Genomic DNA, 288,358 nt, shown 5'->3' on the forward strand with positions numbered 1-288,358 from the left:
CGCCGACAGCAGCACACGTGATGGCTACCCTCCGAAAGTTCGACATGAGAATCCTCTCGCCGGAGCGCTGACGGCTACTTAAACATAAGGTAAGTGCCTTTCGAAGTTTTTAAGAACTTTTTGGAAGGATTTCTATAAGCTTAATGGTTTTACTTATATGGAAAGGTTGTCCAAACTTTCTTTGCGATTTTTTAACTGACAAAATAACAGGACTTCAATTTTAAAACGTCAACTTATTAATATGTATTTAATTGACAAACCTTTACATAACTATATTGCTCATCCAGTCCACTCTTATAACGACAAAAAACAAAACATAAAAATGTTAGTTTTAATTTCACAACGCACTTCTCAAAGGGCTGAACCATGTTAAAAAAAACATTTTCCTTTCAAAAGCCATTCAAAATTCTACTGTATTTGTGTTAAAACTCAACTCTCACAAAACTTAAAAAGTTGACTACAGACCTTATCTCTCGCCTCGTTTCGAGAGCTTCTCATTTCCTGAACGCATGATTACCACCTTCGAATCTAATAATCAACATATAGGTATACTACTGAAACCATTCTATGGATAAAAAACTTCAAACATTATAAAACGACTGTACTACGGAATCTCGAAGTTCCATGCACTGTATTTTTATACACGTCATCTACCGAGCCTTTTCCGTTATGGAAATAAATTCGACATGGTTGGTTTGATTGCAACGGTAATAGAATTTCGAGATTCCGTAGTACCTACAGTCTAAAAACAAAATAAGGAGAGTAACTTGTTGACCGGCAACCTGTAGCACTCGACAGTCAACATTCGTACAATCTTCTGAACCAACACACAGTGTACACATTTGCGCTCAAACGTGGACAAAAAAATAAAAATATATCACTAGTACAACATTCGCCAGTCTAATTAAAAAGAGTTTTTTAATTACGTTGACTCTGCTATGGTATAGTGGAGCTTTATTTCCTACTACTAGGAATTCTTAAAAAGCCAACATTTATATCATTTTGTTTCTGAAAGATATGCGATATGTATTTTACATACGTATTGCATTTCTTTAAAATCAGCAGCAACTTTTGCTAGTTTTAATTAAGCTTTTACTCAAAACTATCACTTATCAATTAAAAAAACTATCATACTATTTCCTATTTACCCTTCCTAATACAAGAATATTTTCCATTCTTATTCCGTACTGATATCCGTATGACCGTGAATTTACTAAGTAGCAGTACTTTTAAGCCCCAAAGTCATGGGTTAAAATTCCCAATTAATTTGATACACTACCCATCGCCGTCCATCCTGCATTTCTGTCTTCAATTTAAATAACCTATAACAGCAGATCTCTGTAACCTACTCTCAAATGCTAGCAAAAGAGACGTTTGAAAAATAATAAAAAAGTTTGGAAGCCGAAGCGAACAACTTGACACAGTGGGTGCGCAAACACCTCGAATGCAGCTCGGAGGTCGATTCCCACTGAATTTCTTTATTTCTACACGTTGAATACGGGTACATTTAAAAGTTAGATGTGGAACAAACTTTTATTCTAAGAAAAATCGACGCTCTATCGTATAATGCAAAAACTGCTGAAATTATTGTAAGCCGCCTCACATGTCTATCTTTGAACAGTAAGTTTTTTACCGATATATATATATCAAATGAGAAGGTTCTCAATTAAAATTTAATACAAAAAAAAAAACATTTCAACTAGGGCATACAATACCGGTTAACCGGTTTCGTTTTTACCGGTAAATCGCCCATTTTTGCGAGTTTTAAATTACCGGTAAAAATAATATGAAACCGGTAATTTACCGGTTTTTACGTTTTTCTGATAAAATATAGCAATTGTTCATTTAACGTCAAATCTTTGTTATGTAACCTGAATATAATGTAATGTTGCATACATTACGTATTGTAAGTGTTACAGATGCTGTTTTTTAGTAAAGTAAACTTGTGTGTCCTTAAGGGTCAATCCCCACTGAAAGAGCAGCGGCCGGCAGCGGCCGTAAGAGCACGGACAATGTAAGAGCGCGGCGCGGCGCGGCCCAGCGCGACGCCGCGCGGCCCGCCGCGCTCGCGCTCAATCACTTGCATTTACGGCCGCTGCCGGCCGCTGCCGGCCGCTGCTCTTTCAGTGGGGATTGACCCTGGGTCAATCCGGCGCCGCGCTGGGCCGCGCCGCGCCGCGCTCTTACATTGTCCGTGCTCTTACGGCCGCTGCCGGCCGCTGCTCTTTCAGTGGGAATTGACCCTAACTATCTCTAGGTTAGATACAAATCTTCTTTCTCATCTTAATTTATAAAATCTAAACAAATTGTATTCATTCGGTTATTCTGTTTTTCCTCAAAACTGTCAGCTCATATTAGGTACAAATGTAGCTAATGCTTATTTTACCTACTCTATGACCTTACTGAGCAAGGGCTTTTACTTCACCACCATGCGGACAGCTCTGAGGACACGGTGGAGCACACAGTCCAGGTGTGCACTGCCTGGGAAGGGTACCGCCGTGTTGTCGTCGAGGCAATAGGCAGCGGCGACCTTTCGCGTCCTTCCCTGGTTCAAGCCATGGTCCGGAGCTAGAGGGAATGGGAAGCCGTCGCCTCCTTCTGCGAAGCAGCCATGCTCGAGAAGGAGACGGCGGAGCGACTGCGAGTAGCACCTCTCATCCCAGCCGCTGAAGTGGACCAGGAAGACACCACGGGCGCCAAGGGTCGAGAGACGACTCCCGGCCACCGTAGGCGTCGGTCTGTGGGCGGTGAGTTCGGGTGGCTCATCGTTCCACCGTCTGCATAGACAACAGACCCGTGTCAGCGGCGCGCGTTGTTCCACGGGCTCCTCAGGGAGATGTCAGCAAACCCAGTGGGGCCCAGCAGGGCCAAGGCCTGCCGGGGCCGCGGGATTGTTCGAAAGAGTTACCGCTACCCTGGTCCATAAAACGCCTACTAAAAAACATGGGTTTTAGACAGAAAGAGTCTGTCATTTGATGATTTACCATAAAAAAGGGCTTTCACTTCAATGAAAAATATATTTTTTTACGGTAATTCTTAGCGTTTATCCCGTCTTGTGACGGGGTCGGCTTTCTGTATCTTCCTTCTTCCACTTCGCTCTATCCTCCTGAATAGACATCTTTCTCTTCGAGTTCGCAGATTTTCATGTCATTCATTACGACACTCAACCACCACGGTTTTGGCCTGCCTTTGCGCCTTTGACCGGGTCTATTGAGATTGAGTATCACATTCACACTGCCGATGTCCTCAGGTGTCACTCCTTTTTACATATCCGTACCATCGCAGCCGTTTCTCTTGCATTTTGTCGGCGACATCGCGTACGGATGGTAATGACATGTTTTTTGTTACGGCCCACGTCACAAAAAACGTTTACCACCTTATACTTTGCATATTTATTTAGTTTTTGCTTTAAGACTACCCAATCTTATTGTTATAATATCACATTAAAAAAATTACAAAAATTACCGTTTTACCGGTTTACCGGTAAAAATATTTTTATTACCGAATTTTTACCGGTAATTTTTGTTTTACCGAAATTGCATGCCCTAATTTCAACATGATACCAGATTGAGATAGATGTGATACAAGTTTGAATAAGAAGTATTTTATTTTAGGCAAGTAAGAGGATTTTTCATTCTCGAACGTTTACTTATTTGAAGGCCTAATTCTAGGAACATATTTTTCATTAAAAGGAAATTAATCCATGTAATGAATTAGATTCTATGTTAATAATATCACTTAGATACTACGAAATGTCTTGTAACGTAACACGACGAAGAAATTAAAGACATTTAGTTATTATTAGATTCTCGCCATTGTCTGTGAGATATTTATAAAAATTATGAAAAAACGTAAGCAAAATCTCCATTATTAAAAATACCTATCATGCGCTGGCCAGTGAGCGACAGAGCCTAGTAGGTACCTATTTCCCTATCCTCTAAAATACCCTTACCTGGAATCAAACCCTACAGAAAGAGGAATTTAAGCCTAACTGAAAAATGTACTCCACATTTGGACCACAAAGCTGTGACAAAAAACCGCGTAAAACCGTCAGAAAAAAAGAAAATAATTGTTAAAGTATTTGCTCAAAAGTGGGAATGTCGGAACATTCGGCATTCTTTTGTTACTTTGTTCTTTTGTGAAAACCAAGTTATTTTGGCTAAACTGCGTACTTGAGGCTGTGTTTCTTTATTGACTTCATGATCCGAAACCCTTTAATATGTTTATTTCAAGTGTATACTTAGAATTAAGTGTTCCACTTTTTTCACTTTTAAACAAAACTTTTATAATATTGTTGTTGAATGAATACGACATGAAAGAGGCTGGAAAACAAGTATAGTAAAATAAATGCTTTTGAAAATATCTTCATATCTGTCTACAGACGAGGGAGCACCGTCCACTTGACCGATTCCTCTAAATAGTCCAGTCGGACTGTCTTTATACATATGCCTTCATATTAGTGTTATTCATTGTATTAAACTTATGTTGAATTACCTTCTGAATATAGGTCAGTAAGCTCGAACTATAACATGTAGAGATAGCATTTCAGTGATTATTTTCGTGAAGGCTGATAGTCATTTTGATTTACTATACCTTCTTACTAGTACTATATTATTATAATATTACTAGCTGTTCCCCGCGGTTATACCCGAGTCGCGAGAGAACTCCTTAACGACTAAGAAGTAGCCTACTTCCTGTCTTAGAAGATCTGCGTATCTTTCATTAAAATCGATTCAGTAGTTTTTTAGATGAGTCAAAGTCAAAGTCAAATCATTTATTTCATTTAGGCCCTTACAAGCACTCATGTACGTCAAAAATATAACTAAGTTTGATTCTAGAGCACCATGAAAGCCGGACAGATAGACAAAGTTACTTCTAAAATATTAGTTTATATTAGTCTCTCTCATCTACTTATCGAATCAAATTAGGGGTCAAAGAACGATCTATGAATGAAAATCTTCCTGAAAAACGGCATGAAACTGGGAAAATTGTGGGAAATGAACAATTTTCTTCATAAAAACATGACACGATACGCAAGAATAATAACCTGCTTACGTATGTTGATAGGATTACGTTTCCAATACGATGTTTTTTGTCGCGATCTGATTCCTCTCGATATGTCGTTTTATGTTTTTTTTTTCTAATTGTACCTACTTATTTATTCCTAACTTCTGCCAGCGATTTCTCCGGCTGAGAACTACTACATGCATCTGTATAAAAAGAAGTTTTTAAGTTACTTTTCTTTCCTTAATAAATGTGCTACTTAGACAGCCCTGAAAATGAACTGAAAGTGAATTCTTGATATTAAACGCGTTTAAACAAACAAAAAAACTCTTCAACTTAAATATTTTAGTGTCGATTTTACTGTAGCATTGTTTATAATACGAATGTTGAATTATCTGAACAGTACTCCAATATCTGAACTTGATATTTACTTTGAATATAATATTTGCACTTTCTACAAAAATACAATAGTTAAGTTGAGTGACCTACAAGGACAAAGTTAATTATAATTCTTTAAACACAACACGTGTTTCATAAATTAAAATCGCTCCAAGAAACACGCGAACTTAGACGAACATGCAAACAAAATTCTTTATTATTAATATACAATGTATCCATTCTTAGTCATAAAGTTAACAAGAAATGCCATTCTTACTATATTAATTTTATAAATAAGTACCTAAATCTGTCTCGCATTCGCGACAAAACTATGGAAATAATTTTAATGTTAGGTAGACAGTAGCACACAGACACTCTCGGCTACTTCTTATTCAGAACTACTTTCTCACACATCAGTAAAAAGTGTTAAGATGCATCAAAATCCATTTTATAAATTTTGCTTGAAAGCATGACACGCAAATACCAGTAGATAGACATTACAATTTTTCGGATTTATTATATTTATTAGTACCTATGATCAGCAATCTTAATTACATCTATCAGTACTCAATAATCACTTAACTTTATAATAACAAGTACCTATAGAGGTAGCTATTTGAAGGTCAAGGTCGAATAATTCCCATAACGCAGATAGGAGGTGACCGCGCGACGCAGACTCATCGCAAGTTGGATTCAGTTCACAACCTCGTTTAGATAACAACTTGCTCGTAGATCCTGATAGATCGCTCACTTGCTAAGTTTAGAAACTATATCTAATATAAACTGTTCATAAGTAGTACAGGTAGTATACTAAACAGCAAGTTTGGTACACTATTCATGTAAGGCCCAAGTTCACCGAAAACATTAACGTCCGTTTTTTTTAAAAAAAACACTATAATAAACTAAACTAAAATTAAAAAAGAACATCATTGATAAGTTATTTTTCGTAACTGGTGAAAGCTGGCAATTAATACAGTATATACAATCGTTTTTTTTAACAACTTCAAGTGGGTGTTTACTACTATAAATACAATGAGTATTACCTGCATATTTTTGGGATATATAAGCGACCTCTATCTCTGCTGATCCCTTAGTAAAAGTGATATTACGTTGAAAACTTATCAGACAGTAAACCACGACTAACAGGTAGTTGTATCGCGAAGTATACAAACAATTCGTCTGGGCGTTCACAAACTTTGTCACTTTGAGCTCTTCAAAACATGTCTAAAGAAATCCAAGTTTTCCCTAAACATTTGTAAGGACTTTGTCATCACAATGTTGACTTTCAGTAAGTCGTGACCTCGAAATAATGGCACACAATACATATTTTGTTAAATAAATATTGTTGTATTACAAGTTCTTGTACTTCATGAATCAAATCTTGTTTAAGTTATAAGTATGTTAAAAAGTACTTGTTAGTTAAAAAAAAAACATTTATCAAATCCCAATCAAAGATTACCTTACGATAAATATAGAATACATATTCACACCTAGATAATTGTACTTATAAATTCTTCAGTCGCAGCTTCCGTACTGTGACAAAGTGACGTATCAAACACTAAACAAAATACTAAGTACAAAATAATGTCATAATCAAAATAATCATTCCCCCTTTCTTCTTACTCTCACAAATATCCTGAAATGATCTTCCCCAAAAATTCACAACAACAAACAAATTCCAAGGTCATCCTTTCGTCCTTGAGGTCGTAAAACCAGTTAGCAGCATAGCTGCGCTGATTGGTGCGGCACAAAGCGACACACGAGTGAGCGACATAGTGCGCGCGGTATGTCGCATACCTAGTGGCCCGAGTTTGGCATTGCTGACAGAGATGTGTGTCACAAGTTGTAGGCGCATAGCGGGAAGTAGAAGGGATTTTTTGTTATTTTAGAAGTTTTTTGGATCTTTTGTATGTAGATCTTAAGAATTCTAAACCTGAAGTGGAACGCTCTAATCTCAGTAAAACATATTTATAGATCTACTAGCTTCCGCCCGCGGCTTCGCTCGCGTAGAGTTCGGTTATACCGCGTTTCCAAGAGAATTCTTCAAAAGTCCGGGATAAAAACTATCCTATGTTCTTTCTCAAGGTCAACTCTATCTCTATACCAAATTTTATTTAAATCAGTTCAGTGGTTTAGACGTGAAAGCATAACAGACAGACAGACAAAGTTACTTTCGCATTTATAATATTAGTAGGGATAGTTGTCTATCCCTACTAATATTATAATTCTTAAATATTTCAAAACAATTTGAAATATTTAAGAATTAGAAAAAGATAAAGACTTTAGTATTAGATAGCCCATTTATTTTGTCAGATTAGGGATACGAGTGTTGCTTGGCTATATCAAATAATTATTTATTTGAAGAAGTATCTACCAAATTACCTAAATTGTAACCACATTTTAAAATAATGTTGATATTGATTGAAAGCACTGTAAACTTTTTCTTAACATGCAATAACTACACTAAGCTTATGTACGTACGAAATGTCTTAATGCAGTAGCAGTACCCAGCAAAAGCAAGACCCAAAGAACAGATTTTCTGAAGAAACCCCAGTAATTTTCATAATAATATTCATATAACGTATGTCTACTTATTTATACACATCTTACACAGATTATTACAGCGGTCAAAATTGTTATTGTTACAGCCTTTTTATCGTCTCACTGCTGGGCACAGGTAGGGCTGCCATCTCGAATTTCGCCAAACCCGGACAAACATTAAAAAAACCCGGACATTTGGCGTAAATAGCATTTTTTCCCCGAACGAGTACTATTTTTTTAAACAAAATAATACCTAATTTATAATCCATTTACTATTATCATATACTTAAATTCAATGAGGTGCTTCCTTACATGAAAAGTGTCCGGGTTTTCCCCGGACACTTCTTGAAAACCCGCCCGGGCGGCCCCCGGACGGCCTCCAAACGAGGACAAATCCGGGGAAACCCGGACGGATGGCAGCCCTAGGCACAGGCCTCCTCTCACACGGAGAAGGATTGCGCATTAATCATCATCAAAATTGTTATATCATCAAAAAAATCTATTATAATACGACTGGTACCTACATAAAATACAAGAAAAACTATGAAATAAACATCGCCCTAGAAATGGGTAGAAATAATACAATATAATATGCACTTCTAGACCCCGAATGCTACCTACGTTTATTATTTTTTTACTATTTCTTTAATAAAACGTTTAAAAAATAAAATCATTTAAATAATCCTTAGCAGTCACAATACAATTACAAAGTTAATGTGTCCAATGTGACCTACAGTAAAAACATGAGCAAACATTTGTCGAAGCGGACAGCAATTACCTACGAATTCCTCACAGCGGAGACCAGAGGACAGCGGAGTAGTTCCACAACCGACCTCGCATGTTTGCTCACAGGGGGTTATGGTGTAAGGGATGAACTGACAGAGAGAATAATATCGTATTATCAGTTAAATGATTTATTTTATTCGTTGGGTAGGAACTTGATGCGCTCGGAATTTGAAAGTTAATCCTATAAGGACTCCGAAATGTTGAGAAGCTATAGAAGGAACACAAATGGTTGTTATTCCTCCTTCATTTCTCCGTTCTTATCCTCATTAGTATCCTTCATTTTTCGGTTAAAAATATGGTTCTCCATGATATAAACAACACAATCTATAAAATAGAACTTGTACTATAAGTGTCTGTAAAAGAAATATTAGGTGTCGAAATTGTAACATTAAGTTCTTCGGTATCATATTAAACTAATTCTTATTTCAATACTTTTTAGAAACCTTAAAAGCTTCTACTACGATTGTAAATTTTTAATCACACAAAACAAATTTGTTCTAACCCGAAAGTGATTTCAAATCAAAGTGACGCAATTCAAAGAAAACTCGATTTAAATAAAGTAGATCAGTCAAACAGAAGACGTTTTGTTTTATTAATTAAAGACTATTCGTTTAGTTAATATTCAATTTGATTTATTCATTGATCGGATGAAAGTCATCTGCTTGTGATTGTTTAAACTTTAAGGGTTAACTGTGACCCATATTTATTTTATTCTGTTTTTGCACAAGACTCACAGACGAATTCCGAGCTCTAGCCTGATAGACTTTAATCCTATGTGACTGTAATTTACACAGTAAACATAAATAAAATAATAAAAAATAAAAATAAAAATAAAAATAAAAATAAAAATCTTTTATTTTCAGGCATCGACGGCCCATAGCGTGTTAGTAAACAGTACAAACTTACAAACTATGTTAGTAGTAACACACAAGTACAAAATAATATAAAATAATACACACAATACATCCAGGATTATTAGAAGATTTATCAAGTCCCATGTCTAACATGCAGCTTGATAAATCTATCCATAACAGGCCCTTCTAGCCTTTCTGAAAATACCTTCAGAATGCTGTTGCTGCTTCCCCTCGATCTGCGTACCACTGATGCCACTTTTTTGCGCATGATCGCGAAATAATCATCAGTGTGCGCATCCGCGAACATCCCTGACGCACTACAGTAAGGTGGAAGCCTCAACAGCGCCCTGAAGGCGTTATTATATTGAATGCGCAGTGCGCTGTCCGCTTTTTGTGTATGATTAGCCCACAGACTGCTGGTGTAGAATATTTGACAAAACGCTTTAAAAAGTGTTATTTTAACCGGTGCTGAACAACCAGCAAACCTGCGCGCCAACATGTTTCCCCTCACAGCCAGCGCCCTGCGCTCCCTTTCCATATCTAGATCGTCTTTTAAATCCTCTGTCACAATATGGCCTAGATATTTAAATTGTGTTACCCTGTTTAGCGGTAACCCGTTCAGTTTTACGTGTGGGATATATGAGGGGCTTTTATTTTTTCCCTTAAAAACCAATAAAAGAAACAAAAACTGTAGACAGACATTTCCTATCTCCAACGTTGGTCTGCGTGTATCGTTAACGGAATCGTAAATGAAATAATTACATGAAACATTATCCACAGACTCTAGGTTGTCTTGAGCTAGAAGTACTGAAAACATCTTCATTTATCATTCGTTCATTTCAATTTATTTTGAGACGATAACTGTTGCAACATGTCTGGAATCAAAATGTCATACTATTATTATTTTCCGGAATTAATTAATGATGAATTTTGATTGATGTGCATACCTTTAATTGATTTATTTACACAGGCCCTTTTTATGTACAACCTAACCTTTGAAAGTTATTGTGAATAAGTTGTTGGTGTGCCTTATATAAATAAATAAATGACTAGAATTCTTGTAGCAAGATAATTTGTATTAATTACCTATGTATATCTAAATGCAGATGAACTTTTCAATTTCTTTAAGTCTCAAATAGATTCAAAACTTAAGCAAATAAAAACCAATAACATATCGTTAGTTCTCCAAAATCACATTACCAATAAAAACCAAACATACACAAACACATCCAAATTACACATCAAGTGCTTAATGTTTAGCTTTTTAAGCCTTCTCCAATGAATGATGGCGTTCCGTCCGTTTTATCGGCGATAAACTTAGAATACCTCATAAAGTGAGCCGTTACAGCCTTTTGTCCGTTTTGCATTTTATTTTTAACAACGAGACCTTTTACATATAGTAGGAGAGAAGATGCCACCGATGGTTTATGTTGGGGTGACGCTAAGATTTGCATTAATTTGTCTTGGGAGCAACTTTAGATATTCTTGTATTTGTAGGAAACACCTCTTTCCGTCAGTTGCACAAACGTCCATTAAAGTTTAAGCTTCATTAAATCTACTTATTGCTGACTCTTTCTTTGTCAACAAGATAAAAAGTGTTAGCAATAGATTAAATGAAGCTTTAAATTTAATGGACGTTTGTGCAACTGATGGTTTGTAACGTGAAAATAAATAGAGGATGAGGATGAAAACTTTACTTAAAAATATAGCCATAATCATAGGAAAAACTGACATTTAAGACTGCCAAGCCAGTCATTCTAAGTTACCTACATATTCTGCAACTTAAGACGAGCAAAGGGTAAAGGATTTTTGACCCTAAACTCACTCACATAGTCTAAAGAAAATATATAGCTCGTTCAAATCAGTCTAAGGGTGGAAATAAACATTAAACACACGGGATTATTTTGACGATCGGTAACGTAGCTCTTAATTAGTTGAGATAATGATCCGCCGGCTGATTGAGGGCGCCACTTGTCTATTTGCCGCTAATGGTGATCGTAATGAAAACTGGCAGGATCCTGGAAGAGTGGAAAGTAATTTGATTTGGTTTTGTTATAGGAAGGAATATGGTTCTTGATTGAGAAGATTTGTTTGAGGAATGAAGCAACTTAGGTCTTATGGTCTTGTTCAGTTTCAATCTTAGAGTATGTGATAGTAAACATTGACGAATCCAGGCACCTAATTTATTTTTCGTCGAAGTTAACTTGATCACGTGCCTGAGTCCTTTGAGAAACCTAGTCATTTCAGCAAATCATTGTGTAAGAACTTGCTATATCAACTAAAATAAAAACAACAATAAAAATATTAGAACTCCGTGCAATTTTTGTTGTTATTTCACTCATTTTTTTTTTTTATTAAAAACATTCACCATCGTTATTTACCAAACGTAATCTTCTATTTGGTCGTCAATAATGAGTTCTTAGTCGTTCCCGCGACAACGGTCACTTTTCATTATTTCTATTTGCTGAGCAATCGGCTTGGCTGTTTGCCGTCTCTCAGTAAATACGACAAAATTGTTCGACACACATAAACAGTGGTACTTTACAACGAGATGTGACTGCTGCCTGATTTTCGTTAAACAAAAATATAATGAGAATTTTGCTGGAAGAATTTGCTGGGGAATAAATAAAATTTTAGAAATCATATTTTGAGTTTGTTTTGTTTTCCTGTGGTTATTGGGAAATAATGAAATAATGAAACTAAAAATAAACCCACTAGAATTACACCATCTTCAAGTTCATGTTTAGACAATATTTTTACAAATTGTGTGGTTCAGCATTCTTCCATTATTGCTGGTGTGAGATCGGATCACTTGGGGCAGCTTGTTAGCTTTCCTGCTAATAGAAACACTCCGTCAAACATAGTAATAAAATACAGACAATTAACAGACAGAACCTTAGAAACCTTTAAAAATAATGTTGTCAATAAATTATGCAGTAGTTTTAAATCAGAGGACTCGAATACTAAATTTAATAAGTTATTTAACACACTTTGTCTAGAATTTAATAAATCATGTCCTATTAAGAAACTAAAAATCGACAATAAATTAAAATTCAACGAATGGTGTACAAAAGGGATTAGGATAAGCAGAGATGTATTGTATAACCTGTATCGAGAAAAATCAATGACATCTGATAAATCTTTTCATGATCATGTACGGAACTACTCTAAGGTATTCAAAAGTGTATGTATTCTTGCAAAGTCTAAATCAATTAGTGACAGAATAACTAAATCGGATAATAAAATAAAAACCGTTTGGAAAATAATAAATGCGGAAACGGGTCAAATTAAAGTCCGGGATACTGAACTATCGTTAACGATTAATGATGCAACTGTGTCGGATAATGTGCAGGTTGCTAACGCGTTTGATAATTTTTTCTCTAATGTACCAGTAGAGGTTACTAAATCACTTAACTCGTCCTCTACACTTGCAGAGGCATTACTAAAACAAAATTTTACTAAAGAAGTACCGGATTTCGGATTCCATTACATAACTTTTAATACAGTAAAAAAAGCTTTCAAAAACCTTAATTTAAAAAAAACGGAAGACTTATGGGGAATCTCTGTTAAAGCCCTGAGCTCCGTGATTGACAATATTGCACCAATACTCAGTCAAATATTTAACTCGTGTATAGATGAAGGCACCTTTCCTGATTTGATGAAACACAGTAAGGTCATTCCAATATTTAAGTCAGGTTGTAAGAAAAATCCGTCAAATTACAGACCCATTTCTATTCTCCCGGCTCTAAGTAAAATATTCGAAAGGATCATGCTTGATCAGATGTTAAACCATTTTAACTTAAACGATATACTGCACGACCGTCAATTCGGCTTTACAAAGGGTAGGTCCACTACGGACGCAAGTGCGCGGTTAGTCACTCAGATTTTGGAAGCCTGGGAGAGTTCGCAGGATGCCGTCGGTATATTCTGTGATCTCTCCAAGGCGTTTGATTGTGTGGACCACGATACACTCATTTCTAAGCTGAGACACTACGGCATTCGTGGAAAATCTCTTGAACTTGTCCGGTCTTATCTATCCAACAGACAGCAAAAAGTGGATGTCTGCGGCTCAACATCTTCGGGGACAGTTGTAAAAATGGGCGTGCCTCAAGGCTCTATACTGGGTCCATTTCTGTTCCTAGCTTATATAAATGACCTTCCATTTGTGTTGTCTGATATTTCGGATGTTATTTTGTTTGCGGATGACACTTCCCTTGTTTTTAAAGTTAAGCGTAAGAACCCCAATGTTAGTCACATTAATGAAAGCCTAGAAATTCTCTCCAAATGGTTCGCAGCCAACAATTTATTATTAAACGCTTCCAAGACTAAATGTCTTAAGTTCTGTTTGCCTAACGTCACTGCGGTTGAAACAAATATAATGCTCGATAACAGCAAATTAGAGTTAATTAACAGCACAGTATTTCTGGGCATTACCATTGACAGTAAATTGCAATGGGGTCCCCATATATCCTCCCTATCAGGGCGACTTGGTTCTGCTGCTTTTGCAGTCAGAAAAATCAGACAACTGACCGATGTAGCTACGGCCAGGCTTGTATACTTCGCCTATTTCCATTGCGTGATGTCATATGGCATTCTGCTATGGGGGGCAGCGGCTGATGTCCAATCAATTTTCGTTTTGCAAAAAAGGGCGATCCGAGCGATCTATGGCATGGGCTCTCGCGAATCTCTTAGAGAATTCTTTAAGGAAATTAATATACTTACATTACCTTCCTTGTATATTTTTGAAAATATTATGTTTGTTCGCAAAAACATCCATAAATTCACAGTTAAAAGTGACATTCACCAGATAAATACACGTAACAAACATAAATTAGTGGTTCCCAAGTTTAGGCTAACAAAAACAAATAAGTCGTTCTTAGGGAATTGTGTACGTTTTTATAACAAGCTACCTAAATGTATCCTTGATCTCACGGATAAAAAGTTTAAGAATGTAGTTAAAAACATTTTGATTAAAAAGGCGTATTATAAAATTCAGGATTACATTAATGACAGTGATGCCTGGCGCTAAATTAATATTGTTTTTTCTTTTTCTCTGCACATGTGGCTTCCCCGGCGACCACGGGCACGGGAGTGCCTCCGCCCAGACCAGCCTAGCCCAAGCCAGCAAGACCCCAAATTGCATTGTATAATAACTTGGTTACCCAATATATTTTTTCTTTGAATTGTATAAATTATTTTTCCAGTAAAGATTGCACTAAAATTATTTTGTATAATTTATTAATACATTTTTAGCTCAATTTGGATTGTATAACATTCTCAGGGCTAGTTAGAAAACTGTATGTCTGTAATTATTTTTATTTTCTTTTAAAAAGAGTGTCCATGGAGTTTCTTGCCGGTTCTTCTCCATGAGACCAACTCTTTGGAACCGTGCACCTAACTTTGACGTTTCGAAAGAGCTTTCATAGGCCTATTTGAAATAAAAAATTTTGAGTTTTGAGTTTGAGTTTGAATGGTTTTAGTGTCGATAGCAGGAGGAGATAATATGACTGAACGCATCTTTTATGTTCTGATATACAAATAAAGCATAAAGTGCATTTTATCTATAACCGTCAGACCTGCTGCTGCTGATGCTCCTCTAAACTTAGGTACTCCTTGCAATGAACCTTAATTCTCACTTGGTTCTTGTTCTTACCACCGCACCAAAGATCTAAAAATCTAAACGGGGCTTCAAGAGGCCTTCAGGAAGCTTATGTATAACGCAATATACATTATCCTGCAGCTCGTAGCAAAGCAACAGCCGCTCTGGTACTCAACGACCCGATTAGACTGGTAGCCAACATAGTTGGTTAAAAGCTAGGCAGAAGACTTGAAGGAACAGTGCTAAGCATGTGATTGTTGCAGGGCGAGAGCCCCGGGCCGGAGCGGCGCAACGGCGAGTGCGAGCCGACAGCGATGCCGCCCTCGGACGCGCCGCCCGCGCCCACCGCGCCGCCGCCCGACCCGCCCGCCACTGCCAACAACGTGAGTACCACCAGGAGTACTACAGGACCATCGTCAGCCTAAGGACGTCCACCGCTGGACAAACACCTTTGCCAAGCTGGAAGGATTTGTCTATGCTCACCTCGCTGGGCATGTGAATTCGTGAGCGCAGTGTGGTTTTTTTTTTATTTTGGCTGTCACTTTTAGATGCTCATTATCTTCAAAATACTAAGTTAAGGTCTACTTCTAAAGCGAAGTAGACCTTAACCACATACCAGCTTTTAACCTGACCTCCTCTGCAGCAGCCCCAGAAGTCCCGGTCGATGGTAGTGTCGCTGACGCCGCCCCGGGAGCGCGAGACCTGGGCCAAGAAGGCGGAGTTCCTGCTGGCGGTGGTCGGCTTCGCGGTTGACCTGGGCAATGTGTGGCGCTTCCCTTACATCTGCTACCAGAATGGGGGAGGTATGTTGGAGATTTGTGTTTCTAATTTTGCAGAATTATTTAAAGGTCTGAATATTAAAAAGTCTAAATTTAAGATGTGTATCATTGAAAGTACTGGGTTAAAGTCATGGCGAATCCAATAGTAAGAAAACAGTAAATAGTATTCTATGTGTTACACGAAATTACGGATGAGTCAATCAATATGTATATGCCGATTCCATTCTAGATTGAAAAGTGTGTATCCTTTGGCAGTAAAAGCCTAAACCTGCTTGACTTGACTTATAGTCCTATGTTCTTAGTAGTCCCTACTTGGGACAGAGGGCTTCCACAATATTCCGCCATTGCGTCAGATCTTGAGCTTCGCGCTTCTTCTACCCAGACTACAACAAAATGCTCTCCACCAGGTGCATTCCTGATCCCGTACTGCGTGATGCTGCTGTTCGGCGGGATGCCGTTATTCTTCATGGAGCTGGCGCTGGGCCAGTACCATCGCTGCGGCTGCCTCACGCTCTGGAAGAGGATCTGCCCTGCGCTGAAGGGTAAGCAGAAATTAAAACGTAGCTGTGTGAAGCAAATGTAGGGTGTTTGAGAAAGTTCTTACAATTCAAATGTAATAAGATTACTATATTACACCTGTGCCTGCGCAAATGCTTGTTCACTATTATATGTCCTACGCAGCTGGCTAAACTCCTTACATGAGAATAGTCGCAGTAGCCGATTATCGGCTAGGAGGACATCATATTTCACATGCTACTTATTATATTTCGCATTACAACATTCATGTGGTTATATTTGAATTGTATGAACTGTTGCAGTTAAACCAAGATATCAGAAAATGCTTAAAAGTATATTATTACTGCGGTCTGTAAGATCGGGCCTCATTTTGAATCGTTAACTTAGGTAACGCATCAAATAACCATTTTATATCTGAACTTCCCTACCAGTTGAAGCATTCACCTTAACTGGATGTCGATTTGAGCGGTTTAAATGTATCTACTTTTTATAAATTGCAATTTTCGTCTTGAGTTAACCTATTATTGCGTTTGAAAAGGTATGAACTTTATTAAAAGCAATTATACATTTACAATACACAAAACTGTCTAGCAAAAAAAAATCGGGACCAGTCCCTCTGCTGGTTTTCGATGGCCGTAAACTTTCGGAATAGGTTACTCGCATGTAGATATTGGGCTCAGCTGAGGTAAGACTGTATTCCAAATGGGTAATTTGAATTCTGCTTAGGTAAGATTTTTCCTTATTTCCATTACCATAACCTTTGCAACAAAAGCTTATCAAGGACACCAAACTTAAAATTTTACCAATTTCACCAAAGTTAAATACCTGAGACAAATAAATGAAAAAAATACATAAAATACCCCAATAATAAATACTAATATTAACAGTAAGTAGGTAAACCAAAGTGAGTACAAACGCCACCAATCAAAGATATTACAATGGCGTGTGGATACTGAGAGCCGTGGCGATGTCTCCGGAGACAGCGACGATCAACAATCAGTATTGAAGTATTAAGTGGTATTCTTACTTACAAATTGTTTACGATTGAAAACCGCTTTTGAGCTTGTATTCGAAATCCTTGGATTTCTTTTGCAATCACTGTCGTGTTGTTATTGAAAATTGTATGGCGATACTTGTTCCTTATTATCAGAAACGTAAAAGTCTAATGTTTTTGTCCAAAAGTAAATCGTAAATATGATTATACTCAAGACTTTATGTTAGTAAAGACTAATATAGTACATAGATCCGAGAATAATTCTGTCTGTCGCGCTCTCACGTACTCAGATCCAAATTCTGAGAAAGGGTACAGGCTACTTTTTATCAGAGTACAGAAAGTAGCTTCGTTACGACGCGAGTGGAACCACGGAAAAGAGCTTGTTTTCCATAACGAAGAAAATATTAAATATTTTTTTCACAACAGATTTCCCGATACTGTAACATTATGTCACTACTGACGTGTAAACCTATATAGCTTCCAACCAAAGTCGACATTATTATTATCTAACCCTTCTCTAATCTATGTATGTAACCAGAACAAAAGCCCACCACTTACCCCTATTGTTTCCTCCAAACTCAATATATAACTAAATTCCAGCATTCGTGTGTTAAAACCGAGTGTCCGAGTGTCGGGAGTGTCGGCAGTGTCCGGTCATTGGACATTACTGCTTATAAATATACAGGAGGCAATGCTTTTAACCGCGGACAAATGGCGGGGAAGAGTGGATGGCTAGTGGCTACTTAAAATGTATGAAACGGAGCTTAAGGTACCCACTGTTTGGTGGCTGACTTGTGATTGAGTGGGGTATGTGGTTTTGCAGTTTGGCAGTGTAAAGATTTGTACGTACCGTAACGTAACTTCAACAGATAATATTTTTACACAGTTATCGAAGCTTTCCTATTATTTTCGACTTACTTATTTCATTCAGCTGCGTGTTTTACATACATACACATGTTTCTCTACCTATATCGATTCATCATTCAAACTGTATTTTAAAATATATTTTTTGCAAAATATATCTCTAAACCATGAAATTAAGGATTAATTAACAGTAAAACCAGATAACCCACTAGACTAAAAACCTTAAAAAACCTTCAATATAGGCTAAGAAAACCTCAGTGTATACATGTTGGTAATTTCCCCCACTGACATTGCTATAAGTTGGAACGAGTCGATGAAGGGCACCGCAAATGTTTGCGGAGCGGATCACGTAGCATTCAGTTCAGTCTACCTAGGTACAAATCTAGTCACTAATAGATGTCGCCAAGTCTAGATGATAGTCTGATTTTTGTAAAATCGCAGGAACGTCAAATAAATGTTTGCTACGAATTGACTACGGCTACGACTGCTACGAGGCTACGCCGTAGTATGGAACAATAAAGGATTATAATGTTACCTATGTTAGGTGTATGGTAGTTTCTGGACAGCTTCGTTTAGGAACGTGACAGTCAATCTAGATAGCTATCTTAATACCTAGGCTTTGTAGAGAGGTGTGGGAAACAAAAGAGGTATTATGTCCAATAATATCAGAAGTGGACAATAGGTGGTTTTAAATAATCGAATATTGACGGTATAACAATATGCAGTAAAGTTAAGAAAAAAAAAGGGAATTACCGAGATACATATTTCTTGCTTAATTTAAATTGTACTAACGCTTAAGTCCTATATTACATTAAAAAATAAATATCGCCTGCAATAACCAGAGCATAGTTTCTTATACCAAAGAATACCGAAGACTTTTACAGTCCGTGTCGTATTAGCTATATCGGAGTTCGGTTCCCGGCAGATGCTTGATAGTAATAATTTGACCAATCACGACACTTGTTCACTTCGCACTTCTTTCGAGATCTTTAGAAAACTTCTTACAAAGTTCTAGCGATTATAACAGTCTCGAGACCGTTTAAAACTTCGACTTAACGACTTTGGATTAGAAATGCAATTTTAGGATCTGTTTAATTCTTTGGAAAATACCATAGTTACGTAGTCGAAAAGAAGTTACAAAAAATATTTGTACGTTTAATTAGATAGTACGTGGAAAATCAAGGACATTTTCCTGAACCCCAATTAAAGTGAAGTTAATAACGTGATAATGTCTTTGATATCGATACGCCAGAATATGTTAAGGGGTAGGCCGATTAAAGCCTTATGCTTGGTAGATAAACAGTTCGTTTACGTTAGATAATAACACTTAAATGGTTGTATGAACCTATTTATTAGTACGTTGCAAAAAATGCAGTCCAATGCCATGTGAACTATGTCTTACATTGACAGAAGTTAACGAAATTTAGACTTGAAATAAAACTACAACACTTTGACTTTTAAAATAGGTTTGAAAATATGCTATCCTTTTTAATATTCAACAACTTTTTCAACTAACTTCATCCAAAAATTTAAAAATTTCCTTTCACAAGTCAACTAAAGCGACATAATATAGAAAATTGAAAAGATTCACAATATATACATCAGTTTACGAATTCCTCTTATCGGAGAAGGCCGTAGATCACCGGCGGCCTTCGCAGATAACTGAAGGTTCCTTGTTATGGCAATATTTGCCAACTTATGGGGATTGATGGCAAGCACAAATTATGTGTGAAACGGCACAAGAATTGGGGAGCGTGGTATTTATTTGTGTAGGAAGTTTGTAATGGTTTTGATTGGAGTATGTTGAAGTTATGTAATGGTGTGTCTTTAATGTTTTTTTTTTTTGCTAAATTAAATATTACGTTTCTTTGATGCCACATAGATAATCAAATCTCGCTTTGGTAAATTTTGATATTAATTTAATTATCATATGAATTTGAAAAATTAAATAAAATGTGATTATATGTTGTACTAAATCCGGCAGCATGAAAAATATCTATCAAAGTAAAAGTTAAAGCTCCTTTTTCTGCACATAATACTTACTATATCCATAGTACATACATATTACAGTAACATCTCTCGAGCGAAAACTCAACACTCAATATCGAATTTCAGGCTCAGACCTAAACTAACGAAACTATCAATATTGCTCCACTTCTGTGCCGTATAACAAACCGATTCAACAGTTGCACTAAACCAAACACACGATTGTGAATAACGCCATCTAGTGTCAGCTAAACTAATTAGCGGAGGCGTTGCGATATCATTTGATTACTGATGTCGACAGATGGCACTGATTTCATTTCCAAGTTAAACTAAGTTTGCGTCGCGAAATTGACGCTCGCTGCACTGATTAATTTGATTTCGAACGCTTGGAGATTTATTATGTGATAATGAATGGATGAATGCTGTTTTATTGCCAGTTTGCGAAGATGCTGCCAAATTGGTTTTGGCGACATTAAATTTAATTAGGTGGATGAAGGGTGTCGTTTGGTTTGGAATAAACATTGAGAGATGGTTCAACTTTTGAGTTGCTTTGTTGTTGATCCTGTTTATACGGTCTTATTAGGGACTTTCATAATGACAAGTTTAAACATTAGTGTAATTTTTGACTGAAAAGTCTAACCTAACCTAACAAAAAACCTTCTGCCAGGTATGTCCTGTCTGTTTTGCACAATATTTCATTCATCAGCCTCTAGAATCACATGTCCCTTTACTTCTAACTTAGAAAAACAAACCAATGGATGCTATACTTCCCAGGCGTGGGCTACGCGATCTGCATGATCGACATCTACATGGGCATGTACTACAACACGATCATCGGCTGGGCGGTCTACTACCTGGTGGCGTCCGTCTCGTCCATCAACTCGGTGCTGCCGTGGACGAGTTGCAACAACGAGTGGAACACCCCTCTGTGTTCTCCGGTGACGGCGCCGCAGACTAATCCTAATGCTTCTACGCCTGCTAAGGAGTTCTTTGAGTAAGAGTTTGTTGTTGTTTCTTTTATTGTTGACGCAAATGAATTCGGGTTGCTAAGTGTGACATAAAGGTGCTATTTGGGAGTGAGATGCCAATACGAGGAGCAGCATTTCTCATTGGTATCCCGTAGCCAATGCGAAATGCCGCTTTCGTATAAATACATGCAAACCAGTGCTGACAAAAGTGGCAGTTGACAGCTGGCTTCCAGATGCCACCTTAGAAGTGGGTGAAAGATTTATGATCTAACGAACTGATTTTACGTTAACCAATATTACGGTGACATGTTTGAAAGTTATGGTTACCTGACTGCTATGAAAAATACCAATTTTTTTTTTTAATATATGTTCACCTTTTACCTTCTTATATGACCTTCCCCCTACAGACGCAACGTGCTGGAGCAGCACAAGTCCAACGGGCTGGACTACATGGGCCCCATCAAGCCGTCGCTGGCGCTCTGCGTGTTCGGGGTCTTTGTGCTGGTGTACTTCTCACTGTGGAAGGGAGTCAGGAGTGCTGGGAAGGTTAGTGGTACATATTAAATAGAAAAGGGGGTATAAGGTAAATAAATAACTCGTATGTAGAGGTAAACAGGCTAACCAGTATTAACACATTAAGGAAACAGATTTTCTGTTTGGACTTGTACCTACCTAATATTTTCGGAATGAAGGTTTCCTTCAAGTGGCAATTTGATAAAATACGAATAAACGTACCGATGTTCCGAAAAATAAAAGGAAGGGGTTGTTGAAAAGAATGTTCAAGTTGAAAAGTTTAACGAAATTGATACTACTTTTAAAAGTTGGTCATATCTAATTTATCACAGTCGTTATCTTTTCGTTTGAATGCGTAAACCTCGAGGTTTTTCACAACTAAAGCCTCATTTTATGAAAAAGATGTGCTTAATGCTGTGTATGGCAACCATTCTCATAAATTTTTCTAACCTAATATCTACTTACGTGGAAAAAATCATCATCGTCGTGGGCGCAGAAGTCAAATATTACTTTTATTTAATTCTGTAGGTGGTCTGGGTAACTGCGCTAGCTCCATATGCTGTGCTGCTGATCCTGCTGGCACGAGGAGTCACACTGCCGGGAGCCACCGAGGGTATCCGCTACTACCTCACACCGGAGTGGCATAAGCTGCAGAATTCTAAGGTAATAATTTACTCTCTCAATTTTCAGTTACAATTCATCTACATCTATCCATTCTGCAATAGGGTGCAAATGACCTAGTCCATGCACCTATTTCTTACATTGAGGGACCATACACTAACTAACTAAGGATCATACATTGACTGCTAGAAAATAACAAAACATCTTTTATATCGATATTTTTTCCGAAACTGCTAATTTTTACTTCCATCACACCTTACTCTCTAGTACTCTCAACCAAGGTATTTTTATCCACTCCCCTCGCAGGTGTGGATCGATGCAGCCTCCCAGATCTTCTTCTCCCTGGGTCCTGGGTTCGGCACGCTGCTGGCACTGTCCAGTTATAACAAGTTTAACAACAACTGCTACCGGGATGCTCTCATCACGTCCTCCATCAATTGTCTCACTAGCTTCCTAGCGGGTTTTGTTATTTTCTCTGTTTTGGGGTGAGTGCTTTCAAACATTCATAATTTCAGGACTTACATCTACACAATTTTTGAATTGCTTGATATAAAAGGGACACCTAATATACACCTACATCTACCTCTTGAAACCTTACAAAGTTAAACAGTTCCTCATAATCTTCAACTCCGAACTCGTCTCTATATCACATCTCAAAAGGATTATAATATTTCTCCATCCTCCAGCTACATGGCGCACGTGCAGAACAAGAGCATCGAGGAGGTGGGTCTGGAAGGCCCAGGGCTGGTGTTCATCGTGTACCCTGAAGCCATCGCCACCATGACCGGCTCCGTCTTCTGGGCCATCATATTCTTCCTCATGCTTATTACGCTCGGACTTGACAGCACTTTTGGAGGTAATGCAGCTTTTTTAGTTGATAACTTAGGTCCGCGTAAAATTACTATAATTACTGAGAGATACGTCAACCTTCATGTCTATCTTGAGCTTTTCAAACCAACAATAGGCCTGCATAGGTACCATGAAGACTGATCTCATTTATCAAATACCGGATTTCAGGTCAGTATTCCAAATAAAAACACACGTTTTGATACTAAGATAACGTAGGTACTATGTTTTTTTAAGTAGGATTTTTTTTGCTTTTCTTTACTTATAACTTATTTGTGAGTACCTCTCAAAAATCCAGTAAATTATATCAGGTCTAGAAGCAGTGACGACAGCGCTATGTGACGAGTACCCGCGCGTGCTGGGGCGGCACCGGGAGGCGTTCGTAGCTGTGTTACTGCTCTTCATCTATATCTGTGCTCTGCCGACTACTACTTATGTAAGTACCAAGTAAAAAACAAGTCATAAAACTAATAAAAGTCTATCTCAGTTTGTGACAGGTATAGCTCAGTCTTCTAAAGTCTTCTTTATATGTATATAGAATACAACTTTTTTTTCAGGATATACCTAAGTAAATAAATAAACGACACTACAAACTCAATTTCACACAATTTCTATATTATAAAAATCTTGGACAGCCCTCAAGGTCCTTCTAAGCCTCTTACAAAAGTATACAAAAACAATTTTCTTTCTTGACCGGTTTCAAAATGGCGGAATACTGAATCTTTGAAGAAATCACAAGGATACAATCTTTATACACGATTGCATCTTATTATTTCAAGTGCAAGTAATACGTACCTTACAAATCCTCTTACTAACGAACTTTACTCATCAAACTTATCTACCCATAAAGAGTCAGTGAAATGATTGTGCAGTTAGGCAGGACGTTTAGCGAGGCAAGTGAAAGATTACAGCCGGGCCGAGTCAGCACAAAACGTTATTGCTTCATCATACGCTACCCGGTTACCCGGGCACCCGTAACTCGCGCCGGACCAAACGGATAATGTGGGACCTCGTAGACTATATAAAAATTGATATTTGGTAGATAAATATTTGTGGCAAATTAATATAGAAAATAAGGACGTGAAAGAATTGATGTGTGCGCCGAAAATTTAATACCCACAAAAAGTTTTACGTACTTATTCGTCTTTAAAAAGTTCTGTGGTTAACAAACTTAGCATTGTAAATCACTACTTGCAACAATGTTTCTGTTCTACCTACATGTTTTCCTCAAAGAATTGCGCAGTAAAAGATATAATCCCAAAATACTTTCTTCAACATATTTCCCGATCTAATATCAACATATAATCTTGTTCAAGCGACACAGGCCTCCGTACTTCGTCGAAATAGTCTTTCACACAAAATAACCCTTCTGTATTTCCCACACTTGATTTATAACTTACCTACTACATCAAACCAAAACTGTTCCATCATTTACTTCTAACACTAGCTTCTAAGCAGCACAACAACACAGGTACCTAATATATTACCATTCCGTTATCTGCGGGAATGTATTCCGATACATAATTCATGGCCATCACTCAACGGGATGACCTGGTGCGCTCCGAGGTTTGTTTTGCTTTTATTTCGCTCCTGATTTCATTAGCAAGCTGTTTAGTTACGTGAGGAATTGTTCTGTATACTGTATATTTAGTAAAGTGTCTGTAAGGGTACAATTGTGGTGTCAGTCAGGGTTTGATTTTGAGGGGCTTTTCAAATGGACAGAAACGAATAAAGGAGTCTAGTCCGAAAATACCCACAATTACTTTATTCTGAAGTTTTCTATGCTTTCCTTGGGTTACTATATTTTGATGATATGATGACTATCCTACATTGTATACCTCGACCTAAAAATAAATGGAAAAGAATTTGAGGTATGTCACCCCTATGCAACTATACTTAGGCACTTACGACAGTTGCAATAGGTAATTGACACATGTATTGGTTTTGGTTCCGATAATTGACATAGTTTTTGTCTGATCTACTACGAATTACAATATTGTATTATATCCCATAGGGCGGTGTATACCTAGTAGACCTACTTAACGTGTACGGCCCCGGGCTGGCCATCCTATTCGTGGTGTTTGCGGAGGCAGCTGGTGTCTGCTGGGTGTACGGAGTAGACCGGTTCTCTGAAGACGTGAGGACCATGCTGGGACACACGCCTGGATGGTTCTGGAGGGCCTGCTGGTCTTATATCAGGTGAGGAGTAGTTTCGAGAGTTGCTGTGAGTGTTTTGTGAATAATTTCTTTGAAAGGGTTCTCTGCGTTTGAATTTTAACCCCCGAATCAAAAACCCAGATGTCGGTAATTTTTTTGTAATTTTATCTTGTCTTTTTAACCGAGTTCAAACAGGAGGAGGTTTTAATTCGTTGGAATCTTTGCTAAGCCTGAGTATTATTGGCCCAGGGAAAGAAAACAATCACATCATCAAAATAAAACGATAACTTTGAATAAATTAAAATCATTTGCAGATAACATATTTGAAGTGATAGATTTCTTCAACTCAAACCTAAATCAATAAACACCTGACACTAATGTTATCATTTTCCCCCCACAGTCCAGTATTCCTGCTGGTACTCTTCATAGTATCAGTCCTAGCACACGAAGAGATGCTGGGCGGCGAGTACTCCTACCCGGCCTGGTCCATCACGGTGGGTTGGGTCATGACCGGCACCACCGTCTCCTGCATCCCTCTCTACATTCTATACAAGTTCATCATAACGCCTGGCAGTTTCCTTCATGTAAGTAGCCAGTGTTACCATTTTCCCAAAACGGAGGAGGTTCTCAATGTGGACACTTGTAAAATGTATCTTAATCCCTCCAACACTTCAATATCCAACGAGAAATTATGTTATTAAAAAAACTCATAATACAATATCTATCTATATAAATAAAAATGAATTGTTGTTCGTTAGTCTGATTAAAACTCGGGAACGGCCGGGCCGATTGAGCTGATTTTGGTTTTAAAATGTTTGTAGAGGTCCAGGGAAGGTTTGAACGATACGAAGTTCGCGGGATCAGCTAGTACTAAATAAATAAATGTAGTGATGTAGACGTCTGATGTCTTGTTTTGTTCTCCAGCGAATCAAAACCATCAAGCGACCTGAAGTCATCTCGATACCGCCAACGGACCCAACGCTCTGCAGCCTGTGACCTGACCAATACAGCTCAGCCCCTCTGCAGACGAAGCCAGCCATCGAGTGGCTCGTCTAAAACTCTGCAGCACTCTGCAAAGTCGCCCCAACTCTGCAGTATTACCCCAAACAGTATTATAAAAAAATATTGCATTTTATTAGTCAAAATTGTAATTATAAGCGTTGATATAAAACTCCGGTATGTTATTGTATTGTAGATTTAATAAAATAAACCAAAGTTACATCGTAGATTTTAAGCATTATCGGCTTTTGGTAAATGTTTAAGAAAATATTATTATGTAGAAAATTCGTAGTTCTTTATAATGTGTACAAAGTTTTCGAGAAAAATAATAACAATCAGTATGTTATTGCTTTAAGTAAAAATAAAGAAAGCCTATGGAAAAACTGTAGTATTTAAATTTTTCAATATTTATTCGTCGTGTACTAATATACCAACAACGAATATATAAATAAGTGTATAATGGACTTAAATAAATTATTTATAATTACTGTTGTATATCCTAAAAAAGTGTTGCTGGACAGACTATAAAGAGTAATTGCGTGGATGTAAGAAATACTTATACTACCCATGAACTATATAGATTCATATAAAATTATTTATACGAACTAGCAGTAGTTTTTGGTAGTATATGTAATTTCAACTTGTGAATAAATGCATGGATTATTTCTTAAATACATTTTAATAATTAGTCGTAAGCAAACCCCATTGTAAATAAGCTTTTATAGAAATATTCAAAAAATATATACATTTCTATACTCCTGGGCAATGAGTGCAGAAACGATATATATTTACTATTAGAAATAAGGTATATAACATTTGTATATAATACTTGAAATGTGAAATGAAGTTAATGGGATCATATGATTAGGTTTTCAGTGTAGAAAATACGATTATAAAACAGTATCTTAAAGCATTATTACTTTGTAGAGATATTTATTGAAACATTGATAAATGTATATTAAAAATAGGTGTAGTTGAAGTAACTAGTGTATCTGATGATATTCCAATTGGGTCTTCTTATAAACGTTGTGTAGCATATTCGCGCAAGTTTTTGGCTTGAGACAAATAAAATAACGTTTGTAGATTTGTATTTTATCATATTTATGATAATGCGTATTAATAAAAAAAATATATTAGGATGAATAAAATTAATGAATTCGGGCTTACTTAGCTGCAGTTTCTAGCATTTTGAATTACGAAGTTAATTCGAATCGTAGGAAAATATATCTTTGAATATTATCGTACCTATTAGTGAAAAATATATTTAAATATTCGGGAAATACATAGACATTCGCCTACAAAAGTGTTGTTATGACATTTTACTCAATAAAATATGTATAAAAATACAACTTATCGTGAAAAGTTCTTCATTCAGTAGTTGTCTTAGAAAAATATAGCGAAATATCGAACAAAATAATCTCCTTCCAGTTATAAGCTTATATTAAACCAATTTAGAATCTAGATACTCAATAAATAATAAGTGTTTTTATAAAAAAATATATTTGAAAAGTAGTTCATATACCCACAGAGTTATATTTACGTGATTTGACTATATTTGTTGATTTATTTTTGTATGTGTTTTGTTGATAATGATGTACTCAATGTTGATGTGTAGTGGTTGTTGTGTAGCCGTGTATTCGTCGGTCGTGTGTTAGAATAAACACAGATGTGTAGACTGGGCCTGTACCAGCCATTACAGGTCCATCTAGCCATTTGTTTTACCAATAAATTGCTTTTCATTTGTACCCAACCCCTTTTCCTCGATATTGTTGTCCCGACCCTGAAAGTACTACAATGTGATACCTTATAATACATACCTAATATGTATGTATGGTACATTTGACAATAATTTGAAAAGAATTTAAAAAGTGGTTCCCGAGGAAACAAACTACCTCATCAATATAAAACTCCTTAGATAAAATAAGGTTTTAACCTGACTCAAACGCCACTCACTGCCATCTCGATTTGACAAATTCAATATCCATCACAAAGTCAGATCCGTAGAAATCTAACCAAAAAAACAGTATTGTTATATATTATAGTAAAATCTAAAGTGTGATAAAGTATATTAATGATACCGCAAAGTGAAAATGTTAAATATAGAGAGGGCTAGAGTAACACTCGCACCGCTTGCATGGCGGGGAAGTCTGTAAGCTTTAACACACATTGTGTAAGTTATTGCTGTTTTATGTCCTGCAACATAATCAAATAGTCCTTTTCAGTTTAATGATGGAAAATGTAGGGGTACAGGATAGTTTTGGATTACCCAAAGGGTACATGAACACTAGAATTTGTAATAACCCACTAAGTACAAACAAAGTGTACACCTCCTCTCAGCTGGCACATTTTTACAATTGGCACGCGAAATTAGGTACCCAAAGGAGAACTTCATTTCAGCTTAGACTAGAACAGCTGTAGGTTCATAAATGTAAAGATATATATTTTCATGTTTTCAAGTAAATTATTTAACAATATTTAAATGGAGAACTAAACCTTTGGATTTCAGAACAAAACCACTATGTAAGACTATTGAAACGCAACATGTAAGATATAAAACGTATAAAAGTGGAGCAAATGAATTCTACAGGAGTCACAACATTGGTAATTTAAAGATCTACTTTAAATCGTATGGGATAAAGTGTGACTGTACTGCAATATCAGATGAAAAAGAAAATACTTGCTGACTGAATTCTCACTCTCTGTTTCTTAATATTACTAACTAGCTTCAAACTTTCGAAGGTATCTTTACTGTTAACCCATGCATTTAAAGTGTTCCTTAAATTAGCAATTTCCTCATGAAAAAGCACTACAATCACTCTTCATCTTAACGATTACTTACCAACTTAAAGAATGACAATTATACCAAAAGGAAATAATTGCAGAGACCAATGCAACATACGACAAAAGAGAGATCTTAGATCGTTTGAAATTAGGACCTCTCAGGTTCTTATATAGTATCTAGAGGCTGGGCAAGTGGTACTGGAAAATGTCTGAAGTTGTGACGTTCTATTCCCTTCATAGAAATATTTACATGTCACGCAAATACTTAACAGGATTATGTTAATAGACTTTAGATTACTTAACTGTACAAGTTGTTCATCAATGGACCAATTATCGCAGAACCTATACGACTCGAACCTAGAGGCACTAGCGAAGTGGTTGAGCTGCAACGGCGAGATATGGGGCGTGGGCCCGACGGCGGTGTTCGCGAGCGCCGCCGCTCTCTTCCTCTACAACGAGTTGGAGGCCACCGTGTTCATCGCCGGAGACCAGGCCCATGTGTCGTTGCTGGAGAAGTGCTTGATTGTAAGTTGGAGGAGACTACTTTGTTTTTTTACGTTCTTGAACAAAGAAGTGAGAGTTCTTATGATAAACTTTCTCAGATTCTCAGCTATGAAAGACCAACTTAAACTAAGGGTCACTTCCAAAAGTGCATCCACATTTTCCAATTGGCCCTACATTAGCCCAAGGAGAATCAGAATGACATGGGAAGCCGCACGTTTCTTACCGTCTACTTACTTACATTTCATTTGTTTATAATTCTCAGTCAACGATGGTCCTCGGCATGTTGGCGCTAATGATCCACCTGTGGGTGTGCTCCATGCGCTTTTTCCAGTACTATCTCGACACGCTTATTAGAGATGTAAGTATTAACTTCATTATATGCATTTTTAGTCTCTATTTGATCTAGTGCAGTGCTCAAACCTTCCCCATGTGAGAGGAGGTCTGTGCCCAGCAGTGGGACGATAAAAAGGCTATAACGAACGATTTGATCCAGTCGAATGCTCAAGAATGTATCACTAAACATATCTTGATTTATATTCATATGTCTCCAGAGTCCAAGCGTGCTGCTAGAGATGACGACAGCAGGTCTGCTGGGCGGGCAGACGGAGCTGATGCCGCTGGGCCCGCTAACGCGGTTCCTCCGTCAGCAGCAGCCGCAGATCCACATCACCGTTTGCTGGTTCCTTTCGCTCTGCTATGCCGACTATGTACGCAAGCACTACTGCCAGAGATTCAATATGCCGTATTTGGAACAGTGGTTGGTATGGTTCATTACTATATCTTTTTTTTTCGAGCACGATGTCTTCTTGCAAACGGAATGGTTCTAATTTGCGAGCAGCCATCGTGCATTTTTTTGTTTGATTTTGTTTACATTCTTATGAGGTAACGATAAAGTCTGTGCCAAACAGTGGGGCGATAAAAAGGCTGGCGATGATGATATTTTCGTTGTAGTTTCAGGAAGTCTAACTATGATAGTTTCCTGCTCACATCAAATCATCAATCATCACAAAACATCAAACCCTCGCTACAAGTTTTTTTACAGCATTCATGTTTTAGTACTTTATATTCACGTATCTAAGGTGCACAATTGTGTTGGGGATCAGGCAAACCGAGCTGCAAGAACGCGCCACGGAGCGAGTCAGCCTCACCATGGAGAAGGTCAACAGCTTCGTCGGCTCCGTCCATCGGCGGCTGCGAGGGTTCGCCCCACAAGGCCAGCTGGAGACCAACACCAGGGTTGACGGGGCCACTCATACGTAATGCTTTTACTTATTTATAACTGGCTTCTCCAATTATAATTCACCTTTTATGAGGAGGAACTTGTAAACGGCACAGGGTTTGCCCATTAACTTGAACAGGTATTATTATACATGCAGATGCAGATAGCTGCTGAGGTAAACAATCCCCCTTTTCCGCACTGTAAAACATTAAACAATCCCTTTCATTTACAGCAGCAGGATATAAGACCCATGAATTACATGGTCTAATACAACTTGAATGATGAGGCATCCGACAGGCTTTTTTTTTTAGAATAGTAGCTTATCGTTTATTTAGGCAAAGCGTTGTTAACTAGAGTGAGATCGCGTCTCCCAAGAGATCTTCAATGGACGTCAGCGGCACCTTCAGCGGGATTACATATGAGACCAGCGAAGACCAGCGGCCTAACGAAGACCAGCGGCCCAGCGAAGACCAGCGACCCAGCGAAGAGCAGCGACCCAGTGACTCCAACGCGGGGCTCAGGAAGTCACCGAAGGAGTTCAGTGTCCATCTGGTCGGGCAATCGAGTGAGGCCACCGCTGATGCATTTGAAAAGCTACGAACTTTTATCCAGGTAGGGATGATCTGATATTATCCGACAAATCGTTATACCTAAAGATCCACTTAATGGAAGCCGAATATAGCCCAGGAACTAAGTTCTTTTCCATCATGTAAGAGGGAAACTGCGTGAAACAGCTAATACCTAATGTGATATTGATGTGCGTTTAAACGATTGTGTTTCATACCATGCGCATAGGTATATGGATAATGGTTTTAATGACAACCTTCTCCAAGAACTTTACGGGCCCCAAAAATTACATTACATATTTTGCCATAACAGGTGAAATATGAATTTATTGCCGTAAAGATTGAACTTGGCTTTAGCAGTTTATTAGCAGAAAACATATTTTCATCAGGAATTAATGTTTTATATCGATTTGCAGGCAACGAGATGTGCGTGTACACCGCACACCAGCGTCTGTGTGCCTGGAAGTGGGGGGACCCAAGATGGAAACCCTTGAAGACTTCCCCTGCAGGGTGTAAATCCACAAGCTATGGGCTTCGACACAATTGTACTATATCTTGGTTCTTTTAATAAAATATTGTTTTACCTACATGTTATTTTATTTTAATTGAGAGACTTTTGCCGGCAACAAAGGAGCAACTTACTAATTAACTACATCAGAAATGACAATGTGGGTCAGGGTATCAGTGGAGCTTTATATTGAAGGGAACAGAAGGGTCTATACGTATGCAGGTTTTAGCTAGGATCTCGTGAAAATTACTTGAGCCAATATTATTTAATATCGTTTATAAAAAAATACTGTCAAGACAATCAAAATGTTGTTTGGGAAAATGTCAAAACGATCATGGTGACATAGGAATTAATATTTTTGTGTAAATCAACAAAGAAAGTCTAACAGATTACAATACCAATGTTAAATTTCGTTGTCAACTATTTGGATACATAAAATTGTGATGTGGAATACCTCTTTATGGATTTACTTGCAAAATGAAGGATATGAGGTGAGAACACAGTTCTTGACAACTTCTCAGGAAGAAAGGACTTATGAAGTACAGGATAAACCTACATTAAACCACCTTTCACTCTCTACTGACTATGCTGGCATGAACCTGAGCTAACTCCTTATGACTGCAAGAATGCGAGTAGTATGGCCTTACCCACATTCCATTACTTAAGCAGTTATACAATGGTAGAGTCAGATTTCCATATTCTCACGTGTTTCTATATGTAAATATACCCTACATTTCTACATTACATACGTATACGAATACGCTGTTTGTATACTTGCATTGTAATTTTTCTAGAAAAGAGTAGGTACCAGTACCTACTCAAGGGAATCAGCATCTTCCAAGTTAGCTTTAAGTCCCTTTTCAATTCCTATTTTTGGCACAATGTATGGATTACCACATAACTGATTCCAGCTATTAGAATGGGCAAAATGTGGGGAGAGCTTGTTGTCAGTGGTGCCGACAGTGCTGTGGGCGAGTGGAGCGGCGGCGCTTGCGCAGAGGGTGCTCTCCGCGCTCTTTAGACGTTTCGTGTTCCGACGCGTGCCACTCTGGGAACTTATTTTACAGGTAAACATCGTTATTTTGCTTATTTGGTACGTACGTTTTTATTGCTGTGCCTCAAGAATAAAACGGCAGAATTGCCTGCAGCGAAATTTGGCAAGATTCTGGATGCGGTTAAACGCTATCTAATTTATATCTGGCTTCGCGAAGTAGGTAATGCCTACTATCCTGTACTATCACGAGCTATTCCACTAATAGCAGTGTTATTCTTCCAGCACCTACTGTTCATATGGATGGTGATATACAGTCTACACTTTTGGGTGATGCTTGTCAGGCTCCTGAAGAGTATCGTTGAATACTGTTTCGAAGTAAGTTTATATGTGACCTTATACTTTGAAGACCAAATATGCTTGGTGAAATACTTAAGAACGGCAAATCTCAGGAACTACTGGATCGATTTGAAAAGTTCTTTCAGTGTTAGACAGCCCATTTTGCCAAGGAACACTATAGTCTACTAACACTATAGTGAAGACTTCACTCGCTTCGCTTCACTCGTTCCGTTCGCTCGCGCGCGCGGTCGTTCCGTAAGGTAGTCTAATATCCTTAAATATAAACTTTACAGGACGAAATGGTAATAATGTCAGAGGATGACCTGGAGAGCCGCAAGATGATGCAGCAGTGGATGATCTGGATGTGCGGCGTGGCGCCACTCGCGTTCTACATCCAGACGCGACCGCGCCCCGAGATGCCGCCGCTCATGATATGGTACATCAGAATAGAATACTACCTATATATCTATGTATAGAATATTAGATCAATCAAGTGATTTTTAATGAAGCCAGAAATGAAATGATAGTAAATTAGAGACCTAAAACCTTCTCACACTCTGAGCCACAACGCACAACATCCAGCTCAAATAATGATTACATCCATGATCCTGACTTACAACACTTTCTGAATTCAAATCAGTTCATTTCTAACGCTTATAGCACCAGTCCTAACAATGTGCTTGTCTATTCTACAGGATCACTACAAGTCCGTGGCAGCGTCGCGAGATGGGACCCTACGGCTATTACCTGAACCGTCCCCTATCCACCCTACAGTCGTCTACAAACGTGTCTCTCAGGCAACAGGCACTCACGCTGCGACGGGCCTTCAGCGACTCCAAGGTCATCATCAAAGAACCGCCCAAGAAGAAGAGATATTCTAAATCCGTCTAACGTTGAGTTGTTTTAAGAATATTCAAGTTATAGTCTAGTCCGAACATTATTGTAATCGTTGAGAATGTTATAAATCTGTCATTTTAAGATAATAAAATGGTGAATCGTGGATTTGTGTTTCCTTGTATTCTGTAGGCAAGTAGACATTATATACTCATGTTAATTAGAGCGTATGGAACTATGTCATGGTACGGCGAGGCGACGATAAAATTACCTATATGTAGGTATATAGGTACATGTAGGTCCATAAAATTTAATTGTTTACTGCAGCAAAAACATGCCAAGCAAGACCTTTTAATTTCCCGCTCATTCGGAACTCAATTTATTGCTATTGCCAGAATGTATGACAGTTGTCTGATGACATTTATTTTAAACAATGCGAGGGATTTTATGATAAAACTACTTAATTAATTAAATACAAGCGATCCAAAGTACACTAAAATTAGAATTACTCGTGAATACATGATTTTAATTGGAAAATTGAGATACTGATAAGTGCAGTTCTTATGCATTTTCATAATGGGTAACCCAAAATGATTCGCAAAAGTGATAAGAGATGTCACTATGCCCTACAATTAGAAGTCGGTGTTAAGATTCTCGGGAGCGGGTATAAAAGGAGGTGGCTGGTTGTCAGACGTCATACTAACCTTGCGTAGGGTGTACCGTGATCACGAAGGCGGTTGCCCCGGGCGGACTCCGGCCATTGCACTGCGGCCGGGAGTAGTCCGTCTGTGACTATCCCAAATAGGGGTATGTCGTACGTGTAATTTTTGGTAGTTGGACTTGCGTTCTGCGCGGTCCTCCGTAATAACAATAGATAAATAAGCAAAATAAATAGGTTAGGTGTGGATGACATTTGGCTGATATGACTTGCAATATGGTAATTTGGTTATTTATGATATCGCTGACAGTATACACATGCACAAATAAAATGTTAACAAGTTACAGTCGCGAATTATTTCCAGAATGCAAAATACCAACTCAGAACGTTAATTAAAGCAAGCACATAAAACGAAATAATGTGGGCTGATATAAAACGAAATAGGTACTCAAGATCTAACTACATGCAACAACTGATAAATAGTAACCGATGGTGACTACGAGCAGAAATCTACATAAGCATGCACCTATTCGGAGAGCAGAGTGTAGGTACCCAGAGTAATGTGAATAAGTACCCAATGGCAGGGTTCTTTCTAACCACGATTATTTCATACTTAGGTAGAGTAGGAAAAGATTTGTATTAAATGTGGCCTAGTTCTGTTGGTTTAGGGTCAATTCCCACTGAAAGAGCAGCGGCCGGCAGCGGCCGTAAGAGCACGGAAAACGTAAGAGCGCGGCGCCGCCAATCCCTTGCAATTACGGCCGCTGCCGGCCGCTGCTCTTTCAGTGGGAATTGACCCTTAGTGTTGAATGGTATCGAAAAATGTTCAGCATGTAAAACTAGCTGCTATTCTCTAGTCTTCGTTCATAAGCGTAGTTTGGAAAATGGAAACCAACTCCAATATAAGTAGTTGAGAACTTGAGAATAGCTCAGCTAGGTAACGGCGCTTATAGTGAGAGTTTACGTATAAGATATATCTCAAAATAATGATATCATAAGAAATTGCAGTTCTACGTAACTATTTTAGTAATCTGTGGTTCTACCGTGCCGAATGGAACCTCGTACCTACCTTTGACCATACCTGTATACCGGGAAGCATTTCCCTACACTTTCCATTATATTGAGAGACTATTAGTATATAGTCACAGACATACAGCCTTTTACACACTGACAGATTTTTCGAGCGACAACACCCTGTTCGAACGGCCCTGTCGCGATAGAACGACAACAAACAAAGTGACCACTGCCTGCACAAATGGGCGTTTAAAAATCGAGCGGAATATCTGCCAGTGTGAAAAAGCTTTGAGGATTCACTTGAAGGCGAGTACTAACCGTTTTTCAGATTTACTATTCATGGCGGACCATACAATTAACACATATTATATAGTACATCGACATGGACTAACTGAAAGCGAAAGCTGTTTTAGATTTAAAATCCCCATAAAAAAAGAAAATAAACACTTTGTTGAAAAATAAACATAATTTATTGTCATCAATGCTACGATGTAACATTGATCGTACTAACCGAACTGGTGGTTATACTAAATATCTCGCGGAGACACCGACGAAACTGTGTGAAAGAAAAACACAACATGAGACATGCTTTATTTTGTACATGTTAGGTACAACTGGTACATTTAGGCTGGAACTGCACTTAGCTCAATACACCTCATTTAGAACAGATAATTACATAACGACGATTAATATTTGAGCACTTCCTCAAGTTTCTAGAGTTTGTTTATTATTATGTATATTTCAATATGATAAATGAGTTTTTAGTGTATCGAAATGGTGCTGGATATTATCAATATACCGAAATAGGTGATAGCCTCTAATTGGAAACGCATATCGATTTCGACACTTTTGAGAACGTATGTACCAATGTGATAAATATCGATTTTGAAAAACTTCTGAGTAAAATCCTATGACTCAAAAAAAAAGAAATAGCATTAAAATTAAAATTTATTGAAATTCAACGTCTTATACAACTGCAACGTCTTATAAGTATAAGTGTTGTTCCAACCTTAACACAAGTGCGTATAAAATGTTCATATAAAAACATATAGTATTGTCTATAAGTTCATCCGTTCGGATACTAACAAAGTGTCTGCTACGTGTCGCCCGCGGTCACCGCCTTCTTCTTCACGTCGAAACTCTTCAGGGGATCGTTTTGACGAGCCTGGAACAGAATATAACATTACATTAGTAATATTTATTACATGATCTAGCTAGAATTACGGTAACATTCAATATGAAACTGCTATGCAAGCAATGAGAGTCAGGGGATAGAAAATAGCTAACATATAAAATGATTTTACAAAATTAAATTTCTTGGTAAGAAAATAATATGTACTTTTATTGATTACAGATGCTGTAAACATATTTTCAACAATTACTTGATTTTTAAACTCTTTGTATTCACCCACTACAAGGCAAGCACCTTCTATCCAAACTCTGCATATACTAAACAAACGTGCATAGAAACCAACCTGGTACTTATGTCTTTTCGCACTGCCATACTGGGCATTCTGTTTCCTCTTCTTCTGCGGCGCGGGCGCTGGTGCCGCCGCCCCTTCCTGCTCATCTTCCACTGACTCTTCATTCCTCAAGGCTGCAGGGAGTAAGTACTCAGGTACGTGAGCCAAGTGGTGTTGGACCTTCACGGTATGTAGAGCCTTATCTCTTCGTAAAGCTGCCAAGTCTGTTGGGTTCTCTTCGAAGTAGCCCTGTGAAAATGTGAGGGTTATTTTCAAGTGTTTTTGGAGGGAAATTGAAAGTCTGTTGGTGTGTGAGGAATTCAGAGAGAAGATTAGTCGTTCTTCAAAGAGATAAGTAAAATAGTTGTTCATCATGTGGAAATATATAATTATTTTTCTGTGTCAGCAAATTGGAGCAAATATGTAAAATTTCTTCCTATGCATGCCAAACTTTAAAGTGAAGTAATACGATGGTAATTACTCAACCAATATCAGAGGATAAATAAAATACAATTTACCTGCAATTTCTTACAGTTGAGCAGTTCTTGTTTGATCTCTTTGAGCCTGGCTTCCCTGACAGCTATCCTGGTGACAGCGCGCCACGCGTCCCGGGAACGGTAGCGAAAACCTTCCACCTCTTCTAGAGCAAACTCATACTTTCTGGAAAACAAGAATATTTTTGTAAAATTAAAACTTTAATTCCATCCACAAAGATAATAGAGGATAACATAGCAGGATTTTATTTCTAACAATTTTTTTTTAATGTTTCCCTACTTTATGCTGCAAATAGAAAAGCATAGAAACATGTTGTAAAAAAAGATAATAAATACATAGTGGAGTTCAGTTATTGTATTACAGATTTTTGTATTTTAAGATATCATTTCATAGTAAAATACATGACACTTACTGTATGACTTTCTGTTCCTTGAAACCTTTTGATAAATGCGCCTCTACTGCTTCCATTAACTGCTTTTCTCTTATTGACACAAATGATAACACTGAGCCCTGAAATGAGAAAACATTGAATTAAGTTTCCATTACATTTACACATGTCATTTCTACATTCTGGAAAACTGGTAGACAGTGCTAAGTATAATTTAATTGAAAAACATATTCAATCAGCCTTCATTTGCAGCAAAATTTATAACAAAGGATCATCTTACAGATAAATCATTATAACAGTATCAAATAATTACCTGATTCTTCCCTCTAGCTGTTCTTCCAGCTCTGTGCACATAGGAGTTCACATCCAACGGAAAATCAAAATTAATCACATTTGACACATGCTGAAAGTCTATTCCTCGAGACACTCCGGATTCTTTGTCTTTCTTCCGTTTTGAAGCTTGCTTCTTCTTCTTTCGTTCTTCTATGGGCAATATACCACCGTCAGGTTTCTCCAGAGCCATCTCATCGGATGCTATGATGATCTGATACCTTCCTCGGTTGAACTGGTCTACTGATAAACATCTGACTGCAGCGGGTAGCTCTGAGTTTAGAACGCAGGAACCTATTTTGAACTGTTCTAGGTATAATTTTAATCTGAAACAATATGTGGCAAATTAGTTCTCAATCCAAACATTCTCCAGCTGCTAGTTTAAAAAGCGGATTTTATGAATTTAGCTTTATGCTGGCAATGGATGGTGTATAAAAAATTTCAAAGAGATAATAGCTACTTACTTATAACACCTATCCACAGTCCTAACAAATATGATACTCTTCCCTCTAATAAGGTTGAGCTTCAACAGAGCATACAATATGGCCGCCTTGTCATCCTCTTCAGCAAACAGATGGTAATGCTGCAGTTGTGTTGAAGGTGCTAGTTCCGGTTCCTCTAGTTTCAGAGTCACTGGGTTACGCAGAACAATCTTCTTCAGACTTAGGACATCATCTGACAGTGTGGCTGATGCTAACACTGCTTGGTATATTTTTGGTAGATGTCTGTAAAAGAAAATAACAATTAAGGAATTGTTCAACAATGTATATTTTTGGTCTAACCATGATTATGAGATAGTGATACTATGTCCATTTCAAGAGTTAAGCAAGCTTTTAGTTAGAGGTTAATGAATCATTCTTCTTTATTTATTTATTTATCATATCTCTCATATCAGACTAAGATTGTAAGTAACTTACCCTAACAACTCTTTGATTTCATCTTCATAACCAAATGAAAATACCAAATCCGCTTCATCTACTACCAGCACAGCCAAATCTTCCTTCAGCCTCATGTTGTTTGCCTTCAAATGTGCCAACGCTCTTGACGGTGTTGCCACAACTATGTCTGGTTTGTCTGACAATAAGGCCTTCTGTGTAGGGGTGTCTCCGCTGGATGATATGTCTATGCATTTTACTTCTCTCGCACATTTTGTTGTTAGATCACTGATGACAGACGTAATCTGAAATTTTTCACTAGAAAATGATATTGTATTGTTAGGAATTTATATAGTTATAAAAATTATTGCATGATGTGGATTCCAGTCTCACAGATAGAAAGCATGTGAGCTCTCACCTGTCCACACAGCTCTTTACTTGGCGACAGTATAAGAGCCCTGATGCACTGATGTGTACTCGTGTTCTTTAAGTTCAATATTTTCTGGATAACAGGAACTGTGAAGGCCGCAGTTTTGCCAGAACCTGTTCTAGCCCTCATCAACACATCTTTGCCTTCTAACAGAAGTGGTATGGCTGTTTCCTGGATTAATGTGGGCTCCGGCCATGCCAATTGCGATATAGCCTGTGGAAAAAGTCCTGTTATCACAATTGCGGAAATAAATAATTACCACGCGTGATCAGTAATCATAATTATGAGAAGTATTCCTTTGCAAGTTTAACATGTAATAATGGGTCTAATTATAATGCTCAGTCGTTAAATTAAATAGAACTATCAATTGATATTGCAGTCTCGTATTTACCTTCAATATCCGATCATCAAGTTCCATTTCATGAAACATAACCTTTTTCTCTTCACCCATGTTTTGAGTCGCAGAATCAAAATTATTAAATTGATTAACCTTCTCCCAACCAAACAACAACTTGTAACTTGTACAACAAATTAATGACCGTTTCTTTTATGTAAGTTAGGCTTTACACTGATACACGATAAAAATTCAAAACAAATCAGTATTTATAACTTATTTTCACGTGTTTGAATTTTTTGGCATGTCGTCGCCATTTGCAGAGGTTAAGATTATTGCCAGTTAAAAATCTTCTACAAGGAATAGACTCAACTGATATTTTCATTATGTTTACTAATTATTAACCAACTTGCCGAAAGAGGGGGGTCTTTTTTCTTAACGACGCGAAAAATCATCAAATGGCTGCTGTGGGTTAGCAGCGGTGAGGAAGTGTCAGACTCTTACTGAATAAAAACCGTCGTGTTCCGTCGAAGGCCTTTTATGTACCAGGGCCGCGGTAACTTTTTCGAACAATCCCGCAGCCCCGGCAGGCCTTGTCCCAGCTGGGCCCCACTGGGGAGGTTCTCATTGCTTAACCTATACCCTACAAGGTAACCCTGAGACAATGAAGAAAGTGTGCAATAGAATACATAAAGGGTGTAATTTTGTTGACCGTCTTTAAAGGTAGCTAAGTATAAGTAGAAAGTCTTGTTAAAAGAAAATATTTGCGCAATTTCATCACTCTGAAAAAAGTGACTGCGAATCCTGTTATCAGAATTGCTGTCACTATTAGCGGCTGATGATCTCCAAAACTACGAAGCTATATAATAATTAGTAGCAACTACTGGTCGCTGGTAGTAAAATGTATAAGAAGTACTGGCAGCTGGTAGCAAAATGTATTTCGAGGGAATATACACACGACCACGGTGGCAGGATGTAGAAATAAAAAATGGAAATCGACGAATTGCCATTTACCAAGAATTATCGTTTGTGCAGGGATTTATCGCAGTTGCATATTGCAATAAAGAAAACCTCTGTATCTGCATCAAATAAAAATGACTTATTTTTTGCACTGGCATGCTAACCAACAGCATGACACAGAAATAAAATATTTTTTTAGGATGACCACTCTAAACGAATGGCCGAGTTGTTTCTGCATTGCATATTTTCATTAAAACGGTGTTATTTATATCTATTTTCGATATTCAATGATTGTTTCAACCCCAACGTTTTCGTGTTAGTGTAATTTCATCCAAAATTGTATTCGTGACTTGCAAAAATGTTATACCACAACGACGTTACGGACCGCAGTTCATTGCCTTATGTAAAACTTGAAATAGTGTTTCTTCCGTGAGTGACCGAAATATATGGTGACTTATGTGTTTAGTGTAATTGTTTCGGTTTTGTGGTGATCAAAGTGTGAAAATGTCGAATTCTACCGCTCAAGTGCTTATGAAGAAGGGTAAGAGGGGTGCAGCTGCATACATACACGCGGACTGTGAGAATGGTTCCCCACAGCATTTGGGCCCATTGCTGGACGTCCTGCTGAACCCCAGCAAGGCCATCGACGAGTGGGAGACCATAGATTGGTGCCGGTGGCTGCTGGCCGGCGGGAGGACGCCGGACGAGTTCGCTACTATAGGTGGGTTCTAGCATCTAACTGTACTCTTCAAAATACGTCTATGATAGTTTGTAGGTTATGAACTGAAGTTATAACAGTTTTATTGCACCAATTGCGTAGTTTTTATGTCTAATTGAAGCTGTAGCGCCACATGACCTTCCATTGTTTGTTGTATCAAGACTTCACTATCTGTTGATAGATGTTTCCAATACAACAAATATGGGCAATTCTTGTCTCTACTTTATGAAATAAGTACAGTTATAGAATGAGAACAGTTCAATTGGCATATCCCATACAGAAAAGGCAATTGTTTAATCATTAAAGTTTGATTACAAGCTAATGGGGACTGACATTGACATAATTACATTATTTATACGTAATGCATGTTGGACAATTGTTAATTAAGTAGGTCTCTGCTGCAAGGTTAAATTATTAAGGTGTTTATGGTAACCTTACAGTGTACCTACTTATATTAGTTTGTTTTGTTACAATTATTTGCAAAATCTATTTTATTAATTTACATTTAAAAAAATATATGGATTTCATCTAAAATGGTCATCATTTTCAGTCTCTGCAAAATAACAAATTTGTGAAAACTATAAATTTGTTGCTGTGATAAATTTTCTACAAAATAGATACCTCCTTACACAATAATTTCAACAAATATAATAAAGCTGAATAGTTGCTTGTTATGATGAAAATGATTGAATATCTCTGGTATTTCTGACCTGGATTGAACAATTCTTCCAGTGTTAAATAGTCCATTTATCAAATCTTTTGTTGTGTGTTCACAAATGATGATGCAACAAAATCACAGCCAGCAGCTTATATACCAGAGAAAACCAGAATATATTGAAGTAACTAAGTTTTTAAAGTTGACTTCTTGAAGTTTTATACATCATCATCATCTCAGCCATAGGACGTCCACTGCTGAACATAGGCCTCACCCTTAGATCTTCACAGATACCTGTTGAAGTTTTATACATACCGAGAAAATTATTGCCCAACTAATTCTATGTTCTATAAGTCTCATGTGTAGGAAGTGTAACTTTGCCATAAAAGCCTCATGACAATATATCTCATACTAGCCTCTGCCAGCAGTTTCACCCACATCTCGTGGCCACTTCTGCACAGACCCATAACAAGTAGCCTGTAGCATTACTTGATAAATGGGCTATCTAACACCGGAAGAATATCTCAAATCGGATCAATAGTTCCTGAGTGTGTTCAAGCAAACAAACAAACTATTCAGCTTTATGATATTAGTTCATATAGATATATAATGTCTGGGGTGTGTCTTGGGAATGAGAAAAGGCGAGATATACATAATAATGTTTCTTCTACCCTTTGTAAAAGAAATTCAAGTTTAGGTGCAAATTATCCAGGATAGACTACTCATTAGTTGTATGTCAAAGTGTAGATATACTTGAGATTGATTGATTTTCTATTGTCTTTTAGTTACAAGAATAGTTTTAGGGTTCCGTACCCAAGGGGTAAAACGGGACCTTATTGTTTTCGCTCCTCTGTCCGTCCGTCCGTCTGTCATCAGGCTGTATCTCATGAACCGTGATAGTTAGAGAGCTGAAATTTTCACAGATGATGTATTTTTTAACCGACTTCAAAAAAGGAGGTTCTCAATTCGACCGTATTTTTTTTTTTTTTTTTTTTTTTTTGTATGTTTGTTACGCGATTACTCCGCCAGTTATTAATCGATTTTGATGATTCTTTTTTTGTTTGATAGGATATACTCCCGAGGTGGTCCCATAGTCATCAGGTCAGGATCTGATGATGGAAACCCTGAGAAATCGAGGGCAACCTTCGAAAGTTGTAGGCATACATAGGGTAAAAACTTGACACTCAGGTGTACGCCTAAAAGCACTATTCAACTGTGAAGATTTGGAGCTGATCTGATGATGGAAACCAGAGAGGGTCGAGGGAACTCGACAACTGAATATGTGAACTACCTCGTGTTTGGGCTTAAATTATTTGTATTGACAAGACCTTTGCAACAGTGAAGGTTTGGAGCTGACCTGATGATGGAGACCAGAGAAAGTAAGTCGAGGGAACTCGACAACTGAATATGTAAAATACCTCGTATTTGGACTTATATTCTTTGTATTGATGAGAACTTCTCACTTGTATGGATAGTGACAACTATTCGTATCACTGAAAAGCTTTAAATAAAAAACTTTTTTACAAAAAAATTAAACCGACTTCCCAAAACACTAAAAAGCAAAAAAAAATCTATTTTTAGGTGCATCGGCCTAGAAGTCGGTGGCAAAATTAACTTAGTAACATCCATTAGACACCGACTTCTAGGCCGATGCACCTAAAAATAGATTTTTTTTTGCTTTTTAGTGTTTTGGGAAGTCGGTTTAATTTTTTTGTAAAAAAGTTTTTTGTTACTGCTATAACAACATGAAAACTAGAATTGAATAAATATTTTGGGATTCTCCCATACAACAAACGTGATTTTTTTTTGTCCGTTTTATAAATAACTAGCAAACCCGGCGAACTCCGTTTCGCCACCAGATGGCTTCGTTTTATGTAACATTTTGTTTGTTTTTTTTTTCCGCAGTCAGATGGTGACAAAAGCTGTCCTATGTCCTTCTCCTGGCTCTAAACTACCTCCCTAGCAATTTTCAGCTAAATCGGTTCAGCCGTTCTTGAGTTACAATTGGAGTATAACACGACTTTCTTTTATACATATGTTTATATAGATGGTACGGAACCCTCCGCCGAGCACGAGTTCGACTCATACTTGGCCGGTTTTTTTTATTGATTTTCTATTGTCATACAAGAAGTTTAAAGACTTATCAATCAGATGAAAATAAACTATCAAAGTTACAATATAAGGAAGACAACATTATGTCATTATGTAACCTTAGTAAACAAGTAGCAATGTTACCTGCACTGGTCGCCATCTTTGACCATTTTCGCGTGTCCAATGTCACGCAGATGTGGTGAAACCTTGCTATATGATTCATAATTACATCTCTGAAGGTATATTAATAAATTGTAAACAATCTTGAAATGATATAAGGTAAAGGCAGGTAGGTATACTCAGATCGGTACTTCCTATAATGGATAGGTAATATGCTAATATCTAATTAAAATGATTACTAATGACAAGGCAAAATCTTAGTCTATCGTACCACATATTTATTTTCGTACGGAATGCAACCGTTTAACTACAAATGCGGTTGTTGTGCGCTGTCTGTCAACAGGACGTTCACAATAGATTCTGTATTGACATCACCTTAAACATTTCCCCAGCCAGTCTTTGGTAACATAGTGCAGACGCAAGGCTTCTCATTTGTTCCTAAAATATCGATTTCCTCCTAGAATATTGCCGCTTAGAGGTCAGATAACAGTCACTCCATGTTAAATTCATATCCGACACACCTAGATAGCGTTGTTTGAATAAGGACCTGTTATAATATTGTGATACCTACTCATGATACCATCTTAAGGTGGCGTGATCTTACGAGATCCTTTCTGCTCAACTGAACAGCGGGCGTCTGCCCCAGGGCGATTTCGCGTAAAGCGACTCCGCAGCAATTATAAAAAAATACAACTAATAAGATGGAAAAGTCCATCACGATAAATCATTTTAACTTCCTTATTCTTTTATTGCTGTTTTGACTTTTGAGTTATCTTTGGAAATACGACTTCTGAAAATTCGCTTCTTTGTCTCAGGATCCATGCATACACTCTTTATTAATTGCAACCTAAAACGGCCGATCTTGTTTTATTGCTTTGTACTTGAAAATATTTCGAAGATCAGTGCGCATGCAAGCGCAAACGTATAATTACGTCATGAATTCATGATATGTTAAGTCTCTGGTATTACGCAGAACTTTATTCTACCTGCTGTTTAATTAATCTGCAGTTGCTGCTGAGTTTTCTTTGTCTTTTACTATCAGTATCAGAAGAAACGAATAAAGAGTGTACCCGTGACATTGTAACAGATAGATATCTAGGTAAATAAATGAATAAGTAATAATAGGAAATTAATGCACACGCTAGACAGTAATGACATCTTAGAAAAGATTAAAGGAGCTTAGAAAAGATTTAAGAAGCTCAAACACCGTCCTGTTTGTGGCTGCATAGTGCCATTCTAGTTTGTGGGATCCCAGATCAGATTCCCTGTCCATGTATTGACATCATAAAAGAGAATAATAAGAGACCCTGCAAAGTTAGCGGCTAAAAGTCACGGTAACAAACAATCAATTGATTTGAAATGACTTGCTTCTTATTCAGCCAAATAAACAGCTGATACGAAACTCTTTTATTTTGTTTTTACTGGCGCATTGTAATGACAACAGTGAAGTTTCTTTGTCTGTGAGGTATTTGCATATAGATGAGGAGAATAGACACAAATGCATTGGGGACTTCGATAGGAAAGTCTGAATGACCTAGCCAGGATATTATCAGGTCGTTTTCAGTCGTAGCCTGTTTATCCTATCAAAATGGGACTCAACTACTGGTTAACCTCCTGACTGTGTCCTAAATCTGTTTTGGGTATAAGTTTCCTGAGTTCCTAACTTGCTAACAGATTTCTCAAGCTATCAGTAGCTTTTTGGAACTAATTCAAGTGCAGATCTTCAGTGAAAAGTATTGATTTTGGACGTTATCCATCTATTTGACTTTCTCGTGTCGAATCTCGAATCGTAAGACGTCATACTAATATTATAAAGACGATTAGTGAGTGTGTGTATGTTTGTTACATTTGCACTTTTCTGGAAAAAAAGCCAGTTTCGTTTATATTTCATATTAAGCTGACACTGCGCAATCCAGGGCCTGGATTACCACATCGGTTATTTTTATCCGAGTGCGGGATGTACCTAATTTCTTAAGGACGCGGGTGAAACCGCGGGCAGAAGCTAGTAATGATGTTTCAACGCTGTTCTTTTACTATACTATGTCAATTTGTAGTTCGGCATACCTACTAATGATTGGTAGCTCTGAGATTTCTTGGATGTCGTCCATATAATATCAATAAGTTTTAGATTTTTCCTTGAAAACATCTTGCGAATAAAAATTGGCACTAGACTCTGATGGCTGTAATTTAGACAAACTAGGATAGTAGTAATATTTTCAGTCGATATGTAATTTACCCGAGCTTCCTTAGCTCAAACATGACGGATCCCATATTTCCGTATCTCCCAAACTGATCTTCTACGGCAAATTCCGCAAACAAAAACATACAGCAAAAAGCGTTTTCGGGAACTAGCCAGCATGATCTCGATCTCGGGAACCTTGACCTTGGCACGGACCTCGCGGAGGTCAAAACTGAGCTCCGTGAAGGCCAGAATTAGGCGGCGTCGCTCCTCACAGTAATTACTATGGCAGACTTCAATATGGAGTTTGGGACCTCCTTTAATAACATCCTTAAATTGTTATTTAATGTGTTATCTATTATGGTTCATTTTAGTTTGACTAGCTATGTGCCTTTTGCGAATTGTGTGGTCTTGTGCTCAAGCAGCTTCCGTAATTGCGACTTTTTGTTAATTCGCGTTTACTTCTTCAGTCCCTGGCCCCGAGATCCTACTCAAGAAGTTGTATCAATTATTTCAAGACTTTAAAAATATATTTAAATTATGATATGACGTTTTATGTATATGATTATGACTTTTATAAATAGCAGCTGCTACGATCGTACTGGAACACTAAAAAAAGTTTAAGGGCCACTTTTTTAAATGGCCTCATGAGGTCACTTCGTTTTATATCAGTTTGACATAAAGTTAAATAAAGATAGGTATTACAGTGACTTCCTTGTAGGTTACCATCAGCGAAAATGTCTTCAAAATTGGATCATTGCTTCTGTCGATTATTAATGAACATGGAACTATTTCGGTCCCTCACAAACTATTATACCTTATACTTACATGTGAATAGGCTGTGATTACGCTTCCTCGTATTAAGGTATCATTATTAGATAGATATTAAACATAATGTTGCCAGCATTAACATAATGGGGGCGCCACTAAGCAGTATTTTTTGTCACCTGTCTCACCAATGTCATCGCACCTGACTGGCTTGACCTAAATGCCAGCTTAACATTTAATAAACGATAATAAATTGTAACGCACTCTCTTCGCTCAATGGCTAAAGTATAAAAGGCAAAGCGTGTACATTATTATGCGCAGAAAAACAAAGGCTGAGTATTATCTTTCGTGTTAAACTACGATTATTTCTGACGGGTCTCAGTTTCTATTTGATCAGCAGTTGGTCGTGATCATAATCGAGCAAGAAATACGAAAGGTTTTTATTACTCATATTTATTTAAAACCTAAGGGGTAATTGTACGAGCTGACTAAGATTAGTACTTAAACTAAGTCTTGTCCTCTGCCGATTTCGATGATTTGAGGATTGACATTGAGCTAGATTGGTGCGATAAAAAACCTAAAATTTTCCGATGTTGGTTGAGTAATGAAAACATAGTCCATCTGTAGAATAAAACTGCGTTTATCTGGTTGTGGCCGTTATTAGGGGACACATCGGTTCCTGTTGTCACACAAATATCATTCCAAGAAACTAAAGTCTATCAACTGAGCACTCTATAGGTCTTGGATACCGGTTCATTTATTTTAATAATGACAGCTCTTTATAGAGATCAAATGGCAGTCTCTCCATGTAAAATATTTGTCCACATCTAGTGAGACTGGAATTTGGCCCTAACCTAGATGGGGGAGGCTAGGCAGGTCAACTAAACGAGATTAAAGTATACCACATAGTTGTTCGTAACATAATTTACAAGTTTACAACTTGTTAATGCCAAATCTGTACTTGATGACGTCAAGCTGAGCAACATGACTGGCAAATAATACCTTCGTACTTAATACCTTCGTTATTTAGCTCACGATGGTAACCATGACGGAGCCAAAAGTAAAGGAAGATAGTGATAGAAATAACACTTAGCGATTAAGAATAATTAGGGGATTTTAGGCATCGTCAGGCGACATAATATTTAGATTCTTCATAGGTACCTACAGACAGACATTGTGTTGTTGGGGGTTTGTTCCGCCTCTTATTCCCAGAAAAAAAAAAAACTAAAAAAGTGGTGAATGGTGGACTTTTCGGGGTTATTTATAAGTCTCATTTAAATAACCGTTTTTTATAGTTAGTGCTTTTTATTTATTTAAACTAAGAAACCCAATTGGAAGTACGTTGTAAAAACACTTGTATCAACAGAATTTAACAAAAGAATATTAAATGTAACTTGGGAAGTCACGTAGGCAATAAATATATATTTTTTTATTTATATACGTAGAACCAAACTTACGACGCATTCGGAGCAATAAATCGAATCATCGACTCCCACGCATATGATTAAGTGTTGTGTGATCAGTGTGATCAGACGATCCCTAAATAACTTATTCGTCGAATATATCGAACTGTGAATAATCGCTGTAACTCCTTATTTTCCTTGGGCAAATGATTCAGCATTTAATTGACAAAAGATCTTTTAGCGTTTGATTTAATAACGCTACCCCTTACTTCTGAGAATTTACACGTGGGCTCGGTCACATATCTCAGGGCTTCGAGTTTTATCGTAAATTGAACCGTATTCTATCATCGTCGTGCAGAGAAACTCATGTAACTGCATACAATGTAATTTTATATGATACTGGTCGTTTCCCGCAGTTTCACCCATGTGCCCAGAGCGGCTAAAAAAGTCACTTAATCACAGACACAAAGATTTTACTTGCCTACAATAATTTGAGTAATCACCTTTAAAACCCCAACTTTAGTATGTGTTGCGAGATTGCCGGTGAGTTATATTGTGGTGTATGTGCTTATGACACATTAAGCTAGTGGAAAAGTTTGATAAATTATCGCAGACCTCCTCACAGCGGCGATAACCATAAGCTACAACTCACTATCCAACCATAAATGGAGGTTTGCATAAAATTCAGAGTAGAGATCTCGTATGTACAAAAACTGTCAAGTCATCTTACTTGCCTGGCTACATGAGAAAAATTGAAAAGTTCTTTCTCAATGTTATTGCATCTCGCGAGTATTATCTCAGTCACGAATGTCATGATTACGTGGCCAGAGATTTTATATCAGCTCGTACGCAATTTTTTTATTTTCGTATTCGCAAATGGTCTCCTCTGGTTCACACGAACGCAGGAAGGAGACAAATTCCTTCATAAAAAGTACGAGTTGTTACATTTTTAACTAAAGCTTTTAGAACAAGTTTCTTTGAAAGTGCTGTTGCTTGGTTTTCCTTGTTATATGTATTATGCCCTCAGAAATTGCATCGCAGGATTATGGCAAATATGAAAGATCTAGTTTTACAAGTCAGATAGTTGAATACTTTAATGTGCTTTCGACATTTAAGTGACCTTGCGAAACGAGTATTTTTTCATGGATATTAATTATTCAGAATTATTGCAGATGTATTTGCTAAGTAAACTCAGCGATTCGCTAGTCAAATATGAATTACAGAAATTCTTATGGGGTTTTTATGTCAGACCAAGTACTATTTCACATTTGCCCGCAAATTGTCAGACGGACGCAATGCTAAAGGCAAATATTGGCAATATGGTTCTGCTTTTCGCGTACACGAGTCTCATAAATGGTGTATGGTAACAATAAATTGAAAAAAACCGGCCAAGTGCGAGTCGGACTCGTGCACGAAGGGTTCCGTAAATTACAGTTAAATCAACCTATCTCAAAAACTATAAGAGATACTTTGATCAAACCAAAAATCGTTGAAAGAGTTAATTAGCATGCATCACCTCTATTTTTTTAGAATTTTATACCCCGTAGTTATAAAAATAGAGGGGGGGGACATACTTTTTACGACTTTGAGAGCTGATATCTCAAAAACCGTTCACTTTAAGAAAAATGTTTTTTAGAAAACTTTATATCATTTTAAAAGACCTTTCCATTGATACCCCACACGGGTATGTACATCGAAAAAAAAAATTTCATCCCTCAGTTACATGTATGGGGGGCCCCACCCCCAATTCTTTTTTTTACTATTTAGTGTCATATTTTTGTAGCGGTTCATACAACACATATTCCCATCAAATTTCATCACTGTAGTACTTATAGTTTCCGAGTAAATCGGCTGTGACAGACGGACAGACGGACAGACGGACATGACGAAACTATAAGGGTTCCGTTTTTGCCATTTTGGCTACGGAACCCTAAAAAAGACGACTCCAATTCCATCAGATATCATCTCGAATTTATTACGCAAAAAACAAGTACGCAGGTACTGCATATCGATATGCGTCCACGCACGCCATCGAATGACTCACGAACAATTTGACAAGCATTTTGGTACTCTGATCTCGTATGCACGTTTGATTTACCCGCACATTTTGAGACGACCCCAGTTTTCTTAGCAAGTGCATTGACACTGGTGCGTTTTGTATCGGGCGGTGTTATTCACCGGCCGTGGCGGTCGTCGACCCCGTCTAACAGCTGATCGCGGTCCAACAGACACGTGTTCCGTGTTCTTCCCTGCTAAGAGATAAGCACCCGCTTTGTTTCTCTTATATACGAGACATGAATCGCAGGAAAACAATGTTCGATTTACCTGGATTATCTCCCAAAGTTCGTGGACCTCTTGCAAATCAGCAATTTTTAGCTAATAATAATGCCAAATTCGGTGTTTTATATCTCACATTTAAGTATTCTCATCTAACACAACGGAAGTTAAAATTCACGTCACTATGCATTAAGATACTAATCATTGTAACGACGGAAATACCAGGCCCTTTCCGTATCATAAATCCTGCTTGAACAAGCTACAATTCCTGTGGAATCCGTAGGAAAGGATGCTGAATTAAAATTCCACACCGTCGTTGCACATTGAAACTTGGATTAACTCATTTACGATACCTTAAAGTTATAATTTTATCAATGACGCCTAGAAACGACTGGGAATTTCCAAATACTTGACAACCTTTAGCTGCAAATAATACACACATTTTGTACCAAGCCTACAATTTGTTTCGCCATTTTTTCTGTCGTATGTCTTAATTCAAGAACCTGTTATTAAGGATGGAATATTCCATGACAATTAACGTTAATTCGAGTGGAGTCCATGTTTCTGTAATGCATGAAATAATGTCAACGTATGATCGTGTGGCTGCCCAAAGCGTCGGCAGCGTCACGGTCAGGGCAATAACCACTATACGTGTACAACGAACGTTGATACGAACAACCGCCCGTTCGGCGCACGCGCACGCTGCTCGTAATTATCGATGCGACGCCTTGTTGCAGACGGCTAATGTTGCGTAATGCTTTATATTGGCGTACTAATTGGCTCTATGTGTTTACTATGTTTGATAGTTTTTTTCTTCCTTTCTTGTTTTACGGTTGATAGGCAGTCTAATTTGATGCGTATATTTGTCACGACAACTTTGTTGCGATGTATCTATCAGTGTAACAAGAATTATGTTCATCAATACGAATAGATCTGCATTACTTACCACAAACTGTTGTTTATGGAGTAAACAATGAAAAACATGAAATATTGGATATTTATGTTCCATTCGCAGCATTCCAAGATTGCGTTTTTTCCCTGTTCCTAATATAGCGCCGAGTAAGTGTTTACAAACATTCTTTTTGAGAGTTCACTGACAAACGTGTGCTATTTTTGGAACCAGTAAAGAATATTCCACACTTGTATGTTCACTTATTTCTTTTCAAAACTCATAATGCTAAATCGATGTGCATCTCTACTATTCAGTGAAATGCGCTCTGCATTGAAAAATTGGCAATCATTAAGCCCATAGATTGGGGTCACCTAAGTCGTGGACATCAAATATTTAAGTTGCCATTCGATATTGAGATCTGTTGCCAAATATTAATATCGAATCTTTTGAACAATGAGAGTCGTGTATTTAATCATTTAAAATCGTGTTGCAAACCAACGCAGTTCCAAGAACTTGGAGTTCTACTGAACTGCGTGTTCTTGGAAAGACTGACATAGATGAGTTACATCGTACTAGATACGTAATAGATTGTAATGATGATGAGTCTGTTTATTGTACTCGGCCCTCTTTTAATAGACCGGGTTCATCCTCACGAAACCTAGTCATTATTGAAGCAGTTTATTTCTGGTACTTTGCCAAACGTTCAGAATACTCATCCGCTTGTTCTTGCATTTCTGAATTGAATGATAAGTTGGAGATTATTTTAGCGTTCGTTTCAATGTTAACGCACTGTGCTGACCTTGAGACATTAGGGCCATTAGCTGGAGATCAAAGATCCATTCAGCGGGGAAGTGACCCTGACGACTCGTGAAACAAGTAGAATCTATCAGTACGAAGTCAAGATATATTGCCGACAAGGAGTTTAGAATCTTATTACGTTCTAGCATTTGCTAAAACTAAAAAAACATGTTGCTTTTTTGAAATGATGTCTTGAGCTATTTTCGGCGATGAACAATTAAGGAAGCTGCAATGTCTAGTTAAATAATGCATGTTTGCACAGTCAATGATTGCATGTTGGACTAAGACGATATAATTCACTCGATGCTATAATATAATCTAGACTGCTGACAGAAGTTAAGAGAAGCACGATAACAATAACAAGCCAAATACGCCACTGCTTTATAAGATGAGGATGATAATAGATTTACTTCGCACGCGAGGATCTAGCTATCAATTGACGCAACAAACAGTGACGTTTTCATGCATTTGAAAAGGGTCCCCCCTTTATGGCAGAACTTTTTATGGCATAATCTTATTTTGCATACCAACAGTTGGCATAACCTTCATTTCGCAGAAAATCGTGTGGCATACACTCATTTCGCATAATTTAAAAACGCATAATTTTGGCAAGCAGAATCATCTTTAGGCATAAATTTCATATTCATAATACTTAAATAGTAGAAACATCATTTAGCAGAAAGTTGTCAGTCAGAATTTCAAGCATGCAGAATGCAAGCAGGCATGCAGTATGGAAGTAAGCATGCAACATGGAGCAAGCATGGCTTCTGTCACGGCTCCGGCGCTGCGGGGCTCCGGCGGTACCATGCGAGCTTATCGTCGCAGATGGTTTTCACGCTCACCACCGCAGCTTCGGCTTACTGGCCGGCGAGCCGGCCAGCCTCAGCCGCGTCGGCAAGCGTTAAAACTACCTGCGCCTCAGCTCGCAGGCCGCCTCGCCCCTCCGCGCCTACGCGGTTTTGAATTGCACTCTAGGGGTAGGGCAGACAAGACTACGTGGTGTCGGTTTTGCAGCGATTCGTTTTCGCTACTAGCTTCAATTTTTAATACAATGTTTTTAATTGAAGGTTATAAATGACAATTTGCTAAATAAATTGAATCTAAATTAAATTCTTCCATCTTCATAGTACGCCAAATGAGATTATACCAAATAATAGTTTCTCAAAATATACATTATGCGAAACGAAATAATGCGAAACTCTAACTATGCCAAAAGCAATTATGCGAAATAAAATTCTGCCATCTTAAAAGTATGCAACTGTAAATTCGGGCATATAAATATTCGGTGAAACAATAATTATGCTAAATATTTTTTATGCCTTAAAAACATTCGTTGAAAAAAAATTATGCCAAGTGTGTTATGCCAAATAAAATTCGGCCAAATAAAATTCTGCCAGATAGAAGGAACCCATTTGAAAAACATAAAGTGATAAAACATTTAAAAGATCAGTTTAATGCTAGCGTTGGCAGCGATGTCTTCTTTTTTGGAAAATCTAAACCCACACATAAGCCTTTTTATGAATACTTAACAGATCAAATCTATCAGCATATCACGCCTGTATTTGAATCAGATTTGTAATGGTCTCAAAAACATTAATGACTCCATTGTAATTACATGAAATGACTTGGCCTTTTTGATGCCGGGGTGGATCAGCCATTGTTGACTGGTGTTTTTCTGGCAGATGTTAATAAAACAATTCTGATATATCATAGTTTTTTGAATAGGATCTGGGAGTGATTAATGTTGAAAACGTTTATTCATTTTGACTGGAATTACCAGCGTCTGTGGGAATACGAATGTTGTCTTTAGAATCGAATTGATACCGCACTGCAGAGCCTAGCAAGTTTACTCCCTAGACAAAACTGCAGCTGCCGAATGCAGCAATTGAAAAATAAAGTTTGTCGTGACCTTAAAACTATTAAGGTCAAGCCCCAGATGTGACTGGCAATCTCTTAGATCGGGTCCAAAACCATAAAATATTCCAAACCACAAATCGTTTCTACTTAAGGAAAACGTAGAAATATCTAGACGGGTTTATTTATTGTTGTTCTTATTTAAAACAAGCTTAAATGTCGCTTTCTAAGAAATTGATGCAACCCTTACTAATGAGTTGGCCACACTCATGCAACCGAAAATATGACTGTTTGTATGTTAACTACTAAGTAAATTCAAATAAGGCAGCGATCTTCCGAGACTGTCCAAACAATTATTTTTAAGCTTCGAAAACGACATCTAATCCTAGTTTTACAAGATTTTTTAACTTCTTTGTTTGGATAAACTGTTAAGTCTCAATAGGAAAACTACACGAACTCAAACCTCGATAAACGCAAATCACTTCAAATTGTGCATTTAAATACTTTGTCCGCGTACATGTTAATTAGATAAAACTGCAATGATTAAATTAATGTGGTCAACAGGATATTGTAACTATAATATATTTGGTTTTTCCTTATCTTCTGATATTTGTGTATTTTCCTCAGGTAAACAATGACTGTACAAAAACGTGTCTATATCCAGTATTTGCATATATTAACTTTGAGAATTGAACCTTCCGCAATATCGTTTTTTAAGGCCTTTATCTAGTTGTTAGTGGTGAATATATTTTCAGTACTGTTTACCTTAAGTCCTTTTGTTTTTGTACAATTCGCGTTCTTCGAGTTTTTGGGGAGAGACAAGAATAATTATTGAGTTCATAGTTAGTTTAAGGGTCATGCTTTTGTTGGTGCAACTGCATCGTATGCTGGATCCTATGTCTATCATGTGCTGATTCTTCAGGTTCGTTTATACGTACATTCCTCGCCTTTAATTTTAGTGAAAAGTGGATTCAAGTCCACTGAAAATGTATCACACACTTATCTGCTTTTTTGTCCACAGTCCGGAGTTACGACAAACACGACAAATGCGGGCTCGTGTGGATACCGCGCGTTGTTGCGTACCGATGTCGCACGTGCGGCATCTCGCCCTGCATGTCGATATGTCGCGAGTGCTTCCATCGCGGCGACCACTCCACGCACGACTTCAACATGTTCCTGTCGCAGGCTGGCGGCGCTTGCGACTGTGGCGACAAGTCCGTTATGAAGGAGGATGGGTGAGTACCTCTTCAAACTAATGTCTAAATGCTATAAGGGAGAGGCTAGATGGCAATAACTTATGAAGCAGTCCTCCGGACAATACATACCAAGCTTAAGGTTTCCAATTCAATACCTACACTGAGTCTTCAAATCCTTTTGATGTAAAAAATAATTTAACGTCCCTTCTTTTTGTCTCGATCGAAGTGAAACCACATACCTAACACATTTCAACAATACCTTTGATGAGTCACATACCACAAATACCTGAAACTTGTCTCATTACGGTCGAATCACCTCGTTACACCACCACAATGAAGATAACCTGAATTGTTTTATTTACTTAACCTTTTACGGCGACTGTAATTTGGGATGCCACATCAGGGTCAAGGCTGGCGTGTCGAGTTTTCGCAAGTCGATTGTAATGGCGACGAGGCGTCCTCCCGGCGCCAACTATCCGCTGATGCTGGCTGATAATAAAATATTTTATATCTCGTTGAAGACAGTCCAAATTATGAAGGGCTAAAAATAGAAGCTGTATTCTTTAAATAAATGTGACGGATCGGTCTCGCTTGCGCAATATACGCGGTTTCATATTGGAAATTGCGCAAAACTCATAGAATATGCATTTTCGTTCGATCATTATAGTTGTATTATATTCATCCACAGCTAGTGAGTTATCTAGGCTCCCGGCATATACGCGGGCGGCTATATTGAAGCCATAAAGGCATATAAAGGCTTATGTCGCACACACAAGTTGGCCCATGTTTCACCTACTATCTATGACTAAATGGGGCAAAATAATGGCGATCATCCCACGTAACTCGCCCCAGTTGGCAAAGACCGGAGAATTTTGTACTTAGAGATATCGAAATGACAGTGAAACTGCAAAAAGATCTGGCAAACCAAAAGGGATTTTTATTGCTGTATTGGTTCGTTTTACATCTACAGCACTTGCCTCTCTTCTTAGAAGTATTTAAATTAATTAAGTATAACGTCCCAAAAAGTTGTTAGTCACCAAAAAACACAAAACGTGTTTCGATACCGGACCGGATTCGAAATGTAGATCAGATAATCATGGTACAAAATAAAGACAACGAACAACAAACTTTGCGTTGACGTGACACTGTTTTTAATAGAACACTTTACATAGACTCTGATTTACTAAAAACTGGAAAGCCTATTGACTTTGTGATAAACAGCCTAACTCTAGTTAAGACAGCATATGGAATTTGGTATCCATAATAAAATATTTTTTATGTTTATGTGACATAAAAGCTGATAAAATAAACTTAAACATTATGAACCTGACATTTCTCTGCACTTTGTCTTGCTACTTTGTTATCTTTCACCTTGTATAATACTGCATGTTTTCGAAGAAGATGTAGTGTTTATAAAACAGGTTATTTTCTATCAATGTTATTAGAGAAATTATGCGCCGCCATGTCCCATGTTTGCTCGACGGTCGTGAGCGCGAAACTACTAAGTGCTGATTTTATTTACACTGTATTGCGTACCTTGTTTATATTCACATTTAAGTTTAGTCGGATTATTTAAATTATGTGCTTATTTACAAGCGGTGGTTGTCAAGTTGTGGTTTAATATTTTGCTCTTCTTTCTGTGAAGAGTCAGGTTTCCATTCAGATTGCCGCCTCATGAAATAGGGTTAAAGGCAAAAATGGAAACAAGGCAGTAATTTTATATCATACATGTGTCTGTAGACACAAAACAATACATACATTCGCTTATGATCTTGTAAAAGATACGAAACGAACTGACATGACATGACGATGATGAATTACTCGACCTTTTTATATGCCAATACATACAGCTTCACAGGGTCTCCTAAAAAGGTACAATAACAAATAAGGTGTAAACACAAGGCAGACATTCTTCCCTCGCCACCGTAGCCGCAATTTCCGCGCAGTAACTGCAGTCTATAAGCCGCAGTGCTACAGCCTGCATTCCAACCGTGTATATTATAATTGTTGCGATTTCCTTCGACCTACCAACTTTGACTCAAAAACTGATCTATTGGGCTCGTTATTTATAATTAGCTTAACCCCTAAAATCCGCTTTTACATAATTTCTAATTAAATCTAGTTTAGCCTTGATTATGTCATAAATGTTGTTGTTAGTTGATGAATAAAATTTCCATTAGTTCATTACTTAATAGGGTTTAACTACCAGGTCTTACGCGTCAGGGTTGGTCACTGTTTTTATACGTATTTCTAATATGTTAGTGAAATGGATTCCGCATTGCAATTTACTGTACTTGCTTATTTTTAAGTACTGTATCGTCTCGTACGTCATTTGTCACTCATACCTATCTTACTATTGGGAAATTCGTGTACAACTTATCAAAATATATTCTATCATCGATTTATCAATCTTAACAATTAAATCAGAAATAAGTAAGCACCTACAACGAGGCGTCTGCTGCACTGAACGCGTACAGTCATTCAATTTGATTGTTATCGCTAACACGTGCTTCTTACGAATGTTTTGCTTCACCAAAGCTAACACATTATGTTGTGTACATATCGCTATGATTACTACTATTTGTGACAAACACGAGACTCTATATCGTGGCTGCCTGATAATGTAATGTATGGTTATCGATTTAATTTATTTGTTTACTGGGCGTTTCTGGTAACTATGGTCTAGATTACTAGAAGAATTTTTACTTGAATTATTGTTTTCTCTGTTTCAAAAACAACTGTTATATCATCATGAGCTCCCAAAAGATTTTTTACTTTAGAGGCTTTTAATGACCCTGTAGATTACATATTCCCATCACGATATTACAGGAATCTGTCGCCATAACAGCTTAGCCATTTTATTTGTGGCAGAAAATCATCAGTTGACCTGTCACGCTGTAGGAGCAGCAGGATCGAGAGTGAGACTTACTGACGTTAACCAACCTTTATTCCTTTTGGAGGTCTTTATGTACCAGGGCCCCAATAACTCTTTTGAACAATCCCGCAGCCCAAAACGAGCTAGCCCAAATATCGATTACTCCGATAGCGCTGTTTATCAAGCGTTATCGCGGCCGACATGTAATCTGGGCAGGCAAACACACGTGTTTGATAACGTTGCATGTAACCAGCCTGTGTTTGATTGAACTTGACCGGGAACGTCCTAGACCTTCAGACCAACGTGACCACGCTCTACTGTAAATAGACTATAATTTAGCTATTGTAGGTCGTGATGAAATTGGGCGCTTTAAGTTTTGAATTGGGAAAGAGTTGTGATTTAAATTGTTTTGGATAGAGATTTAGAAAGATACACTTTGCGAGAGGCGAGTAGAGTTATATTATAAATGCTTAGTTAGATAAGACAGGGTATGATTGTGTATAGCTGATTATTGTAATATTTTACACGTGAGATATGACGATGATAACCCAAAGTAAATATAAACCGTGACTGATGTAACTACTTACTAAAAATACTACTGTGAAGTAATATTAAATTATCGACAAAAAATAAGCACGATGATGGGTAGTTTCTGGGTACAATGAACTCCCATGGTATTTTTTGCCGAAGCAAGCAAAAAGCTTAATGCTATCATTTTTATGAAGAAAAACCAAGGAACCATAGCGCAAATGGTAAGAAGAATTTACTGAGCTATGGGTGGAGTTAGACCTCCTGTGATGATCATAATAATAGCCTTATTTGGTGCATCTAGTGCTTAACGAATGGAACTAGACATACTGAAGCTGGCAAGTCAATTTATTGCAGCTCGCTACTGAAAAATAGATGATGGAAAATAGAAAATCTTTGAATAGGAGAAGAACTAAAGCACATTAAATGAGAACTTGAAAACATCTGTACATATCTACATATAGCCCCTGACTAAACCGAATGCCTGCGTGTCATTATTCAACCTACGCCCTACACACCCTCACAGAGAACTTAAGTCATACTGAAACATGGCATAATTACAACAAACAGGTTACCAGGATATCATATCGTATCGGCCATAAACTTAACACATTTCTGTTCGATTGTTATTCGGATCGCTCAATAAGCAGCTGTACATTGTTTTGTTGACATTTCATACATATAGAATTAGAATACACGGCGTGTTTCGCATACGTGGAATGCTTTAAGAATGGGAGTAGGCGGCAGTTAGTTTTGTACCACCTGTCTGCAGAAATTACAGTTTTGAAAAACTTTGTTGGAACATTTGATTATGGTTATGGTAAACGTGTTTGTTGATCGAGCTATTGTGATCCCAGAAAATAGCGTGTTTTGGCGACGTCGAATCATGGGCGTAGCCAGCTTTGGGCTCAGGGTGGGGCAGCAGTCAACCTATCCCCCGGGGGAGGGCGGGGGTCCTCCTATTTTTTGTATCTTGAGCCGTTAATCTCAAACTCGTTAATGTCTTAATTTGAGAGGTTTATATTTTCAGGTACAGAAAATAAACAATCACACACAGGACAAAAGCCAAAAGTAAGGGCATTTAGTTTCTGTATACGCGAACGAAGCGAGCGCGAAATTTTTATCGAACTTAAACCAAATATTACGTAAAATTTAGCCCAAACGTACTTAACTTTTTGTTTCTTGACAAATACAAAAATAATATAGTTTCTGAATACGCGAGCGAAGCGAGCGCGAACTTTTAATTATTTTTTAAGACTCAAAACCAAAAACTACGTAAAATGTCGCCCAAATATACATTTTCATGAATGGGGGGACTAGATACGACACACCCGATTTACGTCCATACGAAAACCCCCTCGCTCGCATATATAAGTCAATAAAAATAAAGTTAGATAACGTATAGCAACTTCGCGCAGCTAAGCTTCGCGGACCACTCGGCGGAATGCCTCCAGGGACCACCAGTGGTCCGCGGACCACCGGTTAAGAACCACTGAGCTAAACGATCGTTCTATTGTACAGGTCGTACATGGCTGGGCAAGCAAAATAGCGAGCACGGTTTTTACACTAGGATAAAATTACATTTCCGAAATTTTGATCACATCTACCAGTTCCATCTCCTTCAGTGCATTATTTTTTGGATTAGATGGACGGCTCGGCTCGCTACGCCACATAGCAACTATTCCTTTAGGGAATACGGCTCGCTTTCAAATGACGCGCGCACCGCGCACGTTCGGGAACTCGAACTCGTAAAAAAAACATTGTTTGATCAGACAACTTATAGGTCAGAGCCAGGGCCCAGGGTGGGGCAAGTGCCCCAGCTTGCCCTAGTGTGGCTACGCCCATGCGTCGAATTTGCCAGTAATAACTACATGGTTATAAGTCCCAGCTGGTTGGTTTGATAAGATTTGTACATTTACGTTTAGGTCTGTGTAACTAAATTTTAGGCAAGTCCTTTGCTTCTGGCAAATATGACACATAGGTTAATATAAAAAGCCCGAAAACAATCCATAATATCTGTTATTCCAAATATTGCTATAAGCGAATATGATTCATAGCGCCAATAGTGCCCAAAGGCCAATAACGCGTACCTCTGTAAGGTAACTGACCTTGTCTCTAACAGCGAGAACTGAGACTTAGTTGTCCATATTATAATAGAATTTATCAATATTCTCTTTCCGATAAAATTCTTCTTTTTATTGTCTATCTCCTAAATGTTGTCTAACCAGTATGTGATAACCTGGATAGCTCCGTTATTCGTTCCATTCTTGTAATTTAAACTTTTGTGATACTGCGCATAAAGTTAGACTGAGGTCGAAATATTCTCTATTTGTCTAAAAATATGATCATATTAAGGTCACTAGATTTTCCTTCTTATGATATCATGTATAACATCTTTTGTTTATAAATGAATCACTAGGACATGTTCTTGTGATTCCAAGAATACACCACTTTATTTTCCTTATAATCATGTGGTTGCAGCTTAGTAGGCTAAAGTTTCAACTATCTCAGTTTACAAAGAGATGTTGATAAGGGAGAAAACATAATTATTTTAGCTGGATGCCCATCAAATAAAGATGAAACCCGCATTCGAATCATAACCTTGGCAGGCACGTGACGCCAACTTGGTCATGTCTGCATACATAAAGATTTAAGAGCTGTAAACATCGATTTCACGTGTATCCATAAAATATTGCCTTCATAAAATAAACAAAGTTATCGTATACATTGATTGCAGAATGAGTTACTTTCATGATAAGCTGTGATTTGCGTCCGATAACGATGTTGACCCCAATCAAATCTAGCTGTCTGATTGCCACTTATAGAACACGCGTTTATCGCTTATCTTTATCCAAATTAGCTTTTACCGAAGAGAAACTAGATATATCTGAATCAAAACTAATTGTCAGCCATATTAGACTTTTGTTTTTTGAATGTGGGAAATCCATACTTTGTTCCTTTTGTACCAGGGCCACGGTAACTTCCCATAATGAAGAGCTACTAGGATATACTTTCAGTTGTTCTTATCTCTTCGTGATGCTATACAATCGCAGCTGATGCAAATATTTCTAAGACATGTACATCGCAACTATTAATCATGCTCTCTTAAAATCACAGGGGTTTTAGTCTCTTCAAATGTAGTGATGATCATAACAACCAGTATTTGTGGTACTGCTTAACCTTGTAGATTTATCGATCAGCTGTTATTTGGTCACCAGCTTAGCGATACCACAAGTCATGCATAGTTAATCTGTTTCTATTTACTATTCATTCCGAGAACAGTAGTGGCAAACGTTTTTTGTTGATTTTTGATAAATGATAAATAGAAATCATTTTAATACGGGGCTGCAAAGAGGTCGTAAACCTGGTCAATGTGCCCAAATTGTTATTAAAAGAGAGAGGTTAATGCATTCCCTACATGGGATGTTTTTACTAATTAGTTCCAAATGGGTGCTAATTAAACAGGCTTCTTTTTAATATCATTATTCGTCCCCAAAAATGTATGTTGCCTTCTAAATTACTAAGTCAGCCACAATTAATAAAGCGTCGAGCATCTAAATAATACTATCTTAGCCACGAGTTATCTTCCATTCTAAATACAACTCAGCATGATGGTTATTTTTTTGCATCTAAATTTGTAGCATGCATTCTAATAGTAAACTTCTTAAATACTATTAAGTGACATTATAAAAATATTTATTTAGCTTCTATTTTTTTAACTCGTACTAAGTTTTTTGTTTAAAATATAACACATCCCATATTAATTGACCCAGCATGGAAGTAAGCATGCAACATGCAGCAAGCATGGCTTCTGTCACGGCTCCGGCGCTGCGTGGCTCCGGCGGTCCCATGCGAGCTTATCGTCGCAGATGGTTTTCACGCTCACCACCGCAACTTCGGCTTTCTGGCCGGCTATGCCGGCCAGCCTCAGCCGCGGCGGCGAGCGCTGAAACTACCTGCGCCTCAGCTCGCAGGCCGCCTCGCCCCTCCGCGCCTACGCGGTTTTGAATTGCACTCTAAGGGTAGGGCAGACAAGACTACGTGGAGTCGGTTTTGCAGCGATTCGTTTTCGTCACTAACTTAAATTTTTAATACAATGTTTTTTAAATGAAGGTTATAAATGGCAATATGCTAAATAAAATGAATCCAAATTAAATTCTACCATAAAAAAAACGAGCCAAGAACAACGTTGATCTCGTTTTTCTTGGCTCGTTTTTGGAAAAATGAGGCCGAGTTAGTAAACTAGATGACAATGTATAAATAAGAAGGACAAGTTACAATAATTGATGATCTTTTATTGAAGCTTTCTAGTAGATGGCGTTGTAAAAAAGACGAATTAGTAGAATTAGTTTATTAGAGGCTATGTCATTTCCCCGTTGCTTAGTTATAAAATTAGAAGTTTAATCATGTGTCCAATAAATAATTTTGTGGCTAGACTTATAATTTCCCGTTCCAAATCATTTTCCTCAGATCGGTACTCGAATCTTATATGATTGTATCGCCCCTATTGTCCAAGCTTTCTTGTTTATCCTCCTAAAAGTCACGGAACAATACCCCAACCAAAACACCAATACATCCTTCGAAAAGGAACAAAACAAAACAAATGCATATTCCATCCAGAATGCTCACAAAACAATAGACCTGAGCAGACACACTGAAAAGGCACCTATCCTTTACTTGCATACCAAGCTTCCTTCAAGACAGAAAGAGATGTAACCAACAAAGTGACCTTTCGTGACTCAGACGTCCGTTTGAAGTTGCCCCTGGACCTTCGAGATGACCTTGAAGTCAAATCACGTCATTCTGACGTCACAAGTCGGCCTAATCTCGATGATGACGTTTTTGATGAAATTGCTAAAGATGTACAACAGATGTTTAATGATTTTGATTAATTGTAGTATTAAGCCGGCTTTACGGTTGTAGTTAAGATTGATTACGTGATATTATCAACGTAATAAATGTTTTATTATAATTTATTGTTATGTGAATATGTGTTTAGTCTTGAAATAAAGCGTTGTGAAACTCATTTTACATGGTGTTAAGTTTATATCACGATTTAAGTCCTAAGTAACTAAAGTATAAGATTTTGTTTTCATAATTTGTGATTGAGCAATGTTATTGGTATTATCCTAAGCTACGTTTACGACATCATTCTACCTCCTTACTTTTGTGTTATGATCATTTCTTATCCAGTCCATCTTTGGTTACAGGTTCTGCAGTAACCACGGCAACAAATGTCCTCGTCCGGGAGACGTGCCAGCTGCTCTCATGTGCGTCGCCGAAGCCATGATGCCACGTCTCATACTGCGGCTGCTGCAGCATTTCAGAGAAAACAGGTTGGTAGCATCACCATCTGTTTGATAAAAGAGGCTACTATCAGTCTTGGGTCCTCATTGCGTTGTGGTGATCACGAATGGTGTGACCAATTAATTTTTAGAAGAGTTTTCATGGATTTTATGCCAGTTCTTCTACATAGGCTAACTTTTTGAATCTAACTTCTTTCTATTTATATGGCTCAAATAATGAAAAATTTTCTTTATGCCTAGCTGTGAAAATGGTTCCAGCCAAGTTTATATTGCCATAAAAAATTACTACCGAATTTGTTATTATGTTTTATCCTAGAAGATAATATTTATATTCTCCTTATCACTCTTAAAGCACTCGTTCGGTCATAAAGCAAAATAACGAGACTAGATAAGCCGAACATTTGAATTTCAAATTAATCAAGATGCAATAGCTCTAAAATCCGCTCACCAGAACAAAAACTGTCCTCGTGATTGACGAAGCCACACGTATGCTGCTAAGGTTTCCCACGGCAACGGTGTCGAGTATTTTTAGTATATTCAGCTCATTCGAAGGTAACCTAGAACTGGGTTTATGACGGTAAAATAGGTCAGCTTTAAGTGTAGGTCACGTCTAACCCCCTTTCTGAGGATAGGTTGGAATTTAAGAGCCTGAAAAGGAAATGGCCTATTGAATTTGAGATGGATACTTTTAGAATTTGATGATTAATAAGAAATAGTCCTTGGGATAATGATAATGTGCTATTTCTGTTTAATGTAGTTTAATTTTATGATATTCATATTATTTATTTGCATTCCACAATGTATAAAATAGGTGTAACAATATGGCTTAGAGCTAAGTACAATTGTGGACCCTGTAGGGCACAGTTTAAATAATGATGTTTTATGTGTGTTTCATAAGACACCAATATCAAACTATTTATATATCCCACATATTATCTTGACCTTCCCACTTGAATATCCTGGCTTCTGGCGTACAATACACACTTAGGTATGAAACTTATCGATATACGCCAACAAGCAACGAGTCTTGATGGTACTTGAGCGCCTCGACGTCCCTCTTGACTTGCAGAACGGTTTGTGGGCTTAAAGGGTTTTATAACGTTATCTTCCAGATAGAAAATCTTTACCCAACAGATATGCTTTATAACTTGGTTATTTAAGAATGGAATATAATATATTACAATAAACAGCCTGTATTCGTTATGATCATTTCAGAAGACCACGACTTTTGGAGTCAAAGTATAGAACTTACCTTGATGGACTAAACCCCTTCCTAAAATGGTATTGTAGTGATGTATTAGGTGCTTATAATGATGATTTCTGTAAATTTCTTGACTCTGCTATGATATTGTCCTCAGTTGCGGCACGCAGACAACGTCAGACACGTACAGGATCACGGTGCAGGAGTGTGAGGGCTACGTCAAGATGCTGATGGAGTTCAACAACATGGGCGACCTCATGCGCTCCGCCATGACTAAGGCACTTATTAACCCACAGGTGAGCACTCTAGTAAAGCCAAGAGTTGTACTTAAGGAGTCCGAAGACATTTAGAATATGTAATGTGTATAGAATAGAATAGAATAGAATAGAATAGAATAGATTTATTTATTTGCATAAAATGTAGGTAATTTTACAATTAGGTGTTACAATTTTATTTGACCCGTGTACATTCTGCCAGAATGGCATGCAAAAAATAGGACTTATACTATAAACATATAATCTAGGTATCACTTATAACTATATTAATTTAATCTAAGAACAATAATACTGTAAGCTAAATTGAGTTATCATTAATGAAATCGGATACAGAGTAATAGCATTTTGTAATAAGTAAATTTTTGAGTGTGTTTTTGAATTTTCTTAATGGTAGCTCTTTTATCATTTTTGGTAGATGGTTGTAGATTCGAGGAGCCATACCCATGACACTCTTTGTCAACAAAGAAGTTTTATATTTACCTAGATATAACTTATCTTCATATTGAGATCTTAGACATGTGGTTCTGTTTCTAGACATCTTTAAAGTCGGGAATAGGTGGTGATTAGTTTTTACAAAAATAGCTATTTCCAATATGTATAGGCATGGGAAAGTTAAAAGATTATATTTTTTGAAAGTAGGTATGCAGCTGTCAGTCACTTTGAGATTAAAAATAGATCTAATACAGCGTTTTTGCGCCTTAAAAATATTTTCTCTCTCGCTACAGTTACCCCAGTGTGTATATGTATGTGTGTGTCTTAAAATTAGTAGTTGATGATATTAAAGAAAAGCAATTGTATAAATTTCGAAATTGATGCCGAATATTTGTAAATATTATTATATTATTGGACGATAGCTTTTGAGTGAATTCTGATGGTTACATTATCCCTTATCCAAGTCATGTATTTTTTGATTTCTGTACTTTCCGCCCACTTCCAAGCACTTCATCTCCATTATAAAGAAGGGGGATTATTCATCTTATTAATGTTTTCTGTGTTGTTACTCAGATGTACCGCAACCTGGTGGAGCCGCCGTTCCCGGACACGGAGTACGGCTGCTACATGGCGGAGTCCAACAAGATGTACGAGAAGGCGCTCGAGATGTTCCCCGCGCCAGAACCGCCTGACGAGTGAGTACCAACACTTTGCAAATACAAGCTCAAAGTAATGATAGTCTGTATAGTGTAAGTAACTATCTCTGCCTTTATGTTGAAGTAGAATCGGTAACTGCCTCACCTTTGAAGATACTATTTTTGGTACATGGATATGGATATAAAAGTAAAGCACTGGTACTCAGCTACAACCGGTTAGACTGGAAGTCGACCCCAACATAGTTTGGGAAAAAGGCTCGGAGGAGGATGATGGATATGGATATACATAGATGGAGGTAGAATAGACTTTACACATAACTCTTAAAACAGTTCTCTCTCTAACTTGGTCCATTGTTATCCCAGTGGAAAAACGTACTTTTCTAGGGACTCCACTAAGATGAGGCGATTTGACCATACTCACAGCGCTAGGCATGCGTGTTGGTGAACGCAGTGTTTGGTATATTTTTTGCTTTCAATGCTATTGCCATCTCTGAGCAAAGCATTTAATGTCTCACTTGGTATACAGCAAGTTAAACAACGTTTTGTTCTCAGGTACCGCCACTTGCCTGCACTAGCCCCGCGTCTGCAACACAACACACTGCTTGACGAGTTCATATTCTGGACGTTCAAGTACGAGTTTCCACAGAATGTGGTCTGTTTCCTGCTGAATATGTTGCCGGACCAAGATTATAAGGTAACATCGAATATAATTTTCACAAAATATATTTCTTTTCTCGTACATGCTCGCAATAAAAGAAAATTAAATAGAATTTCACTTAATTATACCTCATTCCTTGACAATAGCTTTGTGTCTGCCATATCTCTGCATGTAGATTGTACCTGTGCGCTTCTTAAAATAAATACTTACCTACTGTATTCCACAAGCCTTTTTACGATCAGTTATTTGCTTGTTAAAGGCTTCCAGGATTGTTTTCAGTCCTCTAAATATTATTTAAAAGATTCCTGATGGTCATTTCGGAATCTAGCGATCGTCATGTGACTTATTATTATGTTCGTACATTCTCATACGCTGTTTATTCTTGCACCTGTCAAATACTAAACTTGATAAATCTTGTTACAGGAACACTTAACCCGCACATTCGTGATGCACTACGCCCGCATACCCCTTGTACTCGAAGACGCGGCCGACCCAGACACGCTCTCCAACCGAGTCGTCCACATGTCGGTCCAGTTATTCTCCAACGAGGCGTTAGCATTACGATGCGTTCAACAACTACATCTACTACACGTCATGGTCTTGTCTTTAAGACTTATGATGGGAAAGATCCTTGTACAAAACACCCTACATGATCCCGACCAGAATTTCCACTATGTGATAGATTGTACGCGAAGAGTGATGAAGGAGCATTGTTACTGGCCCCTCGTGTCGGATTTCAATAATGTACTGTCGCATAAGAGTGTGGCGCTGCTGTTTCTGCAAGATGATGCGTTGGTTGATATGTGGTTCGAGTTCCTGTCTATGTTGCAAGGTTGGTATTTTATTTTTTATGCTGGTGAGATTAATATGTATTTACAAAGAAATATAAGGACATTTGTAGTAAATAAAAATAATTATTTTTAGAGCCCAGATGGGCCATCGTAAATAATATTCTTCGAAAATAAACTTTATGGAATGGAATACAATGCAGAATTTAAACCAATCTTAAATTTAATGAAAGCCTCCAAAATTCTACAAAAGTAGAACTGCCTGTTAAATAAAAACAGCGGCTAAATAAACATAAAATCTTCACACTTCTTGTCTTCACTCACCTTCTGTGGAGTCGTCGAACGTGGAGATGTGTCTTGTTTTTGTGGTGGGAAATAAAGGACGGCGCGGCGTGCAGTGGTCAGATAGTGCCGGTAGAAACATACTGGCTGGTCATCGGTTCGGTCGTTCCACGCAATCCCGCCTGATACTTTCATCGGTCCAAAAAACACGTTCAACCAGCCCATATTAAAAAAATCGAACTTATCAATTACAACATCCTACAACTCTTCCAGGTATGAACGTAAACATCCGCGAGGTAGGCGGCCATATCGAGTTCGAGCCATCCTCCTACTACGCCGCGTTCTCGTGCGAGCTCGAAGCTGCGGCGTACCCGATGTGGTCGGTGCTGTCGCACCTGACGGACGCGTCGCACGCGCCGCTCGCGCGACGCATCATCGCCGCCGCGCTCACTTACCTGCAGGAGTGGCTCGATGCTGTACACTTCACTACGCCGCATATGGAGAGGGTAAGTTTTGTAGGGAGAAATACATACGTGCTTTTCGCGGTGCTAAAAGTCCAGTAAAGGTGGATCTAAAACGTGGAGAACTAAATAACTAGCGAAATGCCATAACGGAAAATCGCCTAAGAAAGAAGCGCGCCAATATGCGGGCTTGCAGGGGATGAGGAATTTTACTGTTTTCGTCCTTATGTACTTTCTTTGGACCCGAAATTTTTTGTAATACCAAAAATCGTACACAGATACCTCAAAGAACCCGAATGCCACATTAGTTCAATCGTAACTGATTGTTTTCGTCAAGCTCACCGTACGTATTTGACGTAGAAGAAAGCGCCTAACCTGCATTATGGCATCTCCGCTGAACTTTCCTAACTCCGCTGCCCCGCACAACGTATGAATCCACCTTATCGCTGGTAGAGCCTGGCAAGCTCGTTAGTAAGACTTACTCTTGCACGCGGGGAGCGCTATTGACAGTTAGGTACTGTGGGAGTGTCATTATCGTGCTTGCCATCTTGTAGTTGCGAAATCTAGCCTGTGCGTCTAGCCTGCGGCTCGCAGCACTGCTGGCAGCCTCGTCCCTTGAGAATAGTTTCTAATAAAGTATACACTTCGGCAGTCGGAGGTGATGCACGCGTCGTTCCACTTCCCGCTGCACCGCTACCTGGCCGCCTTCCTGTGCGCCGGCGTGCGCGGCATGGGGCTGCGCGCCGCCGACGTGCTGCCGCCGCCCGACCTGCTGGCGCTGCTCGCCGTGCACCCGCTGCGAGTGCAGGTCAGCCCACACCAACTATCCATCATCATCATCCAGTGCTTTACAAGGAGCGACTGCCTATCTGACCTCTTCAACCCAGTTACCCGAGCAATCCCTTGGTTAGACTGGTGTCAGACTTACTGGCTTCTGACTACCCGTAACGACTGCCAAGGATGTTCAATGACACCATAAACTCTATACATCTCCTCAAATAGCTTTGCCATTACCGAGCCATGTAGGCCGGCAATACACGGACCGCTTGAAGCAATCAGGTGTTCTACTGGTTGTCGGACTTCTTAGCTCTTGACCGTAATGACTGACACATTTTAACGGTCATGTATCGACCGTAATGAGCGTTGCTTAACTTGTGATCTATGGATCCCTGCAGCTGTCACTTCGCAACGAGTCTTTCAGGTAACCAAATACTCAAAGTACATATGTCATTGTTTCCTTAGTAACTAACCTTAGTGGCACTATTAAAATATAATGAAGAATTTAATTTAACAACTCCAGCAATTTCATTTTGGTATCTTGATCATAACTAGCACATTTCGCAAACGCGTGCAAAGTTAGTCTAAACAAAACTCCTAACAGCATTTTCTACAGTTAAAGATGACCTTTCTTGACCGTGATAACTAAAACAATTTAGCACTATAATATAATAACCTTAATCGTTCACTTCTGTAGTTATATGAGCACTAGGATATTCCAAAATAAAAATAAATAACAAAAAAATATTTAATGTATTGTTTTTATTTCCTAAAGTAGGTCCTTAACAGTATGTCAACCAGTGGGTTATTTATAAAACAACTGGTAAAAAAAACTTATAGCCTTATTTGTATTGGAAGATATCGGAGACCTCGATACATTCTTAAAGCTTTATTATTTACAAATATGACAGTTAATCTGGCTTCCATTCACAAGCTCAAAGGATATGTCATCGTTTACACATAGTTCTTAACGTAAACAAGAGTAAACAGTTACGTATACGTATCTTGTTTGAAAATAAAACCCTTTGCGCACACCCTATTGTACGTTCACTACAAGAGTATCACGAAATAAAACTCAGTACAAGACTTAAAAAATACGTATTATCAAAAAGTCACAATTACGCTACATTACAAAATAAAATGAGTATATGAAATTGAACTGTATTCTAATTGACGATAGGCACAAATTCGGTTGTTTCTGCCTCGTCGATGAACTCGGATGGTGGTGGTTCGGCCTTCACGTGTCTGGAGTAGTCGTAAGTGATGAGCTTGGCGCCAATGAAGCCGCCGGAGCCCCGCGCTCCTCTGTGGTACAAGCCCGCTCCGCTGATCAGTGTGGCTCCTTTGGTGTTCAGGGCTGTGGACGAAACAGTTTTACTTTTAAAAATGTACGTGTGGGGAAAATAATCGTGCCAAATGACTTACGTAACTATTACTACTAGACAAAGGCCTCCCCTGACGTATACTAATCTCAAAGTCCCCTAGCTTATGTCAGTTAACTTGTCTTTAAATTGCCCTGATTTCCACGCCGGAATCTCTGTGGTATATTTTTTTCTGTACTGCGTTTTGTTTTGTTACCAAAATAAATAAATAGTCGCGCACCTTTAGAAGGCACAACCGGTTGGATATCAACGAAAGGCACCGTGCTCTGTGCCGCGTCTGCGTCGAAGTCCGAATGAGTGAACTCTATGTACTGGTCGTGTTGTGAGTCTATGCGCAGCGATGTGTGCGCGCGCGTCGGGATATCTGGCTTGTGGAGCTCCAGCCGTGACCTGGAACAAATGGAATATCATATTATATCAAGCCCTTTGTCCTTTAGTCCTTAAAGCTACTGCCCAACGTAACTGCAGGATTTTTGGTCGAATTTTCTGGCAAACCATATTTAACTATTTCACTGTCCACGGCCCATGGGAGAAGAAAGTCATTATATGTAAATCTAATTTAAGGTCTTGACTTACCTGGGGGTATAAGATCCTTCAGTGTTGTCATTGCTGATCCATTGACTCCTGTCCGGTGAAAGCTTGCCTGTCGTGTAGTTGAATGGTGTGGACCGGATTTCGAAGTGCAGATGGGCCCCGATCATTCGGAATCTGTGGAGAATAATAATCGGTTAATATTGTTCATTCGATATTAAAAATTGGTTGTTGTAATATGTTGGTAAATATGTCTTCTCACCTGGCTCCAGTTAAAACATGTCCAGCAGGCGAATCTAACTCGTCCAGATCAATGGCTCGTTTTTCATACGACAGTGTGTGGTAGTCAACTCCCTCTATGATGCCTGGCTGCGTCGGGTCGAACGCCTGCGCGACCACTTCTTCCGAAGACTCCACGAAACCTCTCTCAACCAGCTTCCCTTGGTAGATCTGAATGTGGAACACTTTGCCGTGCTTCACTAAACGGATACCTGTTACTACCCTGTGGAATATAGCTGGTGTTAGAGCATCTAACTAAGTATTGTGGAAACAAATAGTCCACCCGCACACCCATGCTGTTAACACAAGATATGACGAAAGATGAGATTAAGACCGACTGGGCAGAAGTGGAAGTTTAACTGCATGTGTAGTCCCCGAAAGCGGTATTTACAACGAAAGCAAATGTGGTCGTGTCAATTTAGTCTGAACTCCTCCGCTTTCCCAAGTACTGACTTGTTGTTCTTTATGTCTGCTAAGGCCTCTCGCAAGCTGAAGAAACGTTCAGCCACGCTGGTTTCGTCCTCGCACAGACAAAAGCAATACGAGCAGTGAGTTAGTGTCCATCTCCACCAGGAGTCGACCTTTGAACGAAAAATTTGCATTAAAGACTTTTGACTTGATTGGGAGGAAATCTTAGAGTGTCCCTAAAAGTGTGCGGGTGACCCGGACATTTAAGGGACTAACTTGTTGTTGGCGATGTCTGATGTGGCTTCTCGAAGACTGAAGAAGCGGTGCGAGCGAGTTGCGTCATCGCACAGGCACATGCAGTACGAACAGTGCCAGAACAACCAACGCCACCACGAGTCAACCTGGGCATGTCCACTCCATTAAACTGGGGTCACTATTAACTGTTTTAGATCATGACATACTGTGAAAAACTAAAGTCAAAATTAAAAATGCATCATCTTTGGATTTGTAGAAGAATCTCTGTCTTACATAATCAGATTCACGTATCGTTCTGTAGTTCATCTGGGTGTCGTGTTTGCATTCTGATTAGTTTCCTTAATCATCTGACCTCATTAACTACTCTCCAACTCTGGCAGATAAGCCACGCTTTAATTATTGCTCTTCAAACTGTAGGCATGTCACCAATATGCAAACATTGGAGCCAATATTTTAATACTACATCCTGTTATAGCGACGTGGGGTCAAATATTGGTGACAAATTGTTCTCACCTTGGTCGTCCCGAGTCTGCAGCTGCCGACCCTTCCCAAAGTGCGTCCGTTCTCATACTCGATCCATTCGTACCGTCTTTGACTGCTGTAGCTCTGTAAAATTCAAATTATACAGTTATTCGAATATCTTCGCAGTAATATAGCAGAATTATCGTGATTTGTTTGTTTACAAACGAGGTCACGGCTACTTTACTAGATTGCTGCTTTAAAATGAAAATATTTGTTCGATATTTTTCTGTTGTTGTTTTTGTTCCACTTTGGTCATAATAGCTAACGTTTTTATTTCCTTTGTCTGCATGAACTCTGTTCGTGTAGTTTCACGTTAATTATACCAACAGTATAATCAGAAGGGGACACTTAAAGATATGACTCCACATTAATTAAAGCAATTTAACTTTGCGTCAGTATCAACTACATGTATTATTTCTAGATCGTTCTAGGTTTCATTTTAACAAGTTTTCAAGAAGTATTTATGTGACATTGTATGAAGGTGACTTACCGCAGGACAGACCCACATGTCGGAATCCACATACTGGCAATCAATGATCCTGCCGTTGCACTTATCCTGCTTCGAGCAGAACTGCTCCTTGTAGCAGCCGTGGTTCTCCGTCAGGGTGTAGAAGGCGCAGTTCTCCTTGCACGTGCCGTCTCCGTTCAGGTCCACCTCGTTTTCTACGTAGCCTTGGAGTAGGCGCGTCACTTCGGCGTAGGTTGCTGGAAACAGAATTAGAAATTGTTGTATGAAAGGCCTTTTAAAGAGTACAGATTCAATAGTGTAATTACCTTTATAATAATAACCCTCTGCGGAGAATAAATAACACCCCGTCATTTAAATAAAAATTAAGATAAACATGTTTGTGTAGGAATTTCCTTGAGATTCTGTTTATCTGCTTTGGTTTTCCAGTCTCGCCTCATTTAAACTTTATCAATGATTGTGGTAATTTTAGTCTATGTAAGACTTACCACCACTAGTGTGCACAGGGGGGTCACATCTGTACAGGTCTCGTTTCGCCATAGCCAAAGCAGCTCGCGCTGCGCTGGCTGTTTGTCCCGTTCTCTCTGAATACCTCTGCCTCGTCAGGCTTGCTTCTTGAGTAAAGTTACCTGAAAACATGCCATTAGTAAATTATTTTTAATAGTTCATACAAGTACCAAGAAATTAAAGCTTGAAAACAATGAAATTGATCTAGTAAACTACATTGATTGCCTCTTTAAATGAATCACATTGTTTATTCTACCCATATTTAAAGTATTTCATAATTGCGGAAAATAATAATTGAACATGTTTTGCAATAACAACAGATATAATATTACAGTAATATAGTAATTATTTGCTAAATTATAGTTATTAGTCATAACGAGTACAATGTTAGGTGTATTGCACTTGCAAGATAAAAATTACAATAACTACATAATATTATTTATTTCTTGTGGTCTTATGGCGTTAGTATTATTCTCAGTACTAGCCTAAACAGCTGCAGCAAATGTATTTAAATTTATTTTCAGTATACTGTTACAGCCTTTTTATCGTCCCACTGCTGTGCACAGGCCTCCTCTCACATGGAGAAGGATTGAGCATTAATCACCACGCTTGCTCAATGCGGGTTGGTGATTTCAGACTTTACAGTCCAGGTTTCCTCAAGATGTTTTCCTTCACCTTTTTATCAGCCATTGGTGTCTAAGTATACTTAGAAAGTACATACAAACTTAGAAAAGTTGCATTGGTACTTGCCTGACCCTGGAATCGAACCCACACCCTCATACTCGAAAGGTTGGTTCTTTACCCACTAGGCCACCACGACTTTTGATGATTTTGATGATTTTCAGTATAAGTGATAACAACAAAAATTGTTATACAATAAATTATTTAAAAATAATTACTAAAATAAATTATTATATTTGTATACATCCTGCGTTCTGAATATCAAGAAGTGTAACTCGAACATAATGTTACCTCGAATACAAATTGTTATTCAGTATGGCACGGTCACTTTGTTTCTTGAAGATCAACCAATCAATTAACATTATTTATTTACTTCCTATTTCTTTGTTCTAATTTACCTTCATTGATTCTTTTTGTCTTAAAAAATAAGGCTTATTCAAAGTTTCTAATTGAATCGAACCTAACCACTGTCCAGATTAATTACTGTTACTCTGTACAAAATAAGTACAAGGGGATCAAAACAACACATACTTTATAATACTGCTTTTGTTGTACATAACATGCATAAATTAAGCGGAATTCACATTCAGAAGCGACGTGATAGCTCGTTTAATGTAATGTTTTGCATATCACTTTACTGATAGCAAAAATGTACATTGACGCATGCGCACCGCTGTGACTCAATTGTGATGCGTTTTAGTCATGTTCGAGCTTTTTATAAATATCTTTGTTTGAGCCTTTTTTATATGTTTCTCAGAAAATCGTGTTTATTATTGTTTCTTCGCTTTTAATCTTACAAAAATAATACATAGCAGTAGTTATGTATACTGTTATGATAGTAATTATCTCTTCAATTACTTTTAATTGACCAGCTGTGAACATCTGCGGGTGTTTTTAAACAGGGCTTCTCCTATCATAGGGGTTCGCTTAATAAATAATTACTGTAATTACTTCCGTAACAATCACTCTAATACAATTTCCTTTTGCCATAATTTTTTTATATTATATCAATTAATGCATCTATTTCCATTTCAATCAACATAGTTATCCTGCCAATTACTACATTGGGGTGCCCTTAATTTGTTCTTGAAAATAAAATTGAAAATTCCTCGACCAAGAACGTCCTGTACGCTGGTTAGCATAACTTGTCGACATTGCTCACTCTAGGTGACCTAGAGCCGACCAATTTGTTTGTTATCCCAAATCTGGGAAAACCACTTTTTCAGCATAAATATCGTCCTAAATCGTAACTAGTAGTTGGGGATCCTTACCTCTTCCGTATATCCTGAGCAGCATCCAAGAGAACTGCATCATGGCATACCCCTTGATCTCAGTCAGGGCTATGGTGTTATACATATCGTAGATCAGCTGATGCGGAGACATCTGCAGGTCACACACGTCTGAATCCTCCTCCTGGAATTGACAGACAGTATTTTGTTAAGTGTGGTACGGAATTGTGGAACTTAATGTGTTTGTATATAAGGTTGATTTTTGTACCGTAGTTGTGCCGCGGTAAAATCGTTCAGTATAATACGTTTGTTTTGTCTAGGTCTGCGAAAGTTCACGTTAGTCTGGTTTTATTTTGAAAGAGAAAGACATGGCAATATTATTTTGCTCTGTTCGCTAGACTGACGTTCTCATGATCGGATGCGGAAAGGTGACTCAGGGGTTTTTATCCAAAAATTCAGACTTACTAACGACAAGTTACATACAAGCCTAAAAAACGTAAATTGCTCCAAATGACAGTCATGACTCTCTGTATACAATACAATGATGTCATATTTCGAAATAAACTTGATATACCTAAGTTATCACACCTGTGGGAATTGTAAACAGTGCCGATTAGGTATATGCGATATTTATATCGATACCATTATTTTCTCAGACCTTACTTTAATACAAATAAAATGGCCGACAATTTTCCTGTTATTGACCTTTGTTTCGAATTTAAAGTAAAGAGGTATGTTTTTATGTAACTTGTGTATAGTTTCATGCGTGATGTTCGCCCATTGTCCTCATACTGCTAATCATGTGCGTTTAATTGGTCTAATTAGCTTGAGCTGCGTTACTAATAAAATGTTTTATGCGCCGTTGCTTACTAGTGTCAACTGTAAGAGTAGTTTAGAGGTCCCTGCGGTACAACGTCCCGTAACGAGGTTAAGAGTAGCCTATGTCCTTTCTGAGGCCCTAGGCCAGGGATTTCGAACCTATGGCACGCGTGCCCGTGGTGGCACGAAGCTAAATAATTCGGGCACGTCATTATTGAAATTACATATGTAAAAAATCCATAATGTGCGAGTAAAAAACAAGTCCCTTCTTCATAATCTTTTACCTTTTCATGTTAACTATTTGCCTACAGGCACGCCTCAATAATTATCATTGTGTTTTTTATTTAATTTGGCACGTTAGTCAATGAAGGTTCGCCATTCCTGCCCTAGGCTATATGTGTACTTTGAAATAAGTTCAGTAGTTTTGGCGCGACAGAGTTACTTTCGCATCACACTTATAATATTAGTAAGGATTAACAGAAATAATACTTAGTATTTTAAGTACCTATCTGGTATTGTATTTGCAGTGTTGTAAATTAAACTTAGTGTTGTACCTTCTTACAACACATTTTACGCCCACAGTACATATGTATGCAACAAACAAATTCTTTCATGGTAGTTTCATAGTGCCTAAAGATGCATGTAACAGCATGAATACTTTGCGAGATTTTTTCCCTATGCGGGTTTTGTGTAGCTAAGTCAAAGCAGGTAGACCTACGTGACAACAGGGTGAATCAAAGCTATGTGACACCTTAGCATATAAAATGCATATGTAACAGCTGATTAAATGACGAATACGAGGTAATCAACTGCCTGCATTCTTTAATAAGGCTTCCGGTGTAATATGCAACGTTTTCCTAATGACACATTAATCCATAATGGTTAATGTTTTAGAGTTATTACAATGAAACCGATACTTTGTAACGGTTATAAATATTATAGTTATACGTTAACAACTTTCACGCTTCGTCCTTTAACGACCCTCAGAGCCGCGTGCCTCCACGAATATTAATACGGTGAAAATGTTCTACCTACTAAAGTTTTAATTTGCACATACATGTATTAATTACTGTACATTCGTTCATTACAGGCATTCTGACGATTTAATTGCATACTTATAACTCAATTTTAAAAAGCCGTTTGTTTATACTTTTAGGCATAACGAGCATGTGCTCAATTATAATAACCTGCTTTTTGATATTCCAAATGTTTGCGGTAGTCACAGCAAGCGAGCAATAATGAGGGCATTGCTTCGCGAACAAAATACGATTACCCAATAGACTATACAAACAAGACACAGAAATACGACGTTTACAAAAAAAAATATCATGTTATTATAGGAGCAGTGTAAACATTTCGATTGTATTACGATAAACAGTAGCTCGTAACACATTACCAAACATTATATAGCACGAATTTCCGTCGTTCTTGTCTATCTACCCCGTACCACTGTAATAGTTATTAGACACAAACTTTACCTGCAGAGCAGATCGGAATAAATCGCCGTGCTCCAAGAAAGCGTGAATCTTTCTCACGGCTTGGGCCACTGACGTTTTAGGGTCCATCAGCACAGACTCGGCCATGTCCAGCCATTCTTTAACTGGCGCGGGAACGGTCCCCGGCGTCGCCTGGTGCCTCACGAACTCTATGAAGTTCTTGTAGAACCCGTCAATGACCTGCAGCTTTTCCGACACTTTGTTCCATAACCACGAGTTGAGCGTCAGCCTCTTAGGCCTTGGAATTAACTCGATCTGATCGTTCAAAGCGTAAAATGCCTTTGTTAGTTCGACGTCCCCGCCAAGGCCGGAGTCCCGCCACATAGGGTCCGTGACGTTCCTCCATAACTCCTCTTCTAGATCGTAGAACTTGTGTCGCACTAAGTCCGTCGGTGTAAGCTCGGTGGCTAGACCGATCGCGAACAGCGCAGAAAGCGCTGCGATTTTCATTGTGGCACTGGATGTGAAACGTTTTGTGACGCGGCACGAGTTACACTGACTGACGCGAAGTGAGGGGACCGACGGAACGCAGTGAGTGGGGTCGCGATAGTGCTGTGCCGTGCTGTGCGTAAGCTCGATACTCGTGTCTCGATGTTTTGGATTTTCATTAAACTTAACAATGAATACGTACTATCCGAAAGCCGTAACAATTGAAAATAAAATTCCTAATACGTTCTTCAAGCATTTTAATTCATTTCCTATCGTCGTGTTTGTCCTTAGAGGCGTATAAATATAATTGTATTGTTTCTTATCGGTGTCACCATGAGTTAAAGGACATGTTTAATTGTATACAGCCTCGCAGTTGTTTTTGATTAGATTTTGTTTATAGAAAAAATAATAAAAAAACTGAAAATGTTTTCATGATTTCTCAATTACTCACATATATTAATTATACACTTCATCTAGCTACGGATTATTAATTGGAAACAGCTGACCGTATTTACACTTTACATCATCACATCAAACTGTATCGATATCGATTAGGCACGCTTTCTGTTCATCCCTACGCACCCGCATGTTAATACTGTTAGCCGTGCTATAACAAATCTGTCTCCAATTCGAGCCTTATCGCGATGGAATAAGTCACAAAATTGTGCGTTTTAGATTTTTTACATATGTTGGTAATAGAAGCATTGTTATTATTATTTGTTCATTACATGTGCGGTGTCAGCTGGCAACTCCCGCGCTATATGTCGCATACGTTGCTATATTTTTTACACACACATTGAAATGCGAGTCTTATGTTTTCTTTGTTGAGTTCTGTGAAACACTAGCTTCGTAGAAACAGGTTGTCTTGGAAATCTGAACGTAAAGTTTGCTCTTCCGGACTGAGTCATTGCTAGCAAAAAGTTTGGTGACGCGATTTTTTTTAAGCGTCGTTTGTTTATCTATCACGTACTGAAATCAATAGGTGCTTTATACGATAATTTATTATGGTATATTGTTTGATGCATATAAGATGCGGTAGTAATTTAGACAACTTTATATATAACTTTAGACCTAAATAATTTGAATTAATAATTTACTTTTGACTAATTCTAATAACGCGATTTATTACTTAGTGTAATAATTGGAATGAATATATCTAATTAATTATTGCTTCGCCAGCCATTAAAAGGAATTATTTAATGAAGGGGTATTATAAGTCAGCGAGAAGTACGCATAATTACATTAGATAATGGTCACCATATTATTTGCATTGTTACGTTTATGCTATGAATTCTAACCATTTCCGCATGATTACATCTAAACAAATAAAATACCACTGGTTTTACATAAAGAAAGAATTAATTGCAAAACTATTCGTCTTGTATAAATGGTGCATTTGACACATTATAATAGTTATACAGAATGCAGTTAAAACAAATACCTATACAGTATAATTAAAAATAACAAAATTAAATTAAGGTCACTTGCGTGCTTTGCCCAGCACTTTAAATACCTGCTTCATAAAATAAAATATAGGTGAAAAATATCGAGCAACAAAAAACTCCCATGTCCCAGCCCTAGGTCCCGTGCCATAAAAACAATATTTTCATTGATACGACACCGGTGTAGTGTTCTGCGTTATGAGGAAGCGCCAATTACTGAGCGCTGTCGCTCCCAGAGTCACTGTGTTATGGGGCGTTACATATAGTTGTGACGTTGGACACTAAAGTGCATGTTATGAACTGGTACTATGAACTATCAGCTAGTTGGTTATGTAATGATAGACGAATTCAACCAAAAATATGGTATTATTTTCGACAAGTCTAATTATGTTTTAATATGACCCCTAAAACATCCAACGAACGCTGCCACTAGATAAAAAACCAAAACTTTAATTACCGAGTTAATAAAAATTAGTAAGTGTGACTTTAAATAAATAATGCGGATTTTTAGTATCTCGTCTCTGAAAAAAGCTTATCCATAATTCCTCATTTTTAACGAACATTTGTAAAATTTTAAGTAGGTATGCTATGCAGAAAATACCAATTACATAAAAAGTTAAACTGACTGCTGTTTACATTCCGTGTTCTGCGTTACTCTCGAAACGCCTAGACAAAGCATTGTGTCATGATTTCTGCTAATTACCTTCCTACTGTAAGAACGTATTTAATATCTTGTGCATAAATACCTTCGAAGAATGCTGTACTTCAACTCTCTGGTTTTATTCTTTTTGGTTTTATATTTTTCTTAATTTTTTGTATAATATTTGTACATACATATACCTATGGAGTGCTAACTATCTACTAATTTTATTCAATCAGCTTTAGTCATATCTTGACTAAACCAAATTAAAACCAGGTATTTTATAGCTAGAGAAAGCACTTCTTATTTTGGCTGCTTATTATCCGGGCGCGACGAGTCCTCTGGAGACTTGACTTTTATTTACAAAAATCTTTTGTTCTTTACAAATAAAATAAAATAAATATTTTCAAAGCTTTGATGTAGAAACCGAATGTTCTTATAATGATTCATCAAGACATTGCCTTGTACAGAATATTATGAGTCGAGCACTGACCATGTATGTATACAAACAGCTTTAACTCAGATTACAAGACTGTTTGTTTGTGAAAGCAAAATTGGCTGATGAGTCAAACCTGCTTTATTTTAAATACTTAACCGTGATCAAGATGTGATATTTGGGTTATTTTAACCTCGCCATAAAATGATGGTCATATAAATATTAAGTTAACAATCATGCACCTATGTTTCAGTGTTAAGTTTCTAATCTAGCCAAGTCCGCTGTTTTTGATCTTTTTGGAAATGACACGCGGTGTTTTCTTAACTTTTCAATTATTGTAACTTTGAATGCACTTAAACACAAATGCATTGTTTATGATACCAGGTCAATGCCAGGAGGAAGTAACTGCAGGATATGATACGACCTCTATCGCATCCTCCGATATCGTGAACCTCCAACTCCCATTGTTTATACCCAAATCAATGGGTGACGCTTTTGTACTTTGATACGTTCCTTCCGTGGAGTTGTCCTTTCTTCTAGTCTAGAGGGCTGTTCCTAATAGCGTCCGAATGCCACAGAGGATTCCGAGTAAAACAGGACCCCTTTCCTGTTACTAAAACTTCGCAGTGCACCTGTCTTGCATCAGTCTGCACATCATTATTGTTGCCAGTTAGACCGAATTTTTACATTTGTATTTATATTGCCGGAAAGCTATACGCATAGTCACGGACGGATCAAACTTATTCCGATAATTCCAGATGTTTCACTGTTATCGATCATTCATTAATAATGCAAAAAGGTCGATTGAAATATCCTAACACTTGCGCTTGGTACAACTGCTCAATAATCAAGGCAGTCATGTCTGTTGACCGACGAATACGTGTCTAATTTTGTACTATAAATAATTCTTTAATTTACTCCTATTTCTAATAATAAACCAATAAATGTTATAACAATTTCCCACAAGAAAACGAAAAAACTATCGACATATTTTTTAATGTTGAAATGACAGCATTCTCACAAGTTATACAACGTATTGTTCGATACATTTCTCACAGCAGTTATAAATTGATAACATAGAAAACTCATTAAACCTTCGATTTTTTTGCCTGTTGATGACATGTTCCCATTAGCTCTATTTTTAGTTCTCCTTGTTATTTTACAAATTTTAAAGTTGTAAGCCTTCAACTAAGTAGTATACATACCCATCTAAAGTAACCCATTGCAGTAAAAAGGTACGAAAAACTATGTGGAAATCGACAGTCATGGAATGGGCATGTGATGCGGAGGAATGAGAATCATGTTTTGATTAAAGTTTTTGGTATACAAATATATAATAACACTCACACACTGAGTAATTTAAGTCATTGACACAATAACGATCGTAACACTAACACATGTTGATATTTCGAACTCGTGCTGAATATAAATAAATATTCTATGAAACTGCACACATATTTTGAACACATGAAACCAAACAGATGAAAATTAGTCTGCATAAAGTATACCGCTATTTTGTCACCCCTCCATGTTCGAATCCATTAATATTAATACAATGCCCAATACACAAAGGAAGGTCATCAAAAATACAACAATCGAATAACTGTCCAAGTATTAAACAAAAAACAAGCAGAAATATCCATATCAGATTTGATTTCCTTTTGTCAAATGGGTGTTAAAGTTCAATCATGTGACCGCAGGGACCAAGTTATATTGGTCACTGCTGGTGACGAATATGACGAGTTTCACTTGTTTTGTCAAGGATACAGTTATTGGGACCAGCGGAGTTGAGCCCCTCGGCCCAGACTGAGTTGTTTGACCCTTATGAGTCATCCTTTACAGTTAGCAATTAATCATCTCGTGTGTGACAGATCGTCCATTTAGGCCCTCTACCGAAATCGATGCATATTTTTCGGAAAGTGGCTGCTTTCTCTTGTTTGCTTGTAAAAACCCGCTAAATACTTACGGAGAAGTCAATGTGTTGCTATTGAATATTAACTTAATTATAAGTTCAATTATAATTTATTTATTTTATTGCCGAAGAACCGATAACCGTTGGGGTAAAGATGACTTGCGCAAGACGGCTGGCAGGAGCTGGATGCGAGCAGCCGAAAATCGATCTCAGTGGCGTGCACTTGGAGAGGCCTATGTCCAGCAGTGGACTGCTATAGGCTAATGATGATGATGATAATGATAAGTTCAATGACCTAATGCTACTTGAAGTAAGTTTTACATTACTCACGCCTTAACAGGCCTCTCGCCTACTTAACAATAAATCCTCCTATGTATTAAAGCAATAAATGAGTCATTTGTGAGTAACTATGTAAAAAAGTTACCAACCGGACGACCGTACGTCTTGCTTAATACCTTACAGACACCAAGTCGAATAAAACAACGCCTACTGTCTGAAGCTTGTGAAACTAACGCGAAACAGATTCTGAACATATACCGTTATGTGCCTTTTACGTCACTGTAACACATTTGCATCATAAAACTAAAGACGAGGAATATTAACGGTGGCTAAAACATTATGGAAGCTAAGTTCAATCGACCGTTTGCACAAGTGAAAGTATTTAGACCTTGTCGACAGCACTACAACAGTTGTCTATTCCCCTGCATAATAACAATAAAGTAAACGTTAAATAATTTATTACTGTATGCTCTAAACCGCTGCGTATGAGTCACGCAACAGTTGACATTGAAACGAAGCTTCTCTTCAATTTGTGTAACGTCTATTATGTGTACCCGCATCATCGCTGTTCAACCTAATAATAATGATACGAATCGACAATTCATGCCAGTTATTATTGTTTCACTTCAAAGGACTCGGAAAAAATGTTACGTGATCAGAAGTGCCTTTGTTTGTAACTAAATGTGCCACAGTGCTTACAAACCTTGACATCATCTATCAGCAGCTGCAGCAACCCTCGTCCCAACAAGTTCTTATGCGGAGGCACAACTAACGCGTGCACGCGCTCCAGCAGCCCCGGCAACGCGCCAGGGTCGTGAGACACACACCACTCAGCAAAATCCTGTAAAGTACTCCGCTCCAACTCCTCCTGGAGTCCCACATATTCCCGCATCTGCCTGTTGGACCATGACACTCGGTTCAACAGGTCCGACATCTCGTGCAATCGTAGCTCCAACCGTGTCGGTTTATTTCCTTTCTTAGCCAAGAACAGTGCTACCGCACCAACTTTCTGCACACCAAGTTCAAGTTTTTCGATGGACCGTGACACCACCGCGAGTCGCGCCAAAATCTCCCGCTCCCGGCGGCGGACCACCGGCAGGTCGACGCCACCCGTCGCATTGAAAGGCTTCCCGAACACATCCCAGGAGTTGAGCACCTCCTCACCTACTTCCTTGCCTAGCTTGATAACGTCAAGGACCTCGTCGACTAGTGCGCGTGATGTGTTCGCCAATACAAGTAGAACAAGAAGCACGCGAAAGGTGCGCACGCGTCGAACGGACATGGCGGCTGACGCGCACCCACTGATGTAGCCCGCTCGAGGTCGTGGGGTTGCCACTGCACTACACAAATTACCAAAATCACAATAAATAATATTCACTTTCTTTAAAATTTGTTTGTAGAACAATAATTTTGAAACAGTTTTCTGTTGGCCTGTACGTAATACCCGTAATTTAATAACGCGCTTAGGCACTGACTCAGTCGTATGATACCATAGAACTGACCGAACAAGTTTCATTTATTTTTACCGTTTCTCGCTCGTTCTCAATGGTGGGGTCTTGTTTAGCACTGTATTAGTCAATGATTCTTATAACTATCTTGTCTAAGTGAGTCATTATTCTTATCTTCAGTGATTAGTTTATAATAAGTCACCTATTTATTATTATAATTAAAGCTTCAATTGGTAATCTATTAACTTTATAAATTGAGTTAATTACGGATCCTTATAAAAATTGTGATTGCAATATTTATTGATAAATATTCGGTATTGGAAAATATTGCTTAAGAAGCAATAAAATCCCCATTATAAGGGAAAGAGCTCCTACCACTAGCAACACTGCGATTGTCAAGTCGTTTGCCGCGCCTCCACAATAAACAAACACAATTTGGAACACTTTCCATTTCTTTGCCGTAGAATGACCCATTTTTTTTTCCAATCCCCTAACTTGGGATGATAAAGGATTTTTTTGTGTTGGAATTTTTATAAGGGTCGAAAAGGGTGTAAGTAGTATGCTAATGAGTAGTAGGTTCTTAATATTTTAGTAGACATAAGTAGGTAGATTTTTTTTTTAATTTCAATGGAATTATGCTAATAGTAGGTATAGAGACGCCAAACGTAGGTGCAAATAATGCTTCCTACACGTAATTTGCTACGATGTAGCATTCCTATTATAAGGAGCAGAAATGCGATATGATGACCGAGTATTATGGCTTTAAATTCGGTGTGGTCCTGTATCCTGAGAAACTGATATGTGATGCTTTTGAATGCCTTTTATTTGATGATATGATATGTGAAAAGTGGGTCAGTGGATGTCCTTAGAAGTTTTCAGCTTTGATACCTTTTTCTCATAGATAAATGTTTGTAAATCCTTAAAAGGAGTCCTAAAGAGAATCCAGGAAATTAGTCTAAAATATCTAGGTCAGTTATTATAAAGTATTAGATTACTCATATTAAGTAATAGTCATTTTCGTTGCTACCAATCGCTCCGCAGGCATGTGTACGTAAGACAAACAAAAAGTTTGCAACTGCATACTTTGTCGATGTTTACATCCTGGCACGGCCAAGAATGTCTTGTTTACTCCTTCGCGGCTGTAATTGATTAATAATCTTTGTATTTACTACGCCTTTCAATAAAAATATCTCATCGCGATGTATTGTTCTGAACTGAAGCGGTTTTGCGCGGTTTTACAAGCATCCTGAAGTAATTTATCTCGGTACCCGGATAAAATATAGCCTATATCACCAGGGGATATAGCTACCTAACAGTGGAGGAATTTTTCAAATAGGTTCGATAGTTTAGGAGCCTTTATGGTCCAAACAAACCAAAAACTTTGCAACTTTATATTATTAGTTTACATAATGTTGTTAATGCAAAAGGACTCAAATATTTATTTAGGTGCATTCTTTGCGCTACGGTAATTAACTGCGTTTTACGCTGATACGCAACTGACAAAACTAAAAGGCTTTTTGCTATCACTGTGAGCTGACTCGTTTTCTAGAAACCTATTATTATCCTCCTACTAAAATCAACGTGTGCAAAATTGCAAGTATGACCTCGAATAGTAACACGTATAATGGTTCCCTTGTATATTTTATGTCACGCATGTGTGATCAATTGATCATCACGTTTGGATGTTGAATATTTTTGTCTTATTCTGCTTACTTTTATCAAGTCTTAAAATACACATAAGTAGTAGGCATTTTTTCCCCAATTTCTAAGTCCATGCGATGTTTCTATACAACTTTGTATAACGGCGAGGGATCTGCCTCGCAAATAAATGACCCTGGCGGTTACGACCTTTAAATTAGCAGAATAACTTACCGAAAATTGGTAAGCCAGCTGCAGCACCCCTTGGCTCGTGAACAGGGGTACAACCAACTTATGCATTTCATCCAGTAGTCCAGGTACAGTTGTGTGGTCATAAGACACCAGCCATTGTGCATAGTCCACCAGCGTGTCTGACATAATGTCTGCCATAGATTTGGTGTACTTCGTCAGCTGATGGTCAACCATAGCTATGTGGCCAATGACGTCAGCCCATTGTAACAACCTGATCTGCAGCAATCCTTGCGCTGGAATTAATTATATTGTTCGTATATAAATATGTAAGGCATTTGTTTATACATTGCTGGCGTTTTATATTTATTGTGTGGTACGACTAAGGAAAATACCGATGCTCAGATGTTTCCTTTTTAATTAAAAAGTATTCTATAAAAAAGTCGTGGTGACCGGGTGGGTAAATAACCAACCTCTCAAGTATGGTACCAGGGCACAGGATTCCAGGTAAGTCAAGTACCAATGCACCTTTTCTAAGTTTGTATGTACTTTGTAAGTATGTCTTGGACACCATTGACTGTGTTTCGGATGGCACATTAAACGTTACGGGTAGTCAGAAGTCTGACACCAGTCTAACCAGGGAGGGGGTATTGGGTTATCCGGGTAACTGGGTTGAGCAGGTCTGATAGGCAGTCGCTCCTTGTAAAACACTAGTACCCAGTCGAATCCGGTTAGACTAGAAGCCAACCCCAATATAGTTGGGAAAAGGCTCGGCAGATGATGATCTATTAAAAAGCCTAAAACTAAAAAGAAAGCATAATTTTGCTCACATGTTATAATTATAACTTTCGAATTCATGATTATTTTCATCCAATCCGATATTAATCCAATTCACTTGACCTACTACCCAATGAACACAAACTTATCAAGCCAAACTTAATATGATTTTTGTTATGAATTCTACATATTCACTAATTACATTAAATAGTCTCAATATCTATTGAACAATGTTAACAATTCATAATTACCGTCATGTATAAAGGACGATTGTTTTGGGTCAATCTCGGCCAATTGCCTGCTAGCATAGATACGTACGAAAGAAATGAAAATATAGTAACAATTAAAAACTCCCTTACCTCTAGTCATCAATATTTCTAACGCAGGATTCTTCGTGATCAGATCTTCCAAATTTTCTTCAGTATATTTCATATAATTTTCATGATATTTTGCAACAAGCATTGGGTTTTGTGTCGCTTCATATGAATAGTATTCCGAGACAAATTGCTCTGCATCTTTAAGTATTCCTTCTTCATCATTGCTAGCCACCATTGCACCAAGGAGTATTAAATATATCAAAGTAACACGTCCAGCCATGACAATGCCTGCAAGGAATACTGATAAACTAAGTTATAATAAAAGGAACAAAGGATCGGTATCAGTATTGAACTTTGTAACCTTTATATCTTGCGATATTCACCCGACTCGCACTTGCAATTTCTAGTGGTGTAACGAGAGCATATAACTTGGAAGTCTCCAAGAAAAACCCAGAACTACAATTTCTAGTGAATTAATGTCTAACATTCGAATTTAGAAATCCCGAAACTTCGACAAACAAAATCTTATTCATCTAAACTGCTCTTAACACGTTTAAATAGATATGTTCCAGTCCAACATGCATATAATATGACATACCCGGATTTTTTACTGCATCTACAAAAAAGTACCCCATTACCCGTTTATGTCCCGTGTATGTGTAGGGCAGATAGATAAACGCTAGACGCAATTGATTTTTCTATTGTTTCATAATAAACGGCATTCAAGGAGTTAATTGTTACCATGGCTACACATTATTACGCCCTAGAAGTCCAGAAATATTTCAATATAGGTACAATAATAGTACATCTATAGAAAATTGGCAGAATCGCCATCGTAGCTTGTTTTCTTTTCTTATTTCTTTGTCTTTGCCTGACAAATGTAATATGTATGTATATTACGTTTATATTTTATTATCCAATTATTGTATAACATAACCTACCACTGGTATTTCTTCACTGTAGACTGGGACAAATCGTCTAAAGTGTTAAGTACGCCATTATACAAAGTGTACATGAAGTATTGATAAGTAAATAAATATATGTTTTCTTCCACAGAGCCTATTCTACGAGATCCTGGCGGGAGTATGGGTGCGCAACGGGCTGCAGATCAAGGGCCAAGCGATGACGTACATACAGGCAAACTTCTGCAATTCCATGGTGGATATGGACATCTACTGGCTGCAGGTTTGCGCAGCCCATCTGCCCGCAGACCAGTTCCTCGATATGTGTATTGATATGTGAGTATTTGTTAACTAATCTGATTAATTTGTCAAATACATATACGAGAACCTCCTACAAGAGAACTAAGAACCAATTTCAAAATTTAATCTGAGAGATCTATAGCCCGTATTGACGATGTGGTAAAATTATAGTTCAGTATTGGTTCACATTCATTCACATGTACTAATTTATTAAGAAACGATACAATGGGGTTAAGATTGGACTTAGAAACCGTTAATGGGACTCATTTTACATTATAAAACTAGGAGGTATATGAAAAATGTATTAACTGTTAATTAATGATCGTTTAAAGAGCAACGACACTCATCTGATATTTTTTATTTTTTTTATTTATTCCTTTATTTCAGGCAACTAGGGCCCATAAAAATACAAATACACATATATCGTACATTACAATACTTATAAACTAATACATAAAAATTCTCCATATCAATATATATATACAATACTATATCTATAAAAACTTAAACATACTATAAATACATAACAAATATTCAACTATACAGATCTATAGATATTATACAGATATATAGATATTATTTATGAACACTTATACTGAATAACAATTTAAAAAAAAATACTTATAATCGCATAATCGAATGTTTGCGCGGGATCTTAGATTCTAAGAAGCAGTGTTGCCATATATTACTATTCAGACTGATGACTTAAACTTCAGTTAGTATTGATGAATCCTTACCCGTTTTCAACTGAAAACGTGCGGATACTTCTAGCTGGTAACATATACATAAAAAGTTAACAATGTATGCTTCAATACTTACTTGTACTGCTATCGCAAAAACTTAGCACTAAATTATTTACAATGTATGCTAAAACACTAACTTGTCCTATCGCAAAAACTTCACATGAATTACCACTGTTCAGACCACATGTCACGTTTCTTCAGTTTAATACTAAACTAAGGAAAGTCTTGACTCAAAGACACATTTTGTTTGAATCAAAAAAATATATGATTCAGGAATATTTTTACAACAACGCTTTGTTCTTTACCCTGGTTGTTAAATTATCGTATAATGTTTGTAAGTCATATTTGATTGAATCAGACTCGTTTATTTATGTTAATCGGAGTGACCCTTCGGAATTGACGCTTATTTTGTTAGGGACTGGTCAAAGCCGGATGTTGACTTAATTTTGTACTCCTATTCTTTGTCTGAACTGTGAAATACTCTGTGATGTCATACTCTAATTATTTATCTGTAACAAATATTTATTTTTGTGGAATTAAATAATGTCATTTATTATTGGTGGTAACACCACTGTTCGAACAGGGAAAGTCCTGGTTTTTAGATGAGACTTGCATTTGCATTGTTTATTATTGCTGACACAATAAACTGCAGGGTCATTAACATCCGTAGGACCTTATCTAAGTATAATAACAGGAAATTATCCATCAGTAATCAGTTACTCACCAACACCTATTTAAAAGCGCATACTTTTCTTAGAACTTCCTTAGAACTCCTTCAGGACATAAACATTATTTATTTAAAAAAACGTAAAATGCTGATACATTCGATCTTATCAAAACCATGCAAAGCTTCGTCATCATCATCAGAATTTTTATCGTCCCAAAGTCGGGCACAGGCCTTCTCTCACAGAGAAGGATTGAACGTTAATCGACAGCTTACAATCTTGATATATGTATATCAAAATGAATCGCTGTTTGTTAGTCTGACTGTAACTCGAGAATGGCTAGATCGATTTAGCTTATTTAGGTCCAAGGAAGTTTTAAACGATACGAAGTTCGCGGGATCAGCTAGTAAGAAGTAATATATTTGCCCACAGGTTTGGATGTCGTGAGTGGCTGAGCATGATGCCCATGTCTCCCGCGCAGGCTGCTGAACAGGACGCCATGGTGGAAGGCCTGCTCACCTTCCTCGCTATACTCGTGTCTTCTAGAACTAATCTTGGTGAGATATTATCTACTTCCAGATGTCACCGTCTTCAGAAGCAAATGATTAGAAACTATTCCTTGTCTTCGATTTCATCCCCCCATTTCGCCCTCAGTGATCTACTTACCGTATCAGGATAAAATTGCAAAGTATACTACTCCCAAGGTTGATCAGTTTCAGATTAGCCGTCACTGTGTGATTGAGGAAAAACGCAAACTTTCTCATTTGTGCCTTTAAACCCTGTTTTACACTTGTCTAATAAAATTTTGGCTGCAAAATGAACCATATGTCAACGTCATAATTTGTAATTTTTTTAGACAAGGCATAAACTGACGTTTACAATTTTTTGTGGTAAGACGGATAGACTTTCAAGATTGTAATGAATATAACTTTATTTTTCTTCTATTTTGTTCAGGCAACGACGAACTAACACAATCTAGACTGGAAGTGAGCACATTGCTCGCTGCGGGCGACAAGACGCACTCACAACTACTAGAACTCATGCCTGAGAGATCCGGCAACGCGCACACTAGGAACTTCGAGACTGTGCTCAAAGAGGTAACTTTATATTAAGGTTTATCATAAGACTCTTTAATGTACTTCTTATTGTGTTGCCTAAGAGATTAGCTCATTTTTCTCATCTTCTGCCAAACGCAACTAGGTCTTCGTCTTTCGACGCGGGTAAAACTCATTATGTAGATCCATGTACAGTCCATTTTTTAAGATTATCCTCTTTTTATACTAGGGTAATATGATACTGTGCAGGCATTGAATTTGTACATATTCAGATGTTTACTCACTACTACACTCCAATAATGTCGACATCATAACAACATATAGCACTCAAATAATTTATTCGATATCGTCCAAATTAACTTACGGGTAATTAATTTCATGCTTAGCAATTATTTCTGATTACTGTTAGGAACTTACTGCTAGGACCGGATTGCATATGCAAACAGGTTATCTACATTCGAGGGGGATCTCCTTGGATACATTACAACGTACGTTTTCTGTCTCCCATTATAGTTGTCCACGTACCGTCCACCGCCGAAAGGCTCGGAGAACCTAGAGCAGGGTCTGTTCGTGCCGAAGCCGATAGTATGGGAGCAGTACTATGACCCGCTGCACGTGCTGCGTCGCGCTGTCCACAGGAGAGACTTCCACGCGTCCATGGAGAGATACTCTACTTAGTGAGTAAATGTGTTCCATGTGTCACTTACAGGGATCAGCTAATATTATAGGTATTGAGGTGTCAAAGATAAGGCAATTTTAGAATTGGGTATTTGACTAGGACAAAAATAAAGTCTTTTATTATATCTTAAAATGATCACACTTTCATTTATCGTTTTGTTTAAATTTTTGTAGGTATTTCACACAGTAATGCCGTTTTCAACAATGCACATGTGTGAGAATTTGTGACCGTGCTGCCATTTAATTTTTACGTCAGTTAAGATTGTTGATGTATGCTTGAAATATTTGTTGAACTTGTTATATTTTTGCACAGCGTCCGCGAAAAACAAAAAGCGGAAGGTTCATCAGAACCTTCTAAAACGGGCAGCGGGGTGCTGTGGCCGCCGCTCCGACCCGCCTCCGCGCCCCCGGGCGGCGCCGGCGACCCGCGCGTGATCTGCGCGTCGGGCGTGCTGCACGGCGCGCTGCTGGGCGTGCTGCACCGCGGCGTGCACCGGCGCGCGCCCGACGCGCCCGCGCCGCACGCGCCGCCCGACCACGTGCTCGCGCTCGCCGTCTGCCTGCTGCACGTCGCCGCCGACCTGCACGCCGAGCGCCAGCAGCAGCACCACGTGAGCTTATCAGATATATGATGGTACAGTTAGGGTCCGCTCATACCGCCAGTGGCCAGTGATTCCGCGCGAAAAGCAGCGCAATGTTGCAATACAAGGTACGTAGTAAAATTGTTGAAAACACAACTTCTTGCTGCGCAGCAAGACGTCACGCGGCACAGCGGAACGTTTCTCCATGTAATGTCTCTTCTTTTTAATTTTATTTTTGTACTCTAATTTCTCTTTCTTTTCTACAATAAATTCGGTCGTATTATAACAATATCCCAATCTATCATTATTATTTCACTTACAAAAACTTCAGAACGAATTATGCAACAATACTTTTCAGTATTATATAATTATACAGGGCAAAATTTCATAACTATGTAAAATATTTTACATAATCATTCCACACACATAAAGCATTTTAATTTTAATTCTACCATATATCACAATCATGCATCATTTAAACGACAATTTTCCCCCTCTAGCACGACGTGATGGTAGCCGGCTCCGCAGGCGGCGGCAGCGTGTCGGGCGTCCCTTTGCTGGGCGCGTTCGCCGGGGCCGCTGTGTGCGACAACGCTAGAACTGTGGTCGCCAGTGTACCCGCTGCGAGAGCCCCGCCCGCGCCGCCCGCCGCCTCGCCCGCGCAGTATACGCATCAGCATCATTCGGATAGTACGTATATACTTAATTTCGAGATGGCTAACTCGCGAATAAGATATAAAATTGAGCAAGCTCTTATCAAAATCTAACTCCCAGTCGCTCACTCATTCACTCAATAGATCATTTAGCTCACCGACTCATACGCGCGAATACAAAGAGTGTGTGACACTTCGGATCGGCTTACTTCAGCAAATTTTGCCTCGCGATACATCTAATCTTCGTGATTAGCTTCGATCAACTTTAGTATACTTCGGCCGTTCAGAGAATGCGTTCCTGACACCTATCAGTTAGTCACGACTAGTGATGGGCACAACATAACACTGAGTTCGTTACCGTTTCTTCAAAATGAACCGCCGCATTATTTTAAGATTATTTTCGTTTTAAATTGGCGGAATCATTTGTTTTATATTTTAGTTATTTAAGTGGAAACCAAAAAAAGGTAATATTCATATAATAAAATTGTTTTATTTATTCTTTGTTACAAGTACATTGAATTGAATGTGCGAACAGAATATTAATCAGACTCCGATTTGCTTGAGGAGGTGGTGTCTTCATCATCATCTTCGCCTACATGTATAATTATGTTATTATCAATAACAGAATCAATCCTGATATCTCGGTCTAACAAAAGCCGGGTAATCAAATAAAAAAAGATCGAAAACACTTGAAAAACGTGGTCTATGCGCACGAAACGACAACGGACGACTGTTTTAGCGTCACAAAATGGCGGCCCATAACGCCATTTGGGGTTACCATTTTTAATCTAAGTATAAAAATGCGGTTTGGTCATAGTTTTATTTTTATATTTCATAAACGTTATAATTAAGTCTTATAGTCCATTATTTTCCAATTCTTAAAAAGAAAATCAAAACGTATTATTTTATATTATAACTGTATAAGAACAGATTACGATACTTGCCTGTTATTTTTAGCACAGCACTACAAAATATAAACCGCTGACATAACCTTGTAATAGCGCAGTATAGATTTAGAAAAATATTGTTTACCAAGTTATTTGACACTCAGTTTGGCACAAAATTATAACATTCATTGATTATTGATATAATAATGTTGTTTTAATGCTCCTCAATTGTTAAAACGGTAAACAACCAGCAAAAATATTTTTATCGTAACTGCAACGCCATTGCAAAGTTACGTCGTCAGTTCAATCGCGACGTGTCAGGAACGTATTCTCTGAATGGCCGAACTATAGTAGTAGAGTACATAGATCTATAACTCGCAACTGAGTCAATTGAACTATTAAATATAGCTCTTTTGATCAAAAGAACATCACTCTTTTCATTTTTGTGTGCTGTATTTCGCATGTATAAAATACTCATTGCCCCGGGGCCAGGGCCTAGCCGTCTCGGCAGCGCCCAACAGATCCCTAAATTCAAACTTTTTCACTCAATCTTCTATAACATAACTTATTTCTCAGGTGACACAGAATGGGAGCCTTCAGAGAACGAGACAACGCGAATACCACTGCTTACTACATCAACATCGATACCCGCCACCAGCACAGCACTAGCTGTACCTACATCTTTACAAGTGATTATCATTCCGTTTTCAGCTTCTTTTAATAAACGAGTTTTTACCTGTATATTATCGTTTAAGACATGTAGTCACAACCTACGGAATTTTCTTTTTCAATTCATATATTCGTATACATATTTAATTTGTTACAAACAATTGATTTAATTGCCTCTAGTGGCTGATTGCTGAGCATCAATTAATGTCATTATAATTTCGCAGGTAGCTCGTGGTGATTCCATGACAGACGACCAATCGGACGGCGGTGGTGACGCGCCACAAATACGAGCTTTAGAGGTACAAATTTTGGTCAAATCACTTGCAATCATCATGTCTTTTCCCAACTATTTTGAGATAGTATCTCGATTTATCAGTATTTGATCGCTATCGCTATCTGACCTCCTTCTATTTATTCTGGGTGATAGTTTGACGTTTCGAAAGAGCTCTTAAATGCCTATTTGAAATTTAACTTTAGATTCCTAGCGTTTGTGTATTATCTTCATAGTTTTATATTAGCATGCATTTTTGTCTTTGGAGTATACTATGCAGTTAACCTAGTAATTACAGTTTCATTGAAACAACTATGCTCATTGAGATTTATTTGTTTATCCAGGACGTAACAGATGACAGTCAAGCGTTAGCTTTACAATCGTTTGACCATGAGATGAGTCTGGCCATCGCCACCTCCTCTGATTTGGACACGCCGCCTGTACCTATTGAATATGGTAAAACATTGTTTATTATATTTTACATTTTTAGGTGATATTTAGAGCTTAGGAAACAATCGGGTTCTACACAACAGTTACTTTTAAGAAAAAAAAAGTGTGAATAATTATCGTTTTTTCAAGTGTGAATAATGATTGGATTTTTCTTTCTATGTTTTGCATTTTTTGATAAGGTGAAATGTTGCTTTGAAAGTTAATTTAGTTAGGTTTTTTTTTATACTTTTGTACTTTTACGGATTTTGTCGTGTTTATATTAATATTATTTAATTCCAAATTTCCGACAAAATCCGTAAAAGTAAAGTTATACAAAGTAGTCATAAAATTCATTCAAATTCAACATAAATAAAAAGGGAGTTAATATTAAGGTTGAGTTGTACTATAAAATTGATCTGTTTTCGTACAGACATGGACGAAGGCTCATGGTCGGTGTCAGTGCGTGGCGCGGCCCCCGCATTGCCGGCGCCCCGCCCTGCGCACGCGCCGCCCGCCATACAGGACGCGCCCCGACACCCCGAGCCCGCGCAGCCTTCTACTAGCAACCAGGTACGTGGGGATACAGGTTGGTTAGTGATGATGATCATCAGTATTGTGTCATGTGTTTGATGGTGGATGACGCGTTCAATGGCACTATGTCGAAATTGTGTTCAAATGTGAAAAAATAGCCTTAATAATTCATGCTGATTCAACAGTTAAAATCTGCAAAAATATTAAGCATGTGGTTTATCAAATTGGAAATTTATAACACATGGAAATTATCCCCCTCAGGTCAATTCTAAGATTTGGATATTGTACAGCTTTAACAGCTTGCTTCCCTTAATCTTGTAAAGAACCGTTATCGTTTTCAAATCTATCTTAAATCTCCATTTTTAAAACAAAATACCAGTACAATAAAAACTCTCCAAAAACATAATCCTTCTTGGCAGTCATGACAAAGCGTGATTCATAAATTAATCTTTTCACACAGGTTCAACTACATACTCAGTCAGAAGACTCGATTCCAGTGAACGAATCGATAATATCGTTGTTATTGAAGCTGCACTCGCAACTGTCTGGCAGACTGGATTCCTTCTCGTTAGACGAACCCGCACCAGAGACAGAGGAACCTATCGGTGAGTAATTAAAATATACGTACATGACCAGATAACCTATTTCCCGTACCCGAATATACTCAATACTCAAGTCTTTATTAGCATTCCATATGTTATATGCAAGTTTGGAAACAAAATTTACCCTATAGGACATAGCTTAAAAAAGTTGGAGAGTTTAACAGTAGCTTATAACTGAATTATAATTGGACGTAGTTATGCAGAAACGTTCCAACCCACAAGTCACCCGAAATCGAGTTATTGTGATTGAACAGCCTAAAATTTAGCATATGGTTATCTAAACTCAATATAATTCAACAATAAAACCTCTAGTACCTTTACTAGTTAGAATAAAAAAGAATACAACTGAAACGCGTAAATGCTTATATCTCAAATTCAAGTTTAATTTGAGATATAAGCATTTACGCGTACAGTGGGTTGGAACGTTTCTGCATAACTACGTCCAATTGACAGTTTGTGTTGTGTCATATAAAGTCCCTTATGTCATTTCTTGACATACTATACGAAATTGTGTTGTCATTAAAATGGAGAGACAGAATTTCTCAATCTTTAATCATACAGCATTGCATTTTTTTAATTATATAGGTTTTCTTTTCAGTGTTGTATATTATGGGTTATTTACAATACAAATGTATATTTATATACAAGCTTTATTTATTTTTCAAGTTTTTACTTTGTGATTATCATCTGTAAATATCGAGAAATAATGAAGCTAACTCCGTCTGTGCACAGGTGACGGGCCATACTTCATCGGTCGCGTGCTCCGTAAGCTGGCGGCGCTAGACGCGCGTTGCGCCGCCGCCATCGCTCACGTGCGGCACTCGCTGTGGCCGCACCAGCGGGAGCGGCAGGCCGAGCAGAGGGCACGGTATGTAGAATTGTTCTATTCGTAATTTGACCAAATTCCTCCCAGATTGTGTAAGGATTTTGACCTACATTAGACTTTTTTGAAATAGAGCGACAATTTGCAGTTCTTATTGTATATTATTAGGTTTTGGGTGTCACAGGTTCTGATAGATACAGTTTTATGTAGAGATAGTGTTGCGGCTAATATACGGGTTCCCTTAAAAAAGTGACTTGACAAAATAGTAAGACTGAAGTAGGAGGTAAGCGGCGTGTCTTAGGGGACGTCTATGTATGTATGTATCATTGGACTTGTATGAGTTGATAATGATGACGATGGAAGGACATAATAACTGTTGTAGCAAAAACTAACTTACACCTTATACCCCACACAGAGAACGCCGCGAAAAAGAAGAACGTTCCCGCCGCGCTCGCGAACGCCAACAACAGCTGATGCGCGAGTTCGCCCGGAGACAGCAGCAGTTCATCTCCGCCATGCAGAACATGGACGGCGAGGTGGCCGCCGCGATGGACTGGGAGGAGGAGGAGGCCGTCGAGCGGGACTACGACTGCGTCATCTGCAACACCACCGCGCCTACCACGCCTAACGATCCTATAGGGCTCGTGGTGCTGCTGCAGGTAAGCTTCATCATCATCCTCCGAGCCTCTTCCCAACTATGTTGGGGTCGGATTCCAGTCTAACCGGATTCAGCTGAGTACCAGTCCTTTACAAGAAGCGGCTGCCTATCTGACCTCCTCAATCCAGTTACCCGGGCAACCCGATACCCCTTGGTTAGACTGGTGTCAGACTTACTGGCTTCTGACTACCCATAACGACTGCCAAGGATGTTCAATGACAGGCTTCATCATAATTTTACTTATTGTACCTTTAAAAGGCGATTCAACTTGAAGGTCAAGCGACTTTAAAGCAAAGTGGACCCAAAATTGAACCTTGCGGTATCCCATAGTAATATAAATCTGAATGCTTGATGTGCTTCATATTTAAACACTGTGTTTTATATTTTAGATAAAAGATAAAAAAAAAAAACGTTTAAATTGCTCAGAACTGTTCTATTACTTTACAGCTATTTTACATAACCTCTGTCATATTAAAGCAATCAAATGCTTTAGAAAGATCACATTTTACCTGAGAGTAGAGTTACTTTTCATCTGTTTTCACCTGTTTCGGATTGTATCTTGTGAATAAAACATTTACCGTCTTACCACAAAAACTTTTAAACGTCTATTTAACACTTGTCTAAAAAAATGACAGATTATGACGTTGAAATAAGGTCCATTTTGCAGCTACACTTTTTTAGACAAGTGTTTGACACATGTTTAAGTTTTTGTAGTAAGACCATTAGTATGGAATGTGTGATGTCCTCGCAGTCGACATCAGTGCTGGGTCATCGTCGACGAGCTGGCGGGGACTCGGCGCGGCTAGCGCTATCAGAGGCTGAGCGAGCTCGGTTGCAGCGACAGCATGACGGCACTGCCGCCGCGCACCACTACCGACTGCATGATGAGATGCACCAACACTTTGACCTGGTAATATATACGAAACAAGATGGACAATACAAAGCTTTATGGACTGACCGTTTTTGGTGCAGTTGACAGTTAGTACAAACAACGGTATTTTCCCCTTTGGAAACTGACAGCTGCCAACCGCACAAAAATTGAAACTGTTATACTTGAAGATTTAAAAAGATGGTTATTTTTTACCTTTAAATGTGAAGATCAGTTATTGAAATCTGTTCTCGTCTTTTATGAGGTGGAATGGGTTATGTGCTGTAAACTAATGACCCACGTATGCGTGTTTTCGAATGAGTTTAAAGTTAGAATTTCCAATTTATGACCTTTTTAGAAAGTAAATGAAATTGAAGTGTATTTGCACAGATATTGAACTCATATATCTGTATCTATCTATCTTCAGGAGTCATGGCTGGTATCAGTATCCGTCGGCTGGGAAGGAGGAGTACACGTCCAATCCTGCGGTCACCACCTTCACTTACGCTGTCTCCACGCCTACCTGCGAGCATTACAGGCTCCACAAAGACCGCACAATCTCCACGTGGAGCGGGGAGAGTTCCTGTGCCCCGTGTGCCGGCAGCTCGCCAACTGCGTGCTGCCGCTGGCGCCGCCGCCGCCCGCGCCGCGCCCCGCGCCCCGCCAGCACCAGCACAGCGCCAGGATACTGCAGGACATGTTGGAGAAGGATCATCCGCCGCCTGTGAGTCATTTGTATCCTACCCAACTTCACACCAGCGCTATACCACAACCCCTAAATCACCATTTTGACGCTAGGATAGCGCATTAGATTTTTAAATATTTTTTATAAGGATCATCTCCCTAGCTAGAGTCATTGTTAACTTAAGAGCGGTTTTGCGTAGATTATCTGCAGGATGTTGCTTTCTTACATACTAACCTAACTTACACATGATTTAGAATTTTCATGAACTTATGACGTCATAAATCCGACGCCATACTGTCCAACCGTCCAAAAAAAGTATGCTTTTGAAGGAATAGTCAGTGCATTAACCTCATAAATGGTCCCCTTTTTTTAACACGAACTTAATACTCATTAACTCTCCACAGGCACCAAGTCGACTATCGGAAGCCATGGGCAAGGCAATGGAAGACATGACGGCCACAGCGGGCGGTAAGCTCAAGCAGCGCTACGGCTCCTCCCCGGCTGCCATCTTCACGTTCGTGGCGTCGCTGGTGCGGACGAACTTGGAGTGCGAGCTGGTGCAGCGCGGGGGGACGCTGCAGACCTGCGTCGCGCCGAGGTATAAGCTGAGGAATGAGTGCATAGGTGAGTGCAGCTCATTTTGATGATTATTTATTGGGACAGCAGTGTTGTCAAAAAGAAATAGGAAGCAATTTGGTCTATTTGAAGATTAGCGGAACTATATTACACATGTTTTTTTGTAATGTTAAGTTATGTAGATATAGAATATTCATTAGTAGTATAGTAAATAAAGATTAGTAAATGTGATACGAGTGTAATTTTTGGTAAGATTTTTCTCAAAATTACCTCACTATTGCGTATTCATTTTATAGAGAGAAACTGCCGTTATGTTGTTACTGTTACTGTTACAGCCTTTTATCGTCCCACTGCTGGGCACAGGCCTCCTCTCACATGGAGAAGGATTGAGCATTAATCACCACGCTTGCTCAATGCGAGTTGGTGATTTCAGACTTTATAGTCCAGGTTTCCTCAAGATGTTTTCCTTTACCTTTTTATCAGCCATTGGTGCCGTTATGTATTGTAGTGAATACTTTTTAACTAACAAAACTAAAATACTATACTACCTGTGTACATAAAGGATGGGATTGGAAACGATAACTCATTAAATCATTTCTCACTCGTACATTATTGTTTACAAATTGTAAGCAACCAAGAAAAAAACAGATGCACTGTCATTTGTAATCATATTTTTTACTTTAACGAGTTATACTAATCTTTTACATGTCCACATTATTCCCGCAGTCCCCCTGCTAGTAGTGGCGGGCGCGCACTCGCGCGTGCTGAGCGGCGCGGGCGGCGGCTTCGGCGCGGCGGCCGCGTGGCGAGCGCTGTGCCCGCCCGCCGCTGCGCCCGCCGCGCACGAGCACGCCGCGCCGGTGCCGTCGGCGGCCGCGTCGGCGCGCCCGGTGCCGCTGCTGCTGAAGGACCCCACGGCGCTGCTCATGCAGTTCCTGCTGCTGGCGCCGCCCACGCCGCCCTATTTGGATATGCGTGAGTTGAATATCTCTTATATTTTGTCACCCTTATAATTCCCCTTCGTGTTTGATGATTTTTATAAAAATTGACTTAAAATCTATGTTCGATTAAAATATTCGATTATATGTTCGATACTAAACTAAATATAATACTTCGAATAAATCACAAATCATCAAAACTTTTCAGGTTTATATATCCCCGCATGATCCCTAATATCTTCCGCCCGTGGACTCTATTATGTTATATACTTTTCCTTATTATATTTTTGTTTACTCTTCATTATGTAGTCCCTTATTTACATCTTCATGTACTGCCTTATTTACTCCTATGGAATTTCTTATGCACTCCATTATATAATTGCATGTACATGTATTCCGTTAAAAAAATATCTAGAAAAAAGAGTTTCTTTTGAAAACCTTTATGTTGCCCATCTTTGGCCTAAATCACATATTCTAACCTACCAAACCTTTCACAGAGGAGTTCACATGCATAGTGCGAGCACTATACTCACTCAGCTACTACCAAGTCGTCTGCCAGTTCATTGCGAACTGCAGCGCATCAGGCAGGGCTGCCCTAGCCGCGGCCGGCAGGCCTGGTGAGCCCGCGGGACTGCGGGCCGCAGCCAAATTGCTGTTGGGAGCCCTGGCTGGGTCTGACTTGTTCACGGAGGACGGACCGCCCGCTGCGGGACAGGATCCGAGATTGCCTGATCTTGCTACTATGGAGAAACAGGTAAAATTACATGGATGGGAATATGCCCAAAACTATGCAAGTAAATACCCTATGTTTCGAAATAATTTGGCGTCTAAAAGTGTTTATGTGCTTTCAAAGTACAACAATTACATTACAACAAAATTTAAATTGCCAAATACAAAAAAAAAAAACAAGATCTGAGATTCGAAGCAAAAACATGGATGTCACAAAAATAAACGCCTTATATTTAAAAATATTATTTATTTATTTTTGAATTTAATTACATCAAAGCTACACACAACCCAACAACAAACACTTTCTCCCCACAGTTACAAGAACTCCTCCTGCCATTCCTCCGCATTGCCGCTTTACTCCGTCACCACCTCTACGGCAGCGAGCTGCCCGAAGTGGCCACTCCTCGGCAGGAGTTCGTGCGCCTTGCCTACTACCTGGAGCTGGTTACTGATGGCATGGAGTGGAGCGAGTGGTCCGCTGGCAGAGCCCTGCCTCCTGACTCTGCGGTCGCTGCCAGGGCCTGGGCAAGACAGCTGGGATCGGCTGCTGCTAGGGGACAATTAGCTGTGAGTATACTTCTTAATCACAGTCTTTATCGTCCTTAAGTCTCCTCTCACACCATGTCTATTTCAACATTTGTCCACTTCACACACTTTTTTTTAGTTTATTTTCTTCGATTTCTTGTACTGATTGTGTTGTATTGTGTCAGGTCCGTCGCCTGCTGCGTTCGATGGCGGTGGAGTGGTGCCAGCCGGCGCTGCTGGCGTTGCCGCGGGACTACGACCGGCTGTTCACGTACTACCACGAGCGAGTCTGCCTGCAGTGCGGCGCCGTGCCCAAGGAGGCCAGCGTGTGTCTGCTCTGCGGCACCCTCGTCTGCCTCAAGCAGCCCTGCTGCCGCCAGCACCAGGTCGCTGAGGCCGTGCAGGTAATCACGTACTCCAAGGAGGCCAGCGTGTGTCTGCTCTGCGGCACCCTCGTCTGCCTCAAGCAGCCCTGCTGCCGCCAGCACCAGGTCGCTGAGGCCGTGCAGGTAATCACGTACTCCAAGGAGGCCAGCGTGTGTCTGCTCTGCGGCACCCTCGTCTGCCTCAAGCAGCCCTGCTGCCGCCAGCACCAGGTCGCTGAGGCCGTGCAGGTAATCACGTACTCCAAGGAGGCCAGCGTGTGTCTGTTCTGCGGCACCCTCGTCTGCCTCAAGCAGCCCTGCTGCCGCCAGCACCAGGTCGCTGAGGCCGTGCAGGTAATGTAGCCAAATAACCCATGTGACAGGCACAGATCAATGGAAATACGGGTTCGTTCATCTGACAGCATGGTTCTACTCGAATACCAACACAACGGGTTGAGTCCCACGTGATCACGTACAAATTGCAACGTGCAATTTGACCGACATACTCAAGCAATCGTGTCTGTCCTAAGAAACTACCACCTATCTGTTTATTAGGTAACTAGCGACCCCCCCAGCTTCGCATTGGATAACAGTATTTCCACACTATTTAATGTATGTTATTCTACATATGGTCTATATGTTCCTCTTTTGTTTTTCTTTTTCTTTCATGTACAATGTGCAATTTGACCGACATTCTCGAGTGTTTGTCTTTAGGGACGAAATACTTGTCTGTCTACAAGGCATTAAGTCTGAAGGTACTAAGATGTGGTGTTATGTTCCAGCACGCGATGGAGTGCGGCGGCGGCACGGGCATCTTCCTGGTGGTGACGTCCACGTACATCATCGTCATCCGCGGCCGCCGCGCCTGTCTGTGGGGCTCGCTCTACCTCGACGACTACGACGAGGAGGACCGCGACCTCAAGTCAGTATACTACTTATATATAGGATATTAATAATTATAGTATTGTGAAAAATCTTATTGGAATAGAAGACTATAACGAATGTACAGACGCCAGCAGGTCAAATTATAACAATCGAACATTTGATAGGTTGAGTCAGGTAGAGATGTGCTGTCTGTACTAAATTTTTCTAATCTATTGTCATGCAGCAGCTTGTTTCTTTTATCATACAAACTTAAAATCGCACAGTAGTCACGCTAAATTAGTCGTACATTCTCAAAAGTTGAACTTTACATCTGTTGAAACTCTCAGTATTTTTTGTTGAGTACACGCATTCAATTAAATGCATTATTGACTGTTAAAATATGAATGTAGCTTTAAAACATTTTTACTTTCACATGACTCCTTATTTATGCTTATTTTTATCCCACAGACGCGGCAAACCCCTGTACCTAAGCCAAGACCGCCTGGAATTACTGCAAGCGCAGTGGCTCGCGCATCGCTTCGACCACACCAAGCGCACCTGGGTGTGGCATCGCGACTCGCTCTGAAGCAACACACAAACACACTGCGAATATAATTATCTTACTATAACAACACTGACAAAAACACAGCCACGGAAATACCACGTAAAATGTATAATATATAAAGCTGGTAGGTATTTTATTTCAATATAAACAGCGGGTTCAATAAACCTTATCTTGTATGTCAAATGATGGGACTGTTAAACGATCTCATTTTGCGGTTTATAGAAGTCTCGCTGTAAAGATGACAAAATTTTGGTCATGATCAACTGTTTTTATGACAAAGTTTTCAAATGATTGTAATTGATAAAATGGTCATGTTTCACATCTATGTAATACTTGACTACAGAATGATCTGCTAAATGTAAAGGGATGTGGTGAAAATTTCCCCGTCTATTATTTATTGAACTCGTAAATATTTTTATCCTGGCTGCATTCAGGAATAGAATTCAAGTCATCTAAATCGTTCAAGTTCAATTTAGTTGAATTTTACATTATTTACGTTTCGACATCTTTCTGACGAATCTATGTATGTTCGGTCGCGTGGCAGTCAGTGCCAACCTTGATCTTCGTTGAAAAACTTGCCTTGCGTCCGTCAATCGACAAGATAAATTGTCTGTAACTCGGAATAGGTCAATATTAGAGTTTCTCTAAAGAAACAAATAAATTAATTTAAATAAATCGGTCAGCCAATCCGAATAATATTACTTTATTTCATAATATGTAATAATCACAAATATTAGATAACAAAATTATATTGTTGTGTCAATTAAGACTTACTTGAACACCTTTAGCTGTCGTATTAACAAAGTCTAATAGTTATAAACAATTAAATTAATATTTTCGCATATTCCTCATTCGTCCTATGAACGCGTATTTTAAACGGTACAATACATATAAATTAACAAATTCTATAGTAGACTCCCACAATAAATTAGTGTCTATATCCAAAATATATGTGAATATAGGTTTGGCGCATATTGTGCGTTCGAGCCAACAAAATACAGTAGTTTTACAAATATGTACTACCACATATATTTTCATATTAGAGATTATATGTAGCTTCCCGCTAACCCGAGCTCAGGCGCTAGAGTATGTCCATAGGAATATTTAACCGACGCGACGTGTAGTGTGCATTCGCTTGCTACACTTTCATAGTGAAAACTTTAGTCATTTCATTTAGAAGTATTTTTTGTTTAGTGTTTGTTTTATTATTTATAATTACTATAACTACTACATCTCTCATTACATTAACTCTATATCGTGTTACAGCGATATTGTAATCCTTCATTCATTCGATATGATATGAACTAAGATTTGTACATTTACATTTTATTTGCTTGAGGTTTATTGTCAACATGATTAATAGAATTCACGCTAGAATGTCTTCAATGCAGCCCCATTATTTTAATATAAAACAGCCTAAAACGTAATCGACACCAGCGTAGGCTTATTTCAACCATTATGAGCTGCGCAACAAATTCTGTCTACCACATACAATAACTAGTTGGTAACCAATGTAAAACTCTGCCTAAAGTTGTATTATTTGCTACGCTGTCAATTTTTTTGGGTATATGTTATTATAAATAATCTATTTATTTACACAATCGATAAGTGTAGCTCCGAGAGGTGAATACTCGAATAATGCATGTATCGATGTTTTACTGTCTTATCGGAATACCAGAATAACACTTATTTACACAACGTACAATATGAACATGATTGCAGTACATATTATAGTAAAATTATTACTTGTTTCACTATTTAACTAAATGTGTTATAGAAGTAAATTTTATCTAGTGTTTTGACTGTAATTGAGTTTGGGAGTGTGGCCAGCGAAAAAAAACTGTTCGAATGAAATGACAATTTATGAAATACGTTCGGTGTATTGCCAATGGAATGAAATATCGACTGGCCCTAAATAAAATGATACCTGTCTTGTTGGTGAACACCCGTTTCCTGGCCACGCTCTTAACAATAAAAATTGTTGCAATAAGGTCTTTGAAATTGATACTGTGTCTAATGTTTGATCAAACTTACCCCAGTGACATAATTCTTACCGACTTAGCGCACAGCTAAACTTACGAACCCCTCATATTTTGCAGCCCAAATGTTTGGTCAAACATTTGAAATGTATTGCCAAGTATTTCATGAAATATATTGTCTTGTTTACATCCCTTGATTGAGCGGAATGTATTTCAGTCTATAGGATCACTTTGAAATAATATGTGGTTCGCGTAAACAAGGCAAAATCTTGAACATTGTAAATATAACCTTCGACTTCATTAGGGATGTCCAATGGGTGTTGTTAGGGCTGTGAATACGTATATTTTAAATTTTACTCGCTCCTCTGTGGACACGGTTGACGAATCACTTTAGATTTTAAAGACGATTAAATTATTATTTTATTTTTTTCATATTTTTTATATAGGATTATACTACGATATTAGCGAGTAGCTTGCGGACTTTCCATACCTATAGTTCGGCCATTCAGAGAATGCGTTCCTGACACGTCGCGATTGAACTGACGACGTAACTTTGCAATGGCGTTGCAGTTACGATAAAAATATTTTTGCTGGTTGTTTACCGTTTTAACAATTGAGGAGCATTAAAACAACATTATTATATCAATAATCAATGAATGTTATTACGTCGTCAGTTCAATCGCGACGTGTCAGGAACGCATTCTCTGAATGGCCGAACTATAATGACGGTTTTTAACTTATCTCCTTCTCCCAGATATGTGAAAATTTAACTAAAGGTATGTCAATTTTAACCTTACTGAACAATGCACGGCAGGGCTTGCGAGGTATGATAGCTGACAAGAGCTTTTCGTTGCTTCCAACACAATGTCGACAATAAGAGCCTGATACGTTCAATCAGTTCACGAGTTATGGTGCTTTATCTATCGTTTATCTCTCGTGTGCAATTTGGATGCTTTTGATTGATTCCCTTGTATATTACCTTCTAAGTCCTCAAAAAGTACATTTTTCTGTTTTTATAAAATTTTGTGTTTGTATCTAGTTTTAGTGTTAACTAAATTGTAGTTTTATTATTAAGCTATTATCATTTTAAAATTGTAATCACAACGAATTGATTCTGTAATAGAAATTACGAAGTGGTAGAGAATGTTCAAAATTGGTTAATATTTGAACAGCCAATATTGTTTTGTTTATATATTTTTGTCACGTGAATGCGACAGCTAGCGAAACCGAAAAGTAGTTTGTCGAAGTGTGACATGTGAACATATATAACATTTTGTTACGATTATCCCTTTGCTACATAACATGCTCATATAATAGTCTATATACAATAGCTGTGACTATATACTAGCCTGGTATCGTCACCTGCGCCGGAGTCCGCACCGCCCCAGATATATTGTTAAACTTGTGTATGTATATTGTTCTTGTATATATTCAATCATTAAAGTTGTTGATATTTCTATCAGTGTTCTTATTTCCAATTTCATGAATTTATTTTCTACTAGCTTCTGCCAGCGACTTCGTCCGCGTTAAATTCGGACTTTGTGCAAAGAGAGGAAGAAATAATAAACACCAGCCTATCCAATTATCTAAATCTTTGCGTACCTACTACTACTTCACAATCGGAAAGAAAGCTCCAAACTGCTAAGCAATCGAGAGTTACACGTGTTATTGTGAGCCAACCACAAAAGATAGACAAATGCTGTTCTGGTATATTTTTTACATAATTTAAAGGAGAACATTTCCGTCATACATGGTTTCTGTGTAGCTTTAACTATTAAGGCTGCACACGCGACGGAAGCTTAAAAAATGGAATAACTTCTCCCGTTTTCCCAACTTTTCCTTTCACTGCTCTCCTCCTATGGATCGAAGCGTGATGAAAAGTATCCTATAACCTGCCCAGGAGTATGAAGAATAATTGTACCAAGTTTCATTAAAATCTGTCAAGTAGTTTTGTTTCCACAAGGCACTTGTCTCACCGGCAACGATTAACGAGTGATGAGTAGAGCTAAAACTAGAAACGTAACTCGTTTCGCGAGACGCGGGGAGCGAGTGCGTAGTTCCGATATTTGTGTAGCTCGGCTATAAGCGAGTGTGCGAGTGAGGCGGGCGATTACTCGCATCACTCGCTCGCTAGATACGCACTGTAGAGAAATGACCACTGGGGCCCGATTCTCCTAAGTTAATAATGTCAAAATCGAATCGCAATATGATCGCAATAGCAGTTTTAACCATATCGAGCATTCTGGGGCCCGATTCTCCTAATTTTACTTAAGCGACATACGATTCATGTTCGACTCGATTCGACTGAGATCCAATCCCGACTCGATTACGATTGAAGCGTATGTGGCATTCCGCTATTTTTTCTTTGAAATAAACGTTTTTATCCTTTTCATTTATCTTGTCATTCAATTATGAATAATTTTGTCTGCAAATGATTTACGATTGCAAAATGATTGTACAGCAAACTACCGTATAGACCAAAATCACCGAAATAGCAGACCAATCGCACACCAATCAAATGTCAATCGAATACATTTGGTCTTTTATTAGTAGCAGAATGTCCGATATGGTTAAAACTGCTATTGCGATTCGATTTTGACATTATTAACTTAGGAGAATCGGGCCCCTGGTTGCTCTCTCGGCGTGAGTTCTAATCGCTTGCCGAGCGAGTGTTATCTTTTTCATAGCTCTTAGTTCCTAGTGCGAGTTTTGCAAGTTAACTTTCTCGATGCGTAAATTATCATACAACTTAATTACGTAGTATTCATTTTTGACATGTATATTTCATAAAGGCTGTCATCGGCACTTGGTCGTACTATAAACGCGCTCACTTGCGAAATAGTAAACGTCATTATCCGGAAAAATGAATGAACGTGCTATATTCAAATCATGTCATGTAGCATACGACTCTTTACTTCAGCCAGGTTATAATTCCGTATCGAGTTGCTCAGCGACAAACTAGTAAAGCGAGTGCTCGCCGGCAGTGTGAACAGTCAGCGATCAACTATGCATCTCTTTTGTTCACTTGGAAAGTATATCTATTGTACGTTTCTTGAGCGAGGAAATAGCCGATAGTTAGTCGTTTTCTCGTCGTTGGTGGGACAACTGCCTACAAAGACATTACTGTAGTTTTTGATAAAAGAGGATGTAACATGTACAACAATAACAACGTAAAGGTAGTTGGCAAGCCAGTAGGGCATGCAACACGCAATGTTGTTATTGTTGTACATGTTACATCCTCTTGCCTCGTTGGTCTAGCTGTCGCAAGTGCGGCTGCTGAGCACGAGGTCTCGAGTTCGATTCCCGAGTCGGGCCGAAATCGCTTTGTGGGTTTTAGAAGACTTTCACATAGCAGCCCGGAGCCTGGAAGGTGGTGATTGATACACCCGTGCATCGGAGAGCACGTAAATGTCGGTCCTGCGCCTGATCTCTTTCCGGTCGTGTCGGATTGCCGTCCCATCGGGCTATGAGAGTTAAGGAATAGTGAGTGCACCTGTGTCTGCGCAAATGCTCGTGCACTATAATATGTCCTGCGCAGTTGGCTAATCTCCTTACATGAGAACAGCCGCCGTAGCCGATTATCGGCTACGGCGATACGGCCGATTATCGGCTACGGCGGGACAACTGCTTTAGGCAGTTGTCCCACCAACGACGAGAAAACGACTAACTACAAGCTATTTCCTCGCTCAAGAAACGTACAATAGATATACTTTCCAAGTGAACAAAAGAGATGCATATACAAATATTTGATCGCTGACTGTTCACACTGCCGGCGAGCACTCGCTTCACTAGTTTGTCGCTGAGCGACAAAAGCTATGAAAGATAACACTCGCTCGGCGACAGTCGCCAAGCGATTAGAACTCACGCCGAGTGAGCAACCAGTGGTCATTTCTCTACAGTGCCATTCTAAAAGTACACGGTTTTTTTATTTACTATGAATATCGAAAAATCATTTGAATTATCATTGTTATCTAGTTCAGACGACGATGATGATGGATTCTGCGAGTAATCGCCCGCCTCACTCGCACACTCGCTTATAGCCGAGCTACACAAATATCGGAACTACGCACTCGCTCCCCGCGTCTCGCTAACTCGTTTCTAGTTCTAGCTCTACTCGTTACTCGTTAATCGTTGCCGGTGAGACAAGTGCCTAACGAACATACAGACAGACACACAGACAAAAATTTTACTGATTGCATTTTTGGCATCAGTATCGATCACTAATTACCCCCCGATAGTTATTTTTGAAATATATTTAATGTACAGAATTGACCTCTCTACAGATTTATAAGTATAAATAACCAGATTTAGGGCCATTGTGTTTTTTTTCAGGACACAGTTTATTATAAAATAAACCACTGAATTGCTCAACCACCGCGTGTGCATATCTTGCTAGGTTAATAATAGGTAAGGTCCAAATAAAACGTACAAATTCTGTTAAAAGTTTATAATATTGTACATCAACTATGATTTGTTTAGAGGTAGAACATCCTACTCTTAAATTAACGGCTAACGTGATTACAATAAAATAGTTAATTTTCCATATCGCCGCGTTAATATCATTTATAGGCGGAGTGAGTAACCGAAATAACGTAAAATACTTATTGCGGGCGGGTGCAGTCGGGAGGCAAGGACAATACTCGCTTGTCTCTGGGTACGTGTGTAGTTACGATTTGTACAAGTTTAGCAAGAGATGTGATTTCGTATACACGTGATATCGGGAACAAGGACAATATAATTTCAATCTTGCTCATAGGACCTCCTTCGCCTTATGAAAATTGCCCTGACTATACTTAACTCGGTGAATTTTGAAAAGAAAGAAATGTCTTACTACATTTTATTTTAATTTTATGCTCGTAACTACATACACAGATATGAATAAATATTTTTTCAGACTACTTTCAATTCAAAATTCACGCGCGGTAAGAAATTGAAATAATTACATCGGCTCCCACACTTGCACCCGCTCTAAGTTATTATAAAATTAATGTTGTTAATCAATATTATAAAAAGTATAATTACAATAGTTGCTTCAAATGTCTCGTACTACTGACACTTACGTACATACAACAATGCAAGTCAACTATTCTGAATTTTAACCTTTATACATATACTATTTGCAACGACACATTTGAAGGATCTATATTAAATAAAAGTAAAATAAAAATAATAATACAAAGTACTTCATTTTGTCATCTTCAAAAAATAAAAGGTTTTTCTTTACTTTTTATCACAGAAAACAATAAATACTATCAAACAATATAAGATGGCAACTAATGGCAAATAAATCTATGCACCTCTTCGTGAAAGTTACGATTATTATGTCTGTATCAAATTATGCATTTCAAAAAATAAAAACTTTTAAACTCTGTACTGGTGTTACAGTGAAAGTGTCCAACAATTGTTCAAAATATATTTATCTGTGGTAAGGCCTCTACAGAACCTGATATATATGTATTTGTAAGAAGAACTAGTGCTTACCTGTATATAGCACCGTACAGCGCTATGAACTATTGACATCAAATAAATGTTATCGATAGGACACTTTCTACATAACATACACTCTGCAACTACTCAGAGACACATCACATGAACAGAGTATTGTCCTGAAAAGTCATTCAATGCCAATGAAGTAATGTGTCCCAAAGTAGACCTATTTGTTTGTTCATAGTAATTAGTCTCAACACTGTCGCGGAAATCTAAATACTAAAAGTACATCGCTCCTTTACATTAAAACAATAATAAAGTACATAAAAATACGGTTCCGTTGACAGTCACAATGTCTGAAAATACTGCCGGTCTCGCTACTCGGCTAAACTTTAAGATAAAACTATACTAAAACATATTTCTAAATAAATATACTGCAAGTAGCGAGACCACTGATAAAACTGTGTTCATATATTGTTTAGCAAAAATACACAAAAAAATGTTCTATTTGTTACACGTGTCGATGACAGAGGAATGTTTAACCAATGTAATAACGTTGTTTTTTTTATAAAGGAATCTAAACTGAATGATATTATCATCTATATGTTTAACATAGACCACAATCAACCACAAGGACAACGAATCATACTCGGCCGAGCTGCGATCATAGTTTAGAAGACATATACCCACGTGGGTAAAATAGCAATGAATTTGTGTGTAAAAAAATAAAATTGAATAAATAAAACATCAATGTTACTGTATTATAATCTCACGATTAACTATGACGGCAGCCGGCACCACTGAGTCGCACAGATACATAATGCTCACATATTTCCACTCCGGACTATCGACTGTTTCTCACAATCAACAAAGCTTCAATATATAAATGATCAACTCACAAATAAATCTACAAATATGTGAGCACTTACATATAAAAATTCGTGGCTCGCACTATCAATGTAAACGGGTAAAAATGTTACAATACATAACATCCCAAGTGTTTCAGTTAATATTAAAATAATTACTACTATATACAGACACTAACGTTACTCGTGTATGTAGGTACAACTTCTAAAAAACTTTTTTGAACACATTTTTCAATAAGATATGGGACAGTTTTTATTTTCTTTTTTTTTTCTCTATAAATCTAAGTGTTCAATGCCATCCTTCAACCCGCTATTATGGCACAAAAATACGTGTTTGCACCTTAACAAATAAACTAGAAATTATCGATAGAATTTAGGCAAGCGGAACCTAACGTGTGCACTCGCGGGAACTGCTTGTTATACGACTGTTTGTAACATTTCTTAACAATTCATAACGTATTCCTCAATATAATTATTAAGTAACCCCTCCTTACTAACATTAATTAATTTATATATTAAATTATGTACTTAAATGTCAACTCTCATAAGATAAATATGTCGAACTGGCAACAATTAGAGTGAATGTTGCCAGGATGAATATTTATCCCACAAATAGCGGTATAACAAGGAGTGACCAGTGCACACTACAACGTAAGTAGTTATTTATCAATAGGCCGATATACGATTTCCTAAAAAAGCAATATTTACGTATATAAGTGTGACTTCATATTAAATACATTAATAGTTACATACTTTATATTTAAATTATAAATTCGTACAGACTAACTCATATTTATTTTTATGTTAAAACTAAATGTAACTAATATTACATTATGCACAGTTAAAATGATAAAATATTAGCACACTATAATAATATTATATATTTAATTATAATAATATATTATACTGGTCATTCTGAGATCTGTTCGTCACCACTCTGGCTCCAATACTGACATATATTTATTACATCGTCCGATTGTATTGGATAAGCTACCTTCGGAGGAATTATACTTGCAAAAACTGTACAATAGACATTTGATTTCGTTTCTAATTTATAGGAAAATACACCCACAAATATTTAAATGATGTAGATGCAACATTTCGTCAACCTCGCCTCGACTTTGATTACACTTGCTGCCATTGACAAGAACACAGAAGGTAGCACATCCAAGGTGCCTACGAGGTAGCCACACATTGCCTGCGGTGCATGGAATCTGCCACAACATACGACGCTTACAATACATTTCCCTGCCTAAGGTAACTAAGCTACGCTATATATTCGTAATTACAGATATGTTGGTGATCTGATAATATTTCTCTGTTAAAGTCTGTGGTACAAAACTTTTTATATACTTAAGTATATTTACGTGTTTATATAGAGTATATATTTTTTTACACGTGGCTACGACGGAGATTAAGGACTGTGAATTTTAAATTTGATTTTGTTGCAAAAAATTGCATCTTTCTGTTTTTGTTGATTGAATAATTCTCCTTGCTTGCAAGCAATATTTGTATATTTTTTTAGGTTCCTCCGTCGTGTACCACAGTTAAGTATATAAATTTCAAAACGTGTCAAAAATGGCAAGCTTCATTCGAACACATTTCCTATTCCCTAGCTATTAACTTCAAGCTAACTTTTCAATCCAAACGAGCAAAATTTATTTGACCAAGTTTTTATAACAAGTAATTTTTATATAAAGATTATAATTATTAATTAAGATATTAGTATTTAATATATCTTTCAAACTTGATCAAAAGTTTTGCGTACAATCCGTAACATCTAACCATGCTTAGTATAATATTTTGCTCTTATTCTACGTCAAGTTTCATATAGTGTAGTCGAACGCATCGACTGGACGTGAGGGTACGACACTGGGGGAAACAATTGACGTCACACGAACGTGATATGCGGGGAGTGGGGGGGGAGCTGGGGGCGGGGCGAGTCAGTGCGGGTGCGTTGGGTGTTATAAAATCTCGTTGTGCCAGTAGGGCGGCGGCGCGTAGGGCGCCAGCGGCGACACGGGGGTGAGAGGCGCGGGCGGCGCGGGGTCGGGCAGCTCGGGCTCGGCGGGGCAGTCGCAGTCGAAGCGCGTGACGACGAAGTTGCCGTAGTCGTCCGTCAGCGAGCTGTGCAGCGCGCCGCACACGTGCCGCCGCCGGCCCAGGCACCACGCGCGCTCTGCACCACAAGGGCTCAGTCAGACACACCACATCTCTAACATTAAGTACATGTCGGACAAGTACGGGCAACACCAGAGTCCTTCAAATGCAGCCATAGGCCTTGTGGCTTTGCTTAACGGCTATATTCTAAGCTCCTTGTGAGTTAAGCTCAATAAATAAGCCACTTTACTGAATACACATATAATTATTGAACAGGAGTTTTTGAGCGTAAGGGCATAATATACAAGGATTAATCAAATTACTCTCAATAAAAAGCTCTTGTCACACTCATACTTACCACTGATAATGTCGACGTCCGTCATCAGTTCCTCGTTCATAAGCGCTGATAGTGCATCGTCTGTGTGCTTTGAATCTGTGGACATTATTTAATACTATTATATTTAAACTGGTAAAAATTAATAAAGCTATCTCCTTAGTGCAGAAAGCTTTCAAAGGACAGCACGAAAATCATGGTTAAAAAAATGATTTTAATGACAAGAAACTAACTTGTTTGTTACTGAATCGTCAAGGTTAGCTGCATCTAGTTAGATTGATTGCCAATCTGAACAAGTCTAGTCTAGGAAACAGCTAGATAAACGGTGAGGTTGATTTACAAATATATTAGACCAGTAGTAAAACATTACCTGGTTCTTCCTTAACAACAGGTTCCTCCTTGACAGTGGCAGGTGTGTTGGTGTCAGTGGGTGTGGTGGGGGCGGAGGGCGTGGTGGGCGTGTGCGGCGGCGTGGGGGCGGCGTCAACCCCCGCCACGCCACCGGCCTCGCCACTACTGTTCGAGCTGCACTCTGGACTGTATGGGGCCATCTGGAAGACAATAAAATAGATCCTTCAGTCTTCACAACAAGATGATGCCTCCGTAACTGTATCTAGTAGATGTAAGCTCGGGAACCATAGCACCCACAATGTAACGTACTCGTTTACAATGGCGGATATTATCAAGTTTGAAAAAGTGTTTTTATTGTCCCTATTTTTTTCATCAGGTGGTCTGCCAGTTGTAACAACCTATGAAGCCCTTGTGTTAGTTATCTCAAATCCGAAAAACCAAATTAGAATTGTAACAATGACTGCTATTGGGTAAGGTTTTACCAAAACCTGCGTATACAAGTTTTCGTGAGCGAATCGTTTTCGAACCAATGACGAGTGGATTTAAGAAGTGGAAGGTTATAGAAATTCACCCGTAAACTCCTGCGTCTCCTGGGCGCCACCTCTGCCATCTTGTAGCTGGTGTCCATCGCCCAGTAGGAGCCCTTGCCGGGGTCGTCCTTACTGCGCGCCACCTTCATGAAGCACTTGTTCAGAGATAAGTTGTGCCTTATTGAGTTCTGAAAGGAAAACAAAATCGATGTTAGATGATAGATTATTTACAGCTCATGAAATTAAGTCACTGGGATAGATTTGTGACTCTTTGTTTGTATAGCGGTCGGAAGTTTCCTTTCGTAACTGGCTATAAAGTCAGGCAACCAGTCTTAACAAGGTATATAGGATTGATTGCCTAGGTAAGTGGGCTGAAGAGGATATAAAATACTGGTACTCAGGAGCAGTCAGAAAGACTGGAAGCCAACCCCAGTATTGATGGGAAAGGACCAGGTAGATGAACTTTAGGTTTTATGTTTTGCTAGAGTTTACTGTGACCATTTTGAGCAGCCCAAAATAAGATTTTTCAGAGCTGTCATCTTTACTCCAAAGCTCAAGCTGTGAAGCAAGGCCAGAACTTTTAAAACTGCAGTTTTAAACTATATCGAAAGAGTTTCAGATACCTCAACACTGAGGGCCACCTCCAAAAATATAGTATGTATTAAAATCTTTGAACCCACTCACCATCCATCCTTTGCCGGCCTCTTTGTAATAAGGAAAAGCGTTGCATATATACGTGTATATTTCGTTGAGCGTCATCTTGCCGTTTGGAGAACTGCTGATTGCTAACCTGATCATACTGGCATAACTGAAAGTAGACAAATAACTGCATGTTAGTATTGACAACATGTTAATACATGATGATGATGATGATGATGATGATGATGATGATGATGTCCTCCTAGCCGATTATCGGCTACGGCGGCTGTTCTCATGTAAGGAGATTAGCCAACTACGCAGGACATATTATAGTGCACGAGCATTTGCGCAGACACAGGTGCACTCACTATTCCTTAACTCTCATAGCCCGATGGGACGGTAATCCGACACGACCGGAGAGAGATCAGGCGCAGGACCGACATTTACGTGCTCTCCGATGCACGGGTGTATCAATCACCAGCTTCCAGCCTCCGGGCTGCTTTGTGAAAGTCTTCTAAAACCCACAAAGCGATTTCGGCCTGACTCGGGAATCGAACCCGAGACCTCGTGCTTAGCAGCCGCACTAGCGACAGCTAGACCAACGAGGCAGTTATGTAATATTTGTGTAATACATAAATATTGAAAGAGTCGTATATTGATTTGTGAGCACAATAAATTGTCCTAGCTGTCAGCTTTGGTCACCTTTGGCGGTAGTTGTGACAGAAGATTGACAACCAATATTTCTAAGGGTATTGGGGTATTGGGTTGCCCAGGTACCTGGGTTGTGGAGGTAAGATGGGAGTTGCTTTATGTAAATATTGATACTGAGTAACTTCTGGTTAGATTGGAACCCAACCCTAACACAGTTGGGCAAAGGTTAGACAGATAATGGATTTATTCTCCCCAGCCAGCAATTCAATTTGAAAGTCATTGAGCACACCTCATCATCAACATCGGGTTGATCATTATCTCTAAGCAGTCTGACATAATAGAAAAAATAGAAGGAAATGTTTTATAAATTCTAGCTCATAATTTCAACCATACAATTTTTTTTTGAGTTTTTGTAAATTATCATATAGGTAAGTAAATGTTTGGCTCAATAAACTCAGCCTATCAGATAAATTGTGTTTTAATCTTTTTAATACTCATACGTCACTGATTTCTAATCTTCTAATCTACTGCTAGTTTGATACAAACTTATCTGACAATAATATGCAAAATATGATAAAAAAATTGGTGATACAATATTTCAGGAAAATATGTCATCTAGTCTAGTATTCTGATAGGGCCAATGTCACTTATATTATTCACAATAGGAACCTTCTATTTTGCAATACTATAAAATTCATAACAGTTATGGAAAACATTTGCGATTCTTACTGCAAACATAACATAATATTGCTGTCACAAATGCCTAAATTTAGTGAATTGCGTCTAAGTATTCAATCAAAGTAGAAATGATGCATAAAAACAACAAATGAGTATTAAATATATTATATATATTGTGACAGTTTAGCTGATGTACTTACCAGTATGAATGTATATCTTGAGAGGGCAATGACCCATGTCTTCCAGAATATTTTATAAAATATTTTCCTCACAGCAGAAAAAATCTATGTCAATGCTGAGTAATAAATGCACTTCATGAGTTGTACCTATGCTTTGTTGAATGTACTTCAAAATTGCAGTAATTTGTAATAATATGCAATTAAAGTGTTCATTTCCCAAAAGGTCAGTTCTATTCACTAAAATGTATACTTATAAACCTAAACCGTCTTACCACAAAAACTTTTAAACGTCAGTTTATGCCTTGTCTAAAAAAATTTCAAATTATGACGTTGACATATGGTTCATTTTGGAGACACATTTTTTTTAGACAAGTGTAAAACAGTGGTTAAAGTTTTTGTAGTAAGGCCAAAAGTATTTGTTCTTGATGTTCTAAATATTTCGCACTGGATATGAGGATGCTACTTTTACCGGGAAACCTTTCCTTTCATAATGGTAATATTGTTAATAGTGAAAGAAGGGAGTGGATGTTAGTACGTCTGACAGATGGAAATGGAAGCTAAGAACATATTATGCCAACCCCAAATAACATGGGAACAGGGCAGGAGAAGATATTCAACTGACATTGAAGCAGTGTTTAGAATCTGTTGAAATCCACATTTGAGACAAATCTTGTTCAAATGGTTTTAAATATTTAAACTTAAAGCACTCAAAGGTGAGTAAACAATGTTTAAAAATTTATTCAATTCATTTCCTGCTTAGAAACAATACAGAATGGATTAAATTAATACTTTTGATATCAAATCTTAATATCATGTGGGCTATGTTGATAAGATCCTTCTTGGAACTTAATTATTACTCAACACATTTGTGTTTCTTTGACATGAAACACTTGATTTTGTAATCCTTGTGTCAGCATATCCAACAAAGTAGCCTACCTCATGAAATCCTTCATTTACATAAATTTCATTACTCATCACTTTAAGGGTCACTTACAAATGACGCATTCACACGTATTAGGAAGTCTCTGAATGTTTAACATTGGAAAACTCGGTTACCTGTACGCGGGCTTCGCGTGTTTGATTTTATTCGTGTTTTCTTTCTGATCCGCCTCCTTGTTATTGTTCTCCTGCTGTAGGCCGAGGGGCTGCACATCCTCGTACAGGAACCGCGGGATAGGGCCTAGGGGGCTGTGGCGTGGCGGGCCAGGGCTGAACGCGGGGAGCCACTCCACGCCTGGGGAATCGCTCATTGTCCCATCAATATACGCGCACTTTCACCACTCTTCGCGTTCTCATCACCATATGAACACAAAAACATAGGATTATCCTCTCGCTGTGGGCGGAACGTTCTTGCTACCTTTTATGAAGATGATCCTCATTGTAGGACATTGAGAATCCTTGAAATGACGACTAACTTGAACTACTGTCACGAGACCAATATACACGAACGAACACAATATGATAACTTATAAATACGTTCATACGTTGCAAAACACTTAAATTAACTTATTGAATAACTTAAAAAATGAAACAAAATTCTATTTTACATGGAAATTGAAATTATTATGACATTTGAGGCACCTACAACAAGGAAAATGGCGGCGTTTTGGGTGACATCAGTTCAGAAACGTATGGCTGTAAAAGTTTTTTTGGTACCTATGTTTCGATCTATTTTTTATTATTAATTACTAATTTATATTCTTCATATTATAATTAGATAATACTTAACAGCATGTCACAAGATATTAATAAATAAAGTTAAAGAACACATTGAAAAGAAATCGAATGTTTTAAGGTATGGCAACTTCGCTCAGGGTGACAGCATGAATAAATTTAAAAAACTGACAGTTTGAACAAAGTGGTCGAGAGGAGGACTTGTGTTTTCAGTTCTTTTATTTTTAACGGTTTGTTGACAATAATTTATAGACGTTAATCTTATTTGAACTAAATAGTGTGTGAACATTGATGCTATTGTTGTTGTGGATTGCTAAGTGAATTGTAAACAATGGCGACGCAGCCAGAAGTCGGTGTGTCCGACTTCGTCCTACTGGACAATTTGACCACCGATACCTTTATAGAAAATTTGCATTTGAGGTGAGTTATTCCTAACGATATCGTCATCAAACTGATTACTTATGATCTGCTTATGTTTTGGTTAAATCTTTGAATATTTCTTAAGTGTTTGTTAAGTTATTGTTCAAGAATAAAATTGTAAATAAAGTCCCAATGTCTTAAGAAAATAGGATGTTGCTAAATTCTCTAGATTTGTGTACCATATGAATGTACGCGACTATAAATAAAGCCTATCAAACCTTTTTAACTAGGACTTTGTGGGGGGTAACTTGTGTAAATGATCATGTTTTGAATAAAATTTTGTAGCATGTGGTATCTTTTATGCCAGTGGTTGACCTTGTATTTTTACACCTGTTTCAGTACTTTACTGGTAGTGTTTTCATAAAAGAGTATCAGTTAGCTACTCTGTTATCATCAGTCATGTGTGACAAAGTTTATTGTGTACACAAAATAAAATATAAATTATAAAAAAGTTTTATGCATTGATTTAGTTAAAAATTAAAAAAAAAAAACAATGGATTCATCCCTAATCCAGATAGTTTAAACAAATATTTATTTCGATTAACATTTAGTCATGTTATGTACAATATGTATTTTCATTTTATTGACTACTGATATGACATCATAAATGATTCATTATTGAATTACAAAACAGTATAAAATAGCTTCAACAATATTTATTAGGCATCATACACCCACACATACATATTCATTTTATAAGCCACAAAATAATACAATATACAAATTTGCTATAAGTGCGGAAATATTTTAAGTTCTGCCTTAATTTAACTTGCCAGTTAAATACTTACATGGGGGACACATTTGTTTATGATGATACCTGTTTATATTAGATCAGCAATACAAAGTATTCCAATTTCATTTCTCTCTGTCAGCTGCCACACTAACTAAAATTAGATAAATTATAACTAAAAAAAATCATATTTAACTAACATGTGTTCGGATGATCCCTTACATTTTAAAATCAATTACTAATTAATGATATATCATACACAATTTGTTGAGAATCACTAATTAACTAGGTACTTGATCCTTAGTTGAGATAAAAATATAAGATGCCTCAGAGTTACCGAACCAATACGCTTGTCCATCTAATTACTAAGAGACGGCTAAGTATGTGTGTCTGTAATTATACAAAGCAGTCAATGGCAAAGAATTTTTTGTGCACCTACTCATTCCCATAGAATATATTAAGTTTTGTTCAATGCAAACTCTTTGGTGGTATCATCGTTATTTTTATTTATGACTGCACTGGTTTTGCAGCAAAACACATTATCTGTAGTTAATTTTGATGTGTTTTAATATCTGTTCATGATATAAAATATATAAAACGATAAAATTAATTTAAGGGAGATCCCCTAATTCTTTTGGTTTTTACAAAAAAGGGGAAAGATAAAAAATTCTGCACACTTATCATCTAAGTATTTTTTCTGAGCTGATACAAAAAATTAATAACATCTTTTGGGCACCAAACCTTGAAAATTCATGACCCAATAGCAGTGGAACTCCCACTGGGCTATTATAATTTTAACAAACTACATATTGACTAAGTAAATATTATTATTCACTGAATGATACTAGCATCAAAGTTAAAAAAAACTCTTATTCATTGGTCAATTAATGGCTCTATAAATCACTTAAAACCTAGTAAACAAACCAATGAGCGAAGACGTGATATAATCACTACAAATATAAATGCATCATGTAATATTTAAATAGAGTTTGTTTAAGCAGTATATTAGGCGTCATCTTCCGAGAAAAAGAGTACTAATTCTGATGACCGCAACTAAAATAAACAATGAAATAATAAGTAAGCAAGTGAAACAATCTGTGTCACAGCTATTTTTGTTACAACTTCATGAAAAGGACGATCGAAATAAGTCAGAAAATCTCCTTGGGGTTGCTTATTTTTAGCGCGTAGGCATCGAACCAATGTCAGTCCGAGTCCGTTGAATTCCATCGCAGCGTTAATAAAATGGCTGAATTGTGATTTTCGCGGTATTTTTTCGTATTTCGATCGCAATAATTCGTTAATTTCCTGCTGTCTGCGTCTTGTCTGTGGTACGAATTGAGAGTCACCAAGGAAATGATATGCCGAATCGTTGGATCGTCTTGTTATGTCAACGATAGGTCAGGTCTTCGTAATTCTTCGTTACCAAAATATGTTATAACATGTTTGGTCATATTTGAAATTACGAGGGCATGATGTAATAAGAGCAATTTTATAAGTAAACTCAAAAAAATGCAAGACCCCAAAAATTCTATTAGCATTTCTGTTTTGATGAACTCAATGCATAAATCAAGCATGAGTATAGCCGATATCTCAACAAATTCGCTTGACATGGTCTTTCGAAACCTCTGCCTTCTTTTCGGTGTGTTAACTATTCTAGTCGCGTTGCACCAAGTGTCTAACATCTTTATTTACACTCATTACGATAGATGCCTATAGCCCAGGATGACACACTGGTCTGATGTCATCGCTCAAGGTGTCTGACAAGGTGGCCTTTCATCATGTTTTCCTTGTATTATTGTTTGCATTATGTTATAAAAGAACTGAGGTCTTGTACTATTGAAAAATATACCGTAAGGAAGTACAATGCTGTCTGTCTTATAGACTGATAAGATCGCACCGCTGCCACCTTTGTTGTTAATTGTGATGACCTGCATGAATTCTTTGCAGCATACATATGACCTGCAATGTTTTGATAAATATGAAAATTCCAACTGTAGAAATGAGCCATTGCATGCACATAAACATGTCTAAATAGCTCTTGAAATACCACAAACGGAACTGGATCCACAAAGCCTCCCATTGACAATACAGGTCTCGCTACATAAATAAATTAAATCAGTAGCTATTCTAGTTCGACTGACGTGAGACTGACTGAAGTCTCAATCAGTTTTGAGGCAGACCACAGACATGTTTGTGCCTCGGCTGTAACTGAGCTTTCGGAATTTGAATTTGAAACAGTCCTATTTGGTTCTATGGGTTTATGGCTTCTTAGACTGCCGCCGCAACTGCATAAATTAAATGAAGTGCAGTCAATATTTTATGTTTTCCGCTATCTTACTATGTAATATCTTGCTTGATGCTTTGAAAATAAGTACTGTTATGCTGAGATTCCACCAAAATGGTTCGCAACTCGGTAGAGACATTCATTTTAAACGATCATACAAACTGCCGACTTGTCAAAATAGGTAGTTTGTTTTGAAAGAAGAAATCCATCCATCTAATCAAAAGATATCCACTAATGTTTTAAAACGGTTGATGTGATAATAATGATTTTCTTGAACCCGGCAGCTAATTACAAAATGGACAGTGGCACTTGATTTAAAAATAAACATTGATTACAAACATGATCTATTTACTTTTTAAAATGCGGAATTCGGAACCGGTTGAACTTGTGTCTTGTTCCGGTTGAAGTACCAGACAGAATGGACTCCTTAAAAATAACAACATTATATTCTGGGAAATTGACATAAAAAAGTCTGTAACTTGCACGCTTATTTATTTTTTGCTAATTCATGTTTCTGATTATTCAAATCAGCAATTTTTAAGCAAGCGCCGTTTTTTGTACTTTACAAAAGCGACTAATTATCAATAGTGATTAAGTAACTGTATAATTAAGATGTGAATGGTGTTTGCTTATATGATATCAGATCAGGAAGAAAGTTTTCGATATTATCATCGTTATATTTTGCTGGTATCTCTCCATGTTTTCTGTTTCCCAAGCTTAGGCTCGAGTCATTGAAGGTAGCTTCCCGTGGGAAGATCAAAAATTCCCAGCAGTTTATCACAAAAACTGCTTCTGCGTTTGTAACGAGTCTGGCTATATTTTATAGCCTTTGATCGTAGTGTCAGACCGATTTGTAACTGTTTGTGCAAGCAAACAATCACGACTGCGATGACTGCGATTGTTTGCTTGCAATTCGATTGAAATCTCTTTTTTCCATCTCAAAAGTGACATTCTCCTGTTTGCTTAACCGATTAGATTAACTTCAGATTGACAGAAAGTATACATTCAATCTAGGCTACCTACATGAGAGATCCTTAACGAACTTTACACTGTTCTATCACCCAGGTTGTCCTTTGCCATAAAATCTTTCGCCAAGTTACTCCGGCCTTTTATTGTAATCATCTTCCTGCCCTTATCCAAAGTTTGAGGTTGGTGCAGCATTTCTTCCTCATCCTTATATCGCTACTGCAATTATTGTTTGTAGGAACAAGGAGTTTCATATTACGGATGGCAATCCTATCTATCTATCACAATACAACGTTAGACCCTTCCAAACATTTCAAATTAGGAGCACATCAACATACCATTAAAGCCATTGCTGAAACCAGGCCAGCATCACTCAAGAAGTCATATCAACCAGTACTTGTCAAATACTTTCACGGCGTGCGCATACGCACATTAACGAAATAGGTCGCATCAGTTTAATGGTTTATTAATAACGTATTTGTTGCGTACATGAGAGAATGCAGCATTGCGGAATGGGACCGTTCGTTTGTATGCAGTAAACTGGCGGTACTAAATTAGCGTAATTTTCTTTCAGCGTAATAGCTTAATCAAAGCTTAACGTGCTCTTGGTTGAAAGCACTGAAATACGCACTTGCTGTGTGGTTTATGACCAGTTTTCCCTTATTATGTTTGAGATCGAAGCAGTATGCCTTTCATCTATATTACTTACTTCTATGGAAAAAATAAGTACAAGACTCGTTTCCTCGACCTCCATTTCATTGCACATAAATCTAACGATTCATAGACTTTTCCATCGTCCTTTCTCACCTCATTTTCTTCAATAATTTCTTGTGACAAATGTCCTTCATTAACAAAACACGGTGTCTTGTTTTACCTTGCTGAGCGGCAATAAATTATCATCTGCACTCGAAGAAAAATTACCACCGCTTAACAAACACAAACCTTCTTAGCCTATGCAATATCTCCAAGACGCTCATCTTCCAAACAAACTGGATGCTAATTGACCGACAAGTAATTAAGGACAATGGGCCCAGTTAGCCGTGCAACATGTGCTTGCATATCTGCATTTAACTGCACATATTATATCCGTTTTACGGCTTACGCTGTTTGGGCATGTGCGAAGTTTAATATTACATTACAGTGTCTTGTAAAATGGCTTCTTTGTGCCTTGTGCCCGTTTTCACCAACAACCTCTTACCGTTTCCCTATCTAAAAGCTACTTTTAATAAGGACCCCTCCCAATTTGACACCTACCTAAATTCATTTTCACCACACTTGTACATGGATCCCTTAAGTAAGTGACAGATTACTAGTTCTACAAACGATAATGCAAAGTCGATATTTTATCGATAAAATGATTTTTCTCTACTTCTTAAGAAATAAACGTCTATCGAGTATATATTACTAAAGCCTGTGAGTTTTTTTTCTTGTGATGTTATTTTAATTTAACTTAAACTACATTACGCTATGTTTTATGCAATAAAACAGTAAAGAGGTTTTCTATAGGTGAATTTTTACCTATGTCAATCGCGGGTTTGTCAAATTGACTGATGTGTATGTGTACATAGAGTGAGGTTAATTTTGGGTTTATTATTGTTGAATTAGATAAGTTTATTTTGGCAGAGAAGAGAAAACGAGGATAAACCTTTCTTACAGAAGAAAAAGACAAGCTAGTGAAATTGCTGACGTCTCATAGAGACGCAATATTAAACAAAAAACGGATGGGACCACGAACGAAGCCAAAAACAAAGCTTGGATCCAGTTACAAATAGTTTTAATGCGATAGGAACCGTTTACAGGTAAATGTGAATAATATCTGTGTATAATAATATAAGATATTGCCGTTCAACTGTGTTCCTTGTTTTACTGTCGACTTCATTGTATTTTTGTTCTCCATGAGTTGATGGATTTAAGTATGGGGTTAAAATTATACATTTATTATATTTATTTAGTTTCAGGTGGTGCGACAAATTGGAAAGACGTGTAAAAACATGCTGCGCCCAGCCCACCTCAAATTGAATTGGTGCAGGAGGATGATGATAATGTTTGGTACATCATATGAGGACTAATATTAAAATATTTGTTTACTATCTTTGTTTTAATTTATATATTTTATTATGTTGAATATTAGCCTACTTCTTACCTCCAGAGGGTATCCCCTATCACCTAGGAGATAGGCTCCTCCATATTCACCATTTTCGAATCATTGGTATCTACTGCAGTTTTGGTATTTAAGGCCAATTCAAACCTGAGCGATATTCGCTGCCGCTGTGGGTAGAGGTAGATACCGCACGGGTTTCGCTCAGGTATTTAGTATCAAGTATAGTTACCGGCACGGATATTGAGCTCTCGGCGGAAGAGTGGGGATCGCTTTGCGCACTGTACACAAGGCAATAAACCAATAAATGGCTTCTGCGCAGGTTAAGGTCAGGGCTCAATATCCGTGCCAATAACTATACCTACCGCGGCTAGAGCGACCTGAGCGATATTCACTGCCGCTGTGGGTAGAAGTACATACCGCAGCGGGCATCGGACATCAACAGTAATATTATCACATACCCACTGGGTTTTCTCTGTCGCAGGTGGTAGCGAATACCGCTTAGGTCTGAACAGTCATATTACCGCATACCCACAGGGTTTTCTCTGCCGTAGACGGTAGCGAATACCGCTTAGGTCTGAATAGGCCTATAGATGTCCCGGCCACCGCGAAACTACATCAGTGATTACCAGATTTGCATCTGTTATGGTCTGTATATTTATGGACATGCAGGACTACCTATTTTTGAATAATTCAGCGACATCACGACCTAGCAAGTGCATTCATAGCAAGTGATAACCTATAATCTATATCTAGGTATACTAATATTATAAAGAGGAAAATGTTTGTTTGTTTGGTTGTAATGGATAAACTCAAAAACTACTGGACCGATTTTAAATATTCTTTCACCATTAGAAAGCTATATTATCTGCGAGTAACATAGGCTATATTTTATCCCGGTGCGGGCAGTAGCTCCCACGGGACGCGGGTGAAACCGCGGGAAAACGGCTAGTCTTATAAAAAAGTCATGATCATCGTACTTATTTCTCAGTCATCTGCTCTTTCATGTAAGATAGGTACGTGGTCTTCTAATGATTATTATTTTACATATCCACAACCTCCACAGCTTCTAAACTTTCTAAAAGTTTACATTTCATTTTTTTTGTATTTTTTTGCTTTTTAAACATGGTATTTTTGGTGTTACATAACATATAAAGGTACATTTCACTATCCACGGTTCAAAATATGTTTGTATTCTGTAATGATAATGATAGGGGTTGTTTAAGCAGGCATCAATCGGGCCCCCAAGTTGAAGTCAAATTTTAAGGTTATAATTTGACACCTAGGCTTTGGTGAAAATGAAATTCTTATTAAGTGTTCCGTAAATGCTCCCTAAATTTAGGTATTCGTTGGTGAAAACGGGCATTGGAGTCCTATTTTAAGGATCTAGATATCTGGTGTCAACGGAACATTTGGATAGTGACTGGGAGTCTCACGAAGTGAGGTCTTATGTGTCACCCTGAAAGTTTATTGCAACTTATGCAAAATTCATATCAAAGGATTTCGTTTGCTCATAATCACAGGTTGGGATGTTGTACTCATTGAACAATTTTGAAAATCATATCAGCTAACTATTGATCTATTCCCGTATACCAGTAAAATCAAAAACCAATGTCCATTATGAGGTACTTAAAAAGAAATGACTCCTAAACCAATCAGCAGCAGTATCATCCACATTTGGCTATCCTTCAAAGTCTTCCAAACGAAGTCGTGACCGCAGCAATAATCGCTAAAACTATTTAGATAAAAACAAACAAAGTCACGTTTCTGACGCCTCTAAACTAATTATCTCTATACAATGGTGTTGGCAGTACGCACGTGTCTTGGCTTATGATGTCATTGAATATTTCTACTTGGTTGGAGAGTTGAAACACCTGGATTACGTTTTATAAATGGACGGATTGTGCAGATGGTTCACGTCACTCTTTTATGGGGCAGCACAAGTCCTATATAAGGAGCCCATAAAATCCAGTCATATTCTGAAGATGGCCTTTGCAGATTACCGGCTACTCAAGTATTCTACGACTGTATAACATGCGTCTCACGTTAAAACTGAGAAAAATTTTCAAAAATGGGAATGCTTTTTACGAAGAGGCTTTCCAAGGGATATATGACTGGCTATTATCCGCCTTCAGGATCCTGCTTACAAGTCGGGACTGTCAAGATAAAAGATATAAACGAAATCAATCTTTATTTATCTTGGACATTCGGTGCAATGGCTCGATTAAATTGTTCATGATTCTTTTGATTGAGTCACGCTAAGATCTGGTTGCCAACACTTTTTCATGATTCGTGACTAAACCTAAGAGCTATAGATTGAAGTTTTTTACTGGCGAGATTATTGCTAGATTTTGGAAAGGCAGAAAGAGGAGCGCTGGCATTTACATGGATGTAGTACCTACAACAGCGCAAATAAGAGCCTCTTTCTTTTCGCCCTTTCTACTCGAGCTCCTAACAGTACACTGAACTATACCCGTGACATTTACGAACACTATGCGTGGTACATTCACCTACACAAGTGTTCGCTGATCTTTTTAATGAACAACAGTGTTTTTATGCTCTGATTCACTGCGAAAGGTCGTGGCGACTGTCCGCGAAATGTTGTGGGCGGTGATCGTTCCTCGTGACGAGCCTTTTTACGAGTGTAATCATCTCTGTACATAAGTTATTCAAACTTAAGTATGTCGCAAAGGACGGAACACGATTTTATTAGATGTCTGGTGAAAATACCATATTAGTGTGAAAATGCAACGGTCAAGTCGCTCTCACTTCGTCTATCGAGATTATTCGAAATGCAGTGTTGAAAGCTATTTTGTACGATCATCGGCCTATATTTTATTATAGGCATGGTTGTAATACACTAGTATTGTCATAGTGGGTGGTGATTCTGAATAAAATGTTATTAAAGTAGGTACTGATGGACAGCTTTGTAAATTGAGGAAAACGCATACACTGTGTTACTGGAAATAGATCACTCACCTGTATCTATTATAATAATTATTATCATTGAATTTGTAATCAATTGTTCCAGTATTATTATCCGTATCGACCAAAGGCTATATAATAATATTCACTTTTCTGATCCATATAATAAGTATCACTATTCTCCTATGCTTCTACTCTTCTAGCTAGGCTCAGCTACACTTTTAGTGTCTCTGCAAAAACGTGAATATCGAATTTGGCGGATTTAAGTTGGATATGGCTTTAATTAACTGTTGTAGCTTGGTAGAACTATACAATAGTCTTAAGATTGTTGTGGATTGTCACACCGATATAAATACATAAGGTTTACATTTGAAAATCCCTTTTGGTTTTACCACATCGCCTTTTCTATGAAAAGTACCTTCAGTATTATTAAACAGCCACAATTCATCGTCATAGTTCATAGACGTCACGATAGTTTTAATGGGTAAACTTTGAAAATATTCTATTGTTTTCCGATTATTTCATAGCAAAATATGACTGTTATTTAATTCCTCACATCCTGGGTGAGTAAAAACACAAACACTTAAGTATGTATACTTATGTGTTTGATGAAGATAATCTTAATGCGCATGGATACAGTCTAATAACATAGAAAGAGGCCGACCAAAGAAACAATTTTGCGAAAGATGATATGGTTGAAAAGTACCAACAGATGAAATCAACCACAGAGAAGTATGGAAGAGAAAACATCCTGCGACGACCAAATCAAATTGGGATATGGTCAGGAGGATGATGATGATAAACAAACTAATGACATGGATAGGAGGATTTTTCTGTTTTAATGAATTTGTTCTAATTGATTCATAAGTATCCAAGATATTCTCATTGAAGCATTCCTTGTAGTCAAGTGTTTTATAAGAGTATTGACAACTTTACGCGATACTTACAAATCTAAAGGATCTAGAACTTATCTATACATATTAGGTATTTTTATAACAGTATTATTTACTGTTTCAATGTTAGTTAGTGATACAAGTATACTGCTGCCATCCTTATCTGTAGATCGATTAGCTATCGATCGAAAATATGAAGTGTTATCAGACACCTGGATAGGCACTTCAGACAGGAAAATTCAATACAACAAAATGTTCTGACAAACACGTGAATAGCGAGTGGACTTGAATAGATAGATAATGTATTGTTAATGTAGTGTTTCCATAGTTACTAGCATACATAGCTAGGTCACAAAACACTCCAAAAGTAGGTCCCTGGTATGCGAGATACGATTTCGGCATGTGTTTTTTGTTTGTTGCAATTCTGTACCCTTTTCAGTGGTGTCTAGTTACGAGCCTTTTCAAAGAGCTTCAAAGGACTTGTGTGAATTGGAGTTGAGTTTTTCACAATGTCGTCCTGTAACGTCGACACGCTCGGAAACTGTGAAACTTGATTTTGATGAATTCACCCCGACTCACCCGTAACAATTTTTCAACGGATCACGTGTAAAAACGAGCCAAAATAACAGAGTAACATTCATATTAATAAAAATATTGGTTTGGACCATTTCATGTCTTAGATATACCAAAATCTTGACCTCCGCTTCCACAACCGTCCAAAGATAAACTAAGGACATCCGCACACAATCGGCTCTTAGCTGCAAATGTGTTGCTACTCTGCTACTCTTCACGTGTTCGCGTAATGAACAATAAGTGCTTGAGACATTAGCGAGGTCGCTGACCGGGTCATAGGATGAGGTCATGGTGGTGACAGAGCGGTGAGATGAGCGGGAATTGATGAAACTGCTACTGAAAAACATATTAAGTTAAAGAGGTTTTGAGTTATGGAGTGTGGCACTAAGTGGTTCGTGTGGCACTTGGCGCTGGCTAGCCAGTTCCTTTGCTTGAACTTGGTTTGATAAGGCAAAGAAAACGTGAGGACTCTGAACTTGCTGCGGGTTGTTCGAAAGAGATACCGCGGCCCTGGTACACAAAAGGCCTTTGACGGAACACGAAGGTTTTTAGTCAGTAAGAGTCTGACACTCCCTCTCCGCTGCTAACCCACAGCGGGAGGGGTCATTTGATGATTTTTGACGTCGTTAAAAAAAAAAGGACTCTGAACTTAGATTCATTAGGATACACTTTACATGTCCCTTTATTTGACTCTTGGTGGTCCAAAGACAGTCGTTTATCTGACGGTTTCTATAATTCAGCTGAAAGGATAATATATGACACCAGATCACCATTTTCTTAAGATCGCTCCCGCTCTGTTTGCGGTGGCACCTCGCCTATAAACGGTCTCGCCATGATTGTGCGAATGCTCACGCCGATTACAGTGACAGTATTATGCAGGGTTGTTAGAGAATCTACTTTTTACTAGATGCGGAAACGTGCAGAGAACTTCTAGCCTAGGTTGCTTACTTCATTCATTATAATGCGATAAAGATTTCTTGCTTCGATCTACGGTCTTATTTATCCTGTTGAAGATACTCACACTATCGATAGATAGCAACATAAATTAGAGTAAAAGAAATTATTATCTGCAAATTATGGATTTGGATGAAAAATAGCACTAGAATGTCCTAGTAGTCTGGTCTGAATTGGTTCCGTATTGAATTATGTTTTCGGATGAATGAAAGCTAGTGAGACGCCAAGATAGCTTTCATAGATGTTGATCTGGTTCAGGAAGCGTTATTAAACGTGTCAGTAGTTAAGGAGCAATGGATAATGTTACCGGCACTCATGACAGATCAAGATAATTGCAATGTATTGACGTATATGTACGTATTTCAAGAGATAATTCAGTTTCTTTGCAAAGATGATAAGCCGACTGAAATGTTTTTGAAAATGATAAGTTTATCGATCAGGGTACTTATTAGAGCTTTTTGTTGTTGGGCAAATAATAAACGAATATTTGGTTCTACTTCGCAAATATCGATGAAATCTGTTTAATTATAGCAAGTAAAGTAAATATGGGGCCCATTTACATAATAGACAAAGTAGTACTTAAAGTAAATTTTAATTGATTTTCATAGCTCATGGCAATAAAACTGTTGGAAATTATGTTTTTATGACTGCGATGTAACTTTTATCCACCAGCATTGATCGATGTTTATTTACTGGCTCTGAACAGGCTGGACAAAGTATCGAATTGGAGATTACAACTAAGTAAGTGTGGTGACCGATATTTGAAAAATATCTATCAATAGTTTACTGTTATTTTTTTATCAAGTGAGTGCGCGATTAGGTAAAGGATACAAAACAGATACCTATGTGTTGTAGGTTTTTAGATACTAATTAATTAGGTAGATTATTATTAGGTTAAGGATAGCAGCGTCTGGCGCCCTCTGGGTACCGATTGATAATATAAGACACAGGTATAAATATTAGCAGGAGATGAAAGAAATAATCTTAAGGATGGAAGAAACGAAATCCCGTGAACCGTGTAGACTTAGAACGCAGACCATAAGAATGTTGAAGATGAAAAAGCTTTTCGCTATAGACATAAACCGTGTCTAAAAGTAAAACAACTAAAACACAACCTTTTCATGTAAACAATTCATATTTGCGTATTATAGTTCGGCCATTCAGAGAATGCGTTCCTGACACGTCGCGATTGAACTGACGACGTAACTACATTCATTGATTATTGATATAATAATGTTGTTTTAATGCTCCTCAATTGTTAAAACGGTAAACAACCAGCAAAAATATTTTTATCGTAACTGCAACGCCATTGCAAAGTTACGTCGTCAGTTCAATCGCGACGTGTCAGGAACGCATTCTCTGAATGGCCGAACTATAGTAGGATTAAATATAACGTTCAGATAAGAATTAGCATGAGGAAAAGTACAGAAATAAAATATTTGGATTTTTACAAATGTACATATGTAGGCAAAACCGATTTGCTGGTATGAATGAATAAATTCAAAAAATATTTGATAGGCATTTCCTTCTATTTAATTTTAGGAACCAGTTTTACACAGAAACCACTCCAAATAATTCATAGTTTAAACTGGCTATACAGGAAAAATTGAGGAAATAGCGAAGGAAAACGTTTATTTGCGACTTTACCCGTCACGCAATCAATTGTAACTTATCAATCATTTGTTTTGGACGAGAATAATAACGCCTTGATCATCCACAAACGTCCTACATATTCCCGAATTATGAATACCAATTTACAATTGGGACTTTTTAGAGCTACAGTTAGCTTTACTTTTAGAACGAATATAGTGGGCGTAAATGATGACGTTATGAAATGTATACAAAGTGTACTAAGTTTTTGCGTGTCTGTGGCAAGCGATAGAGCCATAGAGGTCATACGGCGCTGACCGCAAGATGACGATGCTCAAGGGCCGCGGAATGTTATGTCAATGTGTGGTCTAATGTTTGTTTCACTATAAGAAGCCTGTCATACAGACCATGAGTAGGTACAACATAAATTCCGTTATACAATGATATTAAGTTTGGTAGTAACGTTGTTAAAAGCAATGATGGAGTTTTTGGAAGACCTCAATGTAAATAATTTGCTATGTAATTTGAAAATGCAAGACCTGCCTGACACTGTAAAGAAGCAAAAATAAAGAGGTTTTATGGAGTGATAAAGTATGTAGCGTTAGCCGTTGAGCTATAAATCACAAGTTTAACATACTCGTTGACTGACAATACGACGGCATAAAAAACTTTACTTTTTCTATCTTTCACAATTACTTTTCTTACGGCAATTGCTGCCAGGCGGTTGTGAGTTAAATAGATAGAGATGAACTAAATAGTTGGTTAAGATGGAACGAAGACGAACGTCATAGAGTTATTTGAGGAAGAATATGGATATAATGAAGATGTAAATGATGAAGTACTAAATATCTTAACGAAGGATATTCCTCATGACAATATCAATACAAAAGATATTATCGAACAATTCAAACGGCCTATCGCTTGCAAGACTTACAACAAATCCTCCAAGAAAAGATACGACACCAAGCTAAAAGATATTCAAACCTACAAAAGTGCTCTTATCCTTGGAAGCTATAAAAGAAAAGAGGACGATTATATTAATAAACATTATGACACATACCGATGGGTTCCACGGGCCTGGAATAGTCGCGAGATGAGACGACATTCCACGAATAGATACATACAGGGCTTTTGAAATAACGTTTGGATAATTGAATTTAGTTCTTAGTAAAGATCTTAAGAAAGGTTTTCTGTGAACTGCAAAACCTTATTAACAAAGTGGATTAGTGTTTAGGTTTGTGTCGGAAGAGTAATTTACGCTATAGCTATAACAGCTATATAAATTATATTAGGAAACCTCCGTCATTTGGAGGTGGCCACCTGGTCTAGTTAAAACATACTCCAAGGCCAATTAAAAACAGCAAAGCAAAATATCTTTAACAAATAACAAAGAGGCGAAGCAAAAGCGATAAGCGTTTTAACTCAATCACTACCTCATAATATGAACTGACCTAACTATTCAACTACAAAGGATGATTAACGCATGACTCACGCTAGGAAAACAAGCTATCTACCAAAGCGCCATGTTTGCGTCAAGAATACGGCGAATCCTACTTCCTTACATTTTCCACAAGGATGCTTCAAGAGTTCAAGCTGCGGAAGCACCCAAACACACATAGGCACACCGCACACGACATAGATATAACTGCCTCAAGGAAAGTGATCTTTTAATTGCATGTGTATGTACCTGAGTGTACGTGAATTGCATGTGTGCCGCTGACCTGGTGAATTTGATTCGTGCCCATTCCATTCACGTCATTGTCATAATGTTCAGTTTTGTTTTTATACTTCCATTGCCAGTAGTCAATGGCATGTTGTATGGGTCTAGTAGGAATGCTAGCTATGTAGGTACATGTACTGCCGTATTTGTGAACTATTTGAATGAGTTCATCGTAGTTGGTGGTCGACATTGAAATTGATTTAGATTAAATTTTAAGGCGAATGTTACCTTATTCTGAAATAACAGGAAACGTTAGTGTTATTAATGATCATAAACCTATATACCGATCCCACTTATTTTTTGACTTTTCTTAATATTTCAAATCCCATTTTAGACAGTCTTAGAAAAAATGTAGGAAGCATTTCTAAATAAATATCGCTTATCAATAAAGAACATAGCGAATCGTTTCTCTCCGAAGCCAAACAAAATCTAATCAAAGTCTGCAAAGTTTGGAAGCCATAAACTGACATTTGTTATGAAGTTTCAGCCTTCTAGCTACCTAATTTATGCTATCATGTCTCAATCTACGTTGTATCGATCGATGTCTGAGACGGTTAGTAAGATTGATGGAAACATTTATAGCATTAGTTTAATAAATTATGTTATCATAGTTCCTTAGTTTTGCTTCCCGTTTCTTGGTAGATTTACTCTCTTGTTCAGATTATGGATCATGTTCATCCTATGCTTGACTGTCAATTTTTAGTATTCCATTCATGATACTGTAGTTCTCTATTGTAAATATCTGTTACATTTTAAGTATTTATTCAGACGTCATAGGATAAGTAAGTTTCAATAGAACTGTTTTTAATTAAAAGCCACAGAAATAGCCACATGCTTTAACAATTTATTCATCAAACAGATACATTTGTAATCATCTGTATACATAAAGATACATAATTCCATACATAATATGCGTCTGCCTTGGTGATTCACATCCAAGACAGTGACGTCATACTACATAACTATGATTCTAAACTATGAATAACATTCTGCATAAAAAATATTATTTAACATCTATTTACTACCAAATCTGTTTTTATAATTTACTCTTCTATGACTAACACGACCTACTCACGTTGTGTTTATTTATAAATGTTATGCTTATAGGAGGTATGGGATTAAAAGAAATAATATACTAATTTGATATTGAAATATTTATTCTATACTTTAAATGGTACTTGGAAGCAATACGTCCGTCTAACAAGATCCCGTGACGCAGTGTGTGTAGAGTTAAATAAACAGTAGATTGTTCAGATAGAACAAAGAACAATGTTATCGAAAGTTAGGGGTATTAGTTTTTGCTTTATATAATCCAACACGCCCCCTCAAAAATTAATCCCTAACTTTTAGTCATTCGTTAGTTTACTATACAGTATCTAGTCTACAATTCAACATTACAAAGTGAATACCAACTTATAAATACGACGTAACATATTATACTTCCAAGTAAGGTCTGGGACAACTGTACAATAATGGTCCAACATTTGCTGCACAGGATCAGGGAAAACCCAGAAAAACCTGATCAGACCATTTCATAATGAAATTGTACTTAAATTAAAACTTATTCTATACCCAACCCTTTTCTCAGTCTTATAAAAGACACGACTGGTAAAGGTTTTGTCAACAAGTCTGCCAACTGGTTACCTGTGGAAATATAATTTAATTTTATTACATTTTTCTCAACTTGTTCTCTAGAGAAATGATATTTTATATCTATGTGTTTGGACCTTTTATGACTTGTTGGATTATTAGCTATGCTAATACATCCGTTATTATCTTCATATAAAATAATGGGCTTATTAATTTTTAAGTTTATGCTTTCTGCCAGAGACTTAAGCCATAATGCTTCTTTAACAGCTTCATATAAAGCCATATATTCGGATTCAGTAGACGAGACCGCTACTGATGTTTGTCTCTTTGTACACCATGTAATTGTATTTTGATCAAATAATTTAAACACATATCCAGTAGTGCTTTTCCTATCATTACAATCGTGGCCACCCCAATCTGAGTCGACATATCCACTTAGGATGTTATTGTAATTATTTCTTGTATATGTTAACTTCAAATCAATTGTGCCTTTGATATATCTTAAAACTCGCTTTAAGCATAACCACAATTCTTTATTGTTCTTATTTGTGTACCGACTTAAAATATTTACGCATGTACTTAAGTCCGGACGCGTACAAAGCATAATGTACATTAAACAACCGATCAGGTGACGGCATGGTGCGTCACACTTCTTATCAGCGTTAAGAGCTTCATAGTTTAATTTAAGCTCCATCGGTGTGTTTATAGGATTGCAATCACTCATATTAAATTTATTCAAAACGGTTTCAATGTAAGCACTTTGGTCTAAAGTAATTTTATCATGGTGTCTCTCTATTTTAATGCCCAAAAATAATTTGATATCGTGTAAGTCGGTCATTTCGAATTTAGTCATTAAATATGCTTTGAAATTATTCATTGTTTGCAAATCTGCACATGCTATAACCAAATCATCGACGTACAAGATTACGTAAATATTTTTAGAAATGTCTCCTTTACCTTTCATATATATACACCTATCTACTGGGGAGTTCTGAAAACCTATTTCTTTGAGACATTGTTCAAATGTTTCGTACCAACATCTAGCTGATTGTTTTAAGCCATAAAGAGCTTTGTTTAATTTGCATACGTAATTATCTTTACATTTTACACCTTCAGGAACTTTCATGTAGATTTCTTCCTTTAGTGTACCATTTAGAAATGCTGTTTTTACATCCATATGATGAATCAGTAAATTATATTGATTTGCGTAGCTAATTAAGAATCTAAAGCTTGCTATTCTAGCAACTGGTGCAAATGTTTCATTATAATCACTAAGATATTCTTGACTGAAACCTCTAGCGACAAGACGTGCCTTATATCTTGAAGGTTGACCTGAAACGTCATTTTTAATAGTGAATATCCATTTACAGTCTACAATATTTTTATTTGATGGTTTTGGTACTAATGTCCATGTATTATTTTTTTTAAGAGAATTGAGTTCTTCTCTGACTGCTTTTTCCCACTGATTCCTATCGTTCAGAGATTTAATTTCATTTAATGATTTTGGTATATTACTTGTGATGGATAACGCACTATAGACATCATAGTCATTTTCATTATATGATTTACGCGAACATGTTTTCAGTCTTTCACTTCTTCGTAAATTTAAAAATTCATCAGGTTTATCCTGATTTTTGTGTTTCAAACTACTCTCAGATTCATTTTCAGGTTCATTCGGTATTTCATGACTACCGATTTTTCGAATTTTACTTGTACTGCATTCATCAGATTGAGAGCTATCTGATTTAGGGCCAGAACTATGAGACTTATAAGACACTGATTTTGTTACGGAGTCATTATCAGTTTCGTCTTGGGAATATGTATTATTACTCCGTTCAGGTCGTAATGAAGGCCTAGATTCGATAAAATTAGTCTCATCAATTACAACGTCCCTTACAGTTTCATATTTTTCGAATTCTGTATTCCAAACTTTATAACCATTGGGTTCATAACCTACCAGTATTCCTTTCCACGACCTATTGTCAAATTTGTTTTTACTGGTTTTATTATGAACATATACAGTTGAACCGAAAACTCTGAGATTTTTAACGCTTGGTTTCCTATCATGCCACATCTCGTATGGTGTCTTTGATTGACTTAAAGCTTTCGTAGGCGTAATATTTATTAAATAAACTGCAGTTAAAACTGCATTTCCCCAAAAACGTTTTGATGCTTTAGTGCCATTTAACATAGCACGAGCTTTTTCTGTTATTGTGCGAACCATACGTTCTGCAACACCATTTAACTGTGGGGTCCTAGGAACTGTTAAATGATAGCTTATGCCTCTTTCTCTACAGTAGTTTTTCATTTCGGTGGATAAGTATTCACCACCGTTATCACTATAAAGATTTACTACTTTGAAATTGAATTTAGCCTCACTTTTAGCGACATAGTCTTTAAAAGCTGTAAACACTTCTGATTTGTAAGTTAACATATACACCACACAATAATGTGTGTATTCATCAACAAATAAAACAAAATAATTTCTGTTATCTATTGTTGGAGGTGTTATAGGACCACAAACATCTGAATGCACAATAAACAGAGGGCGTTTAATGTAACTTTTGTCTTTAACTTTATTAAAAGGCAGGCGAGTCTGCTTCCCATTTATGCATGCTTCACACAACTTATCATTTGGAGTTACGGTATTTATTTCATCTAAGTCATCAATCATATTATGACATTTTAACTGCAGGAATTTAGTTTTACTTATATGTCCTAGGCGTTGATGCCATAATTCATATTTATTTTCATTAACATAACATGCTTGGGAAGCGGATTCCCCTTTTATTACTGGTATTTTAAACTCTAGAACTATAAGATTATTCAATGTCTTACCTTTCATGATGATTTTACCTTCCTTTGTAATTTGTGTGCCTTTGTCATCAAATATTATGGTGAATCCTGCTTGCTGCATCTTTGATACCGATATTAAATTATATGGTACTTCGGCACAGAACAATACATTTGTAAGTATTCCTTGCACTCCTGTTTGACTGATAAGATTTATGTTTCCCCTTTTAGTTGCTGAAATAAATGTATTGTTTTTAGCTACTGAAATTTTTAAAGGAGGATTTAAACATTCAAACGATGTGAAGAGATCATCTCTATTTGTGATGTGATCAGACGCTCCTGAATCTAATAGGAATTTAATTGTCGAGTGGTCTTTTTCATAATGGTATGCGCTTGTCATGAACGCAAATCCTGAAAAAGAAGAATTCGAGGTCGTTCCCTCTTGCAGGGCAATAGTTTGGACTTGTCTTGTCCTTTCTGGGGCATTGTTTTGTATATTTGTCTGTCTTTTGAAATAGAAACAATCCTGTTTCTTGTGTCCTTTGCGTCCACAGTAATGACATTTCACAAATTTTTGTTTGTTTGTTTTCTTGAATGTTGTATTCTTCAAATAGTTTTGTTTTGTGCGATTGTATCTGTTTTTATTATATTTTTCTTCAACATGGAGTATCTTTAAACTGGTATCACGACTCTCGTTTTTTTTAATTTTACTTCGTGATCTAATAGTCTAGTTTTTACAAAACCGAGAGTGATATTTTCTTCAGATAGTGTCTCAATTGCAGTGATAACGCCATCATATGTATTCGGGAGAGTAAGTAATAAATGAGCTACTTTGTCCGTTTCCTCTAATTTAGCTCCAGCAGCTGATAATTCTGTCAGCAGATCGTCAAATGTTGAGAAGTGTTTGATCAAGGGTATATCGGCTTTTAATTTTAATCCCAATAATTGTTTTCTCAGCGCTAATTGAGTTGCTACACTTTTCCTTTCATAGATCGCGTCAAAATGTTTAAAAACTGCTTGAGCAGTCCCATTTTCATTAATATAATTAAGATATGAGTCCGCCAAATATTCGACTATAATACTTTTGGCTGCCTTATTATTCTTTTCCCACTCAGCGGATCGCGTTCCAGGAATTTCTTCGTCAATAACACTGAGCAAGTTTAACTCTGAAAGCAGTGTACGAATTCTAAATTTCCATACACTGTACTTTTCTCCATTAAAAGGCTTAATGTTTCTTTTCACTTTTTCCATTGTCACAACTTTATTTTTATTTACAACTATGCACTTTACTGTCACTACGCACTACTGAATGTTCTCACTACTAAATGTCCTTTTTCGCACTGGGCCCATAACCTATAGGAGGTATGGGATTAAAAGAAATAATATACTAATTCGATATTGAAATATTTATTCTATACTTTAAATGGTACTTGGAAGCAATACGTCCGTCTAACAAGATCCCGTGACGCAGTGTGTGTAGAGTTAAATAAACAGTAGATTGTTCAGATAGAACAAAGAACAATGTTATCGAAAGTTAGGGGTATTAGTTTTTGCTTTATATAATCCAACAATGCTATCGTGATTTTTCCTCCATGTGGATAAAAATGGTAAAAGGTAAATAAACATTGATAGTGGAATATATTTTAATCGGCACAGAACATCTTGTTTTGGTCGAACTATTGGCTTGAGACGTCAAGACTGATTCATAGGAAAGATACCCACGAAAACGAAAAACTTTGTTATATCATGATCTTTCTTTAAAACGAAAATATCCACCCACTCCATTTGTCACTCCGCATAGTTTTTTGGATGTTCAGGAACTTCTCTTCTTCATACCAAGAAGAACTAACCCTAAATATCTTCAGTGTCAACAGCTCACATCACCCAGGTCAGTATCAAAACCTGTGTTGGAAGGACCTCGGCGCAATGACACGCTTTCTCCCTTCGGCGTTAAGCACGTATTTGTATGCATGTCCCGTGCCAACGTTGCTCAACCATCGTTTAGCAAGACTGGTCGTCGCCTCACTCTAGTTGCTGTCTGATGGTGACTGCTGGATTGATGGAGTGGGAATAAATAGAGCAGTTTTTTTAAACCTGTCAAATGAAATCGTTATTTTACTTTTCCTTTTGCTGTGTGGAAGATTTTTGTCTAATTTTATGGTATTTGGTCTTATAGCTTAGTTTAAGATATGTTATGATATATTAAGTCAATTAGGGTGATTGATATCTAAATAGACTGTTGTACATTGTCGTGATTCTATGCCCAGAAAATAGTATCTTCTAAGCGATTTATGTGTACACTTACTCCACGATTCTGCGATAATTCCTTCCTATATTATTAACGAGGCCATCCATTTCGTCAAGCAGGCTAATGTTCGATGCTATTAATGCAGGCGGATGCAGTTGCACATCCTGATCTCTGAACGATATCACGGTTCTATTGCGAGTTACGACATCCATAGGATGTGGGGTGGACTATTCTTAGACTAGATCACCCACTAAGATATGTAAGGATTTCTGTTGAAATTCGTAGGAAGTTTGCTTGTCTTCTTCGAGTGTTTTTTTTTTCATAGTTCTTTTAAAATGGTCCCTTCTGCTTCAGTGCGTTTTTCAAAAATTGCTTGTTATTCTATTGTATTATAACAATCATGTTAAGCAAATATAACATCGTTGCCGGCTTCGTCTGAAACGGTTTGTTTATCGGCTGATAATTCTACAGTCGATAAACAGCGATAATTCCTGATAGTGAACACTTTAGTTAAACGAGATCTGACTCACCTCAGTCACCGTACACAACCAAATATGTGTTACGTAAGTGTTCAAGTAAATAAGTATGTATTCATGTTTTGTATAGTCCATACAGGTTGTGCCTGTATGTAGTAGATTTATCAGCTCGCTTCAAGTCTCGAAATGCTGCAGTAATATCCAATTGATCATTATTTGTTATTATTTGTCGCAAACATAAATATACATAGAGGGCAAAATTCCAACTTCTTGCTAAACTTCATTCGGTAATTCCCAAGCTAAATAAATCAGATAAGAAAACCGTATTCAAGATCTTTTGATATGAAACAAAAAGAAGGTAGAGCGGTTGAATTGCATGAAACATGAAACATATTCCAAAACTATTGGCGTTTCCAAAAACAATGGGCAAAGTATAATAAGCTAAGCAAAAATACCAAGAATGCCAACTAGTCTTACAATGATAGTATAAAGATTAAAAACAAAAAGGATAATTCGAGTATTTCATCGAAACCCAAGTATGCCTAGTTTTACAATCACAGTACCTACAAAGATTAAAAATAAAAAGGACGATTCGAGCATTTCGTGGAAACCCTTTGAAAAGGTGAACAGCTGGCAATCCTAAGAACCATAACTTGAAAATCCACTTGAAAACAATAACACACTGATAACTGAATTCCTTGATGTTGTTATCTTAATGCTAATGGTGGTAATTATCGCGTCCTTAAAGCATTAGCGGTTAGATGCGGAAGGGAAATATTCCAGATGTTTTCTAAGCGAATCATCGAACATAAGATCTTGTTTCTGCAGATTTTGATCTGATATCTATGGCAAAACAGGCACTTGAAATAAGTCCATGTACTTATGGGGCTTTTCTAAGTTTGTATGTACTTTGTAAGTACCTAAATCTTGGACACCATTGACTGTGTTTCGGATGGCACGTTAAACTGTAGGTCCCGGCTGTCATTAAACATCCTTGGCAGTCGTTACGGGTAGTCAGAAGCCAGTAAGTCTGACACCAGTCTAACCAAGGGGTAGCGGGTTGCCCGGGTAACTGGGTTGAGGAGGTCAGATGGGCAGTCGCTTCTTTTAAAGCACTGGTACTCAGCTGAATCCGTTTAGATTGGAAGCCGACCCCAACATGGTTGGGAAAACGGCTCGGAGGATGATGACTTATGAGGAGTTTTAAGAAGTTCGTTGGTGGCTCACTAACGTTAGTAAAATAACGCATGGTTTTTATTTCCAACTATGACTGTGTCAGCTGGGAAAATCCTGCCCTAGTAATACTTAGTAGGATGACCCTTTACTAGTAAATTAAGTCATTTAACCACAACTATTGAATAGGTTTCTGATTGCAACAATTGTTGCGAATGTGTCATATTATACTTAATTAAAAAATATATAATAGTTAATTGCCAAGCATAATAAATTCATGATAATGACTTTATTCCAAAAACAAAGTGGCCAACCGCTGAACTCTAACCTAAGTGCCCAACTGCATAAATGGCAAGTAATCATGTGTTGCCAGCTTCTAGCAGATATCCTAAACTAGGTCTAGCTAGATTGTAATTTTAGTTGCTATTGATGTCCTATTGGTACTCGTTCATTGGAATTCTCAGATGCCGCCAAATTGTGCAAAAGGAAAGAAAAGAAAGAAAGAAAGAAAATCCATTTATTTCGAACACACGAATGACGCAAGAAACAAATAAATAAATATGGCACAAAACAAACAATACAGTGAACGCGTCACTCGTGCGTGAAAGGGTTGGCTGATATACATATAAAACCGTGGTGATCTTAATAACCTTTTAAGACATTATAGCTCATCCATCATGGGTACTCTTTCGAATACCTTCAAGTTAATACCAAGAACTGTAAACACCTTATTGTAAATACCTACATTCTGAGCAAATAAATGAATATTATTATTATTATCTTGTATGTCTCTAACCGACCACGGGACTACAGAGTCCCGGATTTTTGGAAGGCGAACGTGGGGCCGAAGCCAACACGCTGAAGCCCTTTTGAGACAACTTTAATGAAATGGCGACACAAAACCGACGATTATCCCTGTATACACTATAGAAACGTACCCAAGGACAATCCCCGGTTCTGTGCCAAACTATTGCTAAATATGGAATAAAACTACTAGGGCTATTGGGATGGGATGCTAATGGACTAGGAATGGGGAAACTACGGGAACTATGGCACCTGCCGATAACAATGTAATAAATACACGTAAAAATGGCAGGTGGAGACTCGCCAACTCACTTACTGGGCCCCCGGGAATCAGTCGCTAAATCGCAACAAGGGGGCAACAGGTACATGAGCGGCTGAAGGGTGAGGATACCTCGGCGGACTTTAAACGCAGATCACGCGCTCCCTGTGGGTCCAGCATCACCGGCCCACTCGCCACTTACCACGAGGCACCTACCCTCCGAGCGGGCTGCTAACCCTGCTCTAGCGACTCCACTCTGACCGGCCGATGAAGGCAAGCCAAGAGGCGGGAGACCTATCCCCCGTCATACTTCACTCCGGCAGGCCGGAGATGGGGGACAGTATACTCTCCCTGGAGCACTCGGATATATAGCCCCGCGGGGTCGCTACTCCCCGTCATCCGCCTCAGATGCCCTGCGGGGCTTATTATTATTATCTTGTATGTCTCTACCAGACCTCGGGACTATAGAGTCCCGGATTTTGGGAGGCGAACGTGGGGCCGAAGCCAACACGCTGAAGCCCTTTTGAGACAACTTTAATGAAATGGTGACACAAAACCGACGATTATCCCTGTATACACTATAGAAATGTACCCAAGGACAATCCCCGGTTCTGTGCTAAACTATTGCTAACTATGGATGAAAACTACTTGGGCTATTGTGATGGGATGCTAGTGGACTAGGAATGGGGAAACTACGGGAACTATGGCACCTGCCGATAACAATGTAATAAATACACGTAAAAATGGCAGGTGGAGACTCGCCAACTCACTTACTGGGCCCCCGGGAATCAGTCGCTAAATCGCAACAAGGGGGGCAACAGGTACATGAGCGGCTGAAGGGTGAGGATACCTCGGCGGACTTTAAACGCAGATCACGCGCTCCCTGTGGGTCCAGCATCACCGGCCCACTCGCCACTTACCACGAGGCACCTACCCTCCGAGTGGGCTGTTAACCCTGCTCTAGCGACTCCACTCTGACCGGCCGGTGAAGGCAAGCCAAGAGGCGGGAGACCTATCCCCCGTCATGCTTCACTCCGGCAGGCCGGAGATGGGGGACAGTATACTCTCCCTGGAGCACTCGGATATATAGCCCCGCGGGGTCGCTACTCCCCGTCATCCGCCTCAGATGCCCTGCGGGGCTTATTATTATTATTATTAACTGTTGACTGTCATAATTGCGATGCAATTACAGTGTTTACACCCAAGCTCACGGTACTTAGTCATAGCATTATATCGCTCAGTGATGCGTGGCAGACCATGACTCAACTAATAGCTAATAAAAACCATCAGAGCCCATAGTTTATTTGCTTTGACACGTACAGATTATCTTTGTGCACCGCAAAGCCTTTTGGTCTACGTTCTCAGTAGCATTTGCATACAATAAGAGGTCTAAATGTAAGGAGTGTGTATTCTCCCCTTTTGGGGAGGTTCAAGGTGTTAGCAGGTGTCATACCACAATCGAATCGCAAGTGATTAATTTGTAATAGGCTTGCTAATTACAATCAAGGTTCTAGACAGCTTCCTTATAAACGGTTTGGTAATGAGAACTGAGTAACCATGGAACTTGGATGCCCATATCGAATCTTTTAATTTTGTGCCTTTTAAGAAGATTAAGAGTTGCCAATAATTTTGTTGCTTCCCTTGGAATACTGGTTTTCATGAAAGTTTCTTCTGATTCTTCATCCATTTTTGGTGTTAATCCAAACTAGCAATATTTGGATATGTACAGACTCGCCTTAAAATAAGTTAATCCAATTCATCCGGGACTTGATCGCGTTGCGATTGGCGGGAATGTGGTGTATGTGCTAAGATCATGGCACAGCTGACCTCGGTCTCTGCTCTTGAACTAAAAACCGGCCTGCGAGGCACACGGACAGTGCGCGCGCATAGTGACGTCACCACCGCACCGAGCTTAACGTGCTTTGGATTTGTTTTGGTTGTGCTTTCGTAAGCTAGCGGATTTCTGAGCGTGGTTGCTTTTAATTATTTTTTTCTGTTCAATGTGGGTGGAAATATATATGTAGATGTTAGTCCATTTCTTATTAAATGAATGAATCATATGGCTAATAATAGAAAACCTGAGTTCTGATAAAAAGACGAACGCTGATATAGGGCTCAGCTTACTATTAAGACTCCCTACCACCTGATGGTCGGCAGCCTGAATTCCAATGCCACCTATTGCAGATATCCCAAAAGTTTCAATGGGTTAATATTTCAATCTAATAATTCATTATGATATCAGATTACCACATAAGGCAGGTTGCTACGATACTTCAAAGATAGAACGATGAATATATTGAGGAAGCTTTTGTGCTAATAAAATATTAGCTCGTTAGAAGGCTAAATCCATATTTATTGATTATGGATGTGCAAATGATCCTGCTTGTAAAATAAGTCCACTTACACGTAAGATCAATATTCATGAAACGTATCGATCGATTTCTTGTTGTGTGACTCATCAATGATCTTATTCTACCGGCTTTTTTACATGTATTTTTTCATTAATAAGTTATTTCATAGAATAATATCATAACATAGAAAAGCTGGCTATTGTTAAATTTTTCACTGTGGAAATATTTAGGTTAATTGACTAAGCAATAGGCATACCAACATTTTTAGCTACATTATTTATGTTATACTTCGGCCGTTCAGAGAATGCGTTCCTGACACCTATCAGTTAGTCACGACTAGTGATGGGCACAACATAACACTGAGTTCGTTACCGTTCCTTCAAAATGAACCGCCGCATTATTTTAAGATTATTTTCGTTTTAAATTGGCGGAATCATTTGTTTTATATTTTAGTTATTTAAGTGGAAACCAAAAAAAGGTAATATTCATATAATAAAATTGTTTTATTTATTCTTTGTTACAAGTACATTGAATTGAATGTGCGAACAGAATATTAATCAGACTCCGATTTGCTTGAGGAGGTGGTGTCTTCATCATCATCTTCGCCTACATGTATAATTATATTATTATCAATAACAGAATCAATCCTGATATCTCGGTCTAACAAAAGCCGGGTAATCAAATAAAAACAGATCGAAAACACTTGAAAAACGTGGTCTATGCGCACGAAACGACAACGGACGACTGTTTTAGCGTCACAAAATGGCGGCCCATAACGCCATTTGGGGTTACCATTTTTAATCTAAGTATAAAAATGCGGTTTGGTCATAGTTTTATTTTTATATTTCATAAACGTTATAATTAAGTCTTATAGTCCATTATTTTCCAATTCTTAAAAAGAAAATCAAAACGTATTATTTTATATTATAACTGTATAAGAACAGATTACGATACTTGCCTGTTATTTTTAGCACAGCACTACAAAATATAAACCGCTGACATAACCTTGTAATAGCGCAGTATAGATTTAGAAAAATATTGTTTACCAAGTTATTTGACACTCAGTTTGGCACAAAATTATAACATTCATTGATTATTGATATAATAATGTTGTTTTAATGCTCCTCAATTGTTAAAACGGTAAACAACCAGCAAAAATATTTTTATCGTAACTGCAACGCCATTGCAAAGTTACGTCGTCAGTTCAATCGCGACGTGTCAGGAACGCATTCTCTGAATGGCCGAACTATAATGTGCTTAGTGACAGTTGGTCCCAAAGCGCTATATCAAGTCTAAAAAGCCCATTTTTTAAGCCAACGAACTTCTAGTTTTAAGCCGTATTTTTGGGAGACATAAAATTCAGATTAACAGCTTGAAAGCTCGAACAGTTGCTCTGCTAGTGTAATCCCAAAGATCTCTTAGCCAGATGTAGCATAGTTATGTCACTATTACTCCATAAAGTTACATGTTTAGTGGCCTGTCGGTTATTATGTTTCGCATCTGGTCGGGTCCGCCATTGTCGCGTGCATCAGGTCGTTGGCCTAATAACCTCGGAGGTTATGATTTCGTCACGGCAACCTTTTTGTGTTCAAATCGCTGAAAGTTATGTTCCGTCGGCTTTATGGCGTGTCTTCAGAATTTCTCCTTGGTTTATTGGGGATTTTTGCTGTATTTTGTGTAGCAATTTGTTTGATGAGTTCGTTTGGTAAAGCGATTAGGTTACTAAAGAGAATATATTGCCTTGTTTGGTATAATTTGATAGATATGTCGCATTAAGTAGCCAGCCTTATTAACGAGAGAACTCTATAATAGGCAGAAAGACCCAAACATATGTATTTCTTTCAAAAGCCGTTTAGGCTCGCCATAATATTATCTAGCCTTAACATCAATATTGAAATATTAAGATGAAAACATTGACTTATTAGATTAATTTATTATTAAACAGTAGGCCTAAGAGCTACCGAACGCAGCTGCAGATTTATCACATGGTTCGCAAACCGGTTTCGGCTCTCGGAATTTTGTACAGATTTCCACACATGTTTAAATGAATGCTAAGCTATATGTTTGTAATTTTCGCCCTTCGCCAGTCCAAAAAAGTGGCTAACAGCGTATTTGCGATTCGTCACAACTGCACGTCGATCCTAGATGTTCAATCGTTTTGTATGTATAAGTTTCTATACTTGTACCTTTATCTGGAATGCCTTGTACATCGGGGTTAATATGTCTACGATGTTACGGTAGCTATAAAACCGTAAAATTGCAAACGAGCTCTGTGATTACCCGTCGTTACTGAAGTTCTACCGCATTCTAGTCAAGCTTAAATACATATAAAGCTTTAACATCCAGATGTCCCATCTGGTTGTACTATGTAGTTTGTTACTATGTACGGTGATGACTCGGAAAGCGCCAGTTGAAATTTATATTATTGTAGGTGTTTGATGACCCAAGACTTGAGCAAAGCACAAACATTCTTCACCACCCAAATGACATTTAGCTATCCCTGTTTGGGGGCAACAATTAAAGGGCCGAGAGGGGTGGAGACAAAATGGGGAGGCCTTAGCCGACAGTGGGACAGATCGGACTAAGAAAAAAAAGTAAAGAAATTGGAGAGCCAATCAAAAAAGATATGAACGATTCACCACAGGCCGCGAGAATGTAACCACATGCTTTAACTCTAGAAACTTCTCCAAAATAAAATAATTCCCAACATTCACACTCAAAACCGTCAGAAATTGCAGAGGAAATAGATTAACAGCTCACAACAATTAGTATAACGAGCCATGTCTAAATCTTAATCGGACCAATGAGGCGCGACTGACGCGCCATTGAGAGGATTTTATACTTCGTTTGTCGTTAGTGTAATTGATTTTTTTAATGTTATGCATGTTTACTGATTTTGGATTTTTATTTGGAGCTTTGGGGCTAAGATTTATTTCTTTATCCTTCGATTGACCAATTTTATCGTCTGGACAAGATTTAAGTAACAGTTATTTTGTTCCTTTATTTACGAACTGATAAAGACAATACATAAAAAAATCGTCCACATGCTGAATTTCGTTTGAGTCTATGACTACTTAAGTTTTCGTAACACACTACTTAGTTAAGTTCAAGTAAAGTATAAAACTGGTTTACGAGAAGTCAATTAAGACGCTCAACTATTGACAGATTACCACACCTCTTGACATGATATGTCGTTTAAGTATCTTCGCTCCGTAAACGTCTTTGGCAATGACTGCCATCTTCCCACGCGTCTAGTTTAAGTCAGGGTTAAGTTCAAATGACATAAATCAGACCTCACTTCATACAACGTCTATATTTACGCTCCTACGCAACCTTATGTATTATGACTATGAAATGATGTAGTCAGTCAGCGAGACTAGACAACTACCTTTTGCCTAAGGCGCTGTTCGTCTAGTAAACACATACCTGTCTAAGCCATAAAATAAACCTATAACTCAGAGGCCTATAAAGCCAGGAATGGGTTCAGTAGGTTTAAAGATGACCTATTTAATGCGCAGCTTAGCCTCTCTACTTTTTAGATTGAAGGTAGTTCCACCAATGTACATAGATCAAAAAGGTTCATGCTATTCGACGTAGGATGGTTCACACATAAGACTACTTTATGATCAAAACTTTTTAAAAAAGCAACGATTTTTTACAGTAATATTGCAACAGAACTTTCCCAAAACATTCTAATTTATCCTGAGATGAAGTGACGAAACAAACCTACCAAAAAGCAACCGCCAACCGAGGTACATTCTAACAGCCAAAAGTCTTAAAATCGTTACTCCTTGTTCCCAGGTTTCAACACAACAAAATCTACACGTACATAGGCGAAGTACTAGTATCAGTGAACCCTTACAAGAACCTGGACATCTACAGTATGCAGCACATGGCACAGTACAGGGGTCGGGAGATGTTCGAAGTAACTCCTCACGTGTACGCCGTCGCTGATGCCTGTCAGAGGGTGTTGAGGCAACAGGTAAGGATGAAGAGAATTTTATGATCAGGATTTTATTTGACTGTCCCTTAGATGGCGACTGGCATCTTCTTAAGCAGAAAATGAACAAAAAAGTGTCAATAATGCTGGGTCTATGTTCAGGTTGATGGTTTGACTTTTTCTTCCTCATCCTCCATATTTGATTTAAGTTGACCGCTGGGCCACCATGACAAAGGGTGTTTATAGACAACAAATAAAAATCAAAATGGTTTATGCGATCTCTGGAAGCATTAGACCTTTGTACTCCGATTTTTATGTTCTTTACCGCAGTGTTTTATAGTCTTCCACATGCATAAATTGAAGGGCCTTTTAGTGACCCGCCAAACACTAAACCTGGCAAAACACTATTCTCACTTTAGGATACCATAAAATGGGTAAACAGTGATTTCAGGATCCGTGGAAAGTGCCCGTAATGTAGTTAATTTTATGTCGTCACCTTCAGGGGCAAAAAGTTGTACCTAAAGGGTTTTACAGTATTTTAAATATTTTTTTTTACTTTTGTCGAGGTTGAAAGGTTAGTTAGATCTTTAAGACCACCTGTTAACCTAACATACAGCACAGGTGTCATTGTTGGATAACTTCAATCCGTGATAAAACTGTTTCATCAATTTTCCCACGCTTTCTATTAGGTATGTTAGGTCAAGGCGCTAAGAAGGATGTACCTAACCTTCTATTTAAATAGGTTTTAGTCTGACAGTTTAACAATCTGGTAATGTATGTGGTCGAATGCCAATTCCATGATGTAATTTTATAAACATGTATGTATATGTGTGAAATCTACGTGCACATTCAAGCTTTCCTGTAAAAAGAACATTAATAAGTAAATATTGACGATTTCATTTGTCAAAAAATCATAGTAGTGACCTTGGTCTTGTCAAAGTCTCCTTCGCATTTACAATTTTACATTTTAGCTGCAGCTCAGTAGTCTTATTGTTATGCTGTGGAATTATCAATATCTCACAAATAATGATGGCTTGGCTTATTCTGTTTCAGGGCAAAGACACGTGCGTGTTAATATCAGGAGAGTCAGGCTCCGGCAAGACAGAGGCGTCCAAGTTCATAATGAAGTACATAGCAGCAAACACAACACAAGTCCACAGAGATTATATTGATAGGTGAGTACCTATGTAAAAGTACTTCAATTGTTTTCAAAAAATATTATGGCGATGTTTTAACTACCAGCTTCTACCCGCGTCCAGTAGTTACTCTTATCACCTAGATAAAAAGTAGGTAACCTACCTATGTGAAATATCTCTAACTATTCATCTGTTTTGCATGATTGCGTAACGCATAGACTGAGTTACTTTCAAAGGATTACCGACCTAAAGGGTGACCGATGCATCACTTTCTTCTTCTTAAATGCTAATTTGGCTTGTTTATTCCAGGGTAAAAAACGTACTAATCCAGTCAAATTCCATACTAGAAACGTTTGGTAACGCGAAAACGAATCGAAACGGCAACTCTTCACGTTTCGGCAAGTACATGGATATACACTTTGATTACAAAGGTGACCCTGTAGGAGGTCACATTAGTAATTACTTACTGGAGAAGAGTCGGGTGGTCTCCTTGCAACCAGGGGAGAGGAATTTCCATGCCTTCTATCAGGTAAGACACTATTTTTGTTGAGATAACTTTTGAATTCGTGGCAATTTAGATATAAACGGGTGTCCCAAAGAAAGTGGTGTCTCGTTCCATTTGAAGTAGAAAAAGTACAGTATGCCTTACAGCTTTGTAAACATTTCAAGAATATAGTCCCCAATTCCCTTTCCTAAACGTCTGAAAGCAGTAATCAAAATTCCTTCATAGGTATCTCCATGTCTGTTTTCTTTTTTCGTTAGGCCCTAGGTGATTTCCTCTTTAAACCCTAAGCTGATCCCTAACTATATGTTTCATGAATCTTGTGGCCTTATAATTCCATTGCGTTTAGTCCATACGCCCCACCTTCATCTCCAAACCTCTTTGATACCTACCGGAATGATTTTTGCAATGTTCCTAGCTGTGATTAAGTTTGGAACGACCTGAAGTGTCCAACATATTATCCAAAAATATTAACTATTTTTCATGTTAAACGGAGTTTCTGTCGATAGCAGCGCGTGTCCACAATAGCGGAGATTATTAGAAGCCTTGTTTGTAAACTTGTCTTATATCATCGTTCTGCCGGCGATTGTTCGCGACGTCACCCACTATTGTGTTGTTGTGTAATTATTATATTCATACTGGAATTCTTGCCCTATGGTGTTGACAGGAATCCGCCTTGTTTTTCTATGAAACCATTATAGGGATGCGGTTATTTATTAATTCTCATGGTATTCACAATGGGAAGTTCCTGTACAACTATTTTTTTTTATATAAAAGAGAAAGGGGGCATATAAGGCTACCTAGCTCCATATTGATATAACATGTCATGTTATGGACATTCTAAAGTATTAAAAAGTAATGGTACGTGAGAAACACTACTACTATATAGTGGAGACCACAATGGCACTCTCCGTACGTTTGTTTATTAAACAGAATGTAGCGAACAGATTAATTAATTGGCAAACAGTAAATATTACCACGGTGCAGATAACCGATTGTTTACGTTCTCTCTCGTAACAGTTGTAATATTCGTACGCTACTATGCTATGGTTCGAAACCTGTTCGTAGAACTAGATGCTAATACATTCAGCCAATAATGGCGACAGAATTTTCTAAATGCCGATGTAGTTTTGTTTAACTAAGGCCGTAGCTTACTTAACAAAAGGGCTAAGCTCCAATATCAGCTTGTACTAGATGGCAGCATATGTTTCCGTTTGAAGATATCAAAATATATTCTGAAACAATATCCCAGCTTGATGAGACAAAATTAACTATAAACAAGCCTTCCACCAACTTTGTTGAACCCCAATATTCATTCTACCTTCTTTCTTCTATCATCTAATTCTTACCTATGTTTGTATGACATTAAAGACAGTCAGACAGGCATTGAAAAACACCAATGCAATTTTTTCCTAATAGCCAATTGTACCTCAAATTCCAGCTGCTAAGTACAAACAACGCGACGACGAAGAAGTTCGGGCTCGCCTCGAGTGCAGTTTATAAGATACTCGGCAGTGAACGAGCGACGGCACAGGACTCCAAACTGTTCTCCGTCACGAATAGTGCTTTCGACGCCCTCAGCTTCTCGCAGTCGGTCGTTGAGGATATATGGAGTATTGTGGCGGGAGTTATTTTGTTGGTGAGTTTAAAGTACCCAAAAGTTATGTTAGTACTTGAAAAATAAGTTGGGACCTAGGCAAGAGGGAAGATGGAGTAATTTTGAAGGGTCTCTAAAATGATAGATTTTAGAGATTATCATGATCACCATTTATATCTATATTCATGTTACAAATGTCTCAAGATATTATGGTGTGCAATTGTGCATAGGTCACTATAATATCCCTGCACAATTTGCCAGGCTACATAACCATAGGAGCGTCCAAAAATCCTGGATCCATTATGTAACGTCAATATAATTGCATAAAATCCTGGATCCACTAAGTAACGTCAATATAAAAATTAGAAGAAAAATAGTGACGATTATAAACCCATTGTATGCCAAAAACTCAGATTCACGAGAGACATACTGTCAAAGTCAAATCATTTTATTTCATTTAGGCCTTTACAAGCACTTATGACCGTCAAAATATCAAACAATCGAACTTATTTAAAGTTTGATTCTAGTTGCCCATTCCAAAAGTAGCTTCCTATGGAGAAGAACGGGCATGAAACTCCATGGTTACTCCTTTTTGGGCAATGGACATCAACTATTGCCTTTTATAACACGAAAGCATAAACTCCTCAAAAACTACCAGCTAACCACCAAAACCTCTTTCAGGGCGAGCTAACCTTCACAGAAACGCCAGACGGGCAGCTCAGCATAGGAGGTCCTCTGACACAGTGCACCAACGCTCTCGGAGTATCAGAGCAAGCTCTCCGGTCCTCCATGGCCGGCAGAGTCCTGTCTGCAGGAGGGGACCTGGTGAACAAGGAGCATTCGCTGCTGGATGCTAATTATACGAGGCTGGCTCTTGCGAAGGCAGCTTATGATCGGCTGTTTACGTGGATAGTGCAACAGGTAAGTCTTGGTTGAGTTTAAGCTAGAGCGTTTGTACAGAGTTTTAAGGCTGCAGGAGTCGGGAGCCACCAGGTCTAGTCTATACAATGCTTAGGTGTTAATTGTAAAATATTGCATATGATTTTATTTTTCTGAATAATTAGTAAAAAAACTAAAATATAAAAGTTTTCAAATATTTTCTGGATAGGTAAAGACAGTTCTGTTTGGTTCAGGAAATGAATGAACTATTATACCAGTCTTGCAAGATTTTTAGTGAACTGTTTCATTGCTGCAAAGCTTCCCTATCACCTATAATACAAAAATATTTTACATAGTGTTTCATTAAAAAATATTATTCCTTTAATCTCAACCTTATACTCTAAGCATTAAACTCCATTTTCCGTTACCAGATAAACAAAGCGATCGACGTCCCCTCGGGCACGTACAAGAGCACGCTCATAGGAGTGCTGGACATCTACGGCTTCGAGATCTTCGAGACCAACAGCTTCGAGCAGTTCTGCATCAACTACTGCAATGAGAAACTGCAGCAGCTGTTTATTGGTGAGTTTTGTGTGTGTAGGCGCATGTTTCACCAGTGTTTCATTCGAATCAATAACCGACTTTTTAATATTTAATTGTTAATAGTAATTAACAGACGGGGCAGTCGCTCCTTGTAAAGCACTGGTACCCAGGTACATCCGGTTAGACTGGAAGCCAACCCCAACATAGTTGGGAAAAATTCTCAGAGGATGATGAATTGTTAATTGTAAAACTTTATCCTAAAGGACACCAAGTTTAGGTTTATCGTAAAAGCTGGTCTATTGATCTTATTTTTATATTCATAGTTTTAAGATTAAAAATAAACAGTCACAAGACTCCCATTAGATATAAAACAAACATATAAATACACATACTTACAAAAAAAAAAAGTTAAAAGCCACCCCGCACACATAGGCTGTAAAGGTGACATTGATGAATAGTGATTGTTGAATGAATAGTCAACCCTCAGTTGCCCTCAGCCCATATGGCTTTACCCCTAGAACCAACAAATACTTGTCTTCTATCATAACCCGTATATTCCAGAGCTGGTACTAAAGCAGGAGCAAGAAGAATACGCCCGCGAGGGTATCCAGTGGACGCCCATCAAGTACTTCAACAACCGCGTCATCTGCGAGCTGGTGGACGCGCCGCATCAGGGACTCATCGCCATCATGGACGAGGCCTGTCTCAATCCTACTAAGGTATGTAGTATCAGGGGAATATCTGTTAGAAGTCAATTTTTGAACCTTTAAAATATTGAAATTAATAAGAGATATTTGTTTATATGTACTTTCTAAGTATATCTTAGATACCAATGACTGTGTTTCGGAGGGCACGTTAAACTGTATTGGCCGTCATTGAACATCCATGGCTCGTTACGGGTAGTCAGAAGCCAGTAAGTATGACACCAGCCTATCAAAGAGGTATTGGGTTGCCCGGGTAACTGGGTCGAGGAGGTCAGATAGGCAGTCGCTCCTTGTAAAACACTGGTACTTAGCTGCATCCGGTTAGGCTGGAAACCGACTTCTAACATGGGAAAAGACTCGGGAAATGAGATGATGTAAGTACGATCCCACCAAAAACATTAAATGTAAAAAAAAAGCCAATCCTCTACGCAATTCGTCCACCGTAAAAAGTTTTGAGATCGCATAGAAGCCAAGTCCTGTTCTACTTTATTTGTAATAATAAATCAATATTTTGTGACTATATCAATAGTTTCGTTCACTTTATAATAATATTGACTTGGCCATGAGCACAATAAACTACAAATATAATACAGCATATCTTGGAGAGGTGAAAGTCAAACATGAAGTTTAATATCACAGAATTAAATGCTTTTAGTTTATTCAATTGTTCCTAAATCACCGACAGTCGGTATCATCCAACATCAATGAACTGCACATGTATAGTCCTTGGTGCATGTTTAGTCCTTGGTGATCTCAAATTCCAATCAGTCCATAATCAGTCCAATAGTAAAATCAATATTTATCAATACAATGGTATTTACACATTATTACAAGGAGCGACTTTTAACTTGTGCTCATGGCCAAGACAGTATTATTGTAATGTGAACAAAACTATTGATATAGTCACAAAATATTGATTTATTATTACAAATAAAGTAGAACAGGACTTGGCTTCTATGCGATCTCAAAACTTTTTACGGTGGACGAATTGCGTAGAGGATTGGCTTTTTTTTTACATTTAATGTTTTTGGTGGGATCTAATTTATTTTTTGTAGGTCTCTTTCTTCTCTAAGTATAGGTATAACAAATTAAATTAACTTTCATGCAACTAACTAAATATATAACAAACTAAATATGTACACCTAAAGTAGCACGTAAACAATATTTTTTTTTAACCTAAAAAATTTCGAAATTGTCGAATTTTTTAATCGAATATCTTTTAGAATAAAAGAGATTTATTTCAGAGGTAGATGACGCTATCACATGAAATTATTTGATTTTTTTTTTAAGTACTACTTATACTAAGCTATGTAACGAAACCATAGCGCGATTTAGACCAGGACAACGCCATCTATCGAGCGAGCATGCAGTGTTTATCGCACTGCATTAATATGAAAGATTTTATCATTATTCATTTCATTTAAACCTAGCTTTTTTATTCATATGTTGTATATTTAATACATAATAACAATATACCACTACGTAACAATAAAACAAATAGTAACATTTTGTACATAAATAAATAACAAAGTTATCAATGCAGTCAAAATTCATACACAATGTTCTTGAAAAACCGCAAATATAAATTTGTTTCCTATTTTTTTATTAAGTTTTAAGGTTTTTATAATTTTCCCTTTATATGTAGCTAATAACCTATCTTGGTGCCAAATTTGAAGGTTCTAAGTTTGCTAGAAGTACCTTAGACTTTTGATGATCGGTCAGTGAGTGAGTCAGTGACAAAATGGTGTAACTTTGATCGCTCATAACTCGTAAACTATTTATTCAAATGTCTTGTAATTTTGAGACTGAGCTTGTTCTAATACTTACTCTTGGTCATCGAAAACCTAAACTCCTAGCTTTGTTCACATGGAAGATACAGGGGGCTGAAATAGCCGCGAAACGCTCCGAGAAAAGATGGTACGGCCGTGCCCGCTTTGCTCGAGTCTTGGCTGGGGCACTGCCGTGCCCTCAGATGCAACTTAAACTTCAAAAAAGTATCGCATAAAAAATTACGCTATTTGAGGAGTTTTTGAAACCAAAGTCTAAAGAATATTTCTATAATAATAATGTATAACTGGCTTCCCAAAAAAGAGGAGGTTCTCAATTCGGAGTTTTGTATTTTTTATGTTGGTTCGCGCATAATATCTCCGACTTTTGTATCGTCATTTTGCTGGAGCGTTCAGTGTAATTAAAAATATTATGTATATACAATGTCTTATATATTTTCTATTTTGCCAGATATCAGACACGCAACTGCTAGAGGCGATGGACAGACGGCTGAACGGACACAAACACTACACGTCGCGACAACTCGCGCCCACCGACAAGAAGCTCAAACATGGCGTCGATTTCAGAATTACGTGAGTAATTACTCGTCTATAGGCCGTCATGTTTTGATGTAAAATTTAAACTTGTTGATAGTAAAAATAGGAATCTTGCACTTCCCTTTATACTAAAAATAAATATTTAGAAGCACATATAAAATTTTCTTATTCCTTACAGAGGTTAACTTCTTGTTAGCTGACGGATTTTTTGTTAAATATATAATTTATTATTTATTTGGATCAATAATAACCTTTATTGGAGGTATGTTGAAAACTATATTGTTGGACTGTTATTTGGTTGCCTTAAATAAGTCTTAGGCCGGCAACACACGGACCGCTTGAAGCAATCAGGGGCGACGAAGCTGTCGCCCGCCCGAATCAGTTGCAACTGCTCGAGCGGTTTATGCATCTGCGTCCATAGTACTCTGCAGTCGATAGCTTGAAGCTGTCGTCCCTGACTGCTTCAAGTGGTCCGTGTATTGCCGGCCTAAACTGCATCGGGCAATTGTCTATCAAAGAACTTTCGACCCTATCGCAATACAAATAAAACTGTTATTCCGCAGTCACTACGCGGGCGAGGTGACGTACGCGATCACGGGCTTCATGGACAAGAACAAGGACTCGCTGTGGCAGGACCTCAAGCGTCTGCTGCACTCCTCCGCCAACCGCTCCCTCGCAGACATGTGGCCCGAGGGGGGGACTAATATACAGAAGGTAGGGTTCATATTCCCCAGCTCATGGACAAGAACAAGGACTCGCTGTGGCAGGACCTCAAGCGTCTGCTGCACTCCTCCGCCAACCGCTCCCTCGCAGACATGTGGCCCGAGGGGGGGACTAATATACAGAAGGTAGGGTTCATATTCCCCAGCTCATGGACAAGAACAAGGACTCGCTGTGGCAGGACCTCAAGCGTCTGCTGCACTCCTCCGCCAACCGCTCCCTCGCAGACATGTGGCCCGAGGGGGGGACTAATATACAGAAGGTAGGGTTCATATTCCCCAGCTCATGGACAAGAACAAGGACTCGCTGTGGCAGGACCTCAAGCGTCTGCTGCACTCCTCCGCCAACCGCTCCCTCGCAGACATGTGGCCCGAGGGGGGACTAATATACAGAAGGTAGGGTTCATATTCCCCAGCTCATGGACAAGAACAAGGACTCGCTGTGGCAGGACCTCAAGCGTCTGCTGCACTCCTCCGCCAACCGCTCCCTCGCAGACATGTGGCCCGAGGGGGGGACTAATATACAGAAGGTAGGGTTCATATTCCCCAGCTCATGGACAAGAACAAGGACTCGCTGTGGCAGGACCTCGAGCTGCTGCCGACTGCTGTACCCACCCAGATAAATGATAGCCTATATTTTGTTCTGATATAATATATTATATTATAAGCTCAGGACTGTAAAGTTTCATAAAAACCATTTGCATATGCGACAAGGATAACATATCACAGTGACGCTCAGTCACTTTTGTACAAACAACGTCCCTCGCGACGCGCAACTCCTGACCCGCCTCACATAGCGCTGTTCTATAGGCAATTATTTGGACCTAGAGGAGTTATTTGAGCTAACTTCAAAGTGACGAAATAATCATACATTCTAAATAGTAATATTATTATTCCTCTCCCCCCCTAGACATCGAAGCGTCCACCATCAGCAGCAACGCTGTTCCGCAACTCGATGGCTGCGCTGGTGACGGGGCTGCAGAGCAAGGAGCCCTTCTACGTGCGCTGCGTCAAGCCCAACCCGCACCAGGCGCCTAACACGTGGGACGAACAGCTGGTAAGCAGAAGATAATGTTCTTTACACATTTAGGACAGAACAATATAGGAAAACACAAACGAATATGGATTGCGTGTGTTATAGTTATCGGCACGAATCTTGAGCTCTGACCTTCACCTGCGCAGAAGTAATTTATTGGGTCCCTTTTGTGGGATTGGTTCTTTGCTAATAAATCACTTCTGCACAGATGTAGGTCAGAGCTCAAGATTCGTGCCGATAACTATAAGTATGTAGGCAGAGGTAGAATGAATAAACAGGGAGTGGATAGAGAGATAAATGGAAGCAAAAATACATCTCAAAAGTAACTTAGCCAGGAAGAAGAAAGAAGAACAAATATAGATACTCTTAGAAACCAGAAGTGAGGACAGTTTTTTTTTAAAAGAAGGTGATGCACAATTAAGTACTTCTTAAATTATTTAATGACAATTAAATTACAAACTAAAACAATTTCACCTGAATTAACTCTAACTACTGCAAATAACAATTTTACAAAAGACAAAAATCGAGAAAAGAAAAAAACGGGGGCTACACGACACCGATGCCGACCATCGACTAAAATAATCCAACAAGAATGAATTTATGAATGATGACCGGTTACAAAGGAGGTTGCGTTAATACGGCCGTTCCTGACAGCGTGGCGTCCTCGACCGCATCTTGCCTGGAACGAGCACTGGATCCACCATCACCAACATCAGCCTGGTGATGATCATCTGAAACGTAATACAGATCGTACATTTGTATTCTTACGTTCACTCCGTGTCTGAAGCCAAGATGTACTAGGTAAACACTTGAACTTATGTTGTTAAGTACGTGATAGTAAGCGTGCACTCCCACTATCAGCACCCAACAAAACAAGAGGGTCCTAAGTAATTGAAAAATAATTCATATGCTTCAGACTAGACAAAGTTATATCAAAGGCAAAAATTGAGATTTTAAGCATGAAAATATAAACAGAACTTGATAGCATTCCAAGCAATGGAAGTCCGGAATTCCATTGGTGAGAATACCATTCAGGGTAAACACGCAGTACCTAATCAACACACAGAAACATTGCCTGGTTGGCTGTGTGTGGCTCGATTACTTACTGTGTACAGAAACCACAAACCAAGAGTTCAGGCCGAAACAGAAGCCATAAGCCAGTGGCTCAGACTATAGGTCCAGAAGCCGTAAGCCAGGGGCTCAGGCCATACAAAAGTCGTAAGCTAGGGGCTCAGACCATACGGAAGCCATAAGCCAGGGGCTCAGGCTATACAGAAGCCATAAGCCAGGGGCTCAGACTATACGGAAGTCATAAGCCAGGGGCTCAGACTATACGGAAGTCATAAGCCAGGGGCTCAGACTATACGGAAGTCATAAGCCAGGGGCTCAGACTATACGGAAGTCATAAGCCAGGGGCTCAGACTATACGGAAGTCATAAGCCAGGGGCTCAGACTATACGGAAGTCATAAGCCAGGGGCTCAGACTATACGGAAGCCATAAGCTTGGGGCTCAGACTATGCGGAAGCCATAAGCCAGAGGCTCAAGCCAAATAGAAACATGCTGGTCACTTACCAGTCTCGAAGAAAACAGAACACGTATCAGGCGTCCATTCACCACGCCACAGGACCATATGCTCGGCAGCTGCCTGGGTTTTCTTGCCATATGAACCAGCCAGTAGTTCCAGTTCATAGCGATGATGTGGAAGTACACGCAGGACCCTATAGGGCCCTCGCATGCCAGAGTCGAGTTTTCCGACGCTTTGTGATGCCTTGTTGACAAAGACATAGTCCCCAACAGCGTAGGTTTGTGGTTGTTGCCGGTTCTGGTTGGTGGATTCGTCTTGACGTCGCTGGTTAGCTGAGAGTAAGCCTGAGGCACGCTGTCTCCTAAGGGTCATGAGTGCCTCACGATTAGGGTTATGGTTCTCTAGCGCAACGTCACGCACTAAAGATCTTATTACAGGGGTGGCAGCATCAATTCCAACAAGGAGTTGCAATGGCGAGGCCCGAGTAGTAGCCTGTTTGGTGACATTTAAGTTGAGCTGCACCTTCCATAAGGCGTCAGCCCACTGTGAACCTTTGTGGCCCACCTCAACCCGCAGCATATTTAGAACAGTTCTGCAGTACCTCTCTACTTGTCCGTTCTCTCGATGCATTCCAGGCGTGATGTAATGGATAGTGCAACCCAAGCTGCTTACCCAGTCTCGAAAAGCTACGCTTTCAAACATTCTCCCCCGGTCACATATAATGGTACTTGGTGACCCGAACAAAGATATCACATTAGTGAACACCCGTTTTAACTCATCTGAATCTTGCCGGTACATAGGGTAAAGCAAACAAAATTTTGAAAAGCTGTCAACTACTATAAGAACGTACTTAAAGCCATTAGATTCTGGAAGCACGCCCAACACATCAGCATGAATAACACAGAATGGGTCATCCGGCTTCGACCAAGACTCAATAGGTTGAGGGGAAGCTTTAGGTACTTTCTTATGAGATAAACATACCAGACAATGCCCAACGTATTTTCTAACAAATTGCCTAAGGCTCGGAAACCAAAAATGGCGTAATATAAGGTCTACCGTCTTGTCAGCTCCAATATGATCGTGATCATCATGAAAAACTCTTAAGAGACTTAGCCGGTACCCTTTTGGAATATAACACAACAAGCGTGGCTCTTCGCCTGTTGGGGTATAATTATAATACAAAAGTTCGTTTTTAATTGAATACCTTGTTGAGTCTAATTGACCCTCTCTTAACTTAACAATTAAGTTCTGGGTTTCTTCATCAGCAGTCTGAGCGATTTTCGCCCAATTATTTGGATTGCGGATGTGTGATACATTTACTGTTTCAGGAGGATGTCGGCTTAGAAAATCTGCGTGCTGCATCATAGAACCTTTTCTATATTCTAAAGTAAAAGTGAAGTCTTGTAAATAGACCCACCAACGCGCAACACGAGGCAGCAAGTCTTTTTTTGTTTTAGTTAACTTTAGTGAGTTACAATCCGTCACTATTTTAAAGTCAATGCCAATTAAATAATGACGGTAGTTCTGAAGAGCACGTACAATGGCTAAGGTTTCCAGCTCGTAACTGTGGTAGCGAGACTCGGCGCCTTGTGTGGACCTACTATAGTAACTGACTACTCTCATTCTCTTACCGGCATGCTCCTGCAACAGCACAGCACCGACACCAATTGAGCTGGCTGGAGCAAAAATCGCTAAAACCGGTTCATGAGTTAAGCAATGAATGATATAATCACGAGCCGCTTCTTGTTCTGAACCCCATTGGAAAGGTTCTCCCTTTCTTAATAGCCTAGCAATGCAGGCAGTCTTAGTAGCGTAACCCGCGACGTAGCGCCTAAAATACCCCGCCAAACCCAAAAATTGGCGAACCCCCTTAACATTGTTAGGTTTTGGTGAATTTACTAGGGCTTCTATTTTTCTTGGGCTCGGCCGTACCTGACCATTACCAATTACCCGTCCTAAATACTCAACTTCAGTATCTAGGAACGTACATTTTTTTAGATTAATAGAAAAGCCAGCATTCGTAAGAGTGCCTAAAACGTGGCGCAGCAAATCTAGACCCTCAGAAATTCCGTTAGACATAAGGAGAACATCGTCGATATAAGTCAGTACTTTACCACTCTCAATGTAGTGTTTTAAGGTTTTCGACATTATTCTTTGATACACAATAGGGGCATTATAGTTCGGCCATTCAGAGAATGCGTTCCTGACACGTCGCGATTGAACTGACGACGTAACTACATTCATTGATTATTGATATAATAATGTTGTTTTAATGCTCCTCAATTGTTAAAACGGTAAACAACCAGCAAAAATATTTTTATCGTAACTGCAACGCCATTGCAAAGTTACGTCGTCAGTTCAATCGCGACGTGTCAGGAACGCATTCTCTGAATGGCCGAACTATAGTTAAACCGTAAGGCATTTTTAGGTATTCAAAATGCCCTTCAGGCGTTACAAAAGCAGTTTTGGCAATGGAATCGTCGTCTTTTAATGGCACCTGATGAAATCCAGTTGAGGAAATCTAGTCTGAATAAGCACCAAGTTCCATACACATACCTCAGTTAAAAATAGTAACTTTTTAATGATGTTACTTGGCAAGTTTTCATACACCTTGTTATAAACCTACTAAACGCAATGAATCAAGTATTTAATTTTCTATTAAAACTTGCCAAGTAACATCATTAAAAAGTAACTATTTTTAACTGAGGTATGTGTATGGAACTTGGTGCTTATTCAGATCTCACTTCTTTTATAGGCGAAGCATTCCCATATTATCGAACTTGGCAGTGTTTCACATTTTTGTTTTGGGTGGGATTTCATTTATTTTTGTAAGGTTGTTTATTTTATTTTTTTCTTATGATGAAGTTAGTTAAAGAAATGTCTCATTTATACTATCTTTCAGATTTTTTAATATGCACTATGTTTCTTACAAAGAAATGAACTAGATTAACTAAATGGACTAGATTTACTAACTGACTGACATGACATGTTATCATATATTATGTTCGTGGATCAAAGTTACACATTCGTTATTTTCGAAAGTGATTCACACTTGGCCGTTTTCAGATTTTTACTTTACTTTGACTAAATACAAACCTTTGTAACGAATTTCAGATCGGTACGACCATTCGAAGATATATTATATAAATATAGATAAATTTAGTTCGTTTTAGTTCCTTAGGGGTATAAATTTACACCGGGTATAAAACACCTTCATTATTTTGAAACCGACTCACACTTGGCCATTTTCAGATTTTTCCCTTTACCTTGACATAAAGACCTACCTCTATGCCAAATTTCAAGTCAATACGACCATTGGAAGTGGTCTAGGTTTTTGATGAGTGAGTCAGTCAGTCAGTGAGTGTATAGTAAAAATAGCGATTTTCTGACGTGAATATCTCAAGACCTACAATAGGTATATTCATGAAATTTTGTATTTTAGGTAAGTGAGGGGGTCTCAACAGATACTAGAAATTTGATATGCGTAAATAAAATAGATTTTGAGTTACAGGGGGGTCGAATTTGGCCCGAAATGGTTCGTGTAATATAACCCACGGCCGGTGTGTCGCTTTTTTGCTCGAACTTGGCGGACACACTGCCGTGTGTCTAGATTCCCTTTCTATCTAATACGTCCGTGCCAATCAAAATAGGTGCCGTAATGCATCCGACTGGTACCACATACAAATCAACCTCCAATGACACTTCAGGAAATTCAATCAAGGTCGTTACGTAAAACGTTGATTCAATCTCCTGGCTGCCTATACCCCTCATTGAACGATACGTTGGTATTCGATTGAAATTAAAATATTTGAGAACCGACTCTGAAATTAACGAAACGTCAGACCCACTGTCAATCAAAATATCGACAGGCACCTTTTGAATAACAGCAGACATTATGTTGTCACGTTTCGATCGCGACTTGAGCAAAAATTTATCCTAGCTGACTTTTTCTGATTACGTTCAGTCTCGAACTTTTGTTTCGAAAAGCATGCCTCAATCACATGACCGCTACGCTTACAATAAGTGCAAAACTTCACGTCTTTATCACCTGATGTTGAAGGAATTGACGATTCTGTATCCGCTGCCAAAGGCACGTTAGTACTAACTCTAGGTCTTTTCCTACAGTCATATTTTGTATGACCGACTTTATGACAATAACGGCACACTATTTTACCATCTTCGGATTTGTTTGCTTCGCGTTTACGCGATGATGTCGGTCCTGCATTGTTTGAGCGAACCGGATTATGAACAACACGTGTATCGGTTTTTGGCTTGATATATACGGACAAAAATTCAACCAAATCTTTTACCTGAAGTTTCGCGTTGGTTACAGCGGCTTTTATTTGAGGATCAGCGATACCTCGCGCAATTATTGCAACCTTTAACTCGTCAGACAAACCTTTTACAATATTGAGACGGAAAAGAGACTTGCGAGCATATTCGGCATATGTGGGGAACTTGCTTGAGTTGGTGCACATCACCTCAAATAAAATTGTAGCTACATCTAAGTTACGTGGACATAGCGAACGAAAGTCCAATTTAAAATTGGTCCACGAGCGGTCGTTCGTTATCCACTCGTTAAGCCACGATTTCGCGTCACCGCGCAAAGAACTTCCTATGCGTCCCAGACATTCTCGATCATCCCATTTATTCAAATCACGAGCATGGTCTATCTCTGAACACCAAACGTCAAAGTCATGTAGGTTAGGGTCAAAAGGAGAAATATAAAAATTATGTGATCGCGTCTGAACTAAAGAAGATAATGCACCAACAAGCTTATTGGTAACGTCACTATTTGTTTCGAGTGTATGCGAGTTTTGCCCAACAGAAGTATCCTGCCCGCGTGGGCTATGCATCTCAACAAACGTTGACGCGCGACGCGTGGTCGAGGTCGGCAAACGGTTCTCTATTGAATTCAAACGGGCTAATATTTGATCCAAAGCCTGATCACGTGAAGAGTCACGGCGACCATACGAGGTATCACGACGTCTATGACTATCACGTGGACTACTAACTACATCACGATACCTTGAAGGGGTACAAGAGCGATCATGAGACCGTTCACGGTGTCCACGCGATGGCGGAGTGTGATGACGCGACCTACATCTCGACGTACGACGCGGTCGACGCACGTCGTCTAGTTTTTTAACACGTTTTGAACGCCCCGGCATATCTCAGTAATAAAATGAAAACTCTTACCGATAAATGCAATTTGCAGTAATTAGGTCAAATCCAAACCAAAACAACCTCAAGTTAAAAGCAGATGGCACAAATAGTAAACACTAAACAGAAACAGCGCGTGGTCTATCCCACTTCTGATCTTAGAAACCAGAAGTGAGGACAGTTTTTTTTTAAAAGAAGGTGATGCACAATTAAGTACTTCTTAAATTATTTAATGACAATTAAATTACAAACTAAAACAATTTCACCTGAATTAACTCTAACTACTGCAAATAACAATTTTACAAAAGACAAAAATCGAGAAAAGAAAAAAACGGGGGCTACACGACACCGATGCCGACCATCGACTAAAATAATCCAACAAGAATGAATTTATGAATGATGACCGGTTACAAAGGAGGTTGCGTTAATAATACAATAAGAGTACAATAAGGTCAAAAAGCAAGTTACAAGTCATGACGAAGTCCTCCGAATTTAGAAAAGCAGATTACATTGACAGGTTTCACCTGTCATGTGAACAACTTTGACAGTCCTTACGGAGAGTTAAAAGCCAGAAAGTCTGAACACTAGTCTTACTAAGGCGTATCGGGTTGCCTGGATAACTGGATTTTAGAGGTCAGATAGACACCCGTTCCTCTTAAAACACAGCTATATCCGCACTGGAATCCAACCCTAACATATTTACAAAACCAGCAAAATAACACTTTATCCCTCTTTCTCCTAGGTCCGTCACCAAGTCGCCTACCTAGGCCTAGTCGAGAACGTCCGCGTCCGTCGTGCCGGGTTCGCTTCCCGGCAGCGATACGACCGGTTTCTCAAGCGCTACAAGATGCTCTCCCAGTACACCTGGCCCAACTTCCGTGGCAGCAATGACAAGGATGCCGTCATGGTGTTGCTGAGGGACTTGCATGTCAGTGATGTCCAGTTTGGACATACTAAGCTGTTTATTAGGTGAGTTTTGTTTGTAGATCTTCATTTTGTTTGAATATTTTTTTCAATGGAAAATTTTATAGATACTCCGGACACCTTAAAATTCAGTACTTATAAAACCCAGCTTTATTACGCAATTCGATCCAAATAAATGCGAATTGGTTTCGTATAAATGTACTGATGAAAATTTTGGGTGTCCAAGATTCTCCTTCTTCATTAGAGAATTTTAGTTTTGAATCTATACTAAGACAATAATCACTGGAAAACATATTTCTGCGTTGTTTAAACAGGCGTTCATAGATCTTAAAGAAAAACTATGAATTTTATTATTTCATCATTTCACAGTTGGGGATTTATCAGACAGGGAGCGGTCACGCGGTCAAGCGTTCAAACGATCAGATTCGCGTTCTTTGTGAAACATAACGTTACATAGATATGCTCACTCAGGAAGCATTCTGACCGCGTCGGTCAAGTAGAAATAGTAGAACTTCAACGAAGAACTGACCGCTTGAACGCGTGACTGCTCTCTGTCTGATAGATCCCTTATTAAAATATTGTCTTTTATTCCCATAATCATTTACAAACATCTTTCCTATTTCCAGGAGTGCAAAAACCCTCCATGGTTTAGAAGCAGCTAGAGCGGAACTGATACCTTCTATAGTGATCCTGCTGCAGAAACTATGGCGTGGAACCCTCGCTCGCATGCGGTACAAGAAGATGAAGGCTGCGGTCACTATATATAATGCTTGGAAGTTAGTATATTTGTCGATGTTGGGGTTTATCGATATGGGGACTTCACTATTTCAGTTTAAGATAAAAAAATATTTTTGCGTAAATTAAAAAAAAATGGCAAATTAGTATCAAATATAGGTGTCTTTATCGATAATATGAATCGATTTAATTTTGCTAAAGTACCTACTTATTTGTTCATTTAATTGTCATCATATCGAACCGATTCGTTGTCGATTGTTCGGTTAGCATTGTGATTTGATTTTATGAGAAAGTATTATTTTAACTTCAAACCAAAAACGACAAATTTTAATCGGACTCAGAAAGGAGGAGGCCATCAATTCACATTTTTAGATATTTTTATTCGAGGACAATTATCATATCATCGATTATAATAATCAATCGATTTTCCCCCAGACGTTACCGCGTCCGCCGCTACATCGCGGAACTACAAACCGAACTGCAACGCAACCGCGGCGTCATCCGTCAGTGGCCCCCCGGGCCGCGCCGCCTGCCCGCGGCGCTGCTGCAGGCCGCCCACCGGCGCTGGCGGGCCTACCTCACGCTGCAGCCCATACCTAGAGCCCAGTGGCCACAGCTCAAGATGAAGATATGTGCTGCTAGTGCTCTGAGAGCTAGGAGGACGCATTGGGGACAGGATCGACAGTGGATCGGCGATTATTTGGCGGATAGTAGTTATAATTCGAAGGCTTGTGAGTGTTTTCCTCGTAATATTTTTTATTTTATTTCTTATAGGATTTTTGCCACGGTTTCTCCCGAAATTATTCCGTTCACCTGGATAAAAAGTATCTTTCTTCATAAAATTTTACCAATCTGGAAAATCTTTCAATGTCAGATAGCCTATTTATCGGGATAATTTGCAACTTAAATAGCCAATAGTGCTAAATAGGCCGATAAAGAAGTCTGTAGACTTCTTTTTGCCCGGGCTTGCCGAAGAATTCACAGCTAGTAAATAAACAAATACATTTATTGGGGAATATATACTACTTTTTATCCGGGTTTGCCACGCAATGCATAACTAGTAAATAAATTCTTCTAAATTATTCCTCAACATTTATTAATTAAGCACCTTCATTCCAGCGGCCTACCAATCCCAGTTAGCCTCCCTCCAAAAGTCCCAGCAAGTCGGCCGAGCGTTATTCTCGTGCCGAGTACACAAGTTCAACCGCTACAACAAGCTGGCTGAACGATGCCTACTCATCACGGAGTCGGCTATCTTCAAGCTGGACGCCAACACCTTCAAGCCGCTGAAGAAACCTACTGCTATTACTGAGGTGAGGACTGAAATATATAAGATGTATATACAGAAGTAAAGTATGTTTAATGTTGAATGGACAGGTTAATAGAAATATGTATAAGGGTTGATTTTATTAAATATGATGAGATTCTGTCTTTATGTTGTGTCGAAACTCCGAAATTTCTCGCACACAAAAGTTGTAGTTAATCGGACATTGAAATGTTGGTTAGAGCAGAAGAAACATTTCATTTTCACACTGGTGTAATATCGACTTTATGAAATTAAAAAAATACCCTGTAATTTTTGTCGAAGTTCAAAGTGCATAATGTTTTTTTGTGTGGCAAAAAAGTGGCTTTTTATTTCTGCAAATTTTTTCAAAAAAACTTCGTCATATCCCATTGTAAAATGTGATAAAAGTTAGTTTTTTATAAATAACAATGTCGTTATTTTTCTCTAGGTCGGCGCTATTCGCATAATGAGTTCAGACGTGCAACTAGTGGTGATCAGCATCCCGTCCGCTAAGAACGACCTCGTGGTGGGCCTCGTGGCCCCCCACAGCAACCAGACGGGGGGTACCGCGGACCTCGTGGGGGAACTGCTGGGGGTACTCGTCAATAGGTTTAATATGTAAGTATGGAGGAAGAAAACTATAATTAAATAGAGTTGGTACTGCCTGGGAATAAAAATATTGGGACCCGATTTTTTTAGTTTAAATCCGTTTTCAAAATTAATTTTTATTAACAGAACGTACGTACGTAATTTGAATAAGTGCAGATTCTTTTTCTTTTGTAAGGGATTTCTCACTCATGCGAATTGATTAATTGATTTTCAGTTTGGATGTTTGTATTCCTTAACATACAATGGGATGAAAAATATCGAACGCTGTTCTATCATATTCTTTCATAACATCACAATCGTAACCCTAGCACATTATATAAAGTCTTTCTACCAACACTACGTGGTCCACAGGTTAACAGGCCAAGAGCTATCAGTAGAGGTAGAATCTGGAGCCACGACGCGTTGCATCCTGGGCGGCAAGACTCGCGCACTACAGCTGCCCGCCGCGCCGCCCTCGCCCGCCGCCGCCGCCGCTGCTCCCTTCACGCATGCACACAACGTTATTACCTACCATCCCGCCTCCGCTAGAGCGTAGGGGGGATGGGGAGGAAGGTAGGTATAATCATCGGCAAGGATATTGAGCCCTGACCTTCACCTGCGCAGAAGTGATTTATTGGTTTATTGCCTTATGTGTACAGTGCGCAAAGCGATCCCCACTCTTCCGCCGAGAGCTCATTATCCGTGCCGATAACTATATTGTGGTGCTCGTGGTGTGTATAGGGTGGTCATCATGTAAAACGAGCTATGTCAGAAAAAAAGGAGTTCAAAAAGTTGTTAAATTATTGTAGGTAAACTTGAACGGTCAAATAATACTTGACATAATACAATTGAGAACTTAAATATGTAATTGATTTTAATATTGTATATGACTTATTTCAAATTTTGATAAAGAGAAGAAACATAAATAAAACTTTGAAAATTTATGGGGTACCTGTTATAGCGAGATTCCACAAAAATAGTTAGCGAACATAAAATGTGAACACGCCGGTGCAAATCCGCGTACCAAGATTGCAATTTCGAGAACATTTTAGAAATGTTCGTACGCATTTTTACTTGACCAGAGACCAAACTGGTGGAATTTTGTTTTTACAGCAACATGAGATGTTGCACATCCATGTTACGCAACATAACCTGTGACATGTTGCACAATATTGTGTGCAACGATTTTGTTACAACGGTAGTGACTTATTAGAGTGAGAAGGCATAGTTGTAGTTATTCTATTGAATAGTCAAATAGTATAAATTTTAGGATTGCCGTGTACATTATTTATACAAAAAAAATATACAGTTTTTAATGTTGTTAGAACACAAATTCGATGCGCGATTTTTGTATTGCCAGTTAAAACCTTTATGGTTAATTGCGAGGCCTTAGAAATATAAAAGCAACCATGCTTAGCATTTTTTCAATTTTTGTTTTTTTGTTGTTGAACTATTGGGAAATATATACTAACTTAAATTTCTGTGCATGCCTCGTTCGAAGGGTTTTATAATATGAACATTAAAATTAAATATTAAATGACTGATATCTGGCATTTGGTAGTAAACTAGCGGCCTTAAAGTTACGTATATAGAAGTAAGTTTAAGTATGTACCTTATTAACTTATTCGACAAATGTTAACGTTAGTTTTAATTAGAATGGTTAGTTGTTATTTTTTGTTCTGTGTGATGATGGCAACACTGTGAGCCGTTAATAGATAAATTATTTTATTGTTGTTCGTGAGCTCATATTTTCAATAGATATGTTTCAAATTATTATTAAAATTGAGCAACATTTAATTATGTTGCACCTAATTAAATCTTGTTGCATCCAACATCTGGTTTATAATGTTGCCATTATCAAATGAATTATATAGTACGTGCCTTAAATATTATGTTAATTATTATTTTTTGATGATTTTTTTATTAGAATATGAAGACATCACATTTTGTAAATAGATTTTGAGTAATAATAATAACCGCGCACTTTTACATAATTATGAAATAATAAAAAATGTACAGTTGGTAAATAATGTTGAACATTAAATGTGCTAATATGGTAATATAGTAAATTGTTACTTATAGTTGCTTGGTTACAATGAATAAAATAGGGGGGGTTATTTAAATTATTTTGTTGAAATTATAGCTGGTACCTACAATGAAATAATATGTTGTTTTAAATGGGAATCTTAGCGCACAAAGAAATAAATATAAGCTAAGTCAAATAGAAGATATTTAGTACTTTTGTTATTGTACTTATTCCATCTATGTCTGACTGCTGTGAATTGTCAGCAAGGTAACAATGACAGCTGAACCAAGGCGCTGAATATTTTCTATTTTAATTAGTCCTTATTGAAATCTTCAAAACAATAGTATTTGAAGAATTAAACAAATACCTTGGGAATAAGTGGCGCTTTATAACGAAGAAATATAAATATTGCTAGTCGATGTTTTTCTTAGTACGCGTTTGTTTAACGCGAGCTTACAGAATAGATCGAATTTGCATTTGTTTTTTATTTAAATCTTGCTTTAAATAACTATGGCAATAGCTACATAATTATAGAAGGGTCTTGTACATAAGTTATTTTACATATAACTTTAAAATAAGTAGTAGAGACCTCGTATATTTTAATAGTTCTATGAAATGAAATTCGCTGTCCTTGTCGCTCTGAATGCAAACTATTGTATTAAAGTTAGAAATAAATAAATTACCAAAATCATTTAAAGCAGTCTTTACAAGCCTGGCTAATTAATGAATACCTGAAAATAATATTTTTAATATGTGGCTATTGTCATAGTAATTTAAAGTGAGATTAAACAATAATGTGATGAAATATAACGCACAGTGATGTATTTTATTTATTAATTTAGTTCAGTATTACGTTTAGCATAGAAATTATGAGGTTATGATTATTTGGGACAGAACTTTAACTATCAAGGATAACTTTAAAAACGAAGGCTACTTTGCCTAACCATAAATTGAACCTACAATATTATGCGTATTGGTGAGCTGATGACTAGCGGTCAATTTGTAACGTAAAATATAATAAAACATATCTAGATAATCAAGTGACAATAGCCCAATGGCTAAAGTGTCGGCTTGGCGGTGGAGATGTTCGATTCCCACCCATTGCGCTTTTGATTCCAAATACTAAGTAACATGCAACGCACATGGACGATAAATAAAACTTAAGACACAAAACACGCTAATATACAATTATATTTATTTCATTTTTGAAATTCTATATGAAATAGAATAAATAAAAAAACAAGAGTGGTTCGTAATACTAGTTAAAGTTCTGTCACTAATACTTTTAAAAACAAAAAGCCTTGAAATGTTAACAGCGAGTTCTTCTAGTTATATGTATATAGGTGTTATCGAGTGATGGACGTGCCTTGTCGTGGTGCCATGAGATTCGCAACGTGTTGAATTAAATCATTTTACACTTTATTGAGCCTGTTTTATTTATTGTTTGTACTTTTTTAGGTGAAATATCTTTTCTTACCAATTTAATACACCTGAACAATCAAAACCGTTTAGCGCTGAAAGATATTTATTTACATAACACACAACAAAAAATTCAGTGCCTACATAACATAGCAAGAATGCTTTACAAAACTTGATCCACTTTATGTTATCGAAGTATGATTCGCAAAAATCTAACAATATTTTTTTTAAAGATGAAGATAAAAGATAAAGATAAAGCTACTTATTCAAAGTAAGCTGAAAATCAGCAGTTTTTGAAGGACAAAAGGTCGAAGGTTTGCAAAAAGACAGCCCCCAAAGCGCTCGCCCTTCACTTCTTTAATTTTCAGTCTCTATTTAAATACTAGTAACGATAAAATTACTCCTCATTAAATTAAGTTTTGAGCAGCATCTACTGAAAACCAATAAGCCAGCAAACATAAAATTATATCAAAGAACTCTTCACAAGAATTTCTCCCTGCTTTACAATTTAATACAATAAAGTTGCAAAAAGCTACACTATACTATAAGTTTGCAATAAGCAACTACGCCGTAGCACTGTAGCGCGTAGCTCGTAGCTCGTAGCAGCGTAGTTATTATAGGGTCTGATATAAAGCTAGGGCGGGCGAGAGGATATTTCAGTCGTCGGGAAAGCATCGTAGTGTGAACTCCTCATTATATTTTGCTATCGACATACTGGGGAATTGCAGGTAAGAATATAATTAAACATTTTACATTCAATTTACGACTTTTTGTAAAAGAAAATAATGTTTTTCTATTTCGCAAAATTGTTTAGGTCTAGAATAGCTTCCAATTAAGTTCAGTAATCTCTTAAATAACTTCCTGATTCTAACTAATTGAAAGTTTGCAAGAAGTAGGTACCTAGCAGTAGCTAAGAATAATTTCATGTGTAGCATACCTACCTACATAGATGGGTTTACCTAGTTACTTCCCTCCACAAATCACAAATTCAACGCGCCGATTTGGCAATGACCTTGAACAATCAATATCAGTGCATTTAACAAACAAACACGTGTAGGTACTCCACTACAAACGTCGGTACAACACTACACATGTAGGTAGATACAATTATACTACACACAGATTTATACGGGAGCTGTGTGTGCACAGATGCAGGGGGAGATCGGCACGTGACCGAATGTTAAGGGGAGGATGTTAATTTTATTTTGAAGCCCCACAGTAACTATTATTTTGGTTATTTAGATCCAAAGTTATAAGTTATTTGTTTGGCTTAGTATCCATTAATCACCAAGCTTACTTAAAGAGGATTGGCGATTTCAGACTGTAGTATCCAGGCTTCCTTAAGATATTTTTCTTCACCTTTACATCCATCATCATTGGAGTTCAAGAAATACTTAGAAAGCTGGATCAACGACGAGTTAGACTTATATTGCTTATCTGTATCTAACTACTTATTGAGCGCCAGTGGAGAAGTACCAATTGAATACATTTTCATCTGGCTAGATTGCATGGCGGAATGAACTCGCGAGATTATTTGATAAAATACTCGTCTGAATTAGGTACCTATCGCTGGTTGGTGTCAGGGACGGAGGGAAGCTGTAGGAATGAAATAAAACGTTTCATTTCTGTTTACGATATTAGTTCAAATAGACTGGGCCTTAACAGCAAGGCTTCAATATTTGTGTTGTGAATAGGAATACCTACGTGGAACTGCGCGCTCAAATGAAATGAAATGTTTTTTATTTGAGATGTCTTTTTTGTTGAAACGAGCGATATTAAACAAAGTGCTTTTTAATAGAAACATATCCCAACTTGTTTTATAGAGGAATAAAGATATTTAGGTTAGTAGGTACTTACCTTCAGCTGTTTTCGAAATAGGTAGGTATGTAGGTACCATAGTTCAAACTTATAGGTATATAGATACCTGCTATCTATCGTTAATCGTTTAAATTCAACCTGGTATTTTTCTAACTAGGTAAAAGTAGCAACCTTTCTGTCGGTTTCTAAACTCGCACAGGGCACACATGTCATAGTATAACAACGAAACCCACATAACCAAAACTGTGTGCGTGGTAAATAAATTATTTTCTTTGTGTAACAGCAGAATGATCGGGAATATAGCATTCTGGTCAATCGTGATCGCATGCAGTGCGGCCTACGACATGTATGACGAGAATCGGCCCTTCAGGATCGGTCAGAATGGAGACGTCCTCTACAACGTAAGATTACTTTTCAAGTTCTAATTATTTGCTGAAATTATTGCAAAAGACCAAAGTGCTACACGTAGATTTAGCCAGCCACAGCTAGGTGTAACTGGCCATATACCTACTGCTAAAATTTGATATATATCTTATCTTCGGTTAGAACTAGTGTAGGTAGGTTTCATCATACCTTAAAACACTTCGGGCTTTAACCGTAGCACATTAACTTTATTGTTGATGATGGAAATGGGTTCTGTTAGTTATCCTTTAACATGCTGGCTATTTTTTTTTGTCAATTTCTTCAATGTACAAAAATTACTTTTCTACAGATTTATTATATGTATAGATCAGGACAATAGTTTATAGTTTTCTGATTCTGACTCCTTAAAAGACCTAATTAGAGACATCCATTCACAAGTAGGTACTTAATATACAGGGTTACTGGTAAGTAGACCGCATCCTTTCATGAGGTGATAGTATAGGTCAATACGGACAAATTTGACCATGGGATACACTGGGCAAAAGTTAACCCGTTTCAAGATAATCGAATTTCAAGATCTTTTCTTAACAAGTCGTCTAGGTACACGTACCTATAAATTTTTATTATTAGTTAAAAGTCCCGTTTTTGTGGATTTGTGTGTTTTGTGCCTTTTGGATAGCTAGATAAATGTAGATGTTTTTTAAGTATTCTGCACAAAAAAATGAAGAGTAATATTTTTGAGAACTTTTTTACTTACGAGTAACCCTGTATAGACAGATCAGCAAATAGTAACCCCGAAATAAAAGTTGAATGTGTTTGAATGGTAGAAATATTAACTTCAAACCAATGATATTATATATCTTCAAACTCGAAAAAAAATAGGTATATTTCTGTTTTGAAACCTAGCAGGAAGAAAACTACGACTACCAGGAGTTCGGGCCATACCCCCCGGAGTTCCGCGCTGACCCTGCGCACAGCTTGATGCTGTACCAGCTCTTCAACTCGCTGCAGAACGGAGATGATGACCGTCTTCGATTGCGCTTTAGGTAAAGTCTTTGAATTCAGACTTTATAACGCACTGTGGAGCATGATTTCATTTGGATCAGTCCATACTTTAGTAGGTAATCAATTAAAGTCTCCTGGATATTTCAGGCCTAAATTGGAGAGCCCTCTAGGCAACTACGGCCAAATACCGTATTCTGAGGTGATGGATCCCAAGCGTGCTGTATCTAAGAGAACTGCCATTTCTCCTGGCAGCTCAGTCAACGCAAATGAGCATCAAGTGAAACCCATGAATCAGCCGACCAAAGTGAAGGGCAAAACTATTCGAAAAGGTACTTATTAATAGGCAACATAGAAAATAATAGGCAGATTTATTAATGACGTTTTCTTTTTATTAATTACAGGTCCGAATTGGGTCTGCTACCTGAAGGTATGCGCTTACCGTTTTCCAAAGTGAAACGTACCTATCAATCTTCTGAGAAGAGAACGAGAATGAATTTTGAATTTATAATTTTGTAGTAGAGACTTGAAATATACGTAATTTCATCATGTATGTATTTGTCCTAGGAACTTGGGTTCCTCTACATTCTACATAGCTTAGGTACCTATCCTATATCTATGATTAAATAATAAAAAAATATTAATGCGCTATCGCTATCTATCCTTTACCATTATTCCTACGTTATAAAATCTTAATTATATTTTTTTTTTGAAAAAAGAGTGTGGAGTTTTAAATATTAAAGATTAATTATTTCTGATCGCAGCATTTTGATCTGTCTTTACTGTGAACGCTTCCATAGATGACGCAATATTTTGAGATTTGACGTCAAATGCACTTGCATAGTGATGTTCTATGTTAAATTCTATGAAATATCGATATTTTTTATATCATTTAAAATACGGTTTCTATTGATGGTACTATTTTGTCATATAATATTCGTTAAAGGTCCAAGATCATAGAAATAATTCCACATACATGAGCAAACGCAAACTGATAATAATAAATAATTAGGCCAAAATCACGAAAACTTCGACTAAGTCTGACGTCTTGACCTTATTCATGTGGTTATTTTAGAACTGCCTACGATACCCATGTCTATTTTTTTTCCTATTCGAAGTTTTTTTCGATTGAATGAAAACAAGTTTTCACTACTGTTTTTTTATTATTTACTACGCTTTTTCTCGCGCGCGTGCCGTGTATGTCGCTACCCCTTCTTCCAGTGGGTGTCGTAGAAGTCGACTAATGGAGTCAAAAATGCACCGAACACCAGTGCGAGAGAAGGAAAACTCGAAAAACAACCCTCTATCAACCCGTCTGGCCAGCGTGATAGCAGTAGGCTAAATACCTCTATGAGCAGCACAAAAAAGCCAGGCTACACAGGTAAAGTCTTTGAATTCAGACTTTATAACGCACTGTGGAGCATGATTTCATTTGGATCAGTCCATACTTTAGTAGGTAATCAATTAAAGTCTCCTGGATATTTCAGGCCTAAATTGGAGAGCCCTCTAGGCAACTACGGCCAAATACCGTATTCTGAGGTGATGGATCCCAAGCGTGCTGTATCTAAGAGAACTGCCATTTCTCCTGGCAGCTCAGTCAACGCAAATGAGCATCAAGTGAAACCCATGAATCAGCCGGCCCCTAGTTCCCGGCAGTCTCGCTATTCCCGGTCACGGTGGCGACCGGGGTTACGGCGGGACAGAAGGTGCGAAGAATCTCCGGGTTACGGGAGGCCACCAAACACAACTGACTCTTGCGACGTACAACAGCCGCACGCTACGGCTTGACTCGCATCTGGTGCAACTCGAGGTGGAACTTGGGAAGATTAGGTGGCACATATTAGGGTTACGTGAAGTTCGAAGAGAGGGGGAGGACAACATAACCCTCGAATCAGGTCACCTAATGTACTTCCGAGAGGGAGACCAACAATCCCAAGGTGGCGTTGGGTTTCTGGTTAATAAGTCCCTAGCTGATAACGTTGTGGAGGTGTCTAGTGTGTCCTGTACCTTATCATAAAGCTCACCGACAGGTATAGCCTCAAGGTAGTGCAAGTGTATGCACCGACCTCGACACATTCAGACGATGAAGTGGAGGATATGTTTGATGATATATCAAGGGCCCTCCACTTCACTACAAAGACCCATTACACCGTTGTCATGGGGGACTTTAACGCTAAAGTGGGAGTACAGATTTGCGGCGAATCGGCAGTAGGATCCCATGGATTTGGAAGCAGGAATCATAGGGGGCAAATGCTCGTCAACTTCTTCGAACGCGAGGGGCTGTTTTTGATGAACTCCTTTTTCAAAAAGCAGCCCCAAAGGAAGTGGACGTGGCAAAGCCCCGACACTATGACTAAAAATGAGATTGACTTCATCATGACGAATAAGAAGCACATATTCAGAGACGTCTCCGTGATCATTAGGTTTAATACCGGGAGCGATCACCGACTTGTCCGAGGCTCTCTGAATATCAACTTCAAGGCCGAACGTTTCCGTCTGATGAAGGCCAGGCTCCGACCAACACTGCTCCAAATCATGACAGGATCTGAAACGTTCCAGTCAAATCTGGAGAACCGATTTGCCGCCGTGGAAACCACAACAGACGTTAACCAGAACCATGAATATGTGGTTCGGATCCTCAGGGAGGAAGGTTCGAGATTCTGTAACATGCAGCGTAAGGGCAAGAAATCAAAGCTTTCGGAAGAGACATTAGGGCTTATGAAGAAACGACGTGAAAACCCGCCTGTCACTTCGTCAGCTAAGCGGGCTCTAAACCAAGAGATCAACAAGCACGTACGACGCGACCTCCGATGCTCCAATACTCTTGCCATTGAAAGAGCAACTGAGCTGAATCGGGGGTCAAAGGTGTTCGTACAATCTCTTGGAAGAAGCCACTTGACGAAGCTGACCACAGCAAGTGGAGAAGTCGTTTCTTCGGTGCCGGCAGTCCTTTCGGAAGTGGAAAATTTCTATGGCCAGTTATACGCATCGCATGCATCTCGACCTGATCCCGGAAATGAGGATTCTAGAGCCACATTAAGACGCCATTTCACCGAAGACCTGCCAGAAGTCAGCAGTGGCGAAATCGAGATCGCTCTGAGCTGCTCAAAAATGGAAAAGCCCCTGGCGAGGATGGCATTACAACAGAGCTATTAAAAGCAGGAGGAAACCCCTTACTGGGGGAGCTCCAGAAGCTTTTTAATGCCGTTCTTTTCGAAGGGAGAACTCCAGAGGCGTGGAGTAGGAGTGTTGTCGTCCTGTTCTTCAAAAAGGGAGACAAAACCCAGCTGAAGAACTATCGACCCATTTCCCTCCTAAGCCACGTCTATAAGCTGTTCTCAAGAGTGATCACAAACCGACTTGCGCGAAGACTCGACGAATTCCAGCCACCGGAGCAGGCTGGGTTTCGGAGCGGATACGGCACCATAGACCACATCCACACAGTGCGGCAGATTATACAGAAGACCGAAGAGTATAATCAGCCCCTGTGTCTAGCATTTGTGGACTATGAGAAGGCCTTTGACTCGGTTGAAATCTGGTCTGTTCTGGAGTCCCTGCAGCGTTGTCAAGTAGATTGGCGATACATCCAAGTGATGAGATGTCTCTACGAAGCCGCTACAATGTCCGTCCAAGTACAGAATCAGCAAACAAGGCCCATACCGTTGCCTCGAGGAGTGAGACAAGGGGATGTTATTTCCCCGAAACTGTTCACTAATGCAATGGAGGATATGTTCAAGACGCTGAACTGGAAAGGACGCGGCATCAACATCAATGGCGAACACATCTCTCACTTGCGATTTGATGACGATATTGTCATCATGGCGGAAACGCTGCAGGACCTACAACAGATGCTGAACGACCTGGCTGAATCTTCTCTACGCATCGGCCTACGGATGAACTTGGACAATACCGGGACCGATTGCGATACACGGCGCCGTTCTCGAAGTTGTTTGGAAATATGTATATCTCGGGCAGACATTGCAGTTAGGTAGAAACAACTTTGAGGACGAGGTGAATAGGAGAATTCAGTTGGGTTGGGCTGCATTTGGGAAGCTACGTGGAGTCCTAACATCGTCGATCCCACAGTGCCTAAAGACAAAAATCTTCAATCAGTGCGTCCTACCTGTCATGACTTACGGAGCCGAAACGTGGACACTGTCGGTACGGCTGGTTCACAAGTTTAAAGTCGCTCAGCGGGCTATGGAAAGGGCTATGCTCGGCATTTCTCTGAGGGATCGCATCAGAAATGAGGTAATCCGTCAGAGAACCAAGGTCATCGACATAGCCCACCGAATCAGCAAGCTGAAGTGGCAGTGGGCTGGCCATATTAGCCGAAGAACCGATAACCGTTGGAGTAAACGAGTTCTAGAGTGGAGACCACGCCTCGGCAAACGTAGGTGTAGGACGTCCTCAGGCACGGTGGAGTGATGACTTGCGCAAGACGACTGGCAGGAGCTGGATGCGAGAAGCCGAAAATCGATCTCAGTGGCGTGCACTTGGAGAGGCCTATGTCCAGCAGTGGACTGCGATAGGCTGATGATGATGATGATGATGATGACGCTTTTACTCTCTTATATCGATAACGTCGTCTCATCACTAAACGCCAGTAGGACACAGATCGGCTGTCATGTCAATGTCAGTTTCACGTTTCACTTGTGCGGCTACACGATTTGAAAGTAATTTTATATGTTGAACCACATTTATCGCACGTAAATCAAAGAATATTGTGGTTGATGTGTTAAATTCCGAATACAAAGTGTACCCTAGCATATAATTACGTCGTGCGACCTAGTTATGTATAAATAGGTTAGGTTTTAATATTGGTTTTCCGTAATGTCTTTTCCGAGTGATAATTTAATGGGAAACTACGAACCGGTGCGTGGACGTGGTGACCAGAGCCCCACAGTACGCCAGGCTTACGACGAAGGTAAGGTTTCTATTTCATTTACTCTATTTAAGTCTAAAATGAGAGCAACATTTAATACATTAATTTATTCCATCCTGACACGGAAAAGGAGAATATATTTATTTAAATGAACAGAAAAAACATAAATTAGACTTAAATATATCACGTTACTGAATTTATAAAGCTCCATTATGTAATAATTCATTAAATCATACTCAATTTGTATCATAATGTAACGAATTTATATGAATGCAGTTGCACACACTTGCATATTTTAACATAATAAACGTTATCGCGGTTATCGTAAATGCCTTTATTGAATTTATGAAGGTTATCATTTATCAACATGTTAAAATTGGTCAAGTTTTTTTGGTTAAATGGCACCCTAACCACATAGATAAGTCAGACATGCTTTACAAGATTGCCCTTGATAAATGAGTGACATATATGCATATACATACATATGGACATTTATAAAATAAAGTTGTGTTAGTTACACTACTTATAACTCAAGAATATCTGAACCATTTAAGCTGAAAATGAGATGGGAGGAAGCTTAGTCCCGAGAGAGGGGCACAAGAGTTTTTGTCACCATCCGGCTATATGAAGCAGTTATCTCAGGACACAAGTGAAACCATGGCCAGAGGCTGGTTAACAATAAAAGGCTGTCAGTCCTAAAATAGTAATGGTTTAATACAAATCCTTATTTGTAAAAGAATCCAATAAACAAGATTGCTATCATATATCAAGGTGACATAATCTGTCATACAAGAAATCATTCACTGTACTGTAAACATAATTATTTCAAATGTAATCTGAACTGGTCAAAATAAATTGCATATTCGCTAGATACAGAAGGGGTTTGTTTGGATAAAGTTATAAGCTATTGCTTGTGATAACTAATCCGATAAAGATTCATTCTCTCTTCAAGACTCTTTAACTTGAATTACAAAGTAATATAAGATAAAATTAGGTAAAGTTATGGACATTAGATATTAAGTGCACAGATTTCTATTGTCTATATAAGTGTAAGCACATTACTGACAGTGCCAAATGTTGCGAGCAATTGTAGTACCACATCTTTATAATTATAATCATTAATTATAATTTATAATTGTACATCTGCATAAATTTAAAAGTTTGTAATGATTTAAGGACTGTTATATTATAAAAAATTGGGATAAAATTCTGTTTGAAGAAAGTGCTTTAATAGGAACCAGTCAGGTGGAAACAAATAGAAAAGTAAGAAAAGTACATTCCACTTTCACTTAGTTTAACTTCTTAAATTGCTAGCTTTCACTACAAACATATTACAAAAAAAAGTTACCAAAATAAAACAAAAATTATATAGGTTTATTGGGAAGTCTAGCCAAACCTAGTTGCTGGGTAACAAAATATACATACAATGTTTGCAGAAGACATTAAATATACATGTAACAAATATTTTGTCTTAATGGCTGGCATTACCATCTCACTTTATGCATGGAAACAACAAAAAAGTATTTATTTTAATGAAATATAGGCACTTCTTATAAAATTTTGTATTGAGACTGTAACTGAATCTAACCCGGAAATATATCATCTGAAATAAAAAAGCCAACAACCTGGCTGTCAATCAATACAAACCATTCAAGCAGACCAGAGGTCAACGGAGCACTATTCAATAACAGTTACATTCTGTATCAATTGGTGTATGTACGTACATCGATGATATCTTAATGTCTGAGCGATCAATTGAACGGTATTGGGCGGTCCGGTCTGGCTGAATTACAGCAGTCTTGTTTCAGTAGTTGGTTATAATGTGGGTTTTGTTTGTGGTGCTCTGTAAGTTTATTTAATTTTTTATAATTGCTAATTATTTTATTAGGTCATTCAATATTTTGTAAACTTAAGGCTACCAAGAACTGTTACATATTGTTTTATAAACTCCTCCAAACTTCAAACCTCACGTATTTTGAACACTTGCCATATAGGGAGAACTGCTTTCTAGATCAAAAATCTATTCATTACATTATTTTTTTCATTTTCAATTTATTTTTAGTCAATATTAAAATGTGCCATTACTTGTGTTTTTAAATTAAATGTGCGTCATTTTAATCACAATAAAAAAAAAGATTTTAGCAAAAAAATGCCCATCAAGGGATTTCTGAATATAGCTGATTCAGCATTGTTAGGTACAGTCGTTGTCGGAAGTCATATTGTATATTTTTAATTTCGCACCTACTCTCATTCTAATATCCCGTCTCTTTTTTCTTATTTTTTCGTCTCTTATATTTTCCCATATTTTTTTTATAAATTCTCAAGAAATAAAAAAGATTTCAAGTAATCGGAATTTTATCAGAAAAAAAGCCCATCATGTTATTTTTTCAACATGCGAAAAACTGCTATTTTAAAAACAATATGTGTGCTGTGACTGTACTTATCTATCACGTAGGCGTTTAACCTAGTCTGCAGTTTATTCTTCCGTAATATTCAGCATTATTAGTAGTTCATAGTTTGTCGTCAAGCCAGTAATGCGACACAAGTGTTCTGTGTTCATGTGTACCAAATAAACAAATATTAGATATTTCTTCTACATTCCTTATTCGTTCGAGTTTAAATGTAAATTGAGTGTGTAATTAGATCAAGTTCAAAACAGTACTGATAGAATTAAAATCTTAATTTTAAACATTTGAGAGTAAAAAAAATATATTCTAGACAGTTTCGAGTACCAGAAAGAATTACCTATATATATATTTTTTTATTAACCAAAGAACGAAGTTTTTTCAGAGAAACAAAAAATATCTTCTTAAAAACTTTTTAAACCTAATTGGTTTGATTGCCGCTAATATTCTTTGTAGTATGTTCTCAATACGCGGTTTCTAAGTGGTACGTTTGTGCGTAGATTTGGTCCAGTATAGTTTAGTTTTACTTTGGACGTGTTAAATGAATGGCCTCGTCAATGGCCAGCGTCGTTTTATTGGCCATCGGTATGTATTGACTTCTTACTCTGTGATTTGTTTTATGGTTTTATAATGTGTGTGAAGGAATACTAGTTTCTGACGGTTTTGTAGCGTCCCGGCGAAGTAATTGCAGGTAGTAACTATTGTATGTAACATGATATGCATCCTTTGCGAGAAATAAACTCTATTCCTAGTAATTCCCTGCCGCAGGTGTTACTTTGATCAAAAACGCCTGGTAAAAAATCCTGGCAAGCAAAAATAGATTAATCCTACAGCGGATTCGAACAAGCACCTGGTGCACATTGTCTCTTGCATAGCTAAACCATAAATTAGTCATACATCCATTAGTAATTTCTATACTCCGATAGCGGTATTTAAAAACCGCTTTTACATTTTAATGTGTACATAATTATTTGTATTTTTTCCTAGGTGGCCTCAAAGCCGGTGCGACCCGCGTGGCTCGCATCGCCTACGGGGTCCTTTCTCGCCGTAAAGTCGCAGAAGAAGGAGCCGCACGCCTAGCCCGAGTGCTCTCAGCGCTCGACTTGACTGCGCTAGGCGTAGGCAGCACGCTAGGCGTAGGAGTTTACGTGCTGGCTGGTGACGTCGCCAAGAATTATGCTGGCCCGGCTGTGATATTGTCTTTTTTGCTAGCTGCTGTGGCTAGTGTTTTTGCAGGTAAGATAAGTTTTATTTAGTCGTAGAATATTTCGGTGTTAGGCGTTTAAAACAGCTTGCTTCATAAAAAAAACCTTGAAGTTTATATACTTTTTAGGACGAAAACAATTGTGAGTATGCCACAAATAAAAAGGTAGAAGTCAGAAAGCACTCCTTGCCTAACCCGTCTTCTGTCAGACTTTACTTACACGCTAGGAGTAGACCGACTGCGATAGGAGTAGACGGACTGCGCTAGAAGTAGACAGACTGCGCATGCTAGGAATATTTTATCAAGACGTATGACGCGTTTGGACTATTATGACCGAACTAAGAATTTTAAGAGGAAATCTTTAATGATCATTAAAAACGACGTAACTATCGGCTGTTATCGCTGAAAGTACTAAGAAAACCATTAATTTTCATGTATCGTTTTCGTCAATGCGTTTTACAATAGTATCCGTAAATAATGGCAGTTTTTAGACGCGGAGACCATAGTACTGTTAAGTCTTAATTCTGCAGTGTGATATGTTGTGGGCGTAGGAAGATCCAATGTTTGAAAAAAATATATAATAAAAGTGTTTTCGAATAAAATGACCTGCAGTTGACCAGGAAATCTTGAATCAGTCTTTAAAGACTCATAATAATCAGTGAAAACAGAAAAAAAAACACCAAACCTTAAAAGGTTGTAAGCGACATCACACTCAATGTCGCTTACACCTTTTAACCACTAAAAATGAAGAACCCATCAGCAAGATGCCGTCAATACTTCATGGGTAGACGTAGAAGTTCAGGACCTGTGCTCTCGGCTTTAGACCTGACAGTGTTAGGGGTAGGCAGCACTCTAGGCACGGGGGTGTACATGTTACCAGGGGATGTGTCCAAGAATTATGCAGGACCCGCTGTGGTGGTGTCGTTCTTGTTAGCTGCTATTGCTAGTTCTTTTGCTGGTGAGTAACTTTTAGATTAGTTATTTTTGGAGTTCCTTTATCTGTTAAAGGCTGTGAAACTACTTAATCGGGAACTAGTTTCCACGGGACGAGGGAGAAACCACGGAAAACGGCTGGTAAAGAAATTAAAGAGCTGACGTGCCTGTAGAATAATCTTGATTAATCTGGGTTATTACTGTTCTAGATGGTATTTTTAATTGACGAAGCGTGCTATTTTTCATTAGATATTGGGATTGACAAAGAGTTCTAACAATACCAATTAAACGTTGGTGGATTCTCTGATATTTTGTTAGATATTTATTATATAAGAAGCCTTTTTTTTCGCTGTCGCTGGGCTAAAAATGCTATTACGCATCCCCTTTCCGTCGGGGGACGGGAGACGGGTATGTGGGACTCCCCGGTAAAATCATTTCCGGTATACCCACTAAAAAGGCCTGGCGGCACTCCGACCTCGCCTGAGTGAGTTTGGGAATCTATGGCGTCCAGTCCCCCACCGGCAAGCCCCTCATACCTCCCCCTAGTGGGGAAGGGTCCTTATAATGGCCGGAGCGCAGGGTTTGATCCTTGTGATGCAATTGTTTCAGTTATCACCACATCATAATCATGTAAAACCTACGTACTTTACCTATTTATTTGTACTATTAATGGATGGCCAGTAATGTTTCCCCCTATCAAATTGTCATCAAACAATCAAGGACAGTTGATGGTGACGATAAAGAGATACAGGATTGTGAAACTGATAGATATGCTATCTGTAACTATGACTACATTGTAGTAAAACCTTGAGTTAACCCGTGGACTAAAAAACTGGGTCATATTTGTTTTGGAGTTTCAAGTGGTTTTATAGTTTTAGAATATTAAAAGGATATCAAAAATAATCTAAGCGGATGTCTGGATATTCAAGTAAAACACTACAACATTTTCTCAGAATCGGTAATCTTTATCGTCAAAATTACTATCAGCGTTTATCTTTATGTTTTTATACTGCCTTTGCATTTTTGTTATTTAAAAACCCAAGAATTGATATAGAAAGTGTACGCCTCAATATATTAACTGAAGAAGGTTCGCAAATTAATTCTTCATTGGTAGACGAAGAAGTTCTGGACCGATTCTCTCTGCTTTAGACTTGACAGTGTTAGGGGTAGGCGGCATTCTAGGCACGGCCATGTTTCACCGAAACACACAAATCCCTTAAATAAAAGCATTTTTCAAACGTCTCAAACGTAACTTAAAGGTCTTTCTGTTGTAGCAGAATAAGTGCGCAAATGTGATGACGAATGACGAGTCTTTCAAATTGAGGCTGTTATTGTAATTTTCCTTTCCAATATGGAGTTGACAGTCCACGTACATTTCAAGGAATTCTTACCATATTTTAAAGGCCTACCAATCTCTTGTTTCAGGCTTATGTTACGCGGAGTTCGGCGCTCGCGTGCCAAAAGCGGGCTCGGCGTATGTCTACAGTTATGTATGCGTCGGCGAATTTATTGCTTTCATTATCGGATGGAATCTTATATTGGAGTACATTATTGGTAAGTCATGTTTCTGTGTTTTTGTTTGTCTTATTTAGCTATCTTGCAGATTCGGGAGAATCTTTGATGTATGCTTATGTTTATCTAAAGTTCGTATCAAATTCTATATCGATTGTTTCAATGCAGTATCATTAAATTTGAAGTCAGATATATGCCTTCTGTAATTTAATGTCAAAAAGTTACTGATTCTACTTAAGAAGGGTATTTTTTATATGAGAATGAAACCCAACAGAATGACACCAAACAGCACAATCAGCAAACAAAATTTTATTATAATATATTTGTATGTGTGTATGTTATTTTTGAGAATGGGCGGAATCCAAAGACGTGAATCAGTTTCTTAATTTTAAGTTTGATGAAATACATTAAATGATGAGTTTAATGTTGACGTTTGATCTCTTTCGTTTATTTCCAGGTGCCGCTTCCGTAGTAAAGGCTCTAAGCGAGTACCTAGACTCACTCCTGGGCAAGGCGATATCTACGAGCTTGGAGGCCGCCATGCCTCTAGACACGCCGCACCTCGCGCGGTACCCTGACCTGTTCGCCTTCTCCGTCATCATGGCGTTCTCTGGTCAGTACAGCATCCATCATCATCTGCCTAGCCTTTTCCCATGTTAGAGTCGGCCGCTAGGGTAACCGGATGCAGCTGAGTAACAGTGCTTTATATGTAGCGGTCATCTGTCTGACCTCCTTAACCTAGCTACCTGGATAACTCCATGCCCCTTGGTAAGGCTATTGTCGGACTTTCTGGCTTCTTGCAACTGCTAAGGATGTTCAAATGACCTTAAGCGTCCTGTGCGGTTTTATTACAAGTTTTTAATATGTTAACGAATTTCTTTTTTATATTTATTACAGTGGCCCTTGCGTTCGGAGTGAAGGAGTCGACTAAGTTCAACAACTTCTGCACGGGAGTCAACCTGTGTGTCGTGTTGTTCGTCATCATATCAGGATCTTTTAAAGGTAAGTTAGGCTGAATACCAAATATACATTGAAAGTAACCTTAAAATGCGCCTTCAAGTATTTTTGTTGCTTTCTTTTAATATAGTCAGTTTAGCAAGTTTTTTTAGTGACCCGGTTTTGACACTATTGACGGCATGGGCGAGAGCGAGAACATTATAGTATTTTTTTTGTTTAATGTACCGGGTTATAAAGTTATTCATCAAAAATGCACTTCAGCAAAAAAATAAATATTAACATTTAACACTTATTTGATAACCTGATATTCTTCCACAGCCGACACAAAGAACTGGCGCATCCCTGCTGAAGAAGTCCCGAAGTCTGAGCACAAAGACTTCGGCACCGGCGGCTTCGCGCCCTACGGCCTCGCTGGCATCATCAAGGGGGCTGCTGTCTGCTTCTATGGCTTTATTGGTAAGTAATAGTAAATTAAGTGATCATATTTTTATGATGGTGAGAGGTGGTAAAAATGATAGACAAAATTTTCTTATCTTTTATTCTTCAGAGAAATGTGTGTTACGGCAGAAAATTCATCCCTTATCATTTGTCTAGCCTTTTCCAAAACTATCTTATGGTTGCTAGTATAACGGGATGTGGTTGGTGTTCTATAATGTGCGATTGACTATCTGGCCTCCTCAACCAACTGTCCGTCAGTCTGCCAAAGATGCTTAAATCTTTCGAAACTCATCATGATAATTTGATTATCCTCCATTTGGTCACCCATCTACAGATTGAACGCACTAAGCGTCGCTTATTTTTAGGACCGATTGATCTTTGTAACATTGACTTAGCCACGTGTTCTTATATAGGTAAATAACTATCTTACTATTTCCCACCAGGTTTCGACTGCGTAGCGACAGCAGGCGAGGAAGCCCGTCGGCCACAGAAGACGATCCCCTTCGCGGTGGTGGCTTCACTGCTCGTGGTGTTCCTCGCGTATTGCGGGGTGTCTTCAGTGTTGACGCTCATGTTGCCTTATTATATGCAGGTATGTACACTGTCCATCATGAGTCAAAACTTCTTAACGTAACTTTGGATGAGATTGTTATCAAAAAAAGACAGGTTAGGACCTTATAAAAAGCTTTGGATTATGTCGCTTGAAAACTGGATACATTTTTTGAACAGTAACTGGCATACAAGATCGAAATCTAATCTATCGTGAATCCCATAAATCCTTATGAATTTTAATAATTACAGCCTTGAATTGTACATTTTTAACTTAACTTTGAATTTTATTTTGCTCTCTCGATCAACATAAAAAAATGTTATAACAGGATATCTATTTATTATTCAGTAATAGAAACTGACAAAAGGTTATGATTCATGGATAAGGTTAACGCTGTCAGTAAATTTACCGTTAGACTGTCATATTTACCGTCTGACTGTCATATTTACCGTCAGACTGTTATTGTGTCCAGGACGAGAAGGCTCCGTTCCCCTACGTGTACGACCAGCTGGGCTGGCCGTGGGCCAAGTACGCCGTCAGCGTCGGCGCCATCTGCGCTCTCTGCTCCAGGTAATGTACCGACTGTCGACGTACATCATTATGTACTGTGGTAGTATCATCCATCATCAAACTAGGTTGCTTGAACACGCTAATCACGAACTGTTGGTCTAATATGTATAGTTCTTTTAGTGTGATCACTCATTCTACTTTTACCCGGTTATGCGGAGTAGTTCCCATGGGACGCGGGTGGAATTACCGGCGAATTTTTTTGGTGTTTGGGGTGTACCCCTCTGTTGCTACCAGGCTCTGAACCTACTGAAAATTATTTGAGTTAGGAAGCTATGTACCATCTCCGGGTGACATACACTATATTTTATCTGGGTATAGGAAGAAGTTTCCTCGGGATGCTGTTGAAGCGAAACAACTAGTCATCTTACATATTTTAACGTTGTCATGTCATGTTATCTACAATTAATCTTCAGCAATTAACATAATTTCCCCCCTTATCCCCAGTCTCCTAGGCGCCGTGTTCCCGCTGCCGCGTATAATCTACGCGATGTCGTCGGACGGGCTGCTGTTCCGCTTCATGGGGCAGGTCAGCGAGAGGTTCCAGACGCCGCTCATCGGCACCATGATCGCTGGACTCTTCACTGGTAACTTAACACAACTTCCCAGTATTCCCCCTACTCCCCCAGTCTCCTAGGTACCGTGTTCCCCTTCCCGATAGTGGTAAAATTTTGTCTAAAACGTCTTTTATTTTTTAAAGTATTTCCGTTGCATCATCTGCCTAGCTTTGTCTCAACTATGCCAGGGTCGACTTTTAGTGTAACCGAACGCAGCTGAGTGCTAATGTTTTACGTGAATCGACTACCTATCTGACTACCACAACCCAGTTTCCCGGGAAACAAGATACGCCTTGGTGAGACTGGTGTCAGAACATCTGGCACCTGGAACGTAGTAGAAGTAACGACTGTCAAAGATGTTAAAATGACAGTCGGGACCCACCCTTTGAACGTGCACCCATCCACTCTAAGCGTCGCTTAACCTTAATATCGATCGACCCATGTGGCTGTAAGTTAGCCTTGAGCCCAATTTTAGTAGAATTGATTAATATATGATATTCTATACAGGTACATTGGCTATGATCTTTCGACTGGAGCAGTTGATCCACATGATGTCTATAGGCACGTTGCTAGCCTACTCTATGGTCGCCTCCTGTGTACTGCTGCTTAGGTAAGTTATTAGTTTAAAAGATAATAGGGTTCATATTTAATATTACAGTTCATTTCCTGTCAAATTACTATTACTTGTCGCATTGATTTAATGTATCAATTGCGTGTAGAAAGTTCTTCAATTATGCGGCAGCTTTTTAATCAATCACCTGTATGGATATAATGTTGAAAGTTTTGAGTGCCTCAATTATTCTATTCAATTAGAAAGCTAGACGAGTAATTGAATGACCTTGTTCAGTAAAAGGGCTAGCTGCTTTTTAAACTATGTTAAACATTTTTACTTATATTCATATAACTATGTTAAACATTTCCTTTCCTTGTGTCTTAGTCAATATTTTTATCATATTGTGATAGATACGAGTACAGCCAGCCGCACCGCAATCAAGAACCTCTGAAGTTCACGTACCGCGAAGCTCTGCGGCAACTCGTCAACGCGGACAAACACGCGCTACCCACCAAACTCAGCTCCGTGACTGTGTCTGTGCTCGTCACTTTGTACGGTAAGTCATGGTTATTATGTTGACCAGGGGCCCGATTCTCTTAATTTTACTTAAGCGACATACGATTCACCTTTGACTGAGATCCAATCCCGACTCAATTACGATTGCATTCCGCTATTTTTTCTTTGGAATAAACGTTTTTATCCTTTTCTGTTATTCAATAATGAATAGTTTTGTCTGCAAATGATTTACGATTGCAATATGATTGTAGAGCGAACTACCGTTTAGCTAAAATCACCAAAATAGCAGACAAATCGCAAACCAATCGAATGTCGTTGGAATACGATTGGTCTTATATTAGTAGCAGAATGCCCAATATGGTCAAAACTGCCATTGTGATCATATTTCTATTCGATTTCGACATTACATATTAACTTAGGAGAATCGGGCCCCAGTGTTCCTGACGTGATGAGTCGATACCATACTGTCACGTCACGAGCACGGCCAGTCTACAGTCTATAGTACATTACGGCAGAATGTACCTAAGTACAGTTCTCGCCAAACATAATGGTGGCTCGCGACTGACTTTTGAATAACGTTGCGTACATGTGACGTCGTGTTTCTAGCTGACATAAAGTTTGATACGAACTATATTACTGCTTTATGTGCTATGCTCGATTGTCGAAGATGCCGTGATTTTTTAAATATTTTTTTTTGATCATGCTACTATAGAGCAGTTAGAAACTTCATAGTCGATAGGTTTTATTCATTATAGTTTATTCCTCGCTAGACAACTATTTAAATGTATTTTATGAAAAATAATAGGATTAAGTTTTGACTACTGAAATTGTTGCTGCGCCTACAATCCAAAATAAACCAAAGTTAAAGTTTATTATGATTTTTAATTAAAATATCCCAATATCCCGGCACCCTACTTACTTCCAAAAGTCGTTAGTCAAATCACCTTGACACTAATGAGACACCGACTTCTATATTCAAATCAAAAGTATTTTTTTAAGTTATAGTATTGTTTTATAACTTACAAACTTCCTGCCCAGGAGTATGGTGCTTCGTAATGATGTCGAGCATCAACCAGTACGGTGATGCGATACTGGAAGGTCACGTTGGTCCCACAGCCATGTTAGCAGTGGGCTCCACGCTGGTGGTAGCTACGTTAGTAGCTATATCTAGACAACCTGTGTCTGATAAGAAGCTGGCTTTCTCTGTGAGTATAGTTTTTGTGTTTAAACAACTTGTATATTGTTGTGTTGCCATAGAGTTTTGATCATTTTGAAGAGCTGTATTTTGAACTATCTTTAATGACTATCAGATAATTCAGAATAATCTGCATAATTCTTCATTATCGCCATGTTTAAAGAAATCATCATCACCATCCACCATCAATTTTAAAATGTAAATGATCTTTCGGTCTTGACTTCAAAAAAGCGCAGCATCAGCACTATATAAATAGTTATGAAATCTGCATTTTATTTTCGAGCAGAAAGGCCAATGCCAACGGAGCTCTCATTATTATAATAATTTACATCTACATTTGCTTCCCCATTTTCTAACCAACTTCTCAATAATTGGTCTAAATATAAACTAAAAACTCCCCTTTCTGCCCAGGTACCCTTAGTACCGTGGTTACCAGGTATCAGCATCCTCATCAACGTGTATCTGATGCTGAACCTCGACTACATGACCTGGCTCCGGTTCGCGGTATGGATCGCTGCTGGTAAGCCAATATCAACCTTATTGCTATAGGTTTAAGGCTGTCTAAGGCTGGAAACAGTGCTAGACCGATGGTCAGCGCTGACCGCCGATCGACGTAGCTGTATCTGTGCAAGTCTATGAACGCGCACAGAGCTACGCTGAGGGCACGCGCGTGATTTTGTATGTGATTCGGTCGGGACGTACGGTCAGCACTAACCGTCGGCCGAGCACTGTTTCCAGCCTTAATTGCTAACGTCATGTGATCATGGTGCATCGTGCTGAACAATCGCGACTGACTGGTGGCGGTATAACTATCACACAGCACCTTGATGATGATGATGGCATTTGTACACATTCTAAGATTTAATATTTTTTCACAGCGATTTTTTATTAAAAATAAATTTTACAGCAACTTGCCCGGGTAACTGGGTTGAGGGGGTCAGATAGGCAGTCGCTTCTTGTAAAGCACTGGTACTCAGCTGAATCCGGTTAGACTGGAAGCCGACCCCAACGTAGTTTGGGAAAAAGGCTCGGAGGATATATAAATTTTACAACAAAAAAAACACAGTATTAAAACTATTTTAAATATAAAATATTTTTTAATTTAATTAATTGCATTAAATTCTCAAAAATGCAAATTCGAGTGCAGTTTGAGGTTTCCGGTAGGAAAAGTATTTCATGGTCAGGAATGCTTTATGTGCATGTAAATTAGAAAATTAAACTAAATGCAAAAAATTACGCACGCAAAATTACGTTTGTAAACTATCGAAATCATTTAGAATTGAACCATTGCTAATTATTCAAAAATATAAATTTAACTACATACATTCAAATAATTTACCAGAAAAAAACTATTAACCTCTAGACGGTTCCCAACAAAAAAATTTGTTATGCATAATAATCTTGTCTTAGGAAGTTACTCTATCGTTTTGATCCACTCAACAGACCATAAAAACAACAATTATATTATTTCCGAGTATTATAATAATGTATTTATTACAACTTCCTTATGTATAACGTTTAAAATATAATATTATACTGCGGGTTAAGGCCTAAGACCAAGGAGAACTAAGGACCAATATAAGGAAAAATGCAAAAGAAACCTAGCTAACGCGTTGAATAAAATCGCTGTCTCAAATGGTCACCCATCCGATGATTGACCCCGAGCACAGGTTAAGCTTGATCGATCATACCGTGCGGCAGTTACATGGTAACGCAATGAAAATATTTGTTCAAATATATAGCAGATACCTACACATAATTGTTTACTATTATCACATTACTATTATTCTTTATTGCACACATTTACATTTGACACACTGAAAACAGTCATTCGGATTTGCTAGCGATATCTAAAAAAAACCTAGAGGCATGTTTGTTAATTATATTCATAATTTATTCAGATTTAGTTTTGGTAATTTATTCAAGTTTGATTTATCGCCCTATTGTTCAAAACGAATATCGAAATTGTAAAACTTTACATTACTCACCAAAAACTGAACTTATTTTTATTATTAAACGGTTTTATTTAGCTCACCCTGTTTGTTTTTTTTTTATTATTTATTTATTATTCTTGGGTCAAATTTAGTAATTCAAATTTAAGTACCTTCCTGTTGTCAGATTGATCTGAAATTTGGTACACACCTTCAATTCCGATGACAATACAATATAGTAATATCAATAACATTGTAAATCCAAGACGGCCGCCGGTACAAAATGGCGGATTACATATTTTTTCCACAACCCCCTCAATATGGGTATCAAATGAAAGGGCTACACAAGTAGAATACTGTCAGCAACCCCAGCGGGGCCCAGGCCTGCGGGATTGTTCGAAAGAGTTACCGTGGTCCTGGTACATAAAAGGCCTACGACGAAACACAACGGTTTTTAGTCAGTAAGAGACTGGCACTCCCTCACCGCTGCTGACCCATATATAGAATGAGGAATATTTGGTAGGCATTTTCATTAAATACTAAAAGCTAGAAAATAAAAAATCGGTAAAAAAAACTTTTAAGTTAAACGGTTTTACTTTATGTGCACTGAAAACTAGAAAATAAAAAAAACTGTTAAGTCCTTACCTATAAACCTACGTAGGTGGTCCCGGTCATATTAGACTAAAATAAAAACGTGGGGCCCTCTGAAATCCTACCTATGGCAAAGCATATCTTTATACTTTGGTAGATCATGAGCTCGGCGTGCGCTGGTGAAGCCGCTACGGCTGATTATTGATTGTCAAAATCTCCAGTTACGATTATAGTAAGTCGATGCAATCCACACCTATTATACCTCTAGAAGAAAGTACTACAGCAATAGTTAGGTAATGGGCCCCACGTTTTTATTTTAGTCTAATATGACCGGGACCACCTACGTAGGTTTATAGGTAAGGACTTAACAGTTTTTTTTTATTTTCTAGTTTTCAGTGCACATAAAGTAAAACCGTTTAACTTAAAAGTTTTTTTCATACACATCTTCTAGAGATAATAATAAAATAAATTGATTATATGTATAAATTAATTATTCATTTATTATTCAAGCAAACGGTATTATCTGTATTATTTATCACTAATTGTACTTTTCTCGCGTAATATTGACCTTCGAAAACAATTCAAATTTTATTTTTTTGACTGCCCTTTCCAGCAAAATAAAGTGTTTTGTTTTCGTAATATTTTTGGTATTCACATAAATCATTAAACACATACCTGTGTTTTATGTCTTACTTGCACTCTTTCACAAGAATTATCCTATAAATAATTTTAATTACACTATACACACAATTAACACACACCACATCATCATTATTACCCGTTTTACTATCTAAATAACTTTCTAGTCTTTGTTTTCTTCAGTAATTATACTTATTCAAAAGCCGAAATATATGTGGGAACATCATTTTGTGTGTACTCCTACCCCAAACGTAATCTATGTGGTTGAATGCATTATCTTGCATCTTGATGTAGTCCACGACATTCGGTAACCGCTGTCTCAACAGTTCAGTGTCTTTGATGGTCGATATTTTATCATTATTCGCCACTATCAACGCGATACTCATTGTCACTTGACTCAAGTCGTACTCCGGCGGAGTTGGTCTCTTATACTTCCTCATATTTTGCGCCAATCCGTAATCGTAGTTTTGAAACTTCTTCGACTCGCCTATCTGCGCTAGATGGTACAGATTCTTCCTTGAACTGCCAGCGGGAAAGTGTCCCAGTAACACAGGAAAGAACTCCATTTCAATCTCCTTGGCGTTTGCGCCCGTGACTGAAAACAAGGCGTCTAAACATACCTTATAGCGATCTTCTTTCATACAGAATTGGTTAATCAAAGCTTTGGACGTTGAATTGTAACCACCGATTTCATTACCAGTGATCGCCTCTAGTGCAATGTTCAAAATAGGCGCCAACTGTATAATATAAGACATAAGAGGCTTAGTGTTTTGTAGAAAACATACTGGTGCCAAAAATATATGAAGCTTTATTTTATCGTTGTACTCCGGTCGAGTCGCTCCCATAACGTAAGAAGCGGTTGTCCCTTCTGAAAATGCGATGACGCTTAACTTTCTTTGCCCTGTTCTGTTCAATACGAAGTCTATGGTGGTTGGGATGTCAATTGTCCCTATTTCGTGGAGACTGAAGTTCCAGAACTCTTTGTCTGCGTCGGCGTCCAACGTGACATGTGTTCTGGCATATCTGTTGCCTTTGTAGTTCATGGCCCAAACATCGTAGTTGTCCCTGGCTAGAGCGACTGCGAGCGATGTATTCCCTCTCATTATGAAGCTGTCTGAGGAATCTAAGGCACCGTGTATGAGCAGCACGGGTTTTCTCCTGTCTCCTGGTATGTGGAACAGTTTGAGGTAGTAGCCATCTGGTGTTAACACTTCAAATTCCTCGACTCTTTGCACATACTTCATGGCTAGCCCGCCGAAAGTCAATATGGCGTCTTCAGGCCATTCTAAATTTCTCGTTTGGCTTAGAACTTGCGCGATAAAAAAGAGTCCCAAAAATATCCGATGCATTCTTAAATTAACTAGTTTTAACGTAAATTAACGAGCGAGCGTCACGTCTGTTTAGTCCGTATTAAATAAAGGCCAGCTTGTGATTTCCTTGACTTAAATAGGTTCTCAGATACTTTTTTCTTACATATCTAGACACACGGCAGTGTGTCCGCCAAGTTCGAGCAAAAAAAGCGACACACCGGCCGTGGGTTATATTACACGAACCATTTCGGGCCAAATTCGACCCCCCTATAACTCAAAATCTATTTTATTTAAGCATATCAAATTTCTAGTATCTGTTGAGACCCCCTCACTTATCTAAAATACAAAATTTCATTAATATACCTATTGTAGGTCTTGAGAAATTGACGTCAGAAAATCGCTATTTTTACTATACACTCACTGACTGACTGACTGACTCACTCATCAAAAACCTAGACCACTACCAATGGTCGTATTGACTTGAAATTTGGCATGGAGGTAGGTCTTTATGTCAAGGCAAAGGGAAAAAACTGAAAATGGCCAAGTGTGAGTCGGTTTCAAAATAATGAAGGTGTAAATTTATACCCGGTGTAAATTTATTATAAATTTATCTATATTTATATAATATATCTTCGAATGGTCGTATCGATCTGAAATTCGTAACAAACGTTTGTATTTAGACAAAGTAAAGTAAAAATCTGAAAACGGCCAAGTGTGAGTCACTTTCGAAAATAACGAATGTGTAACATTGATCCACGAACATAATATATGATAACATGTCATGTCAGTCAGTTGGTAAATCTAGTCCATTTAGTTAATCTAGTTCATTTCTTTGTAAGAAGCATAGTGCATATTCAAAAATCTGAAAGATAGTATAAATGAGACATTTCCTTAACTAACTTAATCATAAGAAAAAAATAAAATAAACAACCTTACAAAAATAAATGAAATCCCACCCAAAACAAAAATGTGAAAGACTGCCAAGTTCGATAATATGGGAATGCTTCGCCTATAAAAGAAGTGAGATCTGAATAAGTACCAAGTTCCATACACATACCTCAGTTAAAAATAGTTACTTTTTAATGATGTTACTTGGCAAGTTTTAATAGAAAATTAAATACTTGATTCATTGCGTTTAGTCGGTTTATAACAAGGTGCGTGAAAACTTGCCAAGTAACATCATTAAAAAGTAACTATTTTTAACTGAGGTATGTGTATGGAACTTGGTACTCATTCAGATCTCACTTCTTTTATAGGCGAAGCATTCCCATATTATCGAACTTGGCAGTCTTTCACATTTTTGTTTTGGGTGGAATATTTATTACTGCGTTTGTTTGTATCATATCTGATGGTTGATATCAATGTCAGATTTAGATCGAGATTTTTTTAATCTACCTAATATATAAAAATCGTACGTATATCCCTTGGTCAAACAGCTGGACCGATTAAGCTGAAAATTAGAGGAGAGGTAGCTTAGCTGGGAGAAAGACATAGGATAGTTTTTGCCACCATTCGGCTACGGTTATCTCGGGACGCGGGTGAAACCGCGGGCGGGAAGCTAGTTATATAGGTATCATTTTTATTGCATTAATTTGTTCTAAATTATTGTAGGTATTTATTTTGCATATAGTTGAATTATAAGACAGAAAGGTCGTGGGTAGCACTATTAACACGTAGCTTTTCTAATTTTATTACTCCAGCTATTCTAGTTATTATATAATAATAAATTGTATTACAGTACGTGACTAATGGAAATATGATTATAGTATCTATTTGAGAAACCAGTTCAGGACTTAATAATAGAATAATTAAATATAATTACTACAAACTAAGGACAGTAAATTATATTGATATCTTGATTTAAAAAATGTCTGTAATTTTGAAAATAATCTTGTACAATAGTTTTTTATGCATCTATTAATTACCTCATATATTGTTATGGGTTTTTATATTATAATTTTTTTGTGATTCGCCATGTTATTGAGATACATTACGGATCTTATATTTTAAGTGTAGTTTTAGTTTTAAATTAGGTTAGGTATGACTAATTAAATACATACACTTGTAGTCGGTATCTATACTAATATTATAAAGAGGAAAACTTTGTTTGTAATGGATAAACTCAAAAACTACTGGACCGATTTTAAATATTCTTTCACCATTAGAAAGCTATATTATCTGCGAGTAACATAGGCTATATTTTATCCCGGTGCGGGCAGTAGCCACGGGACGCGGGTGAAACCGCGGGAAAACGGCTAGTAAAAAATAAAAGTTAAACTAGACTATCCTCATTGCTACGATGGCTGCATTTGTAGTTACAGATTATTTTAAAATATTTAGAAGACATATTGATCAATTTATGTTTTATTCAGAAGAGAGGGTCTAGTGCCTTTACCATTGTACTTTTTTTTTAAATCTTGGCATGTCGTTAAATGCGCAATACCACCGACAAAAAAACCCTTGTACTTTTCTTACCTTACTTTTTTAATAAGAACATATCTTAAGAATAACTTTCCAAGATCCGGATTAAATAGGTCGACAAAAGTTATATCAAGGATATTCTGACAAATTAATAGGTACTGGTTGGTTTCCCCCGAACTTTTAACGTGTGAACTTATCTTGTACTTATCTTCATTGAAAAAACCAGTTCAAAGGTCTTGTATAAGCCCACAGCTTAATGGTCATGTATTTTCCATACAGGATTTTTGAAAATATTCTTATTAATACTGTAGTAACCAACGATGTGACCTTCGTTTATTTTTTTCGTTTATATTTAGGTCGATTCTGTGTAGGTATTTCTTCTTTCTGCTCTATTTTCCATTTATTTGGGATCGGCGCATTTATGCTTTACGCTTCCATTTCTCTCTGTCAGCCGTGATACTAACATTCAATCCCTCTGTATTGATAACTTGTCGTTTTCCCGCGGTTTCACCCGCGTCCCTTGGAAACTACCGCCCGTACCGGTATAAAATTCAGCCTGTGTTACTCGGGAAGGGTCAAAAGTGTCAGTTTCCAACAGTGAAGTTAAATCGGTTCAGTAGCTTCAGTAGTTACCAACAACCAAACAAAAAATGTTTTCTCTTTATTATATTATTAGTATATGTCGGAGGCGTCATCATCAGGATGGCACTATCGTCCGACATCAGTTAGGGTAATCGTACAAAGAGATAACTCAAAAGAACTCAGAACTCAAAAGTCAAGAACGTTTATTCAAATTAGTCAGAACAAAAGACAGCCCCCAAAACGCCCGCCCTTCGCCACTTCCTATGTGTTTTGGCTGGGGAGAAGAAGTGGCGGAACAAACTCCCCAGCAACACAAGTCTGTCTGTTAGGTTAGAAGAACCGTTACAATTTTAGTTCACAAGACACTTTACATTTGGATCTACAACGGTACTACAACGCTAGGCAATAACACTAGGTACACTACACGTAACGAAGGCGTAAAGACGTAACGCAACGACTCCACGAAGATTCAACGAAGCCTCGACCAAGACTAAACCGAGAGTGAGCTCCGCGGACGCCACGCTGACCACCACGACTCTGCCAAGCGCGCCAAATTGTTGTTTCACCGGAAACGCCACCAGAGGGCGCGCTTGCGTCTCGTTCAGTGACCGTACTATTGACTATCTCCGACATATATATTATTGCATTAGATGTATGTATATCTGTGTGACTTATTTACTAGTCCAACATGAACTAAATCAAGTTATCAATATTGGCACAAACTAATAAAAGAAACAACCAAGCATTTACTTGGTTATAAAAAGGATAACGATAATATTTATTATTTGCAATCGAACGAAAGTACTGAACACTACACAACAGTCTTACATGTAGGTCATTATTAAGATAACTGTATTTATTTGCATGCTGTCAAACCTGTTTACCTGATACATAATGCTTGTAGGTTAACGAGTATTAGCAATTTGACGTGTCAATTTGACAAGGTGATGGATTTACAGGATTTACTTGATAGATTATGTCAGAAAGAAAAGTAGGGAAGAAAAAGACATGCCGACCACAGATTAAATAAGAATCATGGCAGGATGATAACTGTTGCAATTGGTCACTTTTTAATGTATAAAAAACATAGGTGTAAAGTAGCTTATATTTTACTGGTGCACGGATTAACCATAGATTTGAGAGGTCTATAAAAAAAACCATCGCAACCTTTTGTGGATCCGTCCCTTTATTACAAATGGAAAATAAATAAAATAAAAAGTAATTATTAGGCTCAACACCACAAATTTTTTATCATTACAATTATTTATTTATAAAATCTACATTGACTGTTACCCGGGGTTTGATCCGCGTCTCTGGAATTTCTTCAATCTAATTAATACTTCTGTTTAACATTTCATACTCACTTCCGAATTTAAAATATTACTCAACACTTTGTTTCTTAATTCAAACGCAATTTAAATCCAAAATAATAATTTCCAGGTCTCCTAATCTACGCGACATACGGCGCCTGGCACAGTTCGGAACGCAAGCGCAAAATCGACAGCGGCGTCCAACTGGCTGACCTACACAATGACAGCCAGACCGCCTTGCTGAACAACGGCCTGACTCACGCCCTCGGCTGACAATCAGCCAAGCAGGAACCAGAGGAAAGAGTGGTCAGTCCTACGAGTACTGTAGTGTCTTTTATTTCTAGTATTTAGTTTATGTTTATGACCCAGTATTTATGCAGATTTTTTAATGTGTAGGTTAGCTAACTCAAACTCGAACTCTACTTATAATGAGATTCAACCAATCAATTGTTTCCATATATGTGTATGACTGGATCTGCAGACTTTCTTATACTCTAATAAAACAGTTGTAAGAGGGATGTTTATAAGTGTTATAACACAAAGAGATAAAAAAGGAATTATAATGAGGTTGGTTTTCAGCGAGCAGAAGTCTAATACACCTCGACCTACTATAGGAGGACTTTTTCCTTTCTCACACTAAAGCCCTGATATTTGAAGCAATATGATTAGTTGAATCCAATGCTAAGTACTTTGACTGTCAGATTTTGTAAAACGGACCTAAGATCTAAGCTAAACAATTAAGCGAATAGGTACTTAAGTGTTATTACTTTAAGGACTATTTTGTAAGACACCTCTATAAGCAGCGTTTTATAGCCATTTTAGCATATTGTGTGTTGTGTACTAAAGTCGCATTTATTGTAATAATACAAGACCAAATAAATAACCTTGCATTGTATCTTACTCGCATATTAATAGATTATATATTGACCCTAGATTATATTAATGTATTTAAATGAAAAAAATGTGTTATAAAATCAGTGCAAAATATTTTTAAATTTTAAAATCGAATCGTGAGTGAATAAATGTTATATATATGTATTTATTGCTTATTTATAATAGTGGTTATTGTAAACTAAGTAAGTATTAACTTTAGCTTTATAAGTGATCTGACATACAGCCTATTTCTGAATTGAGGACAAGTACCTGCGAAATATATGATTCAAATACATATTTGAAAATTCTTAATAATTCTTAAGCGCAGCGAGAATCCTCAGTTAAGAAATTGGCATGTACTGTATAAAATCATTAGATTTTAAGTATTCATTATAAACTGGTCTTATAACCGATCATTGCTTGATTTTAAATCGTGCCTAAGTGTTTTTATGTAGGTATTAAAATTGCTTTGCTTTTAAATTAGGCTAAGTGCAAGTACATTTAGGATCTAGGCACGTGCCTACTCAATTTAAAAAAAAATATGGAATTCAAAGTTTCCTACTTTATACTTAAGCATTTTTCTAAAAATAATATTGTTTTTTTTTCTAGTATATTTAGAATCTCGATGTTAAGGTTCCTACGACGTATTGCGCCAAAGTATTTTATTTTTGTTGCTAGCGTATTTAATTTAGTACTTAGTACTGTAGCTGTGTTACTTAATTATTTTTATTTGCTATCTTTAATCTTTATTTTTACTTTTTTTCTATTATTTAAGGCTTTTTGTCGATAACATTTTTTTGTGATTATATTCTGTGGTTAATTCAAATATTATTCAAGGTCAAGGTCATCTGGATATGAATTGATAGTTTTTGTAAAATTTCGGAGATAGTATTAGTTACATACATTGGCTGTGAAACAGCGTGTTGGAAAATGTTTAGGTAAAAATGAATAAATTAAGTACATAGTTCAAATACTTTTTTAGTTTTATTTCATCAATCATACTTTTATCAACTTTGTAAGTAGGTAACTAAAATTGGGCAAATAAGAAATTGGGAGTATTGTTTTGAAAAGCCTCAATTTGATTTCCTGGTAATGAGTTGTGGGGCCCTAAGCTTGAGGACCCAGGGGCACTGCCTCCCTTTGCTAGCTATGCCACTAAATATAAACAAAGTAATCAAGTTGTAATCATTTAATCATTCTTTCAAATAATAATTAAGTCGACTCATTCAATAAATCACAGTTTGTTAATGCTTAACACTACTTATTTATTTATAGCTAATAAGTTAATTTAATGTTTGTAACTGACCAAAATATCATACAAACTAACGCTTGTCGATCACACATCTATCACAACGAAGTTTATCAATTCCTTAATATCTATTAAACATTATTCTCCAAAAATTACATTAACAATATTTACGGATTATTTTAATCTCTAAGCAATCACGATATTTTAAAAGTTATAACCATCCTCTTGGCTTTGCCAGAGTCGGTTAAATTATATTGTACATCACTATATATTAAAAGGCCTATGTCCAGCAGTGGACTGCGATAGGCTGATGATGATGATGATGATGATGATATTTTAAAAATATGTTTTACAATAATGGAATGTCAATTGTCAAGTATTCAATAATCAATTGGCTCTTATGGTAAATACAGCAAAATTACATAACATTATCCAGATTTTTTCTGGACAAATTGGATGAAAATCAGAAATCTTAACATAACAGAGTCAAAAAATTAAAAATATTACCACATCGATTTCTTCACTGAAGTTGTAATAGGTAGGTATTGTTTAATAATTTAAATAAAAATGTAGGTACTTATTTATAAAATAAGTAGCAGTTGCCTTCCAGAATATAAAAGCTACTTATAAATAACACTTGTGGGCAATCTCTTATTTTCAACACTTATTTAATCTGTCCTATGAAAACCCTGTAATCAGCTGGAACAATCTCTATTTACAAATATCTTATTTCTAAACATAGCTGTCTAGCCTTTTAATGTTACATTTAGAGTTAACGATTTTTATTATACTCTCACAATGAAAACAAGTCTATAATATGTAGGTTATACAGGTTCAAAATCAGGTTTTAAAGTCCTCAGACACAAATCTGAGTTTATGGGTCAGCTAATATGTCTAGTCTCATTTCATCATATCACCTTGTTATTACTTCCTGCCCTTTAGGACTAACTGTTCAAATCACAATTCAATAACTTCAATACACCAAAAGCGATCTCTACTTTAACATTTTCTAAACTTCTTACAAAACAACTTACTGCAACATTACAAAGTCATATACAACAGACGCTTCCTACTTTTCGCAAGATATATATATTTTCATCTATTAAAACCCTAAAGCTTCTCAAAATGCCTGGATTCACTACATTTGCCTATTTTACCATCTCTCAACCAGTGAGAAGACCAAAATCTTCTCAGCTTGACATCTTCAAATAAGTAGTTTAACCAGTCTAAATATTTTACGATTGCATCAGGGTCCACCCTTTTATCCATTGGGCCCAGGGCAGGGCCCCGAGCCCAGGACCCCAGGAGTCCAATAGAGGAGGCCAGGGCTCCCAAGGTATGTAAGGTTAAGACGTCACAGTATTGTACACTAATATGGCTAAGCAGTGTCGGTCTGCGTTAGAACTTGGTGGTGACCACTTGTCTCTTCTCTTCGATCATGCCGTTTGTGGCAGGCTCACTCTTTTCCCGGAGAGAGCTGTTCCTGATGCCGTAGAAGAAGTAGATCATGTAGCCTGGAAAGACAAGCAAAGCTATTAAATCGATTGTATTTTTATTACAACATATTTTCCACCATTCTTCTTTAATTTAAAAGCCTAGTTCTTGTCGGTGCAGCTCCTACCATTTACGCCTATCGAAAGCCAAATCCTGAACTTCCTTCTACGTCACACACACCCTTCATATTATTCTCTTTAAATTGCTTCATTTATTTCCACCATAAAAATAAACGGAAAATATTTGCCGAAATTCTTTCGTGCAGAAATGCTCTTAATGAACTAATTTGCTGTCTTGTGCATAAAACGAGAATGCGTGTCTTACCAATAACGAGCCATATGATGAACCGCACCCAGGTCTGGTAGTCGAGCTGCACCATCAGGTACACGTTCATGCACACGCTCAGGTACGGCACCAGGGGTACCAGCGGCACCTGGAACATGGAAACAGTCATGTAGCCTGGTCTAGTACATGGTCTTTTAAAAGTGAATTTATTTATACTTTATGTACAAAATTGGTACATTGGCGGACTTAATGCCGCAAGGCATTCTCTACCAGTCAACCATCGGGTTAAAGGGAGATAATAAATAGGTAAAAAAAAGTAATATTATTTTATATATAAAAGTAATTTATTCATAAGTGTCTTAATTTTAAGTCCCAAGAGAATTCAACTACGACTCTGTTTTGCTGCTAGTCCATCATTACTATACATAGATGCTCTGCTTCTTAAGAAGACTAGAGTAGTCAGCCTACTGAATAAAAACAGTTTTTCTTTTCACAACAAACAAACTTCCCCAAACTGCACTAGCCTCAGAACATTGGCACATTATAACCACCTATAAAATGCACTCAAACAAACACAACACACCGTGAACGACAGCTGCTCCACATTATTCCTGGGCTGCCGGTAGAGCACGAGCAGCAGCACTAGCAGCACGTCACCAGCGCCACCACGACTGCAGGGGGAGAGACAACATACCGTGAACGACAGCTGCTCCACATTATTCCTGGGCTGCCGGTAGAGCACGAGCAGCAGCACCAGCAGCACGTCACCAGCGCCACCACGACTGCAGGGGGAGAGACAACATACCGTGAACGACAGCTGCTCCACATTATTCCTGGGCTGCCGGTAGAGCACGAGCAGCAGCACCAGCAGCACGTCACCAGCGCCACCACGACTGCAGGGGGAGAGACAACATACCGTGAACGACAGCTGCTCCACATTATTCCTGGGCTGCCGGTAGAGCACGAGCAGCAGCACCAGCAGCACGTCACCAGCGCCACCACGACTGCAGGGGGAGAGACAACATACCGTGAACGACAGCTGCTCCACATTATTCCTGGGCTGCCGGTAGAGCACGAGCAGCAGCACCAGCAGCACGTCACCAGCGCCACCACGACTGCAGGGGGAGAGACAACATACCGTGAACGACAGCTGCTCCACATTATTCCTGGGCTGCCGGTAGAGCACGAGCAGCAGCACCAGCAGCACGTCACCAGCGCCACCACGACTGCAGGGGGAGAGACAACATACCGTGAACGACAGCTGCTCCACATTATTCCTGGGCTGCCGGTAGAGCACGAGCAGCAGCACCAGCAGCACGTCACCAGCGCCACCACGACTGCAGGGGGAGAGACAACATACCGTGAACGACAGCTGCTCCACATTATTCCTGGGCTGCCGGTAGAGCACGAGCAGCAGCACCAGCAGCACGTCACCAGCGCCACCACGACTGCAGGGGGAGAGACAACATACCGTGAACGACAGCTGCTCCACATTATTCCTGGGCTGCCGGTAGAGCACGAGCAGCAGCACCAGCAGCACCGCGCCCAGCGCGCCCAGCGCCCCCGCCGCGCGCTCCCAGCGCAGCAGCGAGCACGTCACCAGCGCCACCACGACTGCCGGCAAAGATATACAGTTATAGAGGGCAACATTGAAGGAAGGGTTTTGAGCATGAACGTGGACGGATATAGTGGAAGAGGACGACCAAAGAAACGATGGATAGATTTTAAAGTCGATGGTTAGAAAGAATGTTACTTGCGAGATGACGGCAGATAGAGGAGTATGGAAGGAGAAAACATGCTGCGGCGACCCCAAATAAAATTGGGATAAGGGCAGGAGGATGATGATGAGAGAGGCACATTGATGATGACGACGACGATAGGGATGATGATGATGGCGGTGATGTTGATGTTTATGACGACGATGATGACGATGACGGTGATGATTGATGATGATGACAATGATGATAATGATGACAACGGTGTTGATGATGATTATGACGATGATGATGATCCAAAAATACTTACAAAATATGAAGATGGTGCACTTGGCGATGGTGTACGACAGTTGCGTGGGGTACTTGAGCCCCAGCAGGTTGAAGAGCTGCTTGAACACGCTAAACGGAGTCTCGGGTGCTGGCTTTGTCGCGTGAAGTTGTATTGTTGTTTCTTCTTCGTATCTGAAAAAACAGAGGATCAAGTATTTAGTTGAAAAAAGGAATTTAGCAATCTAGAAGGGTTCTATCGTAAAGCACTGGTACTCAGCTGAATCCGGTTAGACTGGAAGCCGACCCCAACGTAGTTGGGAAAAGACTCGGGAGATGATGATGAGATGGGTTCTAACAAGGAGTTACAAATTATTACACAAGCCAGGTCCAATTATTCCTGCTATGTGTGTCCAGCTGGTCACATTTTGACATTTAAGTCAAAAGATTTTGATATGTGGATGATGAAATAAGTTGTTCCAATTTTACCACGAGAATATGATTAGGTATGTTAATATTTCAAGCATTCCTCCTGAATTTAGGAAACTGTACTGTTAACTAAAAGCTATTAGCTGGCGATGATTTACCTGAGAATCAGCACACTGGTAGCAACGATGGTGTACGCGAGAAGAGTTCCGATAGACATCATGTCGATCAGCTGGTTCAAGTTGAACAATGCCGCCATTATTGCTAGAAAATAAATAAAAACATTCGTTACATACGTGACTAAAATGTTTTGCTACATCTTTGCTTCTACTGTGTAGTTATATTGTAACAATAAATAACTAAACACAACACATTTAGAGGTGCTAACTGCTAAGTATTGTAATATAATGTTTAAAGAGATGCATTATGGGTGCAAATATTTGAATACATAGTCAGTTAGTGTGTTGAAATGTATCTCTTCTTCATTAATTTAAGAGCCCAGCTCTTATCGCCGCAACTCTTTCCATGTACGTCTTGAGCGCAAAAAAAATATCTAGGAGATTATTAAAGAAAATTACTAACCAGCAAGCAACCCACTCAAGATCGTCGCAATAACAGGAGTCTGGGTCCTCTTGTTAATTATGGCTAACGGTCTGAACAGCACACCATCACTGCCCATGGCGTATAACACCCTGGGTAGAGGGAACATGGCGCCCAGCAGACTGGTGCAGAGCGCGAAGATGGCGCCGATGGTGACTATCCACTTGATCACGGGTAGGTTGGCTTCTGTGAACACGTGGGGGAACGGCGCGTCTGCGTCCTAAAGAACGAAGATTAGTTAAGTTAGACATATGTATCTTCTACGAGTATGTCTTGGATTAAGGGAGAAATCTGACTTGTCATATTTTATACCTCTTATTTTTCCTCCCACTGTTGAATTGCCATACAGTGGAGAAACTGGGTCAGCAAAGTATAGCGAAAGTGGAACTTGCCAAAAAAACATTTGCGTTTGTTCGAGAAAGTTGGTGGCACACTAGATTCATGATAGAATTGTCATATCTAGTACTAATTTTAGAGCAGTACAAAATATCTCACCTGCAAATAATAAGGCAGCATCATAGTCAGTACCGTAGCAATACTAAAGTACGACACAAAGATCACCACCAGAGACAAGACTATGGACAGGGGTATATCTCTCTTTGGGTTCTTAGCCTCCTCTCCCGTGGTGGCCACGCAGTCAAACCCTACGAAGCCGAAGAAACACTTGGCTGCTCCTGCCATGATGCCGGCGACGCCCCAGGGGGCAAAGCCACCAGCGCCAGCCTGGCTTTTGTACTCTTCTGGCACGTCTTCAATTGCTATCCTCCAGTTTGCTGGGTCACCTGTTGGAGAAGTTAAGATTTAGTTAGTAATGCAGTTGATGAAAAACCTTATTGTACTTGACTAAATTCAGGAGTACTAATTGCTTCCTAATTAGGATTTAATCAATGAGTAGTGACTCTTGAAAGAGGCCTTATTGTTATAGGGTAACCCTTAGTTTTCTAACATATGTTCTAAGCTCCCAAATTTTTTTATATGCTGGTACCTTTATTGTCTACATACGTACCTATAACATGCATAGTATTCCATAAAACAACTCTCCGTGTACACGTGGAATATCATTATTATCTCACATTACACCGTAAGTGCAATAAATTGTACCTCTGATTCGTCTCTCAGACTTATCTAATCATCTAGTTAGTGCTTGTGTTAACCAAGTGCCTAGATATGGTACAGTTGAAGAGCTAAGGGTATTGTAACTCAACTAGATCATAAATCATTATTGAAGACGATAATGATCAGTTATTGTTAGTGAATACTTAACATATGCTTATTATAACAATTCATTGTGTAAAAATATTTAAAAAAGTAAAATAATTTTCCTATCATTCAGGGTAAAACCTATCAGATTTCTATTGGAAAATCAAAAGATCGGTTTGAGAACTTTTTAGAGCACAATATTTCGTGGATCAATGCGGCAGTCGATATTGCAATGTAGTCCTCCAACTGAGGATGGGTAGTAAACAAACCGAGTAGGTATGAATTATTTAAGTAGGGAGTAAAAAATATCTACGATCTCAAATCGATTTAGTAGCGTAAATACCCTCTTTCGGAGCCTCTATCTACACATCGAAACAGTATCGGATTATAAGTTTGTGGGTTATTGGATTTGATTCGCTTGTTCTGACAAATCTTTCCCCACTTATTGTAAAGTTCCATAAACCAATCTGTAAACTATCCTTCCAGCCATGTTCCATATATCTCAATCTCGCCAGGGCCGTGGGAGCCGTTATAAATAGCCACCAGCCAGGATCCTGAGCCGCGCGCGAATTGGCAAATGACGGCTGTCCACGTGGATGTCCGGTTAGGGAGTCCAAATGAGCGCTGTGACCGCAGGGGATCTTACGGGTCTTGTTTATGATACACGCACTTTAGCAAAGGTGATAAAATTCGAGGTGTGGATTTCAAATCAGAGTTACTACGTGTATTGAAGCGTAAACTGTATGACTTTTTTGTTTTTCGATGATATTAATAAAAAGCAAATAATTAGTTGTATCTACATTAATTCAACTAAGTCTGTGATATTCATTAGGCACGAATTTTGTTGTAAACGGTGGCTTTGATTGTCATGGATCATCAGTTTTACGTGGCGAATTATTTCGCGAAGATTTGTCCTTTTTATAGAGCAGTACCTACTCACTTTTGACTGATTATAGGGTATTACGAATAAGGGAATAGATGTTACATCCACTAGGGGTGTTAGCGGCTGATAGAGAAGAATGGAAGCTGAAAACATATTGCGACGACTCCAAATAACTTGGGAATAGAAGAGGAAGAAGAAGAAGAAGTACTCACTCTTGACAGCTCCAGCGATGACTACAATGATGACAGTGATGAGGTTCAGCGCCGTGAATACGTTGTTCAGCTTTGTGGACTCACTCACGCCTATACCCAGGAGTACTGTGAATATACGACATCACGTGATTAGCATTAAAATCCTTTTGGTAAAGATAGAGATCAATGTTTTAATTGAAAATGTAAACGTTAGGTATATTCTAAAAGACATTGGCACCACTAGGATACATTTCTCATCCCACACATTCTGAAGAACAAAAGCTTTGTGGAGGCAAGACTCTTTTGGATACGATGTAGCATTGGGGGTATTGTAACGTAAATTATTAAAAAAATCAATGACACTGAATAAAATAAACATCAAAATAACTCACCAGTAATCAACATCACAAGTGCAAACGCGAAGAAATCAGGGTAATCCGCCATAAAAGACACATTGATAGGAGCAGCCTCAGTCATAGCTCTCGCCATGGAGTTGTTACACAGGCTGTCGATATACAAGGCCATGCCTTTGGCCACGCTGGCTGTGCCGATGACGTACTCCAAGATGAGGTTCCAGCCGATGGTGAAGGCGATGAACTCGCCGACGCTCACGTAGCTGTAGACGTATGCTGACCCGGCTTTGGGCACGCGGGCTGCGAATTCAGCGTAGCAGAGGCCTGGAAGAGGGGTTGAGATAATATTTTTTAACTGATATTGGCAAAGAAAGGTGTTGAAACCTGCGAACTCGAAGAGGAAGATGTCCTGGATAGAGCGAAGTCGGAGAACCGGAAGAACGGAAAGCGGACCTCGTCACAAGACAAGATAAAGTCTAAGAAGAAGAAGAATTGATAGTGGTCTGCTCTTTTCAGTAAACAAACATTAGGTACGTATCTCACAGCCAATTTGAAAATAAATCCCCTGGCGTAATAAGTAATTGGACTTGGGTAAGAGATGTAGTAGGAAAGACTGTAAGTCATTTTATGAAAAAATATGGGTTTGGTTTGTATCAGTTTCATCTGCAAAGGAATGTAATGCTCTATTGCCAATGACGCCATATTCGTGTTTACGTGTAGCTAGCTTTGTCAATAATAGTAACTAGGTACTTAGAATTTTAGTTGTAATGGAATACGACATAACAATTTTTTCGCAAGTCAATTCCAAGGTTTAATTTTTTGCAACACTGTTGTCAATTAGTTAAACATAACTAGTTACCTTATGTAACTATTATTAAATGTAGGTACTGAATTATCATTTGGCACGTTTTCTACTTGAGATCATGCAATACTGTTCAATCTCAAAGTACCTACATAGATATCTACAACACTTAAGTTTTTCATTGACATAAAATATTAGAAATTATCGCCGTCTATTGTTTAAAAAACTTAAGTAGTCGGTATTTATTATACTTTTGAAGTACCTACTTACAAGTAGTACTTTATCAGTACTTTGAATTTTTTGCTATAATCCCCGGGATTGTGTGCGGGATTATTTATTTCTATAATTAACCATTGTTAGTATCTATCGCTGGTTGTTTAAATAACGACGCAAATCGCCATTGGTTAACTTACATACAATTTTGTTTCAATATTTTCATATAGATACGTGTATAAAAATAGAATGATGCACTTTTTAATTAGAAAATTACTTAATACTGAAGCTTTGTTAATCAATTAAGGCATGTTTCATAGTCATTAATTAGTGAACTGATGATTTATCTTATTCATTTCCATTTGCTTTTTTATAAGTAGGTACTCGGACACTGGTATGCGGCCATACAATTTTAAATGAAAGGAAAACTTTGGAAATCTGTAGCGTGAACTGACACGTAGTGGGCCCATGATGCGTGTTGTCTACTAGATCAAGTTAACCAGGTTTAAGGCTTAAAGGTCAATTGATATCAAATTATAACATTTTTTTTCTTATTCTAGATGCAATAAATTGTAGGATCTTTGATGGCTTTTTCGGCCCTCTGTAGTCCTTTTCTAAAGCCTATATTCAATAAATTGGTGTGCGGCGAAATAACTTTTGTCCGCGCAATTCTAACTTGTGCGCACGCAAAGGTGCTAACAGTACCTAGACTTGCGCAGACGCGTTTTAATTTTTAACGCGCACGTAATGTTTGTAGATAATTTAAGTGAAATCTAGCCATAAGAGCTTCAAGAATTGTTTGACTAAAAATCGAGCTATGATGTTATATTTTGCACCGGAAAGCATACAATCCGATTATGGGTGTTAAAATATTCTCTATTTACATTAAATTTTCATTCAATTGATAAAACTGAACCAGATTGACGCACCAATCAGTTATGAATACGCAAATTATAACTATGAGGAAGTGAATAATTTCCTAAATACGTCACAAAAAATATTCGGCCATGTCTTGTATGACAGATGTCGGATACACAATGGACAGCCTTGTAAAGGGACTGTCTATGGCCAGTCACTCTTGCGCATGTCACATTATGAGTTTATAATTATTTTAATGGCCGTTTAATTTGTACGTTTAATGAGCCTATTTAGGTACCAATTTGGGCACGTTGGTTTGAATTTATTTTATTACCACCGTTTTATTTCATGTTTTTATGATTTAACTTCAGAGGTGGGTTGTTCGAAAGCTGCGGGTTGTTCGAAAGAGATACCGCGGCCCTGGTACATAAAAGGCCTATGATGGAACACGACGGTTTTTAGTCAGTAAGAGTCAGACACTCCCTCACCGCTGTTAACCTACAGCGGGAGGGGTCCTTCATGCATGCATAAATTAAAGGATAGGTAATTCCTGTTTCATTTGTTACCAAAGAATCTATTTGTTTTATCCTAATCACTTTTCAAATCTGTTTGATTAATGGTTCTTAATGAGATTGCTTTGATAAAAAGTAGTTTAATAATTTTATAAGGACAGCATCCGCAAATTCCTCATCTAGAACACCATTGGGTACTTCCTACGCTATAGGTACTATGAGTACTGTGAGCACTTTGGGTATGGGAATGTAACGTAACACAACGAGTACTTAGGTATCATATAATCCATACCCCTTTTGACTACATGATTTCAACAAACACCCCACCATATTAAAATTAAACTTACCAGCAAAAGCCGAAGCGATAGCAGCGACCAGAAAGCTAATACACACAGCTGGTCCCGCCACAGTCTTGGCCACCGCCCCCGCTAGGACATAAACTCCCAGCCCTAGCGTGCTGCCTACGCCTAGCGCCGTCAGGTCTAGGAGGCCTAGGCATCTGTCTAGCTGTGTTGATGTGTCTCCGTCTTCTAGCTGCTTGCAGCGCCGTAGAGCGTTGAATATTCGACCGCAGCCCATCTGGAATGGAGGAATTTAATGGTTTAATTATACAACATGTAACTTAATTAACGCACATCCTGAAATTAGTTTGTTCAGAATCGTTTACTGAATCGATTTATATCATTTTTAATATAGGTAATTTTTTATCCCAAAAATAATTAAAACTACGGAAATGATTGTCATATTAACCCTGTACAGTCAAAACAAATTCAAATAGACCGTAACTCAAAGTAATAAGACTTCGTGTATTGTCGGCTTTTTCCGTAGTTTCGTTATGTTGTGTCGAGTCGAGCGGCGCGCGGCGCGATATTTGCATGCGTAGTAGTATGACCAAAAAGTTCTCCAAGAATTGGTATAACTAATTTAGTAAATAACAATGCATATACATGTTAAATTAAAAATTCAGTGTATGTATTATGGTTATAACATAATATTCTAATTGGGGTGTTTGAGGGTGTGCGTTAATTACATGTTGTATAACTAAGAAATGTCTTGTTGGTTGTTTTTGAAAGCATAGGTATGTAGTGTCAATATAGAACAAGATTGTAACAATTTCGATTCACTGCATTTCATATGCGGAACTTTGTTTAGGATATATTTAGGATTACTTTTACTAAAACCAGCGTCGGTTGATATCTTTTAGAATAGAATGAAGATCTATTTGCATTAGTTTCATATATTTTTTGAATAACTCTTTATCAAGACGTAGACTTTCAGTTAACAGTCCAAAAACTGGTTACATAAATAGTAAGTATACTTCAAAAATAACTAAAAACTATATTAGATCCTCACGATTTGCATTTTTTTCGCAAATAAATTGTTTATCACGGCCTTGCGTTGCGGTAAAGGTTATTAGTCAAAATAAATGTGTATTAAAACAAAATATGGCGTCCTATTGTCTATAGTCATGGTTGATCGCTTAACACTGTAAGACTAATCGCTCACACGTGTTTCAGACATACTTCTGTGTGTTTTAAATATAATTATTTCCTTGATTTGCCAGCTTTTAAAATATTTGCTAGTCAAATATGGTGATTAATATTATAATTTCTGGGTTTAATTTTAGATATTAGTCAATTAAATTCTTAATAAACTAGTCTCATTTTCAATGATTAACTGATCATAATATTGTTATTAGTGGTAATTATTACTAAAACTTAACTTATTTCGAAGCTTCTTTTTATTTTTTTGAATACGATAAATATATAAATTAAAAAAAAACCTATCACAATATTTTTGTTTTGATTCGTTGACTTTCATTTTCCCCTTGATCAAGATTTTCCTTGACAATGATAATTAAATGAACCTCATCAAATCGTTCTATCCGCCATCGTTCCAGTTCATTGCTCTCACACAAACACCTATGTATCTAACAACATTATGTATGTATCTATCTATGTATACAACTTCAAATGCATTAGCCACGCGGCTAATGACATCATATTGTACGACTCGCCCTTGACCGTGACGTAGTGACAATATCGAACACACGTCAGAATAGAAACTGTCTATTAATTGTGGACGAGATATTTACACAGGACTAGACTTCGCTCGTGGTTTCCCCTGTTCCCCGCTGAAACTACATCTATCAACAAGATGAAAAGGCCTAACTTCATTTCTAGAGGTTCCTAGGGTACCTATCACTAATTATCATATGCCTTACCTATTCCCAACTGCGTTGGTTGGGGTCGGCTTCCAATTTCACAAGATGCGGCTGAGTACCAATGTTTTAAGTGCATGGAGCGACTGTCTGTCTAACCTTCTCAACCCAGTCACCGGGTCAACCCGACACCCTTTGGTAAGACTGGTTTCTGACTACCCATAAAGATCTCCATGACCATCTTCACCGGTTCAGCCATTTCAGCATAAAAGCGTTACAAATAAACAAAGTTTGTCCGCAGGTTTTATTTAGATTTCGGTTAAGGTATTAATTTGGTACAAAATGACAGTACCTAGTGAGCATCCTGGGTGAATGACAGTCACTATGATAGGTAACTTTGTCACAATAGAAGTCAATTACCCATGTGCGTTTTACCTACCCGTAAAATCATTGGTCATCCCAGCCAGCATTTTAAATGCTAAGTGAACGGTATATTCCCACGGTTATGGCTACCAACGAGATATCGTCTTCCTAACCTAGATTATGTAACAACTAGTAACGTTATTTAGTAGGTACATACATACTAAAAACAGTGTAATTGGTGATTTATTGATAACTAGCTTCTACCAGTGGTACCCCCGTATCCCGGGAGAACTACACCCATCACCCTGTAAAAAGTAGCCTATGTCGGCTTCCAGGTTATAACCTATCCCTGGGACTTTCGTTGCCCTTACTAGGAAGAATGGAATTGTGTTAAAAACACAAAAATAATGCTTTACCCATGCAATTTCGAATACTCCATTTCGTTAAGCGATTGTAAACAAACATTCTGATGAAAAAGCCATACGTAATAAAAACTACTTGATTGAAATGCAGCATAAACGATCAATGCCGTCACGGCCCGTGACGACGGTAATGAACAGGCCACGGTAATTGCTTGACCGGTAATGACATGATCACGGCGCGAAGCGTGACAGCTGACAGGTGACAGTTGACACAAGTGACGTTTGTCTTATTCAGTCATTTTACACGTTTTGATGTGATGATCGTGGGAGGTTTTTAGCACCTTTTATCTCTTTGTAATGTCTGCCAAAAATAAATACAAAGGAATGGTTCTATAGGTGATAAATATAATAGCGAAGTACTGCTAAATCTGCTGCAGAATTTTTAGAATCTCGAAAATGTTGGAGTTTATTTACCCACAGACTCATAAACAAAGATTTTTTGTAAATTCCCTCGCTTTTTAATTCTATCATCTAAACAAGGGACCTATGTTCCGGGTCAAAAAACGCATGCACTGTAAGAAAAATGGGCTCCATGAAACGGATGTAATAAATTTTTAAAATAAAACTAAAATCTTCAGTCTCCATAGACAAAAAAGTGTGAAAAATCCCAAAGGTATTTCCAGCCATTATTCAAGAATGTTTATTCTAATTAGTGCGTAAGTAATAGATTACCTTCCCATTGTTCTCACATATAAGATGATATCTCGCGGAAATTGTCATGTGGGAACATCGTGTTAGGTGATAAAAGTTTGCAAGTTCGGTAAACTTTTCGTTACTGCTAAATTAGCATAAATTGTGATGCACAAGTTACACTTTGTATCCTTCATTCGCTTAGAATAAAAGCCGTAGTTAGGAAAAGGCTAGCTACATGATAAATTTAAGAACAGATGTTTTAAGGAACTCTTTAGAACAGCACCAACATCTCACCAGACACATAGTTATCTACTCCAAGAAAAAAAAAATAAACAATGACATAATATTCTATTACAAGTCGTGGTGGCCTAGTGGGTAAACAACCAACTGAGGGTGTGGGTTCGATTTCAGGCAGGCAAGTACCAATGCAACTTGTCTAAGGTTGTATGTACTTTTTAAGTATATCTTGGACACCAATGGCTGATGCAAAGGTGAAGGAAAACATCTTGAGGAAACCTGGACTATAAAGTCTGAAATCGCCAACCCGCATTGAGCAAGCATGGTGATTAATGCTTAATCCTTCTCCGTGTGAGAGGAGGCCTGTGCCCAGCAGTGGGACGATATAAAGGCTGTAACAGACATGGTATTCCCTTATATAGGTATAGGCATGATAGAAATTCCAAAGGTTTTCAACAAAGTAAAAGGGCTTTTGTCTGTAAAACAAATTATGCAAGTATTATGTGTTATAGTGCACATTATTGTAAACTGCATTCGATCAGATTGACACGTGTATTAAATGCATAATATTATAGTTCGGTATGAATGATTCTCAATTATTATTAGATTGCGTTCGTTAAGTGAATTTCTTGTTAGAAGTCAATGTTTTATTTCAAATAGGTCTTTGCTGGCTCTTATGAAACCTCACACTAGGTGCACGGTTCTAAAAAGTCCCATGGAAAAGAGCCGGGAGGAAAGTCCATGGACTCTTTTTAAGGCAAAAGTTAAAAGAAAACCCATCTAAATAAGCCACGAGCCACTCTCTGTTTGACACTTCGGCGATAACAAGCGTTTTTTTGTTGTTTTATGAACAACAAAACATAATACAGTATGAAAAAATATTTTTACAAAAAGACGCGGAGTTTGTTGACTTAACAAAAATTTTAAGAATTTAAAAATGATATCATCACAAACCCTTTTATCTTGTAATTTAAACAAAATGTGTGTTGTTGTCAGAGATAATTTTAAAAACATGTGTAAGATTTTAGCAGATGTGCAAGAGTTCCTGAAATTACTGCATTCCTCCGTTTCTATACCTAATGCACAACAAACCATAAGAGCGTCTATGAAAAATGTAATGAGGAAAATTTAAGAAAAATATGGAACTCTCATAGTAAACTATCCAAAGATATCTAATAGATTTAAATTAAAGGTGGTACGACTTCTGCAGAAAGATAAATTATGAAGAACACCTGAGATAACATTTATCTCAAAAATCTGATAAAACAGTATTGTTATTACAATGCTTGACAGTTAACAAACGTCGGCAAATGTCATAACGTATTGTTAAGACAACACTTCTTTAACTAAGATATGATTGAAGTTAAAACTTATCATAACACAATGAATGCGGGATTATAACAATTATGTTTGATCTTGAGATTGCTTTATTTATGTCATAAAGTACTTTGATATACAATTAACATGATATTAGTTCCTGTTCATATCTATTATTTACATTTATTTTTTTTTTTCTGCTTTAGAATTTTCGCACAGACTCCTTACTTACAAACCTGTCTTTCAATGTATCATTGGTATGCATGCGATCTTTTTTAAATCAGACTTTCTCACTTTCCTCAAATTGCTATCAAAACTAGACAACGTCAGTGCAATAAATGCAATAAGTACTGCAAATGATGACTACTCTATCAATTACGTACAACAATTTAGAAGATTGTTAGATATTAAACAAGATGACAAGTCAAAGGTACAAAAACTGGTTACTAAATTAAAAACTATAGAACCTTACAATTTTATACACGCAAATGACATCATGAACAAAAATACTCTAAGGGGAAAAGCAAATGCAAATCGAATTGACGATGCTTTACAAAAAGAAAAAAAATAAAACTTCAAAATTCGAATAATAAACAAAACCAAACTCACCATTTTAAATAATAAAAACTAAAGAATAATTTAAAAACAACTAAATAGAAAGCAGTCAGTGACTCGACACCAAATAATGACGATGTAAAATGAGTGACATGAATGACAGACGTGTTTCCTATCTTCCTTATCAACAGCAGATGGTAATCCTTAAGCAAATTGCAGCAAAACCAATGTCTTAGATGATTAGTTGTGTGTTTGTCTGTTTCATAACATTTAGGAAGTAGTGGAAGAAGAGATTTTTGGAGCAAGAAAGGATATAAGTCTAGGAATCCTAATATAAGTTACAAACAACTTATTACAGTATTAAGACGGTTGAAATACAACAGTACGGAAAGTTCCGCAATCAGGAGCAGTGTATGTAGATGTTAAGGTAAGATTACAAGACCACTTAATGTTAGTGGAGTCCAGACGACAAAATGAAGAAATCTAGACGCTCAACTAGATAAAGTAGAAGATATACTTACGTTAAATAAGATATATGAAGAGGAAAAAAATGCATAATGGCGTCTAATATAACCTGATGTGTTAAGAATTTTATATAACGGTTCCTTTCTAGTATTAGAACATACGTCACACGTGAATGGTTACTTAACCTGTATAAATGGTCAAAACAACAATATTTTTTATTTGCATGACCCACATAACAGTCAGTAGCTTTTCGAAATAAATGACGTTACGAAAATATCTAAAAATAAATCACGTGTTGGATCTATTCATGTTTTAACGAAGTAGTTCGATATTAAAAGGTCAGGTTTTTATAACTTATAATTCAAATCTGTTTCTATTCACGTAGCCTTCGCTTGATCTACTTCATAGTTGGTGTAGAATATTTAAGTCATGTTGCGAGTGAATAAAATAATGCGCAGCAAAGCAATGTATTCTTTGACACAAAGGTACAATAAGAACGTACAGCTGTATAACGGATGCAATAGAAAAATGCAATAGATCGAGAGAATTGCATCAGAAAGGCACGATAGAAAATAAATAGGAAGAAAACACATGTTGCACCGACTATCAAGATAGAAATGGTAATGATGATCATATAAATCAAAATTATACTCTTATCAATAAAACTGACATATTTATAAAATCGAGGCTTCTTCAAAAAGATCTTAAAAACAAACTAAAAATACAACAAGAACAGAAAGAAACCCGATTATAGATCGAACTATTAAATCTAATTTCGTAACATTCGGAGAACGGACCGAAGTTTCGTAAGATTGATCAAGTTTAGTGTAAACAGCGTTTGCAATGTGAATGTCTTGAGAACTCTGGGAGACTGTTGACATAGGTACTAATGTTTGGTCTTAATGTTTTAGGAGCTAGATATTTAGAAATAGTGAATGAATATGAGCACTTTTTTTAAAAAAAGGAAAAGGCATAATACTTATATTTTTTTAAAATTCTACAATTGAAGATTAAAATCAAGAACTAGTGAGCTAGCCTTAACTTCTTTTTGGCCAGAATCACATAAAATTGTTATGTTCTTTCAATAACTATTATTTTAACGAGAACAATAGAAAAGGCTGCGGTTAACTCAATAACAGGGAAAACAATAATTTATACTTCAACTTCCTGATAGATCAGAAGCCATAAAGATGATGAGAAGATGGCCATACAGACAGTCGAGCCTAAAGGCAGAGATACAAAACTAAAAGTATTTTACCTACATCTTTAAAAGCCTATAACAAGAAAATCCACACAACAAGCCTAGTACACAGAACAATAAAAATGAACATCTGTTCAAACAAATGGCGATGACAAATGACAAAGAAGTACATTATCACTGTGTGCTCAGGATTTGGGAGGATTCCAGCAAAACTGTTCATCATTGTGGTGATAAGAACAATGACCTTACTCCAGTGGTTCACTAGAATTTGACAAAGGTGATGAGGAAGGTTGTTTGTTGCTGTGCGGTGATGAGATTGGTGGTAGTCAGTGTGTCTTGTTGTCCAAAATAGAAACATAAAAGGACTTTATCGATTTTGGAAGTCGATTCAGCTATATCCGAAATGAGGACCTCGTGACTTTGAGTCGGTTAAAAGTGTTTATTTCTAATGGTTTTATGGATTGAAGTAAAAAATGAACTTCTTTTGGAAAAGTGTGATTTTTGTTAGTGGTAAATAAATTGGTGAGTTTCGTGATCAAATCTAACCACGGTCTATATTGGACTTCATAAAAAAATTATGAACTTTGAGAAAAGTCGAAGATTTTTGCCCAGTGTTCACCTATGTGTGCGATGAATGTGGACATAACAGATAATAAAACCTATAACTATTTTTACTTCTGCTAGATATGAGTTTGGGCTACATTGTGTTAATTTTTATTTTGAACGTAAACGAAACAATTTAAGCAATTTGTTAGTTCTTGCAGATTACTTACAATGTTTTTGTAGCATCGTCTAAAACGTGACAAGGTGCAGATTGCGCTCAAGCCTGCAGTTTTTTACACACAACTTTATTTATCTTAAAAACTGCAATGTTATTATGCAACGATAAATAAAACAATATAAATCTATTTTATCCTACAAGGCTATCTACATTTCAACCAAGGTACTGCAGAAGATTTACAAACATGACCATATAAGGAAATTCTGCATCTGTGTTAAGGATATCAGGTGTCAATATATTTTACATATTTCTCCAAATATGTAAAAAGAGGGACTAACGGTTGTCGACCTATGCTTTTTATTTTTTTATTATATTTATGTTAATGTATTACGAAGATAATGTGGTGTTCGCGAGCATTTTACGATAATTTTATTAGCTTGGAATAATTTTAAAAGTTGGACTTTAAGGATAAAGTCCGATCAACAATAATATTTTGATTGTGCTACTTTTTCAACATTCGACACATAGTAACAGCAGTAATATTATATTGACCATGATCTTATGTTCGTAATTTATTAAAATGTTGTTTATTATCATGCAAAAACTGAAGAGTTTGTTAGATGTTCCCACGGGACGCAAGTGAAACTGCTGGTGGAAGTTAGTATACTGAAATAATAAATAATTTTAACATAACACTTTTGTTCATTAAATAAATGTATTGAACTCGATAAATGAGTATTCCCCTCAGTCTTTAAACGTAACTGTTTATAGCGACATTTTACTTAAACCCCGATATAAATCAACAAAAATACAAGCCATACATCACTGGATATGTGTTTGCCATAATAATTGCCTAAATATCATGTTTTATATTCGTCTGTCGCGTTTGAGTGAAAGTTATTGGGAGAACGTCGAACGTTCGCGAATTCCTAAACTTACTAAGTATACCTACTACCATACTTCATATCATATCATGTTGTTATGTAATGACAGACAAGTTACAAATCGAATTAGACGTGAAGTCTGTTGATAAAAAGTTGATGAAATAGGTACTAAAATTAAGCTTAATTTTTTGCCTGTAAAAATCCCCACATTCTGAACTCCATTCCATTTGATTCATACTTTAAGAAAAACCCTGTATATTGGCACCTACGATAAGGCCAAGGGTTGCCTAAGTGACTGGGTTAAGGGCGTCAGATAGGCAGTCGCTTCATGTAAAACTCTTAACTATGGTACTCAGCTGCATCCGTTTAGACTGGAGGCCGACCCCAACATAATTGGGAAAAGGCTAGGAGAATGAATAACCTTCAACTTAAAAAGATCTTTCTGCCAATTCCTCACCAAGTATACCTACTTAGTATATCTGTGATTCATTTCAAATCATAAACCGATACCATTGTCATCTTTATTACAACATGTGACATGTCTAAGCAGTGTTGCCATATAAAAATAACATTATTATCGAGATCGGTAGCTAGCTAACAATGGCTGTCGTAGTTAACTGCCGATTGTTTTACCGAACATATTTTTTCAACATTAGCACTATAGTTTTGTTTTGATAACTTAAATGTTTTATTGTTAGGTGTGTTTGTGTTCTCATCTGCCTAGCTTTTTGTTTCAGTGTAACCAGGTGCACCTACAGTACCTGTTTTACAAGGAGCGACTGGGTATCTGACCTCCTCAACCCAGTTATCCGGGCAACCCGATTCTCCTTGACAAGCCATGTGATTGTCAGACTTGCTGGTAGTCTGCGGTTACTATTGCCTATACCTTAGAGCGGGTAAAGCCACTGAATAATTCTAGTGTTTTATAACCTTTTTTGTACTGTTAGTACTTCCCCGAACGAGTAATTTATTAAATCGTTTATTGGAGTCATTAGCTTGGAGCTAATTTGTGATTGGTGATCGTTAAAACCACAAGGCACGTGACTTGCACGCTAAAATTCAGGTTTTTTTTTATATTTTTATCAAGTTCAAAATATATATTTTTTAAATGTAGGTATTAATCAATAGGTGTTATAAAATTGCAACAGGGGAATAACATAACTGGACTTTTATATGTTTTATATCGTAATTGTATTGTTCGGTCAAAGATTTATTCGACAAGAACAAAACTGATATTTACTTTGCAATATTTATAACAGGTTTATTTGTAAGTCATAAGGGAAAATACTTTTTAATTCTTAGTATTGACTTGGGGGGAAATTGAAACTTGATTCGAGGGATAGAAAATAAGTAGGTACCTTCATTTATTTGCTAGAACATGACTCATAGACAACATTAAAGTAAAATACAGACAGAAATAAAATGAGGGCAAGTTACAGAAAGACAACGATTTGCGTAATAGATGGAGTTGATGTAAAAATGAAAATCTTAAAGGCTACCTATTTGTCAGAAACCAGTACAACTAGACACTGTATGCACTTGCCTTTGCTCTGAGGTAAATACAAGTGTCATGTCGACCGTGACATTTTGATACTGCACAATAATAAACAAAATACTTGATGTGACGACACACAAGACAAAAGTTGTGGAGACACTTTTGAAAATGGCACAGGTTTGAGACTTCATCATCATCTACCAGGCCTTTTCCTAACTATGTTGGGGTCGGCTTCCAGTCTAACCGGATGCATCTGAGAACCAGAGTTTGAGTTCCTTCATTACCTAATAAATTAAGCTATTTTTCAAATACATAGGTACCTATTTACCTATTCTGAGAGTTGATTGATCTGCCTAGCCTTTTTCCAACTACGTTGAGGTCGGTGGGCACTCACACCAGGTGCACTCTCTGCAACTGACTATTTAAACGCCCCAAGGCATTTTTCCGGGCAACCCTAGGACTTGTTGTCAGACTTTCTGGCTTCTGACTATTTGATTCTTTTGTAAAAATAGCTTTATGTTGAACCTCTGTTCCGCATTTGACAATAGAATAGAGCAGTTACAGGTGTATACTTTTTATATTTAAGTATATTATTTTTTACAATGACATTATTGGCTTTAGCTTACTATAACTGGCTTCTAGGATTATTCAATAAATTCATAGACATGTCTTATAGACGTGGTTATACATATTTAAGTTCAGTTAACACGGACCCGGATGCCTTTGCTTTAAAAAAATCTCATAGACTCGACTCAATTGCTTCTGAGCAAAAAATACAATACAGTAATATTATTTAATATCTTGAACTAACAATCTTAGCGATTATTTCATTACTGCGCCAGTTTTTTATGAGACTTTACTCTGTTTTTAAGTACCTATATCCGAAATCTCAGTGATCATTATTCTCAGTTGGTTTTCTCGCGTTCTGAAGGAACTTCTTTCCGCAGACGGATAAAAAGTAGACTATGTCCTTTTTCAGGGTCTAAGACATGTGTAATACCTCTTTATACCTTCCATTACATTACATTACATTATACCTACTAACTCTTTAGGTATTCCTATATAATTCTGAACGTTTTAGACGCGATTTTACTATACAAAGCTTTATAAATGGCGACATATCTAATATTCGAATGTAACAAGATTTATTATAACGGAACACACGACGTATTTACAATTATAATTTATTACGAATCGAATATTAATAAATAACACTCGACAAGATCGTGCTCTAGTTACGTACCTATTGAATCGATACGAGGCTTTAATATCGATATTATTTTTCATGTACATCGGTATCAGTCCACGTGTAGCTAATAAAAAACCTATAAGTCGACTGTTGACAAACAAAAAAAATCGTAACTGAATACGAACCTTCTTATTTTTGGGAAATCGGTTAAACATAATCAAATGTAGGAATTGCTTTGGGACTGCGATTCTTTTCATTGCTACATATTTATGTGATGAAATTTTATCTATCTATAATTGTCTATCTGCGAAGTTTTAAAAATTATTGAATCAATTGTCATTTAGATAGAGTAATATACAAGGAAGCGAAGCGTTAGTTAAAAGGTAACTAAACCTGCCTACCCAATCGTTGTAGAAAAAGCATTCTAATATGTTGCAGTGTAGAATACTGTAAGGACTATTACTACTAGACTGTAAGGCTTATTACATATTCATTCAACTGAGTAGATAACAACATTCTGTAGAACTATAGTAAAATACGGATGCTTCGTCAAACTATAAGCGATAGTACTGAGCGGCTGTTTGAATGCGTCTGCGCACCGTCAAGGTTCACTGTTGGAGGTCACAGCGAAATGTTTTCCTCTTTGAATGATTTAATTTAAATGTTCTGGTACTGCTGTTGTTTTTATGTGGTATAGTAATTTCAATGGGGCTTAGCCACGGAGAACAAAATGACTAGTGGAGGTGCCATAACGGAAAATCACATAAGAACTGGTAATCTGGTCATAACTGTCACATCGTTTTGGTCATGTCTACCATGCGAATTTGTTGTAGAAGAATCCCTCCGCTTATCTTTTCTTACTCCGTGGGCTTAGCCTTTTACTATGACAAAACAACAGAAAGACAGACAACTTTGATATAGAATAGGTACGTATAATACAATAATTCTTACTTAGGTAACTCTGTCACGGGGTAAATGTAAATTTAATATCATTTAAAAGGTTGTACGAGTAACACTACGTAATATGACGCCTGATGAAACTGAAGGTATGTAGGTAAGTAACTCATAACTTGAAGTGACAGGTCACTAGCTTATACTCGGATATTATAGGCTTGTTAGTATAAATTAAATTCTTGTAAGGTTTCATTTTAGGTCAAGTTAGTAAGTTTCAAGTTAGGTACTAATATGTCCTTCTTATAAAAATATTTTAGGAGACAAGCTGCTACTAACAGACTGTTTTTCAATCAGAATCTGTTAAAGAATTAATGATGATAGCAAGAAGTTTGAAAAACAACTTACATCTCCCTTGCAAATATTTACAACATACGGGAATTGAATCAGTGACTAGCGACTTAGCAGTGAATTGTATTACTACTCTGTACTAGAGATGGGTAACTCAGGAGTGATAGATAAAAAAGATATGTATCTTTCCGTTCTTATCACTCGCTCTTTGTATCAGTTCAAATCCGAATGTATCAGTGTATCTTTAACAACTCATTCAATCCGTCGTCCGTTTGTATCTGTGTTGCACTCGCACACACAGCATTGAGCGGCTGGCGTCACGGTTTCTCATCGGAAAGTCCAGACATCTCTTTCGCACTTCCCTACTTAGAATGTTCTGTCTCACTTTCTCGATACCGAGGATAAGTGTTTAACCATTATTTTTAAACGGTTTTATTTAGCTTACCCCGTTTGTTTTATTTATTCATTCTTGGGTCAAATTTAGTAATTCAAATTTCACCCTCTTCCTGTCAACCGATTAATCTGAAATTTTGTATACACCTTTAATTCCGATGACAATACAATATAGTAATATCAATAACATTGTAAATCCAATATGGCCGCCGGCACAAAATGGCGGATAACGTAGATTTTATCAATCCCATCAATATGGGTATCAAATGAAAGGGCTCAACAAGCAGAATACAATATACTATAAAAAATTGAAATCCAAGATGGCGGCCGCTACAAAATGGCGGATAACGTAGGTTTTATCAATCCCATCAATATGGTATCAAATGAAAGTTCTCAACCAGTAGAATACAATGTACTATATAAAATTAAAATCCAAGATGGCGGCCTCTACAAAATGGCGGATAACTTAGGTTTTATAAATCCCATCAACATGGGTATCAAATGAAAGGACTCAACAAGTAGAATACAATTTACTATAAAAAATGAAATCCAAGATGGCGGCCGCTACAAAATGGCGGATAACGTAGGTTTTATCAATCCCATCAATATGGGTATCAAATGAAAGTTCTCAACCAGTAGAATACAATGTACTATATAAAATTAAAATCCAAGATGGCGGCCTCTACAAAATGGCGGATAACTTAAGTTTTATAAATCCCATCAACATGGGTATCAAATGAAAGGTCTCAACAAGTAGAATACAATTTACTATGCAAAATTGAAATCTAAGATGGCGGATAACGTAGGTTTTATCAATCCCATCAATATGGGTATCAAATGAAAGGGCTCAACAAACAGAATACAATATACTATAAAAAATTAAATCCAAGATGGCGGCCGCTATAAAATGGCGGATAACGTAGGTTTTATCAATCTCATCAACATGGGTATCAAATGAAAGGTCTCAACTAGTAGAATACAATTTACTATGCAAAATTGAAATCTAAGATGGCCGCCGCTACCAAATGGCTGATAACAATTTTTTATCAATCCCACCAATACGGGTATCAAATGAAAGGGCTTCACAAGTAGAAAACTGTCAGTAACTCCAGCGGGGCCCAACAGGGCCAAGGCCTGCCTGGGCTGCGAGATTGTTCGAAAGAGTTACCGCGGCCCTGGCACATAAAAGGCCTACGACGGAACAAAACGGTTTCTAGTCAAGAGTCTGACACTCCCTCACCGCTGCTGACCCACAGCAGGAGAGGTCATGTGATGATTTTTGGGGTTGTTAAAAAAAAAAGTATCTGGAAGGGCTATGTATTGAGGAATTAGATTGTAATAAATTGTCAGGTAAGAGACCGTGTAATAATGATACACTAAATGAATTAGATAGAATGAGGAATATTCGGTACGCATTTTCATTAAATACTAAAAACTAGAAAATAAAAAATCGGTAAAAAAACTTTTAAGTTAAACGGTTTTATCTTATGTGCACTGAAAACTAGAAAATAAAAAAATAGTTACTTACCTGTCAACCTACGTAGGTGGTCCCGGTCATATTAAACTAAAATAAAAACGTGGGGCCCCTGTGAAATCCTACCTATGGCAAAGCATATCTTTATACTTTGGTAGATCATGAGCTCGGCGTTCGCTGGTGAAGCCGCTACGGCTGATTATTGATTGTCAAAATCTCCAGTTACGATTATAGTAAGTCGATGCAATCCACACCTATTATACCTCTAGAAGAAAGTACTACAGCAATAGTTAATGGGCCCCACGTTTTTATTTTAGTTTTTATTTATTTATTCGATTTACACGGCTTTAACAGCCAATTACATAAATCGTAAACTTAAATTTAAAATGAAAAATAGAAACTTATTATTATAAACTTATTATTATTATTTATATTATAAACTGATATACGAATCTATCTATCCTAAACGAATCTATCACTCTTAGTTCGTACTGATTTAGTGATACATTGGATTGAATTGAACGAAGCGAGTCACTCTGAGCAACAGTACAATGTCACTCGCGGATTCGAAAGGATATAGAGATACAAAAGAGTGATACATATCCCAGTGATCAAAAGATATATATCAATCTTTTCTTTTCAATGATATGTTTTTCCCATGTCTACTCTGTACTTGCTCTAAGCTTAGGTAGGTACATACTTGTTAATCAGTAAGAGGGATTTACTTACATACTAGAGTCCTAGAGTGTTCCTAGGTCAGTAGTTGTAAGTCCACATACGTATAAAGTCTACGAATAATCTACGAAGTGTGTGTTTGTTTGGACGCGATAATCTCCAGAAATACTAGTTCGAATGGAAAGATATTTTGATTAGGTATGCGATAGCCCAATTCTTGAGGATGGTTATGGGCTAATTAATATGATGCTTTGACTATGAGGAGCTGAGCCTTAGATAACAATTATAAGACGTGGTGTGTCAGGCAAAACCGCAAGCTACAGCTAGTGATCAAATAAATAAGTTTAATATACTCTAAAGTCTAAACAATATTAACATAACTACTTTCTAGCACTGGCTAAGGCCGGTTGCAAACGAGTAAAACCAGTAGATTTGCGCTAACGAACGGTCACAACTATGTTAACTTCTCGTTTGCTAATTTCCTTCGGCGGATATCTTGTTTCTCTAATATTTCTTAGTTTCTCTGTTAATTGGGCAACATTAATATCATCTGTAGTTGGCCTATTTAACGCAGCTTTAAGGATGAGTCCGGCTGAGATTATCTTCCCCACAGGTAAACTATCTCGACTTCATGTTTTTTGTTTTATACTGTGGTCTTTTTTTTTTTTTTTTTTTTTTTTTTTTTTTTTTTTTTTTTTTTTTTTCCGACGTCAAAAATCATCAAATGACCCCACCCGCTGTGGGTTAGCAGCGGTGAGGGAGTGTCAGACTCTTACTGACTAAAAACCGTCGTGTTCCGTCATAGGCCTTTTATGTACCAGGGCCGCGGTATCTCTTTCGAACAACCCGCAGCCCCGGCAGGCCTTGGCCCTGCTGGGCCCCGCTGGTTATACTGTGGTCTTACATGGATTTTGTTTTAACTTAGATTTGGGGAATACCATCCCTCAGGATGCTGGAGAAACCATAAAGTACAGCTAGAAGGATAATAATCCTTTACTGAGCAAAGAGTAAACCTGTAATCAGATACATTACTGTAAGGTGCGACCTTTGCTCAAACCCGAACCATACCGTAATCACGTGCTTTTCGGCCACTCAAGATATTAATTACTAACCTAGGCATTTAATTTAGTAATATTTAAGATTTACATACCGGTTTAACTGGACTCTTGTATTTTTATTATAATTGATTATAATCAACGTTTTGAGTACAATGCCATTGAGTTCTGAATGCGACCCACGCGAGCTGACAAGGGTGATGCAAAAAGTTTTGCATAAGTATATTAAAAAGGTGACAAATAACAACATAATTATAATAATGCACTTACTGTTAGCAGAAATAACGGGATTGGGTATGTAGGTTAGATGGAGACCCCACATAACTTAGGATTAGTGTAGGAAGAAGAAGAATGATCATGATTCAGATGGATCAAAAAAATAATATATAAACTAGTTTAATTCAGATAAAAAATTTAACTGTTCTAGTAGGTAAATCTAACAGTTTGATAGTGAAATACAATTTGAGTGTCTAAAAATTTGATAAATATAAGAGATGAATAGGAGTATCATAAACATATCCGTTAGAAAAATTAGCAATGTCAATGTACTCACATTTGGCAAAAAAAAAACGTACAAAATGCATTTGCATTTGCCTAAATATATTTGCCAAAATACTAGTCAAGTAACTAATGAGTATTTTTGGTTGCAAGTTATTTATAGGAGTTCATTTATTTTACCTACAAGAGACAACTTAGTTTTAGTTTTGTTCCAGTTTGTAGGTGTATTGATACGTATACCTCAAGTACATAAGTGGTGTGTTAGACTATTGATGAAAACGGGTGAAGTCTTGATCCTCTTCTTCTTTCACACTAAAACTATTGAATCGAATCGATTTGAAAATGCAATTTTGTACAGGTTGTTTTTTTTTGGATAGTCTCCAGCTTGAAAAAGACTTAGGCTAGGTATATATTGGTGACGCAAGTGGGATCACGGAGAACTGTTAGTAGACAATAATATTCTTAGAGAATTAAGATTATTGAGAAAATGCTGCACAAAACATCAGTGTGCAGTTGTGCACGTTGGTATCACTTAGTTTATTGTTATTTAAATAAATATTATACAGACTGATTGTCTAGCAGGGCAGCTGTCGTCTCTAAGATCAGCTAGCTGCGCAGGGGTTCCTTCTATCTGGCAGAATTTTATTTGGCCGAATTTTATTTGGCATAACACACTTGGCATAATTTTTTTTCAACGAATGTTTTTAAGGCATAAAAAATATTTAGCATAATTATTGTTTCACCGAATATTTATATGCCCGAATTTACAGTTGCATACTTTTAAGATGGCAGAATTTTATTTCGCATAATTGCTTTTGGCATAGTTAGAGTTTCGCATTATTTCGTTTCGCATAATGTATATTTTGAGAAACTATTATTTGGTATAATCTCATTTGGCGTACTATGAAGATGGAAGAATTTAATTTAGATTCAATTTATTTAGCAAATTGTCATTTATAACCTTCAATTAAAAACATTGTATTAAAAATTGAAGCTAGTAACGAAAACGAATCGCTGCAAAACCGACACCACGTAGTTTTGTCTGCCCTACCCCTAGAGTGCAATTCAAAACCGCGTAGGCGCGGAGGGGCGAGGCGGCCTGCGAGCTGAGGCGCAGGTAGTTTTAACGCTTGCCGACACGGCTGAGGCTGGCCGGCTCGCCGGCCAGTAAGCCGAAGCTGCGGTGGTGAGCGTGAAAACCATCTGCGACGATAAGCTCGCATGGTACCGCCGGAGCCCCGCAGCGCCGGAGCCGTGACAGAAGCCATGCTTGCTCCATGTTGCATGCTTACTTCCATACTGCATGCTAGACATGCGCAAAATGTGTCATTGAAAAGAAATGAATGAAGTAGTTCTTTTCGCTCAACGAAGTAGTCCACTCATTTACTTCAGTACTTCATTTAGTTCACCAAATCTGAACGAGTCAATGAGTCACCCAGCTCTTAGGAATCATAATCGCAGTCTACTCATTTAGTTCAGTAAATCAAAACGAATCAATCTGTAGTGTGAGGGATAAGTATCGACGAATGAATCACAAACTTGATTTTTTATCTCGATATCTCGATTTTCCTTCATACTTTATACAGGCTTAGGACTATCAACCGTGAAAATATTAATAAACAGAAAATTATGTAGCTTTAAAGTAATTTAGATATATTTTAGTTTAGGTTGGCGTATTTAAAAATCGAAATATGTAGCCGATCATATCTATGGAAGGATCCTGAACTAGTGAACTAAATGAAGTAGAGACACATTCGAAGGAGTAGTGAAGGAATGATACGTTTATTTTCGGAAGTGAAGTAGTCCATTTCCTTCAATCGTTCGTGAACTACCCATGTCTACTGCATGCCTGCTTGCATTCTGCATGCTTGAAATTCTGACTGACAACTTTCTGCTAAATGATGTTTCTACTATTTAAGTATTATGAATATGAAATTTATGCCTAAAGATGATTCTGCTTGCCAAAATTATGCGTTTTTAAATTATGCGAAATGAGTGTATGCCACACGATTTTCTGCGAAATGAAGGTTATGCCAACTGTTGGTATGCAAAATAAGATTATGCCATAAAAAGTTCTGCCATAAAGGGGGGACCCGCTGCGCAGGACATATATATTATAGTGCACAAGGATTTGCAAAGACATTGTATAGGTGTGTAGGTAAATGTTCTCTAGTCTGTATAATTTTGAATGATTTATCATGCTTATAGTAACCTTTAAAATCGAACAATACCTAGTTGTAAAACTCCCTCTATTATAGTGATAAAAAAACTATTGAGCCTTGTATACTCAAGACAAAACAGTTTTGGACTATGTATTTAGGCAATGCTTATCGATGAAAAATGTTGTTCTAACTACGAATTGTACTCGCGAATAGTTTTGAAAACACTTGGGCTAATCATAGGTAGAAGAAAACCAAATATTTTTTAAAATTTTAGAAAAATTACTTAATAAACGACTCATAAATTTCTTGCATAAATATAATATTCTTTCCAGTGCTCAATATGGTTTTAGACAAGGGCTTTCGACACAGGATGCTGTTACAGCGTTGACAAGTGAAATCGTTAGAGAAGTAGATAAAGGGTACAAATGCATAACAGTATTCTTAGATCTTAAAAAAGCGTTTGACACCGTTTCTGTTCCTATCCTTGTGCAGAGGCTTGAAGCTATCGGGTTAAGAGGTATGGCCCTTTCCCTCTTCGATAACTATCTTCGGGGAAGAAAGCAACAGGTTAAGATAGAAAACCTGTACAGTGAAGAAGAAAACGTTGTTTTTGGCGTCCCGCAAGGGAGTGTGCTCGGCCCGACGCTGTTCCTGATATACATAAACGACTTATGTAACCTCGGGAATAGCGGGGGGAAGATCTTCTCCTACGCTGACGATACAGCTGTAGTCTTTTCTGGACAGTCATGGGATATTGTGAAACAAAAAGCTGAATTTGGTCTATCTGTCATTGGGAATTGGTTAAAAGAAAATCTTCTAACCTTAAACGTATCAAAAACAAATTACATTTGCTTTTCCCCGAGTGCAAAATCGAAACCTGGTACTGGCTTTAACATAGTGATTGGCGTGAGTAAGTCTTCTGGTTTAAACAGCAATTGTCAAGAAGTGCAACGAGTCACTTCTACGAGGTATTTAGGTATCATTATTGACGAGTGTCTATCGTGGCATGCACAGATTGATGCTAATATCTCTCGTATTAGGAAACTCATATGGATTTTCAAAACCCTCCGCTATGTTATGCCTACAGACCTGCTTGGGAAAATTTATACTGCGCTGGCACAGTCTGTTACCACATACTGCATCCCAGTTTGGGGAGGAGCCTCCAAAACTAAAATGCTTGAGCTCGAAAGAGCCCAGCGCTCACTTTTAAAAGTCACATATTTTAAACCCTACAGATATCCGACCAACAAACTATATGGATTCTCTGGTTTACTAACAGTAAGGCAGCTATATCTATTACATACAACCTTATATCTACATAAATCTATCCCATATAACCCAACAGTTCAGGATAAAAGACGGAATAATATAGTCGCGCACTCCTCACGTGTCCGTACGGCTTTTGCCGAGCGACAGTACGTTGTACAATCAGCTTATGTCTACAATAAAATAAACTCAAAATTAAAATTTAATCGAGAGGCCAAACACAAATGTAAGAAAATCATCACAGATTGGTTGAAAACATTATCATACGAAGAAACTGAACTAATATTGGTCAGACTTTGCTAACATGGAATACATAATATACTTACCTTCACAATTACACATGCACACATACACACTCCCTCCATCACACACACACTCACACACATTATAGACATACACGCACACACTCACTCACATATATATGTACAACCGAGCAGCTTTTCCTAATACTAATAGTACTAGTATAACTTACCTTGTACTGTTTTAGTTTTTAATTTTAATTTTTATATTGTTTTTCTTTTAGTTTTCTAGTTTATTAGTCTCCAAGTGTAAACGTAAATAAGGGAAGAAGCGAGCCAGCCCCAACACAAGTATTCTTGATTACTTAATGGGGCTGTCTCATCATACAATTATGTTACTATTTTGAGACAATAAACAATAAACAATTATAAAACAATTTATAATTGTGTACGCCTAAACCACCTAAAGGTAAGGGACCCATAGTCTGGTTCTAAGGTACGTTTTTGATGCTTTTTTTGAACCTCGTGAAAACTACTACACGCACCCAGATAAAAAATCAGATCTAACTGGTCTGATTTCGAATTATGTAACCAGTTTTTGTTATAATATTCCTTTTGAGCAGCTTTGATTATTTACAAGTCATAAGTTCATTTTGTCACTTAGTACCTCAAAGACTGATAAGAGACATTATTAACTGTGCGTTAAAACCGAATCGAAATTCACATTGAGAACGAATTGAAAAATACCTAATTCTCATTGGTTATCGAAAGGCACGTTGTAGAATATAAATTGTAGTTTAATTTATAGCATTTTCGTTTCTGTTTAGAGTTAAATATTTAGTTGATTAATCGGTTGTCAGTTGAAAATCTACGGCACTCGTTCCTACTTTAATTAAAGATTGTAATTGATGTTATGGATAATAGTTACCTATAATTAGCAATGTCTTCGCCTTCTGTATTGAGCTATACGTTACCTAGAAGATTATATACCTACGACACAAACTTTATTTTTGCTTTGTTTATACAAAGTAAGTAAGTTAGTAGTTAAGTAGTATCTAGTCTTACTCCTTCATGAAACAACAAACCATAGAATGGTTTTAATGAAGCGTTAAGTAAGCTTATACATGCATGGAATACTAACAGATTATTCGTGCGATCGCTAATTACTGAACGCACGATATACCTACATAAAAACGTAATATAAACAAAGAAGTATATTGCTTAATAATTATAGAATGTATTCCTAAGTCATTCGTTTCTTGCTACGCCCTTAACCTCTGGGCAATTACGAAATAATATCTTCAAATATCATGCTTGCCCAGAAGTTAAGGCCATAGTAAGAAGCATCTTACAAGGGTCCTTCAAACGTATACTGAGATTCAGTACCTATTACAAATCTTGCTACCAATGGAACATTAAATTAAATAAGCATTTATTCTCGTTCAGCAATGATAGATATAGCTAAGTTATTTGCACAGATTCTGGATAGCTGTTAATGTCTGCCTAACCTGACCTATATTACGTTGGAGTCTGCTTCCAATCTAATTGGATGAAGCTAAGTATCTACCCACCAGTGTTTTAAATGGAGCGACTGCCTATCGGACCTCCTCAACCCAGTTACCAGGGCAACCCGATACACTTTAGTCACGCTTTTTTTCAGACACGGGAAACCCCATACATACCTTTTGGTAAGATTATTTAGCACTTCAATGTAGTTTTGTCTTTGCATCGTTATGTAATAATAACGAAGTGTGTTTTTTTCGTCGATTCGTCATTTTTAATTGCCTTACTGCGTTGATTGGATTTTTAATTAAAAATCTATCGGTGATAATAATTGGAAACAATTCACAGATCAATTCGTTTGAGTGCTTCGATCTTTTCCCTATGGGTTCGTTACGATATAGATATATGCGATAGAATTACTGACTAGACATTAATTTTCTGTTAGATTTTTTTTGTAAACGAGTTACAAAATCATGAAGACCCAGAGCTTCAATAGAGCCGTGTGACGAGACAAATTTAAATTGTTTAACACTCATGAGATTGCAGCTTCAAAATATTTTTGATTACTGGATTCAACGTAAATAATACTAAGTCAAGTACACATTGTCCATACATTTGGGCTCATCTACACTTGCGTGCGCAGGAGTCGCTATATCGACAGTTTTTGTGTCAATGTCGCGAAGTGCTCAGGCCGGGCCATTACGGTAATACTCGATAATGATAACTTAGTTTATTGTATGATTGAAGAGGTGGTTTAGTAGCCTTTTGGTGGAGATCAAAGTTTTGTGTTGAAGGTCTTAAGGAACGCACTTACTTGTTGTTACAAGTAAAAATAAGAATGTGGTAAGAATGGGCCAAAGCGACAAAGAAGATTGATATGATGGGTTTGATTGAAAGTGCTTATCTCAGGAACTACTGGACCAGCGTGAAAAATTCATGCACGCTTTACGTTACATTTTATCCGGAGTGCGCGGAGGTACGTACCTAATTCACACAGGACCCGAGTCAAACCGCTGGTAGAAGCTAGTAATTTAATAATAAAATACCTATTCAATAATATATGTGTATATACAACGACGTCCAGCACCATACAATGGCAAATAAAAAAATACAAAACAAAGGTAAGTGCAAAATGTAAGGTTATAAAAAATACCGGTTTCTTATAAACCCAACGTTTACACACAAAATAAATGTGTTGAAAAAAATACATGATATTCATTTCTTTCAAGTCAAATGTTTTTGTCATGTTCAAAATTAACATTACACTTTAAATTCAATTATTAGTCATCAGTTTTGGAATGACCAAAAAAACTAATAAGTGTGTGTTTTATCCTGCTTGTCTAGGAAAGGCCAAAAATAATTTAAACGTCCCGTAGATATCATGAATCAAGACAAACCTTCTATTCAGCTCAGGATAAAAGGAAAGGTGACATTTAAAAAATATTCACACGGATTTCCGATAACTATTAAAGTTTTACCTGGGGAAATTCCTTCTCGCGGTATAAAAGTGTAGCACACATTAAATGACGAGTTTTAATAAAACATGTGGCGTAAAATAAAAAGAGCAATGGCTAAGCCAATCGGCTGTATATGTATAGCGAGTTTGATTCCTGTCTCGGAAAAATGGGTTATGTTTGGTGGGAACGAAAGTGTACCCGGTAAAGGTTTCAGTTTTTTGAAAAATAAAATCTTTTTGCAAAGGCATATACAATTTCTAATAGATTTTTCTAGTTTAGTTCAATAAAAATGAACCTAACATATCGGTATGTAACAGTTAGATTTTCGCATTTATAATATTCGTATGAACGGCAGGTTGTAAGTATGTTAGCGTAGAATGCAGTAAATCATTTACTGGGAAATGATTATAGCAGCATTCCTGTAGGATCATTAGTTGAGTAGCGGCATATACATAGGTACATTTCTATACTAGAACATGGAAGACTGTTTGTTTGTTTGTGGTTTGCTTGCATGCTCTAAACTCGGAAACTGCTGGCCCGATAAAACAATATAATTCAGTGTTACATAGCCAATGTATCGTCGGAATTAAAGGTGAAATGAAGTAGCTAAGTAGGTCCCACGGGATACAGGTCAAATCATATGTATTATGCACTAGAATTATCTAAAGAAAGGTAACGTGCTATGATGTCACTAAGAAAACTTTCTGAATTCCTATCGTTACATAATATTTTAGAGAAATAGCCTTAACTTGAAGTTAGTACTATAATTTCCCCTTTATCTCTAAAGTTTACACTATCCATTAACAGTTTGAAAGTGTACCAGTAACCAGCTTTTACTGACTTTCCACAATATTTCAGTAGGTAAGTGCAACCTGTAAGGCTAGATAAGGCTTGTTACGTGGGTTTAGCGTTGTCAGTAACGATACCCGTGGCGTCTGTAGGCCGTAGAGATAAACTAAGTTGACGTGTTGAAGAAACAAGGTCCTTTTGAACGTAATTGAGAGGTTTTAATCTGACTCTTTAATTTATTAAGACTATTCGCTTAATATTTGTATAGTAAGTGAGACAGAACATCTGGAGGTAACTTACAGAATTTCAGTAAATGTGTAAGGTAACCTTTGAGAAAGTTAATATAGACACAATGATGCAACTGGTTATAATAATTCATGTCAGTATTTGTTCTTCATTCTTAGTTGTTTTTTTAATGTGGTCAGTAGGGTCTGGGGATGGATGCGAGCTGCTCATGGCTGGGTTGCGTGGTGTGGCAATAGGCTGATAATTATGATATAATAAAACTACGGTAAGTAATGTTCCAATGAAGTGCGGGTGATTAACATTAATCTTACGCACCCAGAACTCTATGTAAGTATGATAATAATGTGGCGAATAAACTTTTTTTTGTCCAGGTGCAACTAATATACCTATTATGCTTTTTTTAGGATAAATGTTAAAGTAACTTTACTTCGTTCTGGACGCTTTAAACCTGCAGTTTAAAACCCTGAAATCGACATCTTAATGAGAACTATTAAATATTTTTGTAAACAACGTCATATTTTGAATCGAAGTGCCTAATACATCGATAAATCTAGGCTCCCAGACTAGACAAACTTTCACTATGCCATCAGACATAACAGACAACGTCACATTCTTTAACTTATATTATCAAGTCTTGTCTATAAACTGGACATAGCTAGTAAGTAAATAATATAAATAGTAGAATTTTCTCGGAGTTTTTCCTCACTATCAGATCATCTCTTTGTAAAACATTGGTACTCAGCTGCATTTCGTACTGGAAGCCGAGCCAAACAAGGTTGGGTTGAAGACCATCTATTTGGAATCGTGTGTGTTTTTCTTAAGAACCTTAGAACTATTTGAAATAGAACCTTTGACTTCTGATTATGTATAGATTATATCATGCTAGATCTTGACTACATACTACGTCATTGACTTTATGCTTCGGATTTTTTGGAATCAAGTTCCAAAATGGTTGAGATTAAAGAATTTATTTCCTTAAGGAAGTCCTTAACTCAAATTCAAATATTTTATTTAATACAAACTTTTTTATCGTTAAGATTTTATTGTTTAAGATCTTTATTTTAACATAAATTAGATGTCATTGGATTTTGTAAAAAAACACACCAGGTATAAAAAAAATATTAAAAGTTCAACTGATATCATTTTTTGAAAAATCTTTTCCTTGTGCAATTCAAAAAGGTGAACGAACTAACTCATATTTCCAATGTAAATAAATAAGGCGTAACTAACACAGGAATTTACTAACTTTCATAGTCAATTACCTGATTCTACACGGTTAGGCTTTTGCGGAAAAACCTTTGTTTTTATTATCACGAAAATACTTGCTTTTTCACAGAACACGTAGTTTTTTAACCATCGATAACATTTTTGATAACAGAACACTAAAACGATCGTTTCGCGAAATTAGAAATCAAAGAGAAATTCCTTACAAAATATCCAAAAAGAAAACATTGCTAACAGCAAAATATTCATTCACAAACTTAACAAAAAATAGAAAAACTAAAAAAACATATAGAGCTCACCTTATCAAAAAATAGTATCCAAAAAACACACAAAACACAACACTAAAACACACAAAAAAACGATAAAAACAAAAAAAAAGATCGATGTATTTCGCTCGACTCCTGCGCAGGCTGAATGCGCGCGCGCCTCGTAACAACTGACCGTCAACTGTCAGTTGTTAGTGATCCTACCTTATATTGTACTTTAGTGATAAATCGTGAGGTATGTAATTAGTAATTATTATTGTAAAGTATTAGTATTAGGTATGTGACGTCAAAATGAAAGTCCATTGGGAAGAAATGAGTATGACATCTACGTCAGACGATTTTTAATTGTTCTTTTTTTTTTTCATAAATCTGTGTGTTTGTCTTACTTTCGCTCTACTGGGTAAAGGACTCGTCTTATACAAAGAAGAAACCATGCTTGCTCAAAGGCGATTGCCACTTTCAGATTTTTAAGGAAATTTTACGTGTCTAGGCCATGTCTAGGGTACAGTTTTTAGTGGTGTCCAAGAGATTAAGTTGAAAAAATCGCTAGATCTTAAAAACGTACCTACGCATATCTTAAATTCCGGACAAACTCATAAGCTAGTTATTATTTCAGTGTGCGGAGTTCTTTCAGAAGGCGAGTAACACCACGGGAAGCAATGAGTTCATATATTGATATTGATGATTAATAAAATTCTTGGGGGAAATTATTTTTTGTATTTCATTCCACTTTCCCTATCACCTGCGTTAAAAGTTCACGTCTCATCAATTGTTTCTTGTATCAATCAGGGGCCCGATTCTCCTAATTTTACTTAAGAAACATACGATTCACATTCGACTGCGATCCAATCCCGACTCGATTACGATTGAAGCATATGTGGCATTCCGCTATTTTTTCTTTGATATAAACGTTTTTATCCTTTTCTGTCATTCAATAATTAATCATTTTGTCTGCAAATGATTTACGATTGCAATATGATTGTAGAGCAAACTACCGTATAGACCAAAATCACCAAAATAGCAGACCAATCGCAAACGAATCTAATGTCGTTGGAATACGATTGGTCTTATATTAGTAGCAGAATGCCCGATATGGTTAAAACTGCTATTGCGATTCGATTTCTATTCAATTTTGACATTATTAACTTAGGAGAATCGGGCCCCTGCAAGGTTTTGGTCACCAATTTTGTGGTTTTCCGCCGTTTAGTCAGCTAGCGGTTAAGGATTTTAAGCTGGTACAACGGTTAGGTAAGCAAAAATTAAAAAAATGCATGGTATGCATTCTTACTAAGATATCGCAAAAATTGTTATCAAGGGGTATATGGGATTGCCCGGGTAGCTGGATTCAGGTGAGATAAGCAGCCGTTCCTTATAAAACACTAGTACCTTCTAAGACTTGATGGCAACCCCAACAAAGTTGAGAACAGTCAGCAACAATGAACTTCTCCAGCAACGGCAGCAAAACATTGAAAAAATCTGTTTGCGTCATTGTCCTGCACGATCGGCTATAAAATATAGCCCTCGCGCCCTTTATTTCGTAAATAATAGACCATGAGAGCTCTCGTACACTGCATACTAAACCGTCGGCCGATAGTTGGTCCTATGTTTGGTTGACAGTTTATTTTGAAGGGAATTATGAGTCTTATCAAACTTTTGAGTTTCAGTTTGGTTTCGCGAGTCATATGAGCCCATCAACGAAACCAAACTGCCGGTATATGCCAGGGTGTCGCCGTTGACGGGAACGTCTAGGAGGATATCATCATCATCATCATTACCTGCTATTATCTTATCGGGTTTGTGTATTTTTGAATGGCCTACGCAAATGTTCTGCAGATCTGGTATCGTCGTGTGACAGGTCGTTGAGCTCCCTAAGATATGGTTGAGCTACACGACGACTGATGCATGCGTGCCTTCTGTTGGGACTGGTCAGCTCCAGCCTGATGTGGCTCTTTCCTCAAAAGGCTATTCCAGACCGCGTACATGGTGACACTCACACATAATATTATTTGATTTATAACATATTTGGACTTAAAAGAGACGATGACCCTTGAGTTTGTTTCGGCGTTTCTTCTCAGGGATCAGTCATTAGGAAATGCCGACCTCAGCGTTCTTAAAATGACGTGTACAAGTGATGTAATGTCCAACTTGCAAAATAAACGATTTCATTTCTTTTCATTTCATATAATCTCCGTACTGATTTAAGAACCCAATCAAACTATCAGTCGTCTAAAAGTTACCTGTGTGCGGGGACTGTACCTCAAAGGGTTTCAAGGGTAATGTGTAAGTATGAAACCAATGCACGTAGTGTTGACTATCACGTTTAGAGGAAAATATCTTTAGTTTCCTGCTTTAGGCCGTCACAGGGATTTAACAATTTTTTGTTTCATTATGACGTAGGTATGACGAGTAATTGGATCATGTTTTCTTGTCTTTATGCCTATTACGTGGACAACGGGATTTTTAGAGGATAATCATGATGAAACAGTATTGCTAATAAATTGACAATTGTTTTGTTAAAAGCAAATGCTTCCTTCCTTTAATTTCTTGCTCGCACATATAGGGTGCAATAATATAATTTGAATATTGTACTGTTCTTAACCCCCATTGGGAAATGGCTTTGATCAATGTATAAGAAGAGAATACATATTTACAATAAAAATCAAAAACTATCCTAGTAAAACAAACAACTAAAAAGCGTCAAAAAATTCGTCCCCATCGCTGTCAACTGCGAGCGTGCCCAAGTGGATGGCAGCATTACCTCGTTGGATCGCCATGCTGATTCTTTGTCCGAGGTAATAGCCAGCCTTCTGGTCACGAGAAGCGTCAACCAGCCGCCTAGAGAGATCTTTAAATAGAATGTGGGCATTCGGACCCCACGACCCGAGGGTTTTATTAAGAAGAGAATATATCTTTTACAATAAAGCAACAGACAATATAGAATAAAAATCTCCGAAAAAAAAGCTCTGAAACTATTGAACCAATTTGAAAACTTCTTTCATTGTTGGGAAACTAGACTATCCTCAAGTGACATTAACTGATTGTATGCCGCTAATTAGAGAACCATAGAAAATCTATTGTCTGTGGCGTGGATCCGCGCACCCGGCATACAAGAGTTTAAGCTATATTTTGTCCGGGTACAAGGAATTTCCTAGATAGGGAGGTGAGCTAGTCATTAAAAATGCAGATATTTTTCTTCGTAAAAGCCTGTAATGTATGATTACGAGTGTATAATATATAATTATAATAAGTAATAAATAATTATAAATGATAATGAGCTAGAAATCCTTCTTTCCTTCAGTTTTCAGCTGTGTCTACAATGTAGCAGAGTCATAAGGTTTGTGTTATTGTTTAATTAATTTATTGGCACTCTGCACAGTAATTCAATGAATAAAAATAATTAATATGGGTATTAATTTGTCTCACTTTATGACACCAAAGAAACCAGTACATAATATGTAAGTAGTTCCCCCGGGACGTGGGCGGAACCGCGGATAACAGCTAGTTTAAATATGAAAAGAGAACCACTCTATTTTGTTTATCCTTGCTACGTTTATTCTTTTTCAACGTCAAATGTCTTTAGTTAGGATGTCTTATTCTTAATACCCAATGACCCAATTTTTCTAAAACAAACAGAAAAAACCGCATATTTCAAGTCCTTATTTACATATAAAGATAAGCATCTTTTAACCAAATACCTACCGAAGTGAAAGCCGAGTTCGCGCTTGACAACTGATGATGTCACACAACGGTATATCCTTTGGAAGTTATATTCGGCAGCGGTAGCCACTCAATAAATAAATGTATTTCGGCATAATGGAACTTGTTTGGTATTTATTGATGAAATAAAAAGTATGCAAATAAAATCTTTTATTTTACAAGGTTTGAATGGATTCATATATTGGGTGTGGTCAGCTAAATGGTAAAAAACTTTGAGTATTTAGTATCATTTTCGGCATACCAAGTCTAGCTTTTACGTAGACATTTGAAAGTGTACCTCTAATTCGTGAATATTCTTAAAAACTTATTTTAACCGACTTTCCAAAAAGAGAATTTTTTTTTCTTTCCATTTTCAATTGAATTTTGGACTTTTTGAATCAATGGAGATCTTCCTGGGATTCCTCATTATAATTAACTCTTTTTTAACCTAAGCGGGTGAAAACAGATACGTCCAGAGTACGGATAAATCAATAATATTAATCCATAAGTCACTACCTCTCTTTAATTTATACAACCTGGCTGTTTTAACTATGTGCAATTAACGCTCCTATTGTGATCGATTCTAGTTTTATCGAATGCAGACGAGATGAGGAAATAGCTCAACTGTTTACCAATGTCATTGATTTATTTATTTTGATTACGACTGGCTATCCAGGGCCGAAGTAATCACTGCTCTGTTCGTATCTAGATTTTAATATATTTTAATGAGAAAATATTAATAAAAAAATACATAAATAAATTGTTTATTACTTCACTTTGCGCATAACTGTATAATTTGCCTGAACCAGGTAAAAACCTGTGTCTCAGGCGTGAAAGTGCTTATTATAATATTGTCTGAGGGAATACGGGTCTTAATCTTAGGGTACTCAAAAACTTATATTTTTTTGAAGAAGCAGTTTTGGATTGTCTTTAATACCTCATTCCTTTTTAAAACGATCTGCGAGAAAAATAATAAGTGCCACATGGGAAATAAATTAAAAGTCGTCTGAACGCTGCTTAGTATGTGTATTTTAGTAGGCGTTCCCAACAAGGCTTTTATTGGATCGTTATTAAATAAAAATTAATATGTAGTTAACCCATACAAATATTAATAAAAACCTGCACTAAGAAGTAAAAATATTATATTACTGCGGAAATATTCTGAAAAGTTGCACACTACTGCCATCTATGATCACCAACAAACACTAACCAGGAAAACATGTTATCTTTGCTAGGTTTAATTTCTAGAAATAGTAATCAAATTAATGAACACATATAAAGCACGTAGATAGTCGATCTAGGCTCTTATCAGTGATCGTTATCAGATCACGTCAGCATATCCTGGCGACTTGAACCTTTCGATTTGTGATTGTTTTGTCATTGTCATTGTTAGAATAATAATGGCTATTTTTGTTTTGTATATTGTACATTAATCTAGGGTTAACGTCCAAGATTAGTTGGAAGGTGCGATGTCCTTTAAAAATGACATAGCTAAGAACCATTGGAAACTCCATGGAAACGTGCACCTATCTGCTTTGATCTGAAATAGAACTGTAGACTTTGATTTTGAATTCTTTTGAAAGTCTCGAAAAAGAAAAGCTTCATGGGAAATCCTTGTTCAGCAATATGTGGTCTTACCTGTTGCATGCGGTTTTTAGTTAGCAGTACCTATTATTCTGCTTCCCCTTTTATCATGTAAGTATACAGATTGAAGGTAATCAAAGGTGACAAATTAAGTGAAGTCAATGAACTTTATTTTATGAAGCCTGAAAATGAACTCCATAAAATGTTTCCGCAGCAATAAATCTCAAATTCGAAACCCCCAAACAGGGAAATTGCATTATCAATCTTGATAACACAAAATATTCTCATAGTTAGTCATATGGTAAGTAAATACAGTTCATAAAGAAATAATGATTTATCAAATTATCACCAAAGAGCAACATCTAGGTAATCAGGCGATAAACGAAATGTTCCGTCAATTTAGCCAAGTGTACATACTAAAACAAAGATAATAGAGGCAATCGGTTGAAGGTATCTGATAACAACAGTGTGCCTACACCTTTCGTTCTAACCACCCATATTTTTACTCCCGAGTGAAAGAAATGAGCTAGTGACAATATAAGTGGTACTTTTAAAGTGCGGTACTTTGTGGAAACAGTGAATTTGTGTGTTGTTTGGTACTTACTCATTTTTAAGGTAAAGTTTTTTGTATATTTTAGGGTGTGTGTGTTGGATGTGTAATCAACTGTTTTTGTAGTATTTGATAACTTGTTGGGTGGGTGTGTTACTATATATTAAATGTAAGTTAACCCGGAAGCTTTATACTCCAATAGATTTCCCTGTTGCTATGCCTTTTATAAAAAGTGATTACTTTATCAAAATATTATGCTTTGAAAACGATTAGGATCTTTGAAATTTTCCGACTTTTTGACTCAATAACGTGAATGAATACCTACTAGTAGAGGCTCGATTTATTCGATGAGTATGTACTTACATACATAATTATACATAGGTAGATACTTCCAGTAAATAAGTACTTTTACAGCCAATCTATGACTAATCAGAACAAAGTTAGGTTATGCTGATGTAAACAAATAGCCTTCTTTCTTCAAATAAAAATATACACTTGCAGTTACAGCATTTTTTGCAATAATATCGAAATGAGATAAGGTTAATCAAAATTGTTCACTACATGATCTTTCTATGTTGCACTAACGATTTATAATACGGAAGACAGTTTTCGTTACACGTTTTCAGTCATGAGACATATTTTATGCCTTAACTACCTAGAGTTAAGTTTGCATAAGTCTGATTCATGAAATGAACACCATCTGACCTCCAAACCAGTTGTAAAGTGTCTGGGCTTCTGACTAACCTGAGTTTCATGGAATGTCTGATATCCGGAATTGAATGGTTCCGTATTGTGGTTTGGGATTTAAAAGGTTCCCTCTTCTAAAAGAAAACAATCTTTTTTTTGGTCTTTAATTGAGTCGAAGAATAGAGCATTTTTTTTTTAATTTCCTTTTTTAGCAAAATAGAGGCTTAGGATTAATCCGAAAATTCTTGATAGGTTTTAAGGAGAGCTAGGTACGAAGAGCTAGGTGTAATAAGTTTATTTCAAAAGATAAGTTTAAAACATTGAAAATGGAGATACAAGTGCAAACTAGGTACTTCAGGCACTACAATACCCATGAATTCGAGACAAAATTAACCACATAGTACCTACTATTAGTAAGAGTCTGCTATGTCATTTATCTTAGTTGTTCAAGTAAATCTTATCGCGAGATAAGAACATTTTCGTAACTATTACTTTTGAGATGTGAGAGCGTCAAGCGTTAACTGTATGGAGCATTGGGAAAACACTTGAAAATGTTGCAAGCAAGATGGTAGCTATTTCTGAACATTATCCGTCGTACCACAAAAACTTATAAACGTCTGTTGAACACTTGTCAAAAAAATTCAGATTATGACGTTGCAATAAGGTCCGTTTTGCAGCCACACTTTTTTAGACAAGTGTTCAACAGATGTTAAAGTTTTTGTAGTATTGGTCTTATTGAGTGTAGTTTGAATGGCTGTTTGTAAGTCTTCATCAAGAGAACGATCTTTTATGTTAAATGGCGTCTTTACTTTTGAGATTACGTCAGTTAGGAAAGTATGGAAAGAAGGCATGCTGCGCCGACCCCAAAATAATTAATTGTGATAAGAACAGGGAAATGATGATGATGAGAATAGTAATAAAATCCCAAAAACTTTGCATATACCAAGAGCAGACTTTTAACACGTCGTTTAAGATAAACATTATTGTAACACAGTTGCGATAGTCAAGTATCTCGGTGGAACAAGTTAAAAAGATCTTCCGATTATTGTGCCTTATCTAATCAGGGACCTTATTGTTATCTAGTGTTTAGTTACGCGCAGAGCGCAGGCGCGGTGTCACGTTAACATTCTTCTGTTTGGGAAATGTGGGGGGCGTGAAGAACTTTGGGTCAGTGGGTGAAGAAATTGGGGTAAGTTTGGGTGATGTGAAAGTTTTTGTATTGTGGGAAACTGTGATGGTAGGTTAAGTGGTAGAGTAACTCGTAACTCATGCTCCTTCCAATTCGATGACAATGTATGAATTACATTATAACAAGACATTCATTCATTAGAAACTCATAAAATGTGGTGTAATCATGACTTTGACCGTGACGTAAAGTTCGATACTGACGATGATAATAATTAAGAATGTGAGGACACACCCCCCAATCATAGGTATCTTTGATAATTACACCTTGCTGCTACTTTTTATCCCGACATATGTATTATATTAGTTGGTATATTACATGTCTAATCTCCTTACATGAGACCAGCCGCCGAAGCCAATAATCGGCTAAGAAGGACATCGTATCGAAAGCCAAGAGGCGGTAGGCAAGCATTTGCAGGTAAATTCGTGTCAAACACTAGAAGTTTTTCTGAAGAGTGAATTGACTACTATTCTACCATAGAGTGGCAAAACTTAGCTTTATTTACTAATATTTTAAGTAAAATATAAAATCTTACGTCTAAAATTACTAAAAAAGTACACTTCGCGTTTTTCCATAGCAAAAATGGACGAACAAGGAAGTGAATAATAGCCTCCAGCCAGGCGTCTTGTATTCAAATTCTCTCAGCTATCTTATATGTATTATGTTTGTTTGGGGATTAAGTAATTACTAAAATAGCGATTACTCTACATAATTATAAATAGCTGTGTCTACAGTGCGACAATCTTTTAGTTCTGACTTGAAGGAAGATAAACCATGCTCACACATGCTGCACATGCTCTACTGTAGTTTAGAATATGCAATGATACATTATCAACTGCATAGCATTTCTCGCAGTTTCATTTACCTCCTGAAGGAACTATTTGCCACGCCTGTGTTAAAAGTAGCCTATAGCATCCCTTGATAGATGGATGTGATTGAAAAAAAAAATTCTAACATATTTTAATTGGGTACGTGAAAAAATTATCTACAGCACGTGAACGCATGAAAGCTAGTTTGTATTTATTATGGTATCCATGGCTCCATTAGCAGCTCTTCAAAACTATGAATTAGTACTCGTACACTATCTAAGTACTTAGCCTACATCTGATTCTCAATTCGTAACATCGCATTATCAAAAAACCAACACAGATGAGTCATTTAGCTGTATTTAATGTACTATTGTGTTAGGTATATAGCGCCGTTCTGCTATATGCAGTCCGATTGTGAAACACATCTAAATGTTATATCTGACGTATATTACTATTTTATTTAACGTCTATAAATGGAAATGTATGCTAATGCCATCGGACCTATACCAAACAATTAAGGCAATCTGAGCCTATACCTACATACACTTAAGACTGAGGTAATTTCCGGAAACAATGCTTAAATATAAACTTATCTAACAATGAACTCAGGGTATCTGAGTTTCAGAAGTCAGATAGGCAGTAGCTTAATGTAAAATACTTCTATATAGTCAGACACGCCAATATCGTTAGCACAAGGATCGGTAAATGATGAATGAGATAAGTAGAATCGATTTGTTAGCTAAAAAGAATCCTGATTAACTATTGTATGTATGTATTTGGTACAAAGCTGAAGAAGCCGTTTTGTATTATAAAAGTAGTTTCTCCTAGGCGTTTCATTCTTCTCCCCCTAGGCAACTTGGACAATAAATGTGTACCTAACATTGAATTTATTACATTGGACCAGTGGTTCCAGAGATTAGCGCGGTTTAGTAAACGAAGAAACAAACTTTTCAGTTTCATAATATTGCTATAGAAAGTTAATCCACGTTACAAAATCAGTTGTAACATCCTACCGTTTTAAGACTATAGTTATTTCTTTCACAGCTGATAACTGGCGGTTATCAGAATTGTGAAACGTTGTGGAACGTAAGGTTAGCAGTTAACTGAGAGATAAGATCACAGATTATGTGCTCTCAGATTACAGAGTCGCTCTATCTGTTTGTCTTACACATTGTTACGAGAGGAACGTGGAAAGTTGGTAGGTAAATCTCGTTATTGGTGGAGTGAATAAATTCGATAAACCAACCAACCTTATAAAGGTCGCCGGAAGACGCTGGATGCAGGTCGCCGCCAACAGGTATCTGTGGAGATCTAAGGGGGAGGCCTATGTTCAGCAGTCGACGTCCTGCGGTTGAGGTGATGATGGTGATGATAATGAACCAACCAATGTGTAATGGCGAGATTCCACCATATTGTCCCTGCACATTTTTGAGTAGGTATATCACGAACAAACGGAATTCGTTTTACAATAGGTATAGTGATGCGTACAGCCTACTGAAGTAATCGCAAAAATCGTCCGGAATACTCCAAATAATAAATGTTTGGAAATAATAAAATAATAATAGCGTTCAAGGCCGATTTCGACCACGGCGTTCTCATATAAGGAGATCAGCCAGGTGAGCAGGACATATTATAGTGCACGAGCATTTGCGCAGATACAAGTGCGCTCACTATTCCTTCACTCTCATAGACCGATGGAACGGAAAACCCGACAAGACCGGGAGGAGATCAGGCGCAGATCTGACATTAACCGACTCCGATGCATGGGTGAATCAATAACCAACTTCCAGACCACGGGCTTCTTTTTGTGAAAGTTTCTAAAACCCACAAAATGATTTCGACCCGACCCGGGAATTGAACGCGAGACCTCGAGCACAGCAGTCACGCTTGCAACCACTACAAAATAGTACACTTTATGCACAAATGCAGAAGGCTCTTAAGAATTTAATGCACAACCTCCTTTTCTAAAACCTCCAATTCTTCTATCACTGCCTGACACTAACCTGTCAAACCAAATCAATCAAAATCAAATGTCTTTATCAGCTGTTCCATCATCAGCTGTTTGTGTTGTTCCAGGAGTTGGCAGTCCAGATGTGGAGCTGGAGGTACCTGATCAATGGCTGAGGGGACGTGGCAGACCATCTGCAGGCTCGTGTCCAGGAGACGCGCGTTCGAACCTGACAGGGGTGACGAGAGTTTGAAAAGGTGAGGGGATATGTTTGATAAATAAGTATTCTTTATAGAAAGTTAATAAATAATCATTTCATAAGATGTAGCTAACAGATTAAGAAATCACAATTACTACATGGTTCTCCATTTTTATTTCATAATAAAAATGCTCATATGATTAGGCAGGTTTCCTAATTACACAAGTTCTTATGTCGAATTTTAATGCGATTTTCTCAGCTCACTAAAGGAATCAGCGTAAAAACGACTAGATTTTGTCGTTTCTCAAGTTTCACATTTATGTCCATATAAATGTCTTTTATACAATCCACCCATCGTTTCTCTGGTCGTCCCTCTATATCATCTACATTCATGCTCAAAACCTTCCTCACACAACATGAGCTTCATTGCTCCACATCACGTACTCATACTGTGACAACTGGTTTCCACATAGATTTTCGGTTACTGTTGCTACTTTCAAACTTCTTCAGTCAGATTTATAAGTAAAAGTATATGTAAGTATATGTGATCCCCAGATGTTTAAACTGCTGGGACCTGACAGCCCTGGGCGTGGGTGGCACGCTAGGCATAGGCGTGTACGTGCTAGTGGGAGCAGTGGCGGTCAAGACTGCTGGTCCCTCCATAATACTGTCCTTTCTCATCGCTGCCACCACGTCGCTGTTCGCAGGTAACCAATCATGATTGGGTTTGGGTATTGACAATACTGGGCAAAAAATTCTTGGGGCCTTTGGGCAAAGTGAGCCTTTGAAACTCTGTACCAATATTATGAGTGAGTTTCGATTGTTTTTCGCTGTTAGAATGGAATACTCTCCTTAAGTGATGGTCTGCTGATTATTTGGATAAGCATAATAGTCATCTTCAGGAATCGGGTGTAACTGCAGGAGACAGCAATTCAGACAGTTTATTTATTGAAGCAAAAGTGCTATAATAAGTGCTATAATTGAAGCAAATGTGCTAATTTACACTATGTATTCTACAAGTGAATAGTGATCACTTATAAATACACAAAAGGTATAAATAGTAAATAAATTACCTATACACAATACAATCGTAAGTGAAGTCTCGTCATAACTCAGGAATTACTCTTATCACACAATTATCGATTCGTTTGTTTGAACATCATAAACATTCACACTTATATGTTATTCAGATACGAGTGTATCTGTAGTGCCTTTTATTTTGTTTTTATTGGCTATATTAGCAATCGATATAAACTTAGCTAAATCAAAGCTATAGATGATGTTGGAGCGTGGAAATAAATGATGGCACTTATTTATACGTTTATAAAACATTTATGATCTCTAAGACGCTATTATCTATTGTGGAATAAAATTGCATTAAAAAGTATAGCAGCTCCTTGTAAGAATCGGTATTATCATCGCATTACCTACCTTGGTGAGGCATTTATGAGCATCTTTTTGATCTTTCTTGGCTCGTAAGATTTAATTGAAGGTACGAAGAAATTTCCCGAACACGGATGTGTTATATTTTGTCATTAGTCTCCAAAAAATTTTAACATAAAGACTTCATCAACGATAACAAAATTGTATTATTGTTTTATCGGTCGGCAAACAGGATTACTGGGAAATGCGTAAAATAGAAAGATATTATCTTATATCGGCAAGTCGTTGAACCTTTTTGTTGAATGTCTCGTCAAGTTACTGATCACCCCAATCAAAGGGGTAAACCAATGGCATCATGAAAAATCAATTGAAACCCCATTGTATGTAGTTATTAATGCATATTATATGATATGATATACCTATGAATAATGAGTTATAGAAGATATTATGAATAACTACAATACCATATCTAAAGAATCACTTTAATAAGGAAGATATACTCGTTTGTCATTGGCCAGCAATGAATGTCAATGTGTTATTCAGGCTCAAGAACATTATGTTTCATTTTTGTCCGTCTACGCGTTTTTTAAACGGTTTTATTACCATCATCCTCCGAGCCTTTTTCCCAACAACGTTAGGGTCGGCTTCCAGTCAGCCGTCGTGTAGGGTCAGTCGGCTACGCGTTTTTACCATTTTCCCAAATTCTTTCAGGACTATGTTACGCGGAGCTGGGTGCCCGGGTGCCGCTGGCGGGCTCAGCCTACATCTACACGTACGTGTCCGTCGGGGAGCTCGTCGCTTTCATAGTGGGCTGGTTTAACATCATCGAGTTCACATACGGTGAGTCACGCTCAGCATGATAAAGGACAATCATTGGATGGGAAAGCTATATGTAAACTCTAGCCTAGGTCTCAGCCAGTTCTCCAATGACGGCGATACAAACTTCCTCCAACTTACTTTGGATAGAGATTCCAAGGAACTTCCCTGTTGCTGTTAAGGATTTACAATAGAGCTTCGCAGGCCGACAATTTTCTTGCTTATTTGACTCACTCGTATGATTAAGCAAAGCTTGTGAACCTACTAAAAGTATCTAGATACTCTAGATATTGTGTCCTAAAGACTAACAACGAATTTTACGAAGAGGATGTTTAAGATAGTCAGACAGGCAGTCGTTCCACGTAAAATTCTTGTACTCAACTAGTTGATATGTCAATGTCAATGTAAAGACATATTTAGGAAATGTCTAAGCAGACTATGATGGTAAGATTATGAACTGTAACAGCAGTAAAAAGATAATGATGGTCCTTTGGTTTTCTATTCTAGGTGCAGCAAGCGTGGCCCGCGGCTTAGGCGCCTATATAGATGCGGTAACCAACAACGCCATGTCGGAGTGGTTCCTCAACCACATGCCCATCAACGCCTCTTTAGGCATCTCCCCCTACTTCGATCTCTTTTCCTTCTTCTTCGTCATCATCATAGGAGGTGAGTAAACCTAAGCCTTCTTCATATTCACCAACATTTATTATGTTAATGGCCTAGTTTTCCAGGTGACTTTAGAGTGATATCTGGTTGAGTGAGACGTATTCCTGTATTTTATCTGCTTACATCAGTGGTTTTACCCGTGTCCTTTGAGAACTCCTTCGATAAATGGTCTAACAAAGAAATATTTTTTCAATTCGGTCCTGATATTAGTACCTACGTTCGACCTAAGAAACTAACTTTAGCTTTTTAATATAAGTAAACTAAAAGGGCTCGTATCCTGAGATACTTGCTTTAGAAGCAGTGATTTCGGGAGACCTTGTAAAAGTTTCATCTCACAAAAAATCTCAAGAGTACCAAAAACTACTATAAATAAATGAGGAAGTGTCTCTAAAATGTAATTACATTAGATCCAATTACAATGGCGTCACCATGTTTATTTAGGAAGTGTGTGACAATGGTGTTTATGTTGCAGTGGTGCTGTCGTTCGGCGTGCGCGAGTCTTCGATGGTAAACAACGTGCTGTCCGTCATGAACATCATTGTCATCGCCTTCATTATCATCGCCGGAGCCTTCAAGGGTTAGTACTATCTCAACCTGTTCAGTAAGCGGTTTGTCTCTGAAGACTTCAGTTTCCAACGGGAGAGGAATTAAAGTTTGCCAATGTATTTCTTTTGTTACTGTTTTGATGGAGGTAAGTCAAGATTAATACTGTTTATTCATTAACATTAACGTTACATTAACATTAACATTAACATTATAAGTCGTGGTGGCCTAGTGGGTAAAGGACCAATCTCTCAAGTATGAGGGCGCGGGTTCGATCCCAGGTCAGGCAAGTACCAATGCAACTTTTCTAAGTCTGTATGTACTTTCTAAGTATATCTTAGATACCATTGGCTGTGTTTCCGATGGCACGTTAAACTGTAGGTCCCGGCTGTCATTGAACATCCTTGGCAGTCGTTACGGGTAGTCAGAAGCCAGTAAGTCTGACACCAGTCTAACCAAGGGGTATCGGGTTGCCCGGGTAACTGGGTTGAGGAGGTCAGATAGGCAGTCGCTTCTTGTAAAGCACTGGTACTCAGCTGAATCCGGTTAGACTGGAAGCCGACCCCAACATGATTGGGAAAAAGGCTCGGAGGATGATTCATTAACATTATGTTACATTGTCCCTACAAACCTAATGCGGCTGTTACAATCTAACATCACACATTATCTTGTCAAAAACAGTGTAATTTACTTCCACCAGCCTTAACATAATCATTCAAAATTATAAGGCATACAGCCACAATTTATTGTTCTAATATTTATTGATTAATGCTCAATCCTTCTCCGTGTGAGAGAGACCTGTGCCCAGTGGGACGATGCAAAGGCTGTTACAGATACAGAATATTTATTGAAGATCATCATCATGTAGTAATGTATTGTGATTTCTCCAGCGGACTCCCGCAACTGGAGCATCCCTGAGGAGCTGGTACCCCCAGGGTACGGCGTGGGGGGCTTCTTCCCGTACGGCTGGTGGGGGATGCTCAAGGGTGCTGCCATCTGCTTCTATGGCTTCGTCGGTTTCGATGTGATCAATGCTTCGGGAGAAGAGGTGAGCTTTGTTACGTTATTTGTGTTTAGTGGTTATCTTGATCAGTTAAATGATGGCCGTTAATATTTTTACATTGTTTCAAAACGCGATGTTTGAATAACGAAATTCTGTGGGTTCTTTAAGTCTTCTTCACTTCCGTATTTATCTTACCTATTAAGGGATAATGGAATCATGGCAATGAAACTTATTTTATAATTGCAGGTGAAAGATCCAAGGAAGACACTACCTTTGGCGATCCTGTCCGTTCTGTTCATAGTGTTTATTGCGTATGCGGGAGTCAGCATCGTGGCCACTATGCTGGTGCCTTACTATGAGTTGGTGAGTATTTGATTTGAGCACCCTAATGTCCATAACAATATATTAGGTTATAAACGCCAATTGCCATAACGTAAAATAATCATCAAATGATCCCACCTGCTGTGGATGTAGCGTGAAGGAGTTTCAGACTTACTAGAACCCGCCATGCATCTTCTGGAGCCCTTAGTGTAACAAGGACCGCTGCAACTCCACCAATCCACAGCCTAACATGTTCAGGGACAAAGCAATTCCAATATTGTGCTCATCATCATCCTCATCATCATCTCAGCCATAGGACGTCCACTGCTGAACATAGGCCTTTCCCTTAGATCTCCACAGATACCACATATTCTGCTCATTGAAATAGAATCTGAGATCCTATAGCAAAAATGTTGCATATGAAGTTGAAAATGTCGTGCGCCTGGATGAATCTTCTCAATCCAATCACCTATGAACTATTGCTCATATAACTTTGAAAGGCTAATACTTAACTGTGTTGTAAGAACTTCTTACTTCATGTAGATAAAAAGTAGCTTATGAGTTATTCCGACTTAAAAGATAGATAGTCAAAATCCATCAGGTAGTTTTGACGTGAAGAGTAAAGGCGAGAAGAAATAGTAAGAAGCATACCCTAACATGTAGGGATGTCTATATCTTTACAGGCTTTCGTGGTAATAATATTCATAGGATCTATTATGATTGTATGATAGTGTGATAATGTATATTGTGATGATTTCAGGTAGGTGTTGCGTCTGTGTCGGTAGCGTTCACGCGAGTGGGGTGGGACTGGGCGCGATGGATCATCACTCTTGGAGCCGTATTTGGTATTTCTACGAGGTAAATCATCAGCTCTTTAATGTTATACAGATTTATACTTAGGTAAGGGGCATCTTTTGTCTGTAGCCTTTTTTTACTATTTAATTTTTATCTTTATTTTTCTATCATGTTCAGTTTATTTGGCGCGTTGTTCCCGTTGCCTCGACTGCTGTACTCGATGGCGAAGGACGGCCTCTTCCTCCACTGGTTCGCTAAAGTCGGCGCCACCACGCGGTCACCCATTATCGCTACTATAATACCCACTGTTGCTATTTGTAAGTATTTCTCTATTCATAGTCCTAGTTCTAGCTTTGGCCTGCGGTTTCACCCGCATCGCGAGGAAACTACTTCTCGTACCCGATAAATATATAGCCTATGTAATGCCTAATGTAGCTATCCAGCAGTGAAAAAGTTTTTCAAATAGGTTGAGTAACTTCGGAGTTTTCAGGGTACACACAAACAATTAGTATGAGTTTAAATATAGACTCAACACCAGCAGACAAACTGGCGCTGTGACGAAATTACTTATTTATTTTGGACAACACTAGCGAAGGTCACTCTCTCCTTTTGTCAAAATATTTTGTACCGAGTTGAAGTGAGTAGCAATCCAGTGTTGGCTTTATACCAAATACTTGATGGCATTATAAGGTGAAATTATAATTTTGTCTTCGTCACTTTGTTTCCGCTGCATAATGCTGTTGTCATATTTTCAAGAATAATAAGTATTTATCTTTGGTAATTAAGATGACGTTAATTATTCACGTGTGTGTAAGAGCAGTATTTTTTATGTTCTTCTAAGATAGAATACGTTTAACGTGTCGTCGTGGTGAATCACGATCCAATGTATCTATTATACCTATATACTTAACATGCGCAAGTTATGTGCATTATAAAAACGTGCGGGTCCAACGACTCGCGTGTGTCATCATCCTCCTGCCCTTATCCCAATTTTATTTGGGGTCGGCGCAGCATGTTTTCTTCTTCCATACTCTTCTATCTGCCGTCATCTCACAAGTAACATTCTTTCTTACAATTTCTACTTTCACACAATCCATCCATGCTCGCGTATGTACTAAAGCAAAATACCCACCCGCGTGCTCTTATCACTTGCGCATGTTAACTTGCTCCAGCTACATGCACCGTGTAGAAGCACCCTAAAGCTAGTATAAATATGTTTACACCATGTTCTTATGTTGTGTAGCCCTGCTAGCTGCTTGCCTGGAGTTGGAACAGCTGGTACTGACGATGTGCATCGGAACGCTCTGCTCCTACACCATCGTCGCTGTGTGTGTTGTCTTACTCAGGTGACATTTTTCATAATTTCATTTAATTATATGACTTATTCTTCTTTATACTTCTGCTAGTGGTTTCACCCCATTCCGTGGGAACTTATCCACCCACTCGGATAAAGCCTTAACCATATCTTGTGATTGACGACCATTAATGGGTTACAACGGTATGGGTTAGAGCATGATGCATGTATGGGGGCTTCCCAAAAATGTACGATTTTCAAATGAGTACCTACATTTTACAATGCTTTATTTGAATATCTTTTTGCCCATACTAAATCACGCATATTTTTCACTTTTATAAACATTGTAAAACAAAGGAATAGCGCGTGGAAGTATTTTTTGGCACATAATTGTCTGTAATTTGGCGACACGCTCGATGTCACAACCACTATTTTGGTCTAGTTCATCAGAATCGTAAACTTCACTTACAATGTTACAATTAACACTTCTCTTTGAATGTGTTAATGAAGCTGGTATTCTGAGGCAAAATATTTATTTATATATTGTAATGAATTTGTCAAAATAATGAGCACTTAAGCATTTTATCATCACCCTTGCAAAAAATAACAGTTATTATAATTTAAAAAAGGCCGGTTCTTGCAATAAATACATTTAGGCAATTGTCTTATAAAAAGTCTTATAAGTACTCAAAAAGGATCAACTGAGATACCCAATATCTACCTAGCTTTATCCCAACCACCTTCTCAACTCATTTTCCCGGGCAAACCAATCCCCTTGGTAAGACTTTCTTCTTTCTTGTTAAGTTTTTTCTTGTTCGTAAGGACGATTCATACTAGGAGAAACGGTATTTCACCAGATTAGTAAGACTGTCATTTTACAGATACCGTTCATTCCATGAGCCTGAAGCGAAGCACTCCATCATGAAACAGATCATCGGCCGAGCAGACAAGAGAGCCACCCGGGTCTCCACTACAATTGTCAATATAGCCATAGTTTTGTTTGGTAAGTTTAAATATTAAAAAATGGTCAGATTATGGTTTCTGTCAGAAAATGTTTGTATCAAAGTGAACCACGAGTTTTTGCGCTATATCTGAGTTTCCTTCTATAAAATATTCTAGGAGAAGATTATGAAAATTGGAGCCGAGGTATCCGGACAGAAGAGTTTTAAAACAACCTGTAGAATTTCGACATTAAAATCTCTCTCGTGGTACCACTCACTCCGTGATAGCTACTGAACGGAGAATTTTTAGTTGTTTACAAAACAACAAAAACACAGCTCCGCTCATTTCATCCGGGCGAAATTGGGATCATTTCTCTCAAAAGGGAATGGCAAAATAGGGTATTTTAGTCTAGATGAGAAAAAAATTAAAAGTGTATTACAATGATTGTTTAGAGGAAAAGCAATCGGGAAATGTTAGTTTCACTTCGTAAGGTACATAAATATATTTTTTATTGCAGTTTAAAGTTTTTAGGTTTTTTTATCTGTCTTTGAACACTACGAAATGTCGCCGCCATGCTAATGACGTCATTACGGTAGTAAACAAAAGTGTATAACCTCTAAATATTATCCACATTTCCCAAAGTATTGATTCTTGAAGTAGTTAACCTATCATTAAAGAGTATATTTCATTAGATAGGTAATGTTAATACAGTTACTTACATCAAAGTGATCTTCACAAAAGTATAAACGAGATTTATCTGATAACAGTCCAGGATCTCGTCTCGCAACTTTTAACCAAGTGTTTCTCATATTTATATCCACTGGTACTTGAATCCATAATTTGTCTGGTGTTTTTACACTAGTGTTCTCACATTCAGAAACAACACACCAACGATACGGAGCATAATTACTCATTATTAAAATTTTCAATACATATCAAAATATGTATTACTGACAGCTGTAGTTTGTTTACTAACGTAATGACGTCATGACCAAAAAACAATCATGGCGTCCGTTGTGTGCCGCGTTTTCGCGAAATTTGAAATTATGATAAAACAATTAATTTATATTCGTACATAACGTGAGAAAAAAAAATATTTTTAATTTTTTAGAGATATATTAAGACTAAAGAATTTATTTAAGATATATTTCAAAAATGCATGTAATACCCTATTGTGAAACAAATGTTTTAAACAGTTGTAATTAAATATTATTTTTGTTCCAGTGGTGATGTGCTTCGCGATAGCTTTGGTGGTGGTCTACGTGCAGCAGCCCCTGATTCCTGCCATCATTCTGCACGTGCTGACTATACCCATCGTCATCATCATGGCCTTGCAGCCTTTCAGTGATGAGCGATTACCATTCAAAGTAAGTGTAATATTTTATTGATGAGTGCATGCCAATTTTTATGTAATTTTTTTCCATGTTTTGTTGTTTTTATTTCTAGACACCCCTGGTGCCGTTTATTCCTTGCATCAGCATCTACACCAACGTGCATTTAATGGCAATCATCAACATAAATACGTGGATAAGACTTTTCATCTGGCTGCTAATCGGTAAGCACTTCTTGACATTTGTCTTCTTTGCCCTGTGATTCTTGATATTAACCTTTTTTGCTTTGACATTTTAGGAGTTCCAGTATATTTCATATGTATGTGCTTCTATAAGCAACCGGCAGGAAAATCTACTGCAAATGAAATAGAATTTGAACCACACGACAAAAGAAATGGAAAAGCACCGGTTGTCGTACAAATAGTAGTGGAATCACCAACACCACCTCGTACGCTTGCACGACCTGATGACAACATGGAAGAATATGACGATATGGAACAAATCAACAAGGAATTAAAAGACACAGCAATAAATAGTAAAAAAGTAGAAGAAATTATAGTACAGGAGATTCAAATAGAAAATAATGAAGAAAAAGAAGCAAAAATAATAGACTTGCTGGATCAAGTACTCCAAGCAGAGGAAGATACTTACGGTGAAGTCATTAGTTTAAAGGAAAATAGGGAAGAAGACAGCCAATCAACAGTCGAACCCAATGAGACTGGCATCCCTCATAGAAAGTCTTTGAGTGAACTGTCAGATGCTGGGTCCGATGCATCATCGGGCAATCAAGTATTGTCTAAATACGATGTAATTGCTCAGGTGCACAGGGAAGACTTACCGAGAGTTAGCGAGGAAGAGGAGAAGCTGGACAGTAACGATGATATTAATGATTTCGATGACGAAGAAATAACGGCTTTTAACGAAAGCGACACAAGTTCACGAACAGATGAATCAGGGTATTCAGACACTATAGACAGGCCAGCACTCAGCGAGTCATTAGATGATACACCAGTGTCAACAATTCCAGTGCCACCACCTCTAGATGAAAATTATTTTAAGAATAATAATAACTATAGGAAATTTAATACAGTACTACCTAGATATAGCAAACCCGAACCACAAGAGATAGACGATGATGAAGTTAATGAGCCTAGAGTAAGCATACAGTCAAACAATTCACAAGGCGATGGCAATATAAGATTTGGTAGTGACCGGCAGATTAAATTCATGTCCAAGTTGAATAATATATTCCAGAAAACTATAGCTCCAACTGAGGATGAAGAGATTCCAAGAAGGAGATCGCATTCCACAGGGAACGTTGCTGAAGCGGAATTATCAGTAAACAATATGGATCGACCATCGTTATTCCTGGATTTAAAGAAAGAGTTATTGTCCAGGGAACCAACACAAAATTTACGTCCAGTTAACGCACAAAATACAGAAGAAAATGCACCTAAATCAGATACATCTGAGCCTGAAGAGGAAGACATGTCAATGAGTAGAGAAGACTTAAAGAACAAATTAGAAAACATTTTCGCGGTAGGTGGTCCTAAGCTTTTAAAGCCAAGGCTAATGAAATCTAATCCACCTACACCAGAGGAATCGTACCAAACAGATAATTCAAGCACTGAGAGCATATCAAAGTTACCAAAGATGGATAAAAACGATACGCTAAGGAGACAGAGAGCTAAATTCGGTGAAGTATTGAATTCGTTCCGATTGAGTATGAACAAGGATGAAGAAGTGTAGTTCGCTTAGTAAGTGATATTAAGTGAATCAGTACAAGGTGTTCGGACAATATTGTTGAACAAAACTGTCTTATTGTTACTATTTGTATTCATGTTTGATCCTAAGTTATGTGACGTTTAACCAAATTCAACAGCTTTCTTTCGATTGTAAATTATTCATTAACTTCTCAAATATTTTGATACCCGGGTATTATGCCTAGTCGTATGGTAAGTGCCTTATTTTGTATAGATATTTATGTATGAACGAACTCACGTTTTTTACCCTTGTTGATAATGTTATGCCATTTTATCATAAAAAATCCAGTGCGACTGTATGTAAAACTTATTTCATTTGCAGTGTCTTTGTACAGTAAGCAATTATAGACGAACGGATACGAATTTTAGTTTGTAAGTAGTGTGTTTTCGAAATATAGATTATCATGATCAGTAAGACTGACGAAACCATTGTAGATGACTTGTCGATAAATTCATCAGTGATTCAAGTGTGTATGTAGCCGCAAATTTTAATAAATACTAATTTAAGTATCAAGATTTTGTTTCATTTTCGCATTAAGCAAAATGACGTTTAATAAGGAAAGTTATAATAAAAAAACAATGATGTAGAAAAACAAATGTATTAAAAATTAAATATATAAAATTGTCATTGAGCACACTGTGCGTCTCTGTCTATCACATGTGGTTTCGCGTCAACGCGTCTCTGTCTTGTAAAGCTGGACCACTAGATCTCGAACTTCCATCTCCTTCAGACAGCCTAGAAGGAGCTCGTCGATTATTTGTTCCGATATACTGAAAAATACATATGTGATGTTAAATTGAATGAAAAAAACCGTATCTGAACGTGAAGTTCATAGAAAACAGTTGTTATAAGAAAAAACGTTCACATTGTCGGTAAAAACGGGCCTAAGTATTTCCTAATAAGTATTATCCTACTTATCTATTCTCTAAGGGGAAAACAGTGGGACTGTGGTAACACATAGTAAGAAAACAGAAAAAGAGCTACTTAAAAAAACTAATATCGTTCCTAGAGGATCGGGTCATGTAACATTTTACGATGTAACACAAGCCAGACCGTCGAGGGATAAAAGGGCGGACAGTGACGTCATCTCCGTCCTTACTCTAGACGGCCACGCTGTACTTTAATTTGAGTGTTTTACGACTTTGACATGCTATAATGTGCTAAAGTAGATAATACAATTTCTAATTTCAAGTGCATGCAGTATTAAATTTTATTTTGTGTTTTGGCGTCATGTTTATCGTAAAGTAGAAAATGAATAGGAATCGTATTTTTACTAAATATTTCATTGTTTGTCAAAAATTTCAAACGTCGCTGAATTCTATATGATCTATCTGTTCCCTGTTCCATCTATTTCAGAGGAGTTTATCTAGCAGAAGGCCACTATCATACGATACTGCCTACTGCCGACCAACGCGGATTGCGGTGGCAGTAAAATAGAAAAGTCCATACACGTTTTTTAGCTTGAACTGTCCCACAGCTGGGTCAAGGCCTCCCCATTTTGTCTCCACACCTCTCGATCTTTGAAGTATTCCCACAAATACATGTGCGTCAGGCAAATGGTTCATAGCTTCCCTTACCTGCCAATCATCTCCCATGGCTTTCCGACCGCGCTGTTGGCATACATGGCGCTGGTCAGCATATGCTGCACGAACTTGGTGCGATACTGGAACAAGGAGTCCGAGGTCTTCTCCGATATGTTGAACAGGAGCCGGTGGCGCTCCAGCCCTCGGGCTGATGGTTGCTTCTGGAAGAGAGGCTTCGGGACCTTCTTTTGGATTGTCTCTTCTAGTATCTGTTGAGGGAAATGTATATATTAATTTTAATTATAAGCGAAAACTTCTAACTGGCTCTCTGTCGTCTATGACTTCTTTCTATTGTTAAGATTTTATACAGGTGTAAGTCTTCTATAGTGTATGAAATAAATAAATAGATTACGTAATACAAATGAAGGACAGACTACAAAAAGCATTAGTAGAAGCTGTCCAAATCAACATAACATAAAATACATACGAGAAGTACGAAATTGAATTAATGACGGTGGTGGGAGAAGATACTTGGTCGTACTCACTCTCAGCAGCTGCGGTGTGCTCGGTTGCCGAGGACTGTTGCCACTCGCGTACTGCAACTGAGCATTCTTAACTCCTGATAAACGTTCAGCCCTGCGAAACAAGTACAATCGTTACACATGTTCTTCATGCTAATCATAACTGTCAACTGATTAATCGCACAGACTGGTAGCGAGTTGTGAAAATTAGCTTTACAAAAATGGAATTCAAAAGTGTATAGAGTGAATCAGCATAAAATCACTATTTGAAGTCTAAACAAGCTGTTATTTGCAATAAACATAATACACCTTACGACCTGTCGGCTATTGAATTCACTAATAACTGACTAGGGTGCTCAAAAACTGGACACAACAAAAGATTAAACCAGGCACTAGAAGCTATAACCTGACAGACATCCCACTTTGGAAGTCATTAGAGAACATCATCATTTGCTTCATGTATAAAACTATAAACTGCACAAGGACAACAATATGTATATTGAGCTATCTCGTTACCAATAAAATCATGAAGTACAGGACTAATGCTGAACTAAATACTAAATGATAGGGGTCCTTAAAATCCCATCAAACTGGTTATGAGAGCTTGTTAGCACGCGCTGTATAACTATGGAACATGTGAGTTATAAATTGGCTCAACGATGTCTTCTATTTGTTTGCAAATCAAGTAATAGACGACTCTGTCGTGACTTTATTCGTTAACAAATTTTAATAACATTAATTGGTAGTGTACCGTTTCAGGTAGGTTCAATAGATTAATAGATACGAGACATTGAAATGTTATTCAAAATACAAAAGTCAGGCAAAATAGAATGGCAGACTTGATTCTTGCAAGCACGGTTTCTTAAAGTTTGTAAACGCAGCAACGCAGCAAGAAAAACTTGAGTAGAAATAGCGAAAATAAATAAAAACCTGAAGGAAAAACAGGTTTGTTAGATGAAGGTGTCTGAAAAGTTTAGCAAGCATGAGGTGGTACGAGTGAAACGGTAGGGGTGAATTAACGTTATACATGAGGCTTTTCATTATAATTAGTTCGTGCAAACAGAGTGCTTGTTAATGTAATAATATAAAACCCATTAGCAGAGGACGCTAGAAAGTTAATTATAAGGATGAATCCACAGTTATAATTATTTGCGACAATATTCTAATATTTCTTTGGTTTATGACACAGTAACCCTTCTCCGATAGAGCATGCTATTTTAAAAAGTAACCGTCTTACCACAAAAACTTTTAAACGTCAGTTTAAGACTTGTCTAAAAAAATGTCAAATTATGACGTTGACATATGGTTCATTTTGCAGCCAAATTTTTTTTAGACAAGTGTAAAACAGGGGTTAAGGTTTTTGTAGTAAGGCCATAAATGTTTAGTATCTTTAGAAGCAAATTGGGACCCAAAGCAACACTGAGTTCATAAAAAGGTTCCATTCTTGGATTGAACACAACACATACGTTCATGAGAAAGACAGGAATCTTGCATCGACATATTGCCAAAACGAAAAATATTGGATGAAACAAACAAAGGTATAAACCCGCCCTAATGAGACAAGTCCAGGACACTGAAAGGGCATGTGACATGATGCATGGGAGGGAGACACCCCATGGCCGCCGTCTAGACGACACGCATAAAAACATTAAAAGCACCAGTTTGTATAAACTTCACCCTTCATAACATCGACATTTTACTTATCATAGATTTTACAGCATATGTATTATGAAATGCTTATTGGAATTTTTCGCTTATTTTCTTTTGTTTTTCTCGGTTGATAGTCGTGCATTCAACGGGAATATTAGATTCTCAATCGACTCTGACTGGAATACGCCGTAGAGTTTTATTTTTTATGTTAGTAGGTTACATCATTACATAGGTATACCATCTTACTTCTGCTTTGGTTATGAAAAGTTATATAAGTTCTTTTATATACCAATACAAAAAATAATCCCGTAACACATTTTAGTGTTAATTTAAAAATGTAACCTTAGATCAGATAAGAATGGAAAGATCTAGAAAGGTAGTCGGTTACATGAAATTCTAACTGTGTTTGACACCTTCGCGTGTTCCTCGATCTGTACCAGTTGGTACCTTACCCCAGAGCTTCCCTGTTTACTTCCCAAGGTCAAGGCCAATGCGACTCGCGTTTGTTTTTAGCGAATGTTCGTGACCCATACACATTGATCACGGAATGACTATCTGTTGCGTATTGGTAATTTCTTATCTAAAGTCTGTTGTGAAAGGGGTTAAAATGTTAGAGGTAGTTTTTTATTGTGTGTCTTTGACAGAAGATAAATGAAGATAAAACCCCATTATCTTTAACAGAAATAGCTACGACAGTTAATATTGTCAAAAAATCCACCCAGTGTACTTTTATCAGAATTTAAAATAGTGTAACATACACTAAGCATTGCAGTGGGTGTCTTTTTAAAATAACGTGCTTTTATACCGTTCATACTACATGGTACTCGGAATGCTATAAACAGTATTTTTTTATAATTGTATAATATCGAAGTTTCATGTGAGAAGTGATGATGATGATGTCCTCCTAGCCGATTATCGGCTACGGCGGCTGTTCTCATGTAAGGAGACTAGCCAACTACGCAGGACATATTATAGTGCACGAGCATTTGCGCAGACACAGGTGCACTCACTATTCCTTAACTCTCATAGCCCGATGGGACGGTAATCCGACACGACCGGAGAGAGATCAGGCGCAGGACCAACATTTACGTGCTCTCCGATGCACGGGTGTATCAATCACCAGCTTCCAGGCTCCGGGCTGCTTTGTGAAAGTCTTCTAAAACCCACAAAGCGATTTCGGCCCGACTCGGGAATCGAACCCGAGACCACGTGCTCAGCAGCCACACTTGCGACAGCTAGACCAACGAGGCAACGAGGAGTGTGAGAAGTATAGAGGTATTATGACAACATCACAAACATCTTTACGTATGGGACAAAGCGACAAATCATTTAATCTAAATCTGACAATATCATGTACAGAAATAGCAGTATTCTTGCAATATCAGTTTCGGCCATAAAAACGTTTAGTTTCAGCACCGGTGACATCAACTGTCAAGGTCATCTCAATCTGCAGTAAACGTCTATTATCTTATTATGGCATTTTACACACTACTGGAATCTGGATTTAGGGATTATGTAATGTCTTGATATTTTGCATCTACTGAGAGAATTTTGATAAAGAGAAAACATCATGTTAAACCGATGTTGATGCTCTAATCATAATATATTTTGTATGGCAAGCATTGTTTGATGCGTATGTACTGAAAGTGATTAATATTTTTTTCTCCATATTCAGGCAGTTATTTCTCTTTCCAGGTGTGAAAAACTGATGCTAACCTTTCGCTTACTAACAGTCCCAGTTTAATTAGGACGGTTTTTGAAAAAATTGGCTGAAACTTAGACAAATCCAGTGTACAGACCACAATAACAACAACACCTAAAGAAAATAAGTTTTACCTTACAACTAATTAACTAAGTACTAAGAGATAGGCCTGTCCTTCAACTGCAAACCGTGCTTCGCATGGCAAGGTGGTTATCACGTATAGGATAGCATCGTTAATGGGTGCAGCGCGATGCAATGACCTAATCGCACGTGAGAATGGTTCGGTCGCGTGAACTATTCAACTAATACGTTTAATTAGGGTTTTCTTAAGGAGTTGTAAACAAATAGATGATTTATTTGATGGTGATGTCATTGTGCCTTTGACTAACAGATTTTTGTAATAAAAACCTTATGCAGATATGTTTGTCAACGAAAATGAAGAAGGTTCTACGAAATGCACTGAGATCACAGTCGCCGAACAACCTACACAAATAAAGCTTAATTGAAGACATCAAGTCGTATGGAATAGGTACTAAATTATTCGTCACCTCACCGTACCTATTTCTATCCATATCATCTACTTTTTATCCTCGACGACTCTCATTTTTTAATTGATCCGTAGCCTCTCCTTTACAATTGTCTTGTAACCCAATTTCATTGATGTTGTTCATTTTTATTTTGGCGTGAATTTTAAGTCCATTTTAATCATATTCAATTTTAAGTTACCCAGCTCCAAACAATACGAAGAAGCATCTGAAAAAATGAAAAATGAAAAATATTTATTAGAAGTAACAAAGTGTAATGTACAAGAATTGTGTTTGGAGCCTCCTTTTAGACAAACAATGCCTGTGTTAGGAGACTCCGCTCTTCCATATCATAGATAAGGTTACATCATGTTACTTAAAAAAAAAAAAAACAATAAAATAAGAATAAGTACATGCATGTTTTGAAGAAACTTGATGTATTGTTTTGGTTTGTATGTACGGTATGTGTGTGAAATGTAGTGTGGTTCAATATGATAAGATAAGATAATGTGTGGTGTGACGAGTGGAGTGTTGTGATGTGGTGTGGTGTTATGTAGTGTGAAGAGTGGTGTGGTGTTATGTGGTGTGACGAGTGGAGTGGTGTGACGAGTGGAGTGTTGTGATGTGGTGTGGTGTTATGTAGTGTGAGGAGTGGTGTGGTGTTATGTGGTGTGACGAGTGGAGTGTTGTGATGTGGTGAGGTGTTATGTAGTGTGAGGAGTGGTGTGGTGTTATGTGGTGTGAAGAGTGGTGTGGTTTGGAGTGGTGTAGAGAGTGATGTGGTATGGTGATTTGCATAGCTATAGCGTGTGGTTACATTACTCATGAAAAACCAGAAGAGCTTCCGTATCCTCGTAAGAGAGAGACTTAATCCAGTTCACTATCATTTTTTTACAGACATAATAGTTGTGATTGTGTATGTAGATTTTTTTATTAATCCTGTTATATAGCTGTGCTGAGAGATAGTAATATTGTCTACTACTAAATATGGTTTTACATTGGGGAACTATTGCAATTTTATCTTTTCTCCTTTTAGGTTTCTTATTCGCATGATAAGGGAGGGTTTTATGTTTTTTTAGAACTGTTTGGGTTATGTACAGTTTCCTGACTGAGAGTAAATTACTGATGACGTATAAGAATTCAGTGGAGTATCTTTTATTTTTAAAGTACATGACCTTTATAAGTGCTCGTTGTGCACGTTCCAAGTCCATGAATCTAGTTTTGGCTGCCCCACCCCAAATGGGGATACAATACAATAGAACAGACTGTGCTAGGGCAAAGTAGATCTCGTTCAGAAGGTTTCTAGGCTGCTGATCACTCCTCAACAATTTAGTAGGAACCACATGCCTAAGTGTTCTGAAGATCCAGGTAAGCTTTCGAACTCTGGCAGTCACCTGTTCAAGATGAGGGTACCATGAGAGAAGCTGGTCAACCATCACGCCCAAGTATTTGGTTTTAGTGACCCTAGTTAAACATGGACAGTTACAGCTTGATCTGTTTATGTCTCCACATTCACCATCTGCACCAGCCTTAACAGTTATATCCCAAGACAATGGCATGTAACTGCCATGGCTGGTCACATAAACAGCTATGGAAGGCGAGAGCACCATAAGTAATGGCACGTGACCCCATGGCGTATCGCAATGCCATCGGGAGCTGATCTCATCGGGTTATAGGGGGATTGAGTCATTGGAAATGTTATGTGCGGTTTTGTATGATAATATGCTGTTTATAAACAATTGATAGTCTGCTTTCTAATAGTCATGTAGGTAGGTATCTATTGTAGATATTGAAGCACCTGTTTTACTTTCGACTACGTCAAGAATATCAAAATTATATTTAAAAGTTGGTCAGCGACAATAGAAAAAACATATCTACATCGAATATGTAAAATAGTTTATGTGGTTGTAAAATCCACGTCACAGGAAAATCTTTCCCTAAAAGAACATACAACGAGTAAGTGACCACGTATGACAGAATATTTATAAATGGCAACAGGAAAATAAATCAACATACTTAAAAATAAATCATAACAACTCAGAATAAAGGCATGAAATGGTAAAAATAAGCATTGTTTTCGAGAAAAGTCGGTCATGTAGGTATAGCGACATTGTACTGAAGTGGCGATAAACGGAACGATAATAATGTGTTATTGTATAATGATACCGCTGTAGCTGTGGATATCAGATCATTTGGAAGTAAGTGTGATAGAAAGAAAAAATGAATACGACTTGGTTAAGAAAATGAGGTAGGATTGAATGAGAAGGTTTTTTTTTATTAAATGTGTATTGTAAAACTACGAATCCTAAGTTGTTGAGAGGTTAAAGGGGAAAATTCTTTATATTTCCATGTAATTTCAAGACTCAGGTGTGTTTCAATCATTGTTTATAAGGAAAGTTGAAAGTTCCCTTGTCTACAACAGTATTAATTTAGTGTAGTTGCCTTTAATCACAACCTTGATCTGCACATACTTACTTGCAAAAATAAACGAACATACAATCAGACAGATTTCTACGATAAAGATATAAACAAACAAACAAATGTTGAATGAACGCCACATTGAAAATAAAGGCCAAGTTCACGTACAACGCGTTCACACTATCAGAAATTATCAGATTACACTTGTAGAACAAAATAACGCAATTAAAAATAATGCTCTATAAATGGAATTTACCGTAGATCCACATATCGGGGGATTACATATGGATTAGTTGTTTAGATACAATTTACATTCCTAGAATAAGTGTTAGATTATTCAAATGTTTGTTCTAATTCGTAATTTTTATTGTTTTATCCTAGCTAACGATAATACTATTGATAAACAGGAAAAAAATATACGTAGGTAGTTGGAAAAATGGAAATTCAAAGAAGTCATATAAATTAGATAATTATAAGCTATCAGAAAGCGATGAGGACGGATTTCAAATGGTTCATCAGTTTCATAAAAAGCTACGCGATGTCACTGATAAGCTATAAGCTGTACTACGTGATCTTGTCCACGGAGTGAGGTTAGTTTCAAATTAAAATATAGACCAATAGAGAATTACAAGAGTCGCTGAAACCATTTTTGCATTGAGGTTTTATTCTTCAGATGTTTTATGACTAGCTTGCAGTTCTATCTGCTTCTCGAAGGAAAGAACTACTTCCCTCTCTCGGATAAAAAGGATCCTATGTGCTTTTTCAGGCCCCTTATCGTCATAGTGTTGACGTGAGGACGCGACAACGTACTTTTACATTCATAATAGTAGTAATAATTTTGTCGTGGCTGATTTTGCTGCAGACCGTCTCAAAAATAAGATATTTTGGCTAATCACTTTTCATCAATGGATTGATAATATTAGTTCTAACTACTTAAGATTTATAACCATGACACCCAAAAAGGGTAAATTCGAAAAGGAGAAACAAAAAACAAACAAATAATATTTCAATTGACAAGATTTTAAAGCTATATAATATAAAATTAGCATCCGTTATATAGCCGTGGGTGTAGCTTGTCATGTACTTAGTACCCATTTTGACTGGACCAGCCCACACTTATCACAATTACTTTTTATTTGGATAAAGTGATTTCCGAAAAAAATTAAGCTAACGCTCGGGACTTGATTCTCACGATTTTTGTGGAACAGTTGAGGTTCCGCAGTCTTCAACTTTTTGTCTGATTTTTTTATAAATTCAAAGTTGATAAATCTATCAGTAAGTAAATCGATAGTAATCGGTAGCCTCGTCTTTGGAATAAGGACGATGGCAATTTGAAAGTCATTATTTTTACCGATATGTATGTATGTATGAAAAAGTCGTGGTGGCTTAGTGGGTAAATGGCCAACCTCAAGTATGAGGGCACAGGTTCGATCCCAAGTCAGGCAAGTACCAATGCAACTTTTCTAAGTTTGTATGTACTTTCTAAGTATATCTTAGACACCATTGACTGTGTTTCGGATGGCACGTTAAACTGTAGGTCCCGGCTGTCAGTGAACATCCTTGGCAGTCGTTACGGGTAGTCAAAAGCTAGAAAGTCTGACACCAGTCTAACCAAGGGGTATCGGGTTGCCCGGGTTACTGGGTTGAGGAGGTCAGATAGGCAGTCGCTTCTTGTAAAGCACTGGTACTCAGCTGAATCCGGTTAGACTGGAAGCCGACCCCAACATGATTGGGAAAAAAAAGACTCGGAGGATGATGGATATTTTTACCGATATGTACATAGATATACTAAGAAAACATTAGATTCGAATTTTAAGTGTTTTAAGGAAACGCTTTTTTTTTAAGGAAAACGATATCAGAAACTGGTCTAATCAAATACCTAGTACAAGTAGTATAAAGTATATATGTAGTAGGTACCTAGGTTTAGGAACACATACTCTCCTGGTCTGACATCATACATTAACATCAATGTGGATCAAATATAGGTATGCAATGCAATACATCGTTTTATTTCCATCAGATTTTCTTCTACGGAACCCCACATCGTAATCCTTTACCAAATTTAGTATGCACGATCAGAAACCGACTTCCAGCACGTTTCGTCAGGTGTAATTAGTCACACCACCCGTTACGGACTTCAAGTGGGTGGGAATACCACTCAAATTTGCGGTATTCACCTCTCTGTCTTTTTGAGAGGAAAAGAAAGAGTGGGAGGAGTTTGCGCCCGTTACTTCTTTAGTTAATGAAAGCTCCTATTAAGGTAAACCAATTAGTTAAATTAACAAGTTCTATAAGCTTTGTTTACTTTTAGGTATTAATATGATAAGTATATAATCTACATATTTTCAAGTACGCATAACTCCAAGAAAAGTCTGTTATCGAAATAATGAAATTACGATTATATTGACGTATCAGTAATTACAAGGAACTTGAGAAAGAAAACTTTTCCTCAATAAATCGTAATCTGCAGATTAGGAATCTCTTGGAATTGATTATAATTTTAATTCATCTTATTTATTTGATTTAAATATTTGGGACTGGTTTCTGCCCATGGTATCGCCTAGGCTCATATAATAGTTGTGCCTAGGGAACAAACAAATGACGTTTCTGGACATATTACATGCTTAAATAATTACATGATAATCAATCGAAGCTTCACATCTACATTATAATGTTTCATAATTAGCAGTAGAAGGAAAATGTCTTTCCAAAAAAAGGAAACAATTCCTGGCAATTGTATGAATCACTGATATATTTTATGTGATAGTCTTGATTTCACATAAAACTCTAATTGAAATCAAAGCATATATGGCCTTACTACAAAAACTTTAACCACTGTTTTACACTTGTCTAAAAAAAATGTGGCTCCAAAATGAACCATATGTCAACGTCATAATTTGACATTTTTTTAGACAAGCCTTAAACTGACGTTAAAAAGTTTTTGTGGTAAGACGGTTGGTGTTTATAATCGTGATAAGCGATACCAATCGAAGAGCAGGACAGGTGCTGGTTGTCTTATATTCCGATATATTTATAACCAAAATGAAATTAAAAACCCTGTGATGATGTGACGTTTTGGTACATGGTTAAACTTTTGACAATGACCGTAACAAATGGAAACCCAAGACATTTAGTATTCTGGGAAATACCATACGGAAAATAGTTAACACATTGCGCGATTCAGGCAATAAATGTTTGTATACGATAGACCAGCGGTTCCCGAATTCTTTTGGCTTCGGAACCCTTTTCGTTTCACCATTTTTCGGCGGAACCTTTGCTTAAATAAGAAGTAAACTAAAGACGTAAATACACTTAGGTACGACTCGTGGCGTGTGGTAGCGCACCAAATGGTTGTATGGTTAGAGACATACTTATTCATTATACTCAGGCGTAGCATGGCTATCTGCTACACGGGCCAGAAAACAATTTAGCCGCCTTTGACTTTGTGTATTATGTGAATAGTTTTCAGTTTGAAGACTGACAAAGTAAACGCAAAAAGAAATAGATTAGGTTTGTACAGGTGCGAGGCGAGCGAGCGCGATTTTTTTTTACTAAAAGAAGAAGTTCTATGCATCCGCTAGCATTGAAAGACATTCAGTGGTAGCTGGTATCGCGAGCGAAGCGAGCGCGATTTTTTTTTAGTTTTTATACACAAAATAAACAAACCCACTGTAAATTAATAAGGTCTTAAAAAAGTACAATATCCACACAAAAAAGCAAATGAATAAGCAGCTAGCGAAGAAAGCGCTATTGCTTTTTCTGAACCAGGAATAAAAAATAAACATCAAAGGAAACCTCGACGGAAGAGCGCGAAATTTTTTCGGTGTTTTATACTTGAGCAATTAAACGAATATAAAAGCATCACACCTAACATGGAGACGCGAGCGAAGCGAGCGCCAAATTTTCGGATTCGCGGAGGTGCAAAAATTGGAAATAATGTCACACTTTGATTCATGGTAAAATAGCCTCTGGAAATACTCGTATGCCGTGTCATTTCACGTCCTGTCAAATGTATGAAAACGTATAATCCTGGCGATGCAATAAGCCCAAAAAATGCGGTGATTTTTGGCCGACTCGCTACCTACTTTTGCCGATTGCCGAAGACCTGGAGGTATTAAGTTAAGTTTTAGTTTATCTACAATTTGTAAAAAACGGAATTAAATTATCTGCTGCCGTGGCCTTCCCCCGCCACTTGTCGCGAAAGTACGAGACTTACACTCCCGAGTGGTACCCACCTACATGGTGCCTAAATGGAATTTTGGAATGCGACATTTAAAACAATTTTATTGAAAATGAATAATAATTTAATATTGTCAAAAGTGAAACGATTTACCATATGGAAATCTTGAATTTTCCGCGGAACCCCTGAGGGCCTGTCACGGAACCTCAGGGTTCCGCGGAACCCCATTTGGGAATCGCTGCGATAGACAGTAGCAGCGCTTCGACCACTTGACCCAGAACATCAGTATCGTAGACTATAGTAACAAAATTATTTGTTGATATAGTACTTAGCTACAGCACTATATCACTTAAAGCATGGTTAGCATTTAGGAATGTATGGGACCAACAATGCCATGTGACGAAATACTGGGCCACTGAAATATAGGACTGATTGTCATCGACTCGCCTAGATGGGTCCAACAGAAGGTGTGAAGGTGTAAGATTTCGATTTTTGATATTGGACATTGTTGCGCCACTTCTTTTTCCCAGCAAAACACACAGGAAATGGCGAAGGGAGTTTTTGTTGGCTGTCCTATGTAGTATTTGACTTTCTGAAAGTACTTATTTTCCAGCCTATTTTGAATAAACGCATGTTGATTGATTGATTAGCATCAAAGTTTTTGTAAAAACCCTAAATGGTAAGGTCACCTGTTTCTATTACTAATCCGATAGTAATATCCGTTTCCATATCATTCGCCTTGTAAATAGAGCAAACATTACTAATAGTACATAATCTAGAAGGTTTATTGTGGGTAGTCTTAGGGTGCGTCTAATCATTGCCCTGTCAGCCATATCTAATAATATTCAGATTCTTTTGTGTTGACGTTCATTTCTTTTTACAATTTGTTTAATTTCCTTCCTTGTGTGGTTTTTGTCACAGAATTCGTCTTAGGAATAGCAGTAGCGTTAAGGGGAAGTTTTTGATCTGCGTCACGTCAATGTCCATTTGGGACTCATTAATTAAGGCTTTGTGCGAGCTCATTGATGATATCATCAAACCCTCTATTTGCAATACTCGTAGACACCTTAGTTCTTATGGAAAGTGCTAAGCTACTATATTATCCTCGTATAAGACTTACCCTCCTGCATCTCCACTGCACAGCTGTTTGATTAGTCTGGTCACTTCACAACGATCTGGTGCCATTGAGATCTGTGAACAAATGATATTTCATTAATTTCCTTTCCTTTAGTAAATACGAGTACTCTTTCTCCTATTTGAACTGCGATTTTCATCGATTATCAACAATCAAGGTGAAGATCAACAATGATTTCAGATTATATTGTTCTGGAATAATACGTAGTCGTAAAATAACAATGTAATATTCCGCTACCATGATTGAATTTTAGTTATTGTTACGCATTAGATCTGAAGATTTTATAGCAAATGTGTCTGAGAAGTTTTGTTTTGGCTTTTTAGCACAACAAGCTTTGCATTTTTCAGAGCTTTTACTTCATTATCCATCAAGGTTTAGTTAAAGTATGCTGATATCCCACCATTTATTGAAGGATACTGTCCCCCATTAGTAACGAATAATAAAAGTGACTCAGCTTAATTAACATCTCTAATGAAGTGTCGACCACCACATAAAGATGTCCATACAAAAAGTTGCAAAAAACTGCTAAATGATCCAATTTCTTCGACAATATCGGTACAGATCGAGGGCCGGAGCGTGCAGTCCGAATGCACGATTACGTCATGTCGCGATAAGGGGCCGGTGTCTCGACGCGCCGGCAACCGGGCCAGTCAACGCCGACCACCAGCACAGGACACACGTGAACACAGACATGGTAAGTGTTTATAAACTTTTGTAGCTACGTATTATTTTTAATGTTACGATGAACAATATTGGCCAGTTGAAAAGTATTTTCATGATTGTGAGAATTTAGATAGTGTTCAAGCGAAGGATGTCTAAGATTAGAATGGTGTTTTGACAAAATCTGTGAAATTTGAGCGGTCCAGTGTTTTAAGGAGTTTATAGTTTGGCGTATAAAGAATCGTTAAATTAAAATTGTGTTTTTTTATGTTTTGTTTCGTCAGAAAGAATTTGTAAATATAGATACGTGACATTGTTTAAGCCATACGGAATAATTTAAAAGGAAAATTAATTCATGAAAATGAACAAGGTCACATAAAATTGACTTTATCCTAATTTCTTTAAATATAAAACGCTAGACCGGTTTTAGTTTTTGCAAAGGTTAGTCTTTTTTAATACATGGAGCCTTTTGTTTATTCGGTTAAGGTTGATCCCAACCTGAAAAAAGCATGTGTATAAAAACGCAGCAACAGTGTGGCTCTTTACAACGAATTAAAACAAAATGTTTATTTCCTAGTGAATAGCATATCTGGAACAAATCAGTGTGCACTGAAACAGTTGATGTAATTGAGAGGAATGTGCATCTAATCAGCGGGATGCTATCCACATCTGTTTGCTACTGAGTCTGACGTGACACGATACTGGACTATTAATTGACCACCAAGTAGACACTTTATTGATATCAATACAATAATTGACTGGTGTAGTACACATTTAGAAATAAATGGTAAACATAACATAGTCTACATAGCAATAGGGAATGATAATAATGAAGACTTCAATGTAATTGAAGTTTCAACTGTAAGACCCCACTTATTATCGGCTTTAAAAAGTGTTTCTGATAACTAAACATAAAGGATGACAATTAGATAACCAAATGTTCTTATATGATAAAAACAGTTATGTAAAATAATAAGCAATTGGAATCAATAATGCGAATCAACAACGCAAAACATTTATCTAGTGACAAACTTTTAATGGAATCAAATTCCAATAATAGAGATTAGATTAAGCAATATCAACCATATTACATCACACTACTTGCACTTACATCAATATATGAAAAACATGATAAATAAAATGAAAAGCTAAATCTATAACAGAGCTGTGAAGGCCGAGACGATAAAGTTTAGAAGCACAACAATAATGGACATCAAAATAGGTAGTTATAAATACCGTGTGTTTATGAGTCCAACTCGGGATCCTTCCAAATAATTTGCAAATCTCTAGCATCTGCTTTTACTACAACTAGCTGCTGTAGTTCTAGTGAATTTTTCCATGCCACATAAAATAAATGCTTTGAATCCGTTTTTAAAATTGGGACAAGTCTGTAGGTTGACATTTTTGACGGACATTTCGGCTTGTTATAAAACTCTTTTAATAATGGGCACAGGAGCAGCTGTTGTTGTTACGATTCCGCGAAACTTGTCGTGTTGTGGAAATATTACAGGAAAATTGAGATTTTTTACTACGGAGCCATTTATAATTAAGTGTTGTGATAATACTTATTAGTAACGGTAATTAATGCCATAGATTTTAATATAAAATGTTACCACTCTAATAAAAGTTTACACGAAACTAAAACGAATCTATTAGATCATAGTAAAACTTGTAGTTTCAAATAACCTAAATACCGATCGGACCCACTTAACATCAGTCAACATTCCAAACAACTTACAAAACAAAAATACACAAATAATTGTACGATTAATGTTAGTAAATTAATAAACTTACTTATAGAAGAATAGACAAGGAAAACAAATTACATGCCGCGGGTCAGGCACGCATGATTCAACAGTTATTTTTGCGAGATAAACTCGGTTCCGAGTATTTGCAATGTTTCAGTAAAATAAAAACAAACTGTTCACCTGTTTGCAAATGTATGTTACGATGACGTAGAAATTACTTCATCGAGTGTTTTTTTTACGTATACAGAATAATTTAATTAATTTAACGCAGCGACGGTGAGGAAGTTTAAAAATTATTAGGGCATAATTCTTTAGTTTGTGGACATTATGTAAAAAAAAAAAAAATATTTTTTTGCAAAATCGAGAAAAAAATAATAGTGATATAATTAAGCCTAATTAAAAACATTAGCATTCAACAAACATAACCCACAACAAATCAACCAAGAAACATTTTAAAAAGGTTTGTCATGGTACTAAATGTAGCTAACAGTTTTATTATCAATACAAAACATTTCCACAAGTAGCAGAAACCCATAAAATGGAACCATTGTTGAGTATTGGTATGGCGTCTCGCAAGGCACGGTCATAGGTCACACACTCCCTCACGCCGGCTGCCCGTGACCTTGGCCAGGTCGTCTGGTGACGAGATAATCCGTTTTGTATGCAAAACAGGATCTATATTATCAGGCTTTAGAGGAAATATGGACGATAAGAATATTTGGGATTTTAGATTAATAGTGCATCAATGTTATGTGAAGTTTAAAGTGTCTGCAGGGACCTACAATTGTGTAGAATCATGGGAATCTCCACATAATACGAGTATGAAGTGACTATATGGCTGATTAACTGGCAGAAAACTTTAAGATTACAAAATACAGTTGTTCCTAATCGTCAACATTATCATCTCTCTTGGCCAATTTGAAGTAGCTATTATTATTTCACTTAGATACAAACGCAACACTTTACATACACCATACATTTATTTTCAAGTTACAAACATACCACTACACTAAGTTTCCCCGTGTTAGTCACTCCCTTACTAATAGCACATGTCTCTATATCCAGCTGCCCGCTCGGGCTTGTTTCACATTCGCTTCACTAATTTATTGGCGTTGCGACATTTCTCCGCCATTTGGGATTACACACGCCCCGTGTATTAGTAGATTATTATTCGTCAGGTGTGGTTTTATTGCTAGTTGTAGAAGTACTAACAAATGCTACATTACAATGTATTGGTAGGTACTCGGACAAAAATTTACTGTCATAAAAATTGAATGTTTGCCCATCTTTAGCTTATTTTTTATTTGTCTCCTGGCTACCATTAAGTATGGAAATTAATAAATTCCTACGACATCGCACTATTACCATTGGGAATATGGGAAAATATGGTACAGTTCTGGGTTTGAAATTATCGAATTTAATTACAGTGTTATCGATATTATTGTACTGCAATCATTTCTTTTCCTCCGGTGTAAGCAGATGGTTATCGTTCCATCGATATAGTGTCGTCTCAATGTGAAGGTTAGATATGCATCATTGTTTCCTCACATGAATATTGTGGTCACGATTTCCTTCCTAAGCAAACTCCATTAAATGAAAACTGTCAACTTGTTAGTAACCCAACTGTACTTATGTACTCGTATTAGTTACATCAATATTGTCACAAAGTATGAACCTGATATTTTTAAACAAGCATTTACTCATGTAGCGTTAATGCTTCACGGTAATAATATTAAAAGCGGTTGTATATACGAGGCTAATATTATTGCTACTAATGTATTATTTATTTTAATTTGGGATTTACTTGAACTGCAATCAACGCCTCAAAACTCAAATAATTTCTAAGCTTGTTAATTTTTATTCAGTCCGTTCAGTATTTTTTGCATATCTTCTTTTAATCTTAATCTATCCTTATTCATACTAAGAACCCTCTGACATAACCTTACAAAAATACATGTCCGTCCACGACCGGTCGTTGTCCGTACAATTTACAAACACTTCACGTCTAAGTAATATTCAGATGATCGATGGTCAGGTGTCGCGGCGAGTGCCAACATTGGCAAGATTTAGTGATTATAGTACGAGAAATATGAAATTGTAGCTGAGACTTGGGAGAAATGGGTTAACTTTCGTGTTGATAGCTGACTTATTTATAATCGGGGCGTGAGTATAGATGATATATAATAAATATTCTAAGGCCAAATCTGCATAGACTACAGGAGTGAACGAAAATCAAGACAATTAATTATAAACTCCAATAATTAACTAATTTGGATTATAAACTCCATGTTCAGTCATGTTGTCTGTCAGACTATATTTCATCATGTTATGAGTGTCAGTTATCAGTCTTGTCAAAACGTTTTCTTTATAACATCAATCAACGGAATGACAAACCCGGCACGCGTTTAAATCGCAAGTTAGTCACGAGTACGCAAAAAATGTAAATCTTGTTAAAATACCGATTGGTGTAGTCGGAAGGAATTTCCGGAGCTATGTTGCTTCCAAATGTTTTATCATTAATCATTGAAGAGGCCCAGTTTGTTGTCGTTTTATATGGCCAACAAGAGAGTGATCTGCATGATGGCAGAAATGTTTCGCACGATTATTAGCAGGACCCATACAACGAATAGTGTGCTAAAGTTGTGTGTGGGTAAATGGAGAACAACTGTTTCAAAAAGAAGTTAACTAGCGGAAATCTCCGCAGCAGACTCGGTAAAACGAAAAATTTCGTCGTAATCAAGCTTGGAACGGTCAGCCGAAAAATCCTTGGTCCGAAATCTATGGTGAAAATAGAGATTTTATTCGTACCAATAATTCCATGATAAATATTCAGGTGTTGGCGGGATTGCCAACGCTACGGCATGACTAAGTGTTGTACAAATCCGAGTCGGACGGTGATGCGTATCTATTATTGTTACAATTGTGTTCGTTAGTGTCGTGTGTAGCGAGCTTTATTGTGGAATAGAATTTTGCTTACAAATCCGTTCTCGCGTAATCGGCTTGACATTCGATGTCTGCTCGACCTTTAAGGTATGTTAGGTGTTGCGAAAAAGGGGTCATATTCTTTTGGCATGAAAATTGAGTAAAGAAATTTCGTGTGTAAACAGGATGAGAACAGATCTAGGTAGACATAAAAGTAGGGAATATGTATGATAAACGTGAAGGACTTACCAAGGAAAGATTAAGATCTCATATAAAGCCAGATAAAGACGGAGACAAAGTTTCCAGTTAAAATAGGTATAGGTAAAAGTTACAAAAAACAAAATCCATAGTAAAATTGTTTATAGGAAGGTTTAGTGATGCTTTATCCTCATAATAACACAGATGGAGTACAAATGTGATCGCGTAAACATACATACACAGAATCTTGTGATTTATTTCTAAAAGGGGAAAAATTGAATATACCTGATGGAAACCATTTAGAACAAGAAGGAGGTGCTAACGCAATTCTTTTAAGATGAGACGAGAACGTGTCGTAGAAAATTGATTTGTGTGACTTACATGAACAATTTGAACGTCGTGAAAAGAGTGCGGAATAAAAGGCTAATAATAATAACATTATAGCAAACAGACAGAACTATAAACACAGACATACAGACTTGTATGGACAATCATTTGTAGAAAATACTGCCACTATGATGTGTAGTACATGCAATGCATACCGACTAGAAAGAGTTGATAACAATGTCTGTCAAATTAATTCTTCAGATGCGTAACGACAGGTCTAATTAAATAAATCACTGAGCAATTAGCAATTAATTAACTGAGACAATCTTTGGCAGTAGGCCGAAGACGAAATGAAGAAATTGCGCGATCATACAATGATTTAACAGCTGTAGATCAAATTCACAGCTTACATGTGTGAAAACAGTGATACAAGTCTAGAGTAGAAACACCGATTTAAATACCACAAACTGATCTCGTGAAAATGTAGTATTTCTGTAAATGCGAGAAAAAAATTACAGTTTATCTAAAGAACGATTGTCTAAATTTTTCTGGCATTGGAATTAACATTAGTGGTATTTTTGTCCCGTCGCTTAAGATTGACACAATAAAACTATTAATACGACACTCCGTTGTAGTGATGGGACACGTGCGATTGTTACGTTAAGTGCTACGGGAAATGGTAATGATTACATGGAAGACATTATTTTCAGTAAAATTCACTAATTGAGCACAACTGGAGCTTTGGCATTAATAAAATAATCGATATTGTTAGAAAACAGTGGTAACTTAGTCACTGTTAGTTCCTCTGGTCAAAGTATGCAAGAACTAAACAGGAAAAATACCGCAAAAAATTTTGCATAATTAAATTGTCGTGGGAATACAGTAATAACAGTCCAATGTAAGTAATTTCCAAAGGTGCTTGAACTTTTGATGATTCACTTTGTTGGAAAAAATAAAGGAGAAAAGATCATGAACAAATAACACACTACAACATAATTGATATGACATAACGTCCATTTAATTAAAGTTCAGAAGGTAGTTTAGTAGTAATTAAAAACACCTACATGGCATGTTTTTGGACACATTAGTCATACAAAAAACTTACAAATTAATGATCTGTTGTTTCTATTATTGATTTGATGGCACGCGACTTAAATGGCGTACCGGTGGGATTTCCGTTTCTGAGTTCAAGGTTGCAAACAAACAAGCGATGAATCTTCGCTATTTTTTTTTATGAGGAACTATGTATGTGAAAATATCGAAATGTCTGATTATTTTATTTAAATTATATTTACTACCCACGGTATGAGAAATAGGTATACGTTAAGCAAGTTTTTTAGGACCAATACAAAAGGTTCGTACGTATTTGGTAACGTTCATTTAGCCATGTCAATCAGGCTTAGTATTCATTGAATAGATTTTTTAAATAATTGTTTTAGTAATAACCCAGATTTACATTCTAAATGCAATAGATTAATCATATCCCACAAATCAAAAACCGCACGCAAATATTATTAGTTCATAGAATATTTTCCAGTTGTATTTTCGCCTTTCCCGTTCATTTATTTATCATTACCTATTTAATTACCTACGGCTTGTTCATAAATATTTTTCCTTTCCATATATCACCTGGTTACAAATGATTCACTCATAATTATATTTGGACAAGCCTCAAACATTTGCATAAATAACCAGTTTGTTTAACTACACTTAATGTGTGAAGCTTAGAATACATAATATACTAATATTTAATACATAATGCGTATATTTTAATACATTATTGCATTTATGGTGTTAAATTACTAATAAATTATTGTTTTTACGGCTTACTTAATGGATTAAAAGTGGTAACACGTGCGAAAAAACTTTCAAATTGAATATCCTCATTTCTCATCCTGTATGAATTCATACTTTACCTGTGCTATTCAAAATATACTGCGTAGTTAATTGGCATTGCTGAAATTGTATTTTTAAACACAGTTCAATATTTCACAATACAAAACATATACTTTAACATTGAAAACATAACTCTTTTTACGTAGCGGTATAAAAATAACGTTTAACTAATTTAGCCGTTAATTATATATTTTTAATGTATTTATACAGTATTTTTAAATATTAACCCTCTGTTTCACGCAGTGGTATAAAAATATCGAATAGTTTTATAGTGACTTGTATAATCGCCACGCGTCTACATCGCCCAGCACTAGCGCGAGAGGTCGTCGCGTATACAATGCGTCCCACGCGCGAACTATTTCAGATTTTGTATAGCAAGCGATGCAGGGCTGCATCGCAAGGTTACAACGTGTTTATGTTGTGAGACTAACTGACATTGCAAATCTAGGAGAAATCAGGCTTTAATTCTGTAGCATGGCAGAAATTTCAGGTGAATTTAATTGAAAAAAGTTGGTCAGTAAAACGTTTTATGCATCCATGCAAAAAATTTACTCTATCAAAGTCTGTAACATCATCTCTAGAGTTATGATCGATAGTAACATGTTCGAATTCATCTTCTTGACGAGTCGATAGCAGAAACATATATTTTATATAACCATTGTTGTGCTACGCATAAGACCATTGTGCCACATAGTTAAAAATCAACTGAAATAATCTTTTTTTTTTAAGTCTAATGAACTAATAAACTAAAAATACGTCCACAATAAATTAAACGTCTAATTCGAACATTAATGATTAATAAATTGTCTTCAAAATACAGCCCATTTCACCTTTCTACGCGTAATGTTTAAATAGTAAGAAGATTTAGGGGGCCTCAGAATCGCGTGGGCACGCCTGGTCTCTATGTTATAAAAAAAATCACGTCTAAATGAAACCGGGCAAGTAGATTTATAATATAATTCTTTCGTAGAAGAACGAGCTTTAGAAACAAAAAGATAAAAGAGGTGAAATTGCAAGTTACGTAATGAAAAATCTAAAAGCAGCAGAATTTGTTGCAAATCGAGTTCAAAGAATTTTTCGTAATTGTAGCAATGGAAACTAAAATAAAGCTCATTTACTGAAAAGTATTCTCTATCTCTGTAAAATAAAGCGTCTCAAGTCACTTGCTCAAAGAAAACAGTGGTTAGTGACGCGGATAGGATTCTCTACTTATCCTTGAATAAAAAAAAAAATATCCGCAGAACCCACCTATTGTAAACAAAATTAAATATTAAGAAGAGATCATTAACCCGAATAAACGCAAAACCTATTCCAAAATACTTTTACACTCAAAACCCACGTGAGTATAGTGTCCTACATTTCTGACATTAATAGTGCACCGGTCTACAATCCTTGGACTTTAAGCCATAGATAATAATAATTTTACATCACTTTTCATAGGTATTTATTTACATTAACAGATCCTGAAAATGAAATCGTAAACGTTGAATTATTTCGAATGTGCATATTGTTGATTATTGTGTTTTTATTGATTTTAGAATATTTGATACCTACGTCACGCTATTAGTTAAACAGTGTTCTGTTTCAAGATGTCTCTGTGGAATTACACATATTTCGAGCCATCTTCTTCTTTCCTTTTCTTTAATGCTGGTTCAATTCTTCTCTGTCAATGGTTAAACTAACATACTACTACCTCCTTATTCATGTGATCTCTCAGACAATCCATGCGTCTCAATCATCATGCTCAATTAAACACTTTCTTTGTGGCGTTTACCTAATTCATCCCTCTACATTACATGCCCATAGTAACAACTACTATACTCTATCCACGGAAGCAAGAGCTAAAAGGTAAACAAAGAATGACAGTTTTTCAAGATGGCGGTATAACCCGACCGATGACAAAACGTCACATTTTTGTGTAAAATGTTCGCAGTATCTGTGATTTTGTCATCGGTCGGGTTATACCGCCATCTTGAAAAACTGTCATTCTTTGTTTACCTTTTAGCTCTTGCTTCCGTGGATAGAGTATAGCCATGGAGCCGTGAAAGTAATATAAGCCAACAAACTAGCATTTGATATTAGTACCTAGATAAAAGATAAACAGTTGTCTAATAGTAAAAAGGTACTAAAGTGAATAGACTTATTTGTTTTCGGCGCTATATAGAACTAATAAAGATAACTAGAGCTATAATCAACGGTTATCGATAATATTAACGTTGGTTACTCAGCCTTTATCTATTGTTTTCGTGGAAACTTATTTTTTGGTTTTCAGTTATATGCGTAGTAAGAAAATAGTCATTGTTAAACGGTAATGATCCGTTTTGCGATTGTTTATTTATCATTCGTTACTTTTGAATTTACTATTTTATAACCTATAGTAAAAATAAATCGATGAGAATTATGGTCTTTTCATACTGAAGCATTTCTTTAGTATATTTTCAGATTACCGTGTAGCGTCATATTATAGTATAGAAAATCAAGCAGAACGTCTTTAATTTTCATTCATTCCTTAGAAAATCACTGCTCTTTGTTTCAAAATAAAGGTCCGTGATTATGGTAAATAACACTATTATATCCCGTGTTGTTGCTTGGACGATATAAACGCATTTCCTTGAAGATTTTCCTGCAGTAATATATCTTGATATCATTGTAAACTATCGTATCTTATTGAGAGGTTTATCTTAAGTATGTGTGGCATACGACTTGTTTACACTTAATTGTGCAATTTCACGCTCTATTTGTTAACTTATTAATAAGTTTATCGATGTCAATAATATTGAATTTAATATTATCATTTGACCTTGACATTAACAAGGTCAACTAGGTCAAATACATTAGCACAGAAGCCTGGTGCCCCTTTAGATTCAATAAGAACCTAATGGCTGTCCTAAATAAAATCATTTCCGCTTATCCATAATAGGAACGTCACACAAACCAAATAGTCTTTTAGAAGTCATAGCAAACAACTTTGCTTTGACGAATGTGGGTATGTATTAGTAAACAATGTTCCGTGTTTGCAATAAAAAATTACAGAGTTTAAATATGGTGTCAAAGAATCCATGAAATCTATCCAAGTTTTTGTCTAGAACAAATACGTTTTGCACGACCAAAAAAATTTATAGCAGATATATACTACAAAATCATTCAAAGCTATCATACACACGCAACAAAATCATTCAGGCTTAATTAATCAATTGTTAATTAATGAATCAATTGTACTCAATACAATGTCCCAAAACTACAAACCCGAATACAAGTCGGCATTCTTTCAAGCCCAAACCAGTAGAAGGACCATGTCCTTACTCCTTAATGGGGCCCTACCCGAACGGTTACAGAGCTCCACAAGGAAAGCAAACAAAAGAAATTGTCGGACGTATATAGACGGCCTAAAAACGCTCCACGTTTAATGCTGATGCCTTGACCTTGTGAGCGCCCTACATCCCAACTGGATTGTGTGGGCTAAGGTAGGAGCGACAGCGGTTTAGAGGTGTTCAATGTGTTGATATTTAGAGCTGTTTGCAAACATTGCCACAGCTAAAGAGAAGAAAAGTTACTAGTGTCAATAGTGTCATTCAGCCTTACTTATAAACGTGAATTAAATATAAGTAATACTTAAGGGTTGCTTAAGAAAATTCTTACTTATAAACGTTGCTTAAGCATGTCTTAACTAACATTTAATCACTGCTTAAGACTTTAAGTAGTGATTAGTTAAAATGTTGCTTAGAAGGTGATTAGAGATTTTATAAGTAAGGGGGTAAGTCTACAATACTTACGGCCAGTTTCTTCATCAAAAGTTAAAGTTAAAGTAATGTCTAAAGTAAAAGTAACGGTCAAATTCGTTTTTTCAAGGCTAAAGTGACAGCAAAACTAATAGAAAAATTGAATTTGACCGTTACTTTTACTTTAGACATTACTTTGACTTTTACTTTGGTTTTAATGGTGCTCCCACATTGCCGTTATAAAATGTTTGTAAACATTTTATAACACCAAAACATTTACTGACAAATGTTAACAATTGTTGCACTTTGTTAGAAACTGTTACATGCTATAAGTGCTCCTACATTGATGGAAAATGTTTAAACATTTTATAACATCTAGTATTGGCTCGCAGTTTGGTTTCGCCTTCTGAGGGCCGAGGACGTCTACACGGAAATGGAAGAAGATTTGCTCATTGGAATAGCTTTTATTTTTTGTTTAAAAAAGAAGAAAAAGCGCTCTTATTGGATGCGTTAAACGCTAAAAGCTAGAGGAAAATATAGTGCCACAGACTATCTCAAGGATTTGGGTATTGACGGTTGCTTAAAAGATTTTATAAGAATGAACAGTTCCGAATTTGAATATCTACAAAATTTGATTGGGGCAAAAATAGGCAAACGAGACACTACATTTAGAAAATCTTTAAGTGTGACGGAAAGACTTGCGGTAACGTTAAGATTTTTGGCAACTCTAACCCCCACCGCACCGCACCGCCTATCTCGCCATCACCCTTATAAAATGTTTACTAACATTACTAAACATTTTCTAACGGCAATGTGGGAGCACCATAACTTTTGATGAAGAAACTGGCTGTTAAACGAAAAAAAGGAATATTGGTTGTGAGAATTTGGTGATGTAGGATACTAGGAGAATGTTAAAAATAAGATGAACCACTAGCTAGATTTCATGAAAATCAATCGCAGCCACGAAACCTTTTGTGTCAGTATTCTGTACATATAATCAGTAGTCAACGTTTTCAACTTTACAGTAGATTTAGCAGTTTAAAAAGTTGAACGTAAGGTTTCGGATCCTAAGATCCAAACATTCTTGAAGGAAACTCCCGCTGTAATTCTACATTTTCTACCACAAAAGTGCGTACTATTCCTTCTGCCGAACTTGATAGTGACACGCTTGACATTGTATCCAACACTTTACGGGCT

General features: G+C 37.5%; 15 protein-coding genes, 1 long non-coding RNA gene and 1 other non-coding gene across 30 annotated transcripts in view; 10 read left to right on the forward strand and 7 right to left on the reverse strand.

The window, feature by feature from the left end:
• The first annotated feature begins 15,476 nt into the window (after window positions 1–15,476).
• LOC124637584 (sodium-dependent serotonin transporter) lies at window positions 15,477–27,326 on the forward strand. The gene is made up of 12 exons (XM_047174164.1): window positions 15,477–15,536; window positions 15,806–15,965; window positions 16,349–16,483; window positions 21,076–21,295; window positions 21,677–21,815; window positions 22,311–22,445; window positions 22,710–22,888; window positions 23,090–23,259; window positions 23,561–23,685; window positions 25,264–25,448; window positions 25,807–25,990; window positions 26,331–27,326. Exons 1-12 carry the CDS (start codon window positions 15,477–15,479, stop codon window positions 26,400–26,402), a joined length of 1,764 nt encoding a protein of 587 aa, XP_047030120.1. The 3' UTR covers window positions 26,403–27,326.
• Window positions 27,327–28,979: 1,653 nt separating this feature from the next.
• LOC124637767 lies at window positions 28,980–31,998 on the forward strand. Its single transcript, XM_047174405.1, has 7 exons — window positions 28,980–29,006; window positions 29,526–29,711; window positions 29,953–30,048; window positions 30,242–30,447; window positions 30,770–30,946; window positions 31,264–31,521; window positions 31,892–31,998. The coding sequence occupies exons 1-7, from the start codon at window positions 28,980–28,982 to the stop codon at window positions 31,989–31,991; spliced, it is 1,050 nt and encodes a 349-aa protein (XP_047030361.1). The 3' UTR covers window positions 31,992–31,998.
• A 313-nt stretch (window positions 31,999–32,311) lies between these two features.
• Window positions 32,312–34,313, forward strand: LOC124637694. Its single transcript, XM_047174313.1, has 5 exons — window positions 32,312–32,474; window positions 32,895–33,050; window positions 33,260–33,352; window positions 33,607–33,749; window positions 34,009–34,313. Exons 1-5 carry the CDS (start codon window positions 32,427–32,429, stop codon window positions 34,202–34,204), a joined length of 636 nt encoding a protein of 211 aa, XP_047030269.1. The 5' UTR covers window positions 32,312–32,426; the 3' UTR covers window positions 34,205–34,313.
• Window positions 34,314–34,843: 530 nt separating this feature from the next.
• On the forward strand, window positions 34,844–35,007 carry LOC124637889. Its single transcript, XR_006985298.1, has one exon. It is a non-coding gene; the product is annotated as a U1 spliceosomal RNA (small nuclear RNA).
• A 1,263-nt stretch (window positions 35,008–36,270) lies between these two features.
• LOC124637697 (probable ATP-dependent RNA helicase DDX56) lies at window positions 36,271–40,478 on the reverse strand. The gene is made up of 10 exons (XM_047174316.1): window positions 40,192–40,478; window positions 39,789–40,013; window positions 39,413–39,675; window positions 38,960–39,220; window positions 38,479–38,821; window positions 38,190–38,287; window positions 37,801–37,942; window positions 37,295–37,531; window positions 36,906–36,984; window positions 36,271–36,375 (listed from the first exon to the last, which is right to left on the reverse strand). Exons 1-9 carry the CDS (start codon window positions 40,249–40,251, stop codon window positions 36,916–36,918), a joined length of 1,698 nt encoding a protein of 565 aa, XP_047030272.1. The 5' UTR covers window positions 40,252–40,478; the 3' UTR covers window positions 36,271–36,375; window positions 36,906–36,915.
• Window positions 40,479–41,298: 820 nt separating this feature from the next.
• LOC124637772 (E3 ubiquitin-protein ligase Ubr3) lies at window positions 41,299–107,398 on the forward strand. Of its 4 annotated transcripts, XM_047174412.1 has the most exons (33): window positions 41,299–41,523; window positions 41,561–41,815; window positions 55,871–56,084; window positions 64,659–64,784; window positions 66,113–66,251; window positions 67,236–67,357; window positions 67,871–68,012; window positions 68,400–68,808; window positions 69,320–69,552; window positions 70,160–70,315; window positions 89,423–89,604; window positions 91,409–91,533; window positions 91,931–92,073; window positions 92,545–92,708; window positions 93,023–93,320; window positions 93,791–93,980; window positions 95,407–95,519; window positions 95,724–95,798; window positions 96,115–96,226; window positions 96,630–96,769; window positions 97,191–97,335; window positions 98,065–98,200; window positions 98,571–98,814; window positions 99,565–99,723; window positions 100,109–100,405; window positions 100,771–100,990; window positions 101,669–101,917; window positions 102,378–102,634; window positions 102,925–103,176; window positions 103,320–103,454; window positions 103,560–103,853; window positions 104,282–104,421; window positions 104,832–107,398. In XM_047174412.1, exons 2-33 carry the CDS (start codon window positions 41,599–41,601, stop codon window positions 104,947–104,949), a joined length of 5,946 nt encoding a protein of 1,981 aa, XP_047030368.1. In that variant the 5' UTR covers window positions 41,299–41,523; window positions 41,561–41,598; the 3' UTR covers window positions 104,950–107,398. The 4 variants fall into 4 exon arrangements, with proteins under 4 accessions (XP_047030368.1, XP_047030367.1, XP_047030369.1 ...); XM_047174411.1 differs by having other exon boundaries at window positions 41,299–41,815; XM_047174413.1 differs by lacking the exon at window positions 103,560–103,853 and having other exon boundaries at window positions 41,299–41,815; window positions 103,320–103,538.
• Window positions 71,030–85,314, reverse strand: LOC124637773. 4 transcript variants are annotated; one of them, XM_047174415.1, is made up of 10 exons: window positions 84,701–85,314; window positions 76,587–76,728; window positions 74,616–74,756; window positions 74,152–74,366; window positions 73,653–73,745; window positions 72,930–73,057; window positions 72,460–72,699; window positions 72,243–72,374; window positions 71,887–72,056; window positions 71,030–71,641 (listed from the first exon to the last, which is right to left on the reverse strand). In XM_047174415.1, the coding sequence occupies exons 1-10, from the start codon at window positions 85,277–85,279 to the stop codon at window positions 71,451–71,453; spliced, it is 2,031 nt and encodes a 676-aa protein (XP_047030371.1). In that variant the 5' UTR covers window positions 85,280–85,314; the 3' UTR covers window positions 71,030–71,450. The 4 variants fall into 4 exon arrangements, with proteins under 4 accessions (XP_047030371.1, XP_047030372.1, XP_047030373.1 ...); XM_047174416.1 differs by lacking the exon at window positions 72,930–73,057 and adding an exon at window positions 73,161–73,285 and having other exon boundaries at window positions 71,367–71,641; window positions 84,701–85,313; XM_047174417.1 differs by lacking the exon at window positions 84,701–85,314 and adding an exon at window positions 78,842–79,381 and having other exon boundaries at window positions 71,367–71,641.
• A 3,941-nt stretch (window positions 107,399–111,339) lies between the features above and the next one.
• On the reverse strand, window positions 111,340–120,271 carry LOC124637448 (forkhead box protein J2-like). Its single transcript, XM_047173939.1, has 6 exons — window positions 119,719–120,271; window positions 117,200–117,323; window positions 116,557–116,703; window positions 116,005–116,185; window positions 115,659–115,733; window positions 111,340–115,379 (listed from the first exon to the last, which is right to left on the reverse strand). The coding sequence occupies exons 1-6, from the start codon at window positions 119,910–119,912 to the stop codon at window positions 115,165–115,167; spliced, it is 936 nt and encodes a 311-aa protein (XP_047029895.1). The 5' UTR covers window positions 119,913–120,271; the 3' UTR covers window positions 111,340–115,164.
• Window positions 120,272–120,511: 240 nt separating this feature from the next.
• LOC124637884 (unconventional myosin ID) lies at window positions 120,512–174,232 on the forward strand. The gene is made up of 17 exons (XM_047174627.1): window positions 120,512–120,756; window positions 150,985–151,165; window positions 152,177–152,298; window positions 152,569–152,788; window positions 154,203–154,400; window positions 155,040–155,279; window positions 155,669–155,819; window positions 156,342–156,499; window positions 158,723–158,844; window positions 159,372–159,522; window positions 160,438–160,584; window positions 167,995–168,221; window positions 168,803–168,952; window positions 169,347–169,642; window positions 170,031–170,224; window positions 170,645–170,814; window positions 171,157–174,232. Exons 1-17 carry the CDS (start codon window positions 120,668–120,670, stop codon window positions 171,338–171,340), a joined length of 3,000 nt encoding a protein of 999 aa, XP_047030583.1. The 5' UTR covers window positions 120,512–120,667; the 3' UTR covers window positions 171,341–174,232.
• On the reverse strand, window positions 137,077–140,482 carry LOC124637886. Its single transcript, XR_006985297.1, has 2 exons — window positions 139,918–140,482; window positions 137,077–137,133 (listed from the first exon to the last, which is right to left on the reverse strand). It is a non-coding gene; the product is annotated as an uncharacterized LOC124637886 (long non-coding RNA).
• A 616-nt stretch (window positions 174,233–174,848) lies between the features above and the next one.
• LOC124637624 lies at window positions 174,849–177,961 on the forward strand. Of its 2 annotated transcripts, none has more exons than XM_047174223.1 (5): window positions 174,849–174,957; window positions 176,331–176,448; window positions 177,317–177,456; window positions 177,563–177,744; window positions 177,817–177,961. In XM_047174223.1, exons 2-5 carry the CDS (start codon window positions 176,335–176,337, stop codon window positions 177,867–177,869), a joined length of 489 nt encoding a protein of 162 aa, XP_047030179.1. In that variant the 5' UTR covers window positions 174,849–174,957; window positions 176,331–176,334; the 3' UTR covers window positions 177,870–177,961. The 2 variants fall into 2 exon arrangements, with proteins under 2 accessions (XP_047030179.1, XP_047030180.1); XM_047174224.1 differs by having other exon boundaries at window positions 177,320–177,456.
• Window positions 177,962–182,031: 4,070 nt separating this feature from the next.
• LOC124637282 (cationic amino acid transporter 2-like) lies at window positions 182,032–204,314 on the forward strand. 3 transcript variants are annotated; one of them, XM_047173628.1, is made up of 14 exons: window positions 182,032–182,339; window positions 185,690–185,938; window positions 188,265–188,393; window positions 188,809–188,964; window positions 189,249–189,353; window positions 189,627–189,764; window positions 190,190–190,338; window positions 190,769–190,866; window positions 191,311–191,450; window positions 191,928–192,030; window positions 192,384–192,529; window positions 193,528–193,694; window positions 194,096–194,204; window positions 202,599–204,314. In XM_047173628.1, the coding sequence occupies exons 1-14, from the start codon at window positions 182,246–182,248 to the stop codon at window positions 202,739–202,741; spliced, it is 1,926 nt and encodes a 641-aa protein (XP_047029584.1). In that variant the 5' UTR covers window positions 182,032–182,245; the 3' UTR covers window positions 202,742–204,314. The 3 variants fall into 3 exon arrangements, with proteins under 3 accessions (XP_047029584.1, XP_047029586.1, XP_047029585.1); XM_047173630.1 differs by lacking the exon at window positions 182,032–182,339 and adding an exon at window positions 184,065–184,142; XM_047173629.1 differs by lacking the exon at window positions 182,032–182,339 and adding an exon at window positions 185,097–185,287.
• LOC124637285 (lipase 1-like) lies at window positions 196,742–198,374 on the reverse strand. Its single transcript, XM_047173634.1, has one exon. The coding sequence runs from the start codon at window positions 198,192–198,194 to the stop codon at window positions 197,025–197,027; it is 1,170 nt and encodes a 389-aa protein (XP_047029590.1). The 5' UTR covers window positions 198,195–198,374; the 3' UTR covers window positions 196,742–197,024.
• A 201-nt stretch (window positions 204,315–204,515) lies between the features above and the next one.
• Window positions 204,516–240,714, reverse strand: LOC124637284 (cationic amino acid transporter 3). 2 transcript variants are annotated; one of them, XM_047173632.1, is made up of 11 exons: window positions 240,555–240,714; window positions 214,737–214,968; window positions 212,044–212,328; window positions 211,673–211,777; window positions 209,873–210,159; window positions 209,360–209,597; window positions 208,939–209,041; window positions 208,395–208,546; window positions 207,841–207,983; window positions 206,409–206,517; window positions 204,516–206,104 (listed from the first exon to the last, which is right to left on the reverse strand). In XM_047173632.1, exons 2-11 carry the CDS (start codon window positions 214,966–214,968, stop codon window positions 205,989–205,991), a joined length of 1,770 nt encoding a protein of 589 aa, XP_047029588.1. In that variant the 5' UTR covers window positions 240,555–240,714; the 3' UTR covers window positions 204,516–205,988. The 2 variants fall into 2 exon arrangements, with proteins under 2 accessions (XP_047029588.1, XP_047029587.1); XM_047173631.1 differs by lacking the exon at window positions 240,555–240,714 and adding an exon at window positions 220,132–220,222.
• A 5,547-nt stretch (window positions 240,715–246,261) lies between these two features.
• Window positions 246,262–262,551, forward strand: LOC124637762 (high affinity cationic amino acid transporter 1-like). Of its 3 annotated transcripts, none has more exons than XM_047174401.1 (15): window positions 246,262–246,416; window positions 251,110–251,238; window positions 251,736–251,887; window positions 253,275–253,403; window positions 253,887–254,045; window positions 254,518–254,622; window positions 255,479–255,636; window positions 255,838–255,954; window positions 256,673–256,770; window positions 256,885–257,024; window positions 257,951–258,053; window positions 258,883–259,004; window positions 260,168–260,310; window positions 260,390–260,498; window positions 260,573–262,551. In XM_047174401.1, exons 2-15 carry the CDS (start codon window positions 251,150–251,152, stop codon window positions 262,021–262,023), a joined length of 3,075 nt encoding a protein of 1,024 aa, XP_047030357.1. In that variant the 5' UTR covers window positions 246,262–246,416; window positions 251,110–251,149; the 3' UTR covers window positions 262,024–262,551. The 3 variants fall into 3 exon arrangements, with proteins under 3 accessions (XP_047030357.1, XP_047030356.1, XP_047030358.1); XM_047174400.1 differs by lacking the exon at window positions 246,262–246,416 and adding an exon at window positions 248,112–248,227; XM_047174402.1 differs by lacking the exons at window positions 246,262–246,416; window positions 251,736–251,887 and having other exon boundaries at window positions 251,109–251,238.
• Window positions 262,552–262,620: 69 nt separating this feature from the next.
• Window positions 262,621–288,358, reverse strand: part of LOC124637763 (mediator of RNA polymerase II transcription subunit 26-like) — a 42,964-nt gene continuing 17,226 nt past the window's right edge. Inside the window, exons 6-9 of the mRNA XM_047174403.1 lie at window positions 275,677–275,747; window positions 264,107–264,197; window positions 263,616–263,830; window positions 262,621–262,808 (exon numbers count right to left, since the gene is read on the reverse strand). Of these exons, the coding sequence (XP_047030359.1) occupies window positions 262,709–262,808; window positions 263,616–263,830; window positions 264,107–264,197; window positions 275,677–275,747 (477 nt within the window). The 3' untranslated portion in view covers window positions 262,621–262,708. The remainder of the gene's footprint in view (window positions 262,809–263,615; window positions 263,831–264,106; window positions 264,198–275,676; window positions 275,748–288,358) is intronic.
• LOC124637764 (transforming growth factor beta-1-induced transcript 1 protein) overlaps window positions 276,206–288,358 on the forward strand; it is a 25,711-nt gene continuing 13,558 nt past the window's right edge. For both annotated transcript variants that reach the window (XR_006985286.1, XM_047174404.1), the window contains exon 1: window positions 276,206–276,385. Coding sequence is in view for 1 of the 2 variants with exons in the window: in XM_047174404.1 (XP_047030360.1) it covers window positions 276,221–276,385 (165 nt within the window). In the remaining variant the exon portion in view is untranslated. The remainder of the gene's footprint in view (window positions 276,386–288,358) is intronic.

The sequence above is a fragment of the Helicoverpa zea genome, chromosome 16 (genome assembly GCF_022581195.2).
Source record: "Helicoverpa zea isolate HzStark_Cry1AcR chromosome 16, ilHelZeax1.1, whole genome shotgun sequence".
Taxonomy (NCBI): Eukaryota; Metazoa; Arthropoda; class Insecta; order Lepidoptera; family Noctuidae; genus Helicoverpa; species Helicoverpa zea.

Coding starts and splice junctions, on each gene's coding strand:
- LOC124637762 (XM_047174401.1), top strand. CDS start 251,150: ATGGCTGAGGGGACGTGGCAGACCATCTGCAGGCTCGTGTCCAGGAGA. Junction 256,771..256,884: donor GTATTTGGTATTTCTACGAG/GTAAATCATCAG, acceptor TATCATGTTCAG/TTTATTTGGCGCGTTGTTCC. Junction 258,054..258,882: donor GTGTGTGTTGTCTTACTCAG/GTGACATTTTTC, acceptor GTCATTTTACAG/ATACCGTTCATTCCATGAGC.
- LOC124637624 (XM_047174223.1), top strand. CDS start 176,335: ATGATCGGGAATATAGCATTCTGGTCAATCGTGATCGCATGCAGTGCG. Junction 176,449..177,316: donor ATGGAGACGTCCTCTACAAC/GTAAGATTACTT, acceptor TTTGAAACCTAG/CAGGAAGAAAACTACGACTA. Junction 177,745..177,816: donor GGGCAAAACTATTCGAAAAG/GTACTTATTAAT, acceptor TATTAATTACAG/GTCCGAATTGGGTCTGCTAC.
- LOC124637285 (XM_047173634.1), bottom strand. CDS start 198,194: ATGCATCGGATATTTTTGGGACTCTTTTTTATCGCGCAAGTTCTAAGC.
- LOC124637584 (XM_047174164.1), top strand. CDS start 15,477: ATGCCGCCCTCGGACGCGCCGCCCGCGCCCACCGCGCCGCCGCCCGAC. Junction 23,686..25,263: donor CTCTGCCGACTACTACTTAT/GTAAGTACCAAG, acceptor TATATCCCATAG/GGCGGTGTATACCTAGTAGA. Junction 25,449..25,806: donor GCCTGCTGGTCTTATATCAG/GTGAGGAGTAGT, acceptor TTCCCCCCACAG/TCCAGTATTCCTGCTGGTAC.
- LOC124637884 (XM_047174627.1), top strand. CDS start 120,668: ATGGCGACGCAGCCAGAAGTCGGTGTGTCCGACTTCGTCCTACTGGAC. Junction 152,789..154,202: donor ATTTCCATGCCTTCTATCAG/GTAAGACACTAT, acceptor CTCAAATTCCAG/CTGCTAAGTACAAACAACGC. Junction 156,500..158,722: donor CCTGTCTCAATCCTACTAAG/GTATGTAGTATC, acceptor CTATTTTGCCAG/ATATCAGACACGCAACTGCT.
- LOC124637697 (XM_047174316.1), bottom strand. CDS start 40,251: ATGGGTGAAGAGAAAAAGGTTATGTTTCATGAAATGGAACTTGATGAT. Junction 39,676..39,788: donor GTAAAGAGCTGTGTGGACAG/GTGAGAGCTCAC, acceptor GAAAAATTTCAG/ATTACGTCTGTCATCAGTGA. Junction 39,221..39,412: donor GAAATCAAAGAGTTGTTAGG/GTAAGTTACTTA, acceptor TTTCTTTTACAG/ACATCTACCAAAAATATACC.
- LOC124637767 (XM_047174405.1), top strand. CDS start 28,980: ATGAATTCTACAGGAGTCACAACATTG. Junction 29,007..29,525: donor CTACAGGAGTCACAACATTG/GTAATTTAAAGA, acceptor CAATTATCGCAG/AACCTATACGACTCGAACCT. Junction 30,448..30,769: donor ATGCCGTATTTGGAACAGTG/GTTGGTATGGTT, acceptor CACGTATCTAAG/GTGCACAATTGTGTTGGGGA.
- LOC124637448 (XM_047173939.1), bottom strand. CDS start 119,912: ATGAGCGATTCCCCAGGCGTGGAGTGGCTCCCCGCGTTCAGCCCTGGC. Junction 117,324..119,718: donor CACGCGAAGCCCGCGTACAG/GTAACCGAGTTT, acceptor GTCTACTTTCAG/TTATGCCAGTATGATCAGGT. Junction 116,186..116,556: donor GGAGACGCAGGAGTTTACGG/GTGAATTTCTAT, acceptor ATTGTCTTCCAG/ATGGCCCCATACAGTCCAGA.
- LOC124637773 (XM_047174415.1), bottom strand. CDS start 85,279: ATGTCCGTTCGACGCGTGCGCACCTTTCGCGTGCTTCTTGTTCTACTT. Junction 76,729..84,700: donor TGCTGATAGATGATGTCAAG/GTTTGTAAGCAC, acceptor TGTCAATTCCAG/GAGGAGGATTCAGACGTGTG. Junction 72,057..72,242: donor GAAGGATCTTATACCCCCAG/GTAAGTCAAGAC, acceptor CATTTGTTCCAG/GTCACGGCTGGAGCTCCACA.
- LOC124637284 (XM_047173631.1), bottom strand. Junction 211,778..212,043: donor ACTTGTGATGTTGATTACTG/GTGAGTTATTTT, acceptor GTATATTCACAG/TACTCCTGGGTATAGGCGTG. Junction 208,547..208,938: donor ACCAGTGTGCTGATTCTCAG/GTAAATCATCGC, acceptor CTGTTTTTTCAG/ATACGAAGAAGAAACAACAA.
- LOC124637694 (XM_047174313.1), top strand. CDS start 32,427: ATGTGGAATACCTCTTTATGGATTTACTTGCAAAATGAAGGATATGAG. Junction 33,051..33,259: donor TCTGGGAACTTATTTTACAG/GTAAACATCGTT, acceptor TTATTCTTCCAG/CACCTACTGTTCATATGGAT. Junction 33,353..33,606: donor TCGTTGAATACTGTTTCGAA/GTAAGTTTATAT, acceptor TAAACTTTACAG/GACGAAATGGTAATAATGTC.
- LOC124637772 (XM_047174411.1), top strand. CDS start 41,599: ATGTCGAATTCTACCGCTCAAGTGCTTATGAAGAAGGGTAAGAGGGGT. Junction 101,918..102,377: donor GCCGCCCTATTTGGATATGC/GTGAGTTGAATA, acceptor AACCTTTCACAG/AGGAGTTCACATGCATAGTG. Junction 103,455..103,559: donor GCGGCGCCGTGCCCAAGGAG/GCCAGCGTGTGT, acceptor TACTCCAAGGAG/GCCAGCGTGTGTCTGCTCTG.
- LOC124637282 (XM_047173628.1), top strand. CDS start 182,246: ATGTCTTTTCCGAGTGATAATTTAATGGGAAACTACGAACCGGTGCGT. Junction 192,530..193,527: donor TGTGCTCGTCACTTTGTACG/GTAAGTCATGGT, acceptor CTTCCTGCCCAG/GAGTATGGTGCTTCGTAATG. Junction 194,205..202,598: donor CGCGGTATGGATCGCTGCTG/GTAAGCCAATAT, acceptor AATAATTTCCAG/GTCTCCTAATCTACGCGACA.